Raw genomic sequence first — 288,358 nt, 5'->3', positions numbered from 1 at the left:
AGTTGACTGATTCGTCAGTCATTCATTAAATTCATGATACTTTCATTTTACATGGTCTCTCCATGTAATTGGGATCAGCAGAAATTAGTTGTTGACCATTTCTGTCAATTAATTAAGTTCAACTTTTAAAGGAAATCCGTCAGGTAATGTGTTCACGCTCACTTCACTTTACTTTATACTTAGCTTGACTTTATGTTCTTTTTCTTTGCTTTACTTTACTCTATATTATGGGATTATATTATCAGGGACAGTGCATATTAATAATAATTTTGGAAAAATATTTCATCAGGGCTCACTTTCATTCAGTCATTTGACTTGAGCTGGTAGTTGTGGGTTTATATAGCGCTGCTGCTAATAAAATGATGATGTAGTAATAATCGTAGTGTTATTTATATAACACATTAAAACAGGTGAACAACAAGAGATATAAAAGAAAAAAACACAAGGTTATTATGAGAAAGCATTTTAACATCAATCAAAATGAAAGTGTTATGACAATAATACCAGTACCAAAATAATACTAAGATAGCAACACTAATAGTATGACTTACACTATTATACTGCTCTGGTGGTACTTGGAGGACATACTACAGAAATATCGTTCTACTGTATACAAATGCCAGGGTATGTGTGTGGTATATGTGGAAAAACTGCGTTCTGTGACACAGAAAAGTGAGAAACGGCCACTGTTTCAACAACAACAGCCTTTCTCTCTCTCTTTCTCTCTCGGACGCCATTGCTCACTACTGATCGGGCGGGAAATTGCACGGATACGCACTGCAATTTCCCGCCCGATCAGTAGGGGTCGTTACCTAAGGTTGTTGTGCTTTTGGCTACAGTGAGCAATGGCGTCCGAGAGAGAAAGACTGTGGAAGCGGAATAACAATGAAACAGGGGTGGAGTTTGTTGAAAATCCTCCAAGGTTTCTCAGACTCTGGTAATATTTAACAATCTTGTTTTTTTTGGTGAAAGCCCCATTTGGGTAGCCACAGGTTTGAAGTGATTCCCTGTGTTTCTGTTCCTTCATGGTTCTCCCTTTAATTCTGGGTATGTTGCAAAGGTTGTGATCCAGTAATAACAGCATATATTGGTTTCTGTATATTTCAGTGTTAAGGCTTCAGTCTTCTCCAGCTAACAATCGATATACAGCATAGTACTGACTTAAAAATAATCGTAATTTCAGCTGGTAAAACAGCCGAGACCCTGGAGAATAGATTAGCTTTAAGATATTTTGGCCATAACTATGTCAGAGACTTACCTGTGTGTCTCGATATGTTGCTTCTTGCCTTTACGTCTGCACACTGATGTTATATAGACCAGCAGAGCTCTTATCGGTTTGATAGAGAAAACACCTCCCACAAAACCTGCTGCTACTTTCTCAGCATTGCACAATACAACACAGATACAGCGAGAAAAAATAAAGATAAGACTGGCACCATAGATTTTGCATCAAAGCAGGTTGTACATGTTTTACATTTTAGATAATTTTCATTTTAGATGGGGAAAAACAGCTATGAAGGTGGTGAATCTGCTATAGATTACAGACTTTTCACAGGAGGCAGATTTATTCCCAATAAGATAAGTTTCTCATCATCATCTTCTTCCTTCACTTCACACAGTGGTATAGTAAAATTAGATTAAGATGGAGTGAGAGATAAGGTTTTTGCATTTGTTTAATTTTCCTCGACTCACCAGAGGACGCTTGTGTACCACTGTTTCAAACCCATTGGTTGTACTACTGCTATGCAACCCACTGGAAATGTAATACATGAAACATTTCTCTTGACTTGCGCATCATTGACTCGACTATTTTAAACCTATCACCAATCTCCTTTCTTAAATTGAGCCAATCAGAGGCAGCGTGGGGGTGGGTTTTCTTAGGGTGCTGCCCATAGATGTATTATATGAACTGGATAGAGCGTATTACGCCAAAAAAGTTTTTGACTTCCGTGTTTATTTCCGGTTTGTGGGGCCCATAGAGCATCCGCAGTAGTGTCACTCCCATACTGTCTCTCGGCTATGTGAACGAGCCGTCCGCGTTATCAACTAGCTCGGTGTTTACATGAACAGCGAAAGGCATGATGGGAGTACGCTAATGACGTGCGCTAGCAGATTTCATGAATACCGACGTCATGTTAACTTTGGCTTTAAACCATAGATTTGTGAATAAATGCAACACCAACGATAGTAAAGTGAAAATAGTAAGCTGAAATGTACAATGACGTAGTTAAAGATTAAAAAGATCAGTCAAAATGGTTTATTTAATTGACCGAGGCTATTAGTTTATATGTTGTTACAGGAATCGTGTTTCTTTCCCCTGATTAAGAACAACAACGTGTTAAAGTAGTTTTATATCTGGATTCTTTCATTCAACCTGTTTATATTTAACTATAATTCACGTTTATCACATTTAACAGTAACTTTATGAACCGATAGTGACGATAAGACAAACATCCTCTCCGGGAATCAGTGGTGAAGTGACCGCAGGTCTCAGTGCATCACACGGTCACAGCTCCACAGTCCACACCGTCATCAGTGTCACGATGTCCGGGTTTGAACACAGTGATAAAGTGCAGCATGTCAGTCTCCTCTCCTCAATGAACCCACACAGCAGCTCGTTAATACATCGATAATACTTTTGAAAATAAATGTTAATGAGGGACGAATAAACAACTAAAACCTGTTTGTCATAATATTTGAAAAACTGTAAAGTAAACTCCCTCATTGTCTTCATTTATTCACATTTCTCATAAAGTTTTCATGTCGTACTGCTCCCTGACAGTAGCGCCGTTCCCGAGACGCCACATGACCGCGCTTGGGCTTGTACACAGCTGTGACGTCACTCTGAGAAATAAGATTTGTCTGGGCTTTTTATGGCCTTTAGGAATGTTTTTCAAACATGAAACTCCATAAATTAAAAAAATATAATGTAAAGATTTATAAAAGCCCGTTTCCATGTCTCGAGGTGTCCTGTGGACACTTTTACACGCGTCTCTTTTACTATTGTGGTCAATGGGAAAATTGCTTTTTGGGCCCCATGGGATTTTTTCTTGCAGTACCCACAGTGGCCACCATGTAAAAATTGTCTTCAAGGCAGAGGGGGCGGTGCTCTATACAGTTCATATTATACATCCATGGTGCCATAGACATATAAGAGTAGACGCCGCATCGACCGCTACTGCCTATTGGTGCTGATGACGAGCCGTGGGGCCGCCATCTTGGACCGGTCACCCGCTCCACTTTGTCTGTCTGTTTGGCAGCTCAATGCGCACTTTATCAATCGGAACTCTGAATTCAAAACTTATTTTCACGCAGGTTTTTTTTTGCTGCAAACGTCATACATGTAGCTATGATACAGAACACATGGTTCGGCGTATTTTAAATGTCATAGTGGGATTAACAGTAATAGAATATTCAGATATATGATATGTGATATGTAGGTATTTTGCAAACACTATATACACTATAAATATAAACACAGCAATAGAAATCATAGAGTAATCATATATAATATATATATATATATATATATATATATATGTGTGTATGTGTGTATATATATATATATACACACATATATATGTTTATATATACACATATATACACACATATATTTATATGTTTGTTTTCCACTATTTTCTTGATTTTACAAATGATATCTTTCCCTTTTCCTTTTAAATTTTATGGAATCTCAATATTACTTAACACTTTGGTAATACGGTATCTGTTACATTCATGGCAATAAAGCATATTGAAAAAGAGAGAGAAAGAGAGAGGAAGAAAGAGAAAGAGAGGGAGACCGAGAGAGAACACAATTTATTAACAGGCAGAACAGATGCCTCTGGAGGCTGAATCGTTAACTGCAGCCCACACCAGAGACACTGGATGGAACAGTAATAAACAACTGACAAAATCAGTTTTAGGTTCATTAATCACCTGTTCTGGGTAATGTTCAATCCTTCTTGTGAAAAGTAATCCCTCGAGCCCTGTTTTCAAATGTCCGTCTATTAACGCAGGAATATGCTGCACAATGTTCTGGCAACTTATTGCTTCCGCTGCTCAATTAATAGTAGAACGACCGGTCCAAGATGGCGGCCGCATTTCTTGCGCCCCAGCAGCCAATGCAGTGTCTACTCTTATATGTCTATGCATGGTGCTGCCAAGTAGATCTAATGCTGCGTTCCAGAGCCCATCCAAACCAGTTGGACGTGGGACTTATCCTACCTCCAACTAGAAAAAGTGCACTGGAATACCTGTCGAAGTGGGACCTCCTACTCATGAAGTCGGGGCTGATCGACCTACCCTGACTTCACCAAAATGACGTAGGAGAATAATGGCGGCGCCCATGGAGTCACATGAATAGGCTATCAACTTTACTTTTCTGTGTGTAGACTTGTTTTAGACACAGCAATTTTATCACAACTTGTTTTTCATGTTATGGCGTGAAATAATGACGTTGTTGTTATCCATTAGCATGAAGATATGTAGGGCTACAGTAAAAGTATACTCATGACGTTATATGTATCGCTTTTACATATACGCTTGTTTATGTAAGTAGACTGAATTGCTGACAGTCAAAATGCCTCTTCAAACATAAAGCGTTCCAGAGCCCATCCAAACAAATGGGATGTGGGACATATCCTACCTGAATTTTACTAGCTCCTACTTCAAAGCGTTCCAGCAATTGAAGTCGAATGTTAGAAAACATGGACGATAGGATGATATGTAACATCATGAGTATACTTTTACCGTAGCCCTACATATCTTCATGCTAACAGATAACTATGACATAATTTCACACCATAACATGAAAAACAAGTTGTGATAAAATTGCTGTGTCTAAAACAAGTCTACACGCAGAAAATAAAATTTATAGTCAATTCATGCAACTCCATGGGCACCACCATTATTCTCCAACATCATTTTGCTATCGGGGTAGTTCGATCATCCCCGACTTCAGGAGTAGAAGGTCCCACTACGACAGGCATTCCAGTGCACTTTTTCTAGTTGGAGGTAGGATAAGACCCACATCCCATTTGTTTGGATGGGCTCTGGAACGCCTACTCACCGATTGTGTGAGAGGTCACGTCTGACATGTTGACGTTTACTTTTATTGAAACTTCATTTATACACAAGTATCTCATGCACACTCATTGACAGATTTTTTACCATGGTGAATGACAATAATAGAGACGGATAAAATACTCGTTGACATTTATGAACACAGAAATGTACTTTGCATGCAATTTGTGAATAATTAAAGTGACTTTGTAAACTATTAACCATTAACCAATATAGCCAAACTGATAAAATATATAAATGCCGATTATACAATATAATTACCGTGTTTATATTATATAATGAACACATTGCATAAACGTGAAAAACGTTTATGCAATATAGTATCACGTTTATAAAATAAAGTATCACATTTATGAAATATAATTATCACGTTTATATAATCTTCACGTTTATACAATATAATTGTCACGTTTATATAATAATAGTATCACTTTATAACGCGATACTAATCCCCAAAAGACATTTCCACTGTGACAGCAATAGCTTCTGTACAATGCAACGTTTGTGAGTAATTTAATTTGTTTTTACAAACTTCCAAGATCACGACAACCTGTAGGTTACAAAAAGGTGTTTAATATAGACCTACAAGTTTTGAATGTCTTATTAGTCTGTTTGACAGAAAAAGTATTAGAACTATAAAAGTCTACTTGTTGTATTTTACACCCACATGCGGTACAACTACTGAGCTAAATCACTCAATAAAGCTTTCTACAAAATCAACAATTAACAAAACTATTGCTGATTACATCATTAATGAGATGTTAGATATGTGAAACACTGGTATCTGAATCAAACCCAGTTGGACATTAGTGGATATTTTGATTAATGATGTCATACAAAAGCTCTGAAACCCTTGATTCTGCACAGAATGTTGTATAACTTTCAAATCCATGTAATGAATACAAGAAATGAATTATATATTATTTTTAATGGTATGATCAGACAATTAACTATTTACACTTTTCAAAATAGTGTGGCACGGATTACAGGCGCCTAAGAAATTCCTCAAGGCTTTCTGGAATTGCCACACGAAAATCACCATTCTGCAGGATGTTCTTGTATTTAATTTTGACTTATACTGCATGTCTGCTTTGGCCCAGTCAGCTTTAATCTACACGCACACACCCGCACACCACACACTCTCACTCGCACACATGCACGCTCGCACACACATACGCTCGCTCGCACACAAGCACGTTCGCCCACACACACACACACACACACACGCTCGCTCGCACACAAGCACACGCCTCCGAGGACAAAAAGAACGCCGCAGTTGTCATGGTGAATCTGAGAATCTGTGATCGACAGCGAGGTCTATTTGAGGAAGCTGTGTACACGCACTGATCCAGGATTGGTTTCACCTGGCTTGATCAATCCGTGTCCGATCATCCTGGCTTGATCTCTGTTGACCTCCGCTGGTGCTCTTTATTTAGGCAGGCAGGTTAAAAGTTCTTAACAATATGCATTCACATACTTAGTTAAAAATAATTATAGCCTACTTCTCCTTCTTCCAAACAACCAGCTGTTATAGCTTCACTAACCAAAAATAAATGTACTACATACCGGTGTATAACGAGAACGGTATAAAACATATGAAAATAAGTTAGCGCGCTTTTATTTAGAAGATTTTACGCATCACTTCCACTTCCGGGATCTGGGCCGTGATAGTGATAATAAAGAAACTAAAAACAAAAAAGGAATTTGCAAAAAACAAAATTGGGCCGTTTATTTGAATTTGGTTTCCTCGTTTTTCGTTTTCTCGTTTTGAACGGAAAACTAAAAAAACTTAATTTTCTCGTATTTGGTTCAAAACGAATAGCTAAACAAGCGTAGTATTTCCATTTCTCGTTCATTGGTTTCAATGAAAAAACAACCGATCAAATTGTTACTCGTCATAATTTTCATTTCAGATATCCAAAAAGAAAAACTATTCCAGATATCCAGAATGTAATTTTGAATATCCAAAATACATTGTGACTAGTAAAAATGGCATTATGGATATCCACAATTCGTATTATGACTAGTAAAAATGTAATTTCAGATATCTACAGTTAGAATTATGACTAGAAACAATATAATTGCAGATATCCATAAAGCATTGTTGATATCTGTTGATGGGTAGCCGTTTTAACATTTAATAGCTAGACTTGATGATTACAGATATCTGTTATTCAATTCTTCCTATCCAAAATGTCATTCTTCCGAGGACAAATGACGTCACTTTTGCCATTCATGTGTATTGGGCTTTTAATTTCAGTTATCCACAATTCCATTCTTCCTGTCCACAATGTCATTCTTCCTAGGACAAATGACGTCAGTGCGGTTTCATTACAATTACGGTAAATGTTATTACGACTAGTAACAATTGGATTGAAGATATCTGAAATGGGAGTTTCTCCTAGTAAGAATTCTATTACACATGAATGGCAAAAGTGACGGCATTTGTCCTAGGAAGAATGACGTTGTGGATATCTGAAATGACAATTGTGCATAGGAAGAATGTCATTGTGGATACCTGAAATGTTCTTTTTGACTAGGAAGAATCGAATTACAGATATCTGTAATACATATCATAATAAAATAATATATTTTATAATAATAATTAAATTATATTATTTATTAATAATATTAATAAATGTTAAAACGGCTACTTACACTTTTTAAGGATTTTTATATATCTTAAATGTAGTTTTGACTGGTAGAATCACAGTTATAGATATCTTGAAATAACATTTCCACTAGTAAGAATGTTATTGCGCATATCTTTAATTACCATTCTGACTAGTGAGAATAAAGTTTTGACGAGGAGAAATGCTATTATTGCTATCTAAAATGTAATTACAGATAGGAGTGTGGTTCGATTAAATGTTTAAACGTGCGTCAATAATCCAGCAAAGCATATGTATATATGGAGTAAAGTGGTAGTCTAAAGGTTAATTATTTGGAGTTTTGCACGGGAAGGTTGTAGGATTGATTCCAGCTCCCACCATAGCTACATTATTTACCATATAATCATTATTAGTGTATAAAGCATTATGAGTATTAAGTGGGAAAACTTTAAAAATGTCCACCACAGTTTGTATAGGCTAGCAGTCAAAATCCTGTGTACCCCAGCGTCATCTGTGCCCCGCGAAAGGGTATTTTCAAAAGCAGGTGAAATAATCTAAAAAAAAAAGAAGAAACCGCCTGAAGCCAAGCACTGTAGAAAAGTTGCTATTCTTGAATAAAAATGAATACACACGTTTTTTTTTCCTCCCAAACACAAGTAATTCTAACACATGTTTATTATCAGAATCATTTAAGCACAAATTATGTCAGCGCTTCACACTTATTGTCCACTTGATGACGCAGTAGAGCAAATGAAGCCCCATAAAGCTTTGGCCCAAGGATAAACTACTCGGATGGAAGGCTTCAGTGGTTCATGAGGCTTCATCTCGTCATCACTATCAAAATGTGTTCTTTATCCATTCTTACCTTTTCAGCCGTCACTGTAAGAATGTTATGTTGTTTCGTGTCGCTTCTAATCTAAACTCTCTCACGCGCTCTCGTCCTTCTTCTTCAAGTACGTAAACGTCATCACGTCAGACGTGATCTCGTACCCAATCAGTGTTGAGTAGGCGTGTTTTTACTGGGGGCGTGTTTTGCCAGTGTCTGCGGTCTGCAGTTAAACCTACTTGTGTTGTTGGGGCGGAAGTGGGAAATGTTACCTTCCTGTCCGTCCCTCCTCATCCTCGTTCTGGTACAACAGCTACACCGGCTGGGGCTCGCAGGAGGACTCTGTTCTGCCTCAACTTTTCACCGTGGTCCTACTTCAACTTATCGGTAATGTTCGTTCAACTTTACCGCTCTCGGTTTGTCTCACATGGCCGCCATGCTTACGTTGCTGCTCCGCCAGAAGCACGTCTGCTCTGCTGTGCTCTAAAATTCACTCTGTAAAATTGCGATAACTTCATTGTTGTCCTGCAAAGATGCCACAAAGATGATGCACATACTGCATTGTTGATTTGTTTTATGGCATCATTTACTATGAGACAAAGTGTTTGAGTGTTTTAAAAAGTAGACATGGGATAATGTGAAAACTTCCTGTCACAGTTATCTTGACCATATAAGTTGCTATTCTCAACATTATTGCAATATTTTAAAAGCTTTATATCTTTTTTCTTATATTTCTAGACAACGAATTAATTGCTATTTTTGTTAAATTATTATATCTTTGTATTTTTATTTTATTATCTAACAGTATTACAGATGTTATAATGTTACAAAAACATGTCAGTGACGTTCCCAAAAAAGACTTGCATTTCCTGCAATATTTGTAAATGTTACATGTTACAAAAACATTTCTTGCATTACCAAAATATTGTAGAAACGGTGGTACATTTATAAAAACATGCCATGCTGCAAAAGTATGTACACAATGCTTCAAAATGTATTTTGACTTTCCAAAAAAAACACAAGGTCAATAAAAGTAACTGTAGGTAACAAATGGACACAGAGAATGTATGAAGGAATGTATTTCAATACATTTGTTTTGATTATTACGATTATAACGCAGAATTCCAATATCAAAATTTGATACACTACACGGTGACTAAGGCCATGCATTAAATGTTGATATTCAAATCCTGTTGTTGCGCCTAATCAATCAATCAATCAATCAATCAATCAATCTTTTCTTTTATCTTGTTCTAATTCAAGTGAATGATTTATTGATTACCTTCTTTACTTCTCTCAGACATATTCTAGGTTAGAAACACACACAAATACAGCGCATTAGATACTGTGTTAATATACCTGGATTTGCTACTTGCAAAGTGCCAAAAACACCACCTGTTATTCACACAAGATAAACATGAGGCTTAAGTAAACACGTTACTTGCATGAATAGTTCTACACTCAACTTGTTAATTTATCCATAAATTTGTTTAATAATTTACACGAACAACGAACGGCAACTTACCGTTAAGCAGAAAAGCGTGCAATATTTTGAACTCGAACACACGTTCTCCCTCTTCCGCTTGGTACTGGGCAAGTGGCTCAGCGTGGGCGGAGTCAAACGTTTAGCTCCACCCACATTGAGCCACTCCTCGATCTGCGTACTGCAGTCAGGACTTAAGGCCACATTATACTTCTCCGACCGCGTAATGCGTTATCCGTCTGCGTCACCACGTAGACCACTCAAGCCTTTATACTTCTGCGTCGTGGTGGCGGATAGGCGCTGCAATTTCCCGCCCGATCAGTAGGGGTTGCTGCGCAAGGTTGTTGTGCTGTTGGCTACAGTGAGCAATGGCGTCCGAGGGAGAAAGACTGTTGTTGTTGAAACAGTGGCCGTTTGTCACTTTTCTGTGTCCCGTAACGCAGTTTTAAGGCGAGAAATTGGCCAGTTTTGAGGCGAGAAATTGGCCATTTAGAGTCTAAACATGTGCTGTGTGTGTTAAGATATGACGTATTTATAGTTCGGCAGCGACGAAGTCGGCGGGGATCAGCTCCGCCCTCTGTGGACGATCGGTGCTCACTGTGAGCTGGCACAGAGCAGCTTCGCTCAGCCTGTCCTCAGGACCAATCGCAGCTCTTGCCGTCTCTGTTGTCCCTTGACGGAGTGACGGACACTTAAAAAATATTCCGTGCAGCCGGAGACGACGCAGAGACTCTACAACAGGTTCTGCGTCAACGCAGAGGACTCTGCGTAGCCTACGCAGAGCACTTTACGCAGGAGTATAAATTGGGCTACTCAGTCCAGTGGTGGCGGTAAATATTTACTAGAACTCTAGTCGCCACTCGCAGAGACTCGGGAGTTTAAAACAGAAGAAGAAGAATTCATAACAATGGCAGAGGCAAGCAGTAGCGGGAGCACCGAGGAATAAACGGCAAAAAAACAAGTATACGGTCTTCAAAAGTGTGGGATTTTTTTTACCCTTAATGTGGTTCTTTGCAGACTATGCAAATTTACTTTGGCGTACCACAGCAGTACGAAAATACCACTGCAGTACGAAATGAAAAAACCCTGGAGTGCTGTTTCATGATGTCAGCAAAACTCCGTATGCCCTGTTGATTTCGCCCCTTCCCCGCCCTGTAATGTTCATTTTTATATATATATATATATATGTGTGTGTATATATATATATATATATATATATATGTATGTATATATGTGTATATGTATATATTTGTATGTATACATGTGTGTATGTTTATACGTATATATATATATATATATATATATATATATATACTTAAGTATATATATGGTGATGCATTAACACCTTAAACGCAGACACCCCGGAGCCGCTGTATCATCACATACCACAGAGAAGTGAGTTCACAACGTTGATACCTCGTAGATATTTTTAAATCCCATGCTCATTTATTAATTAACCATCAGCCTATGATGCAAGTACATAATACGTTTGTGTCGTACGTCATTCAGTCAGGAAATCATTGAAGAAGCTAGCTTAGCGAACGCTTGTTCTCTTACGTTAATGTGTACTTTACAGCAGTAATCAGTGAATTAAAGGCGAAGCTGCTTTGACATACTTAATTTCAGCCCCTGTCGATATTAGCGTTTATAATGAATTGTACGTCTTTCACTTATCAACTGTGTCCAGGGTTTCCTCCAGAAAACCTGCTTAGCCCGGTGGTAGGACCTCTCTAGCCGCCCACGGCATAAAAAAAAAAAAAAGGCTATTGTAAGACATTTATTAACAATACTTTTACACCAACTATAGAGTCTTACAAAAAGACACACTCATGAAATTAAATAAATAATATAATTTTTTTCCCACTTAAGTTAAATACTAGGGCTGTAACGATATGCGTATCGAAATTGAAATCGCGTTACTCAGAGCCACGAACCTGTCTTTTGGCGTGAGAAGGCAGAATCGCGAAACGCTCTTTCTAACTCCCAGTTATTTTTCCAGTCAGCCACATGATATGAGCTGTTAGTGCTACCAAACTTATTTTAATTAGGGGTGTCAAATTATTGCGTTAATTGTGATTAATTAATTACAGTCATCATTAACGCGTTATTTTTTTTAATCATGTTAATCTCTTCTTTACTGATGTCCCCGCTACCAGGGGCAGTTCTAACTTTAACAAACACAGACGTGCTGCATACCCACAGAAAGGTCAGAAACTCAGCTAAAAGCTCATATAAACCATTCTTATGTTCACCAAACACAGTTAAAACACCGATGGATTAAACAGCAGGAGCGGTAAAAACCCATTACAGTGCACTCATTGAAAAGCGGCACTGGAGCGTCAGCGTGATTATGTAAACAGCGTAGAATTCACAGATTTTTTATCTCTCTCTATCTAAAACATTGAAATATGCTAATAATTCTGATATGTTCATACTCAAAACGGACGGAAAAACCTTAGCTTAGTGTTTTTAAATGATATGTCATGTTTGTAGTAGCGCTGTGAAAAGCAACCTGTTTCACACTTTTTCACTGTCATCTACTATTGAAAAATGCTGTCACTCTGCTGATGTCTTTGACATGGATGCGACAGGAGGACTGACTGTAAGCTCAAAATTCACGTCTAATTAATGGCAGCGCTAATTTGTCTGTCGCTCATGAGCCACGGAGCGACAACAAACCACTGGGCTGGACTAAACCAAAATAGTGGAAAACAAGGGGGGTGTTCTCTGAAGACAGGCTGTTATCTGTGAAGCAAGGGTTCTGTAAAACACCCCTATTGGCATGTGGTACTTTCCTCCTAATGAAATTCACCATAAAAAAAAAATAATAATTAGTCGACCAATCACAATTTTGGTCGAGCCAGAGCATGTCGACCTATTAGTCGACCAGTCGACTTTTACTTTACAGCCCTACTGACTTTCAAGAAAGCGGAAATGTTGTCTTACCTTTGCTGTTTATCAAAACAAGTTATTTCCACTGGAACAAAACTACTTCTCATGAAGAACTACACTTCCCAGCACGCTTTGGGAACAAATCCCAGTCTGATTGATCATCTACTTTGTATTTTTCAACAGTATTATTTTGTTACAGAAAAATCTTTTTTTATTTATTTATTTATGTTCAAATCTGTTCACAGTGTTCCAAAATATTGTTATTAAATGTTACATTAAGTTGCTATATAAGTAAGTTTAAATAAAATGTTTTTAAATTTAAAAAAAATTGTGGAATGTATCGAATCGTGGGTCTAAAATCGTGATACAAATCGAATTGTGACTGTGTGTATCGTTGCAGCCCTATTAAATACTAATTAAGTAATTGGCCGGTGAATCTTAGAACAAGCCATGCAATGGTCACATTTAAAAGTAAAATAAATCAACACAAATTAAAAAAATTGGTAGTGCTGCCTCATCTGGGGCCAGAAAACGGCCCTTTTATTTCTGCGCATCACTGCTGCACTGTTCTTTTTTCCCTCTCCTACGCCATTCGTTGCTCCTGCGATCTGCGCTTCTGCATATTCAAAGCAGACTGGATCATTTCTCTACGTGTTTTATCCCCACATAAAAATAATGATCTTTTTGACGAGAATGGAGTACAGTCGCGATGAAGTATAGGGGATCCGAGTAGATCTGAGTAAAATGTGGTGACAGACTCTGAAGAGCAGAGCGCACTTTTCATTGTTTTCACTCCATGGTCTCAATCTTTGTAGAAGACACTTTAGCACTGTAATTAAGGGAATAACAGATGCATCAGATGAGCTGATCTCTTCAGTTAACTGCTCAAAGAGAGAGAATGTTCTCAGGTGTGAGGTGAATGTTGCGGAGAGTTCATAATATGTGCCGTATGTATACAGCCAAGTTTCGCTTTTGCGCAAAGAGACTTTCCAGCGTTTAATAGGTGCTGTTCCACATTGTACTCGCTGTGTTTCAGCCGCCGAATTATCGGTGCATTCCTAAATATAACATCTTTATTAACAAGAACAATGTAACCGTAATAATGACGCACTTGATAGTGTGACTTGGGTTTCAATCGGCAAGCGTGGGCAAGCGTGCACTGCACCGATGAAAAGGGGGCGCATGCGCCCTTGTTCCCGGTATAGAAAAAGCTGTGTTGTAAAAAAAAAAATCTAACGCAACGCTGCCTGGCGGAGGGTAGGTAATACACTGGGGGAAACCCTGGTGTCATTTGGAGCATATTATTCGATATTTAAGCTGTAAGAAATCTGTGATCATTTGTTTCAGGTATTTATCTGTGACAAATGTTGTGCTATTAAAGCACACGCGTGAGTCCACTGTATGTAGGTTAAACACAAGTTCAACGAAAATAATCGTGATTAGTCGACTAATCGAAAAAATAATCGATAGATTAGTCGACACCAAAAATAATCATTAGTTGCAGAGTGTGAAGTAAATGTTTCTTCACTCAATCCCACTCAAAATAAATCACGGCAGACATTAAACATACGTGTAGATACATATACACGTGTGTATACAATATGTTAAGTCTTATATGTGTCAGTAGGGCTGGGCGATATATCGAAAAGTTATAGTTATTTGAATTACGATTATAATCGACGTCATTTTGCCTTTATCGATATATTCGATAATTTAAAAAAGAAAACGCATTGAAGTCGTTGTGTGTGTGTGTCGCTTGTTTTCAAGTGGCTGAGCTTGACTAAACATTAGCCGTTAGCTTGGAGAAAAGGACGCCAAATTGGCACCCGTTTTTGTAGAAGTCTTCTGCAAAAGTGAGACGGATCTCACAGCTAGCTTGGAAATAATGTTGACAATAACGGACAAGAAAAACAAACAAAAAAACATGTAGGACAGGTACACAAAAATCCACACACAATCCACCCTCCAACCCACCCTGGCACAAGCATCCTCTCAACTGGGGTGTGTGCAAAAACTGCAACGAGCAAAAAACTCTTGTAAACTGTACAATTCACTGAATACCTGTAACTGAGCAATAGTTAGCCCAAACCTGGCCCTGTGACCTGCTGTGTCTTGTGGTCTCCCTTAGAGGACTCTCCGTCGTTGATGGTCGGGAATCAAAATAATTCAGCCAAAAAGGGTCAAAAGTGTTTCCACAAACTCCCTGAAGCTGTTAATAATTCAAATTGTACAGAAAAAGATTAGTTTAGGTAGCATTTCCCCGGAGCACAAGGGGACACGTCTACTCTTTCCCGCGATCCATCCAGTTTTTATAATATTGTGTAATTGTTAATCTGTATACGGAGCTGCTGAAACCCTGTTCTCTCCCCACTGTGGGATAAATAAAGCTATCTTATCTTATCTTATCTTATACCCATCCCCCCCCCCCCACACACACACACTATTGTATATTATATTGTGTATGGGAATAAAAGTTTGTATTTCTCAGGTGCTCCAGTGGCTGCCACGGTCTGACCAGACTTAACAATCAGCCTCCTACTCAGTACAACAATGGATCACAGTGGAGCCAGTGAGGGGCCCGGGCCAGGCAGAAGAGCCCCTATTCCCTCACCCAGCTCAGTGGTGGGTGCCAAGTGGCAGGGAGCACAGAGTGGTCAAAGGCCCAAAGCGAAGATAACTCCCTTCCACAGCTCACCCATAGTGAGCAGTAATGGAGCTACCGGCAAACAGCTGCCATCTTCTAGTGGTTCATTCCTTGGTACCTCTGGACGTGTGACTTCCCCACCTGTCAAGGAGAGACTTGCTGCTGCCACTTCTGCTGCTGCTTCTTCTGTTTCTTCTGCTGCTGCTGGGAGCTCACAGGGACAAACTCCGAGTTCAGCCTCTGCACAGGCTACAACAGCAGTTACAGCAAGTTCTCTTGTTGTGAAGGTAAACATATGCACTGAACGGATAAGCCAATGCACAAAGTAAAATCATTTCATGTAAAATATTTCCATATTTTATACAGATCTTTTTTAAAAGTCCAGTTTGTAATTGCTTTAGAATAAGCATTTAAGATTGCTTTACCGAAGCCCGCCATGTGTCTCCATGTTTCTAAAGCAACCACAACAGACAAATACAGCCAGAGCTCGTGTTTCATGTATTTTTTTCTTATTTTTTTTTTCAGTCCATCATCTCGAAATCACCAAATAATCAATTTATTATTGATTATTTGGATAGTGGTCCGTTATAACGTGCTGAGGCGATTAATTACTGCTTGCTTGTTTTCTCGTTATATAGAGATAAAAAAAGGCTCAAGATAACGAGGCCCGTTTTGTCAAAATAAAGAGTTATCTCGAGATGACAAGGTTTGCTTTCTCACCATAACATGATAACAAAAATAAAAATGTGTTCCCTATTTACCGATAATTTTACAGATATAATTCAAATCAGCAGTCATTATTTAAGGAGAAGATCCTGTGTGTGCTTGGGTTTTCTCTAGCCTCTCTGCTTTCCTCCCACAGCCCAAAAACATTTTGGACACTCTGAATTGACCACAGGACCACCTAAAATGTTCAAGCTTTACTTGTGCAGCTCTCTGGTAATTCATGACAATGTTATTAATATTATTAATTTTGTGTGCACATTATACCTATTTCTCCCCGTGTGTGCATGGGTGTACCCTGCCTTTCACCCTATGTCAGCTGGGATTGACACGAGTGTCCCCGTGACCCTCATGTGAAGGATAAAGCGGTAGAGACGATGAATAAATGAATATCCCGACTGGGGCTTTTTAGACAATAGCACTATGGACAGCGCAGTCAACATGCTCGTTCTTGTGTTCATGAAGTAGGCAGCGATAACCTTGTGTGGTTATTATATGTACCATTTTGTGCATTGTTCGGTATCCATGAAAACCTGGCCTCTTTATCTGGTCACTAATGAAGTCAACAACTAGTGCATGGTCACTTAAGTGCAATCTCCAACTGAAAGACACTGCAGTTTCTGCCTGTTTTAGACCTTGACTGAAGTACAGCCTGATGCACTGGTTTGTAGATTTTCCTTTTTTGTGACTGACACTCATCAATGAAAGAAATTATAAGTAAAGAGGGAACAAACTTTTATATTTATTATCTCTTTATCAGGAGAAAATTAGATAATGCAGTCATTTATCTCGATAATGGTCCATTATCCTGGTGATTACAAACAAAATGATTATTTTGCGATCTCAAGATAACGGACTGAAAAAATATGGCAATGACCATGGCTGCTATCAGCTTCCATAGAGTCGTCATGTTTTGTTTATTTATAAATGTTTGCTTTGCTTTGTTTTTAAGAAATGCGTTTCTTACCTGTGTGCTTGCTCGTTTGTTCATAGTGTTGAGGCTGCAACTACTGTTTTCATCATAATTAATCTGCTGATTAGTTTGTGGATGAATCTAGTACTTTTTGTAATTTGGTGCAGAAAATGTCAGACAATTTAGAAAAATATTGGTTGGTGTTTACCAAACCTGGAAATAATGAACTTGAAATGTCTTGTTTTGTCCACAAATTAAATGATTTATTTGTTATACAGAGCAGAGAAACGCATATATACACATTTAAGAAGCTTAAAATCATAATAGTTGACAGATAACTACTGAAGAAGATTATGACCTGGATGACTGAGAACCTTCACTGACAGTTGACAGTAAATTTACAACATAAGCATTTTCCTCTAATAGTTTTCATATATCTATATTTTTTTTTAATAATACATTTTCTGTGCAGCACTGTTTAACACGGTTAAAAAGTAGGATCTAATTTGTTGAATAAATAGTGAAGTATGTTTCTCTCCTAAGACTGCAAGCAGGAAAGCACCTCCAGTCGCTAGTCACAAAGGCAAACAGAAGAAAGCCGCTGCCACTAAACCGCCGTCAGGTTAGCTCCTCCTTACATTTACTAACTATTATTAGTCTGAACATCCTTGAATGCAGTCTGTATTTAACTGACTGACTTTGTGTGCTTCTCTAGCTGTGAAGAGGAAGAAGCGGAAGATGGGAATGTACAACCTGGTCCCCAAGAAGAAGACCAAGACCCTTAAACAGCAGGAAAAGGCAGGTACATTTACAGTCAGATCCATAAATATTAGGACATCGACACACTTATCTTCTTTTTGGCTCTATACACCATTACAATGGCTTTAAAATGAAACGAACGAGATGTGCTTTAACTGCACACGTTCAGCTTTAATTTGAGCCTGATTTACATCCAAATCAGGTGAACGGTGTAGGAATTACAACACTTTCTATATGTGCCTCCCACTTTTTAGGGGACCAAAAGTAATGGGACAATTGACTGAAAAGCTATTTGTGTGGGCTATTCCCTCATTATTTCATCTTCAATCAAGCTGGTAAAAGTTCTGTAGTTGATTCCAGGAGTGACATTTGCATTTGGAATCTGTTGCTGTTAACTCTTAATATGAGATCCAAGGAGCTGTCTCTGTCAGTGAAGCATGCCATCATTATGCTGAAAAATCAAAACAAACCCATCAGACAAATAGCAAAAACATTAGGTGTGACCAAATCAACTGTTTGGAACATTCTTAAAAAGAAAGAATGCACCAGTGAGCTCAGCAACACCAAAAGACCTGGAAGACCACGGAAAACCACTGTGGTGGATGACAGAAGAATTCTTTCCCTGGTGAAGAAAAACCCCTTCACAGCAGTTGGCCAGATCAAAAACACTCTCCAGGAGGTAGGTGTATGTGTTTCAAAGTCAACAATCAAAAGAAGACTTCACCAGAGTGAATAGAGAGGGTTCACCACAAGATGTAAACCATTGGTGAGCCTCAAAAACAGGAAGACAAGATTAGAATTTGCCAAACACCTAAAGAAGCCGTTACAATTCTGGAAGAACATCCTATGGACAGATGGGACCATGGGAAGAGAAGAGTGTGGAGAAGGAAAGGAACTGCTCATGATCCAAAACATACCACCTCATCAGTGAAGTGTGGTGGTAGTGTCATGGCGTGGGCATGTATGGCTGCCAGTGGAACTGGTTCCCTTGAATTTATTGATGATGTTACTGCTGACAAAAGCAGCAGGATGAATTCTTGTTTCCAGCAATATCCTATTCAGCCAAATGCTTCAGAACTCATTGGACATCTCTTCACAGTGCAGATGGACAATAACCCAAAGCATACTGCAAAATCAACCAAATAGTTTTTTGTGGCAAATAAGTGGAATGTTATGCAATGGTCAAGTCTATCATCTGACCTGAATCAGATTAAGCATGCATTTCACTTGCTGAAGACCAGTGGTGGAATGTAAAGAAGTACAAATATTGTACTTAAGTACATTTTTAACGTATCTGTACTTAAGTAGAATAAATAGTGCATACTTTTTACTTTTACTTCATTACATTTTGCAACAATTATCTATACTTTCTACTAGGGATGGGACTTTTTTGTCGACAAAACGATTGACCATCGACACATGCGCACCTTGACAAAAATAAATAAAAGTCGAAGTGTCACAAACACGTAAAGTTCACGACCAACGAGGTTGAGGAAGCTGTGCACGAAAAGGTGATTCTGCTGTCCAGACTCCTTGTGCTCTCAGATGATGGTGCGCACATTGAGGAGGACGAGTCACGGGCCCGTTTTTGTGAATGGAATAGGTGAGGGCGGGTCGGTAAGGTTACTATGACAATTCGAGTCGATTATGATTCAGAGGTCAACGATTCGATTCTAAAACGATTATCGATGCATCTTGATGCAACAATTTTTTACTTTAATACTTTGCTACTCATTTAAAAGTAAGATAAAGCAACATAAATATAAAAGTGGTGGTGGTGCCTCATCTGGTGCAGACAAACCTTTTATTTCTGCGCACCGCCCCTGCAATGTTCTCTTCTCCCTCTCCTGCGCCGTTCGTCGCTCCTCTGCGTCTCCAAGCGCTCATTTCATATCTAAAGCAGACTGGATCATTTCTCTACGTGTTTTATCCCCACAGAAATAATGATCTTTATGACGAGGATGGAGTACAGTCGCGATGAAGTGCAGGTGATCTGAGTGAAACGTGACAGACTGAAGAGCAGAGCGCACTTTTCATCGTTTCACTACGTGGTCTTAATCTTTGTGAAAGAAGACGCTTTAACGCTGCAAATACGGGAATAACATATGCATCAGATGAGCTGACGCAGCCAAGTTTCACTTTTGCGCAGAGACTTTCCAGCGTTTAAAAGGCGCTGTTCCACCGTGTTGTAGCTGTGTTTCTACCGCCGAATTATCGGTGGATCCCTAAATAATATATCTTTATTGACAAGAACGATGTAACCGTAATGATGACGCACTTGATAGTGTGACTTGGGTTTCAAATCGGCACCTGGACAAGCCTGCGCTGCGCGGATTACATGGGGGAACGTGCGCTCTTGTTCCCCGGTATAGAAAAATGCTGTTTACGTAACCAGAACAGGTTTTTTCAGAGATCTCGCAGATACACACCAAAAAAACACTGCTACATACGTTGTTTTATTCATTCATTTTATGTACTTAACTTTTGCATCTATACCCCTCTGGATGTAAAAAGTTGAATGGTATGTTGTTGTTGTTTGGGTTTGTGTTTGTCTTTTCTTTATATAATCTCCTAATAACAAGATAATTACAACAACAACAAAAAAAGAAAATTACAAAGACTTACTTGCCAAGATCCCAAGGACAAATACTTACTCGGATGCAGAGCATGCTGCAAGTCAATAAAAGTGGAAGCCATAGGTGAAGCGGCTCTCAAAGATTGCTCCCATCTTAAGCTGTGTCAGCACATTTGGTCCTGAAGGGAAGGGATCGGAACTGGCACTGGAAAGTCCTTTGAAAGTCATTGAATATAACGTCAACCAAGTTGTGGGAACTCTTGGATGGGCATTTCTAGCACAAAGGCAGTGATATTATTATTATTATTATTATTATTATTGTTGTTATCTGTTAAAACAACACATATTCATGTCCGGTGTACCTGTTGTCAATGAGACATTGCACCTTGACACCAACATCTGTGACCCAGGTTCTGATCTTGTCAAATGTTCACTCCTTTTGTGTTTGTTTTATCAGACTGAGGAACCTGAAGCCAGTGTAGAGAAGAACCGAGCTACTGTAGATGGAAAAGCAGCGGCTACACCAGAGGCTGTGGTGGTCAATGAACCGGTGGCCGTCAGAAAAGAATCTGTGGTGGAAGCAGAACCAAAAGGAGAAAGCAACCATATTGAATACACAGAGCTGGCTTTGGACTGTCTTGACCTCAAAGCTCAGGAAAAGCTGCTCTCACCTCCTCCATCAGGTGATTACATCATCTTCATTTGTGCTTCAATGTCACGTTATTGTTGTTAAAGTTGTGTTGGCATCTTTGTGTGTTCACAGGCATGGGAGCGGATTGTGATGTGACCCAAACAAACCTGGCGGAGGAGTTACCGCTGTGCTGCTGTCGCATGGAGACTCCTCACTGTGGAGGCAGCCTGCCCACTCCGGACCAGACCTGCATGGCCATGGAGAGCATGGATGGAATGGTAAGAATCATACAAATTAAAAAAAAAAGTTTACTTGAAATGATTCTCAAATATCTTGTTTTGTCCACAAACCAAAATGATTCAGTTTTAATGATGTCTTTGTTAAATGGACCAACGAAACGAAGAAAATATTCACATTTAAAAAGCTCAAACAATTAGAAATCTTGTTTTAAAAATGAAAAATCCTTCAAACCAATTATCGATTATCAAAATAGTTGACGATTAATTTAGTAATCGATTAATAATCAATTAACTGATTAACTGTTTCAGCTCTAGATATGTGTTTTAGAAACCCTGAAATTGATTATAAATATGGTCAAATTCTACTATAACACAAATTATTAGCCTTAAAATTAGAGAAGTGTTATCAAGTGACTTTTTTCAGCTCTGCCACCTCCAGCTCCACTTCCTGTCTTTTAGACGGAGCCACTGTAGACCTTCCCTTTCACCTTTGCTGCTATCCATCTGTCACCCATCACCCCTGACACTCGTCTCCACCCTCTCCACCCTGCCTGCACTCTCTAGATGAAATATTACTTAAAATGTCCTCCTCTCACTGGCACAAACACTATTTACCTCTTTGCTTTCCTCTCTTCACAGCTGAGTATCTGCCAGAAGCGAGTGATGAAGCAGGAAATGATGCGGCCCTCCAACACTGTCCATCTGTTGGTTCTGTGTGAGGACCACCGGGCCGGCATGGTCAAGCACCAGTGCTGCCCTGGCTGTGGACTGTTCTGCAGGGCGGTGAGGGGATATTGATACTTCAGCTACATCCAGCACTGACGTTACTGCACTGTGCCTTTAAGTAGGAGAAAAAATACATTTGACAAATGTATTTAATAAAATATGCTCCAACTTAATTCTACAGTGTCGTAACAATATTTTTGCTGCTTTATGTCACCGTGAGACAGCCTTTTTTGACTGGAAACTGACGTTTGTGTTGCTTAACCTCTTCTTCACGGTTGCCCCCGGTACCGGGGGCAGCGTCGGACGCAGCGACAATTATACCGACAGACATATCTAACTTTAACAAACAAAGACATGCTGCATACCCACAGAAAGGTCAGAAACTCAGCTAAAAGCTCATATAAACCATTCTTATGTTCAAGAAACACAGTTAAAAAACCACCGGGAAAACCAGCAGGTGCTGGTTACTGTTACTGCGCACACGTTGAAAAGCGGCACCGGACTGTCATCGTGATTTTGTAAACAAAAAAAACATGTGTCGACTGGACAGCGGAGAATCTAAAGATTCCAGCGGTACCATTTTTTGCGTCATATGAATTTATGTCCTTTTTACTCGCTAGTGAAGTGATTGACACGCATTTTGGAGACCATGGTCTGATTCTACCGGTTTAGAGGTTTAAAACGAGCTGTCAATCACCCAAATAGACCAAGGTAAGCCAGAGCTATGGCGCTGCGTAACTTAAGACGCTGCAGAGTCACAGAGTTGTTATTACGCACCGCTCAGGGAACATCGATTTACAGCGAGTTATCATACTCTTTCTAGACCTGTAGTGACATATAAATCAAATTAAATGGGTTTTTAATAATTTGGTACCTAAGAAATCTCAAATGGCACAGATGGTGCCAAGCTGTGCCAAAAGGGAGAACGCCTAGACATCTCTACTAAAACCTCTGTAATTTCACTCTGCTTCATTTCAACAGCATCAGACTTTGCACAGCTCATGTCCACGTGTTGTTATTTCCATGTGTTTTTAAGCTCCTACTGCGTATTTTAAAGGTGATATTTGCTTTAAAATGCAATATTTTTTTAGGCGAGGGAAAAAAGTCCTTCAGTTATGCTGTGTTCCATGTACATTTACTCTGACACAGTGGCATCTACAGTGAAACTTACACCTCTGGAATCTCACAAGTGCTATCTGTATTTTGATACCAAGATAATCCACATAGTTTGTAACTGCAGAGATTTACTCTCTTTAGTTTGGGCATGTCATTTTTCGAGCAGGGACTCCATAAAGAGGGTCAGGGAAGAAGTGGTTAAACTACCCACTCTCCAGCACCAAAGTCCAAAAGGTAAATCAGCCTTTTTAGATCACAGGGACACAGGAGCTGCTGGTTTACTGCTATTTTATTTTAAGTTAAGTTTGTTTGACTAAAGTAAATCTGAATGGGGTCTAATCTAATTCAGTTTTAAACACTGAAGTCACAAATAAACTAAATTTCAACAAACTAATGGAGGCAACAATATTGATTTGATAGATTTTCTCTATGGTGTGGGGGGAGATTCACGATTAATAAGTGTGTTTTATAGTTTGTTATTTATAGATTCATTTTGCATTATAAAATTGTTGTTTTTTTGTGCACTACATATCGTTTAATATCAAAGCAAACCGTTTTATCATGGTGGAATATAATATATGATGTTGAGATCATATCTATTGAACAGTTTCCCCACACAGATGAACAGACATGGATGAGGCCCCCAGGTTTACACTGTTTACAGAGCAACACAAAATGTAGTCTTCTGTATTATGTGTATGTATGTATGTAGCAATTAATTGGAAAGAAAAGTCACACACTTATATTGTAGACTTTGGCATGTGTAGATTTCATTAGATGTGCCTTTTGTTAGGTGGCTTAACTCTGTTTTTCCTGCTATGGAAGCCATGTTGTCAAGTTGCCTGCTTGTCTTATGCAGATCTAGGCACTGGGGGCAGTTGTGACTCCGTGTGTCAGTACCTCATACAACCACACCCCCAAAAACAACCGTAGTCATAACTCAAATTCTACCTCGTCTCGGTCTGTTTCACAGGGCACCTTCATGGAGTGCAGGCCGTATGGCAGCATCTCGCACCGCTTTCACCGTGACTGCGCCTCCATCTTGAAGGAATGCAGGTTTTGTCCACACTGTGGAGAGGATGCCACCGGAGCCAAGGAAGTCACAGTACCGATGGCTGACCAGTCAGCGTCTGTGCCCAGATCCAATCCCAGGCTGTCACTTCCAGCTGTGCCCACTGTGGCCACCCTACCCTCGGTATCGACCACGCCTGCTATCCCACAGATACTTCGAGCTAAGAAGACCAGCACGCCTCAAAGGAACAGGGAGGAGAGTCCAAACAGGTAACACAAGACCAATGACACGGAGAATACATGGAAGTGATTAAGTAGGGTCAAATAAAAATCTCACTGCTTCTCTCTTGTTTTTTTTTAGGTTAAAGGGCGATACTGTGTGTGCTGCAGATAGAGCTACAGAATCACTGGAGAGCATCCTCACGGCACTGGATGATGAGAAGTCAGTGCAACCATGAAACATGACTTTTGCAACTACAGTTTGGCTCCTCAGTTGGCTTTTGAATCTTAATCATTAATCAAAACCTTTTTGTATTTTCTTTTTAGCCTGAAACCAAAGAAAATGAAGTATCCGAACAGACAGCTTTACATCTCTGCTAAACAAGGAGAGCTGCAGAAGGTTATTCATCTCTTAGGTAAGGCAAAGCAAGTCAAACTTGTTTTGTAGCACATTATCATTATTATCATACACAGAGATTATTTAATAGCGCTTTACAAATTGGCCATTATTAATTAACACATTCTCACTGGTGGTGGTAAGCTACATGTAGCCACAGCTGCTCTGGAGCAGACTGACGGAAGCCTGGCTGCTAATGTGCGCCAAACGGCCCCTTCGACCACCACCATCATTCATACATACATTCATTGCATGTTTTTTTTTTAACTTAATGTGTTTTATAGAAATACCAGAAGCACATTTAAGAATTAACATTTACACAAAAAGCACAAACATTAGGCAAGTTAACTTTCACTAACAGAGGCTCACTGAACGTTTTATTAGGAGCACCACAACCCAAGATGCTGGAGGCTTTTCTTTGAGGTTCTGCTTCATGTTGACATGAGTGCGTAATTGAGTAGTGCGATGGATGTTTGATGAATGAAAGCTTGAGACAGTTGATTTTACACACACTAACGGCTCATATTTGTTTTAAAGAACTTTGTGACTTTGTCATTTAGAATCATTTGAGCCAGTGTGATCACAGAACCATCATAGATGGACTTTTTGTGACAGTCTTTTTGGATCTGTCCTTAGTCCCTGTAAATTGATAAGGAATTGTCTTCTGACTTGTGTGTTACTAAACATCTTAGCATACTCACTTTAGTGAGGACCAAAGTCAGCGAATGTCACTTTGATACAGTGTTTGTAGAGAATATTGACGTTATTTTTGTCACAATTTAAAGACATACTGTGTGCAAACACAGAGCTGATTTAGGTACAGTCCTGTTCTCTGCCTCCCTCTTTCTCTATCAGTGGTAACTGCATCCTCACAGCAAGAATCTGCTCTTCTTCTCTACTTAATTTCCTCATCTTTTGGGAATCTTGAATAAAGTAACTTTTTTGTGTTTTTGCATTGAGGTAAGACACATTTTCAAGACAAAATAATCTCTGGTTTGCAGAGAGCAAACCAAAAATCCTGAACAGAAGACTGGAGAGAAACTGTTTCAGCCACTGTGTAATATAAAGAGGGGAAATCTGCATTATCACACTATTTACCTAATCTCGTATTTCCTTACAGTTGATGGAAAGGACCCCAACTTTTTGGTGGAGGGCCAAAGCAAACGCACTCCTCTTCATGCAGCAGCCTCTGAGGGTCACCAAGAGATCTGCCACATGCTGGTTCAGGTGAGGAAACTGGAGGCTTCTGAGGATATTCAGAAATTTCTCTGGACAGAGTGATTTTCTTTTTCCTGTACAATAATCTGCTTTGTTCACACAAACTTAGTCACTCAGACATTTCACAGGCTTCATTATAAGGGAACTAGCAGATCGCAGGAGGCCACAATATGTGTCAAATTACCATTTTACATAAAATAGTTTCCTGACCTATATACAGTACATGATGGTCTACACACTGTAGAAAACATATTTTGTTTCTGAAAAAAACATTTTTCTTCCACAAACCAAACTAACTTTTCAGTTTTAATGATTTATTTGATATATGGAGCAAAGAAACCAGAAGATATTCATATTTAAGAGGCTGTAAAATCAGAAAACTTAAACCAATGAATTGATTATCAAAATAGTTGATGATTAGCTTAGCAATGAATAATTAATTGCTTCAACCCTTGCTCTGTTTAAGTTGTTTTTAATGTTCCATGTGATTAGAATGGAAATTACATTTAAAACTGCACTGTAGATAGACAATTGCAGACTCTGACAATTGAAATTTGGGCAGCTGATGGTTGAGAGAGGTATGAGGCGGTTGTGTTTTGGCAGATATTTTTTAGCTCTGAAATAATAAGCAAAGAATTACTTGAAAATATATTGAACAACACTTGATTAAATACACATTGAATACTTGAAATGGGAGGTTAAGGAAAAAGTTTGTTAAATTAACTTTGGTATGAAAATGATAAAGTTTTACCAAACTTAGCAGCATTTATCGAGTGTTTGAGAACAAAAGTGTGTAAACATTTATTTAAAAAATAAGAAAAGGGCCACATTTTTCAGCCTACCACTTAACGTAATATTCCATAAATATGACTTGCTGAATTGATAAATGTGATCCACTTTTCTGTCATGAAGGAGAAATATTGAAGTTATAGAACTACTTTGAACTATCTTAATAGTGATTTTGTTTGTGTGTGTGTAGGCTGGAGCCAACCTGGACATGTTTGATGAGGAGCAGAGAACGCCGTTGATGGTGGCCTGTGAAAACAACCATCTGGACACAGTGAAGTACCTGCTGAGAGGGGGAGCAGCCATCGGCCACAAGGTGAGTCCGTGAGCTCATGCTCTCACTGTTGGATCATCTCCTCTGCCACCCAGACATGTTGACTCGTATTCCTAGTCCATCACTCCATCCACTGTCACCATTTCAATTTCACAGTTTAGTTATTTGTTGTGTAATGTACAGGGGTGTGATTTTTCCGTTTATAAACGGTATTCCGTTTTTTTCGGCCTGAAAATGAGCCTCACGTGAATAATGTGGACCTGCATGATCCGGGGGTGTGTCAGAGCATGCGGGTGTGTCGGGTGCGCAGTCGGGTAAACTGTGGAGCGGTTTTAGTGCCTCTGCCACAAGTCTTCGTTTCACTCGCAACATAATCCGTTATTTTGGCTGACGTGCAGGCATGGACTGGCCAACGGGCGTTCCGGGTGGGCCGACGCATATTTTTGGACCGGTCCGGGACTGTCATAATTTGAACAGCGTTATAACGCATGACGAGTTTCCATGACGACTGACCGGAAAAGACGCGCGAAACGTCATGTTTACGTGCCTCTCTTTTAGCAGTTAGCTCCGTTAGCTGCATTAGCTCGTGTAGTGTGTAGTGTGTACCTGTGTACTGTATGTGTGTGCCTCTGTTTTTAAAGTTTAGCGTTACTTTAGAGACTCATTTTAACAATCGGGAGTTACGTAAACGTGACGTCACGTGTCTTTTTCATGTGTTAACGTTAACGCTGTATAGTGCCCAGCACTATATATTATAAATCATTTTTTATGATTTTTTTGTTAACTAATATTTGTGAAACATTTAGGTAACCAGTAGGGCTGCAATTATGAATTAATCAATTTTAGAGAGGTTTTTTTGTTGTTTTTTCAACAATTAATACAAGCTTTGTGATTTTTTTAGCTTCTTAAATGTGAATATTGTTTGGTTTCTTTGCTCAATTTGACAAAAAAATCATTAAAATCCAGGTTCCACTAGGTTCCAGGTTTACATTTTTTTTAACATGGTTTGACTCTCTTCCATGTAGGCTACTGCCCTTTATTTTAATTTTTGAAACAATACAATGCCGTCGCGTCATGGTATGTGCAGCGTATATTTTCCTTTTTTTTTTCTGTCCTTTGCCATTCACACCCCTGAATGTAGTAATACCTAGTCAGTGTCCAGCTGGAAACTGACGTTTTAAGCGGACCTAGACTGGAAGTTACAATTAACGCTGTTTTTTAGTGTGTATCTGCATCATTACCTTGTTTATGAAGCCCTGAAGTTTCGAAACAAACAGTTCAGCCACTGCTGAGAACGCTGTGTTTTATTGTAATCTTGGGCTCAGCGAGATCTCTGAAAAAACCCGGTCCGGTTACGTCAACAGCGGTTCTCCTGAACAGCAGATCCTCCTGCTCCAGGCACTAGTCCGGGCACATCCGGTTGCGTACATTGAACCGCAGGAGAATAACGTCCGTTGTGGAGGTGTTTCACGAGCGACAGTGTCTTCTTACTCCGGGTCAAAGTCATAAAAGGGACTGCGGCGGGGAGTCGTGACGAAGCTATTTTTTCACGAAACACAATTAAGACACCGATGGATAAAACAGCAGGAGCGGAAAAAAACGTCACAGCGCACACATTGAAAAGCGGCACCGGGGCGTCAGCGTGATTATGTAAACAAAAATAACACGTGTCGGCTGGACAGCGGAGATTCTAACGGTACCATTTTTATAACTCTACGACCAAGATTCACGGATCCAGCCCCAAAATAAAAGCAAAACAACAACTGACTTTCAAGAAATACAACCAGAAATATTGTCTTACCTTTGCTGTTTATCTAAACAAATTATTTCCACCGGAACAAAACCACTTCTAATGAAGAACTACACTTCCCAGCATGCTTTGGGGACAAATCCCGGTCTGATTGATCATTACAGAGCGACATTAGATCGTTCTGATTAGAGAAGGGCGAATGTCTGCACAAATGCGTCATATGGATTTATGTCCTTTTGACTAGCTAATGAAGTGATTCACACACATTTGGGGTCTGATTCTACCGATTTAGAGGTTTAAAACGAGCTGTCAATCACCCTAATTGACCAAGGTAAGCCATAGCAATGGCGCTGCGTAACTGAAGGCGCAACAGAGCCACAGAGTTGTCATTACGCACCGCACAGGAAGCATCGATTTATCATACCAAGTTATCATACTTTTTTTCTTTTTAGATCTGTAGTGACATATAAATAAAAGTAAATTGTTTTTTTTAATAATTTGGTACCTCAAATCTCAAATGGCACAGATGGTGCCAAGCTGTGCCAAAAGTGAGAACGCCTAGACATCTCTTTACTAAAACATCTGTAATTTCACTCTGCTTCACTTCAGCAGCATCAGACAGCTCATGTCCACATGTTCTTACATGACCTCCATGTGTTTTTAAGCTCCTACTGCATATTTTAAAGGTGATATTTGCTTTAAAATGCAATATTTTTTTAGGCGCGAGAAAAAAATCCTTTAGTTATGCTGTGTTCCATGTACATTTACTCTGACACAGTGGCATCTACAGTGAAGTGTTATCTTCATTTTGATACCAAGATAATCCACATAGAGCTTGTAACTGCAGACATTTACTCTATTTAGTTTTCGCATGTCATTTTCGAGCAGGGACTCCAAAAAGAGGGTCATGGAAGAAGTGGTTAATATACCATGTAAGCTGGTATGTGCTAGAAATTAGTAAACCACTATTAGTGAGTCTGCCCGTGAGGTGGGGGGACCGCCGCGCCAGGTGTCCTACATTGTCCCTCAGAAACATACCCCTTGTCCCCCCTTGGGCTTATTTGCAGGTGGTCACCCTACAACACACTCTGTCTTCTGAGTGTGAGATTTCAGTCTGAAATAGCGCGGCTGAGCACAGTGTCAGAAAAGAGTGACTTCTATTGGTTTTTGACCATAAAAACAAGTTAATGTATTTAAGTAGACCTCCATAACTAACATATGTGCAACAGGACCACTCTATGTGAGCTTTAAGAAACAACCTGTGTGCAGCTTTATATCTGCACTGTAGCATATAGAACTAAAATATACAGATATTATTTATCACCCAGCCTTACAGAAATATTGATTTAATGTATATCCTAATATATGTCAATATCAAATTATGTAAAAAAGAAAATATGATATGATGTGATAAGATTTTGGCCCGTATCGCCCAGCCTTGACTGCACCACTGGTATCAGTGTAGGGCTGGGTATTGCCGCCAATTTCCTGAATCAATTCGATTCCGATTCACAAGGTCTCAATTCGATTCACAATTCGATTTGATTCGTTTTCAATTAGATTAAATTCAATTGAATTTAATTAGGAATATTTCAGTTACAATACCAATGTTATTTGGTTATGAATTTTTTTTTACAGAATTAATGCTGTCATTTATACAAAGACACACAACATGTAGCGCGGTTCTAACAAATCAACAGAGTTCTCAAGTCACGCGCATTCAGCATGAGACGCGCTTTTTAATGAATTCACACAGTCACAGGCCACACATGATATTTCTCACGCTGACAAGTGATCACACTTACCGCACATAAATCTATGAATCAATGATGCAGAGGCAGATGGCTCTGCATAGTTCATTCATACAGCTGTCTGGAATTAGTGACCTATCGAACGTCTTCTTCAAGCGCTCAAACCTTTATTAACCGTTATTCTCACGAGATTAATGAGAGTAAAGTCTTCACGCCGCAGTAAAGTGTTTTTACTAAAAGATCGATTATGGGTTTTATGCATCGATTATAATTGTAATTGATTTTTATGGACCCAGCCCTATATTTTATGACACACCAGGGCCATTCTATGACTTAATAAAATACTTTTTTTTACATAATATATTTTAACTCCTGCAGTCTATGCATCGTTGAAATGCCCCACCTTGTAAACGTACTAACAGTGGCATTGTTGTTCAGTACGAATCATGTTGTCATCTCAGGATATCATGGGTTTCACCTGTCTGCATCTGGCAGCTAAAGTGGGACATTGTGACATAATCCATCACCTGCTCGCCAAGGCATCCAAATACATCAACTGTCAGGTAAAAGCCATTCATCCGTTCATCCACCTCCTGCTGATAAAACACAGTGTTGTGTACATGAGTGGTGACACTTGTCTGCTCAGGATGACGGGGGATGGACTCCCATCACCTGGGCCATCGAGTACAAGCACAAGGAGCTGGTCCACCTGCTGTTGTCCAGAGGGGCCGACATTAACATCAGAGATAAGGTGAGTTCCCCCGAACACACACACACACACACCTGCCCTCATCATTCTGTTTGCCCTCTAACAACTTTCATCTCCTGGGAGGCAAATATATATTTCTGGACAGTCAAATTTAAGCACAGAGTCTGAAGGCCGCTGTGTCACCTTGATACTGAATAAGAAGTAGACGTAGTTCTAATTAAAAGTGGAGTTGTTTCCAACCGGAAGGATGTCATAGTCTATACATTAAGGGCCTGATTTACTAAAGCTTTGCGCGTGCAAAAACGTGTGCAAACTGGATTGCACACGCAGATTAGCGTTGATGCTGATCTACTAACAGGGCGCAACGAGGAGTGCGTCCCTCAGACGGGCAAAATAGCACTCGCAACCCATTTAGCGTTCTTGCCTTGATGCATATGCAATATGGGGCGTTTACACGCTATTTTGCGTGTGATGGGAGGAGAAAATGTAAATATGTTATTTTAGCACGCGCAAAGTGATTTATCAAACCTGAAACTGATTGCGGTGTTTATTTTTGCGTCTATATTTAGCACGTTTGAAAGGCAGGTCTTAACTGGCACAGCGGTGCGCGCACATGGCTGCGGTTATTTATAGTTATATTTGTAAATCAGGAAATTACGCTTTTCCAGAGCATGTTCATCTACGCGTTCACAGATGACGCACATTTATTTCTTATTTGGTATATCTGAATAAATTAAATATAGATATCCATAGCAGGATAAATGCGTGTTTGTACTGGTATGGGCTTACCTTGGTCTGCAGTTTGAGGTTCAAGGAGGGGTCGTACCGATGTTCCCCGGTTAAGACCGGAGGAACGGGGAACCCCGCTTTACCTTAACGGGTCCAGCTCTAACCTGGTCTACTCTCGGTGCACGGCGAAGCGCAGGTGGCACAGTGCGCACACGTCACCAAAACTTCACAGGCAGGTTACCCTAACTCTAACCCTTCCAGTTCCAGACACATTTAAATGCAATAAATAATCACAACAATCACTATTTAATGTAACTATCTGAATCAGCTATAGATATATCATCTATATCGATTGTTTCGTCACCTCTGACGTCAGATCAAAGGCTGTTGGCACGCTTAATGGAAACTCAGCCTGACTGAATGAACACAGATGAAACCAGGGACGGACTGGGACTAAAAAGCTGTTTTGATGATCCGCTTTATTTATTATTTACATATTGACAAAAAAGTGACTCATCCATTGAAATTAGACCTATGTGTAATCTTGATAGAAACAGCAGAACTCGCTCCCTGGCAGCTGTCAGTGAGCTGCAGGTGAGTCAGGAGGAGAGCGCAGCACCTTCTTTTTCTTTTTTTTACAGCAACATCCATTGTCCATAGTTTTCTTTGTTTGATAGGTCAGGTAATGATGGCGCTGTCCAAAATACCGACGCATGATTAAAATAATAATAATATAAAAAGGTCCTATGGACCCGGGGAACAAGGACGTCATATCCCTCGATCTCAGTTATCAGCTCATCGCTGAACGTCACTTTCTGTTCAGTGGCTTCAAATTTAATTCTGCGCTTCCGTTGAGTCTGCTCTTTCTCCATGTGGACAACTCTTGACTCGCGCAAAATCCTCATTTAAATAGGGCGGTCTTAACCACTTCTGCGCCTGTAGTCAATTGCGGCCGCAATCTTAGTAGTTCACCCGCAAAACATAATCCAGTAACAGGCGCAGTCTTTCTGCTCGCGCAAGCAATTTAGCGCTCACTATTTGGAATCTTAGTAAATCAGGCCCTAAGTACGTAAGTTAATTAATGTGTATACATACCGTGGGAAAACTGTACCATTGCATCCCTAATATATATGTATGTGTATATGTGTGTATATATGTGTGTGTGTGTGTATGTGTATATATCTATTATGTCTATATATGTGTGTGTATATATATATGTGTATAAATGTATGTATACTGTATGTGTGTACATACAGTCTATCTGGGTGAAGCCCTGATATATAGATATATATATCTATATATCAAGGCTTCACCCAGAAAATCTGCTAAGCCCAGTGGTAGGGCCTCTTGGGCAGCCCACCGGTGGCCCACAGTGTTTTTGTAAAAAATGTTTTTAAAAGTTGACAGAAAATTTGAAATTATGACTATTATGTGTTATTGTAAGACATTTATTAACAATACTGAAACACATAACTTAAACATAAAAAAAATTGGTAGTGCCCCCTCATCTGCCTCATCTGGTGCAGACAGACAGCCCTTTTATTTCTGCGCATGGCCCTGTGCAGTTCTGTACTCCCTCTCCTGCGCCGTGCCGTTCGCCGTCTCCAAGCGGGCTCTCTGTATCCAACGCAGACTGGATAATTTCTCTACATGCAGCTTTATCCCTACATCCAAATAATTATCTTTATGATGAGGATCGAGTACAGTCGCGATGAAGTGCAGGGGATCTGAGTGGATCTTAGTAAAACGCGGTGACAGACTCTGAAGAGCAGAGCGCACTTTTCATTATTTTCACTCCATGGAATCAATCTCAATCATTCAATCTTTATTTGTATAGCCCACAGTTTACAAAACATAATTTGTTCACAGGGTTGGTAACATCCTCTGTCCTTAGACCTTCGACCAGGGTAAGGAAAAACTACCAGGGGAAAAAGCCCTTATAACAGGGAAAAAGTATATTGAGTATATTGAACTGAGGGGAAACCCTGTATATGCATGTATATACTGTATGTATATGTGATCTGAGAGCACATACTGTACCTCTGCCAACACCTAAATCTGGATTTTATTAGGATTTGCTCTAAATTTAATAAATGATCATTATTATTATTATTATTATTTTTCTTACTTATGTCGTACACATACTTTATTATAATGTGTTCTTCCTGACCAGGAGGAGAACGTCTGTCTGCACTGGGCGGCTCTGTCTGGCTGTGACGACGTGGCCCAGGCTCTGCTGGAGGCCCAGTGTGACCTCGGCGCTGTCAACGTTCACGGTGACACTCCACTTCATGTCGCTGCTAGAGAGAACCACCTGGAGTGTGTTATGTGAGTCTCTTGTCCTCGAGCAGGTTTTACCCTGGTTACACAGGCTTCTTATGAGCAGTCAATAACTGTTTTTCTTTTTTTTTAAACTACAGGAGTGAACTCTGAGTTCAATTCTGAGTTGTAGTAGTTGTACACACAGCACATTTTGTAGTGTTAAAGTTGCACAGAAATAGTACATTTCATACTAATTGAGATTCGGACCAAATCTACTCTGTTTAACTTTATTAGTATTATATAGTGAATTAGTCAAACAGCACCTTTTTTTCTACTTCTTGTCAGCAATTTTGACTCGAGGTTGTGCATAGATGTTAATAAAATGAAATAATTAAATAAAAATTATGAAATGATCGATCAATAATGCTTAAAAATAAATAAATAAATACCAAATGCATTCCAACTAGGTGTGAAAATAGTAAACTTTGTGTTCTACTAAAAATGTTGATTGTATTCTTGCATAATATAACACGAGTGTTGGCTGCAGAATTGGAGGGGCAATCTTCAGGTTTAGTGTCTCCTTTTCAGCTGTCTCTTATTAATGCACTATTTAACATTTTAATAGTCTTACACAGAGTTTGAAATTATCCCTTAGTCAAGGTCTTTTGAAATTCACAGCTGAATAAACATTATCACTTTATAAATATGCATAACCCACATGAATAGCAGATAGCAGGTGGTGTTACTTTTGAGTTGGAAATATGTACATTCTCCTCTGCGTGTCAACTTCCCAGGCTTTTAAGTTAAATCTCTGCCATCCACAGGTTGTTTCTGTCCCGTGGTGCAGATGTGAATCAGAGGAACAAGGAGGGAGAGACGCCCTTTGACTGCTGCGTCTACGGCTCTAACGTGTGGACGGCACTCAACACAAACAAGAAGCTCACAGATGCCAGGAGAGGCAGGGACTGTCGTGGAGAGAGAGTGCTCTGCAGGTACACTTTTCACTGCTGTCGTGCTACATAAGTGTGACTAGTAACACTTAATGTTTGTGGCTGCTTGTATTTGCACTGTTTCTCTGTGGCTTTATTTTTCCTTCTTTTTACAGTATATGCTGCTGGTTATATATGTCTATATATATATATATCTATATATATTATGGCATGCCGTTCAGGAAATTAATCTTTGAATATATATAATGAAACCTTGAATATATTGAATGAAACCTTGAATATATATAATGAAACTTGAATATATTGAATGAAACTCGAATATATATAATGAAACTTGAATATATTGAATGAAACTCGAATATATATAATGAAACTTGAATATATTGAATGAAACTCGAATATATTGAATGAAACCTTGAATATATATAATGAAACTTGAATATATTGAATGAAACCTTGAATATATATAATGAAACTTGAATATATTGAATGAAACTCGAATATATTGAATGAAACCTTGAATATATTGAATGAAACCTTGAATATATATAATGAAACTTGAATATTGAATGAAACCTTGAATATATATAATGAAACTTGAATATATTGAATGAAACTCGAATATATATAATGAAACTTGAATATATTGAATGAAACTCGAATATATTGAATGAAACCTTGAATATATTGAATGAAACCTTGAATATATATAATGAAACTTGAATATTGAATGAAACCTTGAATATATATAATGAAACTTGAATATATTGAATGAAACTCGAATATATTGAATGAAACCTTGAATATATTGAATGAAACCTTGAATATATATAATGAAACCTTGAATATATATAATGAAACCTTGAATATATTGAATGAAACCTTGAATATATATAATGAAACCTTGAATATATTGAATGAAACCTTGAATATATTGAATGAAATCTTGAATATATATAATGAAACCTTGAATATATATAATGAAATCTTGACTGACGTCAGACTTCACGGAAGTGCTTGCGGCCATATTGTGTAACGAGTGGATGCTGCAGCAAAAAGTGACAATGAGTCAAGCCGCTCGCAATCTCGTTGCAGCAATATTAAACAATGAGGACATCATTAAGACACTGGCGAATGCGTGTGAAAATCCTCCCGATACACCTGCTCAATATGCTGCCCGTTCTTCTGACGAAGAAGTTCGCTCCCTCTTTAACTGTGGCAGACCGACTACAACAGCTGTTTATCAGGCCAATCTCAGCATGCCTTCAACCTCACAAAAGTGCCCCAAAACAGCCCCTGTGTACAATCTCCGGCCGTAGCCCAAGACACAAGCGGTAAGAATAGCTAGGCTTTATTTAAAACTAGATGAGGGCTCTCAGTAGATTACATTTAAAGATATACATCATATTCTATATCTCGGTGGAGCGGATGATGAGCCCTGGTAACAGCGAATCCTTCATAAAAAAGCAGAACTATTAACGGAACACTCTGCTGTGTGTATAGGTCTGTATGGTTAGCTTGATTTAGGTTTCAGGTGATTTAATGAAGGTAAACACAGTGAATGGCCATGCGTAATGGCACTGCGCTCTGACGCGGCACTTCTCCGGGACTGGAGAAGCTGCTGCGACTACAAGGATTTTGTGAAATGAAAGAGAAGCTCTTCATATATTGTTTGGACATAATACGAATCACCCACAATCACAGACCAATGCAGGCTGAATATTTAGTTTAATATTGAACGTATTTGATGATCGGCGACACATTGTCAGTTTGACAGCGGATTGACAGACAGACAAATGCATAATGAGATTATGCCTTACGGAGAAAATTTCTATGGAATTAAAAAAATATATTACTACATTACTGCTGTGTTTATCACTGTAACACAGTTTAATGGCATATATCAACCAGAAAATACATACATGAATACAGTGTAACTGTTAAAACTGTCTGTCTGTCAATCTGCTGTGTGAGTAACGTGCCCAAAGCTATCAATATATTCAAGTTTCATTATATATATTCAAGGTTTCATTCAATATATTCAAGTTTCATTCAATATATTCAAGTTTCAATATATATATTCAAGGTTTCATTCAATATATTCAAGGTTTCATTCAATATATTCAAGGTTTCATTATATATATTCAAGGTTTCATTCAATATATACAAAGATTAATTTCCTGAATGGCATGCCATTTATATATATATATATATATATATATATATATATATATATATATATATATATATATATATATATATATATATATATATATGGTATGGCGGTACATTGGTTGTGTGACATCAGCTCTATTCAATGTGACCAAACTCTAAAGTGTAGATCTGGGCTGAATCACATTTCTTCCTCATTCCGATGCTGTTGAACGGGTGTGCTTAAGAAGTGGCTGTCCATACATTTTTCTGACTACCGGACATTTAAATCAGACTTTTGATTTCTTCTTGTAGGGACATCTCTCGGGGGTATGAGGCGGTTCCTATCACCTGCGTTAACGGCATGGACAGCGAGCCCTGCCCAGAAAACTTCAAATACATCCCAGACAGCTGTGTCACTTCCCCAATCAATGTAGACAAGGACATCACTCACTTACAGGTGACACTTTTATGTATCTGAATGTTGTTCATTATATATATATATATATATATATACATGTATAACCCTAACCCTTACCGAGATGAAAGACGGTCTCCTCTGACAGAATATATGTAATACCCTGTCAATTACAGAATAAACTCAAGAAATACTAAAAACAATTGGATAGCAGGGTAACAATGGAGACAAGGGGGAAAAGTAAGTAAAACACAGTGGAGCAAGGATGACGAGGAATCGCGAACTATAGAGATGAATGCTAATGGTCCAAGGTGCTGTGGACTGATGAAACTGATGAGTTATTTGGGCGAAACAAGGGGCGTTATGCATGGCAGAGAAAGAACACAGCATTCCAAGAAAAACACTTGCTACCTAAAGTAAAATTTGGTGGTGGTTCCATCATGCTGTGTGGCCAGTGCAGGGACTGGGAATCTTGTTCAAATTGGGGTTGCATGGATTCCACTCAATATCAGCAGATTCTGGAGAACAATGTCCAGCAATCAGTGGCAGAGTTGAAGTTGTGCCGGGACGACCCTAAACACTGCTCAAAATCTACTAAGGCATTCATGCAGAGGAACAAATACAATGTTCTGGAATGGCCATCTCAGTCCCCAGACCTGAATATTATTGAAACTTTGTGGTGTCATTTAAAGCTGACTGTCCATGCTCGGAAACCATCAAACCTGACTGAACTGGAGATGTTTTATAAAGAAGAATGGTCCAAAATACCTTCTGCCAGAATCTAGACTCTAATTCTAAGCAATAGGAAGCGTTTAGAGGCTGTTATTTCTGCAAAAGGAGGATGCACAAAATGTTTCTTTTATGGTGCCTAAACTTATACACATGCCTTATTTTGTTTAAATAATTCTTGCACACTTTCTGTAAATCATATAAACTTTATTTCACTTCTCAAATATTTGTTTGTCTCCTATATGATATATTTAACTGATATTTCTTATTCAAACAACCAATGATTTATAAATGAAAATCATGAACATTTTCAGAAAAAAATGGCTTTAACAGGCGAAATATTTGTAAGTTGTTCCTTTGTCTTGCCTTTGTCACGATTTATCTTATTTTATCCAATGCCTGAAATTGAACATTTCCAACATGTGTGATATTATACCATGCACGCACTTCCTTTATGATATAATGCAGCAATTTAAGATGTATGCTACAAAATATCATAATACCTGACGTCTGTGTCATGCAGCACTGCAGCTGTACAGACAACTGCTCATCCAGCACCTGCATGTGTGGTCAGCTCAGTCTGAGATGTTGGTATGACAGCGTAAGTACACACACACACACACACACACACACACACACACACACACACACACACACACACATTCATAGTCACACGTGTTTGTTTTAATTTCCAGCACTCTCTCTGACTAAAACGGGCGAAAACGGGCCAGAAAATGGTGCCAAATTGATTGAATTGCGATCTGACATAACTGTATTATTGTTCAAACGTGTTAACATAACTATGCATGCATGTTTGTTTGTTTGGAGCCAAAATTAAATAAATGTATAAAAACAGAAATAAATAAATACAATAATTATTTTCAGGAGACTTTTATTTCCAAATGCCACATTTATTTATTTATTTCCAGCCTTTTTTTCCATTTCCAATCATTCTATGCGAATGAGGGGGCGTGGTTAGTCATAGATCCAGACCGAAGCAACAGCAGCTAACCCTATCTAATCTGTTGTTCATTCGTAAGAACGACAGGTTAGCTGCTGTTGCTTCCGTCTGGATCTATGATGGAAATTATCCTATTATTGGGAGACCAAGGGGAGCGTTGGCAGTGGAAGTTGGAGAAAACCTCTTTTCATTTCAAACATATCCTCTAAAACTATAAATGTGAATTCATCAATAAAATCAGTCACCATCCCTAATAAAACATCTCTGCAGTTAACAACAGCATGGGTGACTGTGTGTGTGATTTTTCTAGGAGGGTCGACTGCCACTGGACTTCTGTCAGCGAGAGCCTCCAGTGCTGTTTGAATGTAACCATGCCTGCTCCTGCTGGAGGTCCTGCAGGAACCGAGTGGTCCAGAACGGACTCGGGTAACTCTTTTGTAACCAGTACCCCACCCCGTCCCGGAAATCTCACTTTCCATTCCAGTAACACAAATACTACTGTATCTCCTCAGGTGTTCACCCTCGTTTGCATTTCCTCGTGTTCAAGGAACTATATACCCTTAAAGAAAATTCTGTTTATCAAATTTTAGTAGTGTTTCTGTGGCTTTCTATTGTTTGTATACACCACTACTATCAATTTGAAATGCAACAAACAAGATGTGCTTTAACTGCACACTTTCAGCTTTAATTTGAGGGTATTTACATCAAAAATCAAGTGAACGGTGTAGGAATTACAACACTTTCTATATGTGCCGCCCACTTTTTAGGGGACCAAAAGTAATTGGACAAACTAAACAAGCATAAATCTAACTTTCATTGTTCAATACGTGGTTGCAAATCCTTGCAGTCAATTCCAACCTGAAGTCTGGAAAGCATAGACATCACCAGACACTGGGTTTCATCCCTGGTGATGCTTTGTCAGGTTTCTACTGACACGGTCTTCAGTTCCTGCTTGTTCTTGGGGCATTTTCCCATCAGTTTGGTCTTCAGCAAGTCAAATGCATGCTCAATCAGATTCAGGTCAGGTGATTGACTTGGCCATTGCATAACATTGCACTTATTTGCCTTAAAAAACTCTTTGGTTGATTTTGCAGTATGCTTTGGGTCATTGTCCATCTGCACTGTGAAGCACTGTCCAATGAGTTAAGAAGCATTTAGCTGAATATGAGCAGATAATATAGCTGGAAACACTTCAGAATTCATCCTGCTGCTTTTGTCAGCAGTTACATCATCAATAAATACAATTGGCAGCCATACATGCCCACACCATGACACTACCACCACCATGCTTCACTGATGAGGTGGTATGTTGTGGATCATGAGCAGTTCCTTTCCTTCTCCACACTCTTCTCTTCCCATCACTGTGGTACAAGTTGATCTTGGTCTCATCTGTCCAGAGGATGTTCTTCCAGAATTGTAACGGCTTTTTTAGTTGTTGTTTGGCAAATTCTAATCTCGTCTTCCTGTTTTTGAGGCTCACCAATGGTTTACATCTTGTGGTGAACCCTCTGTATTCACTCTGGTGAAGTCTTCTTTTGATTGTTGACTTTGAAACACATACACCTACCTCCTGGAGAGTGTTTTTGATCTGGCCAACTGTTGTGAAGGGTGTTTTCTTCACCAGGGAAAGAATTCTTCTGTCGGTTTTCCGTGGTCTTCTAGGTCCTTTGGTGTTGCTGAGCTCACCGGTGCGTTCTTTCTTTTTAAGAATGTTCCAAACAGTTGATTTGGCCACACCTAATTTTTTTTAGTTTTTGCTATTTCTCTGATGGGTCTGTTTTGATTTTTCAGCCTAATGATGGCTTGCTTCACTGACAGCTCCATGGATCTCATATAGAAAGTTAACAGCAACAGATTCCAAATGCAAATGACACTCAATTCCAAAACTTTTACCTGTGTCATTGAAGATGAAATAATGAGGGAATAGCCCACAATTGTCCATGAAATAGCTTTTCAGTCAATTGTCCCATTACTTTTGGTCCCCTAAAAAGTGGGAGGCACATATAGAAAGTGTTCTAATTCCTACACCATTCAAAAGAAAAAAGTAGCTGCATATAGTCTGTAAATTACAGTACTTGGGCTCACCATTCCTGTTTCTACTGCACACATTTGCTGCGCACAGCGTGACTAAGCACCCGCCCAACTTCACCTCTGATTGGCTTACCATATAATTTTACTCAACCTCAGCCAATCGCCATCACTTTTGTGATTGTCTCTGCCCCCACCCTCACCAAGGACAAGTAGGCATTTCTGTCACTCGGCTCAGAGGTCGTATGTAAAACAACTGCCTTCAATATAGTAACGCACATTTTTGGGCAGTAACGATAAGGGTTTTATAATAATGAGAAGAGTAATCAATTAGATTACTTGTTACTGAAAAAAGTAACGACGTATTCAATGCCGTTATTCCCATCGCTGGCTGTAACACAAATAATCAGGTTTAAATTAAGAAAAATGAGTTGTTATGAATGTTCGTATATCGTTTTATATTGTTTCCATGTATTTTTTATGTTTTTACCCATCGTGTACATGACTCTTTTTTAAATTATTTTTATTTAATAACATAAACTTATTATGTGACTAAAAACCTTTAAAATCAGGAAAAGACATCACAGATATGTCATGAGTCTGTGCTGAAGCAGGTTGTATTATGTAACTTTTACTTGTTTCAGAGTGAACTAAAAAAGAAAAAAACTATCCTCAAAAAAACTCAAAAATACCACCCCAGTTCCTGCTTTGTGGTATGTTCTGCAAATAACCTTCACCTGTCTTGATAATGTTGCCCACTGTATGCAAATGGAATCTCAGGTGTGTGAGTATGAACGATGCAGAGCTAGAAAAGCAGTTTTAAAATTAAAAAAGTTTCCTCCCAGTCTACATCTTGCTAATAGTTGGCTTTATACCAGGCCAGAAGTAAAGAAATCAATTCTCTCTTCCAGGAAAAGTACTGCCTCAAATTGTTTTTCTCTTGTGAAACTGTGTTTTCCTGAATAAAATCAATACAATTTCGTCTTAATGTACCTCTGAATGGTGCTGCCTCTTCCTCAGCTGCTGGATTACATAAGAGCCTTTGCTGTTTGCTTTCAGAGTCCGGCTGCAGCTCTACAGGACACAGACAATGGGCTGGGGAGTGAGAGCCATGCAGGATATCCCTCAAGGAACATTCGTTTGCGAGTAAGGACAGACTCTGATGCGAGAGAACAACTGAATTCAGTGTTTTCACAAACATGAAATGTTGAACAGAACCTCTAATGCCTCTTCAGGTATGCGGGAGAACTCATCAGCGACGCAGAGGCCAACAAACGAGAGAATGACTCGTATCTGTTCACCCTCGACAATAAGGTGACTGAATTAGACAACCGCACATTGACAACGAGGGGGGGGAGGGGGATGCATCAGATGTTATTTGTTTAGTTTTTTATATAGTCAGGGTAATTCAATTGCATACATTTGAAGATAAACGCACGTATCCGATCACCCATCACATTAAAACCAGCCATGTTTTGCGTTTACTAAGATAAATGTAATTAGTTTTAGATTCACGCTCTTGAACAACATCAGCGTAGGGCTGGGCGGTTAATCGATTTTAAATCAAAATTGAATTTATTTGTTTGACAGATTTTTAAAAAATTATCAGGGAAATGTCTAAAATCTCAAGTAGTAGTTAAAAAAAAATTGTGGATTTTATTTTTAGGCCATATCACCCAGCCCTACATCAGTGTTGGTTTAAAAAAAAAAAAAAAAAAAAGGGCACTGACTCATGTTTGGACAATAGGTGGAGCTGCAGAGTTGCACACACACACACACACACACACACACACACACACACACACACACACACACACACACACACACACACACACACACACACACACACACACACACACACACACACACACACACACACACACACACACACACACACACACACAGACACAGGATGAGTGTATAATGTCCAGACTTGATGGTTTTTACAGACTGTGGTTCGATGTAATGATGATGGATGGATCATTTGCTGAAGTAGTGACTCAGTCTTTAGTTCTCAGTAGCCATTTGTTCTCCTGAAAGAATGGTGTGAAACCCCCCGTTTGTGTATTTGCTCATTTTGCCTCATCATTCTCACTCAGTGAAGAGTGAGGGTGTGACCATCCTCTTAACCATGAACTGCCTCTGTCATGCTCATCCTCCTCTTGGAAAATGACGGTGTTTCTTATACTGCAACACTGTGGACAGTAGGAACAAATGAATAACACAAATCAAATAACACAATTCGGAACATTACAAGGGCACGTGTTCTATCCATTGTGGGCCCCTAGTCTGGCATTATGTAGCTTTTCAGGCTTAAGTGCTTTATGGATTAAAGAATAAAAAAGATGATTAAAAAACAAATCATAGTGTATTCCAGTTGGGTTAAATCTTTTTTTTAATGTTTAATGATAGCATTGTTACTCGGTTTTCTGAGTCTTATTTACCCCAGAACTCAGAACTGGACGTGGTGTTGACCTTGCGTTCACCACATTTCCACTCAAGAAGTCGGCGATAGACCTGTCCACATGCCACCAGAGGGAAGATTTGTGAAAAACTGATGTTTGGATAAAAGGCGAAAATCTCAGTGGTTATTTAACAATGACTCAGGCTTTAATGCATCAACCACTTCCTGCTACAACAGTGTCTGTCTGTGCGCTGACTACATGTTAGTCTGATGCTTCAACATTCACTGTGTCACCTTATATAAAATGTGATGATGATGTCCGTGACTCTGGTTACCATCATGTTCAGGTGGGGGACGTGCACTGTATCGACGGGAGACTCTTTGGTAACGTTGGCCGCTTTGTCAACCACCTGTGTGAGCCCAACCTGCTGGTTGTCAGGGTGTTCACCATGCACCAGGACCTCCGCTTCCCCAGGATAGCCTTCTTCTCCAGCAGGCCCATCAAAGCTGGAGACCAGATAGGGTGAGTGTTGGGTGGGGGCGCTGAACTTTCGTAAAATAAAACACAAATAATACAGTGAACTCGTGTTTTCTCCAGGTTTGACTACGGAGATAACTACTGGAAGGTGAAGAGCAAGTACTTTAGCTGCCAGTGTGGTTCTGCGAAGTGTCGTCACTCGTCTGCCAGCAAGCGCGCACTCACTGGTGACCACTAACCTCTCCTTTTGCCTGGACACACTGGCCCCCGTTCAGACCTGGTATAAACATCCCATCATAAGTGTGCAGCTCTAAGGATGTGTCTTTAAAAAAAACCTTGGAGGAGATGTCTCTTTCTATGAGAGGAAATGTGTTTTTTGTTTTGTTTTTTTTTATTCTCAGGGCCCATATCTTGATTAATTTGTAGCCACTGATATTAATTCATGTACCTGCTTGAAACCAGGTTGGATGCTCACTCTCAGCAAAACACATTTTAGCAACTTAACACCAGATTAAGTGTACAATATATGTAGAATAACTTTGCCACTCAATCTTGCCGTTTTCAGCTTTCTGACAGTTTTCTCCTACTGTAAACTGAAGTTTGTAAACCCCTCACTCTCTCCCACCAAAGTAAGTTAAGTATGTTAAGCTCAAGTTTCTGTCACTAAGGTAAATCCAAAAGAATGATTTCAATCACTGAAGTCACGAAACATAGAACATTAAACCTATAAATAACTCCTGTGTGCCTTGGTATAGAATTGTTACAATAGATTTTAAGAGGCATGGATTTTATTAAGTGAGCCATTTGTTAAATATGCTAAAAAGCTGTGATCACTGTCCGCTTGTGATCGCTCAGCATGGATGTTAACATGTCTGAACAAGGAACTTGTTTCACTGTTCTGTCAGAAATTATGCCTTCAGTCAGAAACCACAATACCAATGATTTGTTTAGATATAAACTAGTGGGATTGAGCTCATAACACCTGTTAAGGTAAAGGTTCTGTATGAGTTTTAACACTCACTGACTGTCCTTTTAATAATGCAACATGTTGTACTGATGGAATTAGAGAAATAATATTTTTGCTAGTTTAATCTCTGTGCTTTTTTACTGCATGTCCAAATCAATTAAACACATTTGTAGCCTCTTCTTCCCTGACCCTCTTTTTGGAGTCCCTGCTCGAAAATGACATGCCCAAACTAAATAGAGTAAATTTCTGCCGTTACAAGCTCTATGTGAATCATCTTGGTATCAAAATAAAGATAACTTGTGAGATTACACCAGAGGTGTAAGTTTCACTGTAGATGCCACTGTGTCAGAGTAAATGCACATGGAACACAGGATAAATGAAGGATTTTTTTTCTCTAGCCTAAAAAAAATTGCATTTTAAAGCAAATGTCACCTTTAAAATATGCAGTAGGAGCTTAAATGAGCTGTGCAAAGTCTGATGCTGTTGAAGTGAGGCAGAGTAAAATGACAGAGGTTTTAGTAAAGAGATGTCTAGGCGTTCTCTCTTTCGGTACAGTTTGGCACCATCTGTGCCATTTGAGATTTCTTAGGTACCAAATTATTAAAACCCATTTAATTTTATTTACATGTCACTATTGGTCTAAAAAGAACTTGTTTTGAAAAAAAAAAAATACGATAACCCGCTGTAAATGGATGCTCCCTGTGGGGTGTTCGTAACAACTCTGTAACTCTGCAGCGTCTTCAGTTACGCAGCGCCATAGCTCTGGCTTACCTTGGTCATTTTGGGTGATTGACAGCTCAGCCGGTGGAAATGACTTGTTTTGATAAACAGCAAAGGTAAGACAACATTTCTGCTTGATTTCTTGAAAGTCAGTTGTTTTGCTTTTATTTTGGGGCTGGAGCCGTGAATCTTGGTCGTAGAGTGATAAAAATGGTACCGCTGGAATCTGTGGATTCTCCGCTGTCCAGTCGACACATGTTTTTTGGTTTACATAATCACGCTGACGCTCCGGTGCCGCTTTTCAGTGTGTGTGCTGTAGTGTTTTAACTGTTTCGTGAACATAAGAATGGTTTATATGAGCTTTTAGCTGAGTTTCTGACCTCTCTCTGGGTATGCAGCATGTCTGTGTTTGTTAAAGTTAAATATGGTTTTATGACGCTTTTGTTGCTGCGTCTGACGCTGACCCCGGTACCGGGGGCAACTGTGAAGAAGAGGTTAAAGGTTCTTTTTTTACTCATGTGCTTTTCTTTTTTTTTTTCTCATTATAACTGAAGAATTCTTTATTCTTTACCCCCCTTTAGTCCATTTTTAACAACGAAAACTGAAATGCTCGCACTATTACACCTACGCACCAAAATGTGCTCATTGAAACCCATTCAAATCACTATTTTTGATCCTGCTCAAATATAAAGTAAAAAAACTTGAATCTTCTTTTTTTTTTACATCATTTGAAGCAAAAGGCTTTGTGCTCGGCACTGTGCTCTGATTTCTATCAAGATTATGTCATTTTTCTTTTTTTGGCACATGCGCACCGCCCCTGAGCTGTACTGTTCTCCCTCTCCTGCGCTGTGCTCTTCTCCGTATCCGACTGGATCATTTCTCTACACGCAATTTTACCTACAACGCTGCAATTAAGGGAATAAAAGATGCATCAGATGAGCCGATGTCTTTAGTTAACTGCTCAAAGAGAGAGAATGTTCTCTGCTGTGAAGTGAATGACACGGGGAGTTCATAAGTTTTGCTTTTGCGCAAAGAGACTTTCCAGCATTTAATAGGCGATGTTCCACAGTGTCCTCGCTGTGTTTCGGCCGCCGAATTATCGGTGCATTCCTAAATATAACATCTTTATTGACAATAACAATATAACCGTAATAATGGCGTATTTGATAGTGTGTGTTTCAATCGGCACCTGGACAAGGGGACACTCGCCGGTTTGTGCGGGAGCAGCGCGGTTGTTCCGCGGTTGTGTATATAAAGTAAATAAACAAGCAACACGTACTAGGGGAAACCCTGACTGTGTGAGTGTTTGTGAGAAGATGCACGGGTGGTGCCACGAATGAGCGTTCCCCGGAACATTTCCCCGGTGCGAACATTAAAAAAGTGCGCCGTAGTAAGAGGAGAAAATAATCAATATTTTTATTTTTAAAATCGTCAAAACAAAAAAATCGAATTAATTGATAAAATCGATATATCGCCCAGGCCTAGTATCAAGTGCAATTTTCCTCTTTATGTTCATTGAATATCATCTGTATTGTCATTAATAATACTGGCAGGCTCTAACATTCTGTGGCACTATGTGGCACTCTGTGTCAGGCTCTGGCATTCTGTGGCACTCTGTGGCAGGCTCTGGCATTCTGTGGCAGGCTCTGGCATTCTGTGGCAGACTTTGTCACTGAAGAGCAAATGTTATGTTAAAATATTTTCATAATTGTATTTTGTTTTAGTAATATTTCCAACACTGTCAGTGTCCATTGTCACTCTGTCACTGCTTAAGGTAACAAAGGATAAGAATAATATAAACACAGGGAAATATAAGAATAGTACAATATGTACACTATTTAACATTCACATTCACGCTATGGAACAGATATTAATGTATATTTAGATAATATTACAGTTTTTCTCAAATGCTAAAACACATTTCACAAATATTTCCTCCATGTTCCCCAATGTCTAAACACGATACCCTTTTCTAAAGCTACATAAGCACAACCACACCTTCTCACTTCAAAACTCAAACTTTCACACCAAAAGAGCAGCGCCAAGCTTTCAAAAATGTAAACACTATACACATCATCACACACTACAGCAAAACAATTTAAAACACAATGCTCAATTTGTGAGAAGGTTCTTTGTTTCATAACTGCCAATGCATATTTTTTAAAAACTTTAGAGTAACGGATCTTCTTAGATCTCTGCAGAGGATTAGGCATTTAGAGTTGTGAGTTTCATATGAAGAGTACAGAAAATTCTGCAAGTACACTACTGTAACACAACTCAATGCAAAAAACAGAATCTACTGCACACAACAGTACTCTTGAAAACATGATCAGGGTGTGAAGTTTTTTTATTTTCTTCATTCACCACACACACACACACCACAGTCACTGTGCGGCATCATGTCGCCGAGCTGCATCGGGCCACATCACCTCATCCACATCGCAGGCTATATTGTCTCTTGCTAGGCACCGCGGGAAAAACGCCCTTGAAATGGCAAATCCATCCTTGGAAGGCCTCCACTGGGATGTCAGCACAGGCCAGCTCCTAGGAGGTTCTCTCTAGTGTATAGCTGTCTGTCATAAACCTTCCATCTCCACGATGAGAAGAACTCCTCTATAGGGTTCAGGAAAGGGGAGTAGGGTGGCAGACAGACGTTTAAAAAGTGGTTACTGTTAGTGGTGAACCACTCTCTAATTTGGTTTGTTTTGTGGAAGCGGACATTGTCCCAAATGATCACATAAATGTGATGTGCAAGCCCAGGATGGTGTTGTTGAGGAGGATGTCTTTTAGCTCCTCTAGGAAGGTGAGGAGACGTTGGGTGTTGTAAGACCCAAGGACAGCATGCCGGTGGACAAGCCCCTCCGAACCCTCCGAACCCATTTCAAGCCAGCCTCATCCAGGAAGAGATACTCATGAGGTCTGGCCATCGCGTCCAACTGTAATATCCTCTGTGAAAATGTAAAAGTGCACAGGTGTACAGAACAACAGTCAATCAGGTAGCGCAGTATTGTCCAGAAGTAATGTAGGCCACTGAGCAACACAGTATGTCCACTAACTGTACTGTGAACATGGATGTATACTTACTTGCACATACTAGTAACATAGGTCTTTGTGTCGCACAGAGTTGCGCTCACAGGGAACCCTATAGACCTGTTTCATCCGCATATTTTGGCACCGGAGAACTCGGTCTATTGTGGACAAACTGACATCATCAATGTTCTCAAAGTTGACATTATCATCAATGACTTTGTCTCTGATCTCCCGGAGTCTGATGAGGTTGTTGTCACGAACAATATCCACAATGAGGGTTTCTTGTGCCGCTGTAAATATGGCAACCCTCCCACCTCTATGTGGCATTCTTTCAACTCTAAAGAAAGAAACATGTGTTGTCAATTGACATGTTTTACAATACAGTAACAACTGATTTACATGTAAAACTACAGTAATAGACTACTTTCACAGGCTTGTAAAACGGTATTGTGACAAAGAAAGCAATAGAGTACAATACCTGTTGTGTTGTCTGAATGCCCTGATAATGGTGACCACGGTGAACCTACTCAGGTTTGGACGGACTCTTAGTCCTGCTTCAGCCATTGTCATGCCATGGACAATGACATGGTCAATGACTCTGAATGAGGAATCTCGTCCGTAATGATGGTGCGAGGTTGTCTTGCTCTCCCTCCTGGACCTTCTCCTCTCCCTTGTTGGCCTCCTCCTCTTCCTCTTTGGCCTGCTCCTCTTCTTCCATGGCCAGCTCTTCTCCCTCCTCTCACTCGAATTCCTCTTCCCCCGACTCTGCCTTCATCCAATGTGTTTGTTTGGAATCTTCAACAAACTGTGCTTTTATAGGTGTGGTCACAGCATTAGCAACAAGTGTCTTCAATTTGGAGTTGTTGTGTGTAATAAATTACGCCAGGTGTGTTCATTGTGTTCAATTATTGCTGTATGTGGCAAGCATTTTGCATCACATGAACTTTCATTTGAGAATATGTGTAAGAAATGTGTTTTAGCAAGGAAAAAAACTTTTTAAGAATTCAGAATCTTGGACTACTTATGGGAAATAAGCTTTCTATTCCATGTCAAAATTGGGAGAAATAGACTTAATCTTGTCCTGTTAGGGACACAGTAAAAGTACTTCATATTATGCTTGCAGGTAGTCTGGGGAGTATGCAGTTCACTAGTATCTAGTTTTTTCTTCGTTTGTTCTTCTTATTTGAGCTTTCTGGCAGAATCCTCTGTTTTAGGGGCGTAAACAAAGTTAAAAAAAACAACAACAAAAAAAACGCCGGGGTGTTGTTCCGGGTTGTTGCTCTCCGGGGCTGCAGCTGGATGCTACTCAGTCCAGCAGTATACATCTTCAACTACTCACAGTCGCTCCCAGCTCTTCAGTGCCGTTTCATTACGATTACCGTAAATGTTAGTAGATTCGCGCACTAGAAAAAAACGTGCAGCTGATTTGACCAGGCAAACGTGAACCACGGCTGGCTTGACTGCAGTGAGCCGATAGGGGGCCCCCGACACTAGGAGTCTGAAGGCTGTTTTCACTTAAGTGTGCAGTGACCAGGCGCATTCCTGTCCCCTTAAAACAACAATGGGTGATTTGCAATGAAGATGGAAACGAAGCTGAAGGAAAATGAAGAGGAGTTTTCAATCAGGTAGTAAGAAGAGGAAGAAAAAAAAAGAGGATAAATAAAAAAGAAAGAAAGACAGTTGGCGCAGATAATGATATAATCATAACATTAACATTAAATGACTGCTGTTATTGAACTTTGGCTAACTAACAGGGACACAGACTTGAACACATGGATGTATAATATGAACTGGATAGAGCACCGCCCCCTCTGCCTTGAAGAAAATTCTTACATGGTGGCCACTGTGGGTACTGCAACGGAAAACTCCATAAAATCCCAAAAGCTCAAAAAGCAATTTTCCCATTGAGCGCAATAGTAAAAGAGACGCCTGTAAAAGTGTCCACAGGACACCTCGAGACATGGACACAGGCTTTTATAGATCTTTATATGGTAGTGACACCATAAACAGCTAACATGTATGAAAGCGCAAACTCGTTGGCACTGGTAAAACCACGTGTACTTATCAGTTAGTGCCGGGACCGATTAAACAAGGTCAATCGTGTATTTTTAAAACAGTGAGCTTCGCTTTGCTCAGAGTGCCGCGAGCAGAGAGGCGAACAACTTATCGAGAGACGTGAAGTGAAGAGAAGTTATCCCCTCCTCTCTTTGCTCAATTTACATATGACACAAGCACGTTAGTGCATGCACATAAATCGTCATTAAAAATGCATTCGAGGGTATGTTTTTCGAAAAAAAACTTGAGAGTCAATGGGAGAATTTTTGGGCGATTCTCCACATCAGTCAAATCACCCCAGAAGAGGCGGAACCATAAAACTTGACTTGAATCTGATGATTCTGATTGGACAATGACAGAAAATAAGTCTGGAACACTGATAATAACTACCTTTGCTGGCAGAGACAGCTGAAAGGAATATTAGTACTAAGGATATTTGGAATTGCTGAGGAAAAAAAATTCTCTTTCTCCTCCAGGTTGGGAGGGCGTCGCCCAAATCGCCCCTATACACCGTCCACCCTGCCTTGTTTATATATATATATATATATATATATATATATATATATATATATATATATATATATATATATATATATATATATATATGGTGGAAACTTCCCGACGCTGTAAATACTTGTGTATACTGTAGAGCTCAGACTGAGACACACTCACTCTCTCTGTCTCCCATCTCGTCCTCCCCTGTTGCTATGGAGACAGGGCCGAGCCAGGTGGAGCCACTGGCTGGCGTCTTGTCGGTCACGTGTGTGGTTGGGTCTGTGCTCTGTGGATGAGGAGCGGCGGAGAAAAGTACTGTTTCCAATCACACACACACACGTGCACGCGCACACATTAGCAGCAAGTTCACGGAAACGCACCACCACCCCAGTCGTGAGTGATTTCTCCGCCGTTTACACGGCACTAAAGCACTGGCAACACCGGCAGCATCGGCGGCACCAGCGGTTCCTCTCACCTGAGAGGCAGAGTGTGGTCACCGCTGACTCTGGACTCTCTTTTTCTGGACATTTTCAGTCATAATTTCGCCTGCGGCTGTCTTCTTCTTGTCGCTGTGACGGTGTTTTCTCTACCGCTGTGGTCGCGTTTCTGTTTATTAAAGTGGTGTCTTGTTAATTATTCAATATTTCCTCTGGTTTGAGCGGAAGCCACCTCCTGTAGCATGGACTTCTGGTGCTGCTGGCGCTGCTAATGTGTCTGCGAGGAGGAAACGGAGACACCGATATGGACAACGTGAAAAATGATGCATCATGGAAGCTGCTCAGCTAAAGTTTGAGCGACAATTGAATGTCGGGGCGAGTGAGAGTTCGGGAGGAGGCAGCAGCAGCGGCGGGGTCGTGCAGAAAACAGAAACTCAAAGAAACCTCCTTCACTCTCCTGGTTCTGCTGTGAAGGTTTGACTCCCGTGTTCGTAGACGGTTCACGCACCTGAGGGACCCTGGGAGACGGGACGAGAGTGTGGGTTGTGATGCTTCTTCCTCGTTTCTTTTCTGCTCTCAGTTTTGATTATTTCTCCAGCAACACGCGTGCTCTCCCCCCGCTGCAATGGCTCGCTTCGAAGACGAACTGTCCAGCCGTTATGGAGGCGGCGGTCCCGCGGGCCCGGCACGAGGGGCCAGCCGGCAGCCGGGGCCTCCGGGGGTCCAGAGGATGTACAAGCAGACCATGGCCCAGAGAGCCCGGACCATGGCCATTTACAACCCCATCCCAGTCAAACAGAACTTCCTCACTGTCAACCGCTCTCTGTTCATCTTCAGCGAGGACAACATCATACGGAAATATGCCAAAAAGATCACGGAATGGCCATATCCTTTCCCGCACATGCCAGCGGCGTACCGGCACTTTAGGACACCAAACCCCTGGTCAGATATGTGTCAATTTAAGGTTCTGAGGTTACCACAACTAGGTAGAGTGTGAATAACTTTATTGAATAGTTAACACATATTTTCGTTTTTGAATACGACCATAGATTGTGAATGCTTTGACCACTTAGTGAAACAGATTGTGTCTCATGTTTTTCATGTAGATATTATCTTTATCCTGCATAGAAGTCAAGAAGGAAGCAGTCTATTCAGCCTATACTGTTGATCTTTGTGTGTTTGCCCGATATCCTATAATACAATTTAAAAACAATGTTGCCCAACACTAATATTTTGCAGATATTATTACAAAACATAGTACTATAAAATTAGAAATTACATTATAGCATTGTTTCTATTTCCTGTGGAAAACAATTGTTTAGCCCTAGTCTGCTGCTAGCATAGGCCCAGACAGTGAGTAGCTTATGCAGACAATGACAAAACAAACAAATGTTACACATTATTTTTAACAAGACAAAAACAAGAAACTGAATCTAGTACAACTTTATATGAATGTAAATGTCATTTCTCTACCCACAGATATTTGGGGTATGAGGGTGTTGCACTTAGCTAAGTATGCTCGGCCACAAAAAGTTTAAGAAAGTGATAAAAACAACAATTTGTGTGATCTTGGACAAACAAACAAATGTATGTCATATTTACTGTATATCGGAAGTACATCTAGAGTAGTGCAGATTTTCAATATCTCGTGCAGCCCCACTACTTACAGTATATACAATTATTATAAGAATAACTTTACAAAATTTCATTTTACTTTTTGATAATGTCTGCAATTTTCCGAAAGCTTGCAAACCAAATCAAGGTATTATGATTTGCTTATGAAACAATGCGAAGAGAATCTGAAAGAGATATACAGTGTTTATGCACATTAGGTTTTAAAATGATGGCAATAGTATTTCAATGGCAATTATTTAGGTTGGGCTTATTATGTCAGGATACTTTCATATCTTGAAATTGTCCAAATATCCTGGAATTATCCAATGTAGGACTGCAACTCACAATTATTTTCATAATCGATATTGATCGATTGATCGTTTTATCCACTAAATGTCCATAAAAAACAAAAATTATAAAATTTTTAACGATTTCTTTGTTATGTAGCACTAATGAAAAAAACTGATTCATCAATTATAACATTGGTTAACGATTACTTTAGTTAATGATTACTTTAGTTATTGATTAATCGCTGCAGCTGATGTTGATGTTGACAAGCAAGGTAACATTAAAGAGCCCCACAAGAAACTGAGCTGTAATGGATGTGTAATAGATCCAGAGGTAGTAGCTTGAAGGCTGTGTGTTTTTAGACTCATGTTTCGTCTCCCGTTTGATAAAGAATTCGATTTAGAGACGTTATAACCCAGAGACATGAGCTGATGCAGCCTTGTTAGAAAAGCCATCATGCCCGATGCTGTTTTTTGGACTATAGAGAGCATGCAAGGTTGATTCACAGTCTTCAGAAACACATCTGTGGCAAATTTACTTGGTTTTCTCTGTGACATTCAAAGCGAAGGCAGTGGTGCTGTCCGTGGTGCTGAACTCTCAGTGAGCAGCAGGCTTGGGTGTGACACAAACAAACAAGCCACACCAGTACAATGCAGCAGGATGCATTTGGAATTGAATGCTGGTGGGGTTTTTTTTCACTGGATTAGGTTTTTTCATGTGAGTGCCGTTGGCTTTTGTGCATCTGCTCAGCAATAACTGGTGTGGATTTAGATTTTTTAAGGAAAAGTCAGTGCGAAATACCTCAAGTGTTATATGTGTTGCAAATAATTCACATTAAGTTGTGTAACCTCCTTGCTTAACTCTCTAGGGGATTAGCCTTGTTGCTGAACAAGCATTTATCATACTTTGATGTCACGCTGCATTACTGAGCTGTGTATTCTAAAGGAATGCAATCACTGCAACACTACAGGATGATCTATTGTGGCTGTGAGCAAGCTGGAGTCCACAGGGCTGGCCCTCCTCTCAGCAGAGCTGGAGCTGGCCAGACTCCGAGGGATGGTACTAATGATCCAGCAGCAGGGAGGAGAGAGGTTTAATAATCTGTGTATAATTTCCTTAAAGTACTCATAAACTCTTCTCTCTGTCCTGATCAGTGCTGGGTGAGGGTTCACAAAAAAAGTTAACATGATTATTATGTTTTACCAAGAAAAAAGAGAGAAATGTCAGTTTAGCTTGCTTAAAATTATGATTTTCCCATAAAAATATCAAACTGATGACACTTTACGTTTGCTATAAAATGCACAATGACTAATGTATTTATTTGTCTATGTTGAAATTTTATATCCTTATATACAAGACCATGTGACTTAGAATGAGACTCTCGTAGCCTGCAACCTTAAACTGCTCATGCATGAGTTTTGACAGAAACACTTTAGGGGTAGATACAAGAGGAAACAACAATTTCCTTCTTTGCCTCTTTGGTATTTATAAAACAAATATCTCTGCTCCAATGCCCACCTAATTTATGGTACATCTATTACCACAAGGTGGCAGCAGCAGCAAGCATGAAATTTGTGTGTTTGAATAAGTGATTAAATTTACCAGGGTCTTTGAATGCATCTCATTCGTGGCTCCTGTTAGCTGAACACACAGTGAACCCTGCATTACTTTCACTAGCTATCATGCACTGGAGTTTAGAATATTAGAATTAGATCTGTAACTAACGATTATATTCATATAATATATAATAATATTTGTTTGTTTTTTTGCTAGAAATGTCTGTCCCTCGTTAAAACTGTACACTTTGACTTAGGATCATAATGCAAACTGAACCCAGTGTCCTGCATTGACAAGAGTTCAAGCTATTAACACTCACCACGGTGTATTAATCTTGTTTTTATGCTGAGTTAGAGGCTCATGTTTCAAGAAATAAGCATTCTGCTAACTGGAACGTTTAGTGACCACAGTCTATGACCTGTCTGCATCAAGAGCAGGGGCCGTATTTATCAAGCGTCTTAGGGCCTGATTTACTAAAGCTTTGCGCGTGCAAAAACGTGTGCAAACTGGATTGCACACGCTGATTTGCGTTGATGCTGATCTACTAACAGGGCGCAACGAGGACTGCGTCCCTCAGACAGGCAAAATAGCACTCGCAACCCATTTAGCGTTCTTGCCTTAATGCATATGCAATATGGGGCGTTTACACGCTATGTTGCGTGTGATGGGAGGAGAAAATGTAAATATGTTATTTTAGCACGCGCAAAGTGATTTATCAAACCTGAAACTGATTGCGGTGTTTATTTTTGCGTCTATATTTAGCACGTTTGAAAGGCAGGTCTTAACTGGCACAGCGGTGCGCACACATGGCTGCGGTTATTTATAGTTATATTATATTTGTAAATCAGGAAATTACGCTTTTCCAGAGCATGTTCAACTACGCGTTCACAGATGACGCACATTTATTTCTTATTTGGTATATCTGAATAAATTAAATATAGATATCCATAGGATAAATGCGTGTTTGTACTGGTATGGGCTTTCCTTGGTCTGCAGTTTGAGGTTCAAGGAGGGGTCGTACCTATGTTCCCCGGTTAAGACCGGAGGAACGGGGAACCCCGCTTTACCTTAACGGGTCCAGCTCTAACCTGGTCTAGTCTCGGTGCACGACGAAGCGCAGGCGGCACAGTGCGTAAACGTCACCAAAACCTCACAGGCAGGTTACCCTAACCCTAACCCTTCCAGTTCCAGGCACATTTAAATGCAAGAAATAATCACAACAATCACTATTTAATGTAACTATCTGAATCAGCTATAGATATATCATCTATATCGATTGTCCCGTCGCCTCTGACGTCAGATCAAAGACTGTTGGCACGCGTAATTTAAATAGGGCGGTCTTAACCACTTCTGCGACTGTAGTCAATTGCGGCCGCAATCTTAGTAGTTCACCCGCAAAACGTAATCCAGTAGCGGCCGCGTTCTTTCTGCTCGCGCAAGCAATTTAGCGCTCACTATTTGGAATCTTAGTAAATCAGGCCCTTAGAGTGCCGTTTTACACTTAAGTCCTGAGAATTTGTGAAATTTAGTCCTACTCTCAAACTTAAGAATAAAAGCTATTCATCAACTTTCCTAAGTCTAAGAATCACTCCTACTCTCCCAGATATTTAAGAGACCTGCAGAGGTGTCTTAAGTGGTTAGGAGTTGCCAGCAGGGGATGGCACTGAGGTGAGAAGGATGTCCTGGCTTTGTTAGATGACGAGCAGCTGATCAAACGGCAGGGGCGCTGATTTATGTTTTTGCTGATGGGTTCTCATCATCGTGCTTGCATGATTGTTGCTATTTTGACACGCGCACATTCGTCTCATAGTAAAACACATTAGATCAATTAACAGCAGCGGCCGCAATGAACGCACGCACGCACGCACACGGACACGATCTCTTTCACAAACACAGTCTACACCCTGGTGATGCATAAGGGGATTTTAACCTCAATTATGCAACCCTAACGCAAAAGACTGAAGAAAAAAAAAAAAAAATCGACAACCCAACACCACAGCCTGGATTGAACAGCATAGCTACCGTAACGCCTATAAGTTTTTAGGTAATAACAGCCTACCGACTCAACAGGAACTTTACTCATTAATTAATCAAAACCTGATATTAATTATATTGTCAATGATCGCAACTGGCTTTAATGACACAAATGTAGGTTAAATCAAAAGTGTTACTAACTACACACACCAGGAAAGAAATAATCAGAACCACCAAAACTACAGCAAAAAGCCTCAAATAAAAGCAAATCATGGACTAAATCCACAATTCAAAACCATTCCGACACATCCTTTAAAACAAAGTACCACTGTAGGCTATAACAAATATTTAATTTGTCGTTTTGTCACTCACCATTATTTTTAATTCTTTGTGAGGAATGTGTTGCCTCTGGTAGCAGTGCATCTTATAAACTGGTCCGCGATTATTTCCAGGTTGCTATTCCTTGACAATGTCTTCAGTATCGCAAGGTGGTTCAGCCTTGGTCCATTGTGGACCGCAGATAGGTTTTCTGACATCACAATGCAACCCGTTGATAGGTAGTGGTCATTAACAAATCAATGACAAGAATAGGCTGGCACATGTGAGTGCTCGACAATCTCCGGGAGCACCGACAGAATCGGTGCCTATGCTCCCATTGTCCATTTCAATATTTCTAAGATATGTCTTTATTCTTAGACAAGAGATTCCCTTCAGTGATTGGTCATTTCTATGGACACGGAAGTGACGTCACATAAAATTCTGTTTACGGCACATAGTACTGTCATAATTCAGCTCTGAAAGTGACACTTAAGATTCAGTCCTACACTTTTTTTTTACTCATAAGCCTACTCTTAGCAGGGTTCTTAGGAGTAATTCTAAGACGCTTGATAAATACGGGCCCTGGATTATTGTCTGCGTACCTCAACGATCAGTCCATGAATAGTTTCTGCTCTGTCTGCAAATGTTGTATCTTGTGAATTTCTTCTCCGCCTCGTGAGCTCCTTAACATAATCACTCCATTTGAGTACATGATCCTGGCCACCATCATAGCAAACTGCATCGTGCTGGCTTTGGAGCAACACCTACCAGCCTTAGACAAGACTCCCATGTCAGAACGCTTGGTGAGTAGACTTTTTTTAAATATATATATATATTTTTCATTAATTTCCTAGTATTTAAGAACAGATGCACTGATGTTTTTGTTGTGAGATGTTGACATGTGTCCCGTGCATCTGTCTGTTTGTGTTCTGTTTCTATGTGGATTAAATGCCAATTTTATATATATAAAAAAAAAAACTTCAGTGGATTTGTGTGGAGAGTCCCCGAAACTGTGCATGGAAACAAAGTGAGCACCCTGCAGAGCTGTGTTTAATCCCCACTGTGTATCATTATGTCCAGTTACCCCTCCTGCCCCAGCTCTCGAGAGGTCTTCCCATTAAAGTGAGCCTTTTATACAAACCAATGGCACTTTTCCATTATACAGTTCAAGCACTACATGGCTCGACTCGTTTTTTTCTTTTCCATTAGGAATAGTGTCGGCTCCTCCATCGTAGTGGCCTCTTTAGCCCTTTAACGGCCCGTTGTCTCTCGGCTTGCTAGTTGTGGTGATGTCTTTGGGGGTCCTGGTGCTGGTCTTCAACGACGGGTGTTCTCCACTCTGCACCGTGTTCTTTGACAACGGTTCCGACAACGGTTTACAACTGTTCCGATTTTTAGCGGCTGCTTCCTACAACTCAATAAACTGCCCTCTGGGAAGGGCGACCAGAACAAGTACGGTGGACAACTCGAGTGTCTTTAAGAGGTTTTATTCTACACACAACATAATACACTTCTCAATAGGTTGTAAACTGGCAAAGCGTACATGTTCTGATGATCAGTTACAGCTGGAAACAGGAAAAAAAAAATTTGCAATATACAAGAAACTGCTTTGATGACAACTGTGCTTTGATTATGCATCGCACATGCTCCATACCTACTAGAAAATTCTACAACTCCCACTTGGCTTCCTGGTCCTTGAACCCAAGTAAGCCACAGCAGCTAATTGAAACAGTTAAATAGTTAAGGCTTAGGCAGATGTGACATTTACCTAAAGTACACACACAAGTTACGTCCTTGAGTAGGAACGCACTACACACACGGCATGAATAACTAAAGGTTTTGTCCATAGACAACATACATATTGATATATTGATTACATTGCTCTTAATGTCCTCATGGTATCCTTTACCAAAACACACCACCAGCCAGCGGAGGGGGGGCGGGGGTCTTGATCCTTTACTGAAACACCCCACCAACTGGTGGAGGGGAAGTCTTGATCCATAACCAACACTCCACAAACTGTCCGCCAGAGACTAGACAACTTTGGCATGTTCTCACTTTCACGTCTCGTAACCACGCCTTTCACATCAGAACATGCTTCCACGACTACCATAGCACCGCAGCAGTCCTGAAGCCTCCTCCCTGCTGACGACGAGACTGTCAAGTGTTGTTGCAAGAAACGTAACTCCCCGTTGAGCGGCCAGGCACAGGTGTAGGAATGCAGTTTCAAGTTCTTTCACCGTCAGTACTGCCTCCCACTTTGCTGGAATAGGGGCTCTGTTGACCGTCTTCCTGATTTTCGGCTGCCACCTTTGCGGCAGATTTAACCCATTGATGCCGGGAAAGCATTGCCGCTCTTCTACCATTGACGCCGGGAGAGCGACTGCGCGTTTTATTCTCTCATAGACGCCGGTAAAGCAGATACGCCAATTTTCGGGGGTATAAGGGTTTCTCATGACATTATTTTGAAATTACTTCGCACGAACAGGACTTTGACAGTGGAGAGATTCCTGAAGGCAGTGATTTTGAGGAGATTCGTCTTCGATGACGTCATCGCTGATAACTTCGAACGCGCTGAACAAATCGACCGGGATTTATGGTTAAGACACAATTATGTTTGAAGACGACGAGGTCGGCCATAATGACGATAAATACCACCGTAATCGACGGAGTGTTTACAACGGCGCACCAGGGGTGACAATGGATTTACCTGCAGATACCACAGCGCTGTAAGATCTATCACCGTCACATGTGAAGCAGACTGTTACAGTCATTACATGCTGTTCTTTTTCTTCACACTCCATCAGGACTAAATCAAGGCACTGACACAAGTTGATATTACTTTATTTTCTTACTGTTTTTTTAATTGAAAATAGTTATTCACTTTAATTTTACATTTTGTATCTAAATAAACAAAATTTCACAGGAAAGCCACAGGTGTAAGCTCCTTAGGTGTTCCTATATCTGCTACAGAGGCTGAGGAATCAGTCATTTAGTAGCCATTGAAGCTCAGGTTTTAGAGACATTTTTTTTAGGCGCTTGAGGCCTTAATGAGTTTTAATGGGCCACTTTTCAACTGGACCAGACAGGAACCCTTTCTACCACACAGTACGGCGAACATAATTCCCCAAGGCTTACCCCTCCAACTGGGGGGTGTGAGGCTCCTGTGGAATTTGATGTGACTCAGGCAGGTGTATTCCTTAAATAGTTCCGTTGCTTTCCCTCGGAGCTCATCAGAAAGTGGTTTGCAGGGTTTCCCCCAGAAAACCTGCTAAGCCCGGTGGTACCTCTCGGGCCCACCGGCGGCCCACAGCGTTTTTGTAAATAAAATAGATAAAAAGTTCACAGGAAATGTTTTGATTATGACTATTATGTGTTATTGTAAGACCTTTATTAACAATACTTAAACACCAACTATAGAGTCTTACAAAAAAACACTCTTGAAATTAAATAAATAATATACATTTTTTTCACTTAAGTTAAATATTAATGAAGTAATCGACCAGTGAATCTTAAAACAAGCCATGTAATGGTCACGTTTAAAAGTAAAATAAAGCAACATAAACATAAAAGTGGTAGTGCCCCCTCATCTGCCTCATCTGGTGCAGACAAACGGCCCTTTTATTTCTGCGCACGGCCCCTGCGCTGTTCTCTTCTCCCTCTCCTGCGCCGTTCGTCGCTCTGCGCTTCTGCGTCTCCAAGCGGTCATTTCATATCTAAAGCAGACTGGATAATTTCTCTAACCGTGTCGCCAAAGCCTACATTAAGACTGAAAAACAGCCTGGCAGTATCGAGGCAGACTTCTTAACCAGCTGTGGAAGAGTTTGAGAGACGAGTATTGTTTTTAAGATCTGCTTATGCTTCAAATTCAACCACCTTGACTAACCCTTTCAAGATTGATGGTGTGGTATTCATTTATGATCATCTACTACCTCGGCAATGCTGGAAAATAGGACAAGTTCATGGATTTTTTACGAACGAGACGGAAGAGTCCGCTCATGCGCTATTCAGCTGCCAAACCATTCTTTGGAATTATAATAATAAAGTAAACTGTATGGGTCATACAGTTTACTTTATATATCATTATAGTTATATAACATTAACACGTGCATGTGTGACTGAAATAGCCTGAACTGGCACATCGGTCTCTCTTGGTAATACTTGGACTGCTTGAATTGTGAAGCGAAGCAGCTTTTAAACTCAACATTTCAGCCAAATTCACGTGACCACAGCTAAAAACCGGCATATTCCAGCTAACGTAAACCCAGGCTTGGAGGAGTGTAATTTTCATTGTTTTTATGCCACGGTCAGTACTGTTTTCCTCAGCAAGCAGGTGTTTTAAAACAGTGACAGCTGGGATTACGTTGGCTGCAGAGGAGCTGATTTTCTTAACTCCTGGTCAATAACCAGTGTTGGGAGTAACAGCGTTTAAGTATAATGGCGTTTTTCTTTCAGTAACGGAGTAATCTTAATTAATTACTGTTCGTATCGTTGCAACGCCGTTACCGTTACTGAGAATGTTAAGTGGCATGTTACTTGAGTTACTACATTAATGGGTTGAATGAAGCGCAGCGGTGTCAGGGAGAGAGCAGGGGTGGAGATGATTGATGACTGGGTTTGTTGGGTGGGTGGATGCCCTTCTTACTCTGTCTCACTGTACGCTCTAAGACAGAGCCAATGGCCATGAGGAAGGGGGGGGGGGTTGCTTATTCTGTTAATATTTCTTGTCCTTACACTCGTGTAGTCATACAGTGGTATGCAAATGTTTTGGCACCCCTGTAAATTTTCATAATTTTCCTTTATAAATCATTGGTTGTTTGAATAAGACATTTCAGTTAAATATATCATATATAAGACAAACACAGTGAAATAAAGTTTACATGATTTACAGAAAGTGAGCAATAATTATTTAAACAAAATTAGGCATGTGCATAAGTTTAGGCATCACAAAAGAAAATGTGTGCATCCTCCTTTTGCAGAAATAACAGCCTCTTAACGCTTCCTATAGCTTCCAATTAGAGTCTGGATTTTGGAGGAAGGTATTTTAGACCATTCTTGTTTACAAAACATCTCCAGTTCAGTTTGATGGTTTGACCTGGCACAACTTCAACTTTGTCACTGATTCCTGGACCTTGTTCTCCACAATCTGCTGATATTGTGGCTGATTTATTTAACTTCTCAAATATCACTGTGTTTTTCTCATGTGACATATTTAACTGAAATTTCTTATCCAAACAACCAAAGATTTGTAAAGGAAAATCATGAAAATTTACAGGGGTGCCCAAACTTTTGCATACCACTGTATTTCCATCATCTGTTTTTGTTGTTTTATGAAAACAAAATATACTATTTATTTATTTTTAGAGAAGGATCAAAGATGGACACATATTTCTAATATCAAATCAAACACTAATGAAATACATTGAAATGGCTCTGTGGTGTAGTGTGGATGGAACAGTCTGTTCCTGAATGAGCTGATGATGTGCTAACTTTCAGCTTGTTGCTAAATCATCATTATCACAGTCATACACAAAGCTGTGTCATTCACACATGATTCAAGCACATCAGCACATGTGGAGCTAGTTAATAACAATGCAGCTACATAACGTTCTGACACGCACTGTGGTTTATTAAAAGAAAAAACATCCCTGTATGTGACTGAACACTAACGTTACGTAGATTAACAACGTTAATGAAAACTCACCCATAAGGAGATAGAGTGGTGCTGGCGTCACTATATCTTCTCAGACAACTACTGTGTCTGTCCTGCTCTCTTTCGGCCACTGAATAATCCATCTGTTGTTTGTGTGACAATGGAGTCTGCTAACAAGTTAGCATAAAGATCGCTAGCTTAAAATGCTAACGAGTCCACTCAGCAGAAGTGAGATCTGTCTCTGTCTTTGTTAAGAAGTTTAGCCACAGTTTAGCTATTATCCAGTTTTTCTTGCCTTCCTTTGGTCAACAAAGCTTTGATGACAACTGCTTTGATGACAAGCTTTTATTCCGCACTGCACACTCTCAATTAGGGAAGCACCGATTGCCATTTTTTGGGCCGATTCCGATTTCCGATTTTTCAAGAAGTTTGACCTGCCGATACTGATTTTAGTCGATTCTGATTAAATTTATTTTTAAAAAACACTTTTTTAAAAGCATACAGAAAGATATATATTTTTGCATATTTTCCTTAATAGAACATGTTAACATAGAAATACAATCAGTTCACATCCAATATCCAACTAAAAATACAATCACTACCTTAATGTGTAGTTTATTTAAGTTTAAACATATTTCACAACAGTAAATATAAGTAAATGAACTAATGACCAAGAGCGCAGATCTCTCTCTCTCTCTCGTTGGCTCTCCCACCCCGTACCAACAATGCCTCGCGCTCTCTGCGCACACAGGTTTAAATAACAAACAGACAAATGCTGAGTGCTGATCAAAAGTTTTGTGCAAGTGATTTAAGGTCCTGACTCTTGTCCCAAATATGCAGGCTTAATTCAGTGATTGAAACAAATATATAAACATTAATGAAACGTTTACATGCAGAGCGCTCACTTGCTAAGCAGACAGCAGCGCCGCGGCTGCGCGGATGTTGTGTAATCAAATACACCGGTATGGCGGTATATTAAAAATTCATTTCATAACAAAAAATAAACGCTATTCGGTGTGAAGCGGTATACCGCCCCGCTCTACACTCTACTACATGTGCGTGTAGCCGCGTGCATGTGTGTTGCTGATGCTGCGCAATGCGGGTGCATTTGATCGGCTTATTAAAAATCGGAATATTTCTGCCGATTGCGGCTGAACACGTGAAAATCGGCCGGTTCCGGTCACTGACGGATTAATCGGAGCATCCCTACTCTCAATAACTGCTAGAAAGTTCCACACACTCTCTCTCTCTCTCACACACACACATACACACACACACACCCACACAGAGCCAGCGTGGATCTGTGCAAATTAAGTAGCCATGTGTATGTGTGTATTCTCTGTGACCGTCAGCTGATTGGCTGAAAAAACAACAAAAGCTCTTGAATGTGAGATCGCCACACCCAAACATTCCTAGTTTGGGTGTGAAGTTTTGGGTGAACTTCCGGTTGAGCGTACGCTGGCGCGGTTGGCTGCCGCTGCTCTCCGGCTCCCCCTTTCCCCCCCCTTTCCCCCCCCTTTCTCCCCCATTCCCCCCCCTTTCTCCCCCTTTCTGATCTTAACTGTTATCTGAACCTTTTTCGTCCTGACTCTGCAAACGATCTGCTGTTAGCACCGTGTGTGTTTATCTTTATGGACGTCTTTTACCTGTTCGTGGCGCTCTTACTCCTCCCGACCGTTATCTCCTGGTGCCTCTCACTTGCTCATCATGCGGATTTACCTGCCTGTGAGGCTTGTTCTCCTTTGGACTATTATGTCTATCTTATTAAATCCATCATCAGCCCTACTCCAATACACAGTTGCTGAGCTCCTCCAGCTTCGGTTTCATCCAACTGCCGATGCTGCGCTTCTATCCGGACATCGCTCGCCTGCCATATCGGAAATACATTCACCGTGGTTCCCGACGAAGCTTCCACATTGATGACTCCACTGCCTAAACTCCATTTGGTCCACGAAACGCCGTCGACTGTGAATCTCTACCCGCAAAGTGGACCACAGTGTGTTAGCGCTCATTCCCAGAGCGGCGGCTAACGTTAGCTTATCCAACGACCGTTGCAACATCAAAGTAGGTTTAATTAATATCCGTTCTCTCACAAGCAAAGGACGTCTGCTCTATGACCTGCTCCTCGACCGCAAGTATGACTTTTTATATCTAACCGAGACGTGGCAACAACTTAATGATTTCTCTCAGCTCAATGAAGCTACACCACCTGGGTTTGTTTACTCCAGTCAGCCCCGTCTCACCGGAAGAGGAGGAGGTCTCGCGATAATTTATCGCGAGACCTGGAAGATCTCGTCTGTCAAACTGATCTGGCTCATCTATCAGCCTCATTGCGACTCCTGCCCGTCTGACCACCATCGGGGCCATGGAACTCCCTTACCCCCGGCATCAGGAACATTGTCTCGTTCGCCATCTTCAAATCCCATCTGAAAACCCACATTTTTTAACAGGCCTACTCCCTCTAACTCTCTAACTCTCTACCCGTTGCTCTTACCTTTTGTTATTTTTTAATTTTTATTTTTAATTTTTATTTTGTTGTTGTACGGCGACCTTGAGTGTCTTGAAAGGCGCCTTAAATATAATGCATTATTATTATTATTAATGATTCACAGAGATCAAACAACCTTAATTCAAATACAAAGATTATGGTTTTAAGACCCCCAATACTGTGATTTGAAGCATGTAGTGGCTTCTTACAAACTTCAACTTGAACAATTTTGAAAAAACGAAAATCCCTCATTTTGAAAAGTGTTTTACTCGTTTTGCACTGGGCCGACTTGCGCTCTCTTTGGCCGTGGTGGGCCACATTTGTGTGTCTTAATTGTGCCCTTGAATGCAAAGTGTGAATTTTATTTTCAATATTTATTTTGTATATATAATCTATTCATATATGTTTAAATAAATACCAAATGTTCTGAAATACTATAGTGTTTTTATTTGTCATTCAGTTATTATAAACATATTTTATGTTATATAGGATGTTATAGAATGTAGCCTAATAGCATGATAGAACATTAAAAAATAACGTCAGTTAATTAATTACTTTTACAATGTGGTAATTGAGTTACTAACTCAATTACTTTTTTGGATAAGTAATTTGTAACTATAACTTATTACTTTTTTAAAGTTAGATGCCCAACACTGTCAATGCTCACCTGCTAGCTGGCTGTAAACTGTGGAATGGTATCCCTGAATGGATTGTGCATCATTACTCATCCTGTACCTCATTGTACATTGTAACTCATTGAGACATGCCTCTGTATAGGAAATCCATTCCACAGTGTGCAGCCAGCTGGCATAGCAGTCAGGGAATCACTTGTGGAGACATTTCAGCAGACAATGTTAAAGCACAGACGGATCGGATCGGATCGTACATCTCTACAGTCTGTATCGGAACCAGATACCTGAATATGATAATATTAGACTGATACCGGGTCTGTGATATCGGTATCGGCCATGAAAAAGGGACATAGTCAAGTAGAATGTCATAGATTTTTTTAGAGTGCCATACACTTATTAGGAGCAATTTAAGATTACAAAACAAAAGTGTAAAAATGCAGGAAAGCTAACTATAGCTTTAATTATTACACTGTATATGAAGGGAAGATTGGATTGGAAATGGAAAATGAACCATATCAGCTTTTTTTTTTATGACAGGAAACCGTCAGGTCCAGTAGTGACTGAATGATTTATTTTTTTCAAGGTTTATGACACAGGTTTATGGTCTACATTTGGTTTTATAGACACTGTTGCATTGGAATCTGTCATTTTACAAATCCTCCTTGCTTTTTTTCCTTGACAGGATGACACAGAGCCCTACTTTATTGGAATATTTTGTTTTGAGGCTGGTATCAAGATCATCGCCCTGGGCTTTGCCTTTCACAAAGGCTCCTACCTACGTAATGGCTGGAATGTAATGGACTTTGTGGTGGTCCTAACAGGGTGAGTAGCACTGGCCTAATGGCTTATATAGCTCCTAAGTGACAGAGCTGATGGGCAGCAACGATTAATGACATGTGTGACATTGTGTGTGTGTGTGTGTGTGTGTGTGTGTGTGTGTGTGTGTGTGTGTGTGTGTTTGTGTGTGTGTGTGTGTGTTATATTTCTAACGATCAGTAGAGCAGACAGAGCCTCTCCAGATGACAGGGTGTTTTCTTCTTGGTATTGTCCACAGCAGATGTGGAGGAAAATAGAGAAAATGTCCATTCTGCGTTTTATAATTAATGGAAATGATACACATTTGCTTTTCCAGTTTCCATATTTCGGGTTTTCAGTGAACAGAGACACTGTGCGCTGGTTTCACCTCCCTGAGATGGACTGTGTTAAATATACTGGCCTTTTCCCTGTCTGTTTTTAAATATCTTCTTAAAGCAGAACTATGCAGGATTTTTACCCTAATTAAACAGCTTCAGCAATGTCATTGCGATGGTTAAAGGTCTTGTTGCTGGGCAATTGGGGGCTGTCTCCACTCCCCCTACTAGTTGACAGTGAAGAGTTTTTACAACAGTGAGGATAAAGAGGTGGACAATGGATGGGTGGATGTTTATGGTGGTGTCGTAAAAATATGTCAAATATGTAAATTGTAGGAGGAGCTCCGTGGACGAAAACGTGTGAAAAAGCGATTTTGCAAAGTTCTGCTTTTCCTCGGCCTTTGACACTATTTGAATCGTTGATGCTATTTTATTTTTATTTATTTATTATAGAACATTGGTCCACTGTGAACGTTTTAAAATGCTTAACACATGCTTAAATGGATCATTGGATTGGATTGGAAATATGTGGCAGCTCGGAAAATCAGTACAGTGAAATATCACAATATTTTGCATCTAAGCATGGAATTTTGTGCCATATAATTTTTTAACTGATGTTACAAATAAAAATGTAAACCTTTTATGGATTAGCATTAAAAAAAGTCCATTGATGTTTCAGTCCACTAGATGGTGCCAAGTGCTCACTAGGACTGAGCGATTAGATGGATCCTGTGATATATATCGATATTTTATTTTCCCATAAAGTATCGACTCAGCTGCGAGTATCGATACATTAAGTCCCATTCAAATCCCCCCATGTTCTGCCTGGCACTCTGCCCGTGATCGGCGATTATGTCAGCCAGCCGCCAGTGTTACTCGTCTTTACACAGACGGCAACGTCTCGCTCTGACTGTGTAAACAGGAAGAGCGAGACGTCGCCGAGGAGATTCAAGAAAATGGCGGCGAACATAAGTACATAAAGGCAGATGTGTGGGAGCACTTTGGGTTTAAAAAGAAGAAGGCGATGCAGTTTTTCGTGCCAGGCACCAGAGTCCAGTCACCGTTTACCAGTTAGCTCCTTTAGTGCCGCCAGTGCACCTACAGTCGAACTGGAGCGGTCTGTTTATCAAACAAAAAACCAGCGTACCTGTAAACTGCGTATTTGTGCCTCTGTTTTTAAAGTTTAGCGTTACTTTTGAGACTCATTTTAACAATAGAGTCATGTAAACATGACGTCACACCCGTCTTTTTCCGGTCAGTCGTCATGGAAATGCAGCATGTGTTAACGCCGTTAATGGCCCAGCACTAATTTTAAGTTAAATGCTTAAATATGGTTCTTATTGACTGTTTTGGGAAAGCCATGGTACTATGTTTACTTACCTGGTGGCTAGACTGGCTACCTCATATGTTCAGTGTAGGTCTGTAATCAACCAAAGAAACTCTTGGTCGACTCTTGGAATGGAGTTCAACAGAGTCTGACGGCTCTGACAGCCATGGAGCGACAACAACCCACTGGGCTGGACTAAACCAAAATAGTGGAAAACAAGGGGGGTGTTCTATGAAGACAGGCTGTTATCTGTGAAACACGGGTACTCTAAAACACCCCTATTAGACTTGGTACTTTCCTCCTAATGAAATTCACCATAAAAAAATAACAATAATAATAAAAAAAAATTACTAGACCAATCACAATTTTGGTCGAGCCAGAGCGTGTCGACCAATTAGTCGACCAGTCGACTTTGACTTTACAGCCCTATTAGTTTTACAAATGTATTCGTATTCGTGAGTAGAATAAGTAGAATACCTTTAGTATAGTAGGTGTGTGAATGATCAATAATCATTATTATTGGCAGTAACAGAGGGCCCTAAAATTTAGCTTAGGGCCCCATGGAGGATTGGGCCGGCCCTGGCTTTTACAAACGCTCAGTTAGCCGAAGACTATGTTGCTGGACCAGTTTCTGTCGTTCCCTGATTGTCTGCAGAGTAAACAGAGAGTGAGTCCCTTGGTACAGGATGAAAGAGCTAGAGGGAGAATGCTGAGTTGTTGAGAGTGCTGTTGTTGTGTTGGGGGAGGGGGGGGGGGCTGGACTGTTGGGGGTTTGTGGGGAAAGGACGGGGGAGGCAGTGGAGGTGGAGGGTGCTGTTACGCTGCAGAAAGTCCTGGCGGCACTTGCAGGGAGCGGTGTGGCCTCACTTACATAATGACACAGATATTTATTTGGCTCATCTATGGGGGGTTTGTGTTAGGAACATCACTGCAGTAAACAGAGCCTCTGTAATTCCCAAACCCCTCATCAACGCTGTGGCCCCGCCCACTGGAAGTCTCCAGAAGCCATACTCTATTACTGCTGAGTGAAATGACCGGGAAGCAGTGAAAATTATAATGCCATCCACCGGAATGAGTCTGGTTTTGGTGGAATGACGCAGAGATCTGTGTGTGTATTTGTGTGTCTGTTGTGATTCAATGTTGTATGATTGAATTAATGTTATTAATTAATTATATTACTGAATTTCTTAAGAATATCAAAAAGGAGCACCACTCCTCTCAAAGCGAGAAGAATGACAGAAGGACACCCTAACCCTATCAGTTATCACTAATTAATAATAAGTATATTAATATGAATTAGGATTCAATTTAAGAAGGGAAGGTGTGAGGCCGTACACTGGCTTCTTTCAATTACCCTGGTCACAAACAAGCAAGCACAAAAGACAGAAACAGTACTTTAAGATAAAGGTTACACATACATACATTTATTAATAACAACAAAAACAAACATCAGTCCTCTAATCTAAAATAACTACTGATAAAACCGTTTGAATATGCATAAAAAGTAGGGATGGGAAAAATAATCGATTATTCGATGCATCGTGATTCTCTCTAGAACGATTCCGAATCGATGCGGATAAGTTAATAATCGGAATATAAAAAATATTAATTACTTCGCCTGCTGCAACATTCTGTTCGCTTCGCTCGCTGCAGAGCCAGGGTTTCCCCCAGTGTATTATAAGCCTAGCAGGCCACCAGGCTTTACTTGCCTCCCCGCCAGGCTTTGCGTTGCTTGTTTATTTATTTAAAATAGATTGTTTTATTCACCTCGGCTTCTTCTATACCGGGGAACAAGAGTGCACGTTCCCCAATGTAATCCGCGCAGCGCACGCTTGTCCAGGTGCCGATTGAAACCCAAGTCACTACCAAGTGCGTCATTATTACGGTTACATCGTTCTTGTCAATAAAGATGTTATATTTAGGGATGCACCGATAATTCGGCGGTCGAAACACAGCTAAAACACGGTGGAACAGAACCTGTTAAACACTGGAAAGTCTCTGCGCAAAAGCGAAACTTGGCTGCGTGCGGCACAGATTATGAACTCCCCCGCGACATTCACTTCACACCAGAGAAAATTCTCTCTCTTTGAGCAGTTAACTAAAGACATCAGCTCATCTGATGCATCTGTTATTCCCTTAATTGCAGCGTTAAAGTGTCTTCTTTCACAAAGATTAAGACCACGGAGTAAAAACGATGAAAAGTGCGCTCTGCTCTTTAGAGTCTGTCACCAAGTTTTACTCTGATCTACTCAGATCCCCTGCACTTCATCGAGAATGTACTCCATCCTCGTCATAAAGATCATTATTTTTATGTGGGGATAAAACACATAGAGAAATTATCCAGTCTGCTTTAGATATGAAATGAGTGCTTGGAGACGCAGAGGAGCGACGAACGGCGCAGGAGAGGGAGAAGAGAACAGCACAGGGGCGGTGCGCAGAAATAAAAGGTTTGTCTGCACCAGATGAGGGGTCACTACCACTTTTATATTTATATTGCTTCATTTTACTTTTAAATGTAACCATTGCATGGCTTGTTTTAAGATTCACTGGTCGATTACTTAATTAATATTTAACTTAAGTGAAAAAAATTTATATTATTTATTTAATTTCAAGAGTGTCTTTTTGTAAGACTCTATAGTTGGTGTTTAAGTATTGTTAATAAATGTCTTACAATAACACATAATAGTCATAATTAAAAATTTCCAGTGAACTTTTAATTATTATAAATTTTTTTACAAAAACGCCGTGGGCCGGAGAGGCACCACCGGGCTTAGCCGACCGTGGGCCGGAACGTCAATGAGAAATTAAATCTTCCCAGGAAGAGAGCCCAACGAGCCTGCCGAGAATTGAGACACGGAGGTAGGCCAAGTTCTTAGGGTCGGTCCAGACCACGAAAGGTTGGGCGGTCCCCTCCAGCCAGTTTCTCCATTCCTGCAACGCCAGAACGACCGCCAGGAGCTCCTTGTTCCCTACGTCGTAATTCTTCTCCGCAGGTGATAGGCGGCGGCTGAAGAAGGCGCAGGGATGGAGCTTCTGGTCGCCTGGGTCGCGCTGGGAGAGGACCACTCCCATTCCCACTCCCGTGTCCGAAGCGACGACCTCCACCGTGAACTGTCTCTCGGGATCTGGGTGAGACAGGATGGGTGCCAAGGTGAATCTCTCCTTGAGGTGAAGAAAGGCTTCGTGGGACCAACAGAAAATCTGTTTGGGAGAGGTGATTCTTGTTAGTGGTTCAGCGATACGGCTATAGTCCTTTATGAATCTACGGTAAAAATGTGCAAACCCGAGGAACCGTTGGAGTTGTTTGCGAGTAGCAGGAGTGGGCCAGTCTTTAACTGCCGAGATTTTAGCAGGATCCAGAGAAAGTCTTCCCTGCTCTACAATAAAACCCAAAAAGGGTACGGATCCTCAGAAAAAATGAGGATGTCGTCAAGGTAGACGAAGAGGAACTTGTCCAACATGTCGCGCAGAATGTAAATAACGAGGTGTTGGAATACCGCTGGAGCATTGGTCAAGCCAAATGGCATGACCAGGTATTCGAAATGTCCTAGAGGGGTATTGAATGCGGTCTTCCACTCGTCGCCCTCCTTAATCCGGACGAGATGGTACGCGTTGCGTAAGTCCAGTTTTGAGAAGTAGCGTGCCTTACTCAGAGGGCAGAAGGCGGCGTCGATGAGAGGGAGGGCGTACCGGTTCTTGACCATGATGTCGTTCAGGCCCCGGTAGTCGATGCAGGGTCTGAGGGATCCGTCCTTCTTTTGGACAAAGAAGAACCCTGCACCGACGGGAGATGAGGAGGGACGAATCAAACCAGATGATAGAGACTGGTTGACGTACTCCTCCATGCTCAGGCGTTCAGAGTGGGAGAGGTTGTAGAGATGTCGTGAAGGGAGCGAAGAACCAGGGAGAAGGTCGATGGCGTAGTCGTAGGGGCATGTGGTGGCAAGGACAGGCCCGGTCCTTTGAAAATACCTCGGCAAGGTCGTGGTACGCCTCAGGAACGCCCGAGAGGTCGGGAGGTGAAGGAGCTGGGGCTGGCTTGGCTGTAGAAGCAGGCTGTGCAGACCGAAGATACTGGGAGTGGCAGTTGATGGACCAGCTGGTGAGTTGCCCCGTGGACCAGTTGAAGGAGGGGTTATGTAGAACCAGCCAAGGAAGTCCCAGAACGATCGGAGCCGAAGAAGATGGTATGAGGAACAACTGGATCTCCTCTCGGTGGTTGCCGGATATGGTGATGGAAAGTGGAGCTGTTTGGTGTGTAACTTCAGCCAAAGGTCTGCCATCTAGGTCGACTAAGCTCACCAGCACTCCTGCGTGTGCTGGTGAGCTTAGTCTTTTGGGCGGAGAGGACAGCCAGAGATGAGATGACCAGGTTGTCCACAGTAAATGCACGCTCCGGACTTGAGTCGACGTTGCCTCTCCGAAGGGGTGAGTCGAGTCCGGCCCAGCTGCATGGGCTCAGTGTCGGGAGCATGAGTGTTGGTTGGTGAGTGTGTAGGGTGAGAGTGGTTAGGTGAAGGCTGACTATAAAGTGCAGGTACAGGTAACGAATGTCGCTTCTCGCGCCGTCTCTCCCGTAGTTTACCATCCAACTTAATAGCTATGGAAATCTCCGTTTCAAGATCAATTACTTCGTCATGTGTTGCTAGTTCATCCCGCAGATCGTCATTCAGACTGCGTAAAAAAAATACCCCAAAGGGCGGTATTATTCCAGCCGCTCTCTGTGGCAAGAATACGTAGGTTAACGGAGAAATCAGCTATAGATGAGTTACCTTGTCTGAGGTTTAGCAGGCGATTAGCGATGTCGTTACTCTGAGAAGGGTGGTCGAAAACCTGGCGTAGCTCATTAGCAAAAGCAGCGAAAGAAGTGGGTCTCTTGTAGGATTAGTGAACCTAGCAGCCGCCCATTGTGCAGCTTTTCCCGAGAGAAGGTTAATTAGAAACACGATTCTAGCATGATCGGTGGGATAAGTGGTGGGCTGTAGGTCGAACACAAGAGAAACTTGAAAAAGGAGGCTAGCGCAGTGGTTTAGCTCGCCAGAAAAACGTTCGGGGATTGGAACGAACGGTTCCCGAGCTGAAGCCCTGAGGGACTGATTAAGCGGAGTAACACTAGCTGGGGGTGCACAGGGTGGAGGTGGACGAAGTAGGTGGTTGAGGCTAACAGTTAGCTCTTGTACAGATGCGGCTATCTCTGCGAGTACCGTGTCATGTCTCCCGATTAACACGCTGTGTGCTGCTAGCGCCCGTCCCACTGCCTCGCTGTCTGCCAGGTCCATTTTGAATGAATGAATGAATGAATGAATGAATAGTTTTATTTCGGTTACAATAGAAAATATTTAAATGATATACAATTAATCGGTAAATATTACCACAGACTTACAGTCAACATTTGCTCACAACAAAATTATAAAGAAACTCTGTAACCGAAAAAGGAATAGGCTGAAGCCGAGGCTTATTTTTGCCTATCCTGTACATTCCATAAAATTACCCAAAATATCAGAAATACAATGAAGAAGAAAAAAAACAAACAAACAAAAATTAAAAAACATAACAAAAAATATACTCTAAATTCTTATTTCTTTATCATTTCACATTTTTAGTCATTTTACATTGTAGTCCTTTATTATTTTACCTTTCAATGTTTTTTTGAAACTGGACAGTGTTCTACACAATTTCAGTTCATCACTAAGTCCATTCCATAATTTAACTCCCAAAAATAAAACACATCTATATTTAACATTAGTTCTCACTTTACATATTTCAAAGACGCACAACCCTCTTTAGTTATATTTTTTTTCTCTCAGTTTAAAAAACTGTTGAATACAGGTGGGAAGACTTTTATTCTTTGCTCTAAATAATATTTCTAATGTTTTTAAATGTACAATATCTAAGAATTTTAAAATGCCAGACTTTATAAATAACTTATTAGTGGTTTCGCGATAGGAAACTTTATTCATTATTCTAATAACTCTTTTCTGGAGTTTAATTATAGGGTCTGCATGTATGTCCTGCATGTATTTCCCCAAACTTCAACACAATATGACATATATGGCATTATAAGAGAGAAGTACAATATACGCAGAAATTTATTATTTAACAAATCCCCTACTTTGTAAATAATACCAATAGATTTAGCTAATTTCTTTTTAATATATTCTATGTGTGGCTTCCAACTAAATTTATGGTCTAAAATTACTCCCAAGAATTTTGTATCATATACTCTTTCAATTTTTGCTCCATTCAGGAATAAGTTAATTTCACAATTAGCCTTAACACCACCAAACACCATAAATTTTGTTTTGTTTTCATTTAATGATAACTTATTCATATCAAACCATTCTTTTAACATGATCAACTCCTTTTCTACTGTTGTCAACAATTCTTTAATGTCTGGTCCTGAACAAAATAAAGTTGTATCGTCCGCAAATGTAATAAATTTCAACTTATTAAATACTGTACAAATGTCATTCAAATAAAGTATAAATAATTTAGGCCCCAATACCGAACCCTGTGGTACACCACAAGTTACTCTTCCAAAGTGTGACACAGTATTATAAATTTTTACATACTGAAACCTATTATTTAAAAATAACTTCTAATCCAATTTAATGTAACACCTCTTATTCCATAACACTCTAGTTTCTGTAGTAGTAAGGAATGATTAATCGTATCAAACGCTTTACGTAAATCAACAAAAACACCTACAGCATATCGTTTGTTATCTATAACTGTAGCTATATTTTCTACAAATTCCATCACTGCTAAGGATGTTGATCGGTTGCTCCTAAACCCATATTGATGGTCACTCAGTAACTCATATTTCTCCATAAAATGATCTAGTCTGTTTACAAACAATTTTTCCAGTATTTTTGAAAACTGAGGTAGCAAAGACACCGGTCTGTAATTTGATATAATATGTTTGTCACCATTTTTATAGATTGGTACCACCTTAGCCATTTTCATCTTATCAGGAAAAATACCTGTTTGAAAAGATTTATTACATATATAGGTAAATGGTTTCAGGACACAGTCCATTACTTCCTTTATAAGCGACATATCAATAGTATTATCATCTGTGGATTTTTTACTCTTAAACTTCCGTACCACTTCTAAAACATCACTTTCACAAACTCCACCAAGAAACATTGAGTTGCTAGTGTTGAATGCAAAATCATAATTATGGTCTACATCACTAATTTCCCTTGCTAAATTTGGGCCCACATTGACAAAAAAATCATTAAACCCATTAGAAATTTCCTCTGGATTATCAATAATTGAATCGTCATTATTTACAAAATATGTTGGAAAATCATTTTTACTACGTTTTTTTATCAAATCATTGAGCACTCTCCAGGTACCCTTAATATTATTTTTGTGTTCATGCAGCAAGTGATCAAAATAGTATTTTTTGTGCAGTCTCATAATAGACGTCAATTTGTTCTTATATGTTTTGTACTTTTCCTCCTTTTCCTTTGTTCTGTATGTGATAAATTCCCTATAGAGCCTGTTTTTCTTTTTACAAGCTTTTTCCAACCCTTCTGTAAACCATGGTTTTCTCTTATTTTTTTGATTTTGTCTAAACTCTTTAAATGGACAATGGTGATCATAATATGACAAGAATGTATCTAAAAATGCATCATATGATTGATTAGTATCGTCTACATATACTTCTTTCCAGTCATGATTCATAAGGTCTGCCTTGAGTGCCATAATTGCCTCTCGTGATTTTAGTCTAACTAAGTTACTAGTCTGTGTATTTGTTCCCACTTTAAACCTTTTGTTCATTTCTAACACAACAAAAACAGGCAAATGATCACTGACATCAGTCACTAACAGTCCACTAACTATTTTCACATCAGTTTCATTTGTAAAAATATTATCAATCAATGTTGCAGCATCTTTGGTTATTCTGCTTGGTTTTATAATTAACGGATGTAAACTCAAACTAAACATAATATTAACAAACTCTTCGGTTTTCATATGATCATTTGATTTCAGCAAGTCAATGTTGAAGTCACCACAAACCAGAATAGTCTTATCTTTATGTTTTCCATATAATTCAGAAATCTTCTCATTGAATTGATCAATACATGATCCCGGTGTTCTATAAATGCAACTAATTAATATATTTTTTGATTTTTCAACATCAATTTCAATAGTTATACATTCCATCACATTGTCAATAACAATAGTCATATCCCCGATAACTTTGCATTTAAAGGCAGTCATCACACACAGGGCAACACCCCCTCCCCTTTTATTACTCCTATTTTGCCAAACCATTTCATAACCCTCTAATCCTTCCTGTAGATTTTTTTCATCGCTCAACCAGGTCTCTGAAATTGCTATGATACTAAACTGTTGTTGAAGCTGTTGAAGGTAATCTTTAATTTTGGAGAAGTTACTGTAGAGACTCCTACTATTAAAATGAATCACTGAAAACCCCTCCATCTTCATATTGGAATTAAACTCATCTTCAGAATAGTATTCACAGTTCATGTCAATGTTCTGGTAGAAGTGGATCTCTGGATCAGTGTCATTTTCCAACTCATAATGCTTGTGATCTTCAAAGTTAAAACACTTAAAATCTGTGTGTTCACACATTTTTTACCATAATATGTTGTCACTCACAAGTAGTATTTTGCTGTACAGCTGTTTACCATGACTCAAAATAATGTGAAACATTTCCCCAATATGCCACCTCTTTACCAAATGATTCATCATTTTCCTTTGTATCGTTCCAGCTCATTAATGTCTCTGATGACCATCACTTTAGCCTGTTCTGGTGTGCCATTTAGTCGTATCATTATTCTGCAGTTCCTTGTCCAAGTGTCCTGAATCCGCTTTTCCCTTTACAGGATTCTAGCCTGTCTTGCAATTTCACCATTTCTCTTTGTCAGATGCTCATTCACATAAACCCCTGTGCCCTTCAAATGTTTTGCCTGCTTCAGCACCTCATTTTTGTATTTTCTACTCACAAATCGAATGATGATGTTGTTGGGCCTGTTGGACCTGATGTCCCGTCGTTGGGGTATAGTGTGGCAAGCAGCTATATTTCGACTGTCTATGGGAATGTCTTTGTTGTTGAGGAAGTTGATGACTTGCTGCTCAAGTGTGTGGAGTTCACCTCTTGGTGCATCCTCTCCCTCCTTGTCCCCTGCTGTAATCCGTGCGTAGGTACGGTGAGTTGTCTCAAGTCCGGATATCACAAGATCTTCCATCCTTGTGTATTGCTCCAAATCATCTACTCTTCTTTCCAATTCTTCAATTTTCTTGTCTTTTTCTTTGATCGCAGCATTCAGTTGTTTCACTTCTTCAATTAATTCCATTAGGCCCATCTGTTGCTTTGCCACCTTACTTAGCTCCTGTGTCATGAAGTTCAAGGATTTCTTAACTTCCTCCATATCTTCTCCGAGCTTCTTTGTTGCCATGTCTTTAGCTGATTAAAACAGTACTTAGCGAGGCAGAACAGACCCAGGTAGTCCAATTTTGCTGGTATGTTAACACTGCGGCCTGCCACCAAACGGCCTTCCACCAAAAGTATCCAAAACATCAAAAATGGCATGAAATAATAATACCAGTTTAAATTTTTGGTCAGATTGTAATTACGTAGTTGTAATTGTTGTAATACGTAATTGTAGTTACTGTTTCCCTTTACGGAGAAACCGATGACTATTATACGGAGGACCCGAATGCAGACAGAGCCACGAGGACAGTTTAAAGGACTTTATTCAAGCGAAAGGTAAGTATATACAACAACAGGTAGGTATGTGTATGTGTGTATGTGCATCAGTCTGCAGCAGGATGGTGAAGGATACGCCGTTCCTCTGTGGCAGATTTAAAGTTTGTCACATCGTCCCAAAAGGAACGGACTCACTCTGGATGTTGAAGCACAGGCGAGGTGGTGAGTAGTCGAGACGTCCTCCACAGGACGAACGAGGAAGCGGCGGCGTCTCGACGGATGCGAAGACGAGCAGCGGGGAATCTCTGGAAGCAGGAGGATCTGTGAAGAACCACAGGCGGAGTATGACGAGGAGGCGACAAGGAGGGAAGCAGGCAGAAGACGGATGTCAGGGACAAACCAGGAGCGTGGCGATCGTGGAGCTTCCGTGTCTTTGCCGCAGGCAGGAGACGTGGCGACCTGGAGAGGAAACGAGGTGAGTTCCTTGGGAGTCAATAGTTTCTAGGAGCAAGTAGAAAACGATCTTTACCTGCGGTAGCGAAACTACAATCTGACGCTGGAGTCACCGCTGGTTCCCGTTTAAGTAGCGCTCCTGATTGGAGATCAGGAGCAGCTGGGTGGAGATGCGCAGGTGCGGTGATCAACAGCGTCATCAGGATAAGTAGGTCAACCACGCCCCCTGCAGAGATAGAGCAAAGACACGGAGCAGCAGGGAAAAACTTGCAGAGATGAGTGAATGAATGAGTGTGGATTATGACACACGGTTAAACATCAGCGATATAGAACCAAAGTTAACTATAGTTCGCTAGTTTATCTTACTGATCTTCTCAGGCAAATTACAGCCATGTGTAACATGTGTGGAAAGAAAAGAAAAACACACATAAACAATAATAAACACAGTGAAACTATCGGGTGTGCACTACCCGTGTTTATAGTAAACTCTGAATAAGCTATTTGCCCAGACACAATTGCCGCTTACTATCAGTCGTCTGAGTCGACAAAGGAAAAATCTTCAAAGTTCGGCCAGCAAGACTGTAGATCTTCAGGGGTGTGGCCTCTTCCTAAAAACACATACGTCTGCTCACCTTGATAAGTAAGAAGAAGAGAATGAGTTGGCGTGTGTTCCACGTTTTTATTGTCTTCACTTCGGGGGCGGAGCATCCCGTGATATCCACCAATGGGTGAATAGTTGTCTGCGGTTGACGTCATATGCCGCAATGGCTTGTGGGAAATGAGTCCATCACAGACTGGACCCTCTGGTGGGATGGATTCTTCCTTTGTCTTCACCATGTGGCTTCTTGGCTTTTATGACCCAACAGTGTCCATAGGTTTTTGTTGTCTCAGATCAGAGTTTTCATATGCTTTGTCCCCATTTACATTATTAGGAATGCGATATATTTGACTTTATATGAGATATATGTGGATATAAAGCTGCACACAGGTTGTTTCTCTGGATTCATGAAAAGTTTCCTTTTCAGATGTTTGTGCTTCTCAAAGGAGAGTGACAATAGACTGTGAAATAAAATGTATGATCGATATTACATCTATATATAAATTGCAGGAACGTCTATCTGTGTGTGTGTGTGTGTGTGTGTGTGTGTGTTATGCACGTATCTCTCGAACCGATGGTCTGATTGATTTCAAACTTGGGGCCTGATTTACTAAGATCCCAAATAGAGACGGCCTGCTGATGATTTGTGCTTTGTAGGTGACCTTCTTAGATTGCTGCCACAATTGATTACTGGTGCAGAAGTGGTTAAGACTGCCCTATTTAAATGAGGATTTTCCGCTAGACAAGGGTTGTTAAAATGGAGAAAGAGAAAGAGCAGACTCAAAGGAAGCGTAAAGAATTTAGTATTTTACGCAGGATTGCCCTGATGCAGGTAAAGCCCCAACAGTACACACCACTTGTGAGATTCCACCAGAGGTGTAAGTTTCACTGTAGATGCCTCTGTGTCAGAGTAAATGCACATGGAACACAGCATGAATGAAGAATTTTTTTCTCTCGCCTTAAAAAATATTGCATTTTACAGCAAATATCACCTTTAAAATATGCATTAAGAGCTTAAAAAACGCATGGAGGTAATGTAACAACGTGCTGTGCAAAGTCTGATGCTGTTGAAGTGAAGCAGAGTAAAGTTACAGAGGTTTTAGTAAAGATATGTCTAGGAGTTCTCTCTTTTGGCACAGTTTGGCACCATATGTGCCATTTGAGATTTCTTAGGTACCAAATTATAAAAAAAATAAAAAAAGTATTAAAACTCGCTGTAAATGGATTCTCCCTGTGCGGTGCGTAATAACAACTCTGTGACTGCAGCGTCTTCAGTTACGCAACGCCATAGCTCTGGCTTACCTTGGTCAATCTGCGTAATCCAATGTATGACCCTCCAGTCCTCACATGGATTTTGAGATGCTCTATTCAACGACAAAATGCCAGGAAAGTGTAGTTTCAACGAGTGTGATATGTGTCCAGATTTTTATCGTCTGCTTCTTACAGCTCAATAAACTACCCTCTGGAAAGGGCTACCAGAACAAGTATGGTGGACAACTCGAGTGTCTTTAAGAGGTTTTATTCTAAACACAACTCAATACACTACTTAATAGGTTGTAAACCGGCAAAGCATACAGGTTCTGATGATCAGTTACAGATGAAAACACACAAATAAGGGGTTGGTTATATATAAGAAGTGCCTTGGATGTTAAGGCTTTGATTGCGATTGCTTTGATGACGATCTCACTCTGATTCCGTACAGAATGCGCTGAATAACTGCTAGAAAGTTCTACACCTCCCACTTGGCTTCCTGGTTCTTGAACCCAAGTAAGCCACAACAACAATCCAAACAGTTTGAGATTACAGATTACAGTTAATCCATCAATGATACTACATGCTACCTACATCAACACATTTCACATTTCACTCTACGTGCACAATTAAAGGTTTGTTCCATAAACAACGTACATTGATTACATGCCGATCAGTCCAGGATGAACTAGTGTCCTCATGGTGTCTTGGTGGTGATGGTTTACTTCTGCTCCTCCACTGGTAGCAGGACTACCAGTCGCCTGACATCCCTGTGGAGGGTGGTGGAGAGATGGCTTTCCACTGCTGTCCTAAAGCTTCTCAGATGTTTTTCCAACTCCACGTCCTCGAAAAGGGCGGGATGGGTTCCACTCACGATCTTGCCTAGGGGACCGTCCGATAGTACTAGGTTGCCAACTTTTTGTAAGGTGTGGGGGGCAATAGCCCCTTCTCTCACACTGATCAGCAGGTCGATTTACTTCGGACGTGTTAGATCCTCCAGCTTGACGCCTGGGAAGATCTGCTGTAGGCGTTCAGGCGTTATTACGTGCCTCACTTCGCATATAGTGTCCAGTCCATAGCAAATCATTTGGTGGTGCCTCAGTGTCCCCCTTGGAGTCCGTGTCTCTATTGTCACACGGTACCTCTTGGTTCCCTTCTTTTTCCTCACCTTCATCTTATCGACTCCGCTGATGGTTATTAAGGCTGGTGTGCCGACCAACCCAAGCTTCCTGGCCGCTTGGTGTGTGATGTAATTGGTGTCGGAACCGGGATCTACGAAAGTCCAGAGACTGACTCCGCCCTCGGCTTTGGCAGACACGAACATAAAAAGGCCTGGGTGTTCTTTCAAGTCGTCTGGGTCACTTTGTCCTGCTTGGTATACGCTCAATGTCGCTTTGCCTGTAAATGCTTTAAGGGTCTTGTTGAGGGTTTCTAGTTGACTGGATATGTCTTCTGGCAAAGTTTGTTTTTTCTCTTCACCTTTTTCTTTTCCAGTAGCGAGTTTAGCAGTTGGTTTTTTGGGGCACAGGAGGTAGTGGTGATCCGCTGGGGCGTTTCTTTTTCTGCATTCTTCCTTCCTGCAGAGGAACCTAGGAGTGCAAAGGCCGTCGGCCTCGTGATCCCCAAGACACTTTGTGCACGCTTTTGCACTTCTTACATGAGTTGTCTTTTCTGAGAGGGTGGCTTTCCTGAAGGTTATGCAACGGTACAGTTCGTGTTGTCCACCGCACATTGTGCATGTCCTCTCCGTTCCGATGGTTGTTGCGCCGGCGAAGGACCTCTTTACGTTTTTTCGGCCTACCGTCCCCTCGTAGTTTCTGGGCCCCTCATGCTTATTGGCAAGGGATGACATCCTCGTCACAGTCATATCTTGGAGTAGGAAGGACTTACGTCCCTTTAAGAATTCCAGGAGATAGTCCATACGGTTGTCTATACAGACTCGGCGGTGAGGTTTGCTAGCGTATGCAAACCAGTCCATTCGCATACTGTGAGGGAGTTTGCATTCCAACGACCTGGTCACCAAAGGGTGGTTCATGGTGCTTTCGCACTTCAATTCTGCGAGGTCTGTCATTGCTCTTTCCACAGCCATGATCAACTCCAACGTCTCTGCCGCTCGGCCCTCTTGTACATCTGGCCGGGCTTGTATATCCTCCAGGATTTCTGTTGCTGTGATGCCAATGTCTCCATAATAGCACTCCAGTATCCCAAAGATGTCCCCTGCATCCTTGGAATGCCCTAGGTCGAGTTTGTCCCTCACGTCTTTACTCAAGCTCTCTAGTAAATTATGTTTTTTGACATCTTCTAATCCTGTCGAGTTTGCCTGCGCTTCCATGTTTGCCCATTCTTTCTTCCAACGCCAATAGTCTCTTCCTCTCCCGTTGAACTTTGGTAATGTTACCTGGGTGTATTTAACGTTGGATTGGTCTTGGTGATCTTGGTGTGCTGGTGAGGATCGGAGGGTGGGTTGCACTTTGTGCTTGCTCTATGTCAAGGTCAAACGTGGTTAAGGGTTTGCTGTTAGTGTCTTGTTCTACACTAAAGGCAGTTGGTAGGGCCCGTGGGTATATGGTGATTTCACTGTCACGATCTTCGTCCTTGTCCCGTCGATTTGTCAACTTGCCTATCAAGCACTCTTTATCTTCTTCCAGCGACGAGAAGAGTTCCCACTTCTCTGTTCCGTGTGGTTGATAATTTTGCCAAATACCCACAGCGTTTTTAAGTTTATCAAATACCAGGGCAAGTTTTTTACTCGCGGCCTCCCGCTCTTCCCGTAGTATTTCACCTTTTCTGAGCGCTTCATTTTCATCAAAGGTCGACTTAAACCTCGTCATAAGGGTGTTTATGTTTGGTTCTGCCCGTGTGAACCACAGTGTTTCTACTGTGGTGTGGTACTCTCGTATGGTGGTGTTTTTCTTTGCTAGGGCGTTGCCCTGTCGCCTCTTAAACTCATCTTCATCCATTGAGTTTTCCATCTCCTCTAGTGTCGCGGCATATTTAAGGCTTGTGCTAAGGAAGTTTTTGTAATCGATGAGCAGCGTTTCCATACTTCTTTCGACCGGTTCACTCCCTGGTAAACTGGTCGTGGCGATGAGAAGGTGCATGTTTGTTGTGAGGACGTTTCTCGCTCTGGACCACTCCTGTTCCTGGTCCTCCAATTCTGGTTCGTTGCCAGCCATCTTACTTTTCTCTTGGTTCTCGATCAGTTTAACTGAAAAGATCAAAGGCGGTTAGCAGTTGGGTCTCGGTAACAACGATAAACGATACAGCCGCCCTGTGACGTCGATTCTTTGATGTCGTGGTAGCAGTGGTGTTGAGTCTCAGCAGCGATGACGCGTGTTGGCTAGTCTCCTTTGACGGCCAAGCGTTGACTCTTTGGTGGTTTGTTTGGTAACTATTGGCTCCTTTACCAGTAGTTGACACAGCTCCACTTTACTTTGCTCAGTAACTATTGGCTCCTTTACCAGTAGTTGGCGCAGCTCCACTTTACTTGCAGCTGCGGTACTTCTTTTGCCTTCAACGGCCCCCGTTAGCTCGTCCTCGGCTGCTCCGTCGCGGTGGCTCCTTTAGCCCTTTGACGGCCCCGTTGGCTCTAAGCTTTTTGCCCGTTGTGGTGGCGTTTTTGGTGGTCCCGACGCTGTTCTTCAATGACGGGTGTTTTCCGCTCGGCACCGTGTTCTTTGACAACGATCCCGACAACAGTTTACAGCTGTCCAGATTTTTATCGTCTGCTTCTTACAGCTCAATAAACTACCCTCTGGAAAGGGCGACCAGAACAAGTATGACGGACAACTCGAGTGTCTTTAAGAGGTTTTATTCTAAACACAACTCAATACACTACTTAATAGGTTGTAAACCGGCAAAGCATACAGGTTCTGATGATCAGTTACAGATGAAAACACAAATAAGGGGTTGGTTATATATAAGAAGTGCCTTGGATGTTAAGGCTTTGATTGCGATTGCTTTGATGACGATCTCACTCTGATTCCGTACAGAATGTGCTGAATAACTGCTAGAAAGTTCTACAATATGATTTAACTGCGTCAATGCAAATAAGGCGTACAGAGACGATCATTCAGTCCTGGCGTGTGGGTTTCGCTAGCTAACACAAAAGCTAACGGAGAAGCTAAAAACACAAGGCAAAAACACACTTCCGGGGACGTTCTTACTTGGAGGTAAAAAAAAAAAAAAAAAGGAAACGCCTATAGGGGACAACAATTCACATGCAAACGATAACTGCAGGTGTATACTGCCTGCGTGAACCAAAACGTGAACAACAAAAAAGCCCTTACAGAACACAACCACTTCTTCTCTTTTAATCATTACTTAAAGCATTACTCAAATAATAATTCAAATCAATAAGTATAAAAGAAAGTTACAACAGAGTGGCGTTTTAAGGAGAGCTTTAAACTTTGGCTACTGAAAGACGCTGACCACGGACGTGCAAAATGCTGATAATGAAAGACGTGTCGCCACAAACTGCATATGTTTTTTTATTTGACGAAAGTCTTAACAAAGATTTGCAGTCAAAACAAATGGACATTCATGTAAGACTGGGATGGCACCGATTTTTGGTCTTGGAAAGTCAATGAAAGGTTATGGAGAAGTCATTGAAAAGTCATGGAAAACTATTGCTAAAAAAGTGTACGAACCCTGTGATTGTTGTGATTATTTATTGCAAGTAAATGTGCCTGGTACTGTGGAAACCTGCCCACCAGTCCGATTGTCTGATTTGAGTGAAGTTTAACCTGCAGTTAAACCCTGAGCGATAAACGAGCACAATCCTCTGTGTATTTTTGAGCTCCGCTTAGAGCGCCGCCACCAGAGAGGCAAACAACTTATCGGGAGACATGACGTGAAGAGAAGAGAAGATATCCCCTCCTCTCTTTGCTCAGTTTACGTATGACGCAAGCACGTTTGTGCATGCACATAAATCTTCATTAAAAATGCATGGGAGGGTATGTTTTTTGAAAAAAAATTTTTTTAACATGAGAGTCAAGCGGAGAATTTCCGGGTGTTTCTCCACGTCAGTCAAATCGCACAAAAAAGAGGCAGGACCATAAAACATGACATGAATCTGATGATTCTGATTGGACAATGACAGATAATGTCTAGAATTGATAATCATCATATTAATTATATTGAATACATTAGTTAAATGCGCTAAATAGTAACTTTTTTCATTTTAAGCCTAATTATTAGTGTGTTGACCATATTTACAGGCAATTTCATTGTTTCTACACACATAACTAGCCTTCATTTCACATTAAAAAAGAAATAAACCAGGTATTATCCGAAATAGGGCTGCAACAATTATTTAATGATTCAATTAAATAATTAAGATATATTAACTAAAATTATCCAGATTTTATTTAGTATTTAAGTCATATTACCCAGCCTTACAGAAATACTGACTTGATTTGGATTGTTGTCACGCTGTCACACTGTAACGCTCCTAAAGAGCAGAACATATGCAGCTGAACTGACGCACCTAGACATGCATGTGCACGCAAGCATGAAAACAAATCACTTTTCCATGATGACGGTCATTTCCTACAGGATGTGCTGCGCAGAAGCTGATAGCGATTAGTCATTAGTGGCGTCACTGGTTATCAACATTAAGCTTGTTTGGAGAAGAAGTAAAGTACAGCCCTGTGATACACTGAGCATGTCCAATCCAAACTTACTCTATCATTTGATATACTATATATCACGATATGGTTGAGCTTATTGGACTAGTGCAATCCATTAGATAATCAGTACTTGGTGTAGAGGTGGGTATAGAGGGGCACTCTTCACAGGGGTCTTCAGGTGTGCACCCTCCTTCATTGGTGTTTTGTTGAAAGGCCCGCGACACCTCCAAAGGGCTCAACAGCAACACCTGGCATCCCAGATGTGCCCCCCTCTGCTTTTACCCCTCGATGGTAATTTTGCAGCCCAGGTGGGGTCCTTTCTCTTGATCCATAGCCAGCTCCTTTGTTGTTCGGCAAGCGGATCATGTCATCTTGTAAATCGGTCAGGGTCATGTTTAGCCTCACTTTGGTGCATTTAAACTCCTCTGTGAGGCTAGAGACAGGCAATTCCAGGGCACCGTGTCCATACAAGCCGATGGGAGGCCAAGCCATTTCTTGATGTGTGAACTGACTGTCCTCTCCAACTTCTCGACTTTGGTGATGGGGATCTCGTAGACCACATCAGGCTGGGGAGCAATCCAAAATGCAGGCACAACAGTTTCAACTTGCCAGGAAGTGCGGTCTTGTCTTTGCTGACAAGGCCTTTGATGGTTTCTTCCCTCAGCTGATCACTCTGGTCTGTGTCCTTGAGGCTCGTGTTATACTAGCGCCCAAGGCTCTGACTGGCAGCTCTAATACCAAAGGAATGGGTGTATTCTTGATGTGGACCCTCTGGCCCACCAGTGTTTTATTTATTTATTTGATTATTTCGGGCATAGATCAAACATCATCACACACCATCTTAGTTTAATTCATATACATGGCCGAAAGGGAAAGCAGGAGAAGCAAAAGCTTATCTAGTCCCGCCCCCATAATCCGCAGAATACATTTTTATCATCATACTAATTTTCTTTCTTTTCTTTGGACAGTTTGACATAACATGTTCCAGCAGCAGGTAGCAGTCAGGGCTGCAGTCTAGCTCAGGACAGTTAACAGACTACGTGTTTGTCCGTACATGTGTCCTTATTGGTCCGTCTTGAGTGACAACAGTCTTGACTTGTTGTCTGGGATGTCACAACGTCACATAGTGTTCCAATCGCTTACATGTTTACAGTTGTACTTTTCCTTGTCAGCTATTGTTTTGTTTTCATTCTTCTCCCCTCCCCTCTCCTATCTCAGCACAGTGTCTACTGATGTCTGTCTCTGACCTTTATCCACACTCTTCCTGGGTCATTCTGTAACGATTAATAGTCATATTTACATACTTCTTTTTGAAATACACTCCATTTTTCTGATTTTCTGATCTCATCTAAATTATTCCACTGTCTGACACCCGTAATAGACATGGTAAAGGATTTTAAATGTCGTTCGTACCTTTCTCTGACTGAAAATCATGTTCTCGCTCAAATGTATTCCTCCTCTCTGTTCAGGAATATTATTTGTAGGTTGTGAGGGAGACTTTTGTTGGCGGCACATCATCTGTTCTGTGTGGTAGTTTATTTTAATCATTTGAGTATTCTTGATTTGATAAATAATTGATTTGTATGTAATTGGCATAATGTAGAATTCTTTGCTCCTTTTTGGCGTATTAGCAGTGGGTGTGTGTTGCCTTTATAAGTCCGTCCCCAGACTTCTGCACAGTATTGTAGATGAGCAGAGACTAGTACGCAATACAACAGATAGAGTGCTTTCTGATTTAGTAGTTCTTGTGCCTTCCAAAGTATGGACACACTTCTGGCCAGCCTACTTTTTAAGTGTTTTATATATGGCTTCCAACTTAACATTTTGTCGATAATCACGCCCAGCACTTTGTTCTCACTAACCCTTTCAATATCCACTCCATTAACTTGAATGTTAATACTCTTCTTGCAGCCTTTTTTTTCCATACAGCATGTATTTAGCTTTCTCTAGATTTAGTGATAGTTTATTTATATTAAACCATACATGAAGCTTGGCCATTTCATTATTGACTTTTTCCACTAATTGATTCAAATCATCCCCAGTGCAGAAAATATTTGTGTCTTCTGCGAATACATTTTTTTTTTATTAATTTCAAAATATTGGATACTTTGCATATGTCATTTATATATAATATAAACCGTTTTGGACCCAGAACTGCTCCTGGGTTTAAACTTCATGCGTGCCCATGCAATGTTGGCCTGAAGCTTTCCGAGTAACTGTTTGGTGCATGCAACCGTTGAGGTCAAGGTGGTCATGTCGTTCATGTAAGCACAAATAGACGATATCCGGATTGCAGACATTCTCCTCCCGCAACCCACTTGGAAGATCGAGTAATAACTTCCATTGCCATGGTGAAGGTTAGAGGGGAGATGGTACACCCAGCCATTATTCCCACTTTCAAAGATTGCCATGATGTTGTGTGTTCTGTTGTTTGGATACAGAATTGCAGATCTTGGAAGTAGTTTCTCACCAGGTTTAAATCAAATCAGTATGTCTGTAAGGCCAGGGCGATACAGTTTCTAATTAATATTTCAATATTTAGATATAAATGTAGCTGACAATACACTGTTAATACACTGTAAAATGAAATATCTACTCTTTATGATCTGCATTATATGATCTTAAAATGCACTTGTTATTACCTTTCCTTTTAGATAATACTTGGTTCTTTTCTTAGGCTTTTTAATGTTAATAAAGGATATTTAAGTGTGAGAAACAATGAAATTGACTATAATACATATGGTCACATTCTGCTATAACACAAATAATTAGGCATTAACATGAAAGAAGTAATTTTGTTAATTTCATGTATTGTTCTTCACAAATTTAATAAATATGATGATTATCAATACAACAGCCTTTAAAACCAGGAAAAGTCATTACAGATACTTTATCACAATATGACGATATCCAAAATTTCATCATGAATTGTAAATTTCCTGTACATCGTGTCTCATGTTTTATTTTCAGTCAGTTGCTTCAGTCAGTGTTTCCAAGGCTAGGTTTCCAAGAATGCCTTTTTGAAATTCCCAAGACATGGAGGTGAAATCCGCCGGGATTTGGCTCTTATTTATAAGCAGTAAAGGGAAGAGTGACAGTTGTGGCATAGTAACAGGAAGAGAGGAAGAAACAGTGCTCCTTCTTGTTTAGTTGTTGTGAAGTGACTGTCGCTACACACACTAGTCACTGTCACTGCATCTGCCTGTGGAAAAAACACTGTGGATGTTTCACTTTGGACCTGAGTTGTAGCTGCAACAGATAATCAATTGAAGTATGAAAATACATATGGAGCTTAATCACACGTCAAGTGTGCCATCTCAGTATGACACTGATGTGTCATACTGAGAGTTTCAGACAACTCAGTCACTCACTCACAACCTCACTTCAGCTTGAAATGGCCACACCACACAAATATGAGATGAATATGATTTATTGAGAAGGTTTCGGGGAAGACTTGGGGTGAATTCCAATTCCTATCTTAAACCTCAATCTTAACTCTCAAGCTCAACCCTTATCCTATCTGGCCCTCAAAACCAAGTGTTGAGGGTTATTTTGTCACTTACAAATGGGACACCCCTTAAATGCAGATATGTCTTCAGACTGTGGGGGGCAGAATAACGTGAAAGCTGCGTCCAGTCTGTCAACTCCAAAAAAGAAGAAGAACACATTTACGTCACGATTATTTATTTATTATTTTATTTCAGTCAAGTTATTAGGTTGTCAGTTAGTTATAAGATGATACTCATACAAATACCACAACCACGGACATATTCAGTTGACAGTTACCACACACCACGGCTTATTGAAGGGTAAACGATAGCAAACGATCGTTTGTCCGCACCGGCCGGCTATTGACAAAAGATCGTAAAAAAAAAAAAAAAATGTTACGCAACAATGACGTCAGTAATCCATAATATGGGCCTAAACTAAGATAATACAATGGTTTTCATCATTTTTATATATCTCTATTAACAAAGAAAATACTTAATTTGTATCGCACTCGCTTCGCTGCTTTCGACGCCATCTTTCTTTTCTGAAAACACGCAATGCATTCTGGGTAGTCCTTGCTCCCAAGGGTGGTGTCGGAAAATCTCAATATTGAGGGGGATACAGCCCTTAAACTCGCCCCTCAACTTAATTTTTCTGAGAATCGGGACAGCACTTGCACTAGCGGGAGCGTGCATTTTTGAGATTGAGGGTTAAGCAAGGAATTGAAATTCACCCTTGGACTCTGTTGGCCCGTTGAAACGGAGGCAGGTGCAGGTTTTTGCAGAGCTTGCTGCTGGAGGCTGCCTAAGTTCGCCAGGGCAATGGGTCTTGACTCTGCGATACTGGTGGGTAACACAGGCGATTACAAAATGACCAAAGTTGTGGGGAGGGAAGAGAGCTGCATATACAATGACTGAATACAAGATGAAGAAGTGTCAGTGTGTTTATTTTTTTCATTATATTATATTTAGTTAGTTAGTTAGTATATTTAGTTTTCTGTCACAGACTCTGACTCTAAGGTAACTACAGCTTATTTGCTGTCAGTCGTCCTTTTTCAGAGCAGACATTTCTACTTTTTTTGGAGGAAGAGTGCAGGTGTTCTGTATTTACCTTCATTATTTTCACTTTCCTTCTGTCAAAATGTCTGCCATGAAAAAGGTCTATAGTTGTAAGGGCTGAAACGATTAATCTATTAACTATTTTGACAATTTTGTTATGTGAATGTGAATCTTTTCTGGTTTATTTGCTCCATATAAAGAATATTTGTTTATTTTGATTTGTGGACAAAACAAGACATTTGAGAACATACTTTTCCAGGTTTGAGAAAGAATTTCAGCATTTTCTGACATATAACTGATTAATTATATAATTATATATACATATATATCAATGATATTCAATGATGTTAATAATTGTTAGTTCAAACTTCAGTTAGTCTCTTGAAGAATTTTGAACTATTTTCTTACTGAGACGAGCACAGTTACTCATTACACAGGTTTTTCATTAGTGCTGCAAAAATTAATTGTGATTCGCAATTAGCAAGATTTTTGGGCTGTTAAATTCCTGCAGCGCTGCAGAATTTCATAATTTTCTTGTTTTGTCACACATTTTATGTTCAGTACAATTGCAACACAACAATTGCCACAGCTTTCATTTGGGATATTCCTCAACTGGATATTGCAATTTAGATTTTTCCGTAATCAGTGGACAAGTGCATCACAGATTATATTGGTAGCTTCTGTTGCCCTCTAGTTATGCCTTTGTGGCAGGCCTGGGAACAATGGTGCGTTCCATTTGTAGCGGCTCGGAATTGAACTGAACTCTGATTTCCAACCAAGACTTCTCACCAACCCCGACATGGGACAAAAACTGCTTCTTCTTTTACCCTTAATATTATTTTAGTCATATGTATTTCTCAGTAAATCAGTCTTACACATAGTACTGTTAAATGTTTAACCTTAGACAAGTTGCTACGCTGTTTGTGTGCACATAATACCAGATACGTTTGCATCCTTTTTTTTCTGACTTATCAACTGGAACGCTCGGGTGACATCACTCCCAGTTCCGACTTTTGAGTTCCAATATAAATGGAATGCAGCATAACCTCTCTGTCCGATCAGGCATTGAAGCCAATAGTTTTTTTTTTTCAAATTTCAGAAACCACTATGGGATACAGGACCAAACCTAAGAATAGAAACCGAGTTAAGATTTTACACACCCATCTACAAGACCATGGTCTGCAATCTTGTGTAATTGGCACCAGTCCATTAACCCGGTGCACATCACAAAGTGTATGTGTTTGCTCTCGGGATACAGGCTTGAGCCATTATTCATGAGCTGCTAATCAGATCATGTGGTGAGCTGTGTAAATGGAAGAGCCTGGATTTAGGTCCCGTAGGCCAGCTCCGACCTCCTGCATGTTCCAGTAATATGTTGGGAGTTGCTATTAAGACCGTATATCTGCCTCACTCAGCTCCCACCCAGATCAATAGTGTACTGAGCTGCGCTCACAGTGAATACAGCACTCCTCTTTAGAGAAGGCTAGATCTAAGCTGTAGGGTTTGCTGTAGGGTTTTCTGCAGTGGCTCGGTCCTGTGTTACAATAACCTGCCACATGCAGTTTATAGGATAACACTACTCACTTGACACATCAGTTAACATGTTTGCGGCATTTAAATTTGGAGGAGGACAAGCTGTGGCTGTTCTTGTCTGTGACAGCCCAAAGACTCAATCTGTGTTCACACTCATTCTTTGTGTTCAAAGAATTATCATATATCCATGGTGGGAATGTGTCCTCTTAATCAGTCTTAGTCTTCCCTTCTAACTACATACTAATGCATTTCATCTATAGTTACTTTCAGTCAATGTTTTTGCTTGTGTAGGTTTGTTGGTACAGTGTGTAACTTCTGTTGCCGTGAAACCACTGTTTCAAAACTCTCCACTCTCTGCTGTATCAGGTTCATGAGGGTATAGCGGTTTTTATTAATTTGCTTAGTAAAGCTATTACATTTAAAATTGAATCTCTTCCTGTTGAGAAGTCAAAAATCCATCCACATTCTCCAAACCCTGCTCCGCATACACCTGCTGTGTACACTACCTTTAGAGCTCCAGATTGAAGCAGAGACCTTTGGAATGGAAATAAAATGCATTAACAGAAATGCTTTTTCATTTTCAATGCATTTTGCCACTCATAAATAAAATTAATAATCAATATTTCAAAATGCAAGACTGCCCATTCTGTGACTTAAAGGGATATTTCACCGTTGAGAAGATGGATATCCATTAAAACCAGGTCATCTATGTAGTATAAATGTGAAATAATATTTGAAGCAAGTGCCTTCTTGGCTGATAAAGGCAGAAAAATGTATTTATCGCTCACGTACACGAATGACAACAACTCCCAGAATGCACAGCGCTCGCTTCATGTGAGACCGCTACCCCTGTTGCCCGCCCGGCCGAGTTGCTCCAGATCCGGCCAGTGCCAGGCCGAAGTGTGTGCAGCTCCGCTCTGCTGCGGCCTGGCTCTGGCTACACTTGGCCAGAGCTGCTAGCCAGAGCCCACGGTGGCACAAAAGTTCTCCAGGTACCCGGTTCCAGCCGCAGGCACCGCCAAAAAGCAGGCATTTTCCCTCGTAGCCATATCAGTTTGAAAACTACATTCTGTCATTATCTTCTCAATTTACAAGGCCAAATTAAAGAGCCAGAGCCGGTGGTAACTTTTAGCAAAGATGGCGGACACTGTGTTTACATTCTGGGAATGAAGTCTCGCCCCCCTATGGGTAAGTCTAAAAAGTGCAGAACTAGAGTTGTAGTTTCAACACTGAAACTAAGCGCCCTACCAACGCGTCATTTGGAAAATGGAGAACAGATTTTTTACAGCTCAGTGAAAAACTGAGGGATGGAAGCACATTTTTTTTTAAAATATTACTGCTTTTTTTAAAGATCTCCTCTGGCTCCCATAAAGTGAGAAATCACTCACCTCTATTTTATATGCCGACTAGGAGCAAGAGCAGATCCATCGAAGAGCCATCGGTGTCGCAGACACAGAGCAAATAGACCATTCTCTTTGTGACGCCAAAATGTCCTTTTAGTCAGGCTTCCTTCTTCTTCAAAACACCAGGTGACGAGATGATAATGTAGAATGAGGCTCCGTGACACAAGACTTTTCACCAAACAAAGAGATTGTTATTCTGTTACAAGTCAAGTGTCAATTCCAGGCGCTGTTGATCACCTGGGAGAGCATCAGCCAAATTCCACAAAAGCTCTAACTTTCCCTGAGCAAAACCACACTTAATAAAGGGTAACTGCTCCCCCTCCTATACATCACGGTATGCCCTTGGTTAGCCATTGGACCTCCAGTCTCCAGTTACAGAGTATATAAACACACAGACTTATACTAACATAATTGCTGTGTTAAAGTGTCTAATACACTTCAAGTAAAATCCAGGAAGTCAGAGTAGCGCAAACACGAGAGAATCATGAAGACGTTACCACTGGAGATGCAAGAACGATCTGATGCGGGTGAACGGGCGGCTCAGGCTTAAGAAGCCTCTTGATGGCTGATCAGGAGCAGGTGGGGAGGAGCCGCCACAGGTGTAGCTGATCACCAGCGTCCTCAGTGGAAGTAGGTCAGCCACGCCTCCTGCAGGGAGAGGAGAGAGAGAGCAGCACAGAAAACCCACAAACACCAAAATATTAGGAATAGTGCTAAGGGAGCGTGATCGTGACAAACCGACTTACCAATTATCAAAATAGTCGACGAAATTTCCAACTCTCCAGTCACACACATGGTACTGTTTAATTTTAACTATAGACATGTACTCACACTGGTATTGCTCACTCAGTTGGTATTGCTGACAATAGGTAGCCCGTGTTTCCAACTGATGCCACTCAGTTCTGACTTCTGAGTTTGGCATTAAACTTTGTAGGAGCTGAGTCGCCAATAGGATCTCACGCTCTTTCTTTGAACTGCCCTGTGGTAGGTCAAAGCTCATCACAATACAGATGAAGTTGTGTGGCTGTCAACAAAGCACATAGGTGTGAAAGTGTTGTTTGCTCTCTCAGATTACTTGATGTACATTATGCTGAAAGGTTATTAAGGAATTAATGATCAATAATGCCGGAATAAAATCTGCTTGTTGTACCTTTAAATGTGTTACGCTTGAATTCATATTATCTCTTTTTAAAATGTCTTTAAACGGATAGTTTTGTTAAGATGGGAGTGTATGAGTTACTTGAGACTGAAAACAACGAGTTTAGAGACTTTAACATGTTGTGAGTGATTATTCTCTGTATTTTTTAAGCTAAAATTACTGTTTCTTAGGGATGTTTCCAAATATCGGTTTGGTGAAATATTGTTGCCCTTCTTTGTAATTGATAAGCCAGGGCAAATATGTATTGCATATATATACATATATGCAATACAATATTATTGTATTATTGCGGTGCCCTGTGGTGCCCTGTGATTCCCCTATTCCCTATACCCTCTGGTATTTCTACATTACACAATTATTAGGTCTTTATCTTTGATATCAGGATATCGGTTCATTAATATTCCCATAGATGAAAACTATTAAACTAACAGGAATAAAGCAAAGAGTATTTAGACAAAGATGGGATACAGAATTCTGCTGAAGCCCACAATAACAATGATTACATAATATAGCACATGAAGTGTTTCCATACATTTTGCTTTTATAGGAGAAACAGACACATGCTGTGTCCATACCTGTTCCTGTTTGGTCACTCTTATAAAGATGCAGCAGTAATAAGACACTGGTACCTTTTGTTTTAGCTATGAAATAACACACTTCCTTTGTGTTGCAAAAATAGCATGGAATTAGCCACCAGGGGGCAACTCTGCTTGCTGCAAAAACAGCTCATTTTGAATGAAAGTGTATGGGAAAATGAGCTTCTACTTCTCTCTTAATTTATAGCGTCAGTAAATATTTTATTTACAAACATTGTAGAATGTATACAATCACATAAACAGAGACGGAATGAAGAAAGCCAGGGCGAAAATAAAAGTTATTGTAAAGAAAATACATCAAACAATCTCCAAACACCAGAAGAGGAAGACAGCAAGGATGAAGATAGCAACAGTGATTGCAAGCACAATACAGAGATGGGACTAAGAAATCATTGTTTTTAAGGGTTGTGTTTTGAGATTTTTCCTCCCTGGCACCTGTTTTCCAAAAAAGTGCTATCAACAGATATGATATGAAATTTTGCGGATTCTCCTGATCTCAGTGTTTTCATGTGAATAGCCCATTGGGTTTATTTGTGTGAGAATGTAATTTATATGAGAGACAGTTGGAATCTAAAGGTGTTTTATCAATTTGGTGGATCTATTCTGTGAACAGTGAATACTAATAGCAGCCAGTCAGTCAGGTTTTCAGGCTCCAGAAAGCTGCTTCAGTGATGCAGAGAGAGAGCATGCAAGAGAATCTGGACTGTGGATATTGTGATGATGGCCCTGTGGTCAGGACTAATGCACACAGCTCACCATAAATCTGGCGGAGAAGCTCAAGCGTGGCATTTGTACAGTGAGCTCCTCTCTAATCAGCCTCTCTCTTAAGAGAAAAGGCTGGAACAAATAAATGAATAATTGATTAGGTTTCACTGTGGATGAATTAGCCCAGTTACAGAGTGCATTTTATCCTCTGATAGGAACCATTTCAACGTATCGCTACAGTATGCTTTACCTGAGCTTTATTATACATTCTACTATAAATAAAATGTACATTGTTACCTGAGATAATGTATGCATGCGTTTTATTTTAGTCAGACAAGTCAATTATCGTGTCTGTTGTGAAACAATCTCCTGTCTGGGTTTTTCCTCTGGCTTTCCGCTGACTCTTTGACAATAGGGCTTTGGAGCAGTACTCCACCACAAGTACCTGATTGATAATTTCCTTCCCTTCCCTCATTCTCTTCTGTTGGCCAGTTTACCTTCAGCTTTTAACTTATCTCTTTTGTTTAACTCATTACTTGGTTAGTGTGTGCTAATGTTGGTCTCAATGTTGTTCTAACACTCGGCTCCTTCTGACTGGAACTGAAGACACAATGAAATTTTTCCCATCCATTTGTTGTCAACCGGTTATCCTAGATGAGAGTAGCAGCTCTATCAGAGAGCTCCAGACTTCCCTTTTCCTGGCCACATTGTCGAACTGTAGCAAATGCCCGAGGCCCGATCTAATTGCTCCATCTGGTCCTTGGTCTGCCCCAAGTTCTCCTCCCAGTTCCTCGTGCCAGGAACACCTCCCTAGGGAAACACCTTGGTGGAATCCTTACCCAAACCACGCTAAGCAGCAGCGATTCTACTTGGACTGAGCTTCTCAGCTTATGGTTGTCAATGGTTGTCAGTAGGAAACTGATGGATTATCTTATGCTGGGTTAGGAAGAAGCCTTTGCCCCCAAGTGAAGGAGTTTTAGTACAGGGTCTTGTTCACGAGTGAGGGAACAATGCAGCTTGAGAGAAGTCAAAACCTGAGACTGAGTGTCCTAAAGACTCTAGGGTTTGGTTTGGAACAGTATGGTGAACTTTGGAAAGGTAAAGCCAAACTTTGTATGAGAATAGACTGGCCGTTGAAGAAATACCGGTTGCAAGAGAAGGACGTTTTTCAAACAGCTGACTGTCGTTGTAGGTCCAGGGTATCCGCGGGGTCTTAAAAAGTCTGAAATCCAATAATTAGAATTTAAGGCCTTAAAATGTCATAAAATCCTTATGACCTTTTAAAATCTCATAAAAGGTCTTAAAGGTCACATAGAGTGGTCCTGTTGCACATATATGTTAGTTATGGAGGTCTACTTACATATATTAACTTGTTTTTATGGTCAAAAACCTCCTAGTTGCTGTGAACTAGCTGATAGAAATCCTATTTCTGACTGTTTTTCTGCTGCGAGATTTCAGAGTGAACTTTCACCCCCAGAAGACAGAGTCTTGTGATTGGCCAGTACTATCCAGCACATCCGTTCTCAGAAGCGCAGCGCCCCCCTCTGGAACGGCGGATGCACTGCTCCTCATTATCAAAACATTGTTTTAACAGTGTTTAAAAATAGCTTCGTCACGACTCCCCGCCGCAGTCCCTTTTATGACTTTAAACTGGAGTCAGACCCAGAGTCAGAAGACACTGTTGCTCGTGAAACACCTCCACAACGGACGTTATTCTTCTTCTGCGGTTCAATGTACGTAACCGGATGTGCCCGGACTACCGCCCGGAGCAGGACGATCGGTTGTTCAGGAGAACCGCTGCTTACGTAACTATTACGGGATTTTCAGTGATCTCGTTGAGCCCCGAGATTACAATAAAACACAACGATCTCAGCATGGCTGAACTGTTTGTTTCGAACCGTCAGGGCTTCATAAACAAGGTAATGATGCAGATACACACCAAAAAAACAGCAATAATAGGAACTTCCGGTCTAGTTCCGCTTTAAATACAGTTTTGAAAGGTCTTAAAAATCTATGAATGCTACTTTTATTTAAAAACATGCATAAACTTCAGTCTCGCTTTGAAATGTTTCTATTTTTGAGGATGATAACATAACTACAACACGGAACTAAAGTAGGCCACCTGTGCTGCCTTGTGAGACTTTATCGAGCACCACTAGCTAGTGTGCTGTGCGCGCGCCGCGTTGTGTTACAGCTTAGCATAGCAGCGCAGAAAACATAATGAAAGCCCACAGCTAAGCCGAATTGCAAGTTCAACGATTTGTGGCTCCAATTGTCCTTCATGTCTTTTGTACTTTTTTGCCAGTATGGATTTGAAATGGGTCTTACATTGTATTCATTATGGTCTTAAAAAGTTTTAAATTTGACTTGTTGAAACCTGCAGAGACCCTGAGGTCTAGCTATTGTAACATTTTTCAGAACAGAACAAATGGTGCTGGTTATTTTGGTATTATTCCTAATGGAAACGCAAAAAAAACAAAACAGTTCCACTTGGTGGTAAACACTGCTAAGTGGTTCATGGTCACAGGTCAAGTTTTGTGAGATTGTGGTCTCATCAGAAGAATTTGGCTTCCCAAGGCGCTGCCAAACAGAACTAGACTAGAGGACAGACCACAGAGGAAATAATTTAAATAGAATTTAGAAGATAGCAGAATATTAAACAAGTGTCATTTTAAATCGAAGATGGGATGGGCTTTGGGTTTAAGGGAGAGAAAATACAGCTTGTAAAACAAAGCACAGACAACAGGGGTTAGAGAAAAGCACTTACAAATTGGCCACAATTTTAATGACGCAGAAGCAGCAGCAAGATGCGAATAAGGGCCGTGGTACTTTTTCTCAGAGTCCATATTTTGTTTTGACCTTTTAAGTTGCCCTGTATGTAGATTTCAGGGGGAATGCTTTTCTCTTCCTTTAATTCAGAATAATGCAATGTCTTTGTGTTGCAAATCCCGTTCTACTGCCTAAGACAATTCCACAGTGAAAACAAGGTTTATAGATGATCAATAGAAATGCAGATGGGGTCATTTTATGGCCATTACACTGTGCAAGCAGCTTTGATTTCATAATAATGATGAGATGACTGCTTAATAAAACATGACTTTAGGTATAGCAGTTAGCATTCAACATTTAAGTTTGTCTTCATGTGTGGTTGTGGAAACAAGGGGGTAAAAAAGCTCAGCAGAAAGTCGGAATGAAAAAATTAATAAAGTAAGACAGTAACAGCGTCACATTTCCCTAATGACAACTTTGCTACTCAATTCATGTTCTGGGTACTCGCTGTGCTTTGTCTGGATAATGTAAGATTCAAAGCTTATTTTCGAGTAAACAGTTTGACCTATTTCTTTGGTCTGTGTATAAAAGACTGAAAGTGACCATTGCATTTGGAAAACTTGATGATATAAATGAAATATTATCTTCATATATTGATTAAAAAAAGAATAAAAACACATTTTTTAAAGTCACTGAATAACACTTGTTTTAAGCCTAATTAATTGTGTTAATTGGTTCCCACAGGTCCTTGAATTCCTTGAAAGTTTGTGAATGTTGAGGCCCTAAATAGAAATACTGTAGGTCATTAGAAGTGCTTGAATGTTTGTTGCTTGTTTGGGAGTTTGTTACAACGCCAACTACTGTTTCATGCCCTGCATTCCTTGGTGTACGTAGACTAGACCTACGCAGAACACACGTCGAGTCATAATTGCTACTGGTGTTGGACATTGTCCAACTATCTCTCCGCCGTTGACGATGAGATTCCAAGCAAAAAAAATAGCGAGTAACTTTAAGCAAGAAAGAGCAAATGACAACGTGATGCCTGGGAAAATGCAAATCAATAAAAGAGGATGCCATGGGCGAAGCGGCTCTTACAATTTGTCCTTGCATCTGTCAGCACATTCGGTTCTTGAATTTGAGGGAATTGATCCTGGAAAGTTGTTGAAAAGACCTTGAATTTGTTTTTGACTAAGGTGTGGGAACCCTGGTGGTAGCAGAATTTTAGGGGAGGAAAATTCCCAGTAAATTTTCAGAAACTTGCCAAGGGAATTTGAGTGTGTCATGTGATGTCTGCCTGTGATTGAGGAATAGCATTGACATTCAACTGTACTTGCATCAAATCTGATTGTTTTATCCAAGATTATGCTACAACATATTGTTTCCAACCTTCAGCTTTGAACTTTATTCCTGTTAATTCCCACAAATTCCCATGGGAAGTTTCCAAGTGTGACCTTAATCCATAGGCAATTTCATTGTTTCTAACATACATAAATAATATTTAAAAAAAAACAAAGAAATTAACCAGGTATTATCTGAAATGATAAGGTAATTTTAAGCATGTAAGAATAGATATTTTATGTTTTACAGTGTAATGCCACTCTCAGTCTTTGAGAAGCACAAACATCTCAAGAAAACTTTTCATGAGCCCAGAGAAAGTGTGCAGCTTCTGTGCTACACATTTACTTTCAAAAAAGACATTTATTGCGACTGAATGAACATCCGCTGTTATGACAAGAATCCTGTCAACAGTGTCAGTATTCACTGCTTCAGAGGGCCTGCAGTGTTTAACATTAGCTACGTGTCTTGTATTACTTGGGATGAAGCCAGATCTAGTTAGGCGTGTGTGTGTGTGTGTGTATGTGATGGGGGGGGGGGTTCTGCTGCCACCCGGCATGACCAGCCTCTCAGCCCATCTCAGCTCGTCACACCCATTGTCAGGAAAAGAGATGAGGTGGAGGAGAATGAGGAGGAGGAGGAGTAGGTGGAGGAGAGGCTGACACACAATCTCTGCACTGATGTGTTTTCTTTTTCGGACTGATGTGTCTGAGACTGCCGATCGCTGTCTTGGGAGGTGTCTACAGCCATCTTCAGCTCCCCCCTCTTCTCCATCACCACCACCTTCCCCCAAGTGATTGTCAGGGAGGGTCAGGACCCTGCAGGAAGTCACCCACTGCTGTCTCCTCTCAGCTGCTAGTCATGTATCTCCCTGCACGCTACCTTGCTTGCACTTTCATCAGCAAGGACAGCCACACAGAGATACTGGAAGACTCAGTGAGAGGCTACAATGCTTGAATGGCTGCAAATGTATACAAGAAGATCAAAATAACTTAAAGGAGACATATTATGCAAAATCAACCTTTTTTTAAAATGTACTTTTTGTTCATTTTATACTTATGTGCCAACTGGGCCAAATTGTCAGGAACAACCTGACAAAAAAAGATAGGAAAAAAAAGACAAAGACAAAGGGAGGATTTGTGTCACAAGGAAAACAGTAGAGTCAACATCACAACAGCTCATCGTATACAGTGGTATGCAAAAAATTGGGCACCTCTGTAAATCTTCATGATGTTCCTTTATAAATCATTGGTTGTTTGAAAAAGATATTTCAGTTAAATATATCATATAGGAGACAAACACAGTGATACTTGAGACGTGAAATAAAGTTTATATGATTTATAGAAAGTGTGTAAGAATTATTCAAACAAAATTAGGAAAATAACCATAATAAATTAGAAATAACAGCCTCTAAATGTGTTGCGATGTTTTAACCTCCCTCAGAATGACGACATAGCAACACATTTCACCGTGAATGTTGGCACCCCGCCAGGCAGAGTACTTCACAGCTCCACCGTAGCTCCCCCTTGTCCCTGTGAAATACGAGAGTGCAGGCGAGGGAGGAAGAGTGGCTGCACAGCGGAGCACAGTGTTTTACACAAACTTCCAGCCTCAGAGGATTTTTGTGTCCAGTGGATATATTTTATTTATGAAAAAAATGTTCACAAGCTTCACAAGCCCTTTGTTGTTGATCGTGTGTTTAAATTCCTATGCTGGAGGGACACCTTGAACGCACCAGTTACGTGCCTGCGGTTAGCGAGTGGCGTGTGTGGATCGGTGATATGAGGAGCATGGGTTTGAAAGCACTGCAGAAAGATGTAGATGTTGTCCTACTTTTCTTCTCAACCAAAGGCTGCCTTTCTGTCGTGTTTCCAGTTCTCTCCTCGTGTTGTTGATCCACACACTTCAGTTGGATCCGCATTAACACTGGTGCGTTCAGGGTCTTATTCTAGCATGGGAATTTACATACACGCCGCTCGACGCATTAATCGTTTTTCTTTGATTTTAATGTTTTTATGATCGCGAGAAGCCAAAATCGTGGTCACTCCATGCATTACGGTGAAACGCAGTAACAACGGGTAAACGGACATTACTATGGGGTATATGGAGCGGGGGTTGTGACGACGGTGCATGACAATACGTGATAAGTGGTGACAGTATGGCTGTGGATAGTAAGTTAGATCGACACTCCCCTGGAAGAAGTGGGTGTGTGTTTACCTGGGTCCCATTCACATGTAAATGACCAGGCACAAAACCGAGCGTTCTGAAAAAGGCTGTTTTGGCAGGGTTATTGAACTGCTATTGTGCTTCATCCTTATGATATTTTGACTAAAGCATGACACAGACATGTTCATTAGGGCACCTAGACCTAGTTTAACTTGGGTTAATAGGGTATAATAAGGGACCTTTAAACAGGTTAATCAATTATCAAAATAGTTGACGATTAATTGTGTAATTGAGTTATTGTTTCTATAATAATAATAATAATAATGCATTATATTTAAGGCGCCTTTCAAGACACTCAAGGTCGCCGTACAACAACAAAATAAAAATAACAAAAGGTAAGAGCAACGGGTAGAGAGTTAGAGAGTCAGAGGGAGTAGGCCTGTTTAAAAAGGTGAGTTTTCAGGTGGGATTTGAAGATGGCAAATGAAACAATGTTCCTGATGCCGGGGAGAGGGAGTTCCAGAGGCGGGGGGCAGATCGGCTGAAGGCTCTGGCCCCCATGGTGGTCAGACGGGCAGGAGGCACAATGAGGCTGATAGATGAGCCAGATCTTAGTGTCCGGGAAGGGGTGTTGGTGTGAAGGAGGTCAGAGAGGTATGGGGGAGAGAGGTTGTGGATGGCCTTGAAGGTGAGAAGCAGAATTTTGAAATCGATGCGGAATTTAACCGGAAGCCAGTGAAGCTGTTGCAGAACAGGAGTAATGTGATTGATAGAAGGGATCCTGGTGATGATCCGGGCAGTAGAGTTCTGAACCAATTTGAGTTTATAATTGGACTTGTGGGTAAGACTAATAAGAAGGGAGTTACAATAGTCCAGGCGGGATGTGACCAGGGAGTGGACCAGGATAGCAGTAGAGTTGGGAGTAAGGGATGGGCGGAGACGGTTGATGCTGTGTAGGTGGTAATAGGCAGACCGAGTTGTGTTATTGATGTGGGTCTGGAATGAGAGAGTGCCGTCAAGGACAACACCCAGACTCTTAACCTGTAGGGAGGGGGAAACAAAGGAGTTATCGATGGGGATGGTGAAACTTTGAGTGTTGGCGAGAGTGGATTTTTGAACCTATGAGGAGAACCTCGGTTTTATCACTGTTGTTTCAGGAAATTGGAAGAGAACCAGGTTTTGATTTCTTGTAGACAGTTACAGAGGGAGGAGGGCGGGAAGGTGGAGGTGGGTTTGGAAGAAAGGTAGAGCTGGGTGTCGTCCGCATAACAGTGGAAGTGGATATTGAATTTGCGGAAGATCTGACCAAGGGGGAGGAGATAGATAGTGAACAGGATGGGGCCAAGTAGAGAGCCTTGGGGAACACCAGAGGAGAGGGGAGACGGTTGGGATGTGAAGGTTTTCAACTGGATAAACTGGGTGCGGCCAGAGCGATAAGATTTAAACCACTCCAGGGGCGTGTTGGAGATGCCAATAGATGCTAGTCTGTCGAGGAGGGTGGTATGGGAGATTGTGTCGAAGGCCGCACTCAGATCAAGGAGGATAAGGATGGATAATAGGCCGGAGTCCGCTGCCAACAGTAGGTCATTAGTAATTTTAAGGAGGGCTGTTTCTGTGCTGTGACGTGGGCGGAATCCAGACTGGAACTGTTCATAAAGGTTATTGCTATGGAGATAAGCATGTATCTGTGAAGCCACTGCTTTCTCCAGAATCTTGGAGACAAATGGTAGGTTGGAGATTGGTCGCAGGTTATTAAAGTCACTGGGGTCTAAACCGGGTTTCTTAAGTATAGGTGTAACAGCAGCAGATTTAAGAGTGGACTGTACAGAACCAGAGGTGAGGGAGGAGTGTATGATAGCAGTTAACAGAGGTAACAAGGAGGGTATACAGGAAGTGACTAAGGAGGTAGGGAGGGGGTCAAGTTGACAGGTAGATGTTTTAGATTTCAGGATGAGATCCGAAATGTCAGCAGCAGAGGGCAGTTGGAAGCTAGAGAATGCTTGGGATTCTCTAGCTTCCGGAGGAGAAGGAATGCAGGGGATTTGAGGGGTCAGTTGCTGGTGGATCCTGTGTATTTTTTCATTGAAGAATAACATTAGGGAGTTGCAGTGATCTGAGGAGTAGAACTGTGCAGGAAGTGAGGTCGGAGGGCGTAGTGTGTTGTTGAGGACTGAGAACAGGGCTCGAGTATTCCCATTACCAGCACTGATTAAACCTGCATAGTATTGAGATTTGACTGAGGATATTGTGTCTTTGTAGAGAAGGATGTGGGTGTGATACATTTCTTTGTGAACGGAGAGTCCGGTTTTCTTGAAGAGCCGCTCTAGTTGCCGTCCCTTGGCTTTAAGTTGTCGTAGATGCGGTGTGAACCAGGGAGCAGTGTTGGTAAATGACACAGTTCTAGTTTTAACAGGAGCAAGTGAATTCAGCAGGGAATGGAGGCCATGATTATAGTGGGTAACCAGTTGATCAAGAGTAGATGAAGAACTGAGGCTGGGGAGGCTGTAAATGCCTGTGGTGAGATCAGCTAAATTAATATTTTCGATGTTTCGAAAAGAAATAAGCCGAGACTGCTTAACTTTCGTTAGTCTTAAGGTAGTTTGAGAGACAAGATCTTCCAGGTCTCGCAATAAATTATCGCGAGACCTCCTCCTCTTCCGGTGAGACGGGGCTGACTGGAGTAAACAGACCCAGGTGGTGTAGCTTCATTGAGCTGAGAGAAATCATTAAGTTGTTGCCACGTCTCAGTTAGACATAAAAAGTCATACTTGCGGTCGAGGAGCAGGTCATGCAGCAGACGTCCTTTGCTTGTGAGGGATCGGATGTTAATTAAACCTACTTTGATGTCGCAACGGTCGTCGGATAAGCTAACGTTAGCCGCCGCTCTGGGTATGCGAGCTAACACACTGTGGTCCACTTTGCGGGTAGAGATTCTCGGTCGACGGCGTTCCGTGGACCAAATGGAGTTTATGGCAGTGGAGTCATCAATGTGGAAGTTTCGTCGGGAACCACGGTGAATGTATTTCCGATATGGCAGGCGAACGATGTCCGGATAGAAGCGCAGCATCGGCGGGGAAACAGTTGGATGAAACCGAACCTGGAGGAGCTAAGCAGCTGTGTATTGGAGTAGGGCTGATGATGGATTTAATAAGATGGACATAATAGTCCAGAGGAGAACAAGCCTCACAGGCAGGTAGATCCACTTGATGAGCGAGTAAGAGGCACCAGGAGATAACGGTCGGGAGGAGTAAGCGCCACGAACAGGTAAAAGACGTCCATAAAGATAAACACACTCGGTGCTAACAGCAAGTCGTTTGCAGAAGAACCAGTGTACACTATAAAACCAACATTTTTGTCTGAGTCAGGACGAGAAAAGTTCAGATAACAGTTAAGATCAGAAAGGGGGGCCGGAGAGCAGCGGCAGCCAACCACGCCAGCGTACGCTCAACCGGAAGTTTCTGTCCTACCTTTTTTCTAATTTTTTTTTTAACTTTTCTAATTAATTTCTAACCCTAACCCTAAAACCAGGTCTTAACCCAGAAAAAGCCCTTTAAAGTAGTGGGGCCCTGACAAAATGCCCCCACAAATATAGGTTTTTATGTTTTTTGGACCTCACATATATATAAATACAAGTCACCCATCTGTCTGTTTAAGTCAGGTCAAATCTGTTCTCCTCCTCCTACTGTTCTTAGTGGCAGTTTTTTATTTATTTTTTTTTCATTCACAAAGAGCATCATGGCCACCAACTGTGGCTCAATTCACACACATCACTCTTGTCATTACTGTTTTTAGAACTAGAAACTAGAATCTTATTGGCTGCCCGTGGGCGACCAGGCGCACCGTGGTGATCACTGTTCTACATCTACAATACTCATTCTGGGTTGGCAAATAAACTAGATTATGACATATTTATGACCATATTTATGGTCAGTGTGTATCTAAAATGAGTTCCTCTATGGATGCCAAGCTGTATACACTGAGATAAACCTGCTGTTTAATATACAGGACCTGCTATTTAATGATTTAATGGCGTTGCCTGCCAAAGATATAACATCAAATCAGCTGAGTGGTCTTACTTCAGAGGGATTCTTCTCTCACTATACACCACACTGCCAAGAATCATTATTTTTAGACTTGGCTGCAGCACAGATTCATTCTCCATATGTCCAAGTTTGAAAACAAACAAAGAAAACTGGATCGGAAGAACAATTAACCTTCCTCAGAGCCAAAAATATAATGTTGACAGCTAAAGCTTTTTTTTCCTGGAAAAGCTGCAGCTGTGTTGGTTCATGGTCATTCAGTTTAAAACGGAACCATGAGGGATGTGTACCCTCATTTAGCAGTTTCAAAGTCGAATACTGTAGAATAACGCCACACTAGTACAGGTTTACATGGCCCCAGAAAATGATGCTGTTTACAAAGAAGAGCTACTCATGATTCTAATGAATTGAGGAATAAGAATGCAAAGACAGTTACAGTCAAAATACAGAACTTTGACTGTGCAAATCAAAATCTTTTATAAAAATTCCCTGTGTTACCTGCCGATGTGGAGGGTGCTGACCTTAACTTCATGTATATGATGGTACATATGACTTTGTATCAGAAGGATATAATTCTGAAAGTTTAAATATGTCCTGTATTATTTTGGGATAGAACTAGATAGAACTTTGAAAATCAATAAACACACACTGAAGATTGAGTGTAAAGTTTATCTCCACCCTGGGAAAAGCCCATCCAGTCACAGCCTGGTCTAGTTTTTATTTTATGTCAGCAGAGCGGAACACTGACTCCTGTGTTCCGTGCTCTGACTGACCCAGAAATCTCAAATTCAGTATTCATGACAGCACTATACTTGGACTTGGCTTTAGGCCATGAATATATCCTCCCAGAGCTGCACAGAGGAGAACTAAGGGAGCTGCAGGGTTCGGTGACAAATCAGATTGACCACACATCTGTTGCTTTGTTCTGTCTGCACTTCTTTTATTCACCTGAATATTCCTACCAAGCCTTGGCTAAAGTAAAGTCCAATAGGGAGGACGACCTTAATTGCATTGTCCTTCATTACTCAACAAATTATACTATTCATTTCAGTTTTGTTGCTGACATGCACTGATTTCTGGAATAATTTCTTAATGATGTCCTCTTCAGAGGTGCTGCGTGTGAGAATGCAAAAGTCAAGCGTATCCCCACCACAGCACTCCGAGTTGTGGCGATGTCCACCCCCGCACTGATCTGCTCAAAGGCGACTTTTCTCAGCTTCTGATGTTGCATGAGCATTCCACATGCCAAGGAGAGCATCCCAATTGTCATGAACACGGATATGTATACGTCCTCGACATCCTCTATATCCAGTGCAGCAAGGCACAAGACTTTCCACTTTCCCCATCCATCCATGGTGTAGCCAGTCGGGAAGGTCCCGCCCGGGCTTTGGGGTTCGTCAGAGCCTGCACTCCTTGTTGAGAACACTCTGTCAAATGCATTCAGTGACCAGTTTAGCAGTTCCATCTTGAAGTGATTGTTTCTTTGTAGTGTCTCGGCTTACAGGACTCAGCTATATACGTCTTACATGTTGACATAAGCACTTTTCAATGTCAGCTAGTGTTTTCTCCATTTTATCTCACTACAGTGTCTACTGATTTCTGACTATGACCTTTATCCACATTCTTCCTGGGTCATCCTGTAATGATTAATAGTCATGTTTACATATTTCTTTTTGAATACACGTTTTCTGACATTTATGGACCAAACAACAAATATTAAACAAGAAATATATCAAATGATCAATCAATCATGAAAATCTGTTAGTTGCAGCCCTAACAGATGTTAAGTGACAAATAAGTTAAAGAATGGGCCATATGGATCAAGGGTAATATCTTTTAATATCCTTTGCAATGGGTGGCAGTTTATGCCTTATTAATTCCTCTTAATCTGAATATTTTAACATCATCTGAACTAATATTTGTTCATATATGTGCCTCATATAACCACAAGGCATATAATGCTTGACTCTTTCATTGTTGTTCCCACAATGTAACAATGTCAAGTGCTCAGATGTGTAGCGTTGTAACAGTAGTTGTAAGTGATGGAGCAGGTAGGATGACAAAAAGAGGAGTACAAGGAGGGTGAGAAGGATACAAAGCCAACAAATAATGAGGGGATGATAAAGCAAGAGAAATGGGAGGGATGGAGGGAAGAAGGAAAGTCACAATGGAGACAACTGGAGGTGTCACCATAGAAACAAAGGAGCTCCAGTGATCTCATTAGAGACAAACAGCCAGGAGACATGTTCTGCCTCAAAGACTGTGTACAATGTATGTTTCTTAGCATGAACAGGCTTATAATGGGATTCTAATCACCACCAAGCACCATAGTGTTTTAAACTGTTCATATTTGGAACATTATCCAGGTTTCTATCATGGTGAATGCAAAGTCAAAGTTTTTGTCCAATCATGACATGAAAGTGAAACCAAACTAAAGAGAGTACTAGAGTAAATAGTTTTGCTGTAACTTATGAAGCAGATTTGAAATACAAATGTAATGAATATAAGCTGTTATCTCACGATTTAAGATTGTATTTGGAGTTGATATGAATTCCTGTGCAGGCTGTGAGAGTCAGCAGTGTATAAAAAGAGAAAAATGCTATAGAATAAATAAAAACATATAAAACTGCCACAGAATACTATAAAAAGCAATAAAATACACTATACTATGTACTGCTGCAATAGTGGGACATTTTGAGTTTTTTACAGATGGCCATTTCAATGGAGCCACTCCTCAAACTGCTTTAGGGACAATTTTACCTCAAAGATTTGCAACTTCTGAGAGCCGAGAGACAGAATCATCACATTTACATTACACAACCCCCTCTTGGTCTAAGCTGTCAGTGAAACCACATCTCTGTATAAGCACAGATACTATTGTTGTGAGCTACACTGCTACACAGAACAATACATATACACAATACATGAAAAAACTGGACATAATATCCTCTTAAGATTTGTAATGAAATAACTAAAAAAATATAGAAAGGGGTGGCTTATTCTGTTATCATTTCTTGTCCTTACTCTCGTGTAGTCATACAGTGGTATGCAAAAGTTTGGGCACTCCTGTAAATGTTCATGATTTTCCTTTATAAATCATTGGTTGTTTGGATAAGAGATTGCATTTAAATATAACATATAGGACACTAACACAGTGATATTTGAGAAGTGAAATAAAGTTTATATGATTTACAGAAAGTGAGCAAGAATTATTTCAACAAAATTAGGCATGTGCATAAGTTTAGGCACCACAAATGAAAAAAATGTTGTGCATCCTCTTTTTGCAGAAATAACAGCCTCTAAACGCTTCCTATAGCTTCTAATTAGAGTCTGGATTCTGGCGACGGAAGGTATTTTCTTCTTTACAAAACATCTTCAGTTCAGTCAGGTTTGATGGTTTCTGGGCATGGACAGTCCGCTTTAAATGACACCACAAATTTTCAGTAATATTCAGGTCTGGGGACTGAGATGGTCAATCCAGAACATTGTATTTGTTCCTCTGCATTAATGCCTTAGTAGATTTTGAGCAGTGTTTAGGGTCGTTGTCTTGTTGAAAGATCAACTTCAACTTTTTCACTGATTCCTGGACATTGTACTCCAGAATCTGCTGATATTGCAGACTTTCTGTCAATCATATGAACTTTATTTCACTTCTCAAATATCACTGTTTGTCTCCTATATGATATATTTAACTGAAGTTCATATCCAAACAACGAATGATTTATAAAGGAAAATCATGAAAATTTACAGGGGTGCCCAAACTTTTAGGTTATTATGTCCAGTTTTTTTATGTATTGTATATGCATTGTTCTGTGTAGCACGCAAAATAGTATCTGTGCTCCAGTTTCTGTGATGAAAAGTAGCACATACAGAGGTGTGGTTTCACTGACAGCTTAGACCAGCTGCTATGGTTTGCTATGCAAATGTGATGATTGTGTCCATTGGCTCCCAGAAGGTGTAAATCTTCGAAGATAAAATTCTCCCTAAAGCAGTTTGAGGAGTGCGGTCTATTTTGGTTCGTTTAGAACTCTGCATGTGAAAGCAAACCATACCCACGTCTGTTTGCTACATTGTATCATTTTTCTGACTGGTGCGGACCAAAGCAATCAAACTATAGGTGTGAAAGTGTCCTATGAAGCCTTAACATAAATAAATAATAATAAAGGAGCAATTTAAGATTACACAAGCAAAATGCAAGAAAGGTAAGTATAGCTTTAATGCTCGACTGTTGAATTTGAATTTAGATTATTGTGAAGCAGCAACAGGAAATGCATTCTGTCAAAACTATTTTAACTTGTTATTGGAGGAGAGAGAGTTGCCGGTGTCCCTCACACCATATGTGCTCTTGGAAGACTAAAGCATTAATTTTGGGGCATATATGCTGATCACTGTTTGACCTGTTTTGAAGGCATACGCCAAAAAGCATTACTTGATGCTTTAAAGCGGAACTTTGCAAGTCTGATCCTCCTGATTCTGAGGACCCTGGGCCACCCCTGATCTTGCAAGACTGGTTTTCCGCACATAGACAGTGGAGACAACCCCCAATCTCCCTGCAACAATACATTAAACCATCACAATGACTCTGAAGCATCTTTGTCTGAACAACTGTTTTCAAGCCTACCATCACTCAAAATAACCCTGCCAGTTCCATTGCTGCATTGTTTTTGGTGGATTTGGAAGAAAAAAAAATAATATTTGAGCATTGTGACCTGCTGTATCAAATATGATACAAATTAAAACTCCTTTATGGAAATTGATATTTGAATTTTGTTTGTTTGTTCAGAAGGACCAATAAAGGCTCCAGTTTCAAAGAATTCGATTTTTAGGTCAATTATTTAATGGTTTGGGATTTGGGTTAAACAATAATGACATTTTGTTTCATAGTTTTTTACGTTAGCACTGCCTGGTCATTGATACGTCATCACTTTAATTTGCTTCATCTTCCCTGGTCTTTCAGGCAGTGGGAACGCAGCCAACAATGGTCTTCATGAATCATTTAGATCCTTGAAAAAGGTCCCATGTAATTTGTGGTGGAAATGCTGTTAAAATCACCCTCAGAAAGCAAAATACTGTTTCTCAGAAATAAAAATTGGAGCCTAAGACACACACAAGATACTGGTGAAGAGGGATAATGGTTTGCTGGTTCACTTTGTGGTCAGTCTATAGAGTTTAACAAAAACATCCGTCACAATCAGAGAAAACTGTGAAAAAATCAGGTCAGGTGCCTTTAGATTTAGATTTATTGTGCAGTAAAAAAGGAGGAAGGAATCCATAATATAACAGGCATACACAGACAAATCACAGAAAACATGGACATAGACAAGGATTAAAACTGAATTTAATAAAAGCTAATCATCCAATAAATTCTTAAACTATTTAAAAGAGCAAATAACAGGAACAAAGTGTTTCTGTACTGTAGCCTTGTAGTCTTGGACTGTGGGACTTTAAATCTCTTACCAGATGGAAGGCCTTTAAGAAATTGCCATCACAAACACTGATGCATTAAGATTAATGAGTTGTAACACAGGGTTTGAGTAGGGATGAGCCGATATGATACCCGATCTCTGTATCGGTCCGATAATGGTCAAAATCACTGGATCTGATATTGGACAGACCATTTTTAAAAATCTGATAGAATCCAAAAATGGGGGAAAAATATTTGTTATGCTTTTAGAGAATGATGAATTTGAAATAGCTTGAAATGACAGCTTGAGAGTTTTAGATATTGCAAAAATTATATCATGGCATCCCTAGTTTTGAGTTGTTCAATATCCAAATAAATTATTAATCGATGACTAAATATATTGTCAACTAATAAATTGATAATCGATCAATTATTTTGAGTCCTTTTTTCAATAATCAAAACAAGTTTCCTGATTCTTCAGTTTCTTAAATGTGAATGTTTTCTGTTTTTTTGGTTTGTTTTTTTTAGACAACAGGAAGTTTTCCTATTGTTTTGGCATTAACAAGGTAAAAGTTGTCTAAAAAACAAACCAAAAAACTAAGTTCAATCAGTAGACATAATGAACTTTCACAAATATTAATATTTTCTGGTTTCTTTGCTCCATATAACCAACACATAATTTTGGTTTGTGGACAAAAACAAGACAATTTAGAATATCATCATTCCCAGTTTTGAGAAACACTGATTGGCATTGATTATTAAAGTAATTGTTGGTTGCAGCCCTACAAATATGAGAGCAAGAACTGCAGGTGAAAAGACACGTGTGCATGTTATTATGAAGGGTGACTAATTTATTTATTCTTCACACAGCCTGAAAATGTAGGCTTCACCTGCAGCATTTCTCCAGCTCTGCAGCTCATTCTGTCTTTGTTGCAGGGATTATGTTGTTGTTGATCCTGGGTTAATTAACATGGAAACAAGTGGAGGTTTCAGTGGTGTAAATCCAGTCTGTCTATAATTGAATTCATCACTCACCCTTCCATGTTTCAAGTAATGAAACCTATTAACACGTACCTTCTTACCTACATCATCAAATCATCACAATAACATGGTTATTTTCTTAATTATAAATGATATCCATTAACTCAACTGTAGTCTATATTGCAAGATTAAGCCATTCTTATAAAGTATTTTGAGCATGTTCAGTATACTGCAAGCTTGAGTTTATATATATATATATATATATATATATATTTACAGTTAGGTCCATAAATATTTGGACATCGACACAGTTCTCTTTATTTTGGCTCTATACACCACTAAAATGGATTTGAAATGATGCTTGAACTGGACACTTTGAGCTTTAATTTGAGGGCATTTACATCCAAATCAAGTGAACGGTGTAGGAATTACAACACTTTGTATATGTGAATCCCACTTTTTAGGGGACCAAAAGTAATGGGACAAACTAAACAATCATAAATCAAACTTTCTTGTTTAATACGTGGTTGCAAATCCTTTGCAGTCAATTCCAGCCTGAAGTCTGGAAGGCATAGACATCACCAGACACTGGGTTTCACCCCTGGTGATGCTCTGTGAGGCCTCTACTGACACAGTCTTCAGTTCCTGCTTGTTCTTGGGGCATTTTCCCTTCAGTTTGGTCTCCAGCAAGTGAAATGCATCCTCAGTCAGATTCAGGTCAGGTGTTTGACTGATAACATTCCATGTTTGCCTTAAAAAACTCTTTGGTTGCTTTTGCAGTTTGCTTTGGGTCATTGTCCATCTGCACTGTGAAGCGCCGTCCAATGATTTCTGAAGCATTTGGCTGAATATGAACAGATAATATTGCTGGAAACACTTCAGAATTCATCCTGCTGCTTTTGTCATCAATAAATACAATTGGCAGCCATACATGCCCACGCCATGACACTACCACCACCATGCTTCACTGATGAGGTGGTATGTTTTGGATCATGAGCAGTTCCTCCATGAGCAGCCAACTGTTGTGCAGGGCTTTTTCTTCAACAGGGAAAGAATTCTTCTGTCGTCCACCACAGTGGTATTCTGTGGTCTTCTAGGTCCTTTGGTGTTGCTGAGCTCACTGGTGCGTTCTTTCTTTTTAAGAATGTTCCAAACAGTTGATTTGGCCACACCTAATGTTTTTGCTATTTGTCTGATGGGTTTGTTTTGATTTTTCAGCCTAATGATGGCTTGCTTCATATACAGCGACAGCTCCTTGGATCTCACATAGAAAGTTAACAGCAACAGATTGCAAATGCAGGAATCAACTCCAGAACTTTTACCTGTGTCACTGAAGATGAAATAATGAGGGAATAGCCCACAATTGTCCATGAAATAGCTTTTCAGTCAATTGTCCAATTACTTTTGGTCCCCTAAAAAGTGGGAGGCACATATAGAAAGTGTTCTAATTCCTACACCGTTCACTTGATTTGGATGTAAATACCCTCAAATTAAAGCTGAAAGTGTGCCGTCAAAAAACATCTTGTTCGTTTCATTTCACATCCATTGTAGTGGTGTATAGAGCCAAAATAAAGAGAACTGTGTCGATGTCCAAATACTTATGAACCTTACTGTACATATATATGTTCACTCTTCTGTTTGACACACAATGAGTCTTGACATTACTTTTTATCTGTGGTTTTTAAAATAATAAAGTTAATCTTATTATGATTATGTTGACTTTCCAGCATTTAAAATGTGTGGACCTTCTTTACTTTAATTGCACTATCTACCAGATCTTTGAAATGTCAATATGTTTAGACGGTTAGGATTAACTAGTGAAACTTTGGGGGGAAAAAATCAATCTTGATCCTATGAAGTAAAAGCTGCAGTATTGCTTGGCGGAATTCCATCACTGGTGTGAAAGCTAAATCGAATGGATACAGGTTTAAAAAAGGCCTTCTCTTCTTACTCACATACCCTCTGCTCCTCTTCAGTTTATGTGAACCCAACAGAAGTTAGATTAAACGCTGGGTGAATGGAAGAAGGCTTTATTTCTAACACGTGAACATAAAATGAAAACAAAACACACTCAAAATTGTAAAAAACAAACGCAAAAAAAAAATGAAGAAATGCTCACAAGTTCATTCATCTTGCCTTTGCATTGCAATTGCCTTTCATCAGGGATGAATATTAAATGTATTGTTCGATTATTATTTTTTGTTTGATTATTATAACAAATTTAAAGGTAAAAAACTGAAAAAAAAGTCTGCTTAATTGATGTTTAATCTCTTACCACAAGGTGGCAGCAGCGGACATTTGGTTTGTCGACTGCATGTACGTCTGCAGAAATTACGAAATTTATGAGTTTCCTTGAATGCATCTTGAAGCTGCTGTGAGGGCAAACTGAAGTGAACCACAGAACTGCTAACATTTACCAGGATCGTTGAATGCATCTCACATGGAGAATTTCCCTCTGACATAGAAAAGTGATTTAAAGTCTGTGCTGTGGGTTTCAGAGGTAAAATTTGAACGAACTGAATCTGATAGTAGGGTCACTGTGTTGAATCACCATCAAGTTACCAAGTTGTTGTTTTCATGCACCGTGTTGTGTGGCTCATTTCTAATAAAATGCGTCAGTGGGGTGAGCTTCTAAAGCACACAGGGTGTGACCCCTGAATTGCGGCACAGCTAATAAACAGTAAGTATTCTGTTTCAAAGTATTAACTGTGTGGTGTGTCAAACATGAAGCAGTCAGCAAAAGTTTGACTTTGAGCGTCAAATGTAGGTGTTGGTTTTCATGCTTCAGCAGTTTACATGTCATTTCCACCTTGGCATAAATTCTGTCCAACACTGTGTGATGAGATGAGAAGTGTGACTGCTATCGGCAGATATAGACACACCAGTGTGCTGATGCTGCAGGAAGAACAATATGTACAGATTCAAGTTAAGTAGAGTAAAGCACCTCCACCCCCCTAACTTCCTCTCCTTACTGACACCAGGGCCCTTTCTCAATATCCAAGTATGCCAGTACGACGAGAAGTACCACTGGAGTACATACTCGCAGCTGCAGCGATGGGTCTCCCCCCGCTGTGAGCGAGTAGACAGATCACGTGGTGAGATAATGGCCGTATAAACGTTACGATTCACAGACTGGCCTGGCTTCGTCTGTGTCAAGTCTGTGTGGTCTACACTGCCATCAACTCTTACGTTACACGCGATCCTGTGTTTCATTCACAGAACACGCTGGGCTTGAAACACACTCTACGTCTGCATAGAATCATCGTGTACTCTCTCTCTTTCATTCATGAATGAGAACTCCCTCACAGGCGCCATCTTGCCTCTATAGCCATGCTGTTACGCGTTTAGAGTCACTGCTACTGCGCATGCCCCCACCACTTTGTTTTGGTTCCAGGAGTGGGAGTGGCCACAACCGCATCACTCCCTCCTCTTATCTTGCTTATCTCCTCCTGTTCTCTCACTCACACACACACACACACACACACACACACACACACACACACACACACACACACACACACACACACACACACACACACACACACACACACACACACACACACACACACACACACACACACACACACACACACAAACACACGCTGGTGTTTATGTTGTATATAGTTTGTGTGATTTTAGCTTTAGCAAGTAAGATTTATTGATTCAAATTACTAAATTATCATTTATGCTTTAATGTTCATTGACTTAGATCATCTATTTGCCTTTGAAATGTTGAAATTGTTACTTTTGTTCACTTAAAGGAATTTTCTGTGTCTTTTGTACATGAATAATGTGACAAACAGGGGTTGTGACAGTCAGTGCTCGTATTCATACCTTCATTACTGTTCAATTGGGATATCTTTGATATTATAGTCAATTACAGTGATTATTTAGACTGATTTTAAAGGCATAGATTGATAGTCTTTTCCCTGATTTCAGGGTGGTGCCCCGATCTAAAGTTTATTAATTAAATATTAATTCATTAATATTTATTACTTTTATTTTTATCAATCAAATTATTGCCACTATTGTTGATCCCCAACGTAATTGGTGCCTGTGTGAGGCTTTTAAGAAAACTCATTACATAATCAATTATTGAAATTAATTAGAGTGGACCTAGACCGGAAGTTCCAATTAACGCCGTTTTTAGTGTGTATCTGCATCATTACCTTGTTTACAAAGCCCTGAAGTTTCGAAAACAAACAGTTCAGCCATGAGCCAAGAATAACGTCCATTGTGGAGGTGTTTCACGAGAGACAGTGTCTTCTGACTCTGGGCCTGACTCCGGGTCAAAGTCATAAATGGGACTGCGGCGGGGAGTCGTGAAGAAGCTGTTTTTAAACATTGTTAAAACAATGTTTTGATAATGAGTAGCAGTGCATCCACCGTTCCAGAGGGGGGAGCTGCGCTTCTGAGAGCGGCTTTGCTGAATATGTCACTTCCGGGTACTGGCCAATCACAGGACAGTTGGGAAGGCTCTACGCTGGCTGTCCAATCACAACACACTCTGTCTTCTGGGTGTGAGATTTCAGTCTGAAATATCGCGACTGGGGAACTGCTTCAGAAAAGAGGATTTCTATCGGCTCGTTGACAGCAGCTAGGAGGTTTTTGTACGGTGGCTGACAGGGGCAAACGCACTGCAAACCCCAAAAAACCAGCAAATAAGAAAACACCGGCAAACAAGAAAACACCGGCAAGTAACAAAACGCCAGAAAATAAGAAAACGCCAGCAAATAACAAAACGCCAGCAAATAACAAAACACCGGCAAGCAAGTAACAAAACGCCAGCAAATAACAAAACGCCAGCAAATAACAAAACGCCAGCAAATAACAAAACACCGGCAAGTAACAAAATGGAAGTGCTCCGGGTCTGTGGGGGGCGCTGTCGTGCAGGTCTTCTACCAGCCTGTTGACTCGCAGTGTTGTGCCAAAACTTTTTTAAAATAAACTTTATTTAAACTTTTTCAGTACACATATACAAAAGACCTCAAATGGAATATAAAATTGCATCTCGTCATTTAGAAAGGATACCTCGATTGTAACCTTGCCTTTATTGCCTTTTACTGTTGTATTTATTCTCAACAAAGCCTTGTAGATTTTATTTATTTTATTTTAGTTTTGATGAATAGATCGACAAGATGCAATTTTATATTCCCTTTGTGGTTTGTGATATGTGTATATGTGTACTGGAAAAGTTTAAATAAAGTTTATTTAAAAAAAAGTTGCAGGTTGGTCGAAGACCTGCACGACAGCGCCCCCACAGACCCGGAGCACTTCGGTTTTGTTACTTGCTGGTGTTTTGTTACTTGCTGGTGTTTTCTTACTTGCCGGTGTTTTCTTACTTGCCGGTGTTTTCTTACTTGCTTGCCGGCGTTTTGTTACTTGCTGGCGTTTTGTTGCTGGCATTTTGTTGCTGGTGTTTTGTTACTTGCTGGCGTATTGCCATTTGCTGGCGTTTTGTTATTTGCTGGCGTTTTGTTATTTGCCGATGTTTTCTTGTTTGCTGGCGTTTTGTTATTTGCCTGTGTTTTCTTGTTTGCTGGCGTTTTGTTATTTGCCGGTGTTTTCTTTTTGCTGGTGCGTTTGCCCCTGTCGGCCACCGTATTTTTGACCATAAAAACAAGTTAATGTATGTAAGTAGACCTCCATAACTAACATATGTGCAACAGGACCACTCTATGTGAGATTTAATCATTCATATTCATATTCATATTTTCTCACCAATTACGTTATATCCTAACACCTGCGATGTTCCGCCGAAACGCATTCTGGGATACATGACTTTCCCAAGTACGCTCAAGTCACCACTCAATGTATAATTGGTGAAATGGGCAGAGCAAGAACACTTTCAGGTATGAGAACTGCACTCGCTGCCCGCGTTCTTGAGAATTGGAATAGAACTTGGACTGAGGCTGATGATGTTTTCACAAGTACGGGAGTACGCAAGTACGCACAAGTATGGATATTGAGAAACGGCCCAGCTCTTCCTCCTCATCATCTTCCAATCCAAAGCATCCCTTTTATTTTGTATCCAGCTTCATTTTTAGAGGGGGTTGGAGTAGGCTACAAAGTCTACCCCATTTTGGAACTTAACCACAGATTTTATCTTACACAATCTTATTTAATTGTTAATATTTTTGTATTCTCTTATTTATTGTTGTAGTTGTCTGTCTGTTCATAGAAAGGCCTTAATCTTGTGCCACATTGGAGGAAATGTTTCTCTCTTATGTTTTCCAGTGTTTACCTGAGCTGTGTTTAATAAGCTTACATCTCTGTTACTGCTCTGCTGCCTGTGATCTTGACTCCACTTCGTTGCTGTGTGTGCAGGATCTTAGCCACTGCGGGGGCTGATTTTGATCTGAGAACACTGAGGGCAGTGAGAGTCCTGCGGCCGCTCAAACTGGTCTCTGGCATTCCAAGTAAGTTGACCACACAACTGTTTTTTCTGCCACAGTGTCATAATGAATATTAATAATACAGAATTATCTGAAAGATACAACAGCTCACTGCTCCGGGTTAGTTTGTACTTCACCTCACTGTGTGCTGTGTGTGTTCACTAATTCACGGTTGCAGTAATTGGAATTTCCCCATTACGGGACTAATAAGGGAATCTTAATAGAACCTTTCAAAAACAAAACAAAGTGCTGCCAGATTAATGAAAGCCGGATGAGAAACAAACAAAAGTAACAAAAAGGAATAAAGTTAAATTATAATGGTTAAAAAAAGAAGATTAAAATAAATAGAACAATGAAAAACAAAAATACAGAGGTGTGATAAAATAAAAGCTGTCAATAAAAGGTCAAAATAAAGGCCAGATGATTACAATAAAAATGGGTTTTAAGAAGTGATTTAAATGGTTGATTTGGTTGTTTGCATTACCGCAATTACATGACCGTTTGTGCTGTCGATAAAATTACACGCGCGTCACATGTATCAGTATGCACATGAAGACAATTAACTATCACTACGTGTTTATACAGTATCTAATTTTGCATAAAATATAGTCACTGATGTGGTGGTCAGTGTTTTTTGTCCTCTCTTCCTAAACGTGGCCATCATACTGTGCAGATGATGAACTCCCCGCGACATTCACATCACACCAGAGAACATTCTCTGTCTTTGAGAGAAATTAAAGAAATCAACTCATCTAGGGTTGCCACCTTTCGGAAATTAAGGGACACCCAACCACGGCTCCTCCAGGCCTTGACCACCACGGACCCGACTAACCTAAGACATCTAGACACGTGTGTTGTAAGGGTGTCAGGCAGTGTGCGAAATATCCATTAATAACCGGGGGGGTCCCATCGCCAATACTGTTTCACCACCCCAGGTGCCAGCCTGCAGTATTGGCTATCTTCCCTGTCAGATGTGGGCTTTTTCCACAGCACCATTTGGAAAGCAATTAATTAAAACATTAAAATACAAAATTACAAATAAAATAATTTACCTTGAAGCATGCAACGTGTGTTGTGTCTGTAGATGATATATGTCAAACTTAAACTAGAAAAATCTTGTTTTCCAATTAAGACTGTAAAATTTCAGTTAACAGAAAATAAACATGTTCTTTTTTTTTAAAGATAAACAAAACTTGACACAATTCAGTTTTAACACAAAAGGTTTATTTTAGTGTAAAAACAAAGCGCAAACATTTTCAATTAACAGAAAATAGACAAGACATGTTCTCCTATTGCATCCTCGAATGTAACATCCCTGAACTAAAACTCCACAAGATCAATTACATTTTAAAACAAAAAAACAACATACGTGTGGTGGAACTTGACACTCTGCTGGAAAGAATGGTAAAGACTGGAGCATGTCACCCTGTATAGGCCTGGGGAGGAAAAGACAGTCCATCAGAAATGGGTTTGCCAGGCATGATACTGAGAAATATAGATCCACAACCAAATAGGCCTACCCAACCACACAGTTTGGACATACACACACAAACACACACACACACACACACACACACACACACACACACACACACACACACACACACACACACACACACACACACACACACACACACACACACACACACACACACACACACACACACACACACACACTTTTCTGCAACTTGAGAGACAGGGTCTGAAGTTCACGCAGGATGTCTTTCATGACAGCCAAATCTTCAACAAATCCTGAGTTGGTTAGGTGCTTATGAAGCCCTTTGATTTTTTGCCTCTCAACATCAATGCACGTTGTGTGTTGTCACTGGACGTTTTAAAATGGCGCTCTAGTGCGGGGAAGTCTTTCCATACAGCTTTTATTGTATTAAAGCTACTGGCAACCCATCTGATGGTGAAAATTTGACCAATTTTCAATATCTGCATGTTGAGCTGCTTCTTGTAGCAACCGGGAATTCCTGGATGACTGGTGATAGAGTGAGTATAATTTTGAAATAAATATCTCAAACTGATTAGTGCCACCCACTTCTTTAAGCGCATATTTGACAGCCAGTTCTAATCTGTGTGCCAGGCAGTGTACAGCCTGCACATTAGGAAACTTGTTTTTCAGTCTGACAATAAGTCCACTGGCTTTTCCCGTGAGCACCGTAGCTCCATCCGTGGCTATACTTATTAGGTGCGTCTTTAAAAAATCATCATCCGTTCCTGCTTTATGCAAACTTGCCATCAGAGAGTTAAAAATGGATTTGTCATCAACCCCCTTTGTAAGTTCCACTATATCCAGGAAAACATTGTCTACATCAGCCTTACCACTGACATCACATCTTACATAAATTATTAGATAGGGACACCCGTGAACAGTACTTTCATCAATTGTGATTGACACCCGCGATTGCATTTCTTTCACACTGGAGACGAACTTGCAGCACATTTCCTTTTCAATGTGACCGATTATTTCTCCGCAAGCATGGTCAGATTTGTGGATATTGCCGACTTCGGCGCCACTAAGCTCCTGCATTTTAATGAGCGGTTCAAGCTTTTTGTATGATAGCCTTTCTTTTGCTATTGTATAAACTATCCTTAATGACACTGTTGTTTTTTTTAGTAAATCAGCCTGCGCATCAATGAGGATGTTTGCGAGGGATTCTTTTTCTTTTAACTGGGCTATTTCCACGGACCTTGCATGGGCTTGGCTGTCCTTGTGTTTATATATTTTTTTTCCGTAGCTTCTTTGCATTAGGGCTACTAACATCCCCATTGACCCATTCTTCTGCGAGGTGTATACCCGGTCCCTTTTCTGAGATCGGCAAGTTCTTCGCTATCCTGCACATTAAGCATCCTAACTTTCCGCCCTGAAAGTCAAGCCAAAGATAGCGTTTTTTCTATTCAGTGACCTGCTTCATTGTCCAACCAGGTGGCGGGTCATTGACGCTAGCAGCAGGCACCACAATACTAGCATCTTCTGAGGCGCTTTCAGCCCGAGTGGGAGGGCTCACGGACTCGCCAACGCTGGTTGCGAGTGCACCATTATCGTCACTTACTTCAGCGGGTGTCTCTTTCACTTTTTTGGTGAACCCAATTTTGAAAGAAAAGTAGTTTGCCTTTTCTTCGACATTCCGTAGTCGTAAATATTGCTGACGTCTTCCTCGTCTTGCATAATCACATAAACAATGTGTTGAAAGGACCAGTGCTGCTTTTGCCAGACAAAAACATAATTGTGAATGAATTTGTTGAATCATGAATACTAGAAATATTAGGTTCAGTAACCTTTTTTAAACAAAATGTTTTAATGACAATTAAGTATTACGTTTTTTTTTTAGACCCCCCTCAAATTTTGCATTTGAGGCTTTCAGTGGGTCTCGAGGGTTAATCGGGAGGGGGGGGGGGGGGGGTGTGTCTAACCCCCATATTTCGCACAGTGACAGTGGAGTTATTGATTCATTCAAATTCTGAAAGGGCATATTTTCCCAAAACAGCTGTTGTAGTATGACCATGGGGAGACCCTTGGTGTGTGTAGTGATTTTAGAGTCTCTGTATTGTACAACAGTGGGGTTATTGGTTAATATAAGAAGATATTAATGATTTATACGAATAAAAAAATCATCAAAATTCTAAAAAGGCACATTTTGACAAAACAGCTGTTGTAGTATGACCATGGGGAGACCCTTGGTGTGTGTACTGATGTTGGAGTCTCTGTACTGTATGACAGTGGAGTTTTTGATTTTTGTTTGTAGTGTCTTGCTCTTGTGTTGCAATTTGCAGACGGTCCCTGGGCACTTGCCGGGCTGCCGGCTGCGCATAGAGATCAATGTTGTCCTTCGTGCTCAGAGGACTGATTTTTTTTGTAAAAAATTGGGGTTTTGATCCTTGTAGCTCGCAGACTATGCCATTACGGTGGGAGAGAGGCATCATTTGTTTAATTTATAAACTAAACTGAAGATGTAAGCACTCTATAAAAGTATACTGAATTTGTTTCCTCTTTTTAAAGGTCACATAGAGTGGTCCTGTTGCACATATATGTGAGTTATGGAGGTCTACTTACATATATTAAGTTGTTTTTATGGTCAAAATCCTCCTAGTTGATGTAAACGAGCCGATTGAAATCTGTCCTTTTCGAAGCGCTTGTCAGTCGCGCTAATGAGGTAATGACGCAGATACACACCAAAAAAAACAGCGATAATAGGAACTTCCGGTCTAGTTCCGCTTTTAAGAAATGGCTGAAAAGAAGGGCAACCCTGTGTGGCAGCACTTTACTGAGCCAACACCAGGCAAGGATCGGTGCAGCATCTGCAATTCATTGTTTCTATTGTTATATATTTAAATATTCTACATCGTTTGCTCTAACTGATTTGTTAATAAATGTTTTGTTTTTGGTTAAATTGAGACTTTTGTTACATTTGTGATCATTGTGTCATTTTTGTCATGTAAATGGAGAGAGAAAAAGCAATATTGGGGAAAAAAAGAGTCTGCTATGTGGTTATTACAGTAATTTCACTTTTGCCTTTGCAGGAATCTGGAAAATCAGCGTCATTTTGCGGACAGTTTGAGGCTTAGGTGTTGAGGGGTTTAAAGTCATCAGTTAAATCTCAAAATCAATTCTAAAACGAACAGGGAGCCAATGAAGGTTCAGCCAGGACTGTGGTGATGTGACAGTGTCTGTTAAAAGCTGTAAGACGCAGTAACTCTGCCTCAATAAAATCTGAAACCAAAGCAAAGAAACGAACAGTAAATTGTCTCCTATGCTTTAATAACATGCTGCTTTTGTTTTGCCTCAGGTCTTCAGGTGGTATTGAAGTCCATTATGAAAGCCATGGTACCTCTGCTACAGATCGGCCTGCTGCTCTTCTTTGCCATCCTCATGTTTGCTATCATTGGCCTGGACTTCTACATGGGCAAGTTCCACCGCACCTGCTTCAGGATTGACACAGGTGAGCAAGAGGAGCAGTGACAGTCCTGTGTTTTTGTCACTGCATGTGTTGGTAATGACATAGAGATATTTTATTTTATTGTGAATAGGTATGGAACTGTGATACAGACATATACAGACTTATCTGTCAGATATCAACCATACTGAGACTTATTTTCAGTGAAAAGAAGAATAAATTGTCACATTATGATGATTATACGGAGCCCCTAAAGCATTGGTTCTCAAAGTGCGGCCCAGCCCACAATGAATTACAGTTGATAGATTTATTCCAGGAGCTACTAAGCTTGTTAAATGTTTATTGGACATTACTGGATACAGACCAATAAGTGTAAACTGTAGAACTGCAATCTGGTCATTAAAATTATTACAAATGGGATTTATTTCAGTTTTTTTTCTTTCTTGTTTTCCTTTGGCGGCCCTCAGTCCAATGTTGGGTTCCTAAATTGGCCCTCGGGTATCAAAACTTTGAGAACCCCTGCCCTAAAGGGACATGGAGAAAAAAAGACAAAATGAAACGCTTCGCGTGCTCACGAAATCGTTTTGCATGCAGATACTGTTAGAGGCTAAGCTAAGCTAACCAACTGTGTGTGTGCGTGTGACGTCAGTGAGTGAAACAGGAAGTGTGTGTGCACTGTGTTGTTGTTTATGTTGAAGAGCCGCAGCGAGAGACTGTCACGCTTCATACTGTTGCTTGGTTATGCCCCCCCCCCCCCTTTACGAGAGAGTCTCATTGTACCCAGAGAGGCTGTGCATCACCCTGCAGTAATAAAAAAAAAGTGCCGTGTTCAACGCAGACAGAGTCCCACAGTTGTTCTGTTGTTGCCGAATGAGCTAACCCAAGCTAAGGAGTTAGCGGTCCCTTTACTATGGATCGGGGAACTGCCAGATTGCCGCTGTTAACAATACTTTCTTGTGCTCATCAGAAAGTAATTGTCCGTGAGATCATCCACTGCAGTCATTTTCGGTTTGTGTTTCTGTGTGCAAATGACAGAAGTTAGTTTGGCTCTATTTAAGCCTGGGACTCTACTTGCTCTCTACGTCACAGTCAGGTTGTGTCTGAAAGACATTTAAAACGTAAAATATCTCATGAGCACGCGAAACGTTTCCTTTTTTTTTCTCTCCATGTCACTTTAGGGGCTCTGTATGATTATCATCATCATATTGTTCTTTTTGTGGACAATCGACAGCACCAACCTATCTGTGCCTATTTGTGACTAGTTTTAATGTATTTGAATGCATGTTGTTAAAAAAAAAAACAAGTGAATAATAATATACTTACAATCCCCATTATTCTTTGATAAATGGACACTCTAAATTGACCTCAGTCTCCCACAGTGGGCTGACACATCCAGTGTACACCTTGTGCTGGTCCTAAGCCCAGATAAATGGGATGTTTTCCTTGGGAAGGGTATCTGGTGTAAAATTCTCTTCCAAATCAAATCGTGTGTCAAAATATATACAGCGTAATAATGTATAATGTTGCCAAGCGCTTTACATTTAGAATCAAGTGGCGTTAATGGAAAGTCCTTAACAAGAAGTAGTAAAACAAGCAGTTGATTAAATTACATAACGACTTTGAGCCTTTGATGCGTACGTGTAAAATGTGTATTTGTGTTCTGTCCTCACCTCTATCTTCTCATCAGTTGTCTTTTTGTTCTCGGCCACTATTTCAGTTATGTGAGTTACCAGAAAATGCCTGCCAGCACACAGTCAAGGTGATTTATTTTAAAGTGACACATACTCCAGTACCTCCTGATTTATAAAGATTCTTGTTTTTTCACAAAATGATCTACCAGAACTACCAAATAACTTAGTAATAGATTTAATATTTTAATTTCCTGTCTTGATAAAATTGTTAATTATACATACAGCTCCAGAACAACAGCTCCAAAAACCTGAGTCCCATTGGCCCATAGAACATTTTTGAAATCAGAATCATAATTTGATGTCAAATACTGTATATCAGAGTTTATTGGCGATGAAATGTATCTCAGCTTAGCTTAGCATCCTGCAAATTTTTCTAAGACAATTTAATTGTCAAAAAAAAAAAAACCTTTGATAGGAAAAACCAAGTACACATAAGGACGTATCTCTCGTTGGAGAGATGTGCTGTAGATCTGTCTGGAAGTGACACCATGGAGACATAAAATCACTACACAAGGTCAATAAAGATCAAGAGTAGATGAAGAACATGTATCAGGGTCACTATAATATCTGTGATGTATCATTAAAATAATAAGACTAAACAAATGAATCATCTGGCGTATCCCTGCATGTGAACCCAGGTGTGATGCATTCACTGTCATGTATCCTAACATGAGATTCCCTTTTAGAGAGAATTGTGAATGTGACTCTGTCTATGGACGGTTGTGTTTGTGGCTGTAGGCGAGCTGGCCTCAGAGTTCCCATGTGGTCTGGAGGCTCCAGCGCGGACCTGTGAGAATGGCACCACCTGCAGAGAGTACTGGATCGGACCCAACTTTGGAATCACCAACTTTGACAACATCCTCTTCGCTATTCTCACAGTTTTCCAGTGCATCACCATGGAGGGATGGGTGGATATCCTCTATTATGTGAGCCCACTTAAAGGAAAAAGTTTGTGCATTAAGCTGCATGTCTGTAAGCAGTTTGGTTTGAGATCTGGGGCCTCATGTACAAAGGTTGCGTACGCACAAAAAGGCGTAAGTCCTTTTCCACGCTCACGTTCAGATGTATGAAACGTGAAATGACCGTGGAAATATGCGGACCATTTCTTTATAATCTGTGTGTGTGTGTGTGTGTGTGCGCGCTGCCCGGATCCCACAGCATTTACAGACTCACACACACGCTCCCACTGACGTCTTTTTTTTGTCATATTTATGCCTGTTGACAGTGTACCAAACAAAATCTTCCTGCGCGTTTTCATTCATTCACTAGAATCTTTTGCTCAGACTGTGTGAAATTCCTTTACTTTCCTTTGTTCAGTGCGTTATTTGATCAAAGAGGTGAATCTCAGGGTCTATTTAAATTGATTTGCATATGTAAATGGGGCGTGGACAGGGAGGATTTTGGCACCTCTGCATGTGCGCTCAATTCCACGTTGATTTGGGATGTGCAAAGGGAACGTGCTTGGATCTATGCGTACGCACACTTTGATACATCTGAATTTATTTGTGCGTACGACCGTTTCTGGGTTTTGGCGTACGCCAAGATTTAGTAGGAAATCCACGCAAGTCTTTGTACATGAGGCCCCTGGTCTCTGAAGATTGATTCATGCAAATTCATTTATTAGCTTGTATTTTTATAGGTGTTATATTCGCAGATTATAAAAAAGGTATACTTCAATTATTTAATTCTTCTTCTAACACCGAGCGCATCGCAGACAATGACGCAAGACAACACAAGCACTTTACATTACCGCAATGACATGTTGTGCTAAACATACTTATTATGGTAATTTCACTAGCACTGTTGCAGGAACCAGCGTCTTTGTAGCCAGAAAGAAACAAGTGGGAAAAAAGGCCTGTATAAGTAAAATGTTTTGGCCTGTTTTTTGAACTTTGAGACAAAGACTCAAACAAATGTTATTTTTAATAAACATTATACTGTTCATATTTCAAATTTAACACAAAATCTGGTGTTCGTGTACAACTACTGTGTAGTTCTGCTCTCAGGTTACATCTTAAACACTGACACACATCCTTCAAACGCAGCCTCTCAAAAATCACTGGGTTTGTTGGAGATGAGTGTTAGGACACACAGCCTGTTTATTCTGGAGCAATTATAATTCATTGCAGGGTGGGGGGTAGTATGGTGAAAGACTTTTTTAACGTCATTTTTAATTACCTTAAATAAATGCATTTTCGTTATTTTCATCTTCCTCCTGCACACTAAAAGCACTGAAGTTGTCTTCTTCAGTGTTGGACTTGAACAGACTCAGAAATACTTCCTCAGACGCAGTCTCTCTTTCATTGTCGCTCTCACTGTCACTTTCGTCTCTTCTTCGCGCAACAGTCCAGCCTTTCGAAAACCAATGGTGATCGGGGATTTTTTCACCCTGCCCCACGCTGTCAGGATCCACTGGCAGACTTGAGCAAAAGATGATCTTCGCAATAGCATCTTCTTGGTGTATTATGTCTTCCACCTTTCTGTCTCAAGCTTCCTGCTAGAGTGCCCCGTGGAAGCCGTTAGCCCGTAAAACTCGTTATATAAGCCGCAGGGTTCAAAGTGTGTGAAAAAATAGAAATTACGGCACTTGGGCTCGCCATTCCTTTTTCTACTGTGAAAGAAATTTCATTGGAGTCATCGGTGTTGGTTAAATCGTGTCTTTACTGTATGCATGAAGGAGAGACTCTGTCCCAAAGTTGGTCTAAATGTTCTCTGACTTTGCTTCAGAGAGCTCAAACATATATACAGTCACATCAAAGCAAGTTACAACAAGACAACACACTTTTTTTATGGCCCACACATGTCATCCTGTGCACCTCATGCCGACCCCTGCTTTTACAATCCCATCATTTGTTCACAGCTTGACTGTTGGTTTATTGTTATCTTAAACAACATACAGTAAGCCTTACACTAAAACCATCCAGGGGAACAGGAAAACAATTTATTTCCCACACTACTGCACACCTTTGCGGCGCACAGCGTGAGTAAGCAGACTAAGCACCGCCCAACTTCACCTCTGATTGGCTTACCATAGAATTTTACTCAACCTCAGCCAATCGTCATCACTTTTAAGGTTGTCTCATGCCCCCACCCTCACCAAGGACAAGGAGGAACAAGATATTTCTCTGTCGCTCGGATCAGAGGTCTGCCTTCTATATAGTACCACATTTTTTGGCAGTAACGATAACGTTATAATAATGAGAAGAGTAATCAATTAGATTACTTGTTACTGAAAAAAGTTACTGTGTTTCTTTGGTGCCCTCTTCTGGAGGTCTGTTGCAGTATCAATTTATTGGCATGGCAGCCTCAAGTTTAATGCACACAAACTGCCCTATTTTCCTTAAATCCTTAAGCTTCTTCCTTCCACATATTTCTGTGCGAAAATCTGTGCGTCTCTTTTGATCCATAACTGAAGAGTATTTTTTTTTTTCAATGCTCCTCATCTTCTCTTCTTAACGAGGAGTCAATCCGTATGCTTTATATCCTTATTGAGCTTGAGTTTTTGACTAATGTTAGTCTGGCACTGTCCTTTCCCTTTACAATGCCCACTTAAGCCATAGAGTCCAAGCATGTAGTTGACACCTACTTCAACAAAAACTCTGTAGACCGTTTTTCGTTTTTACTGTGTGCTCTCAAGGCTCCACAGCTTCAACTAAAAAACCCACAGGGCAAGCCTGTTAACTCTACGGCCAATCAGAGGCCGGGGCTTACTGCACTAATTAACAAACAAAATTTAACAAAGCACTTCTACTTAACAAACAAAATACACAGTTATTCTGTCACAAATGGCTCTAACAATGATAATAATATTAAAGCAAACCATATCGGAATAGTATCTGTATCGGCAGTATCAGGTATCGGATCGGAAATGTAAAAAAAGTGGATCGGTGTATCCCTACTGACGCATATACACAAGCTCATTCTGTCGTAGACACCAAACCCTGGATTGATGCCGATGGTTGGGTGAAGATGACTGTGAATGGTTGAATGAGCGGCAGGTGGCCGCTCATGGACTTATGTAGCCTTAAAGGTGCCATATGTAAGAATGTGGCCAAAAACGGTTACTACATTCAAATTCAAATACCAAAGTCTTTTAGGTTTCGTTTTCTGACGTAACTGGCAACCCGTGGTTGTGCGGCAGTTGAGGCTCTACTGACTGCAATGATTGGTAGACGGTGGTAGGTGGCACCACCTGCCAAAACATGACTTCAAAACATAAACATGATTTGCAGTCTGCAAAATATTTTTTTTTGGCTGTGCTGTTGTTGTTGGTGAGTTTAGTTTGTTATATGAACATTATTCCTGAGTCTCTGTGACATGTTAGGAGGATTTTATGGCCAGTTGCTTTAGATTTATTACATAATGCACCTTTAAGTGTGGTTTCGTAAAAATCATGGTCTGGTGTTACATCCAGTATGGTGGTGTGCGAGAGATTTGCACGGTGGAAGGCAATATCGATAGCCTAAAATATCAAGAAGCATTAGGTACCTCTTACATTCCCATCTATAAAAGGGGTCAAATTTTGCAGCAGGATGGTTCTCCATCGCATGCTTCCATCTCTACGACATAGAGACATATTACAGACAGGAACATCATTGAGCATGTCTGGGGTAGAATGAAAGAGGAAGCATGGAAGACGAAACCAAAGAATCTTGATGAACTCTGGGAGGCTTTCTTTGCTATTCCAGATGACTGATGACATCAATAAATGCTATGAATCATTGTCGAACCGCATGGAAGCAGTCCTTCAAGCTCATGGAAGTCATACAAGATATTAAATATGGACCTCAAAGCACCACTACTTAATTCACTGATGTTATGCAACATATATTTGTATTTGAAGTAAATTTTCACATTACTCTCTGTAGGCGACAAAACATTTGTCTTGCCAAAATCTTTCTGTGTTCATTAAATGATCAGAATTTATTCAGTGAAGCAAATGTATTCTAGTATATAAAACATAATTTGGGAGGGTTTTAACTTTCATATGAACCATTCAACCACCAAGTCAGGTTATAAGCTGTTGTTTCTACAAAATGGATAAGTGACAAGGTTTTTGTCAGGGACTGTTAACCTGGTTTTCAGGGAACTTTATTGCAAACTTGCCCTTATTGTTTGTTTCCATGGTCTACGATACCAATAACATCTTGATACAACGATTCATGCATGGCTTGAATTTGAAAAGGGCAGACACAGGAAGGGTGGTCACTAGGGTTGGGTACCGTTCATAATTGAACCGATGCGGTATCCATCCATCCATCTTCTACCGCTTATCCTGGGACGGGTCGCGGGGCAGCAGTCTGAAAAGGGACGCACAGACCTCCCTCTCGCAGGACACTTCCTCCAGCTCTTCCGGGGGGACCCCAAGGCGTTCCCAGGCCAGCCAAGCGACGTAGTCACTCCAGTGTGTCCCGGGTCTTCCTCTGGGTCTCCTCGCGGTGGGACATGCCCAGAACACCTCCCGAGGGAGGCGTCCGAGCCACCTCAGCTGGATCCTTTCGATGTGGAGGAGCAGCGGCTCTACTCCGAGCTCCTCCCGGGTGACAGAGCTCCTCACCCTATCTCTAAGGGAGCGCTCCGCCACCCTGAGGAGAAAACTCATTTCAGCCGCTTGTATCCGGGATCTTGTTCTTTCTGTCATAACCCAAAGTTCATGACCATAGGTGAGGGTAGGAACATAGATTGACCGGTAAATCGAGAGCTTTGCCTTTCGGCTCAGCTCCTTCTTCACCTCAACAGACCGATACAACGACCGCATTACTGCGGCCGCTGCCATGAACCGTCGAGCACCCTGCGAAGGGTATAGAGCTGGTCCAGTTTCCACGGCCAGGACGAAAACCGCATTGTTCATCTTGAATCCCAGGTTCGACTATCGGCCGAACTCTCCTCTCCAGTACCCTGGAATAGACTTTCCCCGGGAGGCTGAATCGTGTGATCCTCCAATAGTTGGAACACACCCTCCGGTCCCCCTTTTTAAAAAGAGGGATCACCACCTTGGTCTGCCAGTCCAGAGCCACTGTTCCCAACTGCCACGTGATGCCGCAGAGACGTGTCTACCAGGACAGCCCTACAGCATCCAGAGACTTAAGGTACTCAGACCGGATCTCATCCACTCCCGGTGCCTTGCCACTGGGAAGCTTCCTAACTACTTCAGTGACTTCAGCTTGGGTAATGAATAAGTCGACCTCTGAGTCCCCAGCCTCTGCTTCTTCTAGGGAAGTCTGTCCAGCTTCCTCCCCTGCCAGCGGATCCAACTCACCATCAGGTGGTGATCGGTTGACAGCTCAGCCCCTCTCTTCGCCCGAGTGTCCAAGACATGCGGTCGGAGGCCAGATGACACAAAGTCGATCATTGACCTCCTGCCTAGGGTGTCCTGGTGCCACGTGCACTGATGGACACCCTTATGCTTGAACATGGTGTTTGTTATGGACAAACTGTGACTAGCACAGAAGTCCAATAACAAAACACCACTCGGGTTCAGATCGGGGAGGCCATTCCTCCCAATCACGCCCCTCCAGGTCACACTGTCATTGCACACGTGGGCGTTGAAGCCTCCCAACAGAGCTATGGAGTCCCCGGTCTCCATGAACTATTCTGTTCACCTGATTGTTTAACTGCATGCTATATTTTATTCCTATTTATTTCCCACAAAAATAATGTACACAGTGTCCATCCCAACCAACACAAAGTTGCACATACAGTGGTCTACATACAAAACAGAAGAGCTCACCTGTTGCCCTTTTATGCTAACGCACTGATTTGTACTGAATTGTAAACCTGTGTGACAGGTGTTTTCCCATGTGATGAGTCAGTTTGTATAGTAGGGAAATTGACTTTAGAATTTTGAATGACAGTGTGTTCCTTGTGAAAACAAGATTTTCTTCATGAAAATTGTGCCAAATGCAGAGAATTTTGTGTAGTGTATTGAAAAAATTGTGTTTTAGAGCTGCAATTTGAGTGTAAAACAGGAATTGTGCTTGTAGTTTAGCAGAGTTGGTTCAGGGGGTTGGGGTTGGTGCATGAGTAACCTGTTGTGGTCATTGTGTCTCAAGTACCAATATTTGTGTGTAAACAATTGAGAAAAACTGTAAAAACTTTACTTGTAGAAACATCTGCCACTATGTCCACAAGCTTTTCAAAGTATTGGAACAAACAATAAATTGACCAAAAGTCAATAATTGTAAATATAATCTTAGGCCCCTGACTCACTTAGCTACGGCCCTGCATCAAATGTGCAGTGCGCTGTTCACAGTCTGGCTCACACACAGTGAGTCTGCTGCAGTGGCCCTGCATCCCGGCACAGAGAGGAGCGACTGCACTGCCCCCCTGACCATCTGAGGGTGAAGTCAGTTTCCCCAGGTGAAGTTTAAACACACAAATTTAACTAAGTTACATTTATAATTAATGTAATCTCATGTGATTCAGCGTCAGTGCGCGGCCATTAATTAAATGTGAAATCACTCGCTGGTGATTTGTAAGAGCGTTTTGCTCTTTAATTAGTTTTGATTTTAGTAAAGACAACAACAGCTTCATACAATATATTAAAACCTGTCATGTTTTAGTCCATAATGTTTGCACAGGGTCGCTGCTTTGCGGGCGTTATGTCACAACACACTACACTGTTGGAGCTCGTTGGATCATATTGATTTGATTAGCTAAGCAGTAGACCTGCTATAAAACCACTGACTGTCACCTATCACAGAATTGAGTTAAACCAGTTGACATCCTTTACTTTTCTAGCTGGGAAAATAGCAAATACAATAGCATTAAGTAGTCTAAACATAACTGTTCTGTGCAATAAATATCTTTAGATTTTTGATTTGTTATATGTATTAGCTACATGGCCCTAGGTGAAACAAGGATAACCAGAGCTTCTCACAATGAAAAGGAGAGCAAAAAGTGGGGACGTTGAAAGGGTTTTTAGTAAGAAAGGTGCACAGCAGCCAAAGAGGCGAGGAAGAAGGAGAAGAGGATGTGAGGGATGAAGAGGAGGAGGCTGCTGCAGATTCAGAAAGTGAGACAGAGGCAGGGACAGGGAGCCTTTTACGTTTTTTATTATTTTTGATTATTGCACTTTTTATTTTATATTATATTTGTTATGTTAAATCCATTTACATTTGTGGATTATTATGTACCGTCCTCCCATACCACCCTGCCAAGACCTCTTGTCACCGCTTTGCCACCCCATGTAGAATTTTCTAGATCCGCCACTGTGCACGGTGTCTCTTTTGTGCAGACAAAGCAATTACAGCTGCTCGGCTGTAACAATGCTTGTGAGAGTAATCCTTTATCTAGGAGAACAATGAGAAAATCTATGGATGGCAAAATGAGAAATTAATAAAGGATTGCAAGACAATGGTCACCAGACAATTTGAAGCAATCAAATGAACCTCTGTAATGTAATAATGTGAGTGTGAGTGAAGGATTGTGTCAACATGAATGCAGTGAGAAGCCCTCAGGCAGCATTGGAAGGAACAACAGAGAACCTGAGCCTTGGACTGTGACTGCTGGAGCTGTCATTACACTGCGTCAACAGAAACAACACACACACATGCAAACACAGGCACACATTTTATTGTCTTTTAATGGAGCCAGTGCTTACAGAAGAGATGGAAGCAAATGAGGACAGACTGTGTTATAGCTTTGAAGTTTGGCCCAGTTTTCCCGAAAACCAATTCACAGCTGAGTTAGAAGGCAAACACAGTGTTATCCATTTTATTACTAGAGAGGAGCAGATACTCAGTGTCAGTATTGGTCCGATACTGGTCAGAATCACTGGATCATATATCGGACTGATAAAAATGTTAAATCTGATACAATCCACAAATCCTATACAGTATATGAGGGTGGGAATCACAGGTTACCTCGCGATACGATATGTGTTACATGGTTCATGATACCGATACTATCACAATACAATGATTTTGTGATAATCAGTATAATGCAAGACAATCATATAGCACTATATTTCGAAATTTGTCTAATGGTCCCCTTTATAGGTCACAAATTCACAGCTATTCTCAGAAACACAGAGTCCTGTGGAGCTGACTTAATCAGCATTGTGTGAACTCAATTGACAATGGTTTGAATGTAATATTTGTTCATATGTAAGAAGTTGAAGGCGCCATCTGTAACAACGTGGCCAAAAACGGTTACTACACTCAAAATCAAAACACTGTGGTGAGTCGTACCCGCCTCCCACTCCCCCCCCTCCCCTCCAGAGTCGAGGTTGCCCGAGCGGCGTGTCCTCTGTCAGCTACAGGTGAGGAGTGACTATGGCGAGCGTTTTATCATAAATGAGTGGCTCTAAGACACACAATTCTGTTCTCTCAGTAAAGATCAAGATGTATTATAATGTAAAGTAACGTTAGCTGTTGACTAGGGAATAAAGTTATGCATGGTATTTGACAGAATTGTCCTTCATTTTTGCCTCTCCTTTTATAACGTTATATAGTTTATGGCGATATACATGCAAAGACCTAAAGAGGACTCGAATTTGGCTAAGTCTCCCTCAGTTCCCTCAGATTTCTAAACTGTTTCCTCAGTTTTGGAAATCCGTTGTGTCAGTGAAGGCAGCGGCTGCTGGAGGAGAGGCTCAGCCGTTGATCGGAATCAGGTAATCAGTCGCTGACATAAGCACGTTCGTGCTGCGCTGGACCAACACAAACCACACGCCGGTTTGTGTCATCTGAACCGCGGCCGAGCTGCCCGGAGCATGTGCGAGCAAACGCCACCGCTGTTGTCCCCGCTCCGGGCGAGTGTGCTCTTACCGGCGGTTCAGATGACACAAACCGGCGTGTGGATTGTGTTGGTCCAGCGCGGGGGGCAGCATAGCGGCTGCAGTGGTGGTGCTCCGTGCCAGACAAACAGTCCCAAATCCGAGAGCACGGACCTCCAAAACCGAGGAAACAGTTCAAAACAGAACTCGACAGTTCAAAATATATGAAGAAGTAGCCAGTTCTGCATCTGTTTTGAAATTCCTCTCAGCTTTCAACTGTCTCCACCGTTCAAAAGCATGTCCTATATAGACCCTCGCTTTGCCGCAAACTTTGTCTTGGCATTTTTGACATTTATACCGAGGTCTTTTAGGTTTCGTTTTCTCTGCCATTGTAGCTCAGACGTACCTGGCAACCAGGGTTTGCTCTGCAGCTGAGACTCTACTGACTGCAATGATTGGTATACGGCGGTGGGTGGTGCCTCATGCCAAAACATAATTTCAAAACATAAACACAACTTTGCGGTGGGGTGCACAAAATATATTTTTTAATGTAAATATTTTGTTGTACTAGTTTTATTGTGAGTTCAGTTTGTTATATGAACATTATTCCTGGTCCTCTGTGACATATTAGGAGGATTTTATGGCCAGTTGCTTTAGATTTATTACATAATGCACCTTTAAAACACTGAAATTTGTTTTATTTTATGAGAAACACACTCAAACCCATGCATGGATAATAAGACTAGTCACAATTAATGTTGTCAGCCATTACTAAATGATTAATAGTAGCCCCAATATGAGCCTTACCCTGGATTTCCACTGGACGCGGAACGGCCGCGGAACGGCCGCGGAACGGCAGCGGCGCGGTCGCCGTTGCAAATCGCTTCCATTCTAATCAATGAGAGCATTCCCACGGCCGCGCTGTGGAGCGTCTCAGCAGCGGCCCAGAAGCGGCTAGCCGCGCCGCAGCGCTATCGATAGGAATCAGTTCTATTTTTTCCGTTGCCGCTGCTGAACCTGGTAAATTTCAACGAAGCAGATCGCACCAGACAGGAAAAGCGACACAGAATCAAAGTAAAACATTTCCGCCCCCCTTTCAAAATAAAACACAATACGCAGGTAATATCGCCTGTTACAACTTCACATCAACATTACGTCCTCACCGCTGCTGTCAGGTAATCAGTCAATTAATCAGAGCGTCTCTGAGAGTCATAATGTACGACGAGAGACTGATTGTTGAAGTGGAGAAACATAAAATCATTTATGACACCAGATCAACAGTTCTTCCACGTCGGAGAATGAAAAGAAGCTGTGTTGTTGTTGTTTACTTTATACACACAGTCTATCGCTGGATCTCGCGAACTCGCGTCCGATTGAGATTATCGCGCGATCCTCCGTGAATACCGCCGGCTCCCACGGCTCCGCGCCGCTGCCGTTACACGCCCGGTGGGGATTGCCGCTGGGGAGAGGACGAAGCAGAACCGCTGCTGCCGTTCCGCGGCCGTTCCGCGTCCAGTGGAAATCCAGGGTTACACTTCAACTGTGACAAATCAACAGTACTGACATTCTGTTTGTCTCTGTGCTGATGTTTTCAGGCCAACGATGCCTCAGGGAACACATGGAACTGGCTCTACTTCATCCCACTCATCATCATCGGATCCTTCTTCATGCTCAATCTGGTGCTCGGTGTCCTGTCAGGGTAAGTGCAACCTGAGATGATGTTGTCATTTCATTTTTATTCAAGAGAAAATGAAACAAGAAACCTCGGGCTTAGTAAACTTTGCCAATAAAACAAACATTCTGAGCCCACAAAACTCTTTCACACGTCTTTCCACGCGCATTGGCATATTTAAGTCCACCCACTTCATCAAGTGATGCAAACCGAATAATACTGTGGTTCGCAAACAAAACTGCGCATCTACGGTGCACTGACATGGATGGTTAACTGAATAAAGTTGAAAACTTTACTCGACTTTCTACAAGTCGGAGACCTCAAGATTGGAAAGGCACATCAAGCTCTGACACCGAAGCCCTCCGACCTGTGGACAAAGCCTCGCTCCATAGTGGTCAGGTTCGGCAGCTGGTGGATGAAAGAAGAGGTGATATAGTCTATGGGCCAGACTAGATATTGGTACCACTCAAGGTGACAAAACTTTCATGACATTTCTGAAAAGATCTATGTCTGTAGATGTAGATTTTGGTATGAAAGCCTTCCTGAGTGGTAGCTGTTATCAGCTCATGAAGTATACCCACCCTTCTTGTAAATTGCATTTCAGATTCTGGTGCATGTCCTACATTTAGATTCATTACAGGACATCTATCAATGGTTCACATGTCTTTGGTATCATTTTAAAGGGGAGGATGTAATCTTTCATTCAAGCTAAAATGTGAATCTTTCTGACCAATGTAGAGGTCACTGGAGAACAGTCAACCACAAACAATTTTACACCATTTTTCTAGGAGCAACAGGGACACAAAATACAACATTTACAACACTATCAGGACCACCCAGGATTCAGGAAATGTATAATACACCATTACAATATCATTGTTCCAGGTCATTGTGAGTCTTAAAATAGATGAGCATTATTTACTGGGTCAGATAAGTCTTTATCTTGATTTCATCTTCATTTGATTACTTCAGCTTTTGTATCAAGTGGTGATTTCTAAGTAGCAATAGAACACTGTGAGCAAGTGGAAACTGTTTCCCAAAAGCCACTACATGGCACTGTGCCTGAAATGCGGCATAAAAAAGTACCAAGACATCTTTTTCACCTGTGCTCTTGATGCTGTCTTCAAACAAGGTAATGTATGTTTAATGATAATGTCAAATAAAATATCCGATTGGCCAATTGTTTGTGTTGCATGTTTATAGACGACATTCCGCATTGCTAAGGCTGAAGACTGAGGCTAACATTAACACAATTAACACATTGTGGAAGCTTCTTTGTAAGTTTGATTGATGAAGGCCTGCATCATTTATGTTTTAAAAAGTTGACTTAGCCATTTTGTATAAACAGAAGATTAGACTTTATATTTACATATTTCTCATTAGTAAGCTTGGTCGTATCTATTAACGTCTGGGAACTGTTCATTTACGTTTAACACTACAAATCACAAATCTGTGACCACAGAGGGTCTGCATCATCCATTGTTCTGATGATCAATGTAAACTTGTTTCTCCTAACAACCCTGACTCCGAAAATACTGCTCAGGGCAGATAAGAAAAACATGCACCAGTTTTGAAAATGGCAAAGGACATTCCTGAAGGACAGATTCCAGCAGGCTACTACCACAGAAATTGTCGCAGTATCTTCACCATGAAGAAAGGCCAATTCCCAGCAGCTCTACTGAATGTGCCTTAAGTACCTCTTGGACATATCCTGCAGAGTGTTTCTTGCCAGAAGACTTCCAAATATCTAAAAGGACAGAAGACAAGAGAAGCACTGATACAATGTGGCCAATTGCAAGCTGGTGCAAAAATCAGGGGTGCAGCCCAAAAGAAAATGGACAGCAGAATACTTGCTATAGTGAGTAGAGACTTTGTCGCAGCTGAAGGGCACTACCACAATTCATGCTATAAAATATACACCAAAGAGGTCTACAAAGAAGATGTTGCCAACACTGAAGATGATGGTGGCGATGCTGCTGATGATGCCCAGTATGAAGCTGCTGTGAAACAGTCGTACAATTAGATATTCCTCTTCATCAGGACAGAGATTTTTGACAATCCTTGTGTGATGACAATTACTCGTCTCACTTCGAGACTGGTGCCTTCAATGAAGTCCCAAGACATAGTCCAAGTTAAAGAATCAACCACAAAGCACATAATACGAAATCTGGAGAGTGAATTTGCTGGAGCCTTGCACATCATCTCCGATGCAAAGCGAAAACTCCTTCTCTATCCAGATAACCTGTCCATGAATGAACTTGCCAAAGAAAAACAGTCTCTTAAAAGGGAGCTGCAGACCTTGAAAAGTCACAATGCCCAATGATGTCATAGCCAACACAGCCATCGAGCTGAGAGAGGACATCAAGAATCAAAATGTTCCTCAAGCCTGGCTTACTGATCAAACCAGATGCCGAATATCATGTCATTCCAGAATCACTTAGAGCAGTAGTCTCAAACACGCAGCCCGTGGGACAATATTTTGTGGCCCCCCACTTGATATCAAAGTTTAATGTAAGTGCGGCTCGCAGTGTGGATAAGGAACAACTGCGCAAGAGGGAGCAAAAAAAGATGCAGACCATAACAGCTGCTTATTCAAAACAGCACTTACACACACATCAATATTACAACATCTCAGCTGTTGTCAAGTCACTATAGCAGACTATATAATAATAATAATAATGCATTATATTTAAAGGCGCCTTTCAAGACACTCAAGGTCGCCGTACAAAAACAAAATAATAATAACAAATAATAACAGCAACGGGTAGAGAGTTAGAGCGTTAGAGGGAGTTGGCCTGTTTAAAAATGTGGGTTTTCAGATGCAATAATTTATCGCGAGACCTCCTCCTCTGATGCGGGGCTGTGTGGAGTAAACAAACCCAGGTGGTGTAGCTTCATTGAGCTGAGAGAAATCATTAAGTTGTTGCCACATCTCAGTTAGACATAAAAAAGTCATACTTGCAGTCAAGGAGGAGGTCATGCAGCAGATGTTCTTTGCTTGTGAGAGCATTATTAAACTTACTTCGATTTCGCAACGGTCGTTGGATAAGTTAACGTTAGCTGCCGCTCTGGGAATGAGAGCTAACACACTGTGGTCCACTTTGCGGGCAGAGATTCTCGGTCAATAGCTTTTCGTGGACAAAATGGAGTTTATGGAAGTGGGGTCATCAATGTGGAAGCTTCGTCGGGAACCACGGTGAATGTTTGCATTCAGGGGAGCGATGTCCGGACAGAAGCGCAGCATTGGCCGGGAAACAGTTGGATGAAACCGAAGCTGGAGGAGCTCAGCAGCTGTGTATTGGAGTAGGGCTGATGATGCATTTAATAAGATGGACATAATAGTCCAGAGGAGTACAAGCCTCACAGGCAGGTAAATCCACATGATGAGCGAGTGAGAGGCACCAGGAGATAACGGTCAGGAGGAGTAAGAGCGCCACGATCAGGTAAAAGACGTCCATAAAGATAAACACACACAGCACTAACAGCAAATCGTTTGCAGAAGAATCAGCGTAGACTATAAAACCAACATTTTTGTCTGAGTCAGGACGAGAAAAGTTCAGATAACAGTTAAGATCAGAAAGGGGGGGCCGGAGAGGCCGGAGAGCAGCTGCAGACAACCGCGCCAGCATACACTCAACCGGACAATATGTGATTCTGTTTTCACTTAAACGTGCGTCCACGCATCTTCAGCGGCTGTGCTGGCCTGCCACACCCATAGAGCTGCAGTCTCTCCACCCGCAGTTGCCAGGGAGAAGATATCAGTCAAAACTCCCTGCAATAAAATAATAAGAAATTATTAAAAAGTCTCTTTGCGCAAAAGCGAAACTTGGCTGCAGTGCAGAGCAGATTATGAACTCCCCGCGACACTCTCTTCTCTCTCTCTCTTTGAGCAGTTAACGAAAGAGATCGGCTCATCTGATGCATCTGTTATTCCCTTAATTACAGTGCTAAAGCGTCTTCTACAGAAAGAATGAGACCACGGAGTGAAAACAATAAAAAGTTCGCTCTTGAGAATCTGTCAACACGTTTTACTAAGATATACTCGGATCTCCTGTATTTTATTGCGACTGTGGCTACACAGTTAAAATAAATAAACAAGCAACGCTAAGCCTGGCGGCGGGGCAAGTAAAGCCTGGTGGCTTTAATACACTGGGGGAAACCCTGAATGGGAAGCTATAGGAAGTGTTTAGAGCAGTAGTCTCAGACACGCGGCCCGCGGGCCAAATGCGGGAAGATATTATGTGGCCCCCCACTTGATATCAAAGTTTAATGTAAGAGCGGCCCACAGTGGCAATAAGGAAGAGCGGCGCAAGAGGGATCAAGTAGAAGCAGTTACACACACACATCAATATCACAACGTCTCAGATGCTGTCAAGTTACTATAGCAGCCTATATGTGATTCTGTTTTCACTTATGTGCATCTGCGCAGCCTCAGCGGCCCGCCACACCCATAGAGCTGCAGTCTCTCCACCCGCAGTTGCCAGGGAGAAGATATCAGTCAAAACTCTCTGCAATAAAATAATAAGAAATTATTAAAAAGTCTCTTTGCGCAAAAGCGAAACTTGGCTGCAGTGCAGAGCAGATTAGACGCCCTACTTTTAGGCTATTATTACTATATTTAAATTACTATTATTTCCTCCCGTTTCCCCTGGTAACCACTGAAACGATGTTGTGATGACGCACGCAAAAACTTCGGCCAGCACGCTCCTGTCTGTACCCGCTTAGAGTCTGTCCAAGATCAGTTTGGAACACCAATAAAACGATTGCAACAAGATGCGACGACACGGTGGAACAGCACCTATTAATCGCTTCTAAACGAACGGATCAAACCAGCAGGAGCGAAAAAAAACGTTACAGCACAGACGGTGAAAAGCGGCACCGGAGCGTCAGCGTGATTAAGTAAACAAAAAAACACACCTGTCGGCTGGACAACTGAGAATCCACAGATTCCAGCGGTACCATTTTTATCACTCTACGACCAAGATTCACGGATCAAGAAATACAAGCAGAAATGTTGTCTTACCTTTGCTGTTTATCAAAACAAGTTATTTCCACCAGAACAAAACCACTTCTAATGAAGAACTACACTTTCCAGCATGCTTTGGGAACAAATCCCAGTCTGATTGATCATTACAGAGCGACATTAGATCGTTCTGATTAGAGAAGGGTGAAGGGTCCACACAAATGCATTTATGTCCTTTTGACTTGCTAATGAAGTGATTCACACGCATTTGGAGACCAGGGTCTGATTCTACCGGTTTAGAGGTTTAAAACGAGCTGTCAATCACCCTAATTTACCAAGGTAAGCCAGAGCTATGGTGCTGTGTAACTGAAGATGCTGCAGAGTCAGAGTTGTTATTACGCACCGCACAGGGAGCATCGATTTACAGTGAGTTATCATACTTTTTTTTTTTTTACTTTTTGGATCTGTAGTGGCATGTAAATAAAATGAAATGGGTTTTTAATAATTTGGTACCTAAGAAATCTCAATTGGACAGATGGTGCCAAACTGTGCAAAAAAGAGACAACGTCGAGACATCTCTTTACTAAAACCTCTGTAATTTCACTCTGCTTCATTTCAGCAGCATCAGACTTTGCACAGCTCATGTTCACGTGTTGTTACCTCCATGTGTTTTAAGCTCCTACTGCATATTTTAAAGGTGATATATGCTTTAAAATGCAATATTTTTTTTAGGCGAGAGAAAAAAAATATTTCCATGTACATTTACTCTGACACAGTGGCATCTACAGTGAAACCTACACCTCTGTTGGAAAATCTCACAAGTATTACCTTTATTTTAATACCAATATAATCCACATAGAACTTTTAACTCTTTTTCAAATATTTCAGATATCATTAAAATATACAGGGGTGCCCAAACTTTTGCATACCACTGTATGACTACACGAGTGTAAGGACAAGAAATGATAACAGAATAAGCCACCCCCTGTTCCTATATTTTTTTTACGTTATTTAATTTCAAATCTTAAGAGGATATTAGGTCCAGTTTTTGTATTGTATTGTATGTATTGTTCTGTGTAGCAGTGTAGCTCACAACAATAGTATCTGTGCTCATACAGCTTAGACCAGGAGGGGGCTGTGGTGGTTTTGGTAAATGGTTTTGTATTTATATAGCGCTTTTCCAGTCTTGATGACCACTCAAAGCTGCTTTACACTACAGTTGCCGTTCACCCATTCACACCCATTCACTCACACTTTCATACTTTCACACATTTTTCTATCACTCATCTTTCATACCCACTCACACACTGCTGGCACAGCCGTCAGGAGTAACATGGGGTTAAGTGTCTTGCCCAAGGACACATCGGCTTGTAGACTAGCGGAGCCAGGAATCCAACCCACAACCTTCGAGTTGAAAGACGACTCGCTCTCCCACTGAGCCACCGTCGCGTTGTGCTATGTAAATGTGATGATTCTGTCTCTTGGCTCTCAGAAGGAAATCTTTTAGGCTAAAATTCTCCCTAAAGCAGTTTGAGGAGTGGCTACATTCAAATGGCCACATCTTCTTCAAATATTATCAGATTTGCATGTGTTGGACATTGTTGGAAAGCTTAGAAATCACCGGTGACTGGTTTTGCCATGGCTGGACACATATGGATGTGGCGATATGTGCATAGAGAAAGTATCCTTTCTGCGTTGGATATGCAGAGTACGCTTGGAGCTGGGCAGAAAGCAGGAGAGAGACAGGGGCGGTGCGGAGAAAAAAAAGGCCTGCACCAGATAAGGGGCACCCTCTATAATTCCAATGCTTGTCTTTAGTGATGTAAGTAAACACAGTCCCAGTTACTTGACCTTCCTTCATGAGTCACCATATATGCTTCACAATGGGCAAGTGCATCAGGCCCCCAGTTATATAGAATTGAGGCAGATGTTTTTTTTAAAGCGGACCTAGACCGGAAGTTCCAAATTAACGCTGTTTTTTTGGTGTGTATCTGCGCCATTACCTCGTTTATGAAGCCCTGAAGGTTCGAAACAAATGGTTCAGCCACTGCTGAGAATGCTGTGTTGTATTGTAATCTCGTGCTCAGTGAGATCTCTGAAGAAACTCGGTCCTGTTACGTAAACAGCAGTTCTCCTGAACAGCGGATTCTCCTGCTCCGGGCACTAGTCCGGGCACATCCGGTTGCATACATTGTACCGCAGAAGAAGAAGAAGAACGTCCGCTGCAGAGGTGTATCATGAGCGACAGTGTTTTCTGACTCTGGGTCAAAGGGTGGAGTTGCACGTCTGAGAGCTGGTGTGCTGATTATGTCACTTTCAGGTATTGGCCAATCACAATACAGTCTGTGTTCTGGGTGTGAGATTCAGTCTGAAACACCACGGCTGACGAGAGCTTCAGTGAGGAGAGATTTCTATCGGCTTGTTAGGAGGTTTTTGACCATAAAGTTAATGTGTGTAAGTAGACCTCCATAACTCACATATATGTGCGATAGTTGTGTCATTTATTTTGTTACACTTTATTTTGTTGTTTACAGAGATATTATAACAATATAAAAATATTGTTATAATAAGATAAGATTTGCACTAATGTTACAAAGGACAGTTCGTTGTTCATTGCCTGCTTAGTTTTTATTGTGCTACAATTGAAAAGGTGATACATGATGAGCAAGTGAAAAGAGCTTTATTTACACTTCGACACATTGTATACAACGATCCAAAATAATGATCTCACTGTCAAAGCAGAGGGATATAGCACCACCTTGTGGAATGTTTACAATGAATGCAGATCAGACATTAAAATCTAGTCCACACATGTTAAATTAAATTATAATCAATATTTAAAATATATCAAACTCAGATATCCAATGTCTAAGTCTGAATAATTCAGATCCAAATCTTACCCTATCATTCCTCCTAGTGATTATTTCCCAGATAAAATGGGTTACCACTAGGCTAGCTTCTTAAAAATAAATTAATATAAATGAGTCTTTTGAACGGCTCTTTGTGTACTTCCTGCTTCTCCGACAGTGCAGACAATTTTCTTCTTTGGCCTCGACTCTGCTTGCGATTTTCTGCTTTTATTCCTTTAGTCTTTCTTCTGTTATAAATTACGAGCAGTGGTTCCTCGATACCTATAAATCATTGGGACTTTACATTTTAATTTTTTGTAGATAGCAGGCTACTGCCATAGTTAAAAATTTTAACCACTGAGAAGCTTGGCCTACCAGTAGCACAAGCCTGAAGTGAGACGTGGAAAGACTTGACACAGAAAAAATCATGGATATTGTGACCAAGCACCCAATGGTGAAACACCTCATATTGCACATAGGGTCAAATGATGTTGTGAAAGAGCAATCTGAAGTACTGAATCAAGACTTCGTTGATCTCCTAAACACAGTCAGCTGTCTGAACATTGAAGTGTCCATCAGTGGGCCTCTGCCGCCCGTCGGAAAAGGAGTGCAGAAATTCTCAAGACTTTTAAGTCTCAACATGTGGCTTTCAACAGCATGTGCCATCCGTTCAGTTACCTTCATTGACAACTTCAACTTTTTTTGGGATCGCAGACACCTTTTCAAAACAGATGGACTCTGCCTTAACAGGTCCGGAATACAATTTTTTTTATGTCAAACCTATTTTATCTCCTGCGTTACCCATCTGTTCCATCCACCAAGGACACGAGACAGGATCAAGCAAAACATGCAGACGGCAAAGCAAAATCTCCTGAAAGAGAGCCTCAACCCCTGTCTGAAAAGCGATTTCGCCATGACGGAAATCAGCGCAGAGAGGAAGAGCGTCCACCTCCCACCTTACCAACCAATTCACCTTCCTCCACTCCACAAACCCCACATATGTCACTTTTCTCTACCCCAACCCTTTCCCCCTCTTCCCCTCTCTTGGAGTTCACTGAAAAAATGAAAGAACTGGTCACTGCTGGAACCAAATTCACACCCCGCCCTAACCCCAGGTACCATGCCTCAAATGCCCCACTGGCCCCTCTCCCACCACTGGCTCTGAGTCCATTTCTGGCAAAACCACCCCCACCTCTACAACTACAGCAGAATCATCCTCTGTCTCCACAGCCTGATAACAGTTTAACACATTCAGTGACTTGTGTACAAAATACAGCAAGCTTTGTCTGATATGTGCTGGGCTCAGGCTACAGGACAGATTGCACTCAAACTTAGCATCCATTCCTCACCTGTCACAGCCAGCAGATAACAATTCTAACACACTAAATTTAGCTCTATTAAATGTAAGGTCTTTGGCAGGAAAATCTGTTTTAATCAATGATTTTATTATCAATCACAATCTTGATTGTTTGTTCTTAAATGAAACTTGGTTAGACCAAAACAAGAGTGCTGCTGTTCTGATTCAATCAGCTCGTCCCAACTTCAGCTTTATGAGTGAAGCTAGAGTGCATAAGAAAGGAGTGGCAGTGGCTGTTCTGTTTAGATTCCCTCCAATGCAAACAGATATCTGATGGAAACTTTGCCTCCTTTGAATATGTGGCTCTAAAGTTGAATTCTTCCTCCCGAGTTATGTTCCTAAATGTCAACAGGCCACCTAAATACTGTGCAGCCTTTTTTGATGAATTTCCGAACTTTTGTCTTTAATCTGTATTGACTTTGACTGTGTAGTCATTGTTGGTGATTATAACATCCATGTTGACAAACTCCATGACAGAGGGTTTAAAGAACTACATTGTGTCATCAACAACTTTGGACTGACTCAGCATGTGATGGAGCCCACACACAACAAAGGTCACACTCTGGACTTAGTCATGTCCAAGGGTGTTAGCATTTCTAAGGTTGTTGTAATTGATGTTGCTCTCTCTGATCATTCCTGTGTTTTCTTTGAGAGTGCTATCTCTTTGCAGACTAATGTTCAAAGAAAAGTTATCACAAAACGCTATATCACAGAAAACACCTATAGAACATTTATTCAGGCTTTCTCCTCCACACCCACCCTCCCTTGGGTCTCAGTAAATGATCTTGTCCATAATTTCAATGTGAAAATTTCAAATATTATTGATGCCATTGCACCCAACAAGGTGAAAATGGACCCTGGAAAAAAGCTATCCATGGAGAACGGCACATTGGTAAAAACTGAAAAAAGAGTGTCGGAAAGCTGAACGTCAGTGGCAGAAAACAAATCTCCAGGTTCACTATGACATCTATAAAGAAAGACTTCGAATCTACAACTTGAAATTGAGAAATGCAAGGCAATCCTTCTTCTCTGACATCATTGCCAAAAACGATAATAATGCACAAACCTTGTTTACCACTATCGACAGGCTAACAAACCCTCCTGTTTCAGTGGCCCTTAAACTGCTTTCCACAAGTGCCTGCAATGATTTTGCCTCCTTCTTCACTTCACTGACAAAATTCAGAAAATTAGGCAAGCAGTCAGCGTCTCAACATCAGGTGCAGTACACGTATTGTCCATGTGTCCACTTAAAATCAATTCAAATATATGACAGAATTTAACACAATCAACCCTTAAATCTTGCAGGACATCATACAACATTTCAAATCCTCCTCCTGCTGTCTTGATATTCTGCCAACAAGCCTTTATCAAACTGCATGGCCTCAGATCTTCTACAGATTGTAAACACTTTTTTTCTTTCAGGTGTCTTTCCACAGGCCCTGAAAACTTCTGTTATCAAACCTTTATTTAAAAAGAACAATTTAGACACTTCACTAATGAACAATTATAGACCAATTTCAAACCTCCCATTTCTCAGTAGAATCACTGAAAAAGCCGTTTTTATACAGCTGAACAACTTCATGTTGATGAACAGCTGTTTTGGTGTCTTCCAGTCAGGATTTAGACCACACCACAGCACTGAGACGGCACTTGTCGAAGTCTTAAATGACATTCAATTAAACACAGACAATGGCAGAATCTCAGTCTTAGTATTACTCGATCTCAGTGCTGCATTCGACACAGTCGATCATAACATATTACCTGACAAAAAACAGAACAGAAAACTGGGTAGGACTTTTTGGAACAGCATTAAAATGGTTTGAATCCTGGATTTCTGAAAGAAATATCATCGACTTGCAATAAAACAGCGTGTTGGCAGTTGCATGTGTCATTTTGAATCAAAGCGTCGCTACCAATGGCTAAGAACGGATTTTACGTCACATTACCTAGTAATGCATCGTTGAATGTATATCCAAACAACAGGATATGGAACTATAGGACAAAGTTGGCAAAACAACTTGTTTTTAATGAGCCATATGAGGTTGGAATTATTGAGTTTCAATATGCAAGAGCATGGGCTAATTTTAATGAAGTTGATGTAAAGGTGCCGATCTATAACTCTACAACAAAACAAACAGCGTCATTAACGCTATCTGTTGGTTTTTACGAAACTATAACAAGGGTTGTAAAGGAGTTTAATTTAAAATGCGCTAATAACCCTATTATCGCCCGTATAGCAATGCAGTATAACCCAGTTACAAGTCGTATATATTTCACTGGAGCTGAGGGATCACCTATAACTTTTACAGGGAGATTAGTAGAAATACTGGGGTTTAACACTGTAAGACCCAAATTAAGAAAAACCTAAAAAAAAATATTTTACCTTTCAGATGTTGTTGTAGGAGGCCTGATGCAGAAATCAAAGAGTTTTTTTTAAAAATGTTTCTGTACGTTTTTAGAGAAAATTTTGCAACGTTGGGCTTTGGTAGGAGCAGAATTTCTGTATTTGTACTCACTTTGAATAACAATTCAAAACAACTAAGGGTTCATTTGCAGGGTTGTTTGCTTACTTAGCTCTATAAACATATATAACATTAAAAATAATCACACATTAGTCATATATTTATGAAATCATTTATGAAAAATGAATAAATAAACAGGATAAAACTAGCTTTTTCTAGCAACTTCATTCCTTTTTTTCTTTTCATGACACACTTACCTTGAGTGAAAGTCCTAAAAACAGTTCTTGTCCTCTGAAAAGCAAAGGTGAACATCACACTTGCTGCATTGCGTGTTGCTGCAAAGGTGTATCCTTTATTGCAGCATCTGCAGCATCCTCTCCCTGTCTTCACTGGGTAATGTGCAACTTGGTCCTTGTGTACATCCTATGGCAGGTGTGCACATCTCTTGGATGGTCTCTTCTGAGCATTCAGAAGGCTCCTGATTTCACTGTGTGTGTTGCTGGGCTAATGTTTCCTGAAGAAGATATGCAGACCAGAAAAATCAGTGTTGGGGCTGATTACGACACCTGTCACAGGGCATGTGTTTGTTTGTTTGTGGCTCGATATCCACGTAATTATCAGCTGGGCAGTCCATGGGTGGTTGGTTTTCTTTGTCAACTTGTTGACAGACATCTTCATCTGAGTCTTCATCACTCTCATCAGTGTCATTGAGTTCCATCTCAACTTCTCTCTCTCCAGTTTGAATGATAACAATCACATCCTGCACACTGTATCGCAGCTCTCTCCTTGCTGGTGGCATTCTGAAAATAAAACAGCAATGAATTAACATGCATAAATATGTTTTCTATACAGTAGTACATAACCTGAAGTGTTACGTTCGTTAGGTCTTTGTCCAGGGGAACAGGAACAGCAACACGACAAACCCAGGAGTTAGACAAGACAAAGTTGATGGGTAAAGAAATTTTTTTTTATTTTTGATCTTAAACTTAAACTCACAGCTTGGTTTACAACATGTGGTGGAGGAAAGGAAGGAGGTGGAGTGCCAAAGAAATGAAATAAATAAAACAAAACATGGCCTATTCTAACTCTTAGTCTCTAAACAAAAGAAAACCCTGTCCTCTCTAAAAAAAAGGAGTTCAAAACAACTGCCAAAGTACATGGGTGGCAATGCTCCACTGCTGACCTAGTTTATATAGACAAAGTTGACTAGGTGATGACATGTACAGGATACCCAAACTTACCTAACTTCCTTCCCCATCACACACATTTTACCATCTGCTCAAGGTTCTGTCAAGATACCAAAATGAGTGAGAGAGCTCCTCAGCAGGCTCCCTTTTATTTTATTGTTATTTATTTTATTATCAGGTGATTGGACATGGCAGAAGTTCAAGCCAAGGGAGGCAGTGGCTTCATTTACTCTCAGGTGCAGCTTATCCTGATCAGCCACTGGTGGAATGCTAGGGGAGGGAGAGACAGAAGAGAGCAAGAAAAACAACAAACCTGATGCCCCTGCTGGGCATGTAACACCCCCACCCATACAAGTCAAAACACCTTGTGTTTGGAACAAGACAACAAAATCTACAACCCGGCCAACTATGCTGCACCTGATAGTGCGTCAGCTATAATGTTTTCAGATCCCTTCTTATGATTGATTTCCAGATTGTAATTATGAACAATTAGGGACCAACGCATAAGACGATGGTTATGGTTGTACATGCAAGGAAGGAATACCAGTGGGTTATGATCTGTAAAAACCTTGATAGGCTTTCCATTTGACCCGAGGTAAACCTCAAAATGCTGCAGAGCAAGCAAAAGTGCAAGAGTTTCTTTTTCAATGGTGGAATACTTAAGTTGGTGTTTATCAAATTTGCGAGAGAAGTAGCTCACCAGGTGGTCGATGCCCTGGTCATCCTCTTGCAGCAGCACTGCCCCAGCCCCAACTGCACAGGCATCTACTTCCAGCTCAAAGGGGGAGTTGAAATCTGGGGCAGACAGAACTGGAGAGCAACAAAGAAGACCTTTAGGGCTGTCAAATGACCAGACCAGACGAAGGGCTTGGAAGGACTAGTGGTCAGTGGGGCTGCCACAGAGGATAAGTTTCTGCAAAACCTGCCATAATAACCACACCACAATGTCATCTAAATAGGCCTTACAGTTTGAAACATCACCTAAAATCTTATTTACTAGCCTTTGGAAAGTAGCCGGAGCATTGCATAGTCCAAAAGGCATAACTGTGTATTGTAAGAAGTTATCAGGGGTTACAAACGCTGAAATTTCAGAAGCCTGGCGGGTTAAAGGAACTTGCCAATATCCCTTTAACATATCGAGTTTGCTAACAAACTTCGCAGGTCCTATCTCATCTATGCAATCGTCAATACGAGGTAACAGATGTGCATCAGGGACAGTGATTGAGTTTACCCTTCGGAAGTCAGTACAGAATCTCGGACTCCAATCAGACTTGATATCGAGGAGACAAGGAGAACTCCACGAACTACAACTTGGTACCGCAAATCCATACCGCAATAAATATTCATCCTCCTTCTTCATCACCTCTCTCTTAGCTGGACTAACCCGATAGGCCCACTGTTTAATTGGCATAGGGTTTGTTAGAACATGTGTAATGACAGAAGTCTGGGAGGGAATATCACTGAAAAGGCTTGGAAAGTCATGTATGAGTTTTGTGATGTCAATACACTGGTCACCATGTAGATGAGACAAATAGTGAGGCAAATCAGACAATACCTCAGTGTTGCTAAGTCTCGCCCCCCGTGGTGTAGCGTTGCGCATGACCAAGCCATCAGCAGCAGCAGAAGTCAATTCAGAGAGTGAAGCCATTGGTGAAACAGTTTTGGGTGGAGGTGGCACCTTTTCATCCTCTCTTGGGTGGTATAGTTTCATCATATTGACATGACATACTCTGGTCTGTCGCCGGCGGTCAGGGGTTTTGATGATGTAGTTTGTATCACTCAGTTTGCTCTCCACCACATAAAGACCTGAAAATCTTGTTGAAAGAGTAGAACCATGTACAGGTAGAAGAATCAATACTTTGTCTCCTGGTTGAAACAGGCAAGCAACTGCTCTCTGATCTTGATAGTTTTTCTTTTGGGAAGAGGTCAGTGCATTCTTAGCCAAAGAGCAAGCCAACTGGAGTCGCTCTTTGAGCTTGGCCACATAATCAGGAATGCTTTTTACCTTTAATTCAGGGCTGACCAAATGGTCTTTATGGACCTTTAAAGGACCCCTAACCTCACGTCCAAATACTAGTTCAGCTGGACTGAAACCTAGTGACTCCTGGACTGCTTCACGGGGAGCAAGCAGAACTAGGGGAACACCCTCATCCCAATCCTTCTGGGAGTCAATACAGTGCTTCCTCAGCATGGATTTCATAGTCTGATGAAATCGCTCAAGTGCCCCCTGGCTTTCAGGGTGGTAAGGGCTAGATGTTATGTGTTTAACACCTAAGGATTTCAGGGCCTGAGCAAACAGCTTGGATTAGAAATTGATTCCTTGGTCAGTTTGAACCATTTTTGGCAGACCAAATAGCGAAAAAAAACTTTACCAGGGCTTTGGTGATTACTGGAGCTGTAATCTTCCGCAACGGCACAGCTTCTGGGAACCTGGTGGAAGCACACATGATGGTTAAGAGAAACTGATTCCCAGCTTTAGTTTTCGGCAGTGGCACCACACAATCTACAATAACCCTATCGAATGGTTCACCTGTTACTGGAATGGGACAGAGGGGAGCAGGGGGAATTACTTGATTTGGTTTACCAACCACTTGACACACATGACAAGAACGACAGTACTGCACCACCTCAGATTTAAGTCCTGGCCAAAAGAAAGCTAAGGACAATACCTAAGAACAACCATAGGCACAACAACCTGATAAACACCCCCCCACTCCCCACTCTCAGAGACCCCACTAGTCCAGTGGCGCATCAACAGGCCGTTATCAAGGACATAGGCTACTTTCTTCTGCCTAGCGGTTTCCTGGCCAACAACTGTGGAGTGGCATTTTAAGAGCGTTAAATCGGCTTGTTGCGCCACAATGAACTCTTCCCTACTAGCGGGCAAGTCTCCAACTCCCGGACCAGGGAAGGACGATCTCGTATCATCTTGCTGGGCCTCAAGTTGATGGTTGGACCCAGTCACCACATCAGGAAGCTGTTCTGAACCCAGAAAAGAATCAGAAAGTTCAATGCCATACCTTTTTGACTGAGCTCTTGTAACCACACAAGCAGGAAAAATCTCAGAAGGTGGTTGTGTGATGCTCACTGACTCTAAATTTAAATCAGGACTGTCCAGTACTTCAGGGACTGGCATTACCCACAATAATATCTACACCATGAATGGGCAAAGCATGGCGTACAGCAACTTTAAAGAATCCATTGATCAAGGAAGAACAAATGTGTACATGATGTAAAGGGACAGGTATAAACTTCATCCCAAAACCCTGAATGATGGCGCTTGAGTGACAGGATGATTCATGGGACAAAGGTAATATGCCTTCTCTAATAATGGACTGAGAACCTCCTGTGTCGCGCAGCATTTTTACTGGCTGCTGATCTTTTGGATCCCCTGTAACTGAAACAAAGCCCAAAATGAAGGGTTTAAAGCAGGGATCAGGGTCACTGGTAGTTTGTGATTTATCAATATCAGGAAAGTTACTCTTAATCAGGCCCATGCTTTTCGGCTGGGCCGGGTGAGGCTGTAACTGTTTACGCTTCAGAGATAAACAATCAACAAGAATGTGACCTTTCTTATGGCAGTAGAAACATTCTCGAGTCTCTCGTGGTGGAGATTGTGGCCCTTAGCCTTCTCAAAAGGAGCATAGCCAGGATTAGGTCTCACAGGACCCGATACCAGACTCCTTTCTGGATGGGAGGAAACAAACACATTTTTGTGGGTTAAAACAAATTCATCAGCTATGACAGCCGCTTTAGACAAGGTGGTCACTTTTTGCTCATTCAAGAACACTACCAGTTTCTCTGGCAATGTATTCTTAAAATCCTCCATTAGCATTAACTGACGTAGGTACTCAAAATTATTTTTTAACCCCACTAGCAGTGCACCATTTATCAAACAGAATCCCCTTTTCTCGTGCAAACTCAACAAAGGTTTGTCCACTAGGCTTCTTATGGACCCTGAAGGGGAGGGAGAGACAGAAAAGAGCAGAATAGATAGAGTGGTGGACCAAGTGCTCTGGGTAGAAATGTTTTCAAGGCAGACAATACTGGGTGCTGATTGTAAGTCGTTTTAGACAAAAGCATCTGCATAATGCCCTAAATCTAAATGTAATTATCTTAGTGTATGGTCTCTACTTATCATACTAAAAGGAAAACATGAAAACTCCCCACTTACATCCATGCCCCACATTCAGGAACATTTTCACCTTTCCCAGTACTGACTTGTTGGTTGATATCATCTTTGTGGACAAAGACATGGGATTTTAGGTCAGTCTATTAACTATAATTTTTATAGAGATAAAACTTTTAAATCAGTTAAATTTGACCAGAACAGGCAAGGCCTCATTTAAAAACAGCTGCCACAAATAGTGTGGATGTGGTGTCCAATATAACCCGCCGCCATGCATCAGAACAACAAGACACAGGCTGGTTGTATTAAACAGAGGCTCTTCAAAAAGACCGTCTTTCGGCAGAGGGTGTAGCCATTCACAATCAAAAAGACATAACACATCTATTAAAAGGGGTAAAGCAGTCAAAAGGAAGAGAGGTGCCAAAGGCAGTGCAACAAAAAAAAAGAAATAAATCCAAGCCAGGCATGCATAGATTTATTGTGTGTAAACACCAACTTTATTAGTACTCTGTGTGAAATAGCTCTTAATGTGTTAAAAGGTAACATCCCTTTGACAGATAAGAAATACAGGCAGTTAAAAAGTAAGAGATCTGTTGTCAAGCTTGTCCCCAAGAAAGGGGTTAAGACATCACAAAAGAAAAAGACTATCAACCAATCGGGTGGATTTTTATTGCCATTACTTGGAGCCGCCATACCATTCATTTCAGGCCTACTGAACTGGGGATAGAGACACCAAATGGAGCACACTCAAAATATGTTTTTGGTACTGCAACACCAGCTGGATCTTTTAAAGCAGCCTCAGCCGCAGCAAGACCATAGTTCTGTTAGGCAGACGAAACAAAAAAGAAAAGGAACTAGACAGAGCTATGATTGATGTACTCAACATGTCCGGCATAGATGTGTATGACAAAGCTAAAAAAATATGCCCACATTTTGCAGCGTTACCTCTCTTTATTAAAGCAAGGGGAGCATGAAAAAGGTCTACTGACTTTATCTTTACCCGACAGCGACACTATTAACACAGCAACCCCAATTGTTGATGCTGTTATTGGTGAAAATACTAATAGTGACCATGTCATATTAGAAGTTTAAAGTCACTAGCCTAAAAGAAGTAAAAGAAATGCTGAATACATTTTGGGGCCACTATCTAAACAGAAAAATGTATTATCATGGAATGATCACTGTGAGATTACAATCGTATTGTTGGAGGTTCACACCTGTATGATTTAAGTAAAAGGGGTCACCGGCCTACATAATGTTTCAGACAAGTGTCAAGACACACAAGTTGGAATGTTTTAAAAAAAATATTGGCTAGTCTAAATGTGCCTTTGTCTGCCGTGCCAGAAGGTATTGGTACAGACAGTGAAGTATGTTGACGCCTGTAGTATCAGACGCTAGAAAAAAGAAATCAATTTTAATTGACTCGCCGCGGTTTAGCACCCCTTATAAAAGAACACACCATTCCAAGCGCCTTAGTTTTCCCCCTTTGGATGATCACATGTGGTTGCTCACCCACTGGGCCCACTGTCATGGGCACTTTCAAATGCCGATGGGACTCTACGAAAAATAAACAAGGCTGCACTTGCCAGAGAGCTGGAAAAGAATGTGTCTCCTGCAGAACAGATCCCAACACCATCCACTTCCATCATTGATGGGATGAGCCTGGTCCAGAAAATGAATGGCAACAACAAAACCTTTGGAGAGGTGGCAGAGTCACAATTCCCCATATTCTCCACGAGGGGGCACAGAGTCAGAGGATTGATGTTGTGTTTGATGTTTACCACCAGACTTCATTTAAAGACGCTGGAACCTCCCACAATACAGAGGGAGGCTGCATGGCAAAGTTTTACACACTGCTATAGGTTGACAGATGGTGTGTGTGGAGAAGTAGCAGAACTGCAATCCACACATGAAGAAGCTGACACTCGCCTGCTCCTACATGCTTCAGATGCTGCAAACGTGCTCAAAAGCAGTCATCATCACAGCTGAGGACACTGATATCATGGTGCTTTGCCTTACCTTCCAGAAGGACATCACCTGTCCCATCTACATGAAGTGTGGGACACAGAACCGCATACGATATGTTGACATTAGCAAACTGGCAAGCTCAGTTGGAGACAGTCTCTGTGACAGCCTAATTGGCTTACATGCCTTCACTGGCTGTGACACTGTCAGTGCATTCGCTGGCTGGGGGAAGCTGAATGCCCTGAAGATGATGAAGAAGGATACTTCCTACCAAGATAGTTTCAGTGGACTAGGCCAGTCATGGGATGTCAGTGAGGAGCTGTTCCAGAGAATTGATGAGTTTACATGTCACATGTATGCTGCTAACAGCAGCACGGTAGAGGCGAACCAACTGCGCTACCAGCTCTTCTATACCAAAAGGGGAGAGGTTGAGTCCAGCCAGCTGCCACCATGTAGAGACTGTATCTTCCTGCATGTTGAATGAGCCAACTATTAAGCAGCAATCTGGAAGAGCAGTCAGCAGTCTAACCCTGTGGTCCCAAGTCATACGGAGCATGGATGGAAAGAAGATGAGGGCAAGCTGGCAATTTACTGAATGTGCTCCCCACCTGCACCAGATGTAGTCCTGGAATTGCAGGATGATTCAGAACCTAGTCAGTCAGAGGATGAGAGAGAGACAAGCAGTTTGCAAAATATCATCTACAGACATAGATCTTTTCAAAAAGTAAAGGAAGCTTTTTCAAAGGAAGCTTTGTCACCTTGAGAGGTACAGACAAGTGAAATTTTGGACTCTGGCCCATAGACTTATAAAGAGAGCGTTGCAGAAAAAGAAGGTGCTTTACCACAACTTTTGTTTCTATGTCGACCATGACTTTTCTCCTGAAGTGAGAAACACAGCAAATACGTTGAGGCCAAAAAGGTGTTGAAGGAAAAACAAATAAAGTTTCAGACACCCTGTAAATCTTTATTTTATTTATCCTTTTTTATCCAGGTTAGTCTCATTGAGATTAAAATCTCTTTCACGGCTGTGCTTACTATGAAAGACAATCCTGATGGTGCCTCTGCCTGGTGTAGTGTGATAAATTAATGAAAATTAAAATTACCCCAAAAATCAAGGATGCACACCATCGGGCCATGCTCAACCCATATCCAACTGTGTTTATATTGTTTCTGTTCATGTTTCTCAGGAAAGATATGTTCAGTATATGTACTTGCATTGACCCCAGGAGATATTTTTGGGTGGGTGACAATCAATGTAGCCTACAGTAGGAGGCAATGAATAGGCAAAACCTATACATCTGACAAGGAAGGCAGATACATAGTAGTTTCAGGGAAAATAAATGAGATAACTGTTACAATGTGTAATGTTTATGCTCCCCTGGGAAATAATTTTGCATTTTATAGAAACATATTTGATTTGATGATAGAAGCCACAGGGGTCCTCATATGTGGTGGAGACTTTAATATCCATCTCAATCCACAACAGGATTCATCCTAAAACCCAGTTACTATTATTATTATTATTATTGTTATGAATAATAATAATAATAATAATAATACTATTTTATTTGTAATGCACTTTTCATCATAGATCTCAAAGTGCTACAGTTTAAAATAGTGGTGGGCATTTTTTAAATCTAGATTAATCTCAGTGTAATCTTGGAATTAATCTCGATTAATCAAGATTAAAATGGCCCATTTGATTTCTGTAATTCAGTAATTTGTGGTGTTGTGGTAATTAATAGGCTAAGTAATTAAATTAAATTAAGTAATTTAAAATTACATAACGTAGCTTACCTAAAGCGAATATTTGAAATTCCCAGCTGGCACCGATGAGGTGTACAGTAACGCCGAGGTAGTTATCGTTGTTGACAGATGTCCAATAGTCCCAAGTCAGTTAGTGCTGAGTGGTATGACCAAAAATATATATCACGGTATTTTTATAAATTCTAACGGTTTCATGGTATATGACTGTATTTTTTTTCATGCATAATCAGGTGTATTTTTTACTGATCGAGAATTGAATTACTGCAGTAGATTAATTTACGATGGTCTATTTTACTGTAATGAATACTGTAGAATAACTCCACACTAGTACAGTTTCGCATGGCCCCAAAAAATGATGCTGTTTACAAAGAAGAGCTACTCAGGATTCTAAAGAAGTGAGGAATAGAATGCAAGGATAATTGCAGTCAAAATACAGAACTTTTACTGTGCAAATCAACATCTTTTATAAAAATTCCCCGTGTTACCTGCTGATGTGGAGGATGCTGACCTTAACTTCATGCATTCTAGATATTCCAAGACATGCTTACTAGGGCTGTCAAAATTGCTCAAAAATTATATTTGAATATATATTTGCATAGTATTTGCATGGCGCATCTGGGGTGCGTTGCAGCGGCTGCATCTATTGGCTTTCAATCAATCAGACTGTCAGGCGATGACAGCATGACGTCAATAACAGGACAAACTAATACGAGACATAACTACCTGTATATGTAGTTTATTTATGTTTAAACATATTTCACAACATATTAACTACATAAAAATAAGTAAATTAACTAATGACCAAGACTGCAGACCTCACTCGGTCACTCTCTCTCTCGTCCCGTGCCAACATGGCTTCACGCTCTCTGCGCACACTGGTTTAAATGAACAACAAACAAATGCTGAGTGCTTAGTACTGAGTGATTAAAAGTTTTGTGCAAGCGGCTAGGTATTCATAGACCCAGCTCCCAACCCAACTTTGGGAATAGATTAACGGTAATATTTTTTTTAATTGCCCGATAAAAGTCTCACATTAATGCTGATAACGGCCCACCACTAGTTTAAAAACAAAAATAAGGATGAGTAGTTTTAATTAAAAAGACTAGCACAGTAAGCGGTATTAACGGGTTCAAACTTGAAGCGCGCAAGTCCATGTGAGCCCTGAGCTCGTCTCTCATTCATTCACTGTTTGTGGTTGTAGTTATTATCAGCGCTGTCCATGCGGATGTTGGGCTGTGGAGGCAAAGTTATGTTTTACTTCCTGTTTAGTGCGTTACACTTTCTGTTGGGAGGTCATCTTTTGCATGTTCAGGGTAGGTCCCTGGTCTCACATATCACGTTTTGTGCAGATCGGTCAATGTACGGTGAAGTTAGAGGGCACTTCCTTTTTAAAATGGCTGACTTCCTGTTGGGTCAAAGGCGTGTCCATTAACGTGTTCAGGGAAGTTCCCTTGACTCACATATCATGTTGCGTGGAGATCGGGCAATGTACGGCAAAGTTACATTCCACTTCCTGTTTTGGCAGTTCCACTTCCACTTTGGAGTTTAGCTTTTGCAGACATGTCCAGGATAGGTTCCTGGTCTTACATATTAAGTTCCGTGCAGATCGATCAATGTACGGTGAAGTTAGAGGGAAATTTCTGAGCGGGTCTGTGGTCGCACATATCACATAGGAGGATACAACAATCCCTGTTATAGCAGCATAAAAAAGTGTGTGTAATGTTATCTCCAGCAACCAGGGGGCGTTGTTTTTTAAACTGAATATTTTCATATAGACTTCTTCAGGGTCAGACTGTCATCAATCCAAGGAAGTTTGGTTCATTTGAACTGGTGAACAGCATCCCTAAAAGACGAACAAAGAACTTGGTATGTTAATTTACTGTGGTATCACCACACCAGCAGGTACTTTTGGTCCCCTAAAAAGTGGGCGGCACATATAGAAAGTGCTGAAATTCCTACACCGTTCACCTGTTTTGGATGTAAATACCCTCAAGTTAAAGCTGACAGTGCATATATATATAATATATATATATGCACTTTCCGCTTTAATTTGAATAAATATAAAATGAATATATTGGTACGGTTTCGATATCTTAATATATAACTACTCAGACTAGCAAAGGTAATATTACATTGTAAAAATAATTAAAAGCACAGATATAATCACACCACAAACTTTTTTTAAACAATAGTGCATTATCTGATCAAATGAAACAGCAAAGATGAAACCACACAAATTAAAAATAAATAAACAAAAATAAACATAATTTTAACACACTCACAGAAACTACAACTACAAATACACCATGCTGCTACAAGTGAATGAGACGAGTGTTGCTTGCTCTGGGTGGCGCTGTAGAGCGAGTGTCTGTCGAATATCCAACTTTAAACCAACTTCACTGCGCTGCATAACAGATGCTTGCACACGTTTGTTGGTTGAGATTAATTTTCTCATTCTCATCGTAGTCTACGCTGAATCCTAAACGATCTCACACAGTGGACTTATACGAAGACGGTGCCGCTTACTTTTCAAAAGGAGTGGTATAAGTAAAAGGACAGAGCAACTGTAAACTCTGGGCCAAGTCAGGAGACTTTTATAACTCATCATAAGTCATCAACAACTTTGTGAAGAAGGAACGGCGCATGGACTTGCACTTAAAGTTATAGTACAATACTACAATCTTGATATTCTCAGATTGCATGGTGCACTGTCTGCAATGTAGGAAATACTAATTTAGTGCGTGTACGTCTTGGGTCTGTGACTGCCTGCCTACCCTGCCCTTAGAGCTCACCGCACGTCACTGGAGGACAGACTCTGTGTTTACCTTCAGGGAGTCCGACTGCTGTACAGTATAATGTGTCAAGCTGCTTCAGGGTCTGTGTTAGCTTGTCAAGCCTAATAAACGTGTGTGTCTGTGGTTTCTACAGGGAGTTTGCCAAGGAGAGAGAAAGAGTGGAGAAGAGACAACGGTTCCTGAAACTCCGCAGACGACAGCAAATAGAGAGAGAGTTAACAGGATACCTGGAATGGATCTGCAAAGCAGGTCGACAACAAACACGGCTTATCCTCCACTAATAGTCACTTTACTGTACTGTTGTGGGGAGACGTGGCCTAATTATGCCTGACTTTTATTGAAGTGTTGGTATTTGTGTTGCAGAGGAGGTGATGTTGGCTGAGGAGGACAAGAACGCGGAGGAGAAATCTGTGGACGGCGCTTGGTACAAAAGAAGACACAACAACTCAGGTGAGGGCTGCCATGTTAACACTCAGTCAGCGAGGTGTAGCATAAATAAAATTAGATTTTTACTAAATGAGCCAATAGATATGAAAAGGACCCCTCATGTACCACCCTTGCACGCACACTCAAATCGACAGCAGCAGAGAGGTAAGAATGATAACTAAGACCGCTCGTAGGACTCGAAGTCATGAAAGGGCCCTCGCTCCGCACAACTGGGGGGGCGCAGCAGTTCCCTTACTTCACAGTCGGGGAACTGTGAGGTCTCCTTTTAGCATTTTATGCAATATGCAAATTACCACTTTATCTCATGTCAAAAATTCCTTAAAAAAAATTTGGACTAAGCCAAACTCACCAAATTTCGTCCCGATTGGACTACTTTTGTCTGATTCTAACCCGACTTCTGGGGGCGCTATAGAGCCCTGGGGCTAGGCACGGGTTAGGGCCCTATGCCACTATCGCATTTTTTGCCTACCCAAGCTCCATGCCAAATTTCAAGAGATTTTATGCATGTTAAACCCCTCAAAATTGAGCCCAAACTCGGAGAAAAAGTTTAGGTCAACAGGAACAATAGGTTCCTCTTACTTCATGGCAGGAAACGCTGGCCCTCAGCGTAAACACAAGGCACACACGCATATTGACCAATCGCGTGCGGTGCGAAGAGAAAAAAAGTAAGAGAGAGAGAGAGAGAGAGAGTGACAAAAAAAAAAAAAACACGGCTCCCAAGAAAGAGCCGGCTCCCGTCGTTCACTTCAAAGAGCCGGCTCTAAGAGCCGTTTCATTCGCGACCGACCCATCACTACCATGTATACGGGACCCCATCAATAATCCGAGGTGTTTCTCTGGCTGAAGGCAATTTCGGCAAGGCTATGCAATTAACAATTTTTGAGAATCGATCTTCAATTGTTAATACAGCAGTTTTTCATTTGGATGGTAGAGGAAGATCTGTGACAAAGTCTAGGAAGATGTTGGCCCAGGGTCGGCTAGGGATCAGCAGTGGTTGAAGCAAACCCTGCTGTGGTCTGGAGGAGGTCTTATTGTGGGCGCAGATACATAATCTTTGACTTCTCGGTCAAGTAAGGGCCACCAGAACTTTTGACGGATTACAAAATAAGTTCTGTGGGCCCCTGGGTGACAGGTCAGGAGAGGAGAATGTGCCCAATGAATGACTTGTGACCTAAGGGAGGGAGGCACAAACAACTGGTTAAGCGGGCAGTTGCTAGGTTTTGGGCTCAGCCTGGCCTCCCGCTTGACCTGATCCTCTAGGGACTAGCTGACCGCTCCGACCACATGGGAAGGTGGAAGGATGGGTTCAGGATTCTTGGCCATTGGCACGGCTCATTCAGCGGTGAGAGGGCGTCATGCTTCCCGTTCTTGGATCCAGGTCTGTAAGGGTAAAGTTAAACCCATTGGAAAAAAAGGACCAACGAGCTTGACGAGACTTCAGGTTTTCGTTTTGAGAATGTACTCTAGGTTTTTATGGTCGGTCCAAACTATGAACGGGAGCCGAGACCCCTCTAGCCAATGACCACTCTTCAAGGGCTGCCTAAACAGCTAATAGTTCCTTGTTTCCAATGTCATAGATTATTTCTGCTGAGGTTAACTTGCATGAGAAAGGCACATGGGTTGTCTTTAGGAAATAGCTGGGACAAAACCCCCCCATTCCCTCATTTGAGGCATCGACCTCCACTACAAACTGGAGCTCGGGATCACGAATAGTGAGGATAGGTGCAGACGTGAAGGCGTGTTTAAGGCGTTCTGATGAACTCCCGGTAGAAGTTGGAAAACCCAGGGAATTGTTTCACTTTCTTGCGGGAGTCGGGGTTGGCCAATCTCAAACTGCTTTGACTTTTTCATGGTCCATTTCTATCTTTCCTGGGGAGATGATAAAACCGAGGAAGGTTACGTTGGTGGCATGGAAATAATTTTTTTCTGCTTTTACAAACAACCGGTGCTTGAGCAAACATTCTAGGACCTGGTGCTAATGGCGATGCGATTCTAAATCTTCAGAAAATATCAAGATATCATCCAGATAGACATAAACAAAACTGTTCAGGAAATCCAGAAGGACATAATTTACCATTGCTTGGAAGACAGCTGGAGCATTAGCTAGCCCAAACGGCATTAGCAGGTATTAAAAATGACCAGATGCATTGAAGCCGGTTTTCCACTTATCTCTTTCTGAGATCAAGTTTTGTGAAAAATGTTGCTCCCTGTAGCTGATCAAAGGCAGATGCCATCAAGGGCAGGGGGTACCGATTTTTCACCGTGATGTAATTTAGAGGGCTGTAGTCAATACATGGCCGGAGAGAGCCGTCTTTCTCTGCCACGAAGAAGAAACCCACTCCCGCGAGGAAGATGGACTTATTAACCCGGCACTCAGTAACTGATCTATAATCTTTCATTGCCTTAGTCTCAGATTGTGACAAAGAACATATGCGGCCTTTAGGAATAGGTGCCCCTGGCAGCAGATCAATAGGGCAATCATAATCGCAGTGAGGAGGAAGAGAGGAGGCCCGAGTTTTACTAAACACCTCCCTCAAGTGGTGATAGCAGGTAGGTACATTAACAAGATCGGGTGAGAAGGTTGGATCTTGTTCCTGGTTAGTGAGGGAGGGCTTGTGTACTGATGCTGAAGCTACTTCTTGTGTGTTATCTAAACACTTGGTTTGACAACCCTCTCTCCAAGATCCAATCACACCTGTGGACCGGTCAATGGAGGGGCGATGCTGATTAAGCCATGGAAAACCTAATACAATGTTGTGGGTAAGAGACTGCGCAACATGAAAAGTAACCAGCTTACTATGTTCGTCTATGATCATGCTCAGTGGCTCTGTTTGCTGCGAGTCCTGAAAGAGATCTGCCCCAGTGAGGGACCAGGCCGTGACAGGAAACGGGAGCGCACACGTCTTTATTTAAATAAACGCTCCCAACCTATGCGATTTTTCATGCACATTTAAAGTCACTTGAGTCAGTGTGCGCTGCGAGGTGAGCTGGAGAGCAAATGAGTGTCCAGCTTCCTACATGATGATCTCAGATGACCCTGTTGTCCACAGTCGTAGCACATTCCCTCCTGGTGCCGGCGTTGTCGTTCTGGTGGAGAAATCTGGGTACGCCCCATTTGCATTGGCTCCTCTCCTCCGATTCAGACACTCCTGCTAGGTCATGATGGACCTAGCGGGGACACCCAAGGATTCGAGTATCCAACCTACCCTGTTGTGAGACTTTCAAATCGAAGTCGACAAGTTCTGGAAACTGTGGAGCCAGCTGGCGGCCAGAGCCTTTTCGTCCGTCAGAAGTGGTACACACCTGCTAGAAATTTGCAGTTGGAGACTTGGTGTGGTTGGCCAACCAGAACACACTCTGGGGCTGTTTCAGACTGGGTCGAGTCATAGAAGCATGTCCCATGTGAAGGGTGTCGAAATAATCCAGTGATAATTTAGTAATGGAGGAAGGAAGTTGGAGCCAGCTCAGGAATCAAATTTATCAACATTTATCAGTCTTTTGGGTATGTTCTCTGTAGTTTAATTATGACCTCACATACAAAGAGGAAACAAAGGGGGTGTTTTCCAGCCGTAAAACAACACAAATGGTCTCCTAATCCCAGGTCACAAGTGAGTCATGTTATTTGAACTTTCCTGAGTAAGACTGAGTGAGAACATGCCAAAGTTGTCCAGTCTCTGGCGGACAGTGCCAGAGAGGCCAGAGGGTGGAGAACTGTCCCTTCACCATCCTCCACAGAGATGTCTGGCGGCTGGTAGTCCTACTACTAATGGAGCAGCAGAAATAAATAGTCCCCATGGATTAAGACTTTCCCCTCCACCAGTTGGTGGTGTATCAGTTGTGGCTCAAGACCCCCCTCCACCCGCTGGTGGTGTGTTTTGGTAAAGGATACCATGAGGACATTAAGGGCAATGTATCAATATGTATGTCCTCTCGAGACCAAACCTTTAGTTGTTCATGCCGTGTGTAATGTATAGTACGTAACCTTGTGTACTTTAGGTGAATGTTACATCTGTCTAAGTCTTAACTGTTTGAATTAGCTGCTGTGGCTTACTTGGGTTCAAGAACCAGGAAGCCAAGTGGGAGGTGCAGAACTTTCTAGCAGGTATGGAGCGTGTGCAGTGCCAAATTAATTGTCATCAAAGCTTTGTCACCCAAAGCGCTTTTTGTATAGCTAATCTTTATTTTCTTACAACCTATTAAGTATTGTATTAAGTTGTGTGTAGAATAAAACCTCTTAAACACACTCAAGTTGTCGCCGTACCCAGAGGGTAGTTTATTGAGTTGCAGGAAGCAGCCTGTAAAACTCGGACAATTGGACATGTGCATTCAAAAATTTAGAGAAGGATAATGTAAGTTCACCTGTAAAGGTTATAGTACATTTTAGATGCATTTTGAAAATGAATCCAAAAGCCAAACATCTCTCACTTTTTGTGAGTAGTGTATATAAAATGCATGCGGAGGATAAGCATTGCCCCATTTCTTGTTATATACTTATTTTCTGATATACAGTTTGAATTAACTTGTTCAGGTGTTACCATGTGAGGTAATGTTTTGATGTTTTGAAAGTTTTTCAACCATTTTCCTTTTTGCATTGTAGGAATGAGTGGCACATACTGTGTGTTTATACCGTGTATACTAACTAACTCACTCAGAATGTGATACTTATCTCTACTCTTACTTACTTGATGACTTATGCATTTTAAAACATGTTTGATATGTACTCTATATTTCCATATTTCTAGTGCTGAAAAGGACAAAGAAAAGCAAGAATGACCTTATCAATGCAGAGGAGGGTGAGGACCACTTCCCTGACTTCTCATCTGTTGGTGAGGACGATATCTAGAATGGCAACATGAAAGATATTACTTATTTTGGTTACAGATTAGAGGTAAATTGAGTTTGAATGGACTCACGTAGGTCTCACCAATTGAAGTCATATTTTCAAGTTTGTCAACCATTTTCTTTTTTTCCATGTGCTTGTTTGATGTATTGCTGATGTGCAGATATATGTATTCTGCTGTTAGCACCCATAGCGTGTGAATTTCCCCAGCTCTATCTCAGGATAATCATCTTCCCTTCCACTCTTTATGTCCCACATTGGTCACTCGTAAATTTGTAGGGTTTTATTTGAAAGATCCACAAATAACTTTCTCTGTTATTTCCACACAATGGTCTGATGGTGGATGAGTGGGAGACATGGCTCCACTAGTCTACATACTGATATGGGATAGAAAAAGTGCTGCACATAGATGTGCTGTATGAACATGTGTGTGAATGGGTGAATGGCAAAACTGTAGTGTACAGCAGCGTTGAGTGGTCATCAAGACTAGAAAAGCGATAAGTAAATACAGACTACATTACACATGATGACATTTTATTAAATGGAACAACCCTGCCTCCATCCATCACAAATCTCAGTTTTATTCTTTTTTTTAATATTATTATTGAACCTATATTTAACCAGGAATAAAAGTAATTGAGTTTCCTGGCCAAGAAAAGCAGCAGTAAAGGTTTCAGACAGGACGTGGTTACAACTATTCAGACATACAGCATACTGAATTATTTTACATAAATTCTCCTTAAAATATACAGAATATAATTTAAAATCATCACATAATCATAAAATAAATATTTAATGACACTTGAGAAAAGTGCAATTAGGTGAAACTGTAGCTTGTTCCAGGAAGAGGGAGCCATCTATTTAAATGCCTTTTTTCCTAGTTCAGGACAGACTTCTGGTACTGACAGTAGGATACATCCTGGGATTAACAAGTCAGACTATCTACAGTACATACGATCCACAGCTGCAACTGTGTGTTGGACAAAATTGGACACATTTAAAGCATATCATTAAAAATGATAAAAAATAAAAGATAAGCAAATCACAGGTAGAGGCAGATACATCGAGAGATTAGTGTGTGACTGCAGGGGCCTCATGCATAAAAGACTGGGCAGCTTTCATTCTGAAAGTTGGCGTACTCACAGATTTTGAAAAGTGCGTACGCAAAGAAATCCTTAGATTTATAAAACTTTGCATACGCCGAGTCCTGCGCACCTTCTCTTTATACATCCTATCAAACGTGATACTGAGTGGAGGTGAATGAGTAACACACCACGCCCTTGTTCCACCCATAAATTAATATACAAATGACTCTAAAACGCCCTCTCTGACGCTTCCTTCCTGTAGAACAATGACATTCTGCAGCAAAGGAGGAAAATAAAAGAAGGAAAGTGCATGATCAACGCATCAATTTATGATGTATAAATTTGAAGAAAAAATATTTTGGTTGTTTGTTTTTGGAATTAGATATAAACACAAAGGAACTAAATGTCAGGGTCACCACGGCTGCTCTCAGATTAATCTTGATGTTTAAAAAACTGGCTGTGCATTGATAGTTGATCCTGTGGGTGTTGTTTTTCTGATGTAACATGTTTGTTGATACATGACTTATCCATGTGAACTGGATTTACAGATCATTTCAAAAATCTATAAATGTGTCAGTGTCACATGTCATCATCCAGTTACACACGCATTACACGCAGAATAAGCAGATCAGCTCATTGACTTACTCTATGTAATTATTCATTAGTGTCACTGATTGTGTTGTGGAAGCTGGGGAGGGAGGAAGAAGATACCAGTTTGCCGATGTCTCAGGTGTGCCGGTGTCTCCAGCGGCTGACGAGCATGCACCTGCATCACCTATCTCTTCTGACGAAAGTCGCAGAGGTGGCGGAATAACTTATTTGCAGTTATTTTGTTATCGTATGGATGAAAATGGGATAAGGAAATGTTCTACTCAACGTTCAAGTCCCTTTTTTTTTTTTTAACAACAAATTAGTCCGTAACTCTATTTTGGAGTGTTTAATACATTGTAGACGGACATGTGTTCACGTTAGCAGCTGTGTGTCTATTTACATAAAGAAAAGATTAATCTGTGGAAAATCAATTTCAGTCATTTGCTCAAAGTAAGACTTAAGCCGAATTTTTACTCCTGCGTAAAGTGCTCTCAGTTACGGAGAGCCTGTCGGAGAGCCTGTCGGAGAGCCTCTCTGCCGTCTCCCGTCCATATGCCCCGACATCCACTGTCGTAAACCGATACCTGGCATCACATGTAGCCAAAAGCACAATGGAGCGATCTCCTTTGTAGTTGAAGTAGTTGAAGTATCTGTATTCCAATTTTATTTAGCTTCAACAACAACAGCCTTTCTCTCTTGGACACCTTTGCTCACCGTAGCCGAAAGCACAACAACCAACAACGTTACTGACCATTGGCTTCATGGGACTAGGCCAATCTTGTAGCGGCCCCTACTAATCCACTTCCTGCTTCTCCTACAGTGCAGATGCTTTTCTTCTTTGCTCTCGACTCTGCTTGCGATTTTCTGCTTTTATTCCTTTAGTCTTTCCTCTGTTATAAATTACGAGCAACGGTTCCTCGATACCTATAAATCATTGGTTCTTAAAGTGCGGCCCGGGGGCCAATGACGGCCCGCAATGAAGTTGGTAGTTGATAGTTTTAATCCAGGAGGTACTAAGCTTGTGAAATGTTTATTGGACATTACTGGATACAGACCAATAAGTGTAAACTGTACAACTGCAATCTGGTCATTACATTTATTAGAAATGGGATTTCTTCCCCCCCCCCCCTTTTTTTTTTCCTTTGGCGGCCCTCAGTCCAATGTTGGGTTCATAAATTGGCCCTCAGATATCAAATCTTTGAGAACCCCTGCTATAAATCATTGGGACTATACAGTTTTATTTTTTGTAAATAGCAGGCTACTGCCATAGTTAAACATTTTAACGACTGAGCAAGCTTGGCCTACCAGAAGCACAAGCCTGAAGTGAGACGTGGAAAGACTTTGGCTAAAGCTAATTGACAGCAAGATGCCTTCTCTGAAGATGACTACCACAAACTACTACAAATAATTGCAGTACTGGAGACTAAAATGCACAGGTTAGAAGTGAATGTGGAAATGAATGGACAATGTGGAAACGATACAACTTTACCATGGACTCAGAACAGTGGACAAGATAAGGCTAACACACAGCTAGTTAGCACTACAAAGAAACAGGAGGACTGTGTACCAGGGAGTAAATCTACAAGTTATCGCTTTAACTGTCTAGGTGCTAAGCCAAAGAGTAAATCACCTCCCTGGGACATGCGAGGGCGATTAACAGGCAGAGCCCAGCACAGTGAGATTTGTGATGCGACCGGCTGGCCTGCTTTACCACCCCGGCATAGCGCCTCTTCAACCTCTGCTCCAAGCAGGAAAGAGCCCTGGACAGCTGTTAAAGGGAGGAATAACAACAAACCTCCTAAACAACAATGTGTACGATTGGAGAACAGATTTACACCCCTGTTGCAGGACCCTGGATCATCTGCTCACAATGAGGTAGAAGCTGAAAGAAACCCAGAACATGAAAGGCCACAGAGAAAGTTAATGGCTGGGCCTGATAATCTGATTGTGGGTGACTCTGCTGTCAAAGCTATGAGAACCTTTTGCAGCAAGAACACCAAAGTTATTTGCTTTCCTAATGACATGGTATCTGATATGAGGGGAAAAAACTCATGGATATTGTGACCGAGCACCTAATGGTGAAACACCTCATATTGCACATTTCTAAGGTTGTTGTAATTGATGTTGCTCTCTCTGATCATTCCTGTGTTTTCTTTGAGTGCTATCTTTTTGCAGACTAATGTTCAACGAAAAGTTATCACAAAACACCATATCACAGAAAACACCTATGGAACATTTGTTCAGGCTTTCTCCTCCACACCCACCCACCCTTGGGTCTCAGTAAATGATCTTGTTTATAATTTCAATGTGAAAATTACAAATATTATTGATGCCACCAAGGTGAAAATGGTCCCTGGAAAAAAAAGGTCTCCATGGAGAAACGGCACGTTGGAAAGCTGAACATCAGTGGCGAAAAACAAATCTCCAGGTTCACTATGACATCTATAAAGAAATACCTCGAATCTACAACTTGAAACTGAGAAATGCAAGACAATCCTTCTTCTCTGACATCATTCCCAAAACAATAATAATGCACACGCCTTGTTTACCACTGTCGGCAGGCTAACAAACCCTCCTGTGTCAGTGGCCCTTGAACTGCTTTCCACAAGTGCCTGCAATGAATTTGCCTCTTTCTTCACTGACAAAATTCTGAAAATTAGGCAAGCAGTCAGTGTCCCAACATCAGGTGCAGTACACGTGTTGTCATGTGTCCACTTAAAATCAATTCAAATATCATGACAGAATTTAACATAATCAACCCTTAAATCTTGCAGGACATCATACAACATTTGAAATCCTCCTCCTGCTGTCTTGATATACTGCCAACAAGCCTTTTCAAAAATGTATCAAACTGCATGACCTCAGATCTTCTACAGATTGTAAACACCCTGAAAGGCCCTGAAAACTTCTGTTATCAAACGTTTATTAAAAAAAGAACAATTTAGACACTTCACTAATGAACAATTATGGACCAATATCAAACCTCCCTTTTCTCAATCAAATCGTTTAAAAAGCCTTTTTTTTTTTTTTTTTGTTACAGCTGAACAACTTCATGTTGATGAACAGCTGTTTTGGTGTCTTCCAGTCAGGATTTAGACCACAGCACTGAGACGGCACTTGTCGAAGTCTTAAATGACATTCAATTAAACACAGACAATGGCAGAATCTCAGTCTTAGTATCACTCAATCTCAGTGCTGCATTCGACACAGTCGATCATAACATATTACTTGACCGACTGGAAAACTGGGTAGGACTTTCTGGCACAGCATTAAAATGGTTTGAATCCTACTTGAAGGACAGGGACTTCTTTGTGTCTATAGGTAATTACACATCTGAGCATGCAAAAATTACATGTGGAGTTCCCCAAGGCTCCATCCAGGGATCTCTTCTGTTTAACATCTATATGCTCCCACTGGCTCAGATAATGAAAAGCAACCACATGTTACCATAGCTACGCAGACGACACACAAATTTACATAACACTACCACCAGGAGACAATAGCCAAATCAATGATTGGATGGAGCAGAATTTTCTCCAATTAAACAAGTCGTTTCTGGAGCCAAGGAGGAACAATTAAAAGTTAATACCCAGCTTTAAATGGTCCTGCTAAAAACCACAAACCAAGCCAGAAACTTAGGCGTTGTCATGGACTCAGACCTGAACTTCAACAGTCACATTAAAAAAACATTAAAACAAATCAGCCTACTACCACCTGAAGAATATATCAAGGATTAGAGGACTTATGTCTCAGCAGGATTTGAAAAAAACTTATCCATGCATTCATCTTCAGCAGGCTGGACTGCTGTAACAGTGTCCTTGCAGTTCTTTTTATTTTATTTGTATCTATTTAATTTTTTAATCTTCTACTTAATGTTTTCCGTATACATTTTACCTGCTTGTTTTTAGTTTTTTGATTTTGATGCTTTATCTGATTACCGGGGCGGCCGGTGTATAGGGACGATTTGGGCAATCTGATTGACGTGGAGAATCGCCCGAATATTCTCCCCTTAACTCTCATGTTAAAAAAGTTTTTTTTCGAAAAACATACCCTCCAATGCATTTTTAATGACGATTTATGTGCATGCACTAACGTGCGAACGACATTCACGTCCTCAGCCACAGTTCAGTATGTGTCAGTCAGTTCGTTCGCGAACGAGATTCATGTCCTCAGCCAAAACAGCATTATAATAATGATTATAATGATGATGATAATATAAAATAATAATACTTATACCTCTTATACCTAATACTACCCTCTTTTTGGAGTCCCTGCAAAAAAATATTGCATTTTAAAGCAAATATCACCTTTAAAATATGCAGTCGGAGATTAAAAACACACAGAGGTCATGTAACAACATGTGGACATGACCTGTGCAAAGTCTGATGCTGTTGAAATGAAGCAGAGTGAAATTACAGAGGTTTTAGTAAAGAGATGTCTAGGCGTTCTATCTTTGGCACCATCTGTGCCATTTGAGATTTCTTAGGTACCAAATTGTTAAAAACCCATTTAATTGTATTTATATGTCACTACAGGTCTAAAAATAACTATTTAAAAAAAAAAAAAAAAAAAAAAAGTATGATAACTCGCTGTAAATGGATGCTCCCTGTGCGGTGCGTAATAACAACTCTATGACTCTGCAGCGTCTTTAGTTACGCAGCGCCATAGCTCTGGTTTACCTTGGTCAATTTGGGTGGGTGACAGCTCGTTTTAAACCTCTAAACCGGTAGAATCAGACCCCAATCATCTCCAAATACGTGTGAATCACTTCATTAGCGAGTCAAAAGGACATAAATGCATATGACACATTTGTGCGGACATTCGCCCTTCTCTAATCAGAACGATCTAATGTCACTCTATAATGATCAATCAGACAGGGATTTGTTCCCAAAGCATGCTGGAAAGTGTAGTTCTTCTTTAGAAGTGGTTTTGTTCCGGTGAACAGAACAATCGTACAAAACGCATCCACCCCCCACCTTTCCTCTTCACAACAACGAAAACATACCAGTTATGTTAAATTGACATGAAACCGAGAAAGAAATAATATAAGTATAACATAGTCTGCATACGTGTACACCTAAGGTACATTGGAATACTTAAAGTATATAGGTGCAAATGAGCACATATTTACACAATCATGAATAAACTCAAAAAATAATAGTAAATAATAATAATAATAATAATAATAATACAAATAGTAACAAATAAATAAAAAATAAAAAACAGCAACGATGCGAATCAATTCAGTACATCAGTTCACCAGTTCAATCAAATCAGTTCGTCCCTCCCTCCATTGTTCCGTATTCCTTCATTTTCCAAGAAATTATATAAAACTGTCCAAATCGATCTTGTTTTTTGTGAAATAGCTTATCTTTTCCAGTGCCAGATAGGAAGTCACTCTGTTCAACCATTCAGAAACGCCACAGATAGTTGTTTTTTTCCATGATCGAGCAATGCACCTTTTAGCCCCCAAAAGGCACATAACAATTAAAGATTTTTTATCATTAGTTACTATAAAATTAACAGGGTAAATATTTAGGATACACAACTTAGAATCTGAAGGCATCACCCTGCCAATAATTCGACCAATAATGTTCAGTACTTCTCTCCAGAAGCGTGCGACCTGTGGGCAGCTCCACATACAATGAAACAGGGACCCCTTCTGATGGCTACATTTAATGCATGTGTCAGGAATGTTGGGGTTAAAATGGTGTAGTTTGACAGGAGTAATGTACTGTCTACTCAGCCATTTATAATGTAACAGTATAGAATGTGTGTTAACAGATTATGTTTTCACCAACGTGCAGGCTTCAGACCATTCTTCCCCTGATACTTTTTCCATCAAAATCCATAGTCCAAGCCCTAACAAACAGATTATAAAGCACAGACACCTGTCCCCTAGCCCTTAGATATTTTAAAGTGGTGTCTTCTAAAATAGACAAGGGATGGAGGGCTAGGCTATTACACTGTTTAGATAGAACATAATCTCTGATTTGAAGATATTTAAAAAAAAGTTTTTTTTAGAAATGCCATATTTGAATTTAAATCAAATCATTATTGTATTTTTTAAGAAAGGTTGTTTGGTATTATTAAGAAGCTTTTTTTGTATCTGCCGAATATATGTACAAATGTAATTGCATAATGATATTCTAGGATTCCATTTCAACCCAGGCTGGGGAGTGGTCCTCGACAAAATAAAACATACTAGCCCTAATTTGCGCTGCCCAGAAGTACCGTAGGAAGTTCGGAAATTGCAGTTCACCTCTGTCATATGGCAAATACAACAAGGAAAGTCTAAGTCTAGGGCCTTTGTTATTCCAGATGAAAGTTGTGAATGTTTTGTTGAGCAATTTAAAGAAGGAAGGAGCTGGAGAGAGTGGAACGGACTGGAAGAGGTATAAAAAATTACTTAAAATTGACATATTTAGGATGTTAATGCGTCCGATTAAGGATATGGGTAATTTAGTCCATCTATTTATCAATTGTGTGACGTTATCCACAAGGGGGTCATAATTAGCTGCAATAAGTCTGTCAATAGTAGGAGTAATTTGGACACCTAAATAAGTAAATCCCTGCTTTGACACAGTAAATGGTGAAGAGATTGGGGGACTATTTCTCTCATTGTCTGTCAGAAACATTATCACTGATTTACTATTGTTTATTTTATATCCTGAAAAGGTACCAAATACTAAGGTACCTGCCCAATCGATCTTCAGTGACATGTATAAGCTTAAAGGGCACAGTTTTGTGTATGAGAGTTATTACTCTAGAGTTAGAACTAAAGGAGGCCGAAAACACCTGGCCAGGCCATCTTCTCCTCACATTTATTACATCTTCTGAGGTCAAATGAGTCTCTTGGAGAAAAATGATTTTGGCTTTAAGCTGTCGGAGCCTGTTCATAACCTGCTTAAGCTCAACAACCTTATTTAGTCCTCTTGCATTCCAGGGCGTGAACTGGAGATCAGAGGCCATAGCTAAAAACGTTTACCCCATTAATGCCCTGACAGATACCTTCAAAGTGGCTGCAAACATAAAAAAACACAATAAAAAATGCATAAAAGAACAGTAGCTAAAAACAAATACAAATCCCCACAAAGTATCAAGTTAACAAAACAGACTGTACTTCCCCAACTGAAGTACACCCATCCGACACAAAGTACACACATCCAAAGGAGCTCTAACCTGAGCTCAATCATGGAGCTGCGCTGGTCCACCTGTGCAAGCATCAGAGGAAGAACAACATGCCCGGCAATCAGCATGGTACTCCCCCGGTAACCTCCGTACAAAAGTATTGTAGGCAATAACAGCCAAGCAGACAAAGTTCAACCTTGGTAATGACATAATGAATCTTAAGCCTGTCAAAACAATACAGGACCGAAGTATATTGCAAAGGGCATGCTGTGGTGCATCTTTTACCCACAGTGTCCCTGTTGCTGGCTCCTCATTTCCTTCACGAAATCCTCCGCCGCTCTCACCGCGTCAAAAGTGTGGCGTTTTCCCTTGTAGGTGATCAAAAGTGTAGCCAGGTGAACGACGCCATAACGCAGAGTCAGGATGGCGAGAGGTCAGCCAGAGCTTTTTTTACTGGGTCAAAGTTTATTTGTTTATCAAGTTGCCATTTAGTGGACACAAGAAGGACTGTTAATCACCTAACAACACATTGATACTGTCTTGCTTTATGTACCTATTGAATGGGTCACCTTAATCATTATCAGAAAAAATTGCCCCCCCCCCCCTGAAATTTTCTTCAGGAGCCGCCACTGCGCAGTTTTTGTCTTCAGTGTCCTCTCTGATCTTATTCACAATGTTCAAACGTATGTGGTGTATCAGTATTGTTTGTCACAGAATAATTCATGTTTGTCACTATAGAAAAATGTATACAATTATTTTGAAACGCTGATAAGTTTCAGAGCTTAATATTGCAGCGTCTCCACCTAACAAGAGTTTGCGGAGCGCTCCGCAAATTCTCACGGCAGCTCGAGAGTTTCCGCTGCAGTACAAGTATATTTTTATACTTACCTTTTTGTGCGTGAAAGCAAGCGTACGTAGTCTTTTTGTGCCCATGCACGGTTTATAAATGAGGCCCCAGGTCACACAGCAAGACTCAGATGTCTGGACTAATATAGACCAGGAAATAATTAGCCCTCTCGTCTTCCTGTTCTTCTAATCGAACAATTTTTCTTTGTCCCTTCTGTGCACCATCCTACTTGACATTTGGTCTTAAGTAACAGAAGGTTAAATATAGTACAGGCTAAATGTGGAGTACAAACGCGTACAGGGAAGACAGTGAAGATGGCTCTGTGATCTAAAAAGAGTCACAGGCTTCTCTTCAATTACATCATCGCTAAAGATCTATAACAAAAAAAGTTAATTGTATCACATTTCAACAGGTTCCTGTGGCAGTGGAACACCGGCATTTGGTGGAATCAACTATTTCCTGACAGATTGTGTGATTGTCATTTGATTTACAACCTATGTTTTTTAAAATATATTGTCATTACAACATGAAATAACATCACCATATCAGCTACTATTCTCCACAGCAAGGACGAGAATGTAAAAAACATGAAATGTTTCCATTGTTCATAAATTGATGGTTTAATGCACTTTACTAATCTTGATGACCACTCAAAGCTGCTTTACACTGCAGTTTTGCCATTTGCCCATTCGCACACATTCACTCACACATTCATACAGCACATCTACGTTTTCAATCTCACATTTTTATTCACACATCCGGAGCAATGAGTGTTTTGCCCAAGGACTCATTGTCGCTCCTAACTTGATTATTTGTATTAGGTCACCATTAGGTAATTATTACTTAATGGTAATTTAACCTTTTTGTGTACCTTATTGTAAACCAAATTTCCTTCATTGGCATAATAAACATAGAACATTCAATTGCTATAATATCACTTTAAAAATGATTCACCTTTCTGTCCCAACTTCAAAACTCCAACGTTTTTGTCTTGAGTCCAGTGGTCAGACAACCTCTGTTTTCAACACGGTTACTTTATTGCCATTTTTCTGTTTTGTTCCAACTGCCCCCCCAGGGTCGCCGTTTGCCCGTGCCAGTGTGAAGAGCAAGAACGAGAGCTCGTCTTACTTCAGGAGGAAAGTGAAGAGGATTCGCTTCACCATCCGTCGTCTGGTCAAGTCCCAGAGCTTCTACTGGACTGTTTTGTGTCTGGTTGGCCTCAACACATTGTGTGTAGCTATTGTACACTACGGCCAGCCTGACTGGCTCACCTATGCCCTATGTAAGCACTCGCTGTTGTGTATTATTACATAGTTGTCACTGAGACCTGTATTTTGTAGTTCATTCAAAGCAGTTGAGGTTTTTAACAACACAGTCTTTACCTCATATTACTCCGATTGTCAGCAGTGGCAGCTAGTTTGACTTGTATGGTGAGAGCAGTAAAGCGTGCAATATAGGTCCCTTGTGCACATATTTTACAACCGCGAGCAGTTCAGACAGCTGCAAGAAACAACTAGTGAAATCTGCTCTCAAAGTTTAAATATGCTTGCTCGAGTCGAGTATGCAGTAATATTATTTGCTTGTGAGCATGTTTTACTGCTCTCACACCTTTTGACATAAATGTGACGCCACACTACTGTGACACTGAGTCTCTTATACTTGGTAAAAGCATGATGCAAGTGTCTTTTAGTTTTACAAAGGAATATCAATGCTTATGCTCACCCACAGGCCTATAGCACACTATTCACTGCAGGACTAGTGAGGCCACACCATGGATGTACAGTAAAATGCACTGTTCCGTTCAATCGTAAGGAGCTTCTCACCCAGCGCATATGCCAAAAAAGTTTCTGACTTTCGTTTATTTACAGGTTGTGTGGCCCATAGGGCATGCGCAGTAGTGATACTCCCATAATGCCTCTCAGCTATGTGAATGAGTTGTCCGTGTAAGTCAAACTCGTTTTGGCATTATGTTTCAGCTTCGTAGGAATGAATGGGGCCAAAGGGACGGTGCTCTATCCAGATTTTATAATACATCCATGGCCACACCCTGCATGTAGTGGGTGTGGCCTCAAAAGCAGATGGTTTCTAGAAACCTGAACTGTTGAAGCCACATTTTTAGCCCAATGACAACATAAAGTCAAGTAAGTTTAGATGGTATTATTAGGTAGATATTTAAACTGTGATGTTAAAGTTTAACTTGCAACTATTAAATAAAAATATATTACAGTAGCTTGCTAATTGGTAAACCAGATATGATAAGCGAGCTACCACCATTTCAATTGAGGCTAACTTATCATTAAGTTATTATTATTTTACTTATTTTAGGCATATTTCAAGCCCTTTTCACACAGGATTAGAATGACCTGGGAACGTCAAATTAGAACTTACCCCCCATGTCTGCGTTAAGTTGCACAGGATAAGTGAAGCCTGTAATTTTACCCCAGATATGAATTCAAGGCTTTGTGTAACATTTGGTTACAACATGGACGGCTAGTTGTTTTAATGATCATGAAGGATGTTGTGTTTTTTTGCATCAAACAAACAAAAGCACGGTAAAATTGATGGGTTATGCTGAGAGATAGCAAAATGTTCCTTACCACATGCTCCAAAGAATATCATCCATCTCAGTCTCATATGTTTGCCTTTGTTTTGGTCTTTTGATTGCCTTCAGCTTGGTCTCTATGCTGTATACGAGTACCAAGTTAACCCTGCACACAAAACACTTTCAAAAACTTCCAAGGCAGCCTCCATTATTCTTTTTGAACAGGGAAAAGGCAGAGAAAGTGATTATGGATTATGGAAACAAAAATGTTATATCTAAATGTATACATATATAAATGTATATGTATATATTTATGGGTGATATATTTATTTTCTGAAAACAATCCCTCCCAAATATAACACATTTGTTGACACATTGCTCCTGTATCTTGCACAGATACTTTTGACCAACAAATTCTTTTTCTGAAGTCATTACTGGTTCGAAAAAGAACGAAAATTATAATAGTTAATATATTTTATGTAATAAAGTTTAATTTTTTATATTCAATAATATCTTTTTTTTACCATGTGTTCGGGTATTATGCTAGCTAAATAGTCTTAATTTGTGACCGTATAAGACTTAACCATATTTGGAAAAGTCTTACAAGGTCTGTTTTACTACAAATGAACCATGATACAAAATTAATATCACGCTGTATTGAAGAAGACCTGAAATTAACGACTGAGCCCATAAACCACAAAAGAAAATGTTTACTGCCATCATAAATCAGGAAATAAATAGGCAGATTTTACCATAAACTCCCTTGCAAATCCACGGAGTTGTCCTTGAAAGGTTGTTGAAGAGAATACAAATTTCAGGGACTTTTGGACCTGGAGCCTACGTCCTCGTCTCCAATAAGACATGGTACATCGCTGGCATTAAGGTTGGACTTTTCCAAAACCTTTAAAGATGGTGCTGGAGGTTTGAGGTTCAACTAACTCAAACAATCACCTGCATTAGAAGTGGATTAACCTTTTTGAATATTACCTTTTGAATGATAGCATAACCCTTTAATCACTTTTAGTAACTGTATAATGACCGGGCAGGTAAACATCAGCTTCACAAACATATTTGACATGCATGAATTGAGCAGTTATTTCCTAAAACTCAGCAGTTAAAATCTCAGACAGCAGTTGACAGAGTGATAACCCAGATTATTGATCTGTATATTTTCTTCTTCCCCTGCTGGACAGACTTGGCAGAGTTTGTGTTCCTGGGCCTGTTTTTGGTAGAGATGTCCATGAAAATGTATGGGCTTGGACCCCAGAACTACTTCCACTCCTCGTTCAACTGTTTTGACTTTGGGGTGAGTCGTCCCTTTTGTCCGCATCGCATTTTTAACTCATCTAATTTCTCCTTCACAATAAAATTAAAAAAGGGATGTGTGGTTGCCCTTTGCGTTAACCAGAGTGTGTTCACAGGTGATCATTGGCAGTATTTTTGAGGTGATCTGGGCTGCCATCAAACCCGGGGCCTCCTTTGGGATTAGTGTCCTTCGAGCTCTAAGGCTGCTCAGGATCTTCAAAGTCACCAAGTGAGTCGTCGCAAATTTCTGCCTGTGTGGTGGAACACCTCTCATGTCACTTACACACAATTAATGCCGTTTGCTTGTGTGTGTATGTGTGTAGGTACTGGAACTCTTTGAGGAACCTAGTGGTTTCCCTGCTCAACTCCATGAAGTCCATCATCAGCCTGTTGTTCCTCCTTTTCCTCTTCATTGTGGTCTTCGCTCTGCTGGGCATGCAGCTGTTTGGTGGACAGTGAGTCAATAGTTTCTACTGCACTACTGGTCACAGTGAAGAAATAAATCTACGTCTGCTCTTTGTGTGACCCAACCATGGTCCACATTCAAAGAGTGTTGGAATTAGAATGTATTGAGCCCATTCTATTAACACACCAGAAGTGAACACAAATTGTAGGAGCAGTGGGCAGCACTTGTGTGCGGGGAGCAGTGGAGGATTGGGTACCTAAACACAAAAAGAACAACATAATGATGCCATACATCATGAATAAATACAGGGACACAAACAAACCAGATCTTGTGCACAATCAATGTACAATCAAGTACTGACCAAGAGAAATATAGAATATATAAATACATAGAAATGGTCTCTTTTCGCTTTAAACAAATGATGGTCTACTGTAATTATATCCGCGAGAAACGCGCGCGGATATTATGGAATCGGTCTCGCTCGTCGACGTTCGCAGATTTTAGCCGCGATAACTGGAAAGGCATTTGAGATTAAATTTTTTTTTTTTTTTATGGGTCACATACCCCCTGTAGATGATCCCTATTGATTTTGAGCTGTCTACCAATATTATTAATTAGTTAATTAGTTAATTAGTTAATTAGTTAATTAATTAATTATTTAATTATTTAATTATTTAATTATTTAATTATTTAATTATTTAATTAATTAATTAATTAATTAATTAATTAACTATATAAAAACCATATTTTCGCCTGTATCTTACAAAGTATTGCAGGTATTGGCTTCAAATTTTGCATGGGCATCACATACCACCTGAGAATTATCCCTATCTTTGTAGATTTATTATTAATTAGCAAATTAATTTATTTATTATGCTAAAAACACATTTTCGGCTTTATCTTCCAGACTGATGGAGATATTGCCTTCAAATGTTGTACAATGATTTATGTAACAAATATCTACAAGTACAATCATTATTACTTTGGCTATGATTGGTAATAGTTACATAAAAAGTTAACTGGTTAACTTATTAGTGAACACAGAAAAAATAGTTAAGGCATTTTTTCTTTATTATTGAGCTCATTTGGACACATTGAGGATATCATTGGTTTACTTAGCACTTATTCATAATATTTATTACATTATAATATACATTTATTAATTATCATATAAAAAATAGTTAAGCCTCCATTTCTTTATTAATGCATTGAATGGAAAGTTTGAACATATTGTATGCTTTTTCATGAAATTTAATAAACATAATGTATGCTTTTTCATGACATTTGGACACTTTGAAGATATGGCAGGCGTGGTTCGCATTTTAATATACATAATATTTAACAAGGTATAATAGGTTAACTAGTTTTATTAAAAACTAGAGAGAAATTTATGAGTTCAGGTATTCTGTGTTCAATATTGAGTTTATATGGATACTTTGAACATGTATAAAGTGTAGTCAGCATTATATCATAATATTTAACAGTTATTTTGTTGAATTTATTAATAATTAATTGAACAGTTAGTGGCAGGTGTGAGTGCGTATACTTTGGGTATATTGCAAAGTTGAGGATTGGACAAGTTCGCGGATATACCCCTTGCTGTCGGCCCCCGACAGCATAGGCTAGTTTGTACAATGTATGCAATCCAATTTTTCCATCTTTTCAGAAAATGTGTTTGTCTGTTTTCTTCCCATCTTGGAAATATCATAAATGATATCAATCAAATCATCTACTGTAGAAATATCTGGTTATAACCACTTTTTACTTATGGCTTTCTTTGTTTCTTGCTACACTTAAAATCCAGTATAAATATCTGTCATTGTCAGACATTTCTCTAGTGGAGCGACACTTTTGAAGAGGAGTGAGAGAAGATCTATCCAAACTCTCTCCACAAAGCTGAACTAGATAACTTAACCCTCCATCCATCCATGCACTATACATCTTTCTTTGTAATTAGAAAAGAATCAAGTTTTAGTCAAAACTAATGATTATTCTCATAATTGATGACGCTTAACCTGATGATTATTTATCAAGTAATCATTTGGTCCATAAAATGTCCGAAAATATTGTTCTCAAATGTCTTGTTTTGTCCACAAACCGAAATTATTCAGTTTAAATGTTTTTTTTGTTATATGGAGCAAAGAAACATTCAACCGATTAATCTGTAATTATAAAAATGTCAATTAATAATTAATAATCGATTAATAGTTGCAGCCCTACTTTAATATTGCCATTTATTCTAGAATCATGTATCAAGCATTGCGATACTCAATATTTATTTTCTATGTATAAATATTGAAACATTCATATCAAAATATAGCGGCAGATATTTGAAACTTGAAAATGTGTAAATAATTAAAGAGAAAATATCTTATAAATGGGAACAAAACTCCCAACATTTCCAGTTTTTTGCAAATTTCCCCCTTCTGTATACTCACTGTGGTCATCCTATAATGAGATCCAGACTGAAGATGCCTTCTGTATTTGCCTTCCTCACATTTAGTAGGAGATGTTATTAAGTCCCACTAGACAGACAGAGATACAGAATGTCAGCATTAGCACATTAGCACATTAGAATTGGCACATCTCATCTGTTTAAGAGGAAGAAACTCTCAGAGATCAGCCATGTGGTCACACAGACTGAGAAGCGTTACTGGAATAATGTGTAGAACACTAATGTAGAGTAAGTTTCTTCTTCTTCCAGTAAGTATGCTGTTTTCGTCTGACTTCAAAGACTGTGTATCGTTGTCCCGCAGGTTTAATTTTGAAGAAGAGACGCCGACAACTAACTTCGATACATTCCCAGCAGCCATTCTAACAGTCTTCCAGGTGAAGTGTCACATTTATCATTGTGGTTTTTTTTTTGGTTTCCTGCTGCTCTGCTGTCGAAGTGCTCTCTGACTTCAGACTGTCTCCCCTCCTGCAGATTCTCACGGGAGAAGACTGGAACGCGGTCATGTACGATGGGATTGAATCACAGGGAGGCGTCCATAGGGGAATGTTCTCCTCTATTTACTTCATTGTTCTCACTCTCTTTGGAAACTGTATCCTGTCCATTTTCACAGATATTCAGTCCACTCTTGTGACTGTCAAACAGACCTGCTGTAAACAGTCCTTGGAAGATATGATTGATTAAAGCTATACTTACCTTTCTTGCATGTCTCACAGCACTTAGTAAAAATTTGAGCATGAACACCTCCGCCTCCCTCAGGGCGGAATGGCAGCGGCTATGCACATGCGCGATTCATTAGCAGCCTGGACACAGAGTTGTGAGATTGTCCTCGCTGCTTTGACTGTAGGCTTGGACTGCGGAGTTTCCTGTGCTTTGGGAGGGGATCCCGGCAACACACGCCGCTTGTTAAGCACAGCAACTGCAAAGTGATAAGTGCTTTAACGTAAGAGTCTCCTAACACCACAAAAAGTCGGCAGATTTAGCAACAAAGTTGCCACGTTGTTAACACTGCTCTGTCAGTGATCGGCCAGGCGCGCGACAGAAGACAGACAGAAAGCTCGGCAAATTATTTTATTCGGTTCGAATATTTTAATTGGTCATACTTTTATCATAATAATATGATAATGAAATAATGATGAGTTTCAAAACCTGGTGGGTTTATCTTACATTTTAGAGTGCCATACGCTTATTCGGAGCAGTTTAAGGTTACAAGAGAAAAGTGTAAAAATGCAAGAACAGTAAGTGTAGCTTTAATTGATTATTTTTATTTTGTGTCATGAATATGCCCAGCCCAAATGGGCTTACGAGACACCTTGATTTTAACATACAGACCAGCAGGCCAGAATATAACACTACGGACCCCCCTTAAGGTCAGGGTGGGAAATGTTATATAGTGAACTGTTGGATAACCTACTTGCAATAACACAAAAGTCCACTCTAAAAAAGTCCCACCCCGACCCTAGCGGTGCTCTGTAGAACACAAAAGAAGTGTGAAGTGTGACTCATTCTCAAATTCCCCTGATCAACACGATAACTATGCTTGATTTGAATATGTTATGGAATGAATTTTTTGTAGAATATAATTTTTTCTTTAAATTTAGCCTGTAATTTGTTTTCATGCTACCTGGTAAGTTGTTGGAAGACATTTACATTTACATTGTCATTGAAATGTTGATTCCCTGTTTATCAGTCATTTGAACTCAAATACAAATAACCAGACACTCTACTCAATGTCTTCCTGGCTATTGCTGTTGATAACCTTGCAAATGCCCAGGAGCTCACTAAGGTACTGTATTTCTTTATATCTTGATACATCATGGATTCAAAGGGATCTCAATATGGAGCAGCAGCACTGACTTTCTCATAGTAGCCATAATAATGGTCCTTCAATGACCCAACATTTTGTAACGTTATTTTAAATCTGGATTAGCCAGGATTACAAGAAAACTAAGTCGTTGTGACCAAATATGCCTAATTTTGTGGCAGCTTTTTCGTAAAGTTTTTACGAAATAGGTAGGCAGGTGCATAGGTAGGCGGGTATGTGAGTAGGTAGGTAACTAGGTAGGCAGGTACATGGGTAGGTAGGTAACTAGGTAGACAGGCAGGTAGGTAGATGGGCAGATACATAGGTAGGCAGGTACGTGGGTAGGTAGTTAGGTAGGCAAGTACATACCAGGTAGGTAGTAGGTAGTTAATATAAACAAAAGTGAGTGAGGGCGTTGTCAGCATATGAAAAATGTCAATTTAAAATATACTGAATTCATCAAAACAGCAGGTCATCTGTTTACGCTGAGATTCTGTTTCTGTAGTGCTGGGTCCAAAAAAATACACTCAATGATTAAAATTGACCTGCTATAAGAAGACATTCATGGAGAGAGTGCTTGCTGAGGAAACCTATTTCAGAATTTACCCAGCAACAACAAATACTATTTTCTGATTGGCTGATACATTGCTAATTCAAGACAGCTATATGAATGAGCTATGCAGAGCAATCTGCCTCCGCATCATTGATTCATAGATTACTAATTTATGTTCCGTAGTCTCAGAGCTCTGTTAATTTGTTGGAACTACACAACGTTTTGCTGACATGCATTTGAGTGAAGTGGCTATCCCAAACCTCTATGTCAGCGTAAAACACATCAGTTTTATTTATGCGCTTTGCACTTCATTAATGTCCAGAGTTTGATTTTTGATTTTGATTTTTTTTAATTGTTGGTGGTGATACCCAGCCCTAATGTGCATGCTATTTATTATTTTACTGACACTGTACAGGATGCAGAGGAGGAGGAAATCAATAAGAAACTCGCCCTTCAGAAGGCCAAGGAGGTAAAGGAGGTCAGCCCCGAGTCGGCCACGAACATTTCCATCACAGCGTGAGTTGACCTCTTCCAGTGTTTGTTTTTTCTTTCTTTAACCTCATCTCATACATGTGTACAATCACGGAAAGACACAACAGCTAACTTTAACCTTTAACCTTTAACCTAACTCACTAATCAAATCAAAGTATATATAAGCAGGCTAATTAAGCCTTACATGAGCACCATATACCACGTATTAACCATTGTATGAAGTGTCCCCACCTTTGACCACTCCTTCCAAAGGAGGCAGCATCTGAATTGAGACACAGCTCAAGTCCTTACAGTGGTTAATCCACAAAGTTACGTGTCACCAATTGTACTTACATGTTGATTGATATTTTAGTATCTGGTAGAGATGGGCACTTCCAATCAAAAATGCTATTCAAATATTCGAAAGAATTATTCGTCAAATATTTGAATATTTTAATTAAACTCCAGCATATGAGAGCCAGTGACAGGGTTTGAGATGCTTTCACAGACAGTGGTTAATTTCATCACTTCTGTGGGATCTACAGAATTTTTAGCTTAGAAGAGCAGCTTTAAGATGCATTCAGGAATCTCATGAATTTCCTTACTGCTGCAAACACACAGTACACTGACTCGCTGCTGCTTCCACCTTGTGATAATAGATGCCCCACATTTTAGGTAATCACTGGAATAGAAAGTAATATTATTAGTATCATTATTTTGATTATAAATCCAATTATTATAATCAATAATTGAATACTAATGCCCATCCCTAGTATTTGGCTGCTGGTGCCTTTTGTTTTTCCAACATAAAACAACAAATCTCATGTGATCGCACTCACACGTATGTTACTGTCACTGTGGCCATTTCCTGTCAATTTCCTCCCCGGTTCAGTCTCAGCTGTGTGTTTCTAAACTTGACTGCCTATCAAACTGAATTTGATGGGACAAACAGGATACAGAACCTTGTTGAATGGTGTGTTTGGCTGTTTTCCCTGACCAAGTACTGTATATGATGTCCCCACCTCTCCACCCCCCTCTCCCCGTTTTTGTTTTCGTTTGGTGCATGTACAGTTTTCTAACACGCAGTCGAGGTAACGCGCATTCTAGCAGCTCGTCCATCTGCAGCGTTAACTCACTGTGAGTTATTACCTCTCTTATGCAACTTTTGAATCCTCCCATTACTCTCCCCTCAGCCTTCCCTCCTTGCTGCTGCTGCTGCTAAAACCGCCACCCTGTCCTGCTGTCGTAATGTCAGTCATTCTTCAGTGTGAAGAACATGGCAGCTCTTCAGTGTTTATGAAGCTGCTTGTGTCTCAGTGTTTCCGCTCTCGACTTCTGCTCAATTTTATTATTATTTCTGTGTGATCCACAAGAATAACAAGTCAGTGATCGAGGTATTTGACATCCTCTAACACACCATATTGTAGCTAGTTGTTATAAGCAATATTTACATATGCAAAATGTCTTAATTCCAATTGGAATTTCACAATTCCATCATTAACGTGGATGCAAAATTAAATGATCAGATTGTGGCGTGCGTACACATGCATCAAGCATAAGCAGCTCACGTTTGTTTTGAGTGTTCAGTATGTTCACCTCTGTTGTTTTCCCTTCTCCCTCTCAGCAAAAACAGTTCTGTTTGTGTGTTTTTGTATAATTTTGCGTCTGTACTCAACTTTTCCTCCCCCTTCACTTTTTTTTATTATTTTCTTCCTGTCTGTGCTTCTGTCTGTAACTTGTTTGTTTTTGTAAGTTCCTTCTCTTCTTCTGTTTGTTTCAATGTTGCTCCCTTTATGTGTTTGTAGGAGTTATGTCTGCACCCCTGTCCATCACATCCTCAGGTAAACCCAACCGCCTCACATCAAGGTGGTGGATGTTGACGATGATAACATTCATTAAAAAAAACAAAAAAAAAACGTCCATACATAATTATGTTTTCATTATTTACATCCTTGAAACCAAGACCGCATGCAGAAGGTGTAAAATAAAGATGGACCTTCATCTTGGAAGGTCCAAGGATGATGGGACCTTCCTGATTGTCATGTTTGCAGGGAACAGATTGGCTCGTATGATAAAACTTAAAGAAAGCACATTTATGTGAAGAGGTGGCACACTTTTTAGTTCACACGGTGTCAGGTCATTGCATGAATTTAACCATTAAACAATGTGTTAAACCAGATGTGAAGGTGCTGCAAAGTGTGGTGATTGCCACATTTGTACTGTTGTGATTTAAGGTGATAATTGGTGAGAAAATATGAGTATGAATGATTAATTAATGTTATTAATTAATTATATTACAAATTTTCTATATCAAAACGGGGCACCACTCCTCTCAAAACGAGGAGAATGACAGTAGGAGGACCTTAAAGTGTCTCTCGACTATCAGTTATCACTAATTCATAATAAGCATATTAATATAGATTAGGATTAGATTTAATAAGGAAAGGTGTGAGGTCATAAACTGGCTTCTTTCAATTACCCTTATCACAAACAAGCAAACACAAAAGACAGAAACAGTACTTAACTTAGTATTAAAGCATTAAAATTGATTAATAATAACAAAAACAAACATCAATCCTCTAATCTAAAATAACTACTGATAACACCGTTGAATATGCATAAAAAGGGGCATGGATACGAGTGCAGAAATGTGTGTGCGTGTTTGTGTGTGTGGCTAAAGCAAAAGGGGGGTCGTGTCACTCTTTGGCAGCTGGTGACAGCGTGGGAAACAGGAAGTAAACAAAACAAAGCCAAAAGGTAAAACAAGAAGGAGGGGGAGAGAGAGGAAGTAGTGGAGGGGTCTCTGACGTGAGGGTTGTCACAGCGACACTCCTCCCACTTCCGGGTTACCAAAATGGTCTTTACGTCACGTAAAATGCCGTCACTCGCTATTACCGCGAGGCAACGCGAGATGGCGCTCGTGCTCAGATTTTGTCACTCAGCTCTTCTGTCTTTCACCAGCAGAGGCGCTGTGTAAAAGAGGAGAGTTGAAGAAGGAAATGGAGTCAGCGGTGACGCAGGAAATTTAAAGGAAGTGAGGTAGAAAGGGGAAGTGGCTAATCAGGAAACTTTGTAAATCACGCAGCTTATCCAGCGATGACCGACTTGCGGTTTTAACAGATTAACAGAACTTTCCCACTCACCACATGATCACGAGCTGTGTTGAGGGCACAGGGTGATCGAAATAACGCAGCGACAATCCACAGAGATAGAGGGAAAGCACGAAAACAGAGATGTATCTTGATCACACAGCGTCACTGGAGTTCATCCAGTTGGTCTGTAGTTTTACAGATCAAGCAAAATCTTTTATTGTAATCGGGCTGCCGCTTCGTGCGGAGCGAAAGACACAGAGAACAAATAAACAGTCAAACAGCTGTGCGGACGGCACCACGGTTTAACATCAGCGATATAGACCCTCAGTTAACTATACCATTCCAAGTTTATCTTACTGATATTATCTCAGGCAAATTACAGCTGTGTGTGAAACATGCACACGGTGATGTGGAAAGAAAAGAAAAACACACAAACAATAATAAACACAGTGAAACTATATTTTGCCCAAAAATGGGGCAGGAATAGACAAAGGAAGAATCTTCAAAACTCGGCCAGGAAGACTGTAGATCTTCAGGGGTGTGGCCTCTTCCTAAAAACACATACATCTGCTCACGCTGACAAGTAAGGTTGGAAGAGGATAAGGTGGAGTCTCTGTGCCTTATAAAGCTTCCCCTGGGGGGTACAACCCCCCAAGGATTCCCACCAATGGGTGAACGGCTGTCTGTCCTTGATCTCATATGCTGCAATGGCTTGTGGGGAATGAGTCCATCACAGACTGGCCCCCCCATGGTGGCATGGGGTCTTCCTTTGTCTTCACCATGTGGTTTCTGAGGCCTTTACGACCACCATTTTCGGTCCAGGCCGCATTTAGGCTTCCAAAATGCAGTGAGGCCTCATAGTCCACTCATGCTGGGCCCAACAGTACATTAGCCTGCTCCACACAGTTTCCCTGCATACAATTGTTTGCCTCTTTTTTGCTGCTTTGTGCATGTGATCTCTCCATTCCTTTAAAATAATGCGTCCCCAAAATCTGGGTTTTGGATTCCACAAACAAATTTGCTGAATTCTCCCAACCAAGTTCATTTTTGTTTGTATACTGTTACGTTTCCCGTAAGGGGAAAAGAAGATGTATTACAGAGGACCCGAATGCAGACTGGACAAGGTAAGTATATAAAAAACCAGTGTTTATTTAGCCTGAGTTTACAGGAAGCTAGCAAGCACGTAAGTATCGACAACGAGAGAGAACGTGAATAGCTAGCGGGAGGGGGAAGGGAAATGTCAGCGATTCCACAAGGGCAACAGTTCATCAGAGGGGGTTCCACAGAACGAACTCACTCGAGATGGAGAGACGAGGAGAACAGGAATCCAGCTGAGGAGGTTGCGGGTGGAATGGCGGAGGTTTCCGCTGACGAGGAGGTGAAGCCGTGAGGAGACAAGAGGAGGAAGTGATTCCAGAGGTAGGTAGAATCCACTGGAGCCTCATGTCTTCTCGGCCACAGGAGACGTGGTGACCTAGGTGGAACAAGTCGTGAGTATTCTTTGCAGAGTCAAGTTTCTAGCAGCGAAGTAAGAGAGACCGTTACCAGCTAAGCGAAACAATGAACTGACACCGGTGATCCGCGAAGCCCCGCCTTATGAATCCTCCTGATTGCCGATCAGGAACAGCTGAGGAAGAGCTGCGCAGGTGTAAACGATCACCGGTGTCATCAGGAAAGTAGGTCCGCCACGCCTCCTGCGGAAGAGAAAAAGAAGACCAGGAGCAGCAGGGAAAACAGAGAACTTGTGGAATGTGAGTGTGTGGATTGTGACAGTACCTCCCCCTCAACGGGCGCCACCTGGCGCCAAGACAGGAGCCTCCGGATGATCGCGGTGGAAGTCCTGGAGTAGTGTCTGGTCAAGGATGAAGCGCCGGGGAATCCATGACCTCTCCTCTGGGCCATAACCCTCCCAATCCACCAAATATTTGTAGCCACGACCACGCCGTCGGATGTTGGAGGAGGGTGGGACGAGTTCGGACTCCACCACCGGTTTAAGGAGGGAAACATGGCACGTGGGGTGGATATTGAGTGACCGGGGGAGCTTCAGGCGGACAGCGGTGGGGTTGATGACCCGATCGACAGGGAAAAGCAGATGAACCTAGGTGCCAACTTGCGTGACTCAACTTGGAGTGGGAGGTCCATTGTGGAGAGCCATACTCTTTGGCCAGGTTGGTATGTGGGGGCAGGAATTTGATGGCGGTTGGCCTGTTTCTGGGTCTGTAGGGAGGTTCTCTGGAGAGCTGACCGTACCTGCTGCCATACCGTCTGACATCGCTCGAGGTTGGCCTGCACCGAGGGGACAGCTACCTCCCTCTCCTGGAACTCAAACAGGGGGGGTTGGATAACCGAGGGAGGCCATACAGGGCGAGAGACCAGTGGAAGCAGAGATGAGAAAGTTGTGTGCATACTCAATCCAGGGAAGGAAGAGGCTCCACTCAGATGGATGGCGAGCGGATACACAGCGGAGCGCCACTTCCATACTCTGGTTTGAGTGTTCTGTTTGGCCGTTGGATTGTGGGTGGTACCCTGAAGACAGGCTGGCAGAGGCCCCTAGTGCTGAGCAGGATGCTCTCCAAACTTGTGACATGAACTGGGGCCCCCGGTCCGACACAATGTCTGTGGGGAAGCCGTGCAGGCGGAACACATGATGGACGAGGAGGTCGGTGGTTTCCAAGGCAGAAGGGAGCTTCTGGAGAGGGACGTAATGGACAGACTTAGAGAAACGATCGACAATCGTTAGGACAGTGGTGTTGTTGAAAGATGGAGGAAGACCAGTGACGAAATCAACCGATATGTGGGACCCGGGGCGATGAGGAATGGAGAGGGGATTCAGGAGACCAGCAGGAGGGCGGTTGGAAGACTTCCCACGGGAACAGACGGGGCAGGCGGAGACGAAGGTGGCAGCATCAAGAGCCATGGTGGGCCACCAAAACCGCTGTTTGAGAAAGTAGAGGGTACAGGCGGTCCCAGGGTGACACGTGAGTTTAGAGGAGTGGCACCACTGGAGGACCTCGGAGCGTATGGCAGTGGGGACGAACAGGCAGTTGGGGGGTCCGCCACCAGGGTCCGGTTTTGTCTGCTGGGCTTGACGTACCCTCGTCTCCACAGGCCAGTAAGCCGCACCCAGGATGCAGGAAGGGGGAAGAATGGGTCCAGTCTCCTGCTCGGGAGGGTCTGGATCGTAGAGGCGGGAGAGAGCATCAGGTTTCACGTTGCGGGAGCCAGGGCGGAAGGTGAGGGTGAACTTGAACCAGCCCAGGAAGAGGGCCCACCAGGCTTGTCTGGAGTTCAACCTCTTTGCGTCTTGTATATAGGCCAGATTCTTATGGTCGGTCCAAACGATGAAGGGTTGGGCGGTCCCCTCAAGCCAGTGCCTCCACTCCTGGAGGGCCAGTACGACTGCCAGGAGTTCCTTGTTGCCGACGTCGTAGTTTTTCTCCGCTGGAGAGAGGCGACGACTGAAGAAGGCACAAGAATGTAGTTTCTGGTCGTCATGGCTCCGTTGGGAGAGGACCGCCCCGACCCCAGTGTCCGACACGTCGACCTCCACAATGAACTGAAGTTCTGGATCAGGGTGGGTGAGGATGGGAGCAGAAGTGAACAAGTCCTTGAGTAGGAGGAAGGCGGCTTCAGCTTCTTTGGACCAGGAGAAAACCTGTTTGGGAGAGGTAAGTTTAGTCATGGGTGAGAATGCGGCTGTAATTTTTAATAAAATGCCTGTAAAAATTGGCAAAGCCCAGGAAGCGCTGGAGTTGCTTCCTGGTAGAGGGAGTAGGCCATTCTTTTACTGCCGAGATCTTGCTGGGATCGGGAGAGAGACAACCTTGTTCGACGATGAACCCCAGGAAAGGGACGGACTTTGTGGAAACCACATTTTTCAGCTTTGACGAAAAGCTTATTCTCCAAGAGTCGTTGGAGAACCAGCCGAACATGTTGAACGTGTTCTTCTTCAGTTTCTGAGAATATTAAGATGTCATCTAAGTATACAAACAGGAATCTGTCCAACATGTTGCGCAAAATGTCATTAATGAGGTTTTGGAACACAGCCGGGGTGTTGGTGAGGCCGAAAGGCATGACCAAATACTCAAAGTGCCCAATGGGCGTATTAAAGGCAATCTTCCACTCATCCCCGTCCTTGATTCGGACAAGGTGGTAGGCGTTACGTAAGTCCAGCTTGGAAAAAATCCGTGCCTTGCTAAAGGGCTAAAGGCAGCGTCCATGAGGGGTAACAAGTAACGGTTCTTAATTGTAATGTCATTAAAGCCTCTGTAGTCGATACATGTCGATACCTGCCGTCCTTCTTCTCCACAAATCCCGCCCCACCGGGAGAAGAGGCGGGGCGGATGAGACCAGTCGCCAACGACTGGTTAATGTATTCCTCCATGCTCCTCCGTTCGGTCCGAGATAGATTATAAAGCCTTCTGGAGGGCAGATTGGCACCAGGAAGTAGGTCGATGGCGCAGTCATATGGACGATGGGGAGGTAAGGAGAGTGCGAGGCCCTTGGAGAACACCTCTGCGAGGTTGTGGTAGGTCTCTGGAACGTCGGTGAGGTTAGGGGGTTCAGGAATGGGGTCCGGCTTGCTTGTCTGGGAGGGTTGAGCGGATCGGAGGCAGCGGGAATGACAACTCACGCTCCAACTGGATAGTTGACTCGTGGACCAGTTGAACGACGGGTTGTGTAGAGCCAGCCAAGGAAGACCCAGGACGTTTGTGGCAGAAGAAGCAGGAATCAGGTAGAGTTGGATCTCCTCCTGATGATTGCCGGATAAGGTGAGAGTGAGGGGTATTGTGTGGTGTGTGACCTCTGCCAGGCGGTTGCCGTTAAGGTCGGAGATCGTCTTAGGAAGAGGAAGTGGAACAACGGGATACTAGTACGTTCAGCAAACTGAATGTTTACTATAAAGTTGTCGTCTGCTCCAGAGTCGACCAGGCAGGAGGAATAGTCTTCTGCTCCCAACGGAGCCGACCTGACAGAGTCACACGAGAAGGTGCAGGAACGGAAACGGCCCTGCTCACCAGCACTCCTGCATGAGCTGATGAGCTTAGTCTTTTGGGCGGTTTGGGCAGGAAGCAAGGAGATGACCAGACTGTCCACAAAAGATGCAGGAACCTGACTTGAGTCGTCATTGTCTCTCGAAGGAGGATAGACGAGTCCGACCCAGCTCCATCGGTTCCGTGTCGCTGGGAGCATGAGTGGAAGGTGGGATTGGCGTTGGGGAGCTAAGTGGCAAACGTGAATAATCAATCGAGTGCGGAGGTGGCATACGTCGTCTCTCAACCTACAGTCAAGTCTGATAGCGAGTTCGATTAAATTTTTGAGGCTAGTCGTAGCATCTCGTGTGGCTAACTCGTCCTTTAACTCGTCGTTCAAGCTTCTTAAAAATATAGCACGTAAAGCGGTGTCATTCCAAACGCTCTCAGCGGCACAAATGTGGAAGTTAATGGAATGATCAGCAACAGATGAGTTACCCTGTTTTAGTGCTAGGAGCTGGTTAGCGATGTCATTACTTTGGAAAGTATGGTCAAAAATTCTACCTTACTCAGTGGCGAAACTGGAGAACGAAGTAGGACGAGTGAGAGGGTTACGAAAAAATGCCGCTGCCCATTGTGCCGCTCTCCCGGAGAGTAAATTTATCACAAAGGCGATTTTAGCATTATCAGAGGGATAAGTATTAGGCTGTAGATCGAAAACTAGCGAGCACTGGAACAAAAAACTTGCACATTTGTTCAATTCACCAGAAAAATCGCTCGGGAGTAGGAACAAATGGTTCACGGGACGGCAAAACGGGGGGTGAAGCAAGGGAAACCGGGTTAGCAGGTATCGGTGGTGGAGCAGGAGCGGTGGGAGACGAGTGGAGTAGCATGCCGACTTTAACTGCTATGTTTTGTAGCGACGCTGCTATCTCAGCCAGATGTACCTCGTGGCAGCTTATTGCTTCACCGTGTGTGGTGAGCGCCTGATTAAACACATCATTGTCTGCCGGGTCCATGTTGGTGTCAGTTCCTAATGTTACGTTTCCCGTTAGAGGGAAACGAAGATGTTTTACAGAGGACCCGAATGCAGACAGGACAAGGTAAGTATATAAAAAAACCAGTGTTTATTTAGCCTGAGTTTACAGGAAGCTAGCAAGCACGTAAGTATCGACAACGAGAGAGAACGTTAATAGCTAGCGGGAGGGGGAAGGGATATGTCAGCGATTCCACAGGGGCAACAGTTCATCAGATGGGGGTTCCACAGAACGAACTCACTCGAGAAGGAGAGACGAGGAGAACAGGAAGCCAGCTGAGGAGGTTGCGGGTGGAATGGCGGAGGTTTCCGCTAACGAAGAGGTGAAGCCGTGAGGAGACAAGAGGAGGAAGTGATTCCGGAGGTAGGTAGAATCCACTGGAGCCTTGTGTCTTCTCGGCCACAGGAGACGTGGTGACCTAGGTGGAACAAGTCGTGAGTATTCTTTGCAGAGTCAAGATTCTAGCAGCGAAGTAAGAGAGACTGTTACCAGCTAAGCGAAACAACGAACTGACACCGGTGATCCGCGAAGCCCTGCCTTATGAATCCTCCTGATTGCCGATTAGGAACAGCTGAGGAGGAGCTGCGCAGGTGTAGACGATCACCGGTGTCATCAGGAAAGTAGGTCAGCCACGCCTCCTGTGGAAGAGAAAAAGAAGACCAGGAGCAGCAGGGAAAACAAACAGAGAACTTGTGGAATGTGAGTGTGTGGATTGTGACATATACTGTACGTTGAAAATTACAATGTTTTTTTTTGGAATTCACTTACTTCTCTTGGTAATTATTGCACAATTTGATTTAAATTTAGGTCAGTGTTCGCTTTGTTTTTTTGTAAAGTGGGTCCCCCTATGTAGAAACTGTGGGAAATACTACTTTGACCACCAAAACCTGTTGTTAGTTCCACTCCAACCTGTTTGCACTGATCTCAAATCATTAGCACAGTGTTGCTGTTGTCTCTGTCCGCCACAAAACAATTCTGTACTGAGAAACGCAGGCCTAGTAAGTGCTGTATGAACTAATTTGACAATATTTGAATGTAACAGGGATTTATTTATATTTAAAAGTTATGCACTGCAGTTTTAATTCAAAACTATTTTGACTTGGAACACTGTATCCATTGTTAATTATTCTATCCTTTGTTAGAAAGGCTACATTATAATGCAAACATCAAAGTTGAGCGTTCTTACATAAAGATAGTTTAAGAACTGATCTGATCTGTGTGGTTTTTCTGCCCATCCCATAGTAAAGAGCAGCAGAAATCGGTGAAGACGATATCGGTGTGGGAGCAGCGGGCAAACCAATTGAGGAGGCAGAACTGGACGAGCTGTGAGGCTCTGTACAGCGAGCTGGAGCCCGAGGAGCGTCTGCGGATCTCCTCTGCTCTCCACATCCGGCCCGACATGAAGACCCACCACGACCGTCCTCTGCTCGTCGAGCCCCACCACCATGCACCCTGTGTGCTTGAAGAGGCCGATAATGCCGCGGACCCTCCTGCGCCTCACCACCGCCGCCACCACCACCACCACCACCGTCACAGAGACAGGGACCGGACCAGGTCCAAGGAGGAGACAAATGATAATGGTGTGAGTGATGGAAGGCACCACGTCCATCACAGCCACTCCAAGGACCACAACGACAGCCGCAACAAAGAGGGGAAGAGCGAGAGGTCCCACAGCCAAGAGGGAGGTAAGAAGCATCACCATCAGAGCTCAGTGGATGAGAGCGGAGGAGGCGGAGTCACAAACGAGAGAGCGCACCGCCATCATCACTCACATCGGTCCAGAGGCGGCAACGGGACAGTGAGTAGCGGAGGCAAGGGGGAGAGGAGATCCCGTCACAAAGAAGGGCGGTCTTGTAACAGGGATGGAGACAGAAGTTCCAGAGGAGAGCGTGGTGCTAATAGAGAGAAGAGGAGACAACTGAGTCATGGCTCCAGGGGACAGTCCAGAGTGGAGGGGGAGGAGTCTTACGACAAAGAGAAGACCCAAAGTCACAGGTAGAATTCAACACTACTGCACCAGGTTGTGATTTCATGATGATTACAGATTCATTCTCTCAGACAACTTTTCACAGATGTTGATGATGAAGTTTGAACAAAGAATAATTATTAGTTTTATTTATAGTTAAGATGAGAAAGTTTGCACAGATTATATTTAGACATTAGAGATTTGGATTTGTCCACAGCTGTCTTTACGCGTTTACGTGTCAAGGTTAAGGATCTGCTGCCTTCATCTGTTACATTTGAAAACTAAATAGAGTAAATCTCTGCAGTTACAAGCTCTATGTGGATTATCTTTGTATCAAAATAAAGACACTTGTGAGATTCCACCAGAGGTGTAAGTTTCAGTGTAGATGCCACTGTGTCAGAGTAAATGTACATAGAACACAGCATAAATAAAGGATATTTTTCTCTCGCCTAAAAAAACATTGCATTTTAAAAAAAATATCACCTTTAAAATATGCAGTAGGAGCTTAAAAACACATGGAGGTCATGTAACAACATATGGACATGAGGTGTCTCATGACAAATTCTATGTTGCTAAAGTGCAGCGGAGTGAAATTACAGAGGTTTTAGTAAAGAGATGTCTGGGCGTTCTCTCTTTTGGCACAGTTTGGCACCATCTGTGCCATTTGAGATTTCTTAGGTACCAAATTATTAAAATTCATTTCATTTTATTGACATGTTACTATTGGTCTAAAAATAACTTGTTTAAAAAAAAAAAAAAAAAAAAAGTATGATCACCTGCCATGGTATAAGCATGAAATATTATACTGTATTGATTAATCTGTAAGGTGCTGCCTCCGTTGTAGGGACCGGTGTGGTGACTCCGATGGAGAGTCGCTGGCCATCTCTCCACAGCAGGGCTCTGCGGGCAGGAACTGGCCTCTTGACCGAGCCGAAGACTCAGACAACCAGCGAAACGTCAGACAAACCAGGCAGACATCCAACCAGCTTCCTCCTGTGACTGTCACCTCCCCGCCTGGAGAGACCACACTCATACGTCAACGTCAGTATCACATGATATAAACATAAAAAAAAAGATACACACACTGTGTGGCATGGGTCATTTTCTTGAAAGAACAAAAATTTACATGAAAACGTAATCCTCACAGTTCAGATTTAACAGGCAGTATTTATTTTGAAGGCAGAGTTCAAACCAGGAAGTCAGACCACGTGGCGAACAAATCCGACAAAGAGGCGACAGGCAGGGATCAAACCAGGAAATTGGTCCATGAGGCAAACAAATACAAAAGGGGCAGGCAAAATGGGAAGGTCCACAGGTCAGAAGCAGGTTCAGGTAATATCAAAAGCAGAGAGAAAATTACACTTGACTACTAGGGATGAAGCTAGACAATCTGGCAGAGAGCAAGGGGAAATGGGCCAGTATATATGGGAGCAGAATGATTAGCTGATGAGGGACAGGCGTGTGAAAGCGGTTGAGCAGATCAGGTGACTAGGAGTGGCAGGAGGAGGGAGTGACAGAGTCTGAAATGACATGAGAGTTTATGATCACAACAGACAATGAAAATGTTATTATTCAGATGAAACTATGAAAATCCCAGTTTCAACACACTTTAACTTTTGTAATTACATGTTACATTACGTCACAATCTTTTTCACTCCATTGGGTGAAGGGAATGGCATGAACCTCATGTTTTGTTACGCAGACTTCAAATCTTTTCATATATATTTTTTGTGTTTACAATGTATGTTATCTCTAAACAGTATAATATGAAAAGTGATGTCTGTTTGAGTTTGTGATTTAAAGCCACTGTTCCATATCTGAAATCATTGCTGCAACTGAATCTGGGATACTTCTCAAAATAATGTCACATACACCTCTACACTATATGTCATTTGTGAATTTACATCTGTATATTTGTTATGAATTTGACTGGTTTTGTCTGATATCTGTCTTCCCAGTAAACAGTATTGACTGTGAGGCCATGCCCATGAGCGAGAAGACCCTGGAGGATCTTGGTCAAATTGGACCCAAACCCATCCTGCCTTACAGTTCCATGTTCATCTTTGGACAGACCAATCCGTGAGTCTCCTCAACCTCCTCCTTTTATCTCTAATTACATTTTGACTAGGGCTGTCAAAATTACTGCGTTAATGCAGGATGATTAAATTGTGGAATCAACGCAAAATTATTATTTTTTAAAACATTAACGCACATTCTCACTTTCATCGCACCACGGACAGACACGCAGCTTGTGAACAGGCAAGGCAGGGCAACTGCTTGGCCAACAGGGGCACTCAGAGCCTGAGGGCTGTTTTTACAGAAATGTATAAAAATCGTGCAGTGACCAGCTGCATCCCCGTCCCCCGTAAACAACAATGGGTGATTTGCAATGACATCTCAGTAGGAAACCTCCCAAAAGGGGCCCCACGTCAATCTCACCTCACGTTAACTTGTGTGAAGTTATCTTTCTGCAAGTTGGAAACATGGATGTATATGAACTGGACAGAGCACCGCCCCCTCTGCCTTGAAAACAATTTTTACATGGTCGCCAATGTGGGTACTCCAACAAAAAATCTGATGTAAATCCCATATAAACAGGTTGAATGAAAGGATCAGGAGTTATAAAACTACTTTTAACATGTTGTTATTGTTCCTAATAATAATTATACAATTATATATATATATAAGGGAAATCGGGCAAAAACAACATGATTCCTGTAGCAACATATAAACTAATAGCCACGGTTAATTAAATAAACCATTTTTATTGATCGTTTTAATCTTTAACTACGTCAATGTACTTTTCAGATTACTGTATTCACTTCACTGTCGTTGGTTATGCATTTATTTACAAATCCATGGTTTAAAGCCGGAGAAAACGTGATGGCGGTTTTCATGAAATCCGCTAGCGCACGTCATTAGCGTACTCCCATCATGCCATCATGGGAAGTGAAAAACTTTTTGGGCATTTGTGCTGGGTGAGCAGCATGGATGTATTATATGAACTGGATAGAGCACCGCCCATTTGGCCGCATTCATTCCTATGAAGCTGCTCACCCAGTGCATATATTTTTACATGTGAATCCAAAATGGCCGCACCTAACGTTTGTTTTTTTCTCTGTCACAGTTGTTTGAGAGGGTTCATACCACAATGCCAGTAAATGTGCTTAAATCGAGGTGTTACCAAAGGCAGCCTACCTGCCGCTATCGGTTTTGGTATCCGGCTCAGCAGGTCCCATTCCAGATTTTTTTGTGCCGTCTTATCGCTGGGAATCTGTCCAGTTGTTGTGGGCCTGGTGTCAGGAATAATCCAGGCTGTGGCCTAAGCTGCCCCGACAGGTGTTTTCTCAGCTGTCAGTAGCTGATTAGAGCAGGCTAGGCTGCTGGTGTCCGATAGCTGTAGGTGGATATGTCCCGTACTGCTGCTGATCAGGAGATCTGCCGTAACATCAGAGCCTGTTTTGCCGCTGACAACTATAGTCACTGCAGAGGGAGTCTGCCAGCCGCTTGCCACTGGAACCTGCTTAGCCGCTGGTTTCTGCTAAGCTGTACGCCGCCCGCCACCAGAGCCTGTTAGCCGCAGGCAGTTAGCTGCCGGAGCTAGCTAGCCGCAGGCAGCTAACTACCAGAGCCTGTTTGTACCCCCCTCGTTAAAGCTCACATAGAGTGGTCCTGTTGCACATATATGTTAGATATGTTAATTATCAAAACATTGTTTTGATATTGAGGAGCAGTGCATCCACCGTTCCAGAGGGGGGAGCAGTGCTTCTGAGAGCGGGTGTGCTGAATATACTGGCCAATCACAAGACTTCTGGGTGGGAGAGTTGAGTCTCAGGTCTCGTGGCTGGGAAACACCGTCAGAAAAGAGGATTTCTATCGGCTTGTTTACAGCAACTACAAGGTTTTTGACCATAAAAAGTAGACCTCCATAACTAACATATATGTGCAACAGGACCACTCTAGTTCCGCTTTAATGAACATTTTATCACAGCAGGGCACTTGTTTGATTATTTAAATCGTGATTTTAAAAACACTGTTTTAAATAACAATCCTAACTGAAGTAAGCCGTCCCCCTGTTGATTGCGCTTTTAATTTTGAACATGTGTTTATTTCTGAGGTCTGTAGTGCATTAAAAAAAGTGGATCCCAAAAATCAGCTGGTCCTGATAGTTTGGATCCATTTTTTCTAAAGCTGGCTGCTGATTTAATTGCTGAGCCTCTGACTTGTATTTTTAACTTAAGCCTCAGCAGAAACAAACTTCCTAAAATTTGGTAAAATTTAGTCCTCCCACTGCTTAAAGGAGGCGAACCCTCAAACGTGAACAGTTATAGACTTATTTCCAAATTATGTATTCTGGCGAAAGAGGCGTTGGACTCAAAAAGGTTTTGTGTTGCCCTGTTCATTGACCTGTCCAAGGCATTTGACTCTGTGGATCACAATATCTTGCTAGATATTCTCATCAAAAATGACATCTCCACACAAGCTACTACTTGGTTTAAAGATTATTTGGCAAATAGGACACAATGTGTTCAGATGGCTGGAACTAGTTCCACCTTCCACCTGAGGTTCCAAAAGGTGTACCTCAAGGCTCAGTCCTAGGACCCATTTTGTTTACAATTTACATTAACGATCTGTGTGCAAACTTGCCTAATGCCTCACACCATTTTTATGCTGATGATACCGTCATTTACTGCTTTTCACATTCAATTGCACAAGCATTTACATTTCTGCAATTAGCCTTTGATACAGTGCAGACTAATCTGGAGAAATTGAAACTGGTCTTAAATGCTGAAAAATCAAAAAATAATACTTATTTCAAACTCATCTGTTCCCATGGAAGAGCTCTTGAGCTGGTGATCAGTTATAAATATCTGGGATTTGTTATTGATGGGGAGCTATCTTTCAAAGTGCATGTTAGAAATCTGGTTTCTAAATTGAGTGTGAAGCTCGGCTTCTTCTATAGAAAAGTATTGTTTCTCCCTCAGAGCTAGGAAGCTCCTGATATCAGCAACGTTCTTTCCGCTACTTGACTATGGTGATGTTGTGTACATGTGTGCCTCTAACAGCTGTTAGCAATTTTGCTCTGTGGTTCATCACTGGCTGTAGTCGCTTTACCCATGTGAACTGTATGCAAAAGCTTCCATGTCTTCCCTGTCTGTAAGACGCTACACACATTGGATGACTCTGGTCTATAAGGCTCTTCTTGGCTTGGTTCCTGCTTATTTAAGCATTTTTCTTCAGAGAACCAGAAGTCATTATGCCTTACGTTCTAATGACTTTTGCACTTGTCTGCTCCACGTGTTCGGACTGAAATGGGAAAAAAAGCTTTCAGTTTCTCTGCCCCTGCTGCTTGGAATACCCTCCAAACTGAACTTAAAATGCCAGCTTTTACACTGGGAGCTTTCTGCTCCATCTTAAAAGACAGACAACAGAAATCCATTGAACAGTACCTATGTTCTTAAATTGTTATTGCGATCACAACTCCTGCACTTTATGTTTACCTAGTTGTGCTTTTATATTTCAGTGTTTGTTTTGTAAATGTTTCCTTTCCTGTGTCTTATTTAAAGGTGCATTATGTAATAAATCTGGCCATAAATTCTTCCTAATATGTCACAGACTCAGGAATAATATTCATATAACATACTGAACTCACCAACAACAACAGTACAGCCAAAATATTTGCATTAAAAAAAATATTTAGCAGATTGCAGTTTATGGCATGTGGCGCCACCTATCGCCGTCTACCAATCATTGCAGTCAGTAGAGTCTCAGCTGCAGAGCAACCATGGGTTGCAAGTTACGTCAGAAAACGAAACCTAAAAGACCACTGTATTTTGAATTTGAATGTAGTAACCGTTTTTGGCCACATTCTTACATATGGCACCTTTAACTTTTGATGTGTGCTGCTGCCTTTCTTGGCCCAGGTCACCATTGCGAAAGAGATCTTGATCTCAATGGGTCTTTTATCTGGTTAAATAAGTGTAGTAGTGGAGTGTCACTCCCATAATGCTTCTCGGCTATGCGAACGAGCCGTCCGCATTATCGACTCAGTGCGTACATGAACAGCGAAAAGAAATGATGGTAGTACTCTAATGACGTAAATTCGGCTTTAAACCATGGATTTGTAAATAAATGCAGAACCAACGATAGTGAAGTGAATACAGTAAGCTGAAAAGTACAATGATGTAGTTAAAGATTAAAACGATCAATACAAATAAAAACCTGTGTAGCATGGACATTACCCTATCAAAATTTAGTTTAGATAGCGGCACAGTTATTTGGGCTAGGATCAGAAGACCAAGTTAGACTCTAGGAGTGGAGAGTGAGACAATGAACACCGTTTAGGTTGAATAACACCATATAATTGTGAACCATTACCATAAAATAAATATTTACAACAATAAATACAATAGGATACGAATGGCCATTCATAGAAAACACAATATGTACAGTTCATCAGTTTATATTTAAACAATTTCTTTGCAGCGCACATATAACCCGTGATATCCAAGGAACAAAGTTCAAACTTCGCCTGTAATGGCAAAGAATAACCACGATACAATGACCAATGCTTGAGTGTCCAAGTGGAAGAAAAAAGAAAAACAGTCTATACATATGGCCACTAATGAGTTTCAAAGGCAAAGGTTAAGAAGAGGAGCGGCTGCACAAAAGAGCCTCCTCCCCGCCCGACTAGAGCAGTGGAGAGCAGTGGAGATTCAGTAGATTCTCCCCAGCAGAGTCTTCAGGCTTTGTGCCCAGGCTAGAATCCTAGCTCGCCATCAACCTGGCCTGTATGAAGAACAGGTCAAATTAACTATCCCGTGTGCACACATTCAAAATACTACAACCAAATAACACCAAATGCATTAAATTAATAGCAGTACATCAATATTGATAATACAAATCTTAGGCCAATATATAAATGAATGGGAATAATTATTATAATATTTGTTATATTAAAATATTAATCACAGTAATGCCACCAAACAAGACTGACGTTAAAGTGCTTTTTTCACAATTAAGTCACAATATTTAAATTAATGTGAATAATTATTATAATATTTGTTATATTAAAATATTAATCACAGTAATGCCACCAAACAAGACTGACGTTAAAGTGCTTTTTTCAGGTCAGGCAATTATTCCAAAGAGGCACGATTACAGTATTAACCGCACCAACAGGTAGCGGCTAAAGCTAATCATAAATAACATTAGTTCGACTCACCAATTCCCGCAATTCAATCACAGTACGGCTCCGATTCAGACACTCATGGGCCCCGGTAATCGGCTCCTATGTTTCGACAGTAATTTCACTTAGTTGCGGAGTGGTTTGATGATATATTAAGTGCCAATGATACGACGTACCTGCAGCAAACATTTTCCCCGGCGCGTTCCTCTCGCTACTACCGGCAGCAAGCCACAACTATAATACGTCAGCCGACGCTCCGTCACGTGACGGCGTAACGTGATGACGTAACGGTGTGACGTAATGACGCACGTTATTAGACAAGGGAATAAAATAAGGGCTTTTTCACCCGGGTTACACCCTCCCCCCTTTAGACCATGCAACTCCCGATGCATGCTAAACATCGTAAACACGAGATTGCACAGGGTCAGTTGCTGCAGCGGTACTAAGTGCTCTGTTATAAGCATCAACCAAACCATGAAATAGTGACTGTACGACTGAAATAGACGGATTGCCTAACGCCACATATTCAAGGCGATTAGGAGGTTGACGTTGCCGACTAGAATGTCTGGCAACAGGAATCGATTCAACAACTGGATCAGGTAAATTTGGAGCTTCAACCGATATCGGAGGCGGACTGAACAATTGCTCACTTTGGCTATGTGATGTCTCTGCTTGGTCAGGAAGCATTGGTTCCTCAACAGGTGGAATTTCAGGAACACAAGTAGGCGAGTTTCCTTCAGTCTCAGATAGGGTTTCACCAGGCTCAGGCTCCTCCTCCCACATGTAGAGAAGCTTCAGATTCAGCAGAGGACTCGTCATCAGCAGGTAAGTGCATGATTTCTGGAACAGGACCCAGGAACACAGGTGAACCAACAGCCATAGGTAAAGGCTGAGAACTGCATCCAGAAGAGGATTCCACTGGTAGACTTTGGAACTGGAATTTGGCTGGCTGGATTTGGATTTCAGGCAGATTCCACCCATCTTCCTCCTCAAACTGATCTTCAGTGTGATCAACACTGGCTGGTAGGAAAGAACATGGAAGAAGTAAATCTCAGTGTAGTGTAAGAGTCAGTCCATCCACCCTGTTCTCAGGCCGCACTGTGTACACAGGCAGGTCCCCAGCACGTCTCACGACGACATACACATGTCGCTCCCATTTGTCTTCAAGTTTGTGCTTGCCACGAAGTCTGACATTTCGCACCAAAACTCGGTCACCTTTCTCCAGACTCGATGGAGTGACTCGCTGATCAAAGTGGGCTTTATTTCGTTTGCCCGATTTTACAGCATTCTTTGAAGCTATCTGGAAGCTTTCTTCAAGTCTGGACCGCAGGTTCTCAACATACTGGGAATGAGAATTAGACTGATGCTCCCGCACTGGTAAGCCAAAAGCCAGATCTACTGGAAGACGCGGTGAACGGCGGAACATTAGTTTGTATGGTGAAAAGCCGGTGACATCATTCCGTGTGCAATTGTAAGCGTGCACCAACGGTTTAACATAGTCTTTCCATCTAGCTTTCTGCTTGCACTCCAGCGTTCCAAGCATGTTGAGCAGAGTCCGGTTGAATCTCTCAACGGGGTTTCCCCGAGGATGATAAAGGGGTGGTTCGGGTTTTTACAATCCCAGCGAGTTGACAAAGTTACTTAATCAACTTCGACTCGAAGTCAGGCCCTTGGTCCGTGTGGAGGCGTTCCGGTATCCCATAGCACACTATGAAGTTCTCCCATAGACATTTTGCCACCGTTTTTGCCTTTTGGTTAGCTGTGGGAATGGCTATTGCAAATTTTGTAAAGTGATCAGTGAACACGAGAATGTCCTTTGTATTACTTTGATCTGGTTCAAGTGACAGATAGTCCATGCAAAGTAACTCCAAGGGACGAGTGGTCTTGATGTTAACAAGTGGTGCTGATCTTTCTGGGAGTGCTTTGCGTCTCACACAACGGTTGCAGGTCTTGATCTTGGTTTCAATGTCAGTTGCCATGTAAGGCCAGAAAAACCGGGAGCGTACAAGGTCTAAGGTCCGTTCAATGCCCATGTGACCCATGTCATCATGCAAGCTTGTAACCACTACCGACCTCAGCTCCTCTGGTAACACCAACTCGAACAAGATTTGGTTTCCGTCTCGCCTCTTTCGGTACAAGATGTCCTCTTGCAGCTCGAGGCGGTTCAGCTCCCTCAACAACCGAACAAGGTCTGGGAGTTCTTGTCTTGCCGTTGGGGGAACCTTCTCCCCAGTCTCCATCTGGTGGATAACCTCTCGTATGACTGGATCAGCACGTTGCTTTTCCTTGAGGTCAAGGTGTGACAGGGAGGGAACAACTGGTAACCCATGGAGGTCCTCACTGGCATAACAGTCAGGAACAGCTTTAGCCGACAGGCTCAGGGACTCGACCAAGGCAATCGGACTCCCTGCCGAACTGTCAGGTTGACTGGTGAGAAGGCAGCGGTGACAGATGGCAAAAACAATGTCTGTGTTGAGCTCTTCCAATTCACCTGATTTAATGACACGCTCTGCAGTAAACTTGTTATGCAGATCCCAATCTTTCTGTTCTGTCAGGTCAACAGGGTGGCTGTGAGGGCGACGAGATAGAGCGTCAGCGTCGAGGTTCTGCTTCCCAGCCCGATATTGCAGCTTGAAAGTGTAGGTGGACAGAGCGGCAAGCCATCTGTGACTGGCGGCATCCAGTTTTGCTGTTGTTAACAGGTAAGTGAGCGGGTTGATATCAGTCACTACCACAAAGTTGGCGCCATACAGGTAGTCATGAAACTTTTCGCACACACTCCATTTCAGCGCAAGAAATTCTAACTTGTGTGCTGGATACCTCGATTCGCTCACTGACAGACCTCGGCTGGCATAGGCGATTACTCTCAGCCGACCCTCCTGCTCCTGGTATAAAGCTGCTCCAAGCCCGGTGGTGCTGGCATCGGTATGCAAAATATAGTGCAGTTTTGGGTCAGCAAAACCAAGAACTGGGGAACTGGTCAACTTTTCAATGAGCATTTCAAATGCAAACTGGCAGGTGGGAGACCATCACTCTCCGAAAGGCTGTTTCGGGTCATGAACCTTTAATGGACTGGACCTTTTCTGAGCCTTGGAGGCAGGCATATAGCCACGCGTCAAGTTGTTGAGGGGTTGGGCAGTGGCGGAGTAACCTTTTATGAACCTCGGTAATATCCAGCAAATCCTAGGAACGACTTGAGCTCCTTCAGGGTTCTTGGAATTGGCCAGGATTTTAAAGCAAGGATCTTATCCGGATCAGTCTCAACTCCCTTTGTCTCAAGTATTTAACCGATGTCTGGAAAAATTTACGTTTCTCAGGAGAGAGTTTCAGACCATACTCTTCCAACCGATGTAATACCCGCAGCAACCTCCGCTCATGTTCCTCCAGCGTATCTGAGTAGACAATAAGATCATCCAGGAAAACCAGAACTTCTTTCAAATGGAGATCTCCCATGCTCTTCTCCATTAACCGCTGGAATGTAGATGGAGCGTTTGTTACTCCTTGGGGCATCCGGTTAAATTCCCAAAATCCAATGGGTGTCACAAAAGCAGTTTTAGCTTTGTCTTCCTCATTCATTCCAATCTGATAATATCCAAATTTTAAGTCGAGAACACTGAACCATTTGGAGCCAGACAAAGCGGACAAAGACTCCTCCAGGTTTGGCAAGGGATAGGCATCATTAACAGTCTGTAGGTTCAGTTTCCTATAGTCAATACACAACCGTATGTCACCGTTCTTTTTACGGACCACGACAATTGGTGATGAAAATGACGACTCCGATTCACGAATGACACCAGCCTCCAGAAGGTCCCTTAGATGCTGTCGGACTGCTTCGATGTCATGAGGATGAATAGGCCTGGCTCTGTGCTTGAATGGGGTTTCGTTATGCAGCTTTATATGATGTTTCACCTTGTCTGTGCATCCAAAGTCTATGTCACTGAGTGCAAAAACATGAGGAATCTTGTTGAGCTTCTCAGTAATTCTCCTTCTCCACTCTGGTGGAATAGGTGATTCTCCAAAATCCAACTTCAGAGCAAGTGAAGTTTCTGATGGTGAACAGCTTGTTGACACGGTGTGTGATAAGATCTGGGGTGCGACTGTCAATTCAGCAATGGTGGAGAGAGGTGGAAGGGTCACATCCTGGTCCGATTCATTGCTGAGGATGACTGGGATCTTCGTGTGGGATTGGCTTGGGAGCATGACCAAAGAGCTTTTGACACACAGCCCACCTGGCAGTGGTGAGGTTGGATGTTCCACAAGCGCCCATTGACCAGGAGACAACATGCTGGTGTGAATGGAACCATCTATGCAGGTGGTGTGCCTTGCAGGGATGAGGAGGAAGGACTTGTTGGCTAACCTCACCACTCCATCGCTGCCCACTTGTTGCTGGTGGTGGGTCTGCAGCAATTTAAGCACTGCTTTGTAGCCATGGGCAGTTGGCTGAAAGTTAGCGTATTCACTCCCCAGGTACTGGTTATATAGCGGCTCCAAGGTGTTCATGCCAATTAACACTGGGGACTGAGGGCTTCCAACGTCAGGAACAACAAGTGCCAGTGTGGAAACATCCAAATCAACTCCCAGGAACTCACTGGGGAATGTGACCACCATCTCCACATATCCAAGATAAGGAACTACCTGTCCTGCGGCTCCTTCAAATTGCAGTAACTCACACAAGGATTTCACAGGTTGGTCGCAAAAATGCTGGTTATAGAACGACATCGGGATTGTAGTGACTTGCGATCCCGTATCAAACAGACAATTTAATTCTTCACCAGCAATTTTGATGTTAGCTGTGCAGCGGGATCCGACCAAGCCCTCGGGTAACCTAGCTGGAACAGCGGGAATGAGCTGGGTTACTTCATGACATTCAGCCTGGTTTCTCTGGTTGGGACATTGTAGGTCCACAACAGTTCCTGTTCGCCCCTCAACTGGAACTGACTGTAGTTTAAAGAATGTCTTGAAGGAGTGTTTGATTTCTGCCATCTTTGCTGCTTCTCGCTGAACTGCTTCCTCTTTACGGCGACAAGTGCAGGGTTTGGGGTATTGTCACAGTGAGTCTTTATATGGCCATCTTCACCACACCGATAGCAATAGCCGGGCTTGGGTACAGAAGACTGGTTCTTTAGTTGCTTAGTGGGACCGCTTCTCTCCCGCATCCTGGAATGTGTCCATGAATTTGGCGTGTAGCTCATCACCATCCTGCACCGTGCCGTACGCTGAGTCAAGTGTCTGTAAATACACTATTGGAGGAGTGTCGGGTCTCAGGTGCTTAACCACATCAGCAGCAGGCGGTAACAAGCTGTCGAAGATCTTACGCGAGCACTGTAGGTCGGACACGGCAGGATCTTGTAATAGCAGCTCAGCTCCGGAACGCCATATGTCATAGTCTGACTCAGTTTGAGGTCTCGGCAATCTTCCAGAGAAGGCTCTCAGACGCTGTCGTCGTTCTTGACGATATGCTCGACCACGTAGCGTTGAACTTCAGGTGGATTGAGATTGGCATGTGACATGGCTGGCAAAGAGGGTCTTGAGGGATGTTGGGCTATGGGATCCAGCTGGACCCTTGGCCTTGGTTCGGTGCGCTGGTCTGAAATAGCAGAACCAACTGGTTGACCAAAGGTGGTAGCAGAGAACAGTGATGGGGGCTGCAGACTTACTGTGGCAGCATGCGGTGGCTTTCCATCATCTGAAGTAGACTCAACATCAGTGACAGTGGGATCAAGCTGGGCAACTGACTGACCAAGCAGAGACATCACCCCATTAAGGACAACCGCAAAATCTTGGCCGGTCAATTTCGCAACTTTTTGTAATTCAGAAAGGTAGTTCTTAGTTTGTGACTTCCCTACCTCTTGCGCGCAGACTATAGATAGATCCAGAATCTTGTAAGTAACCTCAGCACCATCACACTCATATATTTATGGCAAGATTGGACGTAACGCGTCTAATGCAGTGCCTGAATCATATTAAACCACGATCGAATGGTGAAAAGCGGAATAGGGTTCATCAATACGCTTCCTTTATCAAAACTGCATTTGGTATCTTAATGCCTCATTTCTCGAATATGTCCATTTTTACACAAAAATATGAATACTGGACAGGTCTTTCTCCACTCCTGGCTAGTGTCCAAGTGGAAGAAAGTGGTTTGATGATATATTAAGTGCCAATGATACGACGTACCTGCAGCAAACATTTTCCCCGACGCTCTCCTCTTGCTACTACCGGCAGCAAGCTACAACTATAATACGTCAGCCGACGCTCCGTCACGTGACGGCATAACGTGATGACGTATCGGTGTGACGTAATGACGCACGTTATTAGACAAGGGAATAAAATAAGGGCTTTTTCGTCCGGGTTACACCTGCTTTGTCAAAATATTTTTTTAAATGTAAACGAAAAACCCCTCATTGTCTTCATTTATTCACATTTCTCATAATGTTAGACTATATAGATTATAGACTATAAAGATCTATAAAAGCCCATGTCCATGTCTCGTGTTGTCCTGAGGACACTTTTACAGGCGTCTCTTTTACTTTTGCGGTCAATGGGATAATTGCTATTTGGGCCCCATGGGATTTTTTGTTGCAGTACCCACAGACTTGAACAGCAGCTAACATTAGTAAAAGAACGCTTTATTTTCTAGATAACAAAACACCCATGCTCACTATTATGTTTAGTTGACTGTTTCATCAGACATAAATTCAAATACCTCACAATGTGTCTACACCCCGTCTCTGTGTGTCCCTGCCTGTCTTCCCTCAGGGTGAGACGCTTGTGTCACTACATTGTGACTCTGCGTTATTTTGAGATGTCCATCCTCGTCGTCATCTCCTTGAGCAGCATCGCTTTGGCAGCAGAGGACCCAGTCTGGACAAATGCCCCACGTAACAATGTGAGACAATGTGTACTGTACATAATAGTGTATGTGTAGAACTCATGTGACGCCATTTGTTTACACTGCTGTGTTGGCAGCAAAGTGTGTCAGGCACCAGAGCCAGTTTCAGTCTGTCAGTATCCCAACAGCTTTTCTTCCTACTCTGGAGAATGCTTAAACAATATCGCAATAAAAGCATGTAAAAAAACAAAATATTAAAGCTAGTAAGTGTTGGATTATGCTTGCATTCAGTTTGTATTATCGCAGTGATCCATTTATGCTGTATCTCGAGGTCAAATGTTTTCCTTTTGCTTGTTCCCATCATTTTTTGTCGACGAGGCCAATGAAGAGACAAGTCGTCGGGCATCCATCCATCCGTCCATTTTCTACTGCTTTATACTCCACATGAGGGTCGCCAGGGACTGGAGCCAATCCCCAACACAGGGGGGCAATATACATAGATGACACTCTCATATTCACATCTAGGGTCAAAAGTTTCCAGTTAACCTAATCAAGTTGTCGAATATATACTTTGCCATTTCTATATGTCGCTTGACTTGAACAGCGTTGCTTCCTGACATAGTGGCGTTGTTTTGGTTTCCGATTGTGTTAATCTGTCAGCTACACTATATATTTTTTTGTGTTTTCCATTAAAACTCACACTTTTATTCATCAAAAGAGTTGCAAAATGAATAGAAAATATAGTCAAGACATTGATAATAAAAATAATAATTTTGCCCTTCAAACTGCTTTTGTCAAAGATCCAGCACAACTGTTTTCAGCTGTGCTAACATAGCAAAAGGATTTTCAAGGGTTTTCTGATATCCGATAGTCTTCTAACGCGATTAACAAACACAACATACCATTAGAACACTGGAGAGATGGTTGCTGGAAATGGGCCTCTATACACCTATGTACACATTCCATTAAAAAACAGATGTTTGCAGCTAGAATAGTTGTTTACCACATTAACAATGTATAGAGTGTATTTCTGATTAATTTAATTTTATATTCATTGAAATGAAATATAACAAATATAAATATAATGAATGCTTTTAAGTGCTTTTAAAAATAAGGACATTTCTAAGTGACCCCAAACTTTTGAACGGTAGTGTACTTGGGCTCTATATGCATAGAAAAGTAGAACTAAAGAAGCGATGCTTGAACATGTTGACAAATGTTGACAGACCATGTGGTTTGTAATTGATATTGTAATCTGGAGTGAGATTAGGGGGTGGAAGAAAGCCTGTAGAGGTGGAGGTATGCACTGGAGAAAAGAGGAATGAAGGTTAGAAGGAGCAAGACAGACACGTGTGTGAATGACATTGAGACAGGTGGTACGGTAAAGATGCAAGGAGTGGAGGTCGAGAAAGTGGATGAGTTTAAATACCTGGGGTCAGTGCATGGGGTGAAGAGAGGTAGTGTGTGACAGAAGGATAGCAGAAAAAGTGAAAGGGAAACAAAATGGTAGTGAGACCTGCTATGATATGACTTAGAGACAGTGTCACAGTCTAAAAGACAGGAGGCAGAGCTGAAGATAATGAGATTTGGAGTGACCAGGATGGAAAGGATTAGAAATTAGCATATTCGAGGGACAGTTCCGGTTGAACGGTTTGGAAATAAAGTAAGTGGAGGTTGCGATGGTTTGGTCATGTATTGGATAAAAGGATGTTGATGATGGAGCTGCCAGACAGGAGGAAAAGAGGAAGACCACACAGAAGGTTCATGGATGTTGTGAAGGAGGACAAGACGGAGATGGATCCACTGTGTAAATAAGAAGTATTTTAAGTGTGCAGTTTGGCATATCTGGAAATTAATCACCAGGATAGCTTTCCTAGTAGATTCTCCACTCTAATGGTCAACGCTCATAAACTGTCATGATTCATTGTATGATTATTATACACATGTACATATTCAGTCCTCTAATCCAGGGTCTTTGTTTGCAGGTGCTTAGATATCTGGATTATGCCTTTACTGGTGTTTTCACATTTGAAATGGTAATCAAGGTGAGTGTGATTTTACATACATCCATCTTCTACTGCTTTATGCGCCACATGATGGTCATAGGGATGCTGTGCCAATATCAGCTGACAAAGGGACGATCGGAGGGTTCACAACCTGGAGAAATTGCCAGTCCATCACAGGGACACATAGACACAAACAACCATCCACTCTCATACTCAATTTAGAGTATCCAATTTACCTAATCCTGATATTACATGTTTTTGGGCTGTGGAAGGGAACCGGAGAACCCGGAGAAAACCCACTCACACACAGGGAGAACATGCAAACTCCATGCAGAAGGCAAACGAAGGATTTCTAACACCAAAGTCACAGAAAAACCTTAATGATTGAGGCAGCAGTGGATCAACTACTCTGCCTGTGCAGTATATTGATATCATTGATTTTCTTTGGACCTTTTGTGTGGGTGTGAATGGTTTACAAATGACACATACATGTTTCCTTTTGGAAATGACTGATTAACGGTAAAAAGAAACCTCTATCTCTTCTTACCTCTTATCTTTGGTTTAGATGGTGGACCTGGGCCTGCTTCTTCACCCTGGATCCTACTTCAGAGATCTGTGGAACATTCTGGACTTCATAGTGGTCAGTGGGGCGCTGGTGGCTTTTGCATTTTCGTAAGTTCAACAACTCCTATGTGTTTTTTTCTTAAAATAAGAATCCGACAGTAAGTTATTTATCGATCAGATTTGGTGGATAAACTGTGTATGGCTTTCAAGCAGTAAGTAGTGTGTCAGTGTGTGTGTGTGTGTGTGTGTGTGTGTGTGTGTGTGCGTGCATGCGCGCGTGCGTGTGCATGTAATTATACTGACGTGATTCTTTCCCTGTCTCTTTTCTGGAATCGTTTTGAAGGAGCTTCATGGGGTAATGCCTCCTCTATCTCTCTCATCTTGCTCGACCGCATCATTATCCATGTGTATGTATGTGTATGATCGATCACATACTTAGCATACATGTCCGTCACTCCAAAAAAAACAAGCAATTTCCTCATGTATTCAGTCTTATGTCTATATCAGCTGAGAATTCAAATTAAATCTTCTTTTAGAGTCACTTGTTGAATGAATGATGGTCGTGATAATGTGTGTCTGATATCCTTGGGCACACAAATTTTAATTTGGAATTTGGATATTATTCCCATACGAGCTATGTTTTATTAAAAACAAAGAGAAATTAAGGACACAAAACCAAACAAATAAATGTCCCTTTTTTTTGTTCTAATGCCGCATTCCAGACAACTCTTTTGAAAGTTCTCCAACTAAGACATCTGCTCCAAGTTGGATTTCCTACAAATCCGTCCACCCTTGCACTGTGGAGAAGCTGACGTCACAATGGTTAAAATGCAATAGAAATCACTATTGTTTGTATCTATTGAAAATAATTGTGCACATAAGCTTACATCAAAATAAGTCACCATATCCTTTCTCTACAGAAGTTCCACACAAACATTATTTATTAGAATCAGAATCAGGTTTAATGCCAGGTATAGCTTACACATACATTAGGCCGGGTTAATATTTGTTGTAGGACATCTCTTTTGAGGTAAGTTAGCACCAGAATTGACTATACTGTTCAATGTTGCTCAAAGACTGTTGCGGTATTGGACACACACATCTGATTTTTTACCTGGTTCGTTCGTCTCTCTGAAGCTGAGGCTTTTATCTTTAGCGGACACTGTGACAGCATATTTCTACTGACTGCTCATCAATGCGATAAACACTGCAGCAGTGGTACCTGTCAGTAGAAATATGGAATATAGGCCTTTGAATTATTTAAATTGAACCGATAAATGCAATTATGCGGATATTGTTCCGCTTATAATGTGAGACAATCATAACTTTCAAACTCATAATCATGCAACTCGTTCTAGGTATTAGATAAATGTTATAGGTTATAGGTATATAGGTAAATGCTAAATCATCTCCTGTACTAAAAGCTTTCTGTCAGTAGACATCCCAGCCACCTTTTGCTTGAAAAGATTGTAAGACATGGAGCATATGAGGGGAAATTACTTGTGAGAACAAGTATCAGTTACAGTGTCTGAAGCACATCCCATCTCGTCGTCCGTCTCGGACCTTCATGTACTTGACCCCACCTGTGCGTGTCCTCATCTCAAAGTCCTCCATGCTCTCCTGCATTCCAGGGGTGCATGTCACTTGCATGTTCATCCTCACATTCTCCATTATTAATTCACCAGAGGCTCACTAATGCAGCAAAGCAAGCTGCTCTTGGGGGGTATGAACACATCTCAGGGAGCATCTGTCTTCTTTGTGGTTTCAGCATGCACATCAGATCGACTGTTTTACATGTGCTGCTCACTGTAGGATTTTACTGACTGACACATCATTTCCATTTATATGCATTTTGTATCTGTCATACTCGGCAGTGCCATTCTGCAGATGGAGATACATGCTGATTTGTCGTGTGTCCATATATATGTGTTTGGAAGTAAAGCAGCTGAACAGCATTTGTAAATATCATTGAGTGACTAATAGTGACAATATACACTATAGACATATACACATATGAACAAAAGTATTTGGCCACACCTGTTAGGTATTAAATTCATATGTTTTAATCAGACTTTGGGCTACACCCCTTATCTCCAATGAAGGACGATTTTAACGCTTCAGCATACCAAGACATTTTAGTGCACAAAGCAACGACTATAAAGACATGGTTTAACAAGTTTGATGTAGAAGAACTTGACTTTTTTGGAACGAACAGTCCCTGTTGGTGTAATGGTCAGGCGTCCGAATACTTTTGTCTATATAGTGTATATCTCCAACTCCTCACAGCCTAATGCCAAGGTCTGGCAGAAGTATGGTTTCAGGGCCGATTGTTTTGATCCAAGTAGTGTGTCATAATAAAGGACGGTCATGAGACGTCTGGGATGCCTCACAGACTCCCAATGGTCTCCCATGATGTGGTCTGTCATGTCAGTGCCATTGAGCAATGAGTGTAAACAAACAAAATGGCAGAGTGAAAGAAGAGTGATGAAGTTAGATCCAAATATCCTTGACGGTTCCATGCTACCCAAGCATGTGTTCACAATCTTTTCTTTATGCTTTCAAGAACACTACACTTATTGTATGGTGTCATCTAGTCTGACCTTGCTTCTCCTTTGTTTAGTCTTTCATGTTTTTTGGTCAGTCCACGACACAAATTTATGGCTCTGTGATCATCTGATCTGACACAGCGACCACCGTAACAGAAATGATTGTGTAGTTTGACATCAGTATATTAAATAAATGAGACATTGTGAAATGACATTAACTAGTGTACTTCTGTAGTATGGTGAGGTGTCGGTATGTCATGGATTAAGGTACAGTGTGTAAGATTTAGATGAAATTATTTTCATTTGGAAGAAATTGAAGATGATTATGCAGTAGCCCACAATGGACAAACTGACAGAATGTTGAACTTTGATGCTAACTGAAGGCTACATACATGAAACATAAAACCACACTGCACACTGTACTTTTAACGGCTTGAATTAGTGGGTTTCATTCCATCTACTCTCCAAGAAAGCTGGTCCTGGATCCGTAGTTTCACCTAGTATCTGCAGTGCTGTCCTACTGTTTAACATTCCAGTGATAAATCCTGGTGGAGCAAACCACTAGTTAGTGTGCTAGACTTTATGAAATAGTTCAGCCTCATATTTAAATTTTTTTTTTACATTTTACGATAAAAATATCCCTCCATTTGAAATAGTTATAGTTATTATAGTTAATAGTTATGAAATAGAATAGAGTCCAAGGAATTTGATTAGATAATATTTTAAAATATGATTCTCTAAGTAATATAAAAAATATAAATGTGAATACTTAATGATTCATTTTTCTCAGTGTAAAGTGACCATTGCAACCCTGTTTTTCAAAAATTACATTCCCACACAACTAAACTGCATTCTTAAAAATGACTTTAATAACACACTCAGGTGCAGTCATTTAAAAATGCAAAATAATTGCACTTTCATAATAAATAGCTATTTAAATGTAGTTCTACATATTTTTTCCTTCTTACTTTAAAGTTATTATTTCATAATGTCTCATGTCTTTAATTATTAAAGAAGGCTTTGCCTGTGATTTTATCTTCAGTGTTCCACATAATGTGAGAATCATTAAAGAAACTCAAAAAATGATTTACAAATGCTCTTTGGCGCCAGATATGTAGACTTGTTTGATTGACAGCTGTCACTCAGTCATCATGCATGTCCTTGGAAGTGTCTGCTCACCATCTGATCAACTGCCTGTGGCAGTGACAACAAACTAAAGCATCTCCATCGATGTTCATTTCACCCCATGAACCTCAGGGTGCATTTCAGTAAAAGCAATGCTCAACTGGCTTCAGTGCTGGCATTATATTCCAATTCATTTTGCTTTTATTATAGTTTAAACCAGTGTAATGATTTTGCTTTAGGCCTTTTTTTGTGACATTTTCTCTCTCTGTTTAATATTTTGGTTGAGACTGAAATAGGAGTAGCTGTAGTTGAATCCATTGCAGATCCATTCTCTACTGGGATTTGCTCACTCAATTGGCTGCTCTGCCACCAACCAAAATCTCATGTCTGTTGTCACGAATGGAAAACTGATGTTGTCTGATGCAGACATTATGCTTTATTCTGTTTGTACGTGTGAAGCATCCATAAAATTGCTGTACCTTGTTTTACCACTGTTTTCCCCCAAGTAGATCGCAACAAGGTGTGACCAGGTGGGGAACCCTCCTATGAAATCACACCCCTTTGACTCCACCCCCACCCTGTACCCACATCTTAACCCTAACCCTTCCTCACCCTGTGAAATCCAACCCCTTTCTAACTGCCATTCTTGTAATGCTTAGATCAGCATGTATTCAAAATTATCTATATATATTTTGTTAACACTACAGCGACCTTTGTCTGACACCTTTCAAATGAAACCTGCCTCTAAAAAAACACCCATGATTTTAGCCATTTTCATTACAAAATGCCATATTATTTTGATTTTAGCTGGAAGATTTTGTATATCTTTTGTTTTTAAAACTTAAGTAAGACAGATTTATGTTTCTTTTTAATAGCAGTCCATTTCAGTTCTAATTCGAAACTGTGATTTTTATTTGTTTATTTTAAATACTTTTTTTTTGGAGCGTGCTTATTCTCGGCCTATTCTAAGGTGAGTGTGGTGCGTACCTTGATATATTCTAGAAAAGGTCCCCAAGTTTTCCTTGCTGACCCTTTCAAAGTATCTAATTTTCTCAAGTTTGAGGAATTGAAGGACATCCTTGAGCCAATGAGTAAATGTTGGTGGTTTACTGTCTTTCCATTTGGTCAAAATCAGTCGCCTGGCCAGGAAAGTGCCCTAGTTAGACCCATATGATCAGGTACCACCCCAAACCCAGCCAAAGGGCATGGTGAGTCTGGTCTTCCCAGGGAGCCCGATATTATGTCAAAGATGGGTGACCAAAATTGAGCTAACTCTGCACAAGACCAGAACATGTGAGTATGTGATGCTGAATTGCACTTACAGCGGTCACATAGTGGGTCTACATTGGGAAAACATTTAGAGAGTCTGTGTTTAGTCCAATGAGCGTGGTGTAAAACCTTGAATTGTAGGAAACCATGTCTAGCATAAAATTGACGAACTGTGAACTCTGCCTAGGGCAGCCTCCCAAGATTCTTCAATAATCAGCTCCCCAATTTCGCCTTCCCATTAGGTTTTAAGGTCAGAAGTGTTAGAGGGTGAAAGTGCCATCAGATTGACATAGGATGCAGATATAATACCCTTAAATGACAGAGGCTTGCATAATATATGGTCATAAGGAGTACTAGAAGGTTGTCTTGGAAATGTTGGTGAGATATGTGTCCAGCCATGGCGAAACCGGTCACAAGTCTACTTAGGGACATTTGGAGTTATTTACAAATTCTGAAAGTGTGATTTCTAAGCTTCCAACAATGTCAAACACATATAATAATAATATTTGAGTAAGATATGGCCATTTGAATGTAGGCACTCCTCAAACTGCTTTAGGGAGAATTTTAGCCTCAAAGATTTACACCTTCTGGGAGCCAAGAGACAGAATCATCACATTTACATAGCACAACCGCCTCGTGGTCTAAGCTGTCAGTGAAACCACACCTCCCTGAGCACAGAGACTATTGTTGTGAGCTACACTGCTACACAGAACATTACATATACAATACATTAAATAACTGGACATAATATTCTCTTAAGATTTGAAATGAAATGGCTTAAATAGGAAGGGGGGGGGTATTCTTTTATAATTTCTTGTCCTTACACTCGTGTAGTCATACAGTGGTATGCAAAAGTTTGGGCACCCCTGTAAATCTTCATGAATTTCCATGAATTTCCTTGAAAAAGACATTTCAGTTAAATATATCATATATGAGACAAACACAGTGATATTTGAGAAGTGAAATAACGTATATATGATTTACAGAAAGTGTGGAGATGCCTAATTATTTAAAACAAAATTAGGCATGTGCATAAGTTTAGGCACCACAAAAGAAAACATTTATGCATCCTCCTTTTGCAGAAATAACAGCCTCTAAACGCTTCCTATAGCTTCCAATTAGAGTCTGGATTTTGGAGGAAGGTATTTTGGACCATTGTTCTTTACAAAACATCTCCAGTTCAGTTTGATGGTTTGCCCCGGCACTTTGCCACTGATTCCTGGACATTGTTCTCCAGAATCTGCTGATATTGCAGACTTTCTGTAAATCATATAAACTTTATTTCACTTCTCAAATATCACTGTTTGTCTCCAATATGATATATTTAACTGTCATTTATCATCCAAATAATTAGATAAAAGATTAATAAAGGAAAATAGTGAACATTTACAGGGGTGCCCAAGCTTTTGCATACCACTGTATTTCCATCATCTGTGTTTTTGTTGTTTCATGAAAACCAAATATACCAAATATACTTAAGAGAGAAGGATCAAAGATAGACACGTATTTCTATTATCAAATCAAACACTAATGAAATACATTGAAGTGTCTCTGTTTTGTAGTGTGGATGGATCAGTCTGTTACTGAATGAGCTGATGATGTCCTAACTCTCAGCTAGTTGCTAAATCATTAGCATCACAGTCAATACTTCATACACAAAGCTGTGTCATTCACACATGATTCAAGCACATCAGCACATGTTTGTGCTGAAGCTAGTGAATAACAATAACAAGAAAAAACGTCCCTGTATGTGACTGAACACTAGTGGCACACATTACGTAGATGAAAACTCACCCATAAGGAGATATAGTGCGGTGCTGGCGTCATGTCATCATCTCAGACAACTACTGTGTCTGTCCTGCTCTCTTTCTGCCGCTGAAAAATCATCTGTTTGTTGTTTTTGTGACGATAAAGTCTGCTAAAACGTTAGCATAAAGATCGCTAGCTTAAAATGCTAACAGTCCACTCACAGAAGAAGTGAGATCTGTGTCTGTCTTTGTTAAGAAGTCCAGCCACAGTTTAATTATTGTCCGGTTTTCTCTGCCTTCCTTTGGTAAACAAAGCTTTGATGACAATCAGCTTCAATTTCTCACTGCACACGCTCAATAACTGCTGGAAAGTTTCACACACTCTCTCTCCCCCTCCCCCCTCTCTCTCTCTATGCATATTAAGTAGCCATGTGTATTCTCCGTGACCGTCAGCTGATTGGCCGAAAAAACAACAAAAGCTCTGGAATGTGAGATCGCCACACCCAAACTAAGAATGATTCACAGTGATCAAACAACCTCAATTCAAATACAAAGTTTATGGTTGTAAGACCCACAATACTGTGATTTGAAGCATGTAGTGGCTTCTTACAAACTTCAAGTTGAAGAAGTTAGAAAAAACGAAAATCCGACATTTTGAAAATAAAATGTGCATGCACGTGCATAGCACAACCCTCTCCTGGTCTAATCTGTCAGTGAAACCACACCCTGCTCTGTAAGAGCACAGATACTATTGTTGTGAGCTACACTGCTACACAGAACATGGACATTGTTCTCCAGAACAATTGCTGATATTGCAGACGTTCTGTAAATCATATAAACTTTATTTCACTTCTCAAATATCACTGTGTTTGTCTCCTATATGATATATTTAAGTGAAATTTCTTATCCAAACAACCAATGATTTATAAAGGAAAATCATGAAAATTTACAGGGGTGCCCAAACTTTTGCGTACTATTGTATTACCATCATCTGTTTTTGTTGTTTCATGAAAACAAAATATACTATATATACTTAAGAGAGAAGGATCAAAGACACATATTTCTAATATCAAATCAGACACTAATGAAATACATTGAAGTTGCTCTGTGGTGTAGTGTGAATGGATCAGTCTGTTCCTGAATGAGCTAATAATTAGGAATGGGAATTTTACACATTTTTAGAGTCGATTGTCTAGGTCCACATGTCGAATTATTTATTTATTTATTTATTTTTTACAGCAGCAGCAACAGCAGCAATGCGGGGGTGGAAATTATTCTGCACTGTACTACTTCATTTTAGGCTCAAGAACATGGCTGTAATGTCCATTATAGACCATCAGAACAGCCATAATAAAAATCAGGGGCAAAAAAACGGAAAAAAAAACGGACTCTCCGCTGGAATGCGTGTGTCGCCACTCACACTGCACGCACAGTAGGGTTGCCACTTTTCAGAAATGAAAATAAGGGACGCCCCACCGCGGCTCCTCGGGGCCATGACCACCACGGAGCCCACTAATGTAGGACATCTAGGCATGTGTGTTGTAAGGGTGTCTGGGGTTTTTCTAGTAAAATTTCACTATTGAGAGTACATGGCGAGGGAGCAGAGCGACCGAGCGGAGGTGGGTCTGTTGTGGAGCATTTGAAAATTTGAGGTAAAAATGGGGCATTCTGAGGCTTTTTGAAGGACCATTATGGTGACTCAAGGCCAAGTAACTCAAAACATTACAGAACTCTGTATTACAGAAAACATCTACTTTGGGAAGCAGCTGGGGGAACACATGAACAAGAAATGTCTTTATTTGCAAGAGCAATATAACTAGGGATGCACCGAAAATCAGGAAACAGTTGGGCGAAACCGGAAAACCGAAATAAGTTATTGTGCTAATTTTTTACCATTGTTTTTTTTTCTAATTTTGTTATGGCAGGGACTGTGTGTGCTTACCTCACTAAAGTCAAGGCATTGCAATTATAGTATATTATATTATAGAGTGTGCCCCCTCATCTGGTGCAGACGGGCCTTTTTTTCTGCGCACCGCACTGTGGTTTCTCTCTCTCTTTCTGCTGCGTTGTGCGTCGCTGCTGCGCTCTGAGCTTTTCCTCCAAGCGATCTTTCCGTATCAGCACAGACTGGATTATTTCTCTACACGCAGTTTTATCTTTACATCCAATAATAATCTTTATGACGAGGATCGAGTACAGTCGCGATGACGTGCAGGGGATCTGAGTAGATCTTAGTGTTAACAATGAAAAGTGCGCTGTTAAACTTTTCATTGTTTTCACTCCGTGGTCTCAATCTTTTTGTAGAAGAGCTTTAGTTTTGTTGTAATTAAGGGAATAACCGATTAATCAGATGAGCTGATGTCTTTAGTAAACTGTGAGCAGCACCGATGTGTGGCGTCTGTTGCTAGGCAACCGTGACAGCAGCACGCGCACAGAGGACCGGAGCCGGGGCGGCCGGGATCCTGCGTAGATCCCGCCACGACAAGTTTGCTGGCCTTATTATTCCCTGTGTTTTATTTTCATCTTTATCTTTAGTGTTGATGTGTGTGTGACAGACATGTGGATTGGATATTTAAGGGAATACGGAACAAACCGCGTCCCGTATTCGTTCAATACGGGACGCGACATTTAATTGCCAAATAAAGGATGATTCTGTATTTTACGGGACGGGTGGCAACCCTAACGCACACACACACGCTTGGAGGCACACAGCCACTCGAGAGAACAGCCGGTGACACGTGCACCATCATCTCACATGTCTGTGCTGGAGCAAGTGAAACAATAACAAGAAAATACGTCCCTGTATGTGACTGAACACTAACGTTACGTATATGAAAACTCACCCATAACAATATAGTGCGGTGCTGGCGTCACGTCGTCATCTCAGACAACCACTGTATCTGTCCTGCTCTCTTTCAGCCGCTGAATAATCCATCTGTTTGTTGTTTTTGTGATGATGAAGTCTGCTAACACGTTAGCATAAAGATCGCTAGCTTTAAATGCTAACAGTCCACACACCAGCAGTCTCTGTGCTTTCTCTGTCCTTGTGAAGAAGGTCAGCCACAGACTTATTCTCCAGTTTTCTTTGCCTTCCTTCCTGACTGCTTTGATGACAATCATGCTTTAATTTCGCACTGCACACACACACACACACACACACACACACACACACACACACACACACACACACACACACACACACACACACACACACACACACATAAGCGCTGGCCATTCGACACACTCTCTCTCTGTACGTGCATATTAATGAGCCATGTGTAATCTCCGTGATCGTCAGCTGATTGGCTGAAAAAGCATCAAAAGCTCTGGAATGTGAGATCACCACACCCAAACTAGGAGTGATTCACAGCGATAAAACAACCTTAATTCAAACACAAAGTTTATGGTTTTAAGACCCACAATACTGTGATTTGAAGTATGTAGTGGCTTCTTCAAAACTTCAACTTGTGTAATTTTTTAAAAAACGGAAATCCCTAATTTTGGAAAAAATAACTTTTTTTTCTCATTTCGCGCTTTGCCGACTTGTTCCCGCTTGGTCTGTGTCGGGTCACATATAGGAAAGAGCCCAGCCATGTCCGGATGCTTCAAAAGCAAATCTTTTCCACATCCACTCAGTGCTCTTTTCACTGCTGGACAACTTACTTCACACCCCACCCCTGCTCGGGGTTGTGAAGCACTCTGAAGTTGGACACGGATGTCATTTTGGCCAACTATAGAACTTCCTAAAAAGTTTTAGTATACATCCAAGATGGCGGCCACCGAAGAGTCTTTGATTCGTATGTTGCTTTCATTTTAAGCGACTTCCTCCACAGAGCTCTGTTAGGCAAATGCGGTGAAGCCCTTGGAAAACTGCGCACATGCTGCATTGCGTGTCGCATTGAGCAGACCCTGGTATACTCGCACGTCAGGTTATCGGGTGGCGGTACAAGTCTGGATGCAGGGAATAGGACACATTCATACCAAACATGAAGAGAACAATGCTGCAGCTTCCCTGTCGGGCAGGGAAGTCGGGGTGTCAGCCGGTTCGGGGGTCGCCAGATAGAGGCTTTCCAGATCGGGGCTCGGATGACCATCCTTGGCGACTACTTACTGACTATTGAGAGAGTCACTGTTTTTAAAAGCTCAAATGACTAATGGCTAGGTAAAGCCAGCTGAAGGTTGTGGGTTTGATTCCTGGCCCCGCTGGTCTACATGTGATGATGTGTCCTTGGGCAAGACACGTAACCCCACGTTGCACCTGGTGGCTGTGCTGGCAGTGTGTGAATGGGTATAAAAGATGAGAATAGAAAATGAGCTGCACATAGATGCACTGTATGAAAGTGTGAGTTAATGGCAAAACTGTAGTGTAAAGCCACTTTGAGTGGTCATCAAGTGCTATATAAATACAGACCATTTACCATTTAAAGGTACTGTTCTCAGGCCACATGGTTGGTGTCGTGGTTTGCACTCTTGCCTTTGCATCAAGAAGACCTGGGTTCAAACCCCGGTTGGAACAAGGGCCTTTGTGGAGTTTGCAAGTTCTCCCCGTTTGTGCGTGGGGTTTCTCTGGCTTCCTCCCACAGTCCAAAAACATGCAGATTTGGGGATTAGGTGAATTGGTCACTCTAAATTGACTGTGGATGTGAGAGTGTGAGTGAATGGTTTGTCTTTGTACTATGTACTGAACCGTACCAAACCGAACCAACATTAGATTAGTTTACCTGACATATCATGCACTGAGCACTGAACACATTATGTATGAACCAGGTTACTTTTATGTTTTAAGTTTTTAAAAAATGTTCCATTGATATGGGTTTCTTTTGTCGTTCTGTTTTTTTAATCCAAAAAAGACTGCTGTTGTTTCCCTCATTAACTCAGCTGATCTAAACAGTCCTGATTCATAACCTATAACATTTCAGTCGTTACGACTGTGACCAAAAATGTGATTACACCTATCCTGTTCTACTCTGAAAAGCAATTTCTACTCCTTTTACTGTTTATCTTTTTGTGCGTAGTAATAAAAAAATGAAAAAAGAGTTTCGGGCCTGTTTCAGGAAGCAGGAGTTCAAAAAACTCTGAGAATAAGCCTGAGCTGTGAGTAGATGAACCCTGATGAGTATTGTGAAGGGGAAAAACTATCCGTGGTGCTCTTGAGAACATGAAATTAAGACGTATGCTTTTTAGAAATTGTAGTAAGAAACAATAGAGATGACAACACTTGAGTCTTTTTTTTTAAAAATATAATTACATGTTCAGCATCAATATGGAGCCAAATCAGGACCATAATGTTAAAAAACTAAACCTAATTTTGTTTTCAATGATTAATTTCAATGTATATCTATTTTGTTGGTTCATTCATTTTAATGTGTTTATTCATTTTGAAATATTAAAATTTTTCACATTCAAATCTTGTTTTTTGGTTTCAGACTATTATTTTTTTCAAATCATTTTTTTTTCAGTCTCAGGCTTTTGGCACTTGCATCCAGGAATCGTCGGTACTTTGATGCATAGAATAAACAAACTCAGGGTTTGCTGATCCCACTTCCTGACACAGGCCTCTGATCACTGCAGGTTGTTTATATATATTTTTTGTTACTGTGTGTGAATTTGTGTGTGTGGTTTTAACAGCAGTTGTTCTCCACAGGGGGACCAAAGGCAAAGACATCAGCACCATCAAGTCACTTAGGGTTCTCAGAGTTCTCAGGCCTCTCAAGACCATCAAACGGCTGCCAAAATTAAAGGTTCCGCTCCCTTTATTTGGAAATGTCTAACAAATCATGGCTCAACTGGCCTTAGAACAGAAAATCCTATTCCCATCAGAGAGCTTGATTTATTGATCTATTTATTAATTTATTGATTCTGTGAGAGTTTCTGACGGCAACATAAAGAGGGTTTTGGACGTTATGATATCTGAGATTTGGGCAACACTGTGAATCAAATCATCTATCCTATGACCAACAACTTATAGTCAGACTTAAACTATATGGACAAAAGTATTTGGCCACACCTGAATTCATATGACTTAATCAGGCTTTGGTCTAGTCCCCTTATCACCAATGAAGGATAATCGTGCATCCATCCAGCATGCCAAGACAATTTGGACAATGCTATGCTTCCTAGTTTGTGGCAACTTGGAGGAAGGTCCTTTTCTACTGTCCCAGTGCACAAAGCAAGGACTATAAAGACACGGTTTGATAAGTTTGGTGTGCTCATCAGTGCTCTACAGAATGAAATGACACAAATTCACATAGAAACATTTCGAAATTCTGAGGAAAGTCATTCACGAAGCTGTTATAACTGCAAAAGAGGGACCAACTGCATACTAAAGTACTGTATAGTAGGTAGTTGAATATGTCATTGCAGTCCCTGTCGGTGTAATGATCTGCCTGATCATTACACCGACAGGTGTACTTTTGTCCATATAGTGTAGCTCAGGACATGCTAAGATAAAAAAAATAAAGCTGGAGATTCCCCTCCTCTTCAGAAGAGAATGGAAGAATATTTTTGGCTTGTTTTTACTCATGTTGCTCACACAATTTCAGATAAACACAAATTATCCTGTGGCCAATCGAATGTGTGTGCATGTGTCCTCAGGCAGTGTTCGACTGTGTGGTCAACTCTTTGAAGAACGTGCTGAACATCCTCATCGTTTACATCCTCTTCATGTTCATCTTCGCCGTCATTGCTGTTCAGCTCTTCAAAGGAAAGTTCTTCTACTGCACAGATGAGTCCAAGGGTCTGAAGAAGGACTGCGAGTTAGTCTCAAACTTCTTTTTCAAATTGTAGACTGCAAACGTTTAACCACAGCAGAGCCCTTTACCTATGTCTCTCTGTCCTCTCTCTCTCGGTCTTTATCTTTGCCTTCATGTCTTCCAGAGGACAGTTCCTGAACTACGAAAAAGACGAGGTTGCTGCCGTGCAGAGAAAGTGGGAAAAATACAGCTTCCATTATGACAATGTGCTGTGGGCCTTTCTCACGCTCTTCACTGTCTCCACCGGAGAAGGCTGGCCAACGTAAGTACAGCTGATTTCAGTGAATTGCTGTGTGTGTCAGGATGTAACCACACTTCAAAAAATAATCTGAACTATCACTTTGACCAACAAATCTGACAAATCAAAGTCCACTTACTGGATGAATACAGGAAAGTCATCACCCATTACAGGTAAACATCTTGGGCTGTGACTAATGATTCATTTTAATAATCATTTAATCTGTCGATATATTTGATGAACCAAGTAATTGTTTGGTCCATAAAATGTCTAGTGTTTTTCAGTGTTCTCCCATGTCTTGTTTTCTCCACAAATCAAAATAATTCATAAAAATATTCACATTCAAGGAGATTAAAAATCCGAGTACTGGCTTTAATTAGAAAAACAACAACAACATTGTCATGTAGTAATGGATTAATATTTGAGTAATCATTGCTGCCCTACTGTTCTTCCTAGACATGTATTGCTTATCACAGCTCAGTGTTGTCATCATAAGGGGTATTACTTCAATATTAAATTAAATGAACTGTCATCTGTGGCTCTGTATAAAATAAGTATAGAGTTATATCCTGTGGGGTCATTGCTGTGTTCTTAACGGTAAATGATGTGACATTTAAGATGCAGGCAGTGATAGAGGAAATATGCTAGTGAGTTATCAGAGGCAAGGGATGTAGTGGTTTTGGAGTATGACCAATACTAAAGAGCAAATGAATAATATCTTGTCACCATTCTCCCTTTTGGAACATGCAACTGTATCAAAGGGATAGTTCAAGTTTTTGAGACACTAACACACTAACACTGAAAGCCATTTCCAAAGCAATGCAAACTGTAACTTACCCTTGAATTTTTCAGGCCTTTGCTTAATTCCAAAGAATATACACTGGCACAGAGGGGCCACATGGCAGAATAGTGACTAGTGATGTTGCCTCACAGCAAGAAGGTTGCAGGTTTGAATCCCAAGCAGAGGTTAAGTGGACTTTCTAAAATGACTGTAGGTGTAAGAGTGAATAGTTCGTTTCCGTCTCTATATGTAGGGTTCAGGTTACATAGGATTACATAAGACACCTGCCAGTCTAATGTACTCCTACTGCCGGTCCCAAGCCTGGATAAATGGGAGGGTTTGCGTCAGAAAGGACATCCGGTGTAAAAATGTCTGCCAAATCAAATGTGCGAATGATCCACTGTGGCAATCCCGACATTTTTGCCCTATGTCATGGGATTGGATCCAGCACCCCTCAACTCTTATGAATTGGATAAAACCCAGTCACATTGGAGCAGTATGTCACTATGTTATTGCATCTCACCCATCATTGCTTTCCTTTGCTTCCAGTGTACTGAAGCACTCTGTTGATGCCACCTTTGAAGACCAGGGTCCCAGTCCAGGCTACCGGATAGAAATGTCCATCTTCTATGTGGTCTACTTTGTGGTCTTTCCTTTCTTCTTTGTCAACATCTTTGTGGCTCTGATCATCATCACCTTTCAGGAGCAGGGGGACAAGGCTTTGTCTGAGTGCAGCTTGGAGAAGAATAAGGTAAAGCACTGACACTGAGGTAGGTAATGAAGGATTAGTTCCTGGGATTTGGATTTTCACCATTTGAAGCTGATCGTGGAGCTCTGAGGTTCATCACTAACTTTGCATCCTAGTGTTGAATGGTCTAACTTGTCCACTCGCAGATCCAAACATTGGCATATTTTTATAATAAGTCCATCCTTCCAGGCTTACATTCATCAGAACAGCACAGGAAGCTGTTGTCTTTGATCCCAAGGCTAATATTTATTGTCAATTCCAAAAGCGGGTACTGAATAAGGAAAAGAACGCATGTGCATTCCAAGTTAAATTAAGAAAATTAAAAGGTGACAGCTTTAGCAACATGGGTGCAATACTGGGTTTCCTTTTTGCTAGAGATGAGAAAACTTAACACCTGTTGGATTTTGGTAACCTGTAACCTCCTTCATCACACTTGCATGTGTGGTTGTTTTGTTCCAGAGAGCTTGTATTGACTTTGCCATAAACGCCAAACCTCTAACGCGCTACATGCCCATGAACAAGCAGTCCTTCCAGTACAGGATGTGGAAGTTTGTGGTGTCAGTTCCATTTGAGTACTCCATCATGATCATGATCGCTCTCAACACGGTGGTCCTCATGATGAAGGTAAGAGCTAGAAGATATGAATAATTTAGTGCATATTTTATGTAGCTGGCTTCTCCTTTTTCAGATGTTGTTTGAAGTCAGTCCTGGATTAATTAGCATTTTTGAGAGAGATTTACTTTCACGATGAGAGTGTGCTGTTCAGTCTGGTCCAGCAGATCTCACCTCTCTCACCATTTGCCTCTGTCTTTTAGTTCCATGGCGCACCAGACTTCTATGAAGCAATGCTGAAGAACCTCAACATCGTCTTCACCACTCTCTTCTCTCTGGAGTGTATCCTCAAGATCATTGCTTTTGGTCCACTGGTGAGTGAACAAAAGATCCAGCTCAGACCGGGTATTAATGTCCGTCCTCAGTGAGCCAATCATTCAAACCCTTCCTGACCACATCATCATATCTGATCACTCAGACCACAATCTGAGTAACAAAAAATAAAACAAGGACAAATCAAAGAAAAAATGGCACAGGGTTAAAGTAAAAAAAGTAGCAATCAACATAGATCATAACCACGGTGGGAACAGGATACAAGGAGGAAACCAGAATCATAACATCTTCATAATCATCAGCAAAAGAAGTGAAGGCAGTGTGACCAGTAAGGGAAAAGAGTGATTAAGTGACATGATATCAAAAGAAAACAGGATGTGTTAAAATAAAACAGGAAATTCACGAAAAACCAACAAGGACAAAAACATTTGTTTGACAATGAAAGTCGGACCAGATCACTGATCAATAATTGATTTGTTCATTATATTTCATTCTTAAGGGTCAAAAGGTCGAGTATTTTTGAGGAAGAAAGGGTCAAGCTTCACGTCCGTTTGTTTGAACAGATAATCATTTGGCAGTTTACTCCAATACTTAGCAGGAAGCATGTCTTGGAATACCAAGAATGTTTTCCTCTCTCGCTTATGCTCATTCATTAAAAATAATATTGTTTTATATCATGAAACAGTAAACATTTTTGAAAAATGTAATTATGTAAATTTGTGAACATACTGCATTAAAACTCAGATTATCGGCGCAGAGAATACCTGATAATTGCCGCGAACGTTCATGATTCTCGGCAGTTATTAGCCGTTCTCCACGAATGGGGAAATCTATAAATTATTGAATACCAAAGCTGTCCAGACAGGATGAAAAGTCTCTAGTGAGAGGCAGGTTGGTATTGTCCATGTGAATATCCCCCAGTAGAATTAAATTTGGTGAAAATTCACTGTGTAGCTTGGGGGAGTAGTAAACTGTAACAACGATAGTTGGTGAGGGTCCAGGAAGCTTAAAAACAAGGCATTCAAATGAGCTGAATGTAGGTAGAGAGACAGGCAGGACTTTCCACTTCTCACGGTGTATAGGAGGGGAGAGGTAAACAAAACCAGGAGGAGTGGATTCGTCATTAGGCTGTTGCCAGGTTTCTGATAAAGAGAAAGTCAAGCTTACGCTCAGTGAGGAGATCTTGGATGAGGTGTCCTTTGCTCGTGAGTGAGCGGATGTTGAGCAGAACAAAGTTGGCAGCAGAGGCATCGTGTTTGACAGGAATAGCATTAGCCGACCTAGCCAGGACAGCTAATGGATGGTGGTTGACGGTACGGCAGGAGTTTCTGGAAGAGCGATGAAAAGTGGACCAAGTAGAGTTGACTGTGCTAGAGTTGTTGTGCGGGATATGTCTGCGGGACCCACGGTGGATGTAACGCCGGCGAGGCGGGCGAGCGATGTCCGGGTGATGATGCAGCTCCAGTGGTGGAGACTCCGGTGCATTCAATCAGAGCCTAAGAAGGTCTGCGACAGAGTAATGAAGTAGTCCTGCCACAGGATGATGGCACAACGACAAGAGTATCCAACTGAGTCTAAACCAGGTGAGAAAGTTATTGGGCCACATGACGAGGGAGGAACCAGGTGAAATCAGAAAGCCGGTGTCGTGACAGCAGGTTTAGCATTTGCTGCCGGCGTTAGCGCTTGCACTTGCCAGAAGTGTCGGAGTGACAACCGGTTTTGACTGCGAGGGAGAAGCTGTTGTAACTCCTGCAAATGTGTGGAAGCGAGGTCAGTTTATGCCACATAAAGTCGAGAAACCATAGGCCATAAAATAGGCGGCTGACAGTGGAATGATGCACATTCAGTTGTGTTGCCACAGTTGTAACGCTCAACCCAGCACTCAGCATGCCAATGACAAGATGTGCTTTAACTGCACACTTTCAGCTTTAATTTGAGGGTATTTACATCCAAATCAAGTGAACGGTGTAGGAATTACAGCACTTTCTATATGTGCCTCCCACTTTTTAGGGGACCAAAAGTAATTGGACAAACTAAACAATCATAAATCAAACTTTCATTGTTTAATACGTGGTTGCAAATCCTTTGCGGTCAATTCCAGCCTGAAGTCTGGAAGGCATAGACATCACCAGACACTGGGTTTCATCCCTGGTGATGCTCTGTGAGGCCTCTACTGACACGGTCTTCAGTTCCTGCTTGTTCTTGGGGCATTTTCCCTTCAGTTTGGTCTCCAGCAAATGAAATGCATGCTCAATCAGATTCAGATCAGGTGATTGACTGATAACATTCCAAATTGGCCTTAAAAAACATTTTGGTTGCTTTTGCAGTTTGCTTTGGGTCATTGTCCATCTGCACTGTGAAGCGCCGTCCAATGATTTCTGAAGCATTTGGCTGAATATGAGCAGATAATATTGTTGGAAACACTTCAGAATTCATCCTGCTGCTTTTGACAGCAGTTACATCATCAATAAACACAAGGGAACCAGTTCCATTGGCAGCCATACATGCCCACACCATGACACTACCACCACCATGCTTCACTGATGAGGTTGTATGTTGTGGATCATGAGCAGTTCCTTTCCTTCTCCACACTCTTCTCTTCCCATCACTGTGGTACAAGTTGATCTTGGTCTCATCCAGAAGATGTTCTTCCAGAATTGTAACAGCTTTTTTAGGTGTTGTTTGGCAAATTCCAATCTTGTCTTCCTGTTTTTGAGGCTCACCAATGGTTTCCATCTTGTGGTGAACCCTCTGTATTCACTCTGGTGAAGTCTTCTTTTGATTGTTGACTTTGAAACACATACACCTACCTCCTGGAGAGTGTTTTTGATCTGGCCAACTGTTGTGAAGAGGTTTTTCTTCACCAGGGAAAGAATTCTTCTGTCGTCCACCACAGTGGTTTTCTGTGGTCTTCCGGGTCTTTTGGTGTTGCTGAGCTCACTGGTGCATTCTTTCTTTTTAAGAATGTTCCAAACAGTTGATTTGGCCACACCTAATGTTTTTGCTATTTCTCTGATGGGTTTGTTTTGATTTTTCAGCCTAATGATGGCTTGCTTCACTGACAGTGACAGCTCCTTGGATCTCATATAGAAAGTTATCAGTAACAGATTCAAAATGCAAATGTCACTCCTGGAATCAACTCCAGAACTTTTACCTGTGTCATTGAAGATGAAATAATGAGGGAATAGCCCACAACTGTCCATGAAATAGCTTTTCAGTCAATTGTCCAATAACTTTTGGTCCCCTAAAAAGTGGGAGGCACATATAGAAAGTGTTGTAATTCCTTCACCGTTCACTTGATTTGGATGTAAATACCCTCAAATTAAATCTGAAAGTGTACCGTTAGAGAACATCTCAGTTAGTTTCATTTCAAATCCATTGTAGTGGTGTATAGAGCCAAAATAAAGAGAACTGTGTCAATGTCCAAATATTTATGGACCTAACTGTATATCATATCGTGTATAAAGATTTCCATTTTCTCTGGTATCGCGATTCACACCGTAATCACAATCCCCGTCAAAATAATTTCAATCAGACCTCCATTCAAAATCCCTGGAACGGGCTCCAGCATCCTGAAAAGGCTTGAACGTGAACATGAAAGTGAACAGTTCACTTTGAACATGTGTGAACTGAACTAGTTCATGAAAAGTGTGAACTTGCACAACACTGCCCAAAAGCTACACACAAACTTACAGTGAGGCATCTTTTCAGCACTATGGCCCCTGTCTGTGGAATAGCCTGCCGATGGACCTGAGGGCCGCAGAGAATGTTAATATTTTTAAAAGCAGGCTCAAGACTAGGGATGCACCGATCCACCTTTTTTCACTTCAGATCCGATCCCGATACCTGACTTTAGATACCTGCCGATACTCCGTTACTATTCCGATATGGATGCTCTGTGTGCTTTAATATTATTATCATCATTGTTATTACCATTTTGATTATAAGGCTTTAATAAACCCCTTTATACAGGCAAGTATGATATGTCCGACTTTTACAACGTTTACAGCAACTTTACAGACCCCTGGCGACACACACACACACACACACACACACACACACACACACACACACACACACACACACAGTGAGCGGAGAGCAGCGCACAAACAGAGTCACAGACGAGATGTGAATGTTCAATCTCCGAACACAACGCAATGCCGGCGTTTAAATAATAATAAAAAAACATTCACGTGACAACAGCCAAAAAACGGCATATATACCGGCTAACATGAACCCTGGCTTAGAGGAGTGTGATTTTCATTGTTTTTATGTCGCTGTCAGAACTGTTCTCCTCAGCGAGCAGGCGTTTTAAAACGGTGACGGCTGGGATTAAGTCGGCTGCAGGTTGCAGAGCTGAACTTCCTGGTTAACTCCTGGTCAATCATGCTCGCCTACTAGCTGGCTGTAAACTGTGCATCATTACTCCGCGTCTCATTGAGACACACCTCAGTTCAGGAAACCCATTCCACTTTTTGCAGCCAGCTAACAGAGCAGTCAGGGAATCACTTGTGGAGACATTTCAGCAGACACACACACAGACGGATCGGAAATTTCCGATACAACTATAGAGATTTCCGATCCATCAATTACGTCTGTATCGGAACCCGATACCGATACTGGATCGGATAGGCCCCATCCCTACCCGAAGACCCACTTATTTAATCTGGCTTTTAACTAATGTCTTATCTTCTTAGTCAGTTTTTATATTTTAGCCCCCTCTATCTTATATCTTGTATATATTTTTAATGTTAAGGTCTTGTTAAAAGAGCGATTTAAAGAGTGTTGAAACCGAAAATGCAGAGGAGACAGAATAAGATAATAAACAATATTTAGTTGTGGTTAACATAGAATGATACGATGCTACAAGGGGATTTAGCATGGGGGCTTGGGGGGGAGGCCGATGCAGCTGTGCCCAGAAGGGCTCCAGCTCATGGTGAGAGTCAGTGTTCGGGGGGAGATCCAGAATGGAATGAACTCACTGGTTGTAGAGAGGACAGGGAGAAGTTCCAGGTGCTGAGTGAAGCAGTATCAATCCGAAAGCAGAGATGTCTGTGGCGACCTAAGGCAGAACAATGATGGGTCAAAATCCAGGAAGTCAGAGTTGAGCAAAACCAAAATCAATTATTATTAATGGTATTTTATTAGCATTTTATCTATTATTTATTTATTTTAAATTTTTTTAGCCTATGTAGTTTTTATGATTTTATTCCATATATCCATTAGTTTTAGATTTTAGATTTTATTCAGTGTGTGTATTGTGTCTGCGCTGGGGGCTGCGATTGCCGCTGGCTGGGATGTCTCTAACTCGTTGCGAACATCGGCCTGCGTCCGGTGAGGGGTCTACGGCAATACTTCATTGCTGTGGGCCCCTCGCTGACCTGTGGCTAGGTGGAGGCGTCCTGGGCTCGGGCCATGAACGGCCCCTAGTGCAGAGGCTTCCTGTGATGGTGTTTCCTGACCTGAGGCCCGTTGCACAAAACTAGGATAAAGGATTAAGCCGGGCTATTTTTGCTTATAAGATTTTTTGAAGGTTCTGCAAACCTAGGTCTCCCTTGTCTTTGGGTAAATAAAGGGATTTTAATCTCACTCTGGTCTCTTCTTTTGCCAAATAAATTTTGAGATTAGTTTGTCTAACACGTTTTAAGTGGAAGCTGATGCGCTTACAGGAAGGGATTGAAATAAAAAAGAGTCTATAATATTAACATCAATATAACAAATTAACAATAGAATACTGTAAATAAATAAATAAAAACTTATATAAACTTAGTTAAAAAATATATAATACACTGTAAATAACTTACATTATAAACTTAGAAACAAAATATAAAGAATGTAAGTTACATAGTTTTCTTGGGAGTACTAAACCAGGCAATTCCTCATCAGCACCTTTTAAGCACTGCTTCTACTAGTTAGTGTTAGCGACAGCTAGCGTTATGACGCTAATCTTAGTTGCTATTCAATTCTGTGTCCCTGTCAGTTAGACAAAGTAACAGTTCTGTTAGCAGCTCTGGCCGAGTGTAGGCCGGATCTGGAGCAACTTGGTCTGGCCGGAGTGAGCGGCATCGTCTGGAGCCGTCGCTCGGTCCAGCTCAACCGGAAGGGCAACGGGGGTAGCGGGCGCCGGCCCGGTGGATGTGGGAAACCGGATAAACAGCCGCTTCAGTATAAAGTGAGTGTTTTATATTTTTTTATATATATTTTTACCACCACATTTATCCACGTTTATATGTAACGCCAGCTGAGCTAACGTTAGCATATTTACAGTTCATTTACATCTATGCTAATGTAAGAACAGATACTTTGATTCGCTAACGCTATAATCATTGTTTTACAGATAGTCATATCACCTAACAGCTTACCGTCACTGGAGTGGATCCAGAGACTGGGGAAAGACGATCGTCTTGTTTTACCTGCCTGTGTTGTTCAGAAGAACATACGCAGCTCCTGAAAACAGTACTGTATCTATGAAGACTGTTGATAATAAGTCTGATTTTTCTTTTTATGACTATTGATATTAAAAATGTAAATTCATATATGTTGTGGTTTATTTTCTAGTCCTTAGTGTTCCTCCATTACAGTACTATTAGATGAAAGGTGATTTAATTTGGAGAAAAGGGTTGATAAACACTTTATTAGAGCTACTTTGTTTACTGATGACAACTGCATCCTTTTTATTGTGTAACTCTAACTTGTCTAGTATAATAATATAATAAAATTAGTAACTATTCAGCCTTCTTCCTCAAGTCTTTACTTTACACAAGTGTACAAATGCATGCAGGGTGTGAAGGTCAAAAAAATAACTTTATTATTCACAAAGGAAAATGTTTTACCATCATATTCAATAGTACAAATTAAACAATGAATACAATTACACTTAAAATATGAACGAAGATCTTTTTTTAAAACTTTTTTTCAGGAAAACAAACCTTTCAGCAAAATATACCAACTGGGTGAGCTGTGAACATTTTAATGTTGTCTATATAGGCGTCTTGAACAAACATGAATAACAATAAAACATTTGAATAACACTGACATTATTCTCCAGCGAAAGCAAGGTGACTTTACTTTGCTAACAGATTACTTGTATATAACGTGTGTGTAATTGTCTATCAAACGTTACTTTGACAACGTTGTCGCTTCACTGCCGACAACTATATCACATCGTATACTATGAGCAGAAATAGAGTGGATGATTAGCGTCAGTCTTACCTCTCTGTGACGTCTTCCTGCTCGAAATGGAGACTGTGAACCCTCTGTTTCCAGGTTTATCTTCGGTGTCTTCTCAAAAACTCCAAAGAAGCTTAGCATAGCTTAGCATAGCCAACTTGAAGCTTTCACCGCTCTGAATCTCTGACCGGCAAATAATGGGAACTTACAGCTTGTCATTTTACAATTGTACAATTTAGCACCATAGAAAAAAAACCTGTATGTAATTTGCAGGGCCGTAATGTATTCGCCAACTAATTCATCAAGGCGTGAGCTGTGTAAACTTTACACAACTCACTATCCACTTCACTGTGATAATGGAGGCGAGGCTGCGCTGTAAATGTGTATTATTGCTGTAAATGCCTCGAATAAGCCTTTTATACATATATTAAGCAAGGGCCTTGCTTTACAGAGGCTGCCATCTTGTCTCTGTGCTATGTTTCTACTGCAGTGTGTAGTGACAGTGCCTTCACGCAGGATAGCCAAATTCTCTTACAACCTCCTCAAACCCACTGCAGTTTCACAGTGAACTAAGTATTATTACACTTCTTCTCAGTGCCCATACGTTTATTTATTTGCAACTACTGCCACTATATTTACACTCATGGTTAAACTGGTTAAAATGTTACATAAGTGCAAATAGAGCTTTGCTTAATCTCTCTTTACTGGTCACGTTGATAACAGATAGTGATGGGCAGTAACGTCACTACAAGTAGCTGCGTTCCTATTTTAACTAACAGACATTAAACATCCGTAAACTGAGCTCTCATATAGAGACATTGATGTAATTAGACGAAAAAGTAGATGTTTTGAACCTCTCTCTCTCTCTCTCTTTCTCTCAGAACTACTTAAAGGATGCCTGGAATGTGTTTGACTTTGTGACAGTGTTGGGAAGCATCACTGACATCCTGGTGACTGAGATCAATGTAAGTGCACCCTCCCTCACCCACTCACTGCACTGCATCCACACAGCACTGCTAATGAGCTGGAGGCAGCAAAGACAGACACAGCAGCAGCTGTCCAGTTTCAGCATGACAGCTGTAGACAGGGAGCTGTGGTGGACTAATACATGTGTACATATTTGATGCATATGTGTTTATTTGTTGACCTGTATCAGTTTATGTTGTACAATATGACTGTTCCCCTTCTCTCATTCCTCTGTCTTCCTCTCTGGTGTCCTTACTCTCCCTCTCTTTCTCTTTATATCTCTTCCTCTCCCCGTCCGCATTGTCATCTTGTCAATTGTGGTCACTGCTGTTGCCATGCCCTGGTCCCAAACTTCACTAGACGACGGTGAGTGACATTCTGCTGTCATTCTTTGCTCCAAGCTCGAAAAAGTGTTTTATCTGATAGACTGCATATAAAATATTTTATATAATGTAGGAGAGGTTTCCTCCGGGTTCTCCGGCTTACTCCCACAGTCCAAAAACATGCAGTATGGGGATTAGGTTAATTGGTCACTCTAAATTGATCGTAGGTGTGAGTGTGTGAGTGAATGGTTGTTTGTCTCTATGTGTGGCCCTGTGATGGACTGGCGAACTGTCCAGGGTGTACCCCGCCTATCGCCCAATGTCTGCTGAGATAGGCACAGCACCCCCCGCGACCCTCTGGTGGAGGATAAAGTGGTAGATAATGGATGGATGGATGGATGTAGGAGAGAAGCACTAAAAAGAACAATCATCATTTAAGGCTCAGGTTTCCCTTTCAAGAATGGTTTATTTTTTTGTAGCTGCTGTTCCGAATTTCCAAGGTCAAATCTCGACACTCAATTTTCAACTCCTGTGTTTTCTGGTGCTAGTTATTCTCATCTAGTCTATGAATTGAGGGCAAATGGTTTTCTCTGTCTGGTGATCTGTTGGTGGGTTCCATTTGTTTGTTGGTCATGAGTCCGAACTCAGTCTGAAACTTGGAGCATCCTCACAAACCTTACCTTTAATAGCATTTCTGTCTCATTTGTACCACCATAAATCAGTCATTACACCTAATACTCTTTAATTTTTGTTTAACTGTTACTGTGTGCACAAAATACCATATAGAGTGTGATTGTTATTGTTGATATTGGGTTAGTTCACACTAATGTAACCCTTTGGTAAATATACATAAAAGTACTCATTGTTTATTTGTTTATTTGTGTTTATTTTTTGTTGTCTGGTAATAATGTATATGTCTGTGTTCAAAGAATAATTCAATGTAATATTTGGATGTATAAATAAAAATAAGTTTAAGTATACTTACCTGTGGAGATCCAATCAGCCATTGAGGTGGGCGGAGCCGGAGGAGAGAGGACAGAGAGAAAGGAGTTAGAATCCTGATGGTGGCGCAACTAATGGACAGAGGAAAACTAACTTGGAGACGTATCTGTTGGTTGAAAAACGTGCGCCGAGACAAAAAGCCAGTGAGTCTCAGGGCGGCCCATTCAACGCAGCATCGGACCTGAGTTTAAGGAGGACGCTGGAAAAGTGTCCAAGGAGAAAGGTGCAGCTAGAATAAAAGTGCTAAGTTGAACCATAAAAGGTTCTTCGGTGTGTCCTCATAGGAAAGGGTTTTTCAGAAGCAAATGGTTCCAGGTAGAACCTCAGCCTATGGGGCACCTATTGTAAAGTTGTGCATGCTAAAATAAACAGCAACTTTTTGCCAGATTTAGCAAAAGAAAATATAAAAAACATCTTTGTGATATTTACTTCTTTTGTGAAAATATAATTTCAATGTTTAATCTGAATAAAAAATCTAACTGTTAAATATTGAATCTAAATGTTAAATCTAAATATAAATGTTAAATCTGAATCTTTCGTTTGAAACTAAATATTGAGCTTATGTGCAAATTCACACTACCGGTAACCGGATGTGTTACCGGTAGCCACATAGCCAGCTGCAGCTTGAATGAAGCAATGAAGCTCCATTGTTCCATTGAAGGAAAAAGCCCCCAGATCATGATGGCGCCCCCTCCACTGTGCCGTATAGAAAACATCTCAGGTGGGATCTTTGTCATGCCTGTAATGTTGGAAGCCATCAGGACTATCAAGGTTAATTCTTGTCTTCTCATCAGAGAATAAAACTTTCCTCCACTTTCCTAAGTTTGGTGCTCTCGTGCAAACGCCAAACGGGCAATTTTTGTGCCTTTGAAGGAGAGGAGGCTTTTGAAGACATTTTTTTTCTTAAAACCCTGCTCTCACAGATGCCATCTAATGGTTATGGGAATGCAGTTGGCACCAGTGACAAGCTTAATTTGGGCCGAGGATCGTCCCGTGTCTTGACGGACAGCCATTTGGATCATCCAGCTCTGGGCCTGTAAAAAATTTTTGGTCTACCACTTGACTATTTTGTCCCATAACCCTCAGGATCTTTTAAGAAGTTTAAAATGACTGTCTTACTGTGTTCAACCTCAGGAGCAATGGCACACTGCGAGAGGCCTTGCTGATGCAGCTCAACAATTCGACTGCTTTCAAAGAGAGAAAGCTTTTTGGCATTTGCCTTCAGGAGGTCAGTGTGAACACCTGACAGAAAAAGGCTCAGAATCCCAATTTTTGCAAAGATTTAGGCTTTTAAAGGCCATGGTCTTAAACTTTTGATCAGCTGATGAACAGCCTATTTCAGTTTAATGGTTGTTTGCAATAAATTGCCTCCTCAAATGTTTTTTTGTTGTCTCACTCCAATTCTTTTTTTCCCATTTGAAGCATTACATAGAACCTTCTAAAGATCCAACAGTGCAAAATGTAAATTCTTGCAATTTTTCAACTGGTCTTTTTGATCAGGAGTGTACATGATTTTGTTTCTACTATGTTTTACAGCACAGCAAAATGTGGACGCTGGAGTGATTTCTAAAAATGTCTTAACATCCTCACCAGTTTCCTACAATCCTGCAGATTTCAATTTCCAAATCCTGAAGCACAATATCAACATTTATAAAGTTAGATTTAAAGCTGTAGTGCGTAGGTTTTGGAGTTTTCCAAGGTTGTTGTTGATGTTATTGTTCTGTGGCTGTTTGGTCCTCATGAACAGAAATGAAGAAGATTATTTGTATGCTGCTTCATCTGAAAACAGGCTCTGTCAAGCCATACTATCGGGCCTGACTGAGTGTTTGTATACAGCAGCAGAACAGGAGCGAATTGTCCTATCAAACTGCTGAACGATCCGGTTTTTCAAGCAGAAGAATTCACTTTGAAATTTGTCTTGCCCACTTCTTAGTGTTTTCAGTCGTACTCCAACTTGTTTGCATCCATTATAACTAGCACAATGTTGCCATCACCTCATTCATGCTTGACTGAAAATAATCCCTTCCATTCTGGCAAAGGGCCCATTGCAGGTTTTGAGTGGTCCTTTACTGCATGTCTTCCCCCTTTTATTCTACTCAATCCTATCCAATGTAGGCAAAGATCTCCAAAAATAATTTAAGAATCCCCCGAAAAACAAATCCCTTCCTCTGTGCAGTATGGAAACTGCTGGGCGCCATAAGATCTAAATACTGCTAAAATGTGTGAACTCATCTGACAATGGTTTGAATGTAACAGACATTTCAAAATTACTTACTATATTTTTGAAGACTTAAATACTAAAATAATAAATAGTACTTGCAGATTTATATATTTTTGCTTGTTGAAGGGGATGAAAATTTGTCGCTTTATTGACCTTAAAAATAATGAATGATGAGAAGAAGGCTGTGTGTTTCAGTGATTAATAAGGGTATGTTGTTGTTGAGTGTTGATTTCCCATCTGTGTCTAACAGGACAGGCTGCTGAACCTGAGCTTCCTGAGGCTGTTCAGAGCCGCTCGGCTCATTAAGCTGCTGAGGCAGGGCTACACCATCCGCATCCTGCTGTGGACCTTCGTCCAGTCCTTCAAGGTGCAGCTTACATGCATTATCACATGTTCACACGCACCACATGTTAGTCACAAGTTAATGGCTAACCTTAACCAAACCACAATTCAAAACCTAACCCTCAACGTAACCAGTTCCTCAGAAATGAGCAGGTTTTGGTCTCTATGAGATCTAGTGGTCCTGATAAGGTCAGTGTTTATGACATAAAAGCTCATAAAAAAGTAACAAATACAAGTACAGATATACAGTCAAATCCAGGCTGAAGTATACTTCACAGTGTATTTAAATAATAAATTCCGGTTTGGTTACCTGTTGTTCTCTGCAGGCGCTGCCTTATGTTTGTCTTCTGATTGCGATGCTGTTCTTCATTTATGCCATCATCGGGATGCAGGTGTGTGAAACTTTTCCTCTGCGGTCACTTATTATTCCGACAGAGATTCACTGTTAAAATGTTTGTGACCTGAAAGTCAAATGAGTGAAGTGCATATGGTGAGGATTTTACTTCTCCATGTCCCTCCCTGTGTCTCTGCTGTAGGTGTTTGGCAACATTAAGCTGAATAAAGACACAGCGATCCATCACCATAACAACTTCCGCACATTCCTGCAGGCTCTCATGCTGCTCTTCAGGTATGACATTATATTATACTCTGTATACATATCATAAAGTATAGTACTGTGCAAATGTTGCTAGACCTCATGTGGATGATAGAGCAGTAGACAATGAATGAATGAAAATATAAATTGTAATTGTTTATTGTTATCAATTTGCACATTTCAGAATGAGCTAACCGGAAAAAAAAATCTCAATCAAATGAATCTGTTGTGACCACCCTTTGCCTTCAAAACATGTTTAATTATTCTAGGTAACACTTGCACACAGTTTTTGAAGGAACCCGGCAGGTGGCTCTGTGCGTACCATACCATAATTTCCTGTACTCCTTGTTTTTCTTTATGCTGGAGATCGTTCTTAATGATATTATGGGGTCAATCAGACGTGTCCTTGATGGTGCTGTATGATCTAGTTAGTATCCAAATGGTAGACCAAATCCCCAACTCCATTTGTAGAAAAGCAGCACCAAACTTTCAAGGAATCTCCACCATTCGTCACAGTGTCCTGCAGACAGTCCTTCAGTGGAAAAACTGCCTTTTGCTACAGCCAAATATTTCAAAGTCCAATTACCTGCTGCCTCAGTTGTGTTGTGTTTTCATGCAAAGTGGAGTTTCCATAACAGAGTTCACAATTCTTCCATGAAGAGTTCTCTGGACAGTAGATGGGTGAACCTGGGTCCCATAGGTTTCTGCCTGTGAACTGATGACACTGCTGGACATCTACCAGTTTCAATGGGATTTTAGCATGAAGTGTCTTACATCAAACCCAGTGTCTATTTTTGTCTACGATGCTCCACGTCACCTATTTCTTTGAGCTCTGCAAATAACTTGCTGATGTGGTAGAACTACATTGTGTCTTCTTGCTGTACTGTTTTGGTTTTAAAAATAACATATCTGATACTAAGCCATGGTACTTCAGACAATGCAAAGCTTGGGGGGAGTTTTGGAGCACTACAAGACCCTCAAAAAAATTTGGAGGGGAAATTGTCATTTGTCATTGAACAACTGGTCTCAGAAAAGGGACTGTGTTGTGATTGGCCAGCCAAAGAGAGCTTTCCCAACTGTCTTGTGTTTGGCCAGATACCTGGAAGTGAAGCACAGAGCTCCCTCTGAAATAGTGGATGCACCCCTACTCATTATCAAAACATTGTTTTAACAATGTTTAAAAATGGCTTCGCTGGGACTCCCCGCCGTAGTCCCTTTTATGCCTTTGACCCGGAGTCAGAAGACACTGTCGCTAGTGAAACACCTCCACAATGAATGTTCTGCTTCTTCTGCGATTCAGTGTATGCAACTGGATGTGACCAGACTAGTGCCCGGAGCAGGAGGCTCTGCTGTTCAGGAGAAGTGATCCTTGCGTCACGATTCTAGGCTTTTTCAGACTACCTGCAGAGCCAGAGAATACAATACAATAAAACCTATCATTCTGACTTTAGGGCTTCAAAAACGAAGTAATGGCACAGATACACAACAGTGTTAATTGGAATTTCCTGTCTATGGGAGCTTTAAGCTCTTTCAATGAAACATTGAGAAAAAGTCACGTCAGTTTCACATTTTTTATTCAATGTTCCAACATTCGGTCTCTTGAAATAGAGACATAAATTTATCATGACTCACATTATTAATTCCCTATCAACCTCGTTATTGAAACTGAAATTCTGCCTGTCCTTTGTTTCTTTTAATGTCGCCTCTGTTCTCTCCTCTTCATGTGCTTCAGGAGTGCGACTGGCGAGGCCTGGCAAGAGATCATGTTGTCGTGTCTGAGCCACCGAGAATGTGACGAACGCTCGGGGTCCCGTGAGAAAGAATGTGGCAGTGATTTTGCCTACTTCTACTTTGTCTCCTTTATCTTCCTCTGCTCCTTCCTGGTTAGTGCTCAAACACTCTGTAAAATCTAGTGTGTGGGACTAATTCTGCAATCATTAACTAACTAACGAAGAACTCATCAATACTAATAGTTCTTCTGTTTCTGTAGTTTGTCCTCCATCTCCATCCTGATTATCCATCTGTCAAGAAAGTTGATAGTCACTCAGCCAATCTTACATCACATCTTACACCACTTACTTGCTACCTGGCCTTCAAAATAAGAGCCACGGCATTCGGCTTTTTACCACTTCCTGTTTCAACTTTTTGCCATAACACTATAAAAATAGCCATTCTTACAAAATAAAATATACATTCTCCTACTAATTAACTCACCTTTTAATGTAATTTTTAGCTTTAGCCGTAATACATTAGCGAGAACAGAAGAAACTGGGTTTTCCGGTAACTGTTTGGCAATGGAAATAGCTTACAGTCATTATTCTTACAAAATAAAATACACATTTTTATATCTTTCGTTAAACTAGTTACTGCTATGAAATAAAATACACTGTTTTACATTATTTCTAGTTTTGTAGTTATTCCTCAACTGTCATAATACATTAACGGTAACAGGAAGTAGTCACATTTTGTATGTGCACAGAAAAAAAATTGGGTTTTCAGCAACAGATGGGGTTGTGACATACACAATTTTCCATTGTTGTTTAGTTTTACTGGTGGTTCATTTGTGATAAATTAGTGGTAACAAGAAGTAGTCATACTTCGTACATACCTAGCACAAATAGGGTATTCCAAGAACAGACCGGGTCACGACGCACACCATTGTTGTTTGCTGCTGTTGGAACCCGATATGGCTGTCCTCACACACGCCATATGGTCATGTATCAAATATGCATTACATCTACAATTGTGCTCATAAGTTTACATACCCTGGCAGAATTTACAATTTCTTGGCCATTTTTCAGAGAATATGAATTGTAACACAAAAACCCTTTCCTTCACTCATGGTTAGTGGTTGGCTGAAGCCATTTATTGTCGACTGCGTTTACTCTTTTTAAATCATAATTACAACACAAACTATCCAAATGACCCTGATCAAAAGTTTACATACACCAGTTCTTAATACCGTGTATTGCCCCCTTTAACATCAATGACAGCTTGAAGTCTTTTGTGGTAGAGGCTCTTTATCTTCTCAGATGGTAAAGCTGCCCATTCTTTCTGGCAAAAAGCCTCCAGTTGCTGTAAATTGTCTTGCTGTCTTGCATGAACTGCATGTTTGAGATCTCCTCAGAGTGGCTCAATGATACTGAGATCAGGACACTGAGATGGTCACTCCAGAACCTTCACTTTATTTTGCTGTAGCCAATGATGGGTTGACTTGACCTTGTGTTTTTGATCATTTTAATGTTGGAATATCCAAGTACGTCCCATGGGTTGGTTCCGGGCTGATGAGTGCAAATATTCCTCCAGTGTTTTTTGATAAATTACTGCATTCATCTTGCCATCAATTATGACCAAATTTCCTGTGAATTTGTAGCTCACACATCCCCAAAACATCAGTTATCGTCCACCGTGTTTCACAGGAGGAATGGTGCACCTTGCATCTTCAGCCTTGTTTACTCCTCTCCAAATGTAGTGTGTAGTAATAGCTTTCTTCTGTTAACTGGACCATGCAGCCCATTTGTTCGTGCCTCCTTATTGTGCATCTTGAAACAGCCACACCGCATTTTTCAGAGAGTCCTGTATTTCATTTGAAGTTATTTGTGGGTTTTTCATTGCATAACATTGCAATTTTCCTGGCAGTTGTGGCTGAATTTTTAGTTGGTCTACCTGACCGTGGTTTGGTTTCAACAGAACCCCTCATTTTCCAATTCTTAGAGTTTGAACACTGCTGTTTGGCATTCGCAATTCATTTGATATTTTATTATATCCCTTTCCTGTTTTATAGAGTTCAACTACCTTTTCCTGCAGATCCTTTGACAATTCTTCTGCTTTCCCCATGACTGAGAATCCCAAAAAGCACTGGATGAAAGATGCATGAGGGTCTGTCAGGAGTCTCATTGATCTTTATACACCCCCACTAATTTAATAATAATAATAGCCATAACTAATAATTGCCATTCAAACCTGTTTGTGACACATTGTGTGTTATCAGGGTATGTAAACTTTTGATCAGGGTTATTTGGATAGTTTGTGTTGTAATTATGATTTAAAAAGAGTTAACACAGTTGTTTGACAATAAATGGCTTCAGCCATCCACTAACCATGAGTGAAAGAAAAGTTTCTGCCAGGGTATGTAAACTTATGAGCACAACTGTATATTAGGTCCAAAACCTTGACCTAATACCTGTGTTCCAGATGCTGAATCTGTTTGTGGCTGTCATCATGGATAACTTTGAGTACCTAACTAGAGACTCCTCCATTCTGGGACCTCATCACCTGGATGAGTTCATCCGGGTTTGGGCAGAGTATGACCCTGCTGCGTGGTATGTTCAAACCTCTATCTTGGCCCCACACAATATATAAGTAAAGTGGTGTAAAATGACACCCTAATCTTACTTTTCCCCCAGACTAAGGTGACTTCATGAGGCCTGGTATGCGGGCTTCATTCCTGTACTTTGTTTTATGCAGTCAGCCCACGAATGATCACTGTTTTTGTTTTGAGCTGTCCTGAACATTTATTTATTTGTGTACTTGTTCTTTTCCACAGTGGACGGATTTCCTATAAGGATATGTACAATTTGTTACGCATTATCTCACCCCCCCTTGGCTTAGGGAAGAACTGCCCTAATAGGGTAGCATACAAGGTTTGCAAATACCAGACATTTCCAACACTAGGGTGCTTTGTGTACTTCTATGCCAAGAGACTTTTAACTGAATGGCTGTGCACCGATGAATTCGTCTTTAGTCCATAGCATCTGCCCCTCCAAACTGACTGGCTTTGGTTGATGATGCCGGAGTAGAAACAAAGCTTTCAAAGCCACGGCATTGTTCCAACATGCCGTCTACCATGCCTACTTTCTCATGTCTATGTAATGTTTTAAAGATCGCAGACGTATCATTTTTTCCCATTACTTGCATTTCGTGAAGTCTTGAAAAGTCTCCACGACTTTGCCAGAAAAGAACTTGAGAATATGATGACATTTCATTTTTAAAACAGCTGCATTCGAGAAGCCTAATTATGATTTTCGATCTTTTCAAATTTATTTCCATGTTAAAAGAAAGTCAGGCTATGAATGAAAGCCCCAACTCAGACCTTGGGCTGGCATTGAAACCTTTGTCTCTGTGTAACCTGGTTGAAGTACCAGTGGGATGTCTGCATGCATGCCAAGGCAGACATCCCTGTTACAATGCTGTCATTTCTCTTCCCTACCATCAGCATCATGTGTGTTAGGTCAACCTCATAATCCTCTCTTCCTACCCCTCCTCAAACTCACCAAACTCACGCTCTGCCATCTCATGTTTCCTCTCAGGGACCCTGAGCTCCACAGCGATGCATCCCCGTGCCCCGACACAGTGGCCGAGGATGGCATCCACTCTGCATCTCACTAAAGGAAATCTATTAACAACAGATTTCTGTTTCCCCTTTCCATTATTCCCCTGTTTTTGTTGACTTCTTCTCTTTACTCCTCTACTCCTTCTCTAACTCCCCATCCTTCTCTTTTTGGGTTTTGTTTATTTTATTTTATTTTTTATTTCCTTTCCCTGTGAAGTGGCCGTATCAAGTACTTCGATATGTATCAGATGCTGCTCCACATGTCCCCACCCTTAGGTTTGGGAAAGAAATGTCCGCCAAGAGTCGCCTACAAGGTAGACCCTCTTCTTCCTCTACCTCCTTTCCTGTGCTCGACAACCTTTCTTCCACTGGTGCAAACTCAAGCCAGTGTCTGTGTTCTGCAGTCGTCCCTCATTTCCTCACTTTTCTTTTTGCTAGTGCTCTGATATCTTGTTGGTGTAAGCCCCTACCTCTTAAGCCCCTAGCCTTTGTTAATTGTTTTGCTTCTTGTGTAGGCGGATACCCGCACTAATGATAATCACGGTGAGCTTAGCTAAAAATACTTTAGGACACACTGATTTGATGAATGAATTAATTAAGATTTTATGTTTATAGAGGAAATTTGCTCCGACCATAATTTAAAGTTTAAATGTCAGGCCCTAGTTGGGTTTCTATTTTGTGGAGCAGTGTGTGTGCGCGTGTCTGTGTGGAACATGTGTTGCTATTCGTATAAGAAAGACTTTTCTATGCTTTTCACTTTGTGGTCTTTGCTTTACTTTCCCTGTCATTCTTACTCACATTTCATCACAATCTATCCACTTTTAGAAAAATCTAAGTGTGAGTGTGTGTGTCAATGTGTGTAATGATTGCATGTATTATTATTTTTGTTCAAAACTGATTAAGACAAATGAAAAATAGTCTTTATCTGTACCTGATATTACTATGTCATTGGTATCTGGATGTCATTGGTATTGGTATAAAAATTAAATAACCTAAATATTATATAGATCAATCAGTATTCATTTGACTAGCCCTTTACTACACCCATAAAATACCCATAAAAAAATAAATAATAATAAAATACATAATATAATCAATCAAATAAGATTCAATAAAATAAATAAAAGAGTTAGAAATACACATGAAAAGCAGAAGAAAAGTGACACTGTGCTACTAGGTATTAAGAGTCAATATAAATAAATAAGTTTGTCTTTAAAAAATGACAGATCACTGATGGAACATAAATCAGCTTTGCAACAGCAGGAGCAGCAAAGAGTCAAGTAGACTTGGACAAAAAAACGAACAGCAAATTCACAAAATCGATTCTAAAATGAAAACTCAGTCGGGGAAGAGTGTGACGTTTTCAGACGTTCATAATTTAATTCAAAAATGTCTTTTATGCTACAAAACCATCTTCCCAGGCTATATAAAATACATCTAAGTGACTCGAACGCCATTTTCTTTCTAATCTACGTAAAGCCTGTTTAAGAGCAAGAGTTTCGGAATTAAACCATGGTGCCCGTCTCATATGATTCACCAGTTTCTTTTTTCAGGGGGGAAATAGAATCTAATGTAGTACGCAGTGAGGCCCGTGTACTATCAACAAGTTTATCTATGAGGGTAAACTCGCAATAGGTACCTTCAGATGTACTGACTAATAGTGAATTAAAGTGATAGTTCGTAATTTTGGACATAAGGCCTATTTTCCAACTCAGCCGGTGTGATGGAGACGTCTGGAGACGTTTTCAAGAAATTTCATTCTGTTTTTCTAGTTGCAGAGTTCGCTGGCGCTAAGGCTAGCGCAAGTCAATGGTACAAGTTAGCATGGCATTAGAAACACTCATACTGACTCCACAGTGCACCCGAGGCAAATCAATTAAATTACTAGACTATTGATGTACATATCTGTGTTGATGTTGTTTGAAATAAAACCAACCTTGCAATTTGAAGGAAATCCAGTGACGATAACCCTGAAATCCAGTGACGATAACCCTGGATATCCACTGGACGAATTACACATTGCTTCCATTCTAATCAATGAGAGCATTTCCACTGGACGCGCTGCGGCACGTCTCAGCGGCGTCCCAGAAGCTTGCAGCGCTATCGAAAGGTAGCAGTTCTATTTTTGCCGTTGCCGCTGCTGAACCGCGTAAATTTCAACAGAGCAGATGGCACCAGACAGGAAGTGCGACACAGACTCAAAGTAAAACATTTCCGCTCCCCTTTCAAAATAAAACACAATACGCAGTTCATATAGCCTGTCACAACTTCACATCAACATTACGTCGTGACCGGTGCTGCCAGGTCAACAGTCAATTAATCAGACTGTCTCGGGAAACATAATGTACGACTTCGATTGTTGAAGTGGAGAAACATAAACTAATTTATGACAACTGTATTATATGAACTGGATAGAGCACCGCCCCTTGCTTCCGTTCATTCCTATGAAGCTGCTCACCCAACGCATATGCCAAAAAGTTTTTGACTTCTGCGTTTATTTATTTCCGGGTTATGGGGCCCATAGAGCATGCGCAGTAGTGTCACTACCATATAAAGATCTATAAAAGCCTGTGTCCATGTCTCGAGGTGTCCTGTGGACGCTTTTACAGGCGCCTCTTTTGTGGTCAATGGGAAAATTGCTTTTGGGCTCTATGGGGTTTTCTGTTGCAGTACCCACAGTGGCCACCATGTAAAAATTGTCTTCAAGGCAGAGGGGGCGGTGCTCTATCCAGTTCATATTATACATCCATGGTTCTTCCACGTCGGAGAATGAAAAGAAGCTGTGTTGTTGTTATTTCCTTTATACACACAGTCTATCGCGGGATCTCGCGAACTCGCGTCTGTTCAAGATTACCGCTGGCCCCCAAGGCACCGCGCCGCTGCTGTAACGCGGCCGGTGGGGATTGACGCTGGGCAGAGGTCGAAGCAGAACCGCGCCGCTGATGTGCCGCGGCTGTAATCTATATCACTCGCTACAACCAGGATAAAACCGTGGTGTTCAACAGAGTCAATGGACCGTTAGTGGGAAGTTCGAGGATAAGACTGACTGTGGGACGAACACAAAAGAGACAAGCGCGCCCTAAAACACCTTTATTTTTCTTCCCGTTTCCCCCGGTAACCACCAAAATGATGTTGTGAAGACTCACGCAAAAACTGCGGCCAGCACGCGCCTGTCTATACCCGCTTAGAGTCTGTCCAAGATCAATTTGGAACACCAATAAAACGATTCCAACAAGATGTGAGTACACGGTGGAACAGCACCTATTAAATGCTGGAAAGTCTCTTTGCGCAAAAGCGAAACTTGGCGGCAGCGCAGAGCAGATTATGAACTCCAGGCTACAGAACTCTCTTCTCTCTCTCTTTGAGCAGTTAACTAAAGCGATCAGCTCATCTGATGCATCTGTTATTCCCTTAATTACAGCGCTAAAGGTCTTCTAGATTGGGACCGGAGTGAAAACAATGAAAACTGCGCTCTTGAGAATCTGTCAACATGTTTTACTAAGCTCTACTCTAATCCAGTGCGGCTGCACTCGATCCTCGTCATAAAGATCATTATGAATGTGTCATATATGGATGTGTGGATAAAATTGCGCATAGAGAAATTATCCATTCAGCGTTGGACACGAGAGCGCGATTGGAGCTGCGCACAATGCAGGTGCGAGAGGAGCAGATTCAGCAGGGGCGATGCGGAGAAAAAAAAGGCCCCTACCAGATGAGGAGCACCCTCTAGAATTGCAATGGCTCAACTTTAGTGATGCAAGTTCACACAGTCCCAGTCATAACAACAATATTAGATTAAAATACAATGTTACAGAATTGGCGGCCCAGCCTCACCCAGACTCTAACTTATGCGGCCCCTAGGCAAATTGAGTTTGAGACCCCTGCTTTAAATGCACAGCTAAGACTATCACGGTCAACATATACATGGATGTTGAAATCCCCTACAATTATGATTTTATCTGTCTTTAGTACTAACTTGGATAATAATTCATAGAACTCTGACAGGAACTCTGAATAAGGTGCAGATGGACGATAAATTGTGACTGTCATAATTGGTTTTAGTGTTTTCCAACTCGGATGAGATATGTTAAGAATAAAGCTTTCAAAAGATAAATAACCTAGCTTTAAATTTCACACAGTAATCATTCTGTTTCACAAATGTGACCTGAGATGTGTGAAGAAAAATAAACATAGTAAAACCTGTAGCCAAATAAGACAAAACTAAATCCAAAAGTAAAGACCATGCACATACTGAACCTAATGGAAGAATAATGGAATCATTGAGTCATGTAACCCAATAGCCAATCATCAGATGTCATTATCAGATAACAAAACCAGGTGTTAATACGAGGGTAGCGTCGCTTAAATCCAAAATAACAATAACAAATAAAGCAGTTGATCTTGTTCACTAAAAAAAAAAACCTACTTGCTGTCTTTTGTCTGTTTGTGGGTGAACCTGTGACCATCTGCAACTTACCATGTGTTTAAGATTGCGTGTGTGTGTTTGTGTGTGTGCGTCCGTGTGTGTGTGTGTGCGTGAATCCCTCAGTTGTCTCCATTCTCCTTCTGACGCTGGTCTTCTCTTCCTCTCTGCACTGCCACTGAGTACATGTGCCCTCAGTGCTCTGTTTGTGTTCAGGGGAGCTCAACTCTTTCAGCAGCAATCACACATCATCTTGTACGCATCTAGTGGTGCCATTATCCCAAAATGAACCAAGTCGTCGCTGCTAAGGCTGCCCAAGCTTGGTGGAATGGACACTTTTCTTTTTTTTTTTTCCTCTCTCTCTCTATTGTTATCTGCCACTTGACACTTAGCGCATCATGCAACGTCGTCAACTCCAAGTTGATGATTGTCAGTATGGCAAATACAGAGTCGAGCTCCTGCGACTGCCGAGGCACCTCCATGGTTATGCGTTACATGCCTTCTCTCACCTTTTTTCGGTCAATGTCAGTCTTGCACCAGTGCACTTTGACTTGCAGTGTAGTGCATACTTAGCCAGTAGCAGTGAATGTGAATGTCTAGTTTGTCTCCTCCTGTTTGTTCTTGTAGAGAAGGCTTTTTGTGTGCTGAGCAGTAATGTTTTATCAACACCAAACTCTAAAAACATCCAACCAAATTTAACTACAAATACGAAGAGAGCAGATCTGGGGGTTGGTTTTTGAACACAGCAGCACACAGATAGATTTCTCTGGGTGGATTGTGTATGTTCTGACTGACTGTTAGTTCTCACTTCCTGACCTGATGTTGATGGGTTACTCCTCCTCCTCCTCATCTCCTCTCAGCGTCTCGTCAAAATGAACATGCCCATAGCCGACGACAACAGCGTGCACTTCACCTCCACGCTGATGGCCCTGATTCGCACTGCCCTGGACATCAAGCTGGGTTCAGGTCAGAGAAACACAACACACATGGGTACAACACATACATGAGTAGAAATGAATAGATTTTTTTTTTGACCCCATTCAGACTTGCATGAGTTTTTTTTTGTTTTTTTTTCCCATATCCTTTTTTTTAGAACTGCAGAAATGCAATTCTTTTGGAAAATGGGTCCCAGATTGTAAAAATCTCAAAACCAAACCTTTGTGTTTTTGTGGACACAAACTATTTTGGGAAAATTATGATGTCATAGTCCAGGTCCTTAGTCTTAAAAGGCATTCAAGTCATTAATCTAAAAACGCATATATATATGAGTTATGGAGGTCTACTTACAATGTGTACAATGCTGGAAACGAGCCGATGGGCAGCTGTGGCCTAGTGGTTAGGACTTCGAGCTTGAGACAGCTTGAGTTGCATTAATTGGAATTTCCCCACTGCGGGACTAATAAGGGACTAATCTTAATCTTAAATCTCTCCTCACTGAAGCTCTCGCCAGCCGCACTGTTTCAGACTGAAATTTCACCCCCAGAAGACAGACTGTGTTTTGATTGGACAGCCAGCGTAGAGCCTTCCCAACTGTCCTGTGATTGGCCAATACCTGAAAGTGATGTAATCAGCACACCAGCTCTCAAAAGCGCAGCTCCCCCTCCGGAACGGTGGATGCACTGCTACATTGTTTTGATAATCCCTTTGATAGTCCCTTTTATGACTTTGACCCGGAGTCAGACTCAGAGTCAGAAGACACTGTCGCTTGTGAAACACCTCCACAACGGACGTTCTTCTTCTGCGGTTCAATGTACACAACCGGATGTGCCCGGACTATTGCCTGGAGCAGGAGGATCTGCTGTTCATGAGAAATGCTGTTTATGTAACCGGACCGGTTTTTTTTTTCAGAAATCTCGCTGAGCCCGAGATTACAATACAACACAGCGTTCTCAGCAGTGGCTGAACGGTTTGTTTTGAACCTTCAGGGCTTCATAAACGAGGTAATGGCGCAGATACACCAAAAAACAGTTAATTGGAACTCCAGTTTTAGGTCCGCTTTAAAATGTCTTAAATCCCTCTTTCCAAAGTCTTGAAAATGTGAACACATAGAAGTAGGCTAAGTTAAAATCTCAGAATAATTGGTAGTAATAATTGTTTTCTTTTACCTTAATGTTCCATGTCTTGTCTTCCTGTTTTATTTTTGTGATCACTCATCCCTGTCTCTGTTTCAGGCTCCTGTCTGCCTGGCCCTCTTCCTCGTCTGTGTGCACCTGATCCCTGACTGTGTCTCCTACACCTGCATGCAATCACTCCCCAATCAAGCACGGCTTATATTCCCCCTCTGTGTCTTGTCTCGTTGCCAGTTTGTTGTAGTTTTTTGCCTCACATTTTTGTACCTCTGCCAGATCTGATTGACCTCCTGTGTACCGAACCTTTGCCTGGTAAATAAACTCTGATTATTGATTGAAACGTGTTCTGAATCCTGCATTTGAGTCTTTTGTTCTGACTCGCCTGAGTTATTGACAGAACAAACTGGCCAGACTTGGACTCAGTGGATTCGGACTCTTTCTCTCTTTCGTCATGCCCTTCGTGCACAGGGACAAGAGCTGGCTCAACAACAGAAGCAGCTCACGTCCTTGTGCAACTCGCTGAGAGAATTGGCGGCTCGCCAGGGCTCAATGATGACATATTTGGGCTCACAGTTTCATGAATTATTCTCTCTTCTGCCACGGGAAATGCCTGCAGAGGCGACGTCTGACCCAACCCCTCTTCCGGGTCCATACGGGTAAGCACAGCCTCTTGCCAGCACCGCTTCGGCTTGCCTGCAGCTTTCCCATCCTGAGCACTTCTCCGGGGACTCAGGGGACGTGAGACCCTTTTTGACACAGTGCTAGCTGCACTTTGAGCTTCAGCCGTCAGCCTTCCCTGACCGGTCCAAAGTGGCATTTATCATCTCCCACCACGGGCCAAGTGGAGCTGACGTTCAACAGCCTACTCTTCACTCGTAAGATTCACACGGGCTCTTGGCCAGATTTTTCAACACACCACGCCAGGCAGAGAAGCCACAAGAACTTTGCTCAAGCTCAGGAAGGTAGGCGCAAGGTTACTGACAATGCCATAGACTTTCGCACCCTCGCCGCTGAGAGCAAGTGGAACCCTGCTGCCCTATCAGATGCATTTTTTCAAGCACTCTCCGAGAGGAGGATCTAGATTCCCTGATTGCGCTTGCTGTAAAAATCGACAAGTGTCTCACCGAGTGGGACCAGGAGTTAGGGACGCCTTCGGGCTTGTTCGTCGCCTCTCCGGGAATGGAGGAGCAGCTTCGAGGATCGGCCAACTCCTCACAGTTTGTGAGCCTCGTGATCGATAACCCAGCCTTACACCAGCCTCAGGTAAAAATTATTTTTGACTCTGATTCCATGTTTTTGCCTGTATTCATTTACTCTGGAGCTGATGCCAGCATCATGAATTCTTCCCTCGTCAAGAGACTCGGTTTGAGAGTGTTTGCTCTCCCATGCCCCCTTGAGGTGAGAACCGTAGAAGACAGTTCTTTGGGTAGAATTACCCACCTCACCCAGTCAGTGACAGTAATTTTTCTGGACTCTCACAGGGAAAAGCTAAGTTTTCACATTCTTGACTCTATGGCTCATCAGGTTATTTTAGGGCGCCCATGGCTAGAAAATACCAATCCCAATTTTGACTGGATTAGTGGGAAAATAACCTCCTGGGGACTGAAGTGTGCCAAGACCTGTCTGCCCAGACCCCACAGCACAGTTCTGACTTCCCGTTCCAACCCTAACCCTGATCTCACCGAAGCTACCATGCCCCCAAGGGGGAAATTATATATTTCTTTCAGCTCCAGAACGTTGGGCTTTGGAGGACTACATAAGGGATTCCCTGGCTGTCGGAATCATCCCTCCCTCCTCCCGTGCCGGAGCAGGATTCTTCTTTGTGGAGAAGAAGGACAAGCAGAATGTTATTATGACATTGGTGATGGTGAGCTGCTGGCAGTTAAGGTGGTCCTGGAGGAGTGGAGACACTGGCTGGAGGGAGCTTCTCAACCATTTCAGGTCCTAAAATCAGCTAAGAGGCTAAATGCCAGACAAGCCAGACGGGCTATTTGTTTCAGCCACTTTAACTTTACTCTCTCCTAACGACCTGGTTCAAAGAATCTCAAGCCTGACTCACTATCTCGAATATTCACCCATGACCAAGTAAATTAAGAACTCAAGATGATCCTTCCCGCAACATGTTTTATTTCAGCTTTTTCATGGGAGATAGAGGGTAAAGTTAAAGCGGCGGCCGAAGGTATCACTGTTCCCCCAGATTGTCTGGCTGACAAGCTTTTTGTGTTCCACACCCTCAGGGGGTAGGTGATTCATTGGGCCCACACCAATAAGACTGTTTGTCATCCTGGTATAAAAAAGAAAGAAAGACATTATTCATTGTGCAGCAACGTTTTTGGTGGCCTAAAATGATCACCGATGTATCTGACTATGTCAATGCCTGCTCTGTGTGTGTCGCTAACGAGGTCTCTCAGAAACCGTCAGGTAAATTCAGGCCCTTGCCTATCCCTCAACGCCCCTGGTCCCACATCTCCATGGACTTTGTCAAAGGACTTCGCCCTTCACGTGGTAACACAGTGGTCTTGACGGTGGTGGACAGATTCTCCAAGATGGTTCACTTTATTCCCCTGCATAAGCTCCCCTCTGCCAAGGAACCTGCAAAGGTCATGTTAAATATCATTTTTAGAATTCATGGTTTCCCCAAAGACATTGTTTTCGGACCGAGGACCGCAATTCGTCTCGCACTTCTGGAGGGAGTTCTGCTGTCAACTTGGGGCCACAGTCAGCCTTTCATCCGGCTTCAACCCTCAAACCAACGGCCAATCGGAACGCCTGAACAGAGCTGGAGACTGGTCTCCACATCACCGCCTTCCAAGATCCCGAGACCTGGTCCCAAAAACTGGTTTGGGTCGAGTTTGCCCACAACACACTCCCTTGTTCATCCACTGGTCTGTCTCCCTTCCACATTGTCTACGGTTATCAACCAGCTCTCTTCCCTCTGAATCCTCTGTTCTCTCCGCATTTGCCTTGGTGAGACGCTGCAGGAGAACCTGGGAGCGGGCTCGCCAGAACCTCCTTCGGCAGTCCAAGTCTTACAAGGCAGCCACGGATCGGAAGAGGACCCCTGCCCCGTACTATCGTAGCGGCCAAAGAGTGTGGTTGTCCACCAAGAACCTGCCTCTCCGGGTGGAGTCAAAGAAGCTTGCTCCCAGGTTCGTCGGCCCATTTCCCATCGCCTAGGTGATCAACCCTGCCTCTGTCCAGCTCAAGTTACCAAGGTCAATGCGGGTCCACCCGATCTTTCATGTCAGCCACTCAAAGCCTGTCAAGTCCAGTCCTCCCCTCCGGCCAAGCCCGGTGTTCACCGGCAAGAAGCTCCTGCCTTCTCGCCGTCGGGGCTGGGGGCTCCAGTACCTGGTAGACTGGGAGGGATATGGGCCTGAGGAATGCTCCTGGGTCCCATCCAGGTTCATTTTGGACCCCTTCCCATCTTAAATGGATTTCATGAAGACCATTTGTTGTGTGTTAACATTACTGCAGTTGTTGAGATGATTACAAACAGCTGACGTTGTAAAGGTGGTTTCAATCAAGTCATTGTTGAGGAAAATAAAATATTCATTCATGTCATCTGTGTTTCTGTCACAATTATGTTTTAGATGACAGTGTTTAGGAACAAGTACCTTGGTGAGGTGTGTTGATTAATTATGTGGCGTTTCACCTGTGTCTCATCAATTATCTGGTAATCAGACACAGGTGAAACACATTAGGGTGCAACAGACAATCTAAAGGGAACACAGGACAGGAGACAAAACTCGACAAGGTACACACAAAGGAAAAACTTAAAAATAAAACCAGAAATGAGGAAGAGAAAATCAGACTGAGAACTAAAAACCTCAGGTAAAAGAAAACAGAAGCATCTGTATAATCCAGGGGTTGTGACAGAACTTGGAGTTGAGCGTTTATGATTGAGCACTTTGAAAGACTCAAACACTGAGTCAATATTGTGCAGCTTTAATAAAGTCTGTCTGTTGTACTGTGTATATCCAGGTATGGTAGCCCAGCGACTGTCTGACGCTGAGTTAAAGAAGGAGTTGTCCACAGTGTGGCCCAACCTCTCACAGAAGACCATGGACCTGCTGGTGACACCACATAAACGTAAGCATCTCGCCATCGTCGCCTGACCCATGATACACTGTGATCACAGCACTGTATGCTGTGAAGAGTGTTGTATACACGATTCTGTATCTGTGAAGATATTCTCTCCTCTCCTCTTCGCTCCTTGTCTCATATCGTTTCTTATCCTTGCTGATGCATGTTTGTTCTATTGGTGTGTGTGTGTGCGTGCCTGCCTGCGTGCGTGACACTGAGTACAGTGAAGGCTGCTGTCTTTGAAACAGGGGAAGCTCATATCCGGCCGTTATTTATAAACTGACGCTGAGATTGAAAGAACAGATGGACAACTTAAACAGAATATCTCTGTGTTATAAAACCACATATGAATTATTAAGGTAATATTCAATAAAATAGTTTGAATGCACTGCAGTACAAGGACAATAAGACCATTACTACTTAGCCTTATGGATCTATTTGTGGCTGTGTTCTGTATTTCCCTCATTGACAGTAAAAAAAAAGAAGCAGAAGGCCAAACATCATTAGACAAATGAGTTGTCAAAGATGTGAAATTACAAAATCTTTCTTTATTCACAAAATGTGAACATAATGAACAGTAAATCCCTCACTTTATTCCCAAAAAGTAATTAAACAAATCTGAATTCAACTATTTCAAAGGGTCTTCTTTAGTCAACTTTAAAGGCACACTGGCTTGTTATTTACCTCCACAAAAGCAAATTCTTACTCCCATGAGTGCTGAAGTGCCCTGTGCTCCTGTGTGCTTTGATGCGTTCTACTTCTACGGTTTAATGGCTGTTGACAAACAAAATATTGTTAATATAACTGGTATATCCTCACAATCGCAACACCTGTTGTCAATGGGTAAGATATCAGCACAATATGCATGATCGCCCTCTGGTGGTGAAGTGTTGAGTAGCACAGGTGTGCAGTTTTATATGCTCAAACAGAAATGGCAAGCCCAAGGACACGTTGCTCCTGACGGCTGTGCCGGCAACGTGTGAGTAGGTATGATGAGTGATAGAAAATGCGCTGCATATAGATGTGCTGTATGAAAGTGTGATTGAATGGGTGTGAATGGGTGAATGGTAAAACTGTAGTGTACAGCAGCATTGAGTGGTCATCAAGACTAGAAAAGCGCTATATAAATACAAACTATTTACCATTACCATTTATCGTGTATATGTCTACAATGCTGTCAATCAAACAGTGGTTCCACCTTTCAGACAGTCATCATGCCCCAGCCCAGATCACTGTTTCCCAAAACCTCAAAATTATGATCTCATGCCTGCAGTACTTTGCATGCGCTACCACCCTTTGGTCACAAGTGTTCAGAGTAATTTCCCTGAGCCTGTTTCTCTGATGAAGATTGTTTTGTTTACCCTTTAAAAAAATCTAATGTAATTGCCTCTTGTGAATTAAAAAAATTACTCACATAAACATGCCCCGCCCCCTTTTTTTAAAAACATGTTTTGAGACAAGCAGGCAAATAGAGATGAATGAGGGAGCAGTGGGGTGAGTGTGAATCAGCAGAATTCCCCCCTTTCTTCTCCTCCTCCACTCTTCCTAACATCTCTCCTCTCCTCTCTTCCTCAGCCAATGAGCTGACAGTAGGGAAAGTGTATGCAGCCCTCATGATCTTCGACTATTACAAGCAGAATCGAGCAAGGAGGTTGCAGCTGCAGCAGCAGCAGCAACAAAACCCATCAGGCTCGCAGGTACAACATCCACACATGCCTGCAAACTCCACGCACAAACACACACAGGTGTCGACACTGAAGCACAGCCACGATCCATGTACGCATGCATGCAGGAACTATGTTTCTGTATCCACTTGCCAATTAGGGCTGGGCAATATATCAATATTATATCTATATTGAGACAAGAGACAAGATATATGGTCTTAATACGGAACTGCAACTAATGATTATTTTCATAATCAATTAATCTAATCTAATTAATTAATGCATGTAATTTTGCAAGAGGAATTCAGTAAAATCTTGGCTATTAGCCAAAACTGAATGTATAGTGTTTGGCTCTAAGCCAAGACTGCACAAGAAAGAGTTGTCCAATATCAGACTTGGTGGGCAGCTCTTCCCTGCCCAGCCCTCCGTGACCTATTTAGGATGCTGTTTAGACATTAACCTAGATGGGGGGAGCATGGCTTCTAAGGTTATGGCCAAGGTTAATGGCCAATCCAGATTCCTAGCCAGGAAAGCTCCATTCCTTGATGCGGTGAGCCTCAGACTGCTATCTAATTCACTGGTTTTATGCTGCTTTGATTACGGCCTTGGGTCATGTTATGGTGGTCTCACTAAGTCCCTAAAAGACAAACTACAGGTTGCTCAGAATAGGTTAGTCAGGGTAGTGCTGGGGCTCACATCTAGGAATCATGTGGGTAAGCCCCAGTTTTACCAGCTCGGCTGGTTCCCCCTGGAGGCTAGGGCAGTTCATCTCCAGCTCAGGGTGGTCCATAATGTGTACAATCACAAGTCACCGGCATAATTATAATCTTAAAAATCACTTCACAAGGGATATGGATGCCCATGCTTTCCACACCAGAGCTAGTAATACAGATGTGTACTTGCCTAAGTTTAAAACAAACATGGGTAAGTTTACTCTCAAATATAGTGGTGTGGTGAACTGGAATTAGCTACCTTTGGATATTAAGAACATAGTCAATTATCATTGTTTCAGAAAAAAGGTAAAATCCTGGCTCATGGAGAATTTACGTCTGCCTCCATGTCAGTTGTTGTCTGTTGGTGATTGTTTTGTATGCACATTGCATTTTAATACAGAAAGTAAGGGTTGGGGAAGATTACTTTATATTTGCCTCTTATAGTCCATTCTTATGTTGTTAAATGTTTTGTTTTATGTGGATATACTGTAAGTCTTGTCTTGTAACATCAGGGACCATGATATGAAATAAGTGAAATAAGCGCTTGCACTTTGTCATGCGTTTCTATCCCTTGGATATGTCTTTTTTTCCAAATAAATCAAATCAAATCAAATCGGATTATTATCTCGATTAATCAAGTACTTGTTGTCTCCCTCTACCAAACCTGAAAATAATGATGGTTTGGTTTTACAGAAAATATTGAAAGGTAGATCATAAATCATGTGAGAAGCACAAACTCAAAATCTCACTTTTCATGAATCCAGAGAAACGACCTGTGTGCAGCTTTATATCCACATATATTGTTAATAAGCCATATCGCCTGGCTTTACAGAAATACTGTTTTGATTCATATTGTGATATATATCGATATTATATTATATATAAAAAAAGTAAAGCCCAGTCCTATTACCAATCAGTGGTGGATGACAAAAAGGGTTTTAACAGATGAAGGTTTTTACATGGTTTTATGTTAACATGATAGTTCAGGTTCCTTTGTAGTGTGTTTGCATTGTACTACACGGCTCGACTCAGTTGCATTTTTTCGCTTTCCCATCGTACCTGGTCCCTACTGTTTTTTTTAATACCTGCTCTGGCGAGGTTCCAAGCGAGCTGAGTCGATACTAAAATGTGACATCAACAGACTGTCATCACTGGAAGAGTCATTGATTTGCCAAATCTTTTTAACTGAGTCTAATGATTCAGTACACTGAAAAGACTCCTTTGTATGTTTGTGTCAAAGCAGTGTCGTGCCTTGGTCGACCAGTATGCTTGCCTTTAACAACCTTCCCATGTTGTTTGTACTTGGTCCAGATTTTAGACACAGCTAACTGTGAACAACCAACTTTTGCAACATTGCGTGATGATTTACCCTATTAAAGGAGTTTGATAAAAGTCAATTGAAACAAAATAATCCTTTTGTTTAAATTGACATATCTCATGTTGGAGCCATGATTCATGTCAATCCACTTGGTGCAACAGCTCTCCAAGATGTGATCACTCCTTTTTTAACTGCAGACTAACGTGCAGATCTGATCTGTTGCAGGTGTTCGTTTTGGGAAAGAACATTTACAGTCAGATTCCATATTTTTCTCCTCGGAATTGAGTGATTCCATAATTTTTTCTTGATTTCTTTTAGTGCTTCTTAAAGCCAGAAAGTTGCCATTTGAAAAGACTTTAGTCATGTCTGTGATCTGCTTTTGCTTTACGAAATTAAACAACTGAATGAGCATCCTCCAAGACCGGTGATTCCATAACTTGTGCCAGGGGTTGTACAAACAACCAAACTTAAAAAAACCCTGAACAATCCCTTTTAAGGCACACTACAGTCATAGATGAGTATGCATTTGGTTATTTGCAACTTTGCACATCTACTGCACAGCTGTATGTCTGTTTCCACACACACACACACACACACACACACACACACACACACACACACACACACACACACACACACACACACACACACACACACACACACACACACACACACACACACTATGAGGGGCATTTTATACCAGCACACTATACTAAAGTACCTTAACCGCGTCGCCTACGCCTTCATAAAGACTGAAAAACACACGTCCGATACGGTGGCATACAGACACGTGTATTGCGTGTGCACCAAATAATGAAGGGTGACGGGTGAAAAGTGTCATGCCACGTGCGAACGCACCTGACGCCTGTGCGCACACTCGTCTCAATGTACACCCAACTTTTAATTGTATTTAAATAATTATTGTACATGCACCCTTTCCTGAAAAAAAAAAAAAGAGATGGTGGTGTCGAGAGTTGGAGAGATGAGTATTGTCTTTAAGATCTGCTTATGCTTCAAATTCAACCACCTTGACTAACCCTTTGAGGATTCATGATGTGTTATTCATTTATGAGCATTTACTACCTCTGCAGTTAAGAGTTATACTGTAGGTGTGCACACGCTATAGGTGTTAACGCGCGTGTCACTATTGTACTGAAGCCAACGCTTCAGACACCTTAACGTGTGCATGTGTGACTGAAATAGCCTAAACTGTCACATCGGTCTATCTTATAATACTTGCAGCTGTTAAACTCAAGATGAGTGTGTGCACAGACGTCCACTACGTGCGCAGGTGGCACGGCATGAATGACCCCTCACTGTTTGATTTCCACAAACACTACACAGTGTGTGTCTGTACGCTCATGTAGAATTGTACTTAACAGTCACGCGTGGTCGTCGCCACGTAAATGAGGCGTAGTTCACCCGCCACGTAGGCGTATGTGCAACACGTGTGCAGCATCTGCATTACACATACATGACAACCGTGTGTTCATTGAAAGTGAATAGAATTTACACGAGCACGGCACACGTTAGAGGTTTGATGTCATCGCATAGGCGCTTTCCACGCGTTTTTATTATATTGTGCTGGCATAAAATGCCCCTGATACATACACACATTCAGATCATGACTGCAGTAAATGAATATTCTGTGCCCAGTTTTCACACATTCATGGCATAGAACCCCATGCAGTCACATCTGGGTCCAGCAATATTCTGCCTGCTGCCTCTGAATGTCTTCAGCATGTTGCCATCTGTCTCTCCTCCACAGTGCAAGGTCGGGGCTTTATTTAAGCCATTGCTGCCTCTGACTCACATGCAGGAGAAAAACCTGCCTATGATGTTAAACAGCGCGGACCCTCCCAGCATTCTTCAGCCCCAAGCCAAGTCCCAGCCACAGACCAGACCCAGCTCCAGCTCTCTCAACAATGGAGGCACACTGTAAGTGTGCTGCTGATGCCATTTTATACATCAAGAATAGAATCTGCAGTTTGGTCCATGGCGGGGTGGGAAATTAATTCAATTCAATTCACTTTTATTTGTATACAATCACATCATGTACATAGTAAGGCAGAAACTTTATTTAGAAAACAGGAAGAAAGACAGAACCTGGCTCAAAAATGTGCAGCCATCTGCCTCGGCTGGTTGGGGTGAAAGGAAAAATGGGGGACAAAGGAGAGTTGAAGGACAGAAAGGAGAAAGAAAAATGGAAAGAGGGAGGCTCCAAGCAAAGCACTGTTGAAATGTGAAACTCCCCTTCTCATTTACATAAAGGGGGTTTCTAATGCCCTCATAAATAGACATGTATGTAGGTATGTACGTGGGTGGGCTGAAAAGTTAATCAGCTGAATAAGAAGGGGTAATGTCAGAACAATGAGACTTGAAACTTTGAAAATAATGAGTGTTGGGTCCACCACAGAGACTAAAAGAGAGTCCACACAGTGGAAATATAAGCTGTTGAGGACTGGCTTTGACTATCACGATGAAAGCTTGAAACTATGTTGAAAAATAAACCACGTTTGGTTAAATTCGACCATTAGACACAGCCCCAGCACAACTTGCTGTGCAGATAATCCAAAATTCACCCAAATGTTATTTCACAGGGGCCAAAAAAGACCCTTTGTTAAAAGAAAAGCCTGGTCTACATCATTGACAATGACTACACCCCAGCTGCAAGTGAGTTGACTCACCTTACTTGCTTATCTGAAAAATAAAGACTGAGAGTCAGATTTGCTTTAGGGTTACACTCTCACTGTATTCAGAGTTCTGATAAACTAAGAACACACAGTTTCTAGCTGCTGAACTGATTCAGATATTGACCTTTTTAAAATTCAAGCTTTCTTTATTTGTCCCAGGGGAAATTTGTCTCGGACATAAAAGCTGCCACATAAGAAATCCTGGTGAGAGAACTGCAAAATGTTCTGGCCCTCACTCAGAAAATGTCACAGGAGAAAGATTGTTATTGCATACATTTTCAACATAGGCTCCTTTAACTGGAATGCACAATTGGTCCATGTTTGAGCTTTGCTGTACAGTTGCAGATGAAGGTCATATCTTGAACCCCCACATACTAGCTCTGAAGACTTCTGTTATTGCCACATGTGTTACATGGATGGACATGTCATGGAACAACAGCTCACCAGCTTGACACTTGGTTTCACCCGTTTCAAGAAGTTAATCCTGAGCACTTTCTTACTGTCCCAAAACGCCATCACCAAAAAAATCACCTTGCCAAGAGACACTGCTTTTGCTTGGACGTTTTTAGAGCTGATGTATCTCTATTGTTTGCCTTGAGTCTTTTGTTGAATTCCAATTCCTTGCTTAACCCTCAATCTCAAAAATGCGCTCCCGCTAGTGCACGTGCTGTTCCGATTCTCAGAAAAATGAAGTTGAGGGGCAAGTTTAAGGGCTGTAACGCCCTCAATATTGAGATTTTCTGAGACCACCCTTCAATAAGCTGTGGTGTGTGGTAACTGTCAGCTGAATATGTCAGTGGTTGTGGTATTTGTATGAGTATCATCTTATAACTAACTGACAACCTAATAACTTTACTGACAAACGGATTGTAATAAATAATCGTGACGTAAATGTGTTCTTCTTCTTCTTTTTTGGAGTTAACAGACTGGACGCAGCTTTTGCATTATTCTGCCCCCTACAGTCTGAATACGTATCTGCATTTAAGGGGTGTCCCATTTCTAAGTGACAAAATAACCCTCAACACTTGGTTTTGAGGCCAGTTAAGATTAAGGTTTGAGCTTGAGGGTTAAGATAGGAATTGGAATTGGCCCTTTGTGTTGGGATAAAGATGTGGTGAACCCATGTCTCATCCCAGGTCACCCAGGCATGCTTTCTAAGAGCGCGGACACAGCTGGAGAGAGCATTATTCTGGACCTGCAGTATCCTGACTTCTTCAACTTCCCGATTAACTTCCCTTCATCTTACCCCAGAGAGTCACTCAAAGTTTAAAAGAGGCTGGAGGGAAACAAATGGTCGCAATCTGTCTTTGTGACAAACATTCAACTCTGTAGTCTACAGGCTAAAGATAGTGTTGTTGTCACTGGAAAGGGTAAGTGTTGCATTAGCATAACATAGCATAAGGTTAATATTAACAACAGGCAGTATAATGTAAATTATTGCTGTGTTTTGGCACATATCTATTCACCATCTTCACTTTTATGATGAAAAGTGTCCGTGAGGAGAAAAGAGGAGGGTGTTACCTTAGTTGAGTTACTTCAGCTACCAGAGCTCTACAACATCTCTGCTACTTTAACACAGCATTTATTTACATTTCGCTGGCTGTCGCTAATGCGAACATTATGCTAACATGACGCTTCCCCTTCCCCACAAAAGATATTTGTAGCTTAATGGACTTTCTGGTTAAATTAAGTTTTAAGGTCATTTTATTAGTCTCCTTTGGGAGAAATGTGGATTGGTCAAAGGGCAAAAGCAGCTTTGAGTGGTCATCAAGACTAGAAAAGTGTTATATAATTACAGACTATTTACCATTCACCTATAGGAAGTTTAGTACGATTTTCACACAAATATTCACTTTGACTCAAGGACTCTGTTCAAGGTCACTGTGACCTCCCCTTTTTTTGCATTATAAATGCATTTTCTTAAGGACGTCATGTGAGAATCCTCTCAAATTTGACACAAATGTTCACTTGGGCTCACTGATTAGATCTGGGTGACCTTCTATGTCAACAAATGCTTTTTATATGGGTCTGAAAATGCATTCTATCAGCTGAAACTGCATCGGTCACCAGAGGCAAACTACTGTTGGGCAGTAATTCCAGTTGTTTGTGCTCATTTTTATTGACATGGTGACATATGTGAAGTTGTTATATGTGTGCATATTATGCACACATATAAAAACTTCACATCTGCAGAACTGCTGTTAAACTGTCTTTATTATGTATTCATCGCTACCTTCAGACAAACTGGCAGCAACAAATGTTGTTTTTCAACCCTGCGAATAAAGTTTATCTTCCATATAGAAATGTTACATATTTCAAAAAGACTTTTGTAAATTATTACAGAAAATGTAGAGATATCCTGAGACAGTGGTGTATATCAACTGGCTGCTGAGGTCTCCATTCTCACCTGGCTGGCAGATCCTTGTCACATCTACGAAAACATAAGAGCAAATCTTATACCGTACAATATTTGGACAAATTCAATACATCTTAAGGGTTAGGTTAGGGTCAGCTTCAAGGATTTGATCCCCTGTTTGGTGTGGTTGTTTTTGAGCTTTGACTGCTGTCGCACACAGGCCAGGTCACGATCACAACATCAAGGTGTCTTCGTCCTGGGTGATGGAGAAACATAAGGATGTTCCCCGAGCCAAAATGAAAAGAAGCATGTCCAGATGTCCATCAGACGACACACCAGAGACTACAGTCATTCAGGTGCTGAGCAGAGATGTTCACTAGATGTTCACTAGTACAGTAAAGAGGAAAGTAATGAATTAGCCTACCCAACCCGCACACAGTAATGATGCTAATGACTGTGTGTGTGTGTCTAGGAGTCTGTGGAGATGAGAAAAATGGAGACCAGTGTCAGCAGCACAATTCCAGTCCCTGGTGCAGGTCTGGAGAACCAGGGCAGAGCTGTATCTATGCCTCGACTCAGTGCTGAGCAGCAGGTAACACTTGACACTTAAAAGGTAACCATATGGACTATTGTTCTCATTTGTCTGGCTGAGGCAGCAAAACTCAAAATAAACGCCTTCTGTGAGATCCTAAGAAATATAATAAGGCCCCTCATTTCCTGAGTGATGTTAATCGATTTCTGCCTTGAGAGTGCATTCCTTTCACAGCCCATTTGGAGGAGTCACTGTTGATCTCGCTTTCACTGAGTGGAAAAGTCCACACTAATCTGGTTAGGTCATGGTGCCAGCTGTTTGTCCACTGTTGTTGTTTTTTTGTTTTTTTGGGGTTTTGTTTTTTCCTTTCATCCTGCTGCCAACCAAAGAAGATGCTAGTGGCTGCAAATGGCTCAAAGCCCAAGATGAATGGGAGAGGAAGACAGTAACTGGGTGAAATGAGTGAGAGAATCTGTAGGAATAATGGGAGGCTGGAAAAAACAGCAGTGTGCGTGCTATCAGTATCAGAATCAGGGGCATTTTATGCCAGCACACTATACTAAAACGCCTTAACCGTGTTGCCTACGCCTGCATAAAGACTGAAAAACACATGTCCGATACATGTGCATACAGATAATATCTGTATGTGTATTGCGGGTATACCAAATAATGAAGGGTGACGGGTGATACGTGTCATGTCACGTGCGAACGCAGCGGACGTCTGTGTGCACGCTCGTCTCAATGTACTGACACCCAAATGTTCATTTTATTTAAATGATTGTATGTGTACGGAGCCCCCGAAGTGACATAAAAAAACAAAAAACAAATTTGAAATCTCGAGTTTCCCAAAAAAATCTGAAAAAAACTAAAACAAATGTGAAATCAAAGTGCAGACGTTTTTCTTTGTTTTGTCCTGATACACGGCGAGTGATGCTCTGTCACCTTTCAGCACCTGTGTTGTGAACAGCGGCATTTGCGTCTTAGCGCGCGGGGGAAGCTCTTCTTATTTTATCCACTGTGCCAACCTGGCTTGTAACTTTCTTGCAAACTCAAGTGAAGTAAACAACTTATCTGTGGTGATGTTCCCGCCCTATACTTTGATTGTGATAATACCGTTGTTTACTAATGAATCTGAATCGCTGTCAGAACTGACGTCAGACGATCCCACGGACCACTCACTCCCTGAAGCCGCATCTCCGTCAGACTCAGCCTGATTCATGCTCTGAAGTCGAGCTAATGCCTCTAACCAAGCTAGCAATAGTCGTGGTGCCGTTTACAGTTTAGCAGGATATTTTTTACAACTGTACTAGTGTGTTTATCCGTTTGTGTGTTTACAGATTCGTGTGTTGCAATAATCCCACACACGTAATACATTTTCAAGAAACGTAATAGCCACTGCCTACTACAAACGAAACGCGCTTTCAACTTTCAATATTGTAATTTTGTGATAACGAAATGAGTAACGGTCGTTGTGGTTCTTGTTTGTTTGCCTATACACACACTAACACTGACCTCGGCTGTAAATCCAGCTGCTGGCTCTCCATGCCGCTATGAAATGAAATGAAATGAAAAAATTAATAAAAATTCAAATTTTATTTTTTTTCAGATATTTTTGGGAAACTCGAGATCTCGACTTTGAAACTCGAGATTTAAAAAAATGTTAAAAATTAATTCTCATGTCACTTCAGGGGCTCCGTATACGTGCACACTGTCATGAAAAAAAAAAACAACAAAAAAAATGGTGACAGTGTCGAGAGTTGGAGAGATGAGTATTGTCTTTAAGATCTGCTTCAAATTCAACCACCTTGACTTACCCTTGCAAGATTGATGACGTGGTATTCATATATGATCATCTACTATCTCGGCAATGCTGGAAAATAGGACGAGTTCAGGAAATATTTTCCGGACAAGACGGTAGAGTACGCTCATACGCTGTTCAGCTGCCAAACCAAGACCCATACAGTTTACTTTATATATCATTATAATTATATAACCTTGAACTGAATTCAATTATTCTGCTGAATAGCTTTTCCATGTTCATCATGGTGCAGAGCCTCATTTGAGGATCCAGCACCACGGACAGCACTACGTCGACCTGCACCACACCCCGTTGTGCTGTGAAGTAGCTGTGGAAGGAGCTGTAACGTGATTCTCATGAAATCGTGGTTTCAAAAATTTCAAAAATGAAATGGGACTGGTGACGAACCGGGAACCCCGAGTGACGTCATGTCCTCCCAGGAAATGCCTCTGCCTGGCTGCCCCCATCCACTCACATACCTTTTTTGATTAAATGTTAACCGTTACGAGTTATACTGTAGGCGCACGCTATAGACGTTAATGCGTGTGTCGCTATTGTACTGAAGCCAACGCTTCAGACACCTTAACCCTGTAAGACCCAAATTAAGAAAAACCTAAAAAAAATTTATTTTGACCATTCAGATGTTGTTGTAGGAGGCCTTAGATGCAGAAATCAAAGAGTTTTTGGAAAAAAAAATGTTTATGGAAGTTTTTAGAGAAACGTTGTAATTTTACAACGTTGGGCTTTGGTGGTAGCAGAATTTCTGTGTTTTTACTCACTTTGTCTGAACAACAATTCACAACAACTAAGGGTTTATTTGCAGGTTTGATTGCTTACTTAGCTTCATAAATGTATATAACATTTAAAAATAATCACACATTAGTCATATTCTTATGAAAGCATTTATTAAAAATAAATAAATAAATACATAAACAGGATAAAATTCTAGTTTTTTTCTATCAACTTTTTCATTCCTTTTTTCTTTTCATGACAAACTTTCATTGTTCATGAAAGTCCTAAAAACAGTTGAAAAGCAAAGGCGAACATTACACTTGCTGCATTGTGTGTTGGTGAATCCTTTATTGCAGCATCCTCTCCCTGTCTTCATGTCCTTGTGTTTATCCAATGGCAGGTGTGCACATCTCTTGTATGGTCTCATCTGAGCATTCAGAGGCTTCATGATGTCACTGTCTGTGTTGCTGAGCTCTCTTTGCATGAAGATGAAATCCAGACCAGAAAAATCTGTATTGTGACTGATGAAATATTTTTTTTCGGCCAGCGACACCTGTCATGGTGCATGATGTGTTTGTTTGTTTTTGGCACGATGTCCACATAATGATCAGCTGGACAGTCCATGGGTGGTTGGTTTTCTTTGTCCACTTGTTGACAGGTATCTTCATCTGAGTCTTCATCACTCTCATCAGTGTCATTGAGTTCCATCTCAACTTCACTCTCTCCAGTTTGGATGATATCAATCACATCATGCACACTGTATCACGGCTCTCTCCTTGCTGGTGGCATTCTGGAAAAAAAGCAATGAATTAACATGTATAAATATGCTTTGTATATTGTAGTACATAACCTGAAGGAATAGATAGGGTGGTGGACCAAGTGCTCTGGGTAGAAATGTTTTCAAGGCAGACAATACTGTCTGCTGATTGTAAGTCGCTTTGGACTGAAGCATCTGCTAAATGCCCTAAATGTAAATGTAATTGTCTGAGCCTATGGTCTCTACTTATCATACTAAAAGAAAAACATGCAAACCCCCACTTACATCCAAACCCCACATTCAGGAACATTTACACCTTTCCCAGAACTGAATTGTCTGTTGATATCCTCTTTGTGGACAAAGACATGGGATTTTAGCTCAGTCTGATCAAATTAACTATGTATTTTTTTAGACATAAAACTTTAAAATCAGTCAAATTTGACCAGAACCGAAACAAGGGTATATTGTATGTAATGTATACTGTTCATATATAAAGAAAATCCTCTGTTTCAGGCAGTGGTGTTGTGGAGGGAATATCACCTGTTTGTGTCCATTGAAACAAGCCTGCTATTTTTGCTACCACCAAGACCCAGTGTTGTAAAATTACAACAAATATGTAACAAGCTCTAAATTAAATTTGATGCATCTTTTCCACAATAACTAAATATGTACATGCTCTACACATTATAATAACATCCAAAAAAAATATATAAGACATTTTACTTACTTTAATCTGATGAATCCAGTCCAATGAAACAAAGAGATTTTGTTCGGAGGAAATCTTGAAAAGTTGGCTGCGTTCATGGTCATAAAGTGGAACTTATAAACAAATGTAACATCCACTAACACTGTGAGACTGAACATTAAGACCCAATGAATGTATACATGTGGTAAAAAACCAGATAAAATGTAACAGATTGTTTTTAGGGATGGCTAAAGTTAACGTTGTAATTTTACAACCGTGGGTCTTACAGGGTTAACGTGTGACTGAAATAGCCTAAACTGTCACATCGGTCTATCTTGGTAATACTTGCAGCTGTTAAACTCAAGACGAGTGTGTGCACAGACGTCTGCTGCGTGCGCAGGTGGCACGGCATGAATGACCCCTCACTCTTTGATTTCCAGCACACTATTGTCCTTCTTAAGTTTTCTTATTCCTGTCAGCTAAAAATTATGTTCTGTGTGTCTGTAAATCGAGAAACAGCTGTTACAAGCTGCTCAGATTAGTGAAATGCACCCGAGCAAGCACACTCTGCAGTTCCCCCGGAAATCATTAGAACTGAATAGTTTTGGTCTGTGACATGTGAGAACATCATCATATCCAGGTTTGAGAAATACTTTTTTGACATTTTATGGACCAAACAAGTTCTAGATTAATCAAGAAAATAATCGACAGATTAATCGATTATAATATGAAATGATTATGATCCTGTTAAATGTCCCTCATCTTTTTTCTCTGCTCTTCTTTCTCTAAATTCTCCTGTGAGACAGTGGGGACACTCACGACCCTCTCCAGGGATCCACTTGGCCGTATGTACTCACTCACACACATCAGCACAAGGATGCTTTTATTTATTTTTCATACTGTATGTATGCCTGTCTGTGCTTCGGTGATTCGGTGCAATATTCATTGTGTTGTACAGCAAGATACAGTGATTGTCTTAGATCACAAAGACATGGCACTGCTGGTCTATTGTTTTACATAAATAACATGAATGAACGAATGAACACGTGAACCAAGGAAATGTGATAATTTTGTAAATACAAACAAGGAAATGCTTTAATAGTGTTTTTGTTTACAGTGTATATTATGTATATAAATGGAAATGGGCTATGGGCTACTTGCATGGGACTGAGACAGAAATGGCTAAGCTCTTTCTCATTTTTTTCTCCAATCCTGTCAATCAAAAAGTGGTTCTGCCTTTCAGACAGTTCCTCCAATAATGGATCAGCCCACTGCTTCAATGACTCCCAGGGATGCTGAGCTTCCATGGAAGTGACAATTTTGCCTCATTTATCCAATCACTATCGCTCACCACAGTGAAATTGCTGCTCTTTGTTGTCATAGAGATCAATTGAAGCTGATTAATTTAATTTAATTTCCCCCAACTATGTTAACACACCTGAGCAAAATGTACTCAAAATCTTTCGGACTGAATTTGTGAAATTAGGAAATATGTCACAGTTGAAAGTTCTTTTGGCTCGTTTTTTATGAACAAAAAGAAAAAACAGCCGGTATAATATGTGACCTATAGACACACACCCCAGGATGTCCATATAAGGAGTTGTATATTATTCCCATGGCAATTTAACATGGGTGCCACCACTTAGCGAGTACTAAGGGTTAACTAGGGATGAGCCACTTTGATACTTTTTTAAACATTTGTTATATTGCGATTTGCAGAAAATTTCAATTGTGATAGAATTCCTATTGAATTACTGCCCAACCCTCTGTAAAATCAATAGTATTTTTCACTGTTTATCAATCTCATTTATCTCCTCAGTTTCTTATCAGTACCAGGGACAGTGTGACTGCAACATTGTAAAATAAAATCTCTAAAAAAAGACGATAGTCAGGTTTGATACTGTCCTTCTCAAAAGCTGCAGCCTACTTTTGTGTTATTTCCTCTGCTGAAAATGAGTTGCTCAAAGAAGTTTTGTATTTGAACTTTTTTTTTCCAAGTTCCATGCCAACTAACACAACAGCAGTTTAAAAGTGAAACACACACTGTGAATAACCCCCAACCCTACACACAATAGTTTTCTATCATACCAGTTATAATATTATTATTATTATTATTAATAATAATAATGATACTGATAATGATAATGATAATAATAATAATAATAATAATAATAATAATAATAATAATAATAATAATAAAGTTTACACTGAAACACTTAAAGATTCTTCTCTTAAATCACATGCTGTTGTGTTTTAATGTGTGAATGAACCGCCTGCAGTGAGTCTTGGTGTGTAAACAAATACATGAACAAGTGTAAGAATAAGTTGTCGTCACACTCTTTAGGAAAAGATATCAGACACGAGACTTCTTGTTGTCGTCCTCCATAGGCTGTCCCTGATGCCAGCCCGATGAAACGCTCAGCATCCACTGTGGCCTCACAGCGACCCCAAGAGGTCAACCTGAGGGACTACACCCTGGAGAAACCCAGTCATGAGCGACCGCACCACCATCACCACCACCACCGCTGCCACCACCACAGAGACCGAGACAGAGAAAAAAGACAGAGGTCTTTGGATATGTCTCTAGGTGGACAAGATGCAGGCTCTGTTGGTGAGGCAGAACACACACACACACTGCATTGACATCCATGCAGTTGTACAGCCTAAACAAAGCATAATTGCTAACCCTAATCTTCACCAGTTGATGCCTAACCCTAACTTTAACCTTACTACAATTCAAGTCATAGCCCTTAACTTAACAAGTTGAGGTTCTAAAAGTGCTAAGTAGAACCATATAAGGTTCTGCAGCTTGTCCTCATAGGAGAAACCTTTTTTGGCTCCAGGTAGAGCCTTTTCATAAAGGTTATTTTTGAGGGTTTCACCAAGAACCCTTGAAAAACAGGTTTTTCAGAAGCAAATGGTTCCAGGTAGAACCGCAGCGTTTGTAGAAGGACCCTTTTGGAACTCTTATTTCTAAAAGTGTACACAAATCCTATCCTGTGCATCACAACTTCCAACAGTCATGCACTTGACACTTTTGCTCCAATCGTTGCGGTGCAGTGCAGTGCAACCCGCAAAAATAAGCTGTTGAAAACCATCATAACTACACCAAGCCTGTGGGCAGCAGTGTAGGAAGAAGGAGAAAGCCATACAAGCCAATCAGAATTCTCATCGACAACAACAGCGACTGACGTCTCACCCTCAATGTATGGACGTAACTATTCAAGTGTGTAGTGTTGTGTCGGTCAGGAGTGATTTGTTCGAAAGTATGAATCATTTGAGTGAACGAACTGACGGATCACTTCATGAACTGATTCGTGTCTTTCTTAGTTCAGTTGAGCTCAGCAGTGATCGTGGCTCACTCGTGAAGTCGTTCGCCGACGCCGTCACTCTCTCGTGAATCTTCGGCAAACGACGCCAGCCAACGTGCGCTGAGCGGGGAGGGAGTGACTAGTAAGAAGACGAGCCGTCAGTCACTGACTCAGTCATGATTCGCAAACGAACTGACACACAGAGAGCTGGTGAACTGTGGCTGTGGACGTGAATCTTGCGAATGAACTGAGAGCTGGTGAACTGTCGCTGTGGACATGAATCTCGCGAAAGAACTGACACACAGAGAGACGGTGTACTGCGCTGTCACTCACTCTATGACCCGCAGCGCGAACGTACTGCACGCAGGGAGGAGGTGAGTCACGTAGCACGGCACTGGGCTCCTGCTTAGCACTGAACAATTCGGTGAACGAATCTTTTGAAAAAATCAGTTTAATGAACTGATTTAAGTGATTCAGTATACTCAAATGAACTGCCGATCCCATCACTAACAGAGTGACAGCAGCAATGATCGCAACATCCTAAAATTGTCATGCCACACCTCCGGGCCAATAACCTCATTCTCAAAGTTTTCCCACCAGAAAGCAGTCCGCCCAGGTCAGACCCAAATCCGGCGATGCTGATGATATAGGAGCTGTATTTGCAAATGCAAACATGTAAAAATGATCATAACCAAATGTAAAAAGGTTGCGTTTTTGGAGTGCAGATTGCCTAATACTCTGTTTTTCTCCGTTTACATGCAAACGCGAAAACGGAGTTTTCCAAAATCTAGATTTATGAGATTGAATATATATATATATATATTAGGGCTGTCAAAAGATAATTTTTTTTAATCAGATTAATCACAGGGTAGCTGTGGATTAATCACGATTAATGAGCATTTGAAAATTTGCCAGAAAAATTCTAATTTTCTCTTTATATTGTTGTAGGAATGGAGAGATAAATAAAGTATGTGAAAATATAAATGTAAAGAACGATAAAATACTGTAAATAACCTTAAAAAAACCTATACAAACTTAGTAAAAAATAAACATTACATTGTAAAGAACCTATATTATAAGACAATATAAATATATAGAAAAAATAAAATACTGTAAATAACATTTATTTATTTATTTATTTTTATCTAATTTTGTTGTTATGACTGGGACTGTGTGTACTGACATCGCTAAAGTCAAGGCATTGTCATTATAGAGGGTGCCCCTCATTTGGTACGGGCCTTTTTTTCTGCGCACCGCCTCTGCTAATTCTGCTCTTCTCTCTCCTGCATTGTGCGCTGCTGTAAGTGGATCCTTCATATCTCATTGTGGATCCTTCATATCTCAGTGGTCTCATTGTTTCATTAGAAGACGCATTAGCGCTGTAATTAAGGGAATAACAGATGCATTGGATGAGCTGATCTCTTTAGTTGGGGAGTTCATAATCCACGCTGCGCTGCAGCCAAGTTTCACTTTTGCGCAAAGAGACTTTCCAGCATTTGATAGGTGCTGTTCCACCGTGTATGCACATCATGTTGGAATCATTTGGTGTTCCAAACTGATCTTGGACAGACTCTAAGTGGGTATAGACAGGCGTGTGCTGGCAAAAACTACGGCCAGCACGTGCCTGTCTATACCCGCGCGTCATTGCAACATCGTTTCAGTGGTTACCGGGGGAAAAACAGGGCGTCTAATATCTTATTATTTTCAGTACAGGGCGTACTGTTGCCTGCCTTGCCTGTTCATAAACTGCACGTCTACCCGTAGCGCAATGAAAGTATATATGTATATATATATATATATATACTGCACTTATTTGCAGGGCAATGTAGCAATTGAAGGATGACGGTAGTGTGGACTGCTTAAGTTAAACCAAAGTGTAGACTAGATCTGCAACTAACGATTATTTTCGTAATCGATTAATCTGTTGATTATTTTCTCGATAATTTTTTGAAATTAATTGATTAATCGTTAGGTCCATACTATGTCAGAAAATGTTAAAAAATGTTGATCAGTGTTTGTCAAACCTGGAAATTACAATGTTCTTGAATGTCTTCTTTGTCCACAAACAAAAATAATATTCACATTTAAGAAGCTACAACAATTAATTTAGTTATCGATTAATAATAGATAGTTTCAGCTCTAGTGTAGACATTTATTTACAGTAAAGACATCAGTCATGGCCCTAATATGATCTTGAATATAAACAAAAACACAGTTTCATCCGAATGTGTCTGCAGGTGCACCAGGAGAGCCAGTGTCAGACCCTGCTGCCTACAGAGATCGAGCCCATGACCGCGGACGCTCCCGCGAGAGGAGGCATCACCACTCCTCGGCCGACAAGCAGCGCTACTATTCCTGCGACCGCTTCTGCAGCCGGGGGCACTGCCATAGCAAATCTGCCACCACTAGCTGTGCCACCTCCCCCAGTGAGGGGCAGGAAACCAGCAACAAGCAGGTGGGAGAGCACAGGAGTGAGGAGCAGGGCTCAGTTGAGGCTCCACCAGTTTGTACTTAATCTAATCTTGATCACTGTCTGATTTCTGCTACTGTGTGATTCTGATCTGAATAGAAAAGTCCGCTCAGAAATCCACCTCTGCTGCTCATAATAATAGAAATTATCTGAATGATTTTGAGCACTGGATGTAATTATGATCATCGTGATTTTAAGCAGGGTTTCTCACACTATGGCTTGATCCCATCAGGCAATTCTCACCCCCTACCAATTAAAACACACCAATAAAACCATCAAAACACAGCATTAAGTCTTAATCCTGGTTAATTATGGGGCATAATCACGTTATTTTTCATCTTTATCATGATGTATAGTACCTGACATACCATGTTGTACTGACAGTGCTGCTTTTAAAAACAGCTGATGATTGTGGTGTGGCATATGAGACAGCAACAAAACTAATGGAATATATGTGAGGGGAAAAAACCTGCAGGTAAATCACTCAGACAGGAAGTGAAATAAATAAATGGAGCTACAGATGCTGAGAGACGGTGAGAAATAATTCTGCTGCAGCACGGTACTAATGTAGGAGACCTGTGATTTCTCTGCATGCTCTTGATGCTACTTTATCCTCTGTCTGCCTGTGGTGCAGCCTCTCATGGCCTTTCACTTCCTTTCCCACTTTCTCTTTTCATCATTTTCTATCCATTATGTGCATCTGACTTTCCTCTGACTTTTTGTTCTTTCATCCTGTCCTCTGTCCCTCATTTGCCCTCTTATTATTTTATTCCATCACATACCACATTTTTTGTGTCTTCTCCTTTCCTTCCCTTTCCTCCCTCTGGCGACCTTGTCCCTGCCTCCTTCCCTCTCTTACATGTTTTGCACATCGTTCTCTCGTTTCAAATTGCTTGTCCAATTTTCATCTAGGGCAGTGGTTGGGTTAAAGGCAGCCAAGTGGCACTGAGTTCCAGCTCTAGCACGGCAAGCCGCGGACGTCGGCAGCTCCCCCAGACCCCCCTCACTCCTCGGCCAGGGGTGGCCTACAAGACTGCCAATTCTTCCCCTGTGCACTTTGTGTCCAGCAGGGCCTCTCTGAGTCCTGGCCGGCTGAGCCGCGGCCTGTCGGAGCACAACGCCCTCCGACACAGTGGCTCCCATCACATTCCCTGCCCTGTCACTCGCATTAGCTCCGAGCCCTTCCTGGGCCAGGGCCACGGCGAGGCCCTGGGCAGCCCCTATGGCAGCCTCTGGGACCAGCTGGACGTCTTCCAGGATGTGGCGTTGCTGTCGCCCAGCCCCTGTGCCGGACGCTCATCTTGGATCGCACTGCCTCGCATGATGGGAGCCCTGCCTCCAGCTCCACAGCAGAACCTTGGGGTGCCCAATGGGTACCACTTCAGCTCCAGGGGCGACACAAGCCCAGGCTCTGGCGTCAGGGCACCCAGGTATTACCAGGAGGCAGAGGAGGACGAATGGTGCTAGCATGGCTTTAAACCAACCTTTTTCATGAACTTTTGAAGAACTGTGATGAGTTTTATCATCTTTGAAGGCTTTAGTTTACATTGTCACTGTGTGTGTTTAATGCTGTATTTGAAACATGGAGAGTTAAGGTTAAGGAGGACATCTCAAACAGGGAGAAAACTTGAATGTGAACATGACGTGGGCATCTTTGTCACAGGGCACAGAGCATCATGAAGCAGAACAGGGGTCAGACACTGTAGTGATCCTTTATCTGCTTTGACTTTAAGTGTTTTGTTGATGCCACCATGTAGACCCTCAAACTGCATAACTACCCAGCCAGCATGTCAAAGTGGGCCCCATTAAAGGATTATATTCAGGCTGCCAATGAGTCCCAAGTGGGTTTGTCCATGGTTTCCATGGTGGTCCCACCTGTGCTTGCCTACTTCAAGCCCATGCCCTCTTAGTACCCTGAACAGGCGTCCTGGTCCTCATAATTTATTCACCTTATCCCCTCAAATTATTCAAAGCTCTCTGTTGTTTATGTGCAAAAACCATTGGAATGAATCGGAACAGCAAAGCAGTAAAAGTACATTAATTAACATTACTTAATGCTGTTATAAGCATTCACGGACAGTTGATTAATGTTTTAACTAACCATTTATTAATGTTATCCAGGTTAATGAAGTAATTAATGCATGTATTATTCAAGGGTCTATAAAGCTACTGTTTTTGTTTCCCTTGTGACACTTCACTTATCAATCAAGATTAAATCAATATTTAATCTTGAGATAAGACAGGCATTGAGTAGCATTTACTAATGTTAATGAATGTCGCCTAACCGTAAAGTGTTAGTGACTTAACCTTTGCAAAGACTTGCCTGCTAAAATGAGAACATGGTTTGCTGTCTGAATCTGAATACCACAGAAATTGGGATACAAATGCACATCAGCGTTTGCATCACATTTAAAGAGGGAAATACAGTTAGGTCCATAAATATTGGGACATGGACACAATTTATTTGGGCTCCATAAACCACTACAATGGATTTGAAATGTAACAAACAAGATGTGCTCTAACGGCACACTTTCAGCTTTAATTTGAGGGAATTTACATCCAATTCAGGTGATCGGTGTAGGAATTACAATACTTGCTATATGTGCCTCACACTTTTTAGGGGACCAAATGTAATGGGACAATTGACTAAAAAGCTATTTCATGGACAATTGTGGGCTATTCCCTCATTATGTCATCTTCAATTAAGCAGGTTAACGTTCTGGAGTTGATTCCAGGAGTGACATTTGCATTTGGAATCTGTTGCTGTTAACTCTCAAAATGAGATCAAAGAATCTGTCACTGTCAGTGAAGCAAGCCATCATTAGGCTGAAAAATGTGTGGCCAAATCAACTGTTTAGAACATGTGGAGAATGTCATTCTCCACAAGATGTAAACCATTGGTGAGCCTCAAAAACAGGAAGACACGATTAGAATTTGCCAAACAACAACATTGTTGCCAAGCCATGCTTCCGTTAGTCTGCTTTGGGTGCCTAGAAATGTAATGAATAATAATAATAACAAGCACCGCAAGCGGATCTGAACGGGTTCATGGGCGAGGCGCGCATCTGCTTGAACCCGTTCATTCACTGCTCGCGGTGCTATTTATTTTCAGTAGTAGTTATTTTCAGCGGCGTCCCCGCGCATGTCGTTCTGAGGATCGTGACATGCTCAACAAACGCATCAGAGCGGGTCCCCAGGTCTCCCATTCCAAGTTCCGAGGGGATCGTGTGAAGAAGTTAGAGGACACTTCCTGTTCAAAATGGCTGACTTCCTGTAGGTCAAAGGCGTGTCAGGTGGATTCAGCAATCCCTGTTAGAGCAGGATGAAAAACTGTAAATGTGATTCTGTCTGCTATCAACAGGGGGTGCTGTTTTCGAAATTTAATATTTTCATATAGACATGTTCAGGACGGGTCTCTGGTCTCACATATTAAAGGTCCCATATTATACCCTATTACCCCAAGTTAAACTAGTTCCTGATGTCCTAATGAACATGTCTGTGACATGCTTTGCTCGAAATACCATGAGGATGAAGCACCATAGCAGTTCAATAACCCTGCCAAAACAGCCATTTTCAGAACGTTCGGTTTTGTGCCTGGTCCCTTTACATGCAAATGAGAAACAGGTAAACACACTCCCACTGCTTCCAGGGGGAGTGTCGACGCTGGCACGCTCATGCCGGCATGCTCATGTTACCATGACAACAGTTGAACGCGAACCGTGGGAGGAACATGGCTGGTGGAGGAAACTTTGCGGTTCAACCATTATGTTTGAACCAGAGTCCGACCCTGAGGAAGAGGAAGCTACCGAAGAAGTTGTATTATGTAGACTGCAACAGGACGTGTCCGAATGGTCAGTTATGATCTCTATTTGACCTTTTCTTAAAAATGTTTGTGTTTGTACGTCGATTAAATACGGTCGCGGACTCAAATAAAAATCTAGATTTGTTTGAGTAACTAGCATGCTACTCCCGTGTTCTCCACACCAGCGGGAATGTAATAGCACCCTTTTTTGATTCACAGCTCCTCCGTAATAACATTACATCATTGTTATGTGCGACAACTAACTTACTATCCACAGCCATACTGTAGCCACTTATCACCCATTGTCATGCAGTGTCGCCCCAACTCCCGCTCCAGGGACGACTGCCTGCCATCTCCTTATACCCCAAAGTAATGTCCGTTTACCCGTTGTTACTGCGTTTCAGCGTAATGCACTACTTCCAATTCGTAAAATTACGCGTGGCATAACCTGACCCGTAGTTGTCGCTAACAACATATTAGAAAAAATATATGTAACTGAGATGTTTTCCCTATTTTTCTGTCGGTTTAGGTGTACGTTTGCATGTAAACTGAGGAAAATGGAGAAAAACAGTTATAGGCAATCAACGCTCCAAAAGTGAGACCTTTTTACATTTGGTTATGATCATGGAATCATTTCTGTTGGTGCATGAACTTTTTAAGTGTTTGCATTTACAAATACAGCTCCTATATTACGTCAAGAGGCAGTGACATATTAGTGATCGGAGGTCAGCTATTTCAGAACTTCTTCTGTTCTTCTTCTCCAGTTTTGTGTTATTGTCTCGGAGGAGTGGCGTGAGAATTATAGGATGACGCGATCATTGCTGCTGTCACTTGAATAGTTACGTCCATATATCGAAGCTTGTATAGCTTTCTCCTTCTTCCTACACTGCCCACAGGCTTGGCGTAATTATGATGGCTCTCGAAAGCATTTTATGCAGGTTAATATAAACATCCGTTAAATATAAATATGTAAATAGCAAAATATTAGTTTATCAAATTTCCAGCTAGTGTAAACACAGTATCAGTCATTATGTGACATCAAACATCACTTACCCTTTCACATTTAGAGCCTCTGAGAAGACTGAACCAGTTGTGGAACCCACCTTCCTGCCTGGCAGACCACCCTGGCCTTGAACCAGTGTGTTTGAATGTTTTCTCTTTGCAGAATGCATTGAACATTTGCAAAGCAGACTATGGGCCTTTACGGCTCAGGGGAATCGAACAGTAAGTTCTTTTTGTATTTTCTTTTGTTCTTGTAGTAACAGTACAAGTATATAAATTACATTTTGCCACTTTATTCAATTCCTTATTTTCCATTTCTAAAGGTAGATTGACTATTGTTAAAATGTTACATATCAAACATTGGGAAATGTACATTTCTGCACAAATTCAAATTCACACTTTATTGACATGTTTACATATGTGACAGAAATAAAACACACCCTCTGTTCAGCCGTTACAGTTTTCTGGGACGAAAACTTTGTGTGCCACTGCCCAGCTGTGTGGTGCTATGGAGAGAGTTCCCTGACGCTGAAGACATCTATGTGGGGATCAGACCGGCCCTTGACTGAACCTCGTCACATCGCGCTCCATCACCTCCTTTTTGTCCGGCTAGTCAAACTGTGCAGAGCGATCTTCGGGGATGGACATTCTCATAACTGCATCCGTGTATGGACCAGGCTCCGGAAAAACCACTTGTCCACTTTTTCATCCACGTAGTCTGCAATAACAGAAAGTGCAATATTGTATTTAATTTGTTGTGTGTATTTATTTTACTAGTGTAATTTATATATTTGTTTTGTTTACACACATTTTCTAATGGACGTTTAAATTTCTAGTGTGACTTTCAATAAAAAGTAAAAAAAAACAACTTACTGAACGTTGGCTGCTCTTTCACTGGCTTTGCTGTGCATTCTCCTTTCTTCCACTTGAACAGCGGCTCATCATCAGAGTTTGTTGCCTGTGGACATTCTGTATTTTCATTGAAGTGCATGCCTGCCAGGTATAGTCTTGGGAGACTAAGAATAAAATGCTAAATAGTCGGTTTCTTTTAAATTAATGATTTACATTACATTATTTAGCTGCATAACTGGCTTACTTTGGTGTGGCTGTATGTCCATACGTAATTGTAATAACAAAAAAGATTAATTTGATTGATATTGAAATCACGATTAATAGACACGGCATTGTAAAGTGTCCTTAATAGAGGACTGTGTTGAGGTGGCGCTGACTGACGAGCTTTATCGCCTGGTCATAGACCACTTTATGATTGAATAAGTTAGTCTTTGCAAACAATTTATTTTTGCTCGACGTCCGTCAAATTGAAGCCAAAATGTTTCCAGTTAACTGATATTGTCCTACCTTTATTACCTTTCTGCCATGCTTTCAATCGCGCGCTCCTCATATTTTTGATACACACGTCACTCGCTAGCTGCATCTGCACGTAACTGGTGCGTTCAAGGTGTTTTTCTAGCATTCTATACAATACTTAAGCATACGAATGTAAAGCCAATTTACCCGACCACAAAACACACCACAGTACATTTCACCGAGTCAACCTACAACCTACCTAAATATCCTCAAATTAAAGATGAAAGTGTGCAGTTAAAGCACATCTCGTTCGTTCCATTTCAAATCCATTGTAGTGGTGTATAGAGCCAAAATAAAGAGCATTGTGTCGATGTCCCAATATTTATGGACCTAATTGTATATGCAAAAAAAAGGATGTAATTTTACATTTGCTTCTCTCTCTTTGAAACTTCTCTCTTTTTTTCTATCATTACATTCAACACATGGATGTATAATATGAACTGGATAGAGCACCGCCCCCTCTACCTTGAAGACAATTTTTGCTTGGTGGCCACTTTGGGTACAACAAAAAATCCCATTCCCATTGACCGCAATAGTAAAAGAGACGCGTGTAAAAGTGTCCACAGGACACCTCGAGACATGGACACAGGCTTTTATAAATCCTTATATTCTATATTTTTAATTCATGGAGTTTTGTATTTGAAAAACATTCCTAAAGGCCATGAAAAGCCCAGACAAATCTTATTTCCCAGAGTGACGTTACAGCTGTGCACGAGCACAAGCACAGCGAAGCGCGGTCATGTGGCGTCTCGGGAAGGGCGCTGCTGTCAGTGAACCGAACGACATGAAAACTTCATGAGAAATGTGAATAAATGAAGACAATGAGGGAGTTTAGTTTACAGTTTTTTAAATATTATGACAAAGCAGGTTTTAGTTATTTATTCGTCGCTCATTAATATTTATTTTCCAACGAGCTGCTGTGTGAATTTATTGAGGAGAGGAGACTGACATGCTGTACTTTATCACTGTGTTCAGTCCCAGACATAGAGACACTGATGACGGTGTGGACTGTGGAGCTGTGACCTTGTGATGCACTGAGACCTGCGGTCACTTCACCACTGATTCCTGGGGAGGCTGTTTGTCTTATCGTCACTATCGGTTCATAAAGTTACTGTTAAATGTGATGAACACGCGAATTAGAGTTGAATATAAACAGGTTGAGTGAAAGAATCGGGAATTAAAAAACTACTTTAACACGCTGTTGTTGTTGTTCCTAATAATAATTATATAATTATATAAGGAAAATCAGGCAAAAACAACACGATTCCTGTAACACATATAAAATCCTAACCCAAATAAACCATTTTTATTGATCATTTTAATCTTTAACTAGGTCATTGTACATTTCAGCTTACTGTATTCACTTCACTATTGTTGGTTTTGCATTTATTTACAAATCTATGGTTTAAAGCCGAAGTTAACGTGACGTCGGTATTCATGAAATCCGCTAGCACACGTCATTAGCGTACTCCCATCATGCCTTTCGCTGTTCAGTTACGCACCAAGCAAGTCGATAACGCGGACGGCTCGTTTAAATAGCCGAGAGGCATTATGGTCGCGACACTACTGCGCATGCTCTATGGGCCCCATGGTTGAGCAGCTTCATAGGAAGGGAAGGGGCGGTGCTCTATCCAGTTCATATAATACATCGATGGTTCAACAGCACAACACAGTGAGAACTTGTCGACCGAAAGGTTCCAAGTGTGTTTGAGTGACTGACGACGTCAACAGAAAACGATGACACAGCAGGTTCAGGAAAACGGGACAAAGAGCTGCTCAGTGGTTCAGTGGAGTTTCATGCTTAAACCTCAAAGACATGTAATGACACTGTATAAAATGGCTGTGGTGTTCTTCAGTGTAGGACAGCACCATTCTGTATGCCCAATCCTGTGTGACATTCCCTCTGTGTCAGTCACACACATGAACGCGTGGTAGTGATTATTTATCTGTCACGTTTCTTGCAAACAAACAGAACAGCAGGCGTTCCTGACTGACCGATTTATTTTCTATATTACAAACAAATAGGTTCATGTAGCTGTTCTCTTTTCTTTGTTTTTTCTATGACATGGGGGAAATAAACTATGGTGTGTTTGTGTGAACCGCTTCCGGATTGCCATTGTTTCAGGTCTAATGTTTCGTACAGACTTCTTTGTGATGTTTTAAGACGAAGTGCCTATCTCCTTTTAGATATACTAGAGAAACAAAAAAGATAGAAGATACAATATCAAATGTTTTCTAATGCATTCACACGAGTAGCTGTTTGGTTCATGCTGTATGTAGCGCTGCAGGAAAACACATAATTTGTGTGGAGAGAGACGATAACCTACATTTCAGCACGCTTTTAAAAAAAGAAAGAAAGAAGAAAGTGGATTTTTGTTCTTGTTTTTGATAAAACCATGTGTAGGTGGGGCAGTGTTGTGGGAAATGCATATAAAAATTGCATAAATATATACAGTATCTATCTACAGTGACACTGATGCCAGTGACACGTGCATGTTTACATGGTAGCGCTGGTCAGTCATCGAATGTTTTTAACATGTTTTTTGTGAAATGATGTCACAGTGTGACTTGTCATATTTAACCTGCTCAGATTGGGGGAGGTAGGTTGGTTCTGATTACAGTGTGTGTGTATGCTTGCATTTTGTAACTCTTTAGGAGATTTTTCTGGCAGAAACACTGCAAACTTGTCAGGACCAATAGTCCTCATGGAGACCACGGAAACCTGATCCTAATGAGGTTGAACCTCATTTCTGCAGAACTGTTAAAGTTTAGGGCTATGATTTAGCTGTGGTTATAAGTTAAGGTTAGGGTTACACATTAACTGGTTACGGTGAAGGCCCCCCCCCACCAAAAAAAAAAAACTGCAGCCTAGCAACCACATTCTGACACATAGCAACTATGGACTACTAACAGCTATCTGTCACCTAGCAACTGCAGTCTAGCAACTACAGTCTAACAGCTTCAAGTTACTGTCTGGTAACAGCAGACTAGTAATCAGTGTGTAACCTAGCAACCACTGTCCATCACCTTGCAGCCACCTTCTGTCAACAAGCAATGGCAGACTAGCAACCAGTCTGTCTGTAACATCTAACAACTATCTGACACCTACAAATCACATCTGCCACTTAGCAACAGCAAACTGGCAACTAGTGTATTACGTGGCAACCACTGTCCTGTTGCAATCACCTTACGTCACCAAGCAACAGCAACCTAACATACACTCTCAAGCTGTTAGATTTGTAGAAACACACCTTCACACCATCCGTCATGTCTGAAAACAGTCTGCTCTGCTCTGTATAAGGGCTGAAATCACTCACAAACCATTGTTATATGCAACTTCTCCTGGAACACACACAATCTCAGATGTGTGACCGAGCATTAACGTCACATTGATCCACAGCAGCAGCAGTTGAAGTTCTGCAGCTGCTGATTCTGTCTGTGGTCTGTGTTTCTCGGCGGTTGGGTGGGTTTATGCAACAAATACAACCACATTTCCATTCATCTGCAGCTTCTTCATGTTGGTCTCTTCAGATACAGGCTTCAGCATGAGCGTGACCAAATGTTTTTATTTATAGAAAATTGCTCAAAGAAAAAAAATACATGCGGAAAAAAAGGGATTTTAAACACATAAAGGTACAAAGTGTAAACAAAAAACAAAACATGTAGGAGTACAGCAGATTTATACATGTATGTGCATGCATTATATTTACCCACTTTTGACAATGTCACATGGAAATTCCAGAGCTCACAAATTGGAGGAGGTGTCATCTTTTAGGTCGTGATATAAAAGGGTTTTTGTAAATCAACCTCAGCTTCGGTCAAGAGTCATAGTTTTCAACAAAGACGGACACAGTCCTGTGTTATTTTAAAGATGTGGTCACATGACTAGGAAAAAATGGCAGAAAAATCCGGTACCTTCCGAACTCTATGGCCTCTGTGTAGCTTGAAATGAAATGTTCCTCCTGGGAAAGTGATCTCTGAATGCGTCCACATCTGGACCAATCAGATACTGAACTATATTCTGCATACCGTTGGCTACTTCTGTATGTGTGTGGCTTTTTCTTGACAAAATACAAAGAGTTTGCATGTTCTAACGACGTATGTGCATGTAGAGAACTTAGTACTTTTAGATACTACTTATTTTGTTGTTGATTTTTTCACATTTGATATAAACTGTGGGGTTTGTTGAAAAAGACAAACCGTTTCTATCAAAAACAGTATTGAGCGTCAATGACCATTCTTCCCCATGCAGCAGAGCTGGAACATTCCTGTGTTTGGGTCTTGGGATTCAGTGAAATGTTTGATTGCCTGATTTTACGTTTCTTGGCCAGACTTTTAATTCTGCAGTTGTTTCTTACATTACTCTTTTTGTATGAAGCAAAGTTCCTTGAAATAAAAAAGAATGAAATGAAGCCTCTTATTATGTGATCATGTACCACTTTTTTCCCAGGTGTAAACCACTGTGTATGGGTATCTAGTAATGTTATTTGTTGAACCAGGTGCAAATATTCACAATTTAGTGTAAAGCAGTGGTTCTCAAACGTTTATACCAAATACACCTGAGAAAATATGGAGCTCTCACAGTAACAGATTTATTCCCAATAAGATAATACGGTGAAATAGGTTTTGCGGCTCCACGTTCATTTCATTTGGGTGGAGAGGGGACAAAAATGGTTCTTTTCATCCTGAAGGTTGTAGACCCCTGCCTTAGGACCTTTAGGCATGTGGACATGGTGAAAACAAGCTGCTGAGGATGTAATTTATCTCCGTTTCCTGTGTCCGGCTCTTATTTTGTAACTTTTCTGGAAGTTGTTCTCAGTGGCGGAGCTAGAGGGGAGACACAGCTGTCAGAACCGTCATAAAACCATATCTAACTTTAACAAACACAGACATGCTGCATTACCACAGAAAGGTCAGAAACTCAGCTAAAAGATCATATGAACCATTCTTATGTTCACGAAACACAGTTCAAACACCGATGGATCAAACAGCAGGAGCGAAAAAACGTTACAGCACACACATTGAAAAGTGTCACCAGAGCATCAGCGTGATTATGTAAACAAAGAAAACACGTGTCGGCTGGACAGCTGAGAATCCACAGATTCCAGCGGTACCGTTTTTATCACTCTACGACCAAGATTCACAGATCCAGCCCCAAGATAAAAG

General features: G+C 41.2%; 2 protein-coding genes across 2 annotated transcripts; both read left to right on the top strand.

Moving 5' to 3' along the window:
• Window positions 1-8,780: 8,780 nt before the first annotated feature.
• On the top strand, window positions 8,781-45,570 carry LOC310924322 (histone-lysine N-methyltransferase EHMT1-like). The gene is made up of 23 exons (XM_083886027.1): window positions 8,781-8,907; window positions 15,384-15,826; window positions 17,719-17,797; window positions 17,891-17,973; window positions 20,967-21,192; window positions 21,273-21,418; window positions 22,019-22,162; window positions 24,195-24,502; window positions 24,594-24,674; window positions 24,779-24,867; window positions 25,969-26,075; window positions 27,046-27,168; window positions 31,089-31,190; window positions 31,274-31,378; window positions 34,239-34,393; window positions 35,152-35,319; window positions 37,744-37,888; window positions 39,099-39,176; window positions 39,847-39,962; window positions 42,624-42,710; window positions 42,800-42,878; window positions 44,316-44,491; window positions 44,567-45,570. The coding sequence occupies exons 2-23, from the start codon at window positions 15,446-15,448 to the stop codon at window positions 44,682-44,684; spliced, it is 3,096 nt and encodes a 1,031-aa protein (XP_083742153.1). The 5' UTR covers window positions 8,781-8,907; window positions 15,384-15,445; the 3' UTR covers window positions 44,685-45,570.
• Window positions 45,571-52,775: 7,205 nt separating this feature from the next.
• On the top strand, window positions 52,776-278,487 carry cacna1ba (calcium channel, voltage-dependent, N type, alpha 1B subunit, a; the record flags this gene model as incomplete). Its single annotated transcript, XM_083887152.1, has 50 exons — window positions 52,776-53,062; window positions 58,599-58,704; window positions 67,357-67,496; window positions 119,714-119,805; window positions 124,575-124,727; window positions 127,112-127,299; window positions 137,687-137,790; window positions 161,371-161,486; window positions 161,601-161,687; window positions 166,427-166,510; window positions 177,245-177,460; window positions 179,914-180,026; window positions 180,142-180,254; window positions 180,349-180,480; window positions 183,188-183,260; window positions 183,358-183,475; window positions 184,602-184,669; window positions 185,656-185,756; window positions 186,783-186,848; window positions 187,517-187,552; window positions 196,056-196,808; window positions 197,624-197,824; window positions 198,745-198,858; window positions 210,728-210,857; window positions 212,786-212,845; window positions 213,372-213,478; window positions 217,551-217,571; window positions 225,703-225,799; window positions 226,653-226,813; window positions 226,935-227,072; window positions 228,379-228,580; window positions 229,037-229,201; window positions 229,393-229,503; window positions 237,514-237,597; window positions 241,395-241,511; window positions 241,813-241,878; window positions 242,023-242,114; window positions 243,814-243,964; window positions 246,276-246,403; window positions 246,628-246,724; window positions 252,697-252,802; window positions 257,890-257,997; window positions 259,567-259,688; window positions 263,455-263,624; window positions 266,956-267,091; window positions 267,208-267,327; window positions 272,046-272,084; window positions 273,628-273,850; window positions 276,788-277,005; window positions 277,933-278,487. The coding sequence occupies 50 exons, from the start codon at window positions 52,776-52,778 to the stop codon at window positions 278,485-278,487; spliced, it is 7,185 nt and encodes a 2,394-aa protein (XP_083743278.1).
• Between the last annotated feature and the right edge of the window lie 9,871 nt (window positions 278,488-288,358).

The sequence above is a fragment of the Microchirus variegatus genome (assembly GCF_963457635.1).
Source record: "Microchirus variegatus genome assembly, chromosome: 3".
NCBI classification, from domain to species: Eukaryota; Metazoa; Chordata; class Actinopteri; order Pleuronectiformes; family Soleidae; genus Microchirus; species Microchirus variegatus.
Note: the sequence above shows the minus strand (reverse complement) of the source record. Positions and strands in the feature narration are given on the sequence as shown.

Coding starts and splice junctions, on each gene's coding strand:
- LOC310924322 (XM_083886027.1), top strand. CDS start 15,446: ATGGATCACAGTGGAGCCAGTGAGGGGCCCGGGCCAGGCAGAAGAGCC. Junction 31,379..34,238: donor ACATTAACATCAGAGATAAG/GTGAGTTCCCCC, acceptor CTTCCTGACCAG/GAGGAGAACGTCTGTCTGCA. Junction 42,711..42,799: donor CAAGGAACATTCGTTTGCGA/GTAAGGACAGAC, acceptor ATGCCTCTTCAG/GTATGCGGGAGAACTCATCA.